Source organism: Canis lupus, chromosome 12 (assembly GCF_048164855.1).
Source record: "Canis lupus baileyi chromosome 12, mCanLup2.hap1, whole genome shotgun sequence".
NCBI lineage: Eukaryota > Metazoa > Chordata > Mammalia > Carnivora > Canidae > Canis > Canis lupus.
Genome location: NC_132849.1, coordinates 21683533 through 21971890, shown reverse-complemented (window position 1 = coordinate 21971890; position 288358 = coordinate 21683533). Strand labels below are relative to the sequence as shown.

At 35.1% G+C, this 288358-nt stretch overlaps 1 long non-coding RNA gene and 1 pseudogene across 3 annotated transcripts; both read left to right on the top strand.

Moving 5' to 3' along the window:
- The first annotated feature begins 9313 nt into the window (after window positions 1–9313).
- Window positions 9314–10120, top strand: LOC140600784 (WASH complex subunit 3 pseudogene; annotated as a pseudogene).
- Window positions 10121–98937: 88817 nt separating this feature from the next.
- LOC140600664 (uncharacterized) lies at window positions 98938–237053 on the top strand. 3 transcript variants are annotated; one of them, XR_012003834.1, is made up of 6 exons: window positions 98938–99126; window positions 103779–103903; window positions 105788–105933; window positions 139125–139225; window positions 197116–197255; window positions 236827–237053. It is a non-coding gene; the product is annotated as an uncharacterized lncRNA (long non-coding RNA). The 3 variants fall into 3 exon arrangements; XR_012003835.1 differs by lacking the exon at window positions 139125–139225; XR_012003836.1 differs by lacking the exons at window positions 139125–139225; window positions 197116–197255; window positions 236827–237053 and adding an exon at window positions 113243–113625.
- Window positions 237054–288358: the final 51305 nt, after the last annotated feature.

Below are 288358 nucleotides of genomic sequence, written 5' to 3'. Positions count from 1 at the left end.
GTAAACTCTTTATTGCAAACAAGGAGACTGGTCTCACACTCAGTTTGAATTACAGTGAAGGTAACAATCTTTCTGGAGCCTGAGACTTACCCATTTCTGATCATTTATCAACATAGTAATGAGATTATTAGCAAATTGCTTTCTTTCTTTGTTTCTTTTTTTTTTTTTAAAACCAACTTGATCCATTTGACTTCTTCCATTTGTTTCAATTGTGGGGAAAATAATTCAATACATGCTAATGAATTCTCAATTTACATAAATCATTTCCCAATGTGATTTATAATCCTGATTTAAATACATCTCAAAACACCCACATACAAAGAAAGTCTATTATATGTGTAGGCATAATTCTAATAATCATGCAATTTATAAACTAAAAAAAGGAAAAGATTAGATGACCTCAAGCCACTCAGAAATGAGCCTTTTTTCTTACTTTTCACCTCTTTATAGTTTGTTAATTAGAGAAATTAAGCATATTCCTGTCTTGCAATACCTTAAGCAATGCATTGCTGTTGAATGAGTAATTAATTCCTTCACAAAATTGGTTTAAAATTTTTACACTAAGAAAAGCATAAATAAGTATAGATTCACCGATTTACTTATTTATACCTTCTACAGTGTATTTTATGACAGCTTAATAAATTCCAAGCATGATTTTAGGGGTTGGAAATAAGACTGAATAAGAACAAAAGAACTCTTACAAAATTTATAATCTATGAAGAAAGAAGAGATAATATAAACAAGGAGATAATTCAGCAAATAAAATAATTTTGGCTGTATTAAGGCAAAAAATCATGGCATGAGAGAACGACTGGGAGTAGATGGAGTTTTTTGTTGTTTTAATGGTATGATTAGGAAAGTTGTCTTTAAAGATTTATTTGTTTTAAGAGAGAGAGCGCTCAAGCAAGCAAGAGTGGGGGAGGGGCAGAGGAAGAGACTCTCAAGCAGAACTCCCCACTGATCATGCAGCCCACTCCAGGTCTGGACATGGAGCTGGATCTGAGGCTTGATCTTATAACTCTGAGATCATGATGTGAGCTGAAACCAAGAGTTGGCTGCTTACCTGAGTCAATCAGAAAAAAAGTTGTCTTTAGACAGTGGAAAGTTGTCTTTAAAGCAATGATATTTATCTTGAGATCTGTAAAACCAGGAAGAGTTAGCCCTTCATAGACGTGAGCAAAGAACGTTCTGGCACAAGGAAGTTAAGTACAAAGGAAATGAGGAAGGCTCAGCTTCTCAGGAATACCAAGGGCAGTGCCTCTGAGTGCATTCAGTAAACAAACTGTAGACAAGGATAAGATCATTTCAGACTTTATAAACCATAGTAAGGAGTTTGGACTTTATTCTAGATCTGATGGAATGCCCAGGCAGATATTAAGCAAATGGAAGATATAGCCTGCTTAGTTTAAGCTCCCTGAGAGCAAAAATCTTTGTCTATTTTCTTTATTGCTATTTCCCAAACCTCTCAAACATTGACTAGCATGGAATATGGGTCCAATTAATGTGTATTAAACCAAAAAAAAAAAAAAAAAACACGTAAAGATCTTTCTTCCATGTTTGGGTAGAAGGAAAGTTAAATATTAATGTTTTCTTAGTGAATGAATAAACGCATCATCTGAATCTTCCTGACAATGATTCTTTAATAATAGTAATGGTAATCATGGTACAAATCTTCTAATTTCATTTGCTTTTGAAGTCTGTAGATTCTTGGGTGGTTTGTTCTATCTGAATTTCAAAAATCTATCAAAACAAACAAACTCTTATGACAGGAAGATAGATGTAATTCACTAGATTTTACTTCTAACTAATCCAAAAAAAAATTTCATTTGATCACTGGAATCATAGTTGGTCAAGTCAGAAAAGAAATACATTAACAGGCAATTCATTTAAAGTCATTAAACTGATGAATTATATCAGTGCCTCCAATTAAGTAAGCTGAAGGTAGGTAATTCTTCATGTGAAGTAGTAATCATTGCATTTCCTATGGTGTTGGGTTCACTGAGGTCAATGATTCTTTGTCCTCATTCTGTCATGGAAAACAAGTGGGCTACAGCTAATAAACATTATTTTTGTTTTTGTCCTTTATTTGCTGATAAACTTTGTATTTTCTTGACAGTTTTTGCAAGCCACTACACTGGCCATTGTGAAGATGGGCGAAATGAATGGATTCATTGAGGTACGTTCACATAACTATAGATTGGCTATAACAGAGTTATTGTTCATTGACCAGAGCATACTCTTTCTTAGTCCCTGTATTACAAGTAATACTTTCTAAATTTTTTAATATTCTGCCTCATGATTTCTTCACTTGCCTACTACAGAAAATGCATTCCTCAGGCAGCCTCTGCTGATCGCATAATTAAGTGGTTAGTTTATTCAATATTGATTAGAAAGTGAACTCTTTATAGATTTACCAATGGGAGAGTAAGAGTGGAATAACAACTTGTCTCAATTTGTTAAATAACCAAAGCAAAGAGACAGTATCAGAGAGTATAGATAAAATATTTTGGGTGCAGCAGTCCTAGAACTCAGTTATAGGTAATTCATTGTGTTACCCTCAAAGATGTCCTTACTCTGTTAAATCTCAGTTTCTCCATCTATAAAGTAAGAGGCCTGACCTTACTTAACATTAAGATGCTTTTATAGTTGGGATCATTTAGTTTCAAAGGTCAGAAACCCAGTCAAACTTGCTTTAATTACTAAAGGGGAATTTGCTTCAAGGATGAGTTTCTCTTGAGGAACTAAATGTAGGAAGTGAATTATACCTCAATAAAGCTGAAAAAAAAAAGTAGAAAGTGGAAATTTACCTATATCTCCTTTTTTTCTCACATATGCACTTTTTCCATATGCATTTCTCCACATATCTTTTGTGCTTCTATAAACTCTCTGATTCTACTTCTATATGATCTTCCAGCTGAAGTGTCTATAGAGAGACCTAAAGTCTTATACAAATTCCCAGGAGAGAAAATATATTTGACTCACATGGAGTTAGATTCCAGCATTAATCCAATCAATTGTGATTTGGTCAGTCATCCAATGTTCTGAGGCTATGTGAGCTTCATAGGAAGTACATGGTAATACCATTTATTCTTCCATTGGTTCTTGTTGGTACTATGAACTTCACACTGGATTGGAGTGTGAGATAAAAAGATCACCACTTAATCTTTTAAGGGGCTTCAAAAAATAAGGTCAATATCCTAATACATGGAAAGGTCTACTTTCTTGGTTCTTTCCAGGGAGAAGCAAGATTATACTGTAGTGTTAGTTATTTTTTGCTTATTATGAGAAAATAAAGAAGGAAACATTCAGATGTGGCAAATATGCTATTTTTTCTACAGGTTTGGCACCTCTGTTTGCATCTGTGGCTCCTCATGCTTGTCTGTTTTAAGAATGTCATTTTGGCTTCTGAAAATGTAACTAATGATAGCTGTACATGCAATTTTCAGCCTCTAAACTGGCTAATGTTCAAACACTTTGTCAAATCTCTTTGTAATATTTGGATTAAAGTCATGAAAATGAAAAAGAAGGCAATGGTGAGAGAAATTTGCAGACTGTAAAATCAGAACTAGCAAATGCTAATCAGCTGTATAAGTTAATTGGATTTTGAAAAGAACCAAAATGAGAATGTTGAAAGTAGATTAAGTTCACAGTTAATCAGGCTAATATTAATTCTGATCAATTTACCTAATAATTTAGCCCCTTTCTTCCTTAAAAAAAAAGGGCATCTATGCTTATATCTGGAAGATCTTCAGAATGGTAACATATGGTGCAGGCATCTGTAAGTTGCAGCAGTAATTGGAGCTGCCATTTTGTTTTGGGCAGGACCACTAATGTTTTCTGAAGCTGTGACATAATGATAAACATAATGCAGAAGCTGAATTTGAACACACAAGAACCCTAAGCATAGGACCAATTTCAAATAAATGAAAACTAAGAATGTTTGCCAACCCCTTATTCTTACAGTAACTTCCAGGAGCCCTTCAGCTTTGTGAGCCCATCTCTCAGCCCACATCCATGCATGTCCAATCCTAGAAATAGTTTCTTGAGACCTACTCCCACCCTAATATCAAATCTTTCTCTCCTACATTCTGTGATCTTGAAATTTTACACTGTGAGCTGAGTAACTGTATAAATGAAAAGCTTCAGTGTTTTTTAGATAATGAGGATCCTTTCTTTTAAAACTTTTAGATTATTTTTATTATTATTTTATTCTGAACATCAAATCAAAGAATATCATGAAAGAGTTGCATGGCTCAAAGAAGGTACCAGATTTACTCACCGTGAACTCTATGACTGAGTAATCATCCATTCATATTGATCAACTACAATCTGCACATAAAGTCATAGCATTTCTCTTGATTTGAAACAAAGTTTACTTAATTATATTCATTTCATTTTATAAACACATATATGATTCCTTCAATAAAAACTATTAAAATGTAAGAATTTTGTCACTTGAGAAAAAACTTCAATGAAATAGATAAAGCACTTGTATGTGAAATTCAGCCCTTAATGATGCTATATATTTAGAGATCACCATTTATCCCTGGGAGAGTATGTGAGTAGGAGGTAGAGACTGAAGTTCTAGAGTGATACTAAAAAAAAAAAAAGAAAAAAAAAAGAGTTTTATTTTCCTATTCTCAGAGTTGGGCACAAGTCTTTCATACTTGAATCTGACAGTAATACATATTTGGGGTTAATACTCAGCATCCTTCCTAATTAATCATTCCAGGGTTTCTTTCTCTTTCTTCCCTTTTTGTTTATTTATTTTTTTAGTGTTGAATTGAAAATTTATTTATTTTTAAAATATTTTATTTAAATTCAATTTGCCGACATATAGTATAACACCCAGTGGGCATCTCATCATATGCTCTTCTTAGTGCCCATCACCCAGTTACCCCCCCACACACACCTCCCCTTCTGCAACTCTTTGTTTCCCAGAGGTAGGAGTCTCTCATGGTTTGACTTCCTCTCTAATTTTTCCCCACTCAATTTCCCTCCTTTCCCTTTTAGTCCCTTTCACTATTTCTTATATTCCACATATGAGTGAAACCATATAGTTGTCTTTCTCTGATTGACTTATTTCACCTAGCATAATACCCTCCAGTTCCATCCACATCAGAGTAAATGGTATGTATTCATCCTTTCTGATGGCTGAGTAATATTCCATTGTATATATACCACATATCTTTATCCATTCATCTGCTGAAGGACATTCCACAGTTTGAATATGGTGGACGTTGCCGCAGGTGGGTGCAGGTGTCCCATCGTTTCAGTTCGTCTGTATCTTTGGGGTAAATACCCAGTAGTACAATTGCTGGGTCATAGCATAGCATAGCATAGCTCTATTTTAACCTCTATTTAACCTCTTGAGAAACCTCCACACCATTTTCCTGAGTGGCTTCACCAGCTTGCTTCCCATCGACAGTGTAAGAGGGTTCCCTCTTCACATCCTTGCCAACATCTGTTGTTTCATGTCTTGTTTATTTTAGCCATTCTCACTGATGTGAGGTGGTATCTCATTGTGGTTTTGATTTGTATTTCCCTGATGACAAGTGATGTGGAGCATTTTTCTATGTGCTTGTTGGCCATGTGTATGCCTTTGGTGAAATTTCTGTTCATGTTTTCTGCCTGTTTCTTGACTGGATTGTTTGTTTCTTGAATATTTGAGTTTATTAAATTCTTTATAGATCTTGGATACTAGCCCTTTATCTGATGCATCATTTGCAAATATCTTCTCCCATTCTGTAGGTTGTCTTTTAGTATTGTTGACTGTTTCCTTTGTCATGCAGAGGCTTTTTATCTTTATGAAGTATCAGTAGTTCATTTTTGCTTTTGTTTTCCTTGCCTTCATAAATGTGTCCTGCAAGAAGTTGCTGTCGCCAAGTTCAAAAGGGTGTTGCCTGTGTTCTCCTCTAGGATTTTGATGGATTCTTGTCTCACATTTAGATCTCCTAACCATTTTGAGTTTATCTTTGTGTAGGTGTAAGAGAATGGTCCAGTTTCATTCTTCTACATGTGGAAGAATGTCCAATTTTCCCCAAAACCATTTATTAAAGAGATTGTATTTTTTCCCAAAACCATTTATTTTCCAAAATCATTTATTAAAGAGACTGTATTTTTTCCAGCGGATATTCTTTCCTGCTTTTTTGAGGATGAGTTGATCATAGAGCTGAAGGTCCATTTCTGGGTTCTCTATTTTGTTCCATTGCTTTATGTGTCTGTTTTTGTGCTGGAACCATACTATCTTGATGATTACCGTTTTGTAATACAGCTTGAAGTCAGGCATTGTGATGCCCCAAGCTTTGGTTTTCTTTTTCAACTTTCCTCTGCCTATTCAGGGTCTTTCTTGTCCCATATGAATCTTAGGAATCATTTGTTCCAACTCTGTGAAGAAAGTCCATGTTTGATAGAGATTACATTGAATGTGTAAATTGCTCTAGGTAGCATAGGCATTTTCACAATATTTATTCTTCCAATTCATGAGCATGGAATATTTTTCTATCTTTTTGTGTCTTCCTCGATTTCTTTCATAAGTGTTTGGTAGTTTTTATAGATGCTTTACTCCTTTGGTTGGATTTATTCCTAAGTATCTTATGGTTTTGGGTGCAATTGTAAAAGCGAGTAATTCCTTAATTTCTCCTTCTTCAGTCTCATTGTTATTGTATAGAAATGCAACTTATTTCTGTGCATTGATTTTGTATCCTGCCACATTGCTGAATTGCTGTATGAGTTCTAGCAATTTTGGAGTGGAGTCCTTTGGGTTTCCTACACACAGTATCATGTCATCTGTGAAGGGGGAGAGTTTGACTTCTTCTTTGCCAATTTGAAAGCTTTTTATTTGTTGTTGTTGTTGTTGTTGTTGTCTGATTGCTGAGGTTAGGACTTCTACTACTGTGGTGAACAAAAGTGGTAAGAATGGGCATCCCTTTCATGTTCCTGATCTTAGGGTAAAGGCTTTCAGTTTTTACCCATTGAGAATGATATTTGCTGTGGGCTTTTCATAGATGACTTTTATGATATTGAGCTATGTTCCCTCTACCCCTATACCTTTAAGAGTTTTAATCAAGAATAAATGCTGTGTTTTGTCAAATGCCTTCTGTGCATCTATTGAGAGGATCATATAGTTCTTGTCTTTTCTTTTATTGATGTAATCTATCAAGTCAATTGTTTTATGAATTTTGAACCACCCTTACATCCCAGTGATTAATCCCACTTGATCATGGTAAATGATTCTCTTAATGTATTGTTGGATTCTATTGGCTAGTATCTTTTTTTTTTAAGATTTTATTTATTTATACACGAGAGACACACAAAGAGGCAGAGACATAGGTGGAGGAAGAAGCAGGCTTCATGCAGGGAGCCCAATGTGGGACTGGATACTGGGACCCCAGGATGACACCCTGGGCCAAAGTCATGTGCCAAACTGCTGAGCCACCAAGGCATCCCTCATAATATGTTTTTAAAATCATTTGTATTTCCTTAGTATTGGTCGTGAGCTTTCCTCTTTCGTTCGTGATTTTATTAATTTGAGTCTTTTCTCTCTTCTTTTTAAGAAGTCTGGCTAGGAGTTTATCTATCTTATTAATTCTTTGGAAGAATCGGCTCCTGGATTTGTTGATCTGTTCTACAGTTCCTCTGGTCTCTATTCCATTGAGTTCTGCTGTAATCTTTATTATCTCTCTTCTTCTGCTTGGTTTAGGCTTTATTTGCTGTTCTTTCTCCAGTACCTTTAGGTGTAAGGTTAGCTTGTATATTTGAGATTTTTCCAATTTTTTGAGGGAGGAACTTTATCAGTTGCTCAGGTCACCTAAAACTTGGGATTATCCTTAAATATTCTGCTTTTTTTCTTTTTTTACATCCTATAACTGATCTGTCAAAAATAAAATCTAGTTGATTGTGCTTTCAGTATAGCTGCATATCTGTTCATTTTCCCTCTATCTTTCCAACAGCTATAAAAAGGATTTAGTTAAACACAAGGTTGCATACATATTCTTTTTAAACTTTACTAATGGTCCCTCTTTTTATTCAATAAAAACAGAAGTACCTTAAGGCCCTATTTGTTCTTGTCCTCCATTACTACTATGATTTCTGTTGTGCATGGTTCAATCCATTCCCTTAATAGGCTTCCATACTGTCCTTCAAACATAGTAATCATGTTCACACCTTAAAGTAAGTTTTCAAGTATTTTCCTTCACCTGGGCTGCTCTTTCTATAGTTATTTACATCTGATATCTTCACCTTCTTCAAGCTAAATTCTCAGTCTTTAAATGAGAAAGCAGGAAGTGGGATTGGAATTGGCCACAATTTAGGTGTGGCCTAAATTATTACCCTTTGACACTTTATTCTGCAAACTGTGTCCACATCACTTATGTAATTCAGCGTAACTGATACAAAACCTGCTATACTTTTACTTTTTCTCCTCATTAGACCTATATTATAGAAATATGCTTATACATATATGTTACATACATATATATAATTTTATTTGTTGTATTTTTCCCCATAGGTATGAGAAGACATTTAGAATAGTTCCTGACACACAATTAGTGTTCAAAATTATTTTATGAGTGAATGAAAGAATAAATTGCAGTTATGATGATATGATGATTATTGCCAAAAATAAAATGCTTTTTTGTTTTCTTTTTTTTTTCAAGATTTATTTATTTTATTATTTGTTTATGATAGACAAAGAGAGAGAGAGAGAGAGAGAGGCAGAGACACAGGAGGAGGGAGAAGCAGGCTCCATGCCGGGAGCCTGAAGTGAGACTCGATCCCGAGTCTCCAGGATTGCGCCCTGGGCCAAAGGCAGGCACCAAACTGCTAAGCCACCCAGGGATCCCCATGTTTTCATTGTTCTTATATACTCAGCTCCCATGTATAGCTAATTCCTACTCCTCTTTCAGACTTCTGCTCAAATACTATTTTCTTTTGTATGCCTTTCCTGCCATGATAGACTTAGCAAGGTTTTCAGCCAACCACGATGTTGTGGAGATATCCAGTTAGTTTTTTGTTACTAAACAACTTGGTGCATATATCCACGTATCTGAACCTGGGTTGCCTGTAGGAGGCAAGTAGAGCTTAGGAACTGATTGGATTGTACCAGTTGGTCTCACTTATGGAATGTTGAATGTTAGAGATTTCACTTCCATAATGTTTTCCTCTTCTTCACTGGGAGATTCATTTGTTGTTCTGTCTTAGGAAATTATGAGACATATATATATATAAAATAAAATTTAAGGGTGCAGGCTTTGGGTGATCCCATCTTTGAAGGGTTTGTGGGCAAGCTGTGGGTCTTTCACCCTGTAAGGAGATGGATGAAGATGGGATTCTTCTCATGAGGTCAGGCATAGACTTGACCACAAAGTGCTAGCTGTTCAACAGAAAAGACCAGTAGCATTTTCTAAACCAGTTTGTGGTGAACACTGTAGAGTTCCTCAACCACTTTTCTATAGTCTGTAAGGAGACACTGGCAGAACTTTCTCTTCATATCCAGCAAATTGCTCTTAGTATTGTAGTATGTTTAGTATCCAAACAGCTCTTCATATTTTAGTTGCAAAATTGTCAACTATCACAGGCTTAAATGATGTGACATTTGAAGTATCTTCTGTAAGTGACACTGGTATCACAAATGAATCAGTCACATTCTGAAACCACTTCAGAGCAATCACAGCAGAACAGTATATAAGACTCTAGATCACAGGAAAGTGAAGTAACATCAGAAAATATCTTAATTCAGGGGCGCCTGGGTGGCTCAGCCGTTGAGCATCTACCTTAGCCTTGAGTCGTGATCCCAGGATCCGGGATTGAGTCCCGCATTGGGCTCCTATGGAGAGCCTGCTTCTCCTTCTGCCTATGTCTCTCCCTCTCTCTTCGTGTGTCTCTCAGGAATAAATAAATAAATCTCAAAAAGAAATCTTTATTATAGTTAAGGGTCCAAGATATGCCAGATATCTCAGAATGGCTCAAGTGGTGTTCCAAGTGATGGCATTAAGATTACAAAAAATAATATTGGAAGGACCCATGTTTTCTTGAGGGGTCAGATGCTCTAGTGCCTAATAGCAAAGATGAAAAGAATGCAAAAGAAAGTTCGGATAATGAATCTTTTTTTAGTAAATAAGCTTAATTTTGACAACAGTTACATATACATGTGTAGGTGTTCATTTACATTTTATAAGAAAGCTGGAATTTGAACTCTTAGAGAAACATCTGATGACTATTATCCACCACCAGGTTTCTCTATGTTATTTTTTAAAATATTTTATTTATTTATTCATGAGAGACACAGAGAGAGAGAGAGAGGCAGAGACACAGGCAAAGGTAGAAGCAGGCTCCATACAGGGAGCCTGACCTGGGACTGGATCCTGGGACTCCAGGGACACACCCCGGACTGAAGGCACCGCTAAACCACTAAGCCATCAGGGCTGCCTGAGTTTTTCCATGTTAAAAAAAAAAAAAAGAAAAAGAAAAAGAAAAGAAAAGAAAAGAAAAGAAAAGAAAAGAAAAGAAAAGAAAGACAAAGCATTTATAACCAAAAAAAAAAAAAAAAAAAAAATCAGGCTTTGGGAAAGCCATATCCTAATACTGAATTTGCCACTCGCAGATGATCTTATTATTTCTTCTTTCTAAACCTCCATTCCTTATTAGTGAAATGAAGATAACTCCCTCATGAGATTGTTGTGATTATTAACTTAGTTGATGTAAATGAATTATGTAACTTCATGGTTGCTATTAGTAAATGCAGATGATACAGGAACTATGATTGTTATTAAGAATTTACATAGCCTGCCCAAGATGAAGTTAAACATCCCAGGTGGCATGAGTGCCATCTTATTTATTTAAACAAAGCATGATGTCTAAACATTGCCATGCCTATAAAAGGCTTAAATTTGTATGGAGTCAAAATAAATATAAATGAAGAATAGGGATCCTGAGCAGAGTTATGCAGGAAGTTGCAACTTATTCTACACTGCTGTCCATTTTCTTCTTACTTCACATTTTTTTTTTACTTCAGGGAGCTTTCCATCAGTAAATAGTAATTTCACTTATGGCCATTTCCTATACATGGCCTATCAAGTATGTTGAATATAGATGTGTCTTTAGAATATTCATGCCAAGTTATTAATAGCTAAAAATGTTCATTTGTAATTTATTAGAGAGATGATTTAAATAAATATATTTTAAGCCAGGTACTTGTCTTTTATTGGTTATTTTGGGGAATGACCTTTTTCTAATATGTTTCAAGTATAAGATGGAGATAGCAATCTCTTTTCTAATCCTAAGGATCTCTTATATTAGCTGCCTCTTCATTTTAACATAAACTCAGATATGAGGTTTGGAAAGGATTACAAAAGGTCCTTGCTTTAAGAAACATAGGATAAATTTTTCTTCATTCTTCACTTTAAATAACTTGAGTCTCAACAATATTAAGCAACCTGCACATAGTCAGACAGGTAATAAGAGACTGGACGGTTATATTGTATCTTTTGTCCTCTGTTTATAGTACCACATAGATTTCCATACCTAATACTGAGGCTGAAAAACTGAAAAATGGGCCCCACTGTAGCATTAGGAAAATGTGTTGGTGGCATCCATAGCCAATCTAATAATGAAAGTTATTAAGCAGAGGGACTTGCCCATCGATGTGGATCTCTTTGAATAAAAAGCCTGACATGGATTTCTTGCAGGCACCAATGCAGTCTCAAAAGCCATTTGGCTTTTTTTTTTTTTTTGTTCTCTTTAATGTCTGATTATAAAACTTTGAAATATAAAGCTTCACCATGAAAACTCTGACATAGCCTTAACAACTGTAAAACTAGGAGGCAAAGCTATAATAATTTCAGCTTTATAATATAATCTAAAATTGAATTACTCTCATTTCATGGCAAAGTCAATATTGCTAATGGATTAAAAACATGGCTGATAAAAGTATTGTTGAATTCATTTTTGGGGAATCACATAAAAAAAGATTTTTCCTGTGGTCTATGGCGATTGAAACTTGGCATTAATCTGAAAAGAAACCTCATGCACTTTCATAAGTAAATGCTTGAAGGTCAAAATAAGTGAGACTAAATGTAGGTCTGATTAAGCGGTTGTGAATGTCCTTTGGCACACTCCATTCTATTACTAAAATACCAGTGGGAGACTGGGGCCCAATTTTAAAAGGCCTAATCTACAAAGGAGATGGTCAATGGCAAAAGGCTAATCCATGAAGTCAAAATTCTGTTGTTTCTGTAAGCATATTCTAGGAATCTATCAGTTGGACAATGGATTGAGAATCCTAGGAAAGAAATTAACCTATACCATTTTCCAGCTTTGTAAATTTGGGCAAATCTTCTCTCTGAGCTTACTCTACGTACCAAATAAGGGGACACTCTGCAAGAATGTGACTGTTTTGTTGTGATTCTACAATATCGAGTAAAGATACCATATTCACCTCATTTAGAATGTTCTGAATTTGCAAATGTTAATAGTTAGCTTGTTGAGGCCTGCCCTAATACTAGATATAGCCTTTTTGCCCCCAAAACATAAATTCTACATTTTTTTCCTGTCAAAAAGCATAAACACCTTAAAGATCAAAATTAAATTTCAAATTAAAGATTCTTTATATCTGCAGTCAACTAGGGACTAGTTTTGAATGTTTTCTTTAGGCAATCAGTTCTGGTTATATCATACCACAATCTATCTTTTGAAAGTATGGTTCAAGCCTTCTATTTGACACATCTAATTTTTAATAATTTCACATTGATTAAAAAAAAAAAAAACTCAAGCTTTCAAAAGCCATCCACAGCATCTATAGTTAGTGGTAAAAGCCTTGCATTAGGATTCAAAAAATCTTCAATTCAGTTTCTAGTTCTGTCTTCAGTGGCACATTTCACATCTCTATATAAATGTTTTCTATATCTCAAAACTTGTATAAAATGTCACCTGTCAGAATGTGATAATTTTACCAAAAATATAACTTGAGTGTAATCATAATGCAGCAATCCTACTCACATACATACATACGTGGTCATGCACACACACAAACTTATACTCCTAAAAAATGGCAGTATGAAAAAATGATCTATTAAAGATGAAAAAAATGCTGAGAACAGTTCCAAATTAGAAGAGACTATAAAAATATGAAAACTAAATGAAATGCCTGGTTCTTGATTGATTCCTGGACAGAAATAAAAGTCCTGTTAAAGACAGAACTGGGATAATTTGTGGAAGTTGAAAATGAAATATATATTAGATAATAGTATTAATGCTAAATTTTCTAAATTTAATGCTTATGGTATGTTTCTGTAGGAATATGTCCTGTTTTTAGTAGATGTTTGCTCAAGTTCTTAGGATGAAGTGGTACAATGAGTGCAACTTTGTCTCCAAAGCTCAGCAAAATAATAAGAATTATAAGAAGAAAAAGGATATGTCAATATAATTGGTGAATCTAGGTAAAATATTTTCAGAAGATTGATGAATGGATAAAGATGTGGTGTATGTGTATATACTATACACATACTGTTTTCAAAAAAATTTGCAGATATGAGATTTTTTTTCAAAATAAAATATTTTAAAAATACACCTGTTTAACCACTTTTTAAATCTCTCTCATTAGAATATGAGTAGTTCTTTTTTTAAGGATTTTATTTATTTATTCATAAGAAACAGAGAGAGAGGCAGAGACACAGGCAGAGGGAGAAGCAGGCTTTATGCAAGAAGCCTGACAAGGGACTCAATTTCAGGTCTCCAGGATCATGCCCTGGGCCAAAGGCAGCGCTAAACTGCCGAGCCACCCAGGCTGCCCTTGAGTAGTTCTTTTTCAAAAACACAGGATCTTTTTGAGGATCTGAGAAAAAGGAACCCTCTTGTACTGTTGGTGGGAATGCAAACTAATGTAGCCAATGTAGAAAACAGTATGGCACTTGATGGGATGAGCACTGGATGTTACACTATATGTTGGCAAATTGAGCTTCAATAAAAACAAAAGAAAAAGAAAAGAAAAGAAAACAGTATGAAGTTTCCTCAAAAAGTTAAAAATAGAACTACCCTACAATACAGTAATGATATACTGCCATGCAATTACCCAAAAACAGAAGAACACTAATTCAAAGGGATACATGCACTCCTATGTTTATAGCACCATTATTTACATTAGCCAAATTATGGAAACCGTCCATTGATTGATGAATGTATATAAAAGATGTGGTGTGTATACACACACATACACACATACACACACACACACTAGAATATTAATCAGCCATAAATTTAGAATGAAATATTGCCATTTGCAACATGGATGGAGCTAGAGAGTATAATGCTAATCGAAATAAATCAGAGAAAGTAAATACCATATGATTTTGCTCATATGTGGAATTTAAGAAACAAAACAAATGAGCAAAGGGTAAAAGGAGGGTGATAGAAGCAAACCAAAAAACAGACTGTTAACTGTAAAGAACAACAACCAAAGGGGAAGTAGGGGGAAGGGTGAAATAGGTGATGGGATTAAGGAGTACACTTGTGATTGTACACTTCAAACTAACATAACTAACCTTCCAGTTAACTAACTGGAATTAAAATAAAAACCTAAGAAAATAAAAGCCATGGACTTTTTAATTTATTTCACCTTCACATTTGGACTTACATAACATTTATTTCTGTTCATGTTACAGGCTCAATAATAGAATGTAAGGGCCTTGAGGATAAAATCAGTACTTTACTCATTTTTATGTCTTTTTCAATACCTGATAGAGTGTTTGCATATAACCTGTATTCAACTCAGGAATAAATTGGTCAAATAATTTATTTAATTTAAATATATTGAGTTATACCATATATTAGATACAGGCCTAATTTGGGGGATACATTAATATGCCATGTATAAACCTTCCAAAGAGTCACATGGTACCCTAAAAGTGCCTCAAATATTTTCTACCCATATATTTTTTTTTATTTCTACCACTTGTGACCCTGTTATACTTCTCTTCCCCTCATTCGTAATACCTTACCTACATGTCTCATACTTCTGTTTATAAACAAATAGATTTTTGCACATACTGTTCTCCTAGATCTTTAAGTAGCTTGAGAAGGATCCAGGACAGGACACCCGGATATACTTGGGAGGCAGAACAAGTGTGGCTATTGAACAGAGAAATCATTCTTGAGAAGCCAGTACCAAAATTTATCCTCCAAAAATAGTGGGAGGTAGTATACACAAAGTCAAATGCATCGTGTTTTCAAGAACTTAAACTAGTCAAATGTGGCAGAGACATATACAGTGATCATGGAAGCATTAGATACACATACATGTATACACATACATGAGATACACATACCTACTCTTGAAGAATACTGTAATATTATGGTAAAGGATTTTATTTTGAATGTTATAAGGATAATTTGATGGTATTTAAGCAGAGGAGTTACTCTGAGAATTGAATTTTAAGACAAACACTCTGAATGGTAGTATGAAAATAGAATAAAAATCAAATAACAAATCAAGCAATAAAAATTAAGACAGGGAGATCATTTAGAAGGCTGAATTCTTAATCCGGTTGAAAATTAAGAGTGCCAGTCATGGGGATGCTGACAAATGGAGGTAGGAAATGGAATTGAAATATATCAAAGAAATGAACTTGACAAAATTCATGTATTTATCGGAGAAACAAAGAGTAGGACAAAGTAATGTACACATGATTCCTGATATTTCTGATTTGAAGAAATAAGTTTAATGCAGTACCATTTATTCAGAGATATAAGAAAATTCTGCTTCTGTGAAAATGGCTAGCAATTTTGAACCAACCCACACGCTGAGAAAACAGCTAGAAAATCTAATATTTGAAGGCATTACAGTCATCAAGGAAGCTTGGATTTGCAGAATCAAGACCTGAAAAAGGAAAAAGAAAAGAGGTTAGTTGTTGATGTTGATTTGTTCTTGATCTATTAGAAAGCCATGGTTGAAATAATGAAGAAGATGAGGGGAGAAAATGTAGAGCTGAGAACCACAGAAAGGAAGCTGAACTCTCAGTAGACGTATAGAACTTGAGGAATGAAAAATGAGTTCAGGATCTACCAGGGAAGTTCCCTGATAAAAACCTCAGGCATTTATTCACCAACCAGCTAAAAGGGCTGCAGCCTAGGAGTAAATACGAACTAAAAATAAACCACACTAGGATTGAATCCCAGTTTTGAATTGTTTCAACTGTAATTATATAAAGGAGATTCATCTCTAATTTGAGAGACAAACAACAAAAATATATTCCCTTCTAGGTCATCTTGAGCCTTAAATAATCTCTATAATTTTTCTATAATATTCATCTGTTATTTAGTAATAACCAAGATTAAGACTGACTAAGGATTGAACAAAAGGAGAATTAAGGGAGACTTGCCAGGTATCTGACTTGAACTTTTAAAACAGTAGAATGAAATATTAAATAAATGAAAGAAATAATGCAAAAATATTGTAAAAACCTGGATACAATAAGAATCAATTGAAAAATTCTAGTACCAAAGAAGTAAAATGAAGTTGACTCAACATATGGGTTTCACAGCAGGTTAAAAATAGTTGAAGAAAATTAGTGGATTGCATGACACTATAGAAGAAAGTATGCTAGCTGAAGAATGCCAAAAAAAAAAAAATAATGGAAAATGTTGAAAAGGATGTAATAAAATAGAAAAAAGGTAAAAAGTATATAAATTTGGAATATATATATATATATATATATTTACTTCCATATATAGACATATATATATTTCCAAAATATAGGTATTTGAAATCCCAGACTAGGAGAATGAGCATGAGGTATGATAATAGAATACATATGGAAGAGAATTTTCCAAAATTGAGAAAATGCATCAACCACAGATCCAAGAAGTACAACATATTCAAGAGAAATCTAAAAAAAACCATAAAATCTTAATAGCAACCAAAGTAAGGATAAATAAATCTTTAAAAGAATAATACAAAGATCCACTGCTAAATTTTCAACACAGATATAGAAACCAAAAGAACTTTTTAATTCTTAAAAGGATAATTTGATGGTATTTAAGCAGAGGAGTTACTCTGAGAATTGAATTTTAAGACAAACACTCTAAATGGTAGTATGAAAATAGAATAAAAATCAAATAATAAATAAATAATAAAATGAAGACTAAATAATAAATTTAGTTTTTATTTATTTTATTTGAAGAATAAATAATAAAATTAAAGTAAATAAATAAAATGAAGACTACAGAAAGAGCTTTTTAGATAAGCAGTAACTATGAAATTTTAGAGTCCTCTCTCTCTTTCTCTTTCTCTCTCTCTCTCTCTCTCTCTCTCTCACACACACACACACACACCCCACCTAAAATGTACTTCAAGCAGAAGGAAGGTGACTCATGATAATAAACATAAAGATGCAGGGTAGATCAAAGGTGGATAAAGGGGCATGTGTGTGGGTCATCTGATAGAAAATTTAGAGGGTAAAAGTTATCATTTATCTTGAGGTCCTAAACATACAGAGAATTAAGATGCATGGTGGGTAAGTGAAAATAGGGCAGAGGAGAATAAACAACTTAAAAATATTCTCAGAACTCATATTTTTTAAAAGTGGGTAAAATACCATTTTATATTAACCTTGAATAAAGTATATATTTTGTCATAGCTAGGGTAAACAGTAAAAGAAAGAAAAATGAGAATGTGTAAATAATAAAATAATTGAGGGAGAAAATGGAACAATACATTAATGATTAATTTACCCAATACAAGTTAAGAAGGAGATTTGTGAGTATAGAACATGAGACATTACAAAAATGGTAGTAAGGTAGTAGATTTAAACCTGAAGTTATCAGCAATTATATTAAAGGCAAATTGACTGATTTATACTATAAATATAGTCTATTTAAAATAGAATCACCTTAAGTAGATAGCTAGATGGCTACATAGATAAATCGTAGAGAAATGTATCAAAACAACTAATGTGATTGTGTGTATTACCTCTTTTTATCCTAATGTAAAGCTCTGTGAAGATTAGATTAAGATGGTTCCATCATTTTATAAACACAACAAATTTAAATCAATAAGTAAGTAGATATTTAGTGGCTGCTAGTGTTGTCATAACCCTGATACAACTTATGCAATACTGAATAAATACTATACCAGATATCTATTCAGAGTTTGTGAAGCCAGGTAACCCAATTGTGTGCCACAGATCTGCCATCCTTTTTATTGCTCAAATTCCAATTATTATGGTTATATGTCTTCTCTGGACTCTCATTCTCAGACTGTTCAGAGCTTCCATCCCCCATGTCCCAATTGTATGCTGCTCTCCTTGATCTCTGGACCTCAATTCCACAACACACAAATTTCGTTATGTCTTTAAATGGTTTATTGATTGTTCTTTATCATTCTGTTTTAGCTGCAATAATTTTAACAATACTTCCTATTCATGCACTACCACTAGATCAGAACACAATCAGCATGTTTCTAATTCATGCTAGAAATGAATATATTCTGACTAGGACTACTCTTCATTTCATCATTACCATCTAGCAATCTTCTGGTCTCTCTCATATATTTGTTAAATGTATTGACGTTAAACTCAGAAACTTACTACAAAAATGGTAGTAAGGTAGTAGATTTAAACCTGAAGGGTTTTTTTTTTTTTTTTTAAGGGAGAAGGCATTTTATTGGGATATTGCTACATAAATAGCTGCAGAAAGCCAGGAAGATGAGGGGAGCAGCTGCTGGCTCCCCCTGCATGGTCACCATGGAACCTATAGGGAGGGGCCCTGAGGAGGGAGCCTGGTAATGAGCAGAGGACAACAGGCCCCCCGGGATACTATCTGCTATGAGAGAGAGAAGAGGGGGGCTAAAAGCCCAGATACAACAAGGGAGTGACAAGCGGAGGTCAAAGAGGTCCTAGCCCTTGGGAATCACTGAGGCAGAGCCTATACCACGTCCTTCACCAGCATGGTGCCAATCACCATCTTCTCACTGTTGAGAGTCAGCTGGGCGGCTCCAGTGGGCCGGGCATCCAGGGTCAGTAGGACCAGGCTCCCACTGGTCAGTGTCCTGCCTGCAAATCTGTACTCATCAGATGTCCCACAGGGTACACGACCCAGGTTGGCAACGGTTGTCACTTTCTGCACCACAATGTGGTCACTCCGAAACTTTTAAAATACCTTGCCCCATCCTGATCCTTTAATAGTTTCAACTATTTGAAGATGTCCTAACCAAGTCTTTCAGTTGTTTAACATGCACAGTTTTTGGGGCCTTATTCTATAAACATACAATACCCTGTATCTTGTTATTACTAGGAATCATTGTGCTTCTCTAATACCTAAGTACTATATCATATTCTGCCTATGGCTTTTTCAGGTCAGAGTCTCTTGTTCTTGGCTTCCCACAATAACACAGTTTCTGACTGTATTCTATTTTCAAGGATTCTTACTCTCGTTACTCTGCCTTATTAATGCTTTCATTTACAGTGCCTAACTTCTTCCCTTTACTTTAGTCTAGTGACCCCTTCTTTCTTGATATCCTTGTTTATTCAGTATATAATTCTTTTCCATAATCTTAAACTCAGATTTACTAGCAACCTCAACCCCTCTGCCCACTTGCAATTCCACTGCCATTTCTGCACCAAATTAGATCAATAAAATATTTGTCTATTCCATTCTTTACTAGGGGAACCATAAAAAGTAAGCCCACCCATACTCTCCTCCCCAACTCCCAACTTTTCACTACAGAGAAAATAATTTGATAAAAACTTTCTAAACTACCTACCTCCAATGTAAACTTAAGTGTAGCTATATCTAACTCTATTTCCATTTCTTCTTTATGTAATGTAACAGTTACTTCATTCTATCTTAATTTATAACCTTACACTCTTCTCTAAATTCTATAACATTGTGCCGTTTTAAGGATAAAGTTGCATTATTCTTCTATTTATCCTGTTTCTCAATTTTTTTCTACTTAGATTTTCTCAGCTTCTATACTTCAAACATAAATACTTTCAAACATCATCAAATAAATGATAAAAACATTGATCTTATATCTAATGGAACGTTATTGTTATTTCATTGTATTTACAGAAAAAATATTCTTCTGAAAACTGCCTATACTTGAAGAATGAGTTTTTTGAAACCCTACTCACTGTTTGGTATGATAAGACCAATGTTTTTGTATCATTACACCACTGACATCGTCTCAAAATCATCATCAAAGATCATGTTGTAGCTAATTTAAAATATATTTTTATATTCCCAATTTCTGAAGCATCAGGCAGTTGTCAGTTTAGGTTCCCTGAAAAGAGGTCTCTGAGATGTAGATTAACAGGAAAAGTTTCTTTGGGAAAACACCTATTGAGAGAAGGAAGCATGATTGGGCAGAAGGAAAAGTTGAAATATGACAGTCTCTTTGGAGGCCTAAGCCCACCCTATGGGCAGTTCTGAAGTTGAGATGACTCTTGGGAGTTTTCCTGCGTTAGACCTTTACAATGGGCAGTTGTATGCAGACGTTGAGGAGATGTGGATTTGGACAGTTCTCTTCAGCTAAGGAAATCCTTTTAGAGGGTTTAAAAGCTCAAGGCTATCTACCCACAGCACTGCCAGCTGTTAGAGAAATACATTCTTCACTTCTGAAGGGGATCTAAGTGGTACATCACAGCATCCACTAGAAACATGTTTACCAATCTGGCTTCTTAATAAATTTATCTTTCCATATGGTTTACAACTACACCTACAAGACTTGTCAATAAGAGTTAAATATTAAAAAACTGATAACTGGGCAGCCCGGTTGGCTCAGCGGTTTAACACTGCCTTCAGCCCAGGGCCTGAACCTTGAGACCCGGGAGGATCGAGTCCGACGTCAGGTTCCCTGCATGATGCCTGCTTCTCCCTCGGCCTGTGTCTCTGTCTCTGTCTCTGTCTCTCTCTCCTCTCTGTGTGTGTCTATCTCATGCAAAAATAATAAATAAAATCTTTTTAAAAAATTGATAACTGAATATTTCTCAACTGGCTGAATTTTGTGCCTATTCATCTTGCTTTCTGGTGATTCTAGGAGAGATGCACAGAGGAGAATGCCAAACAAAAAGGCACTTTTTATTAATTGTGGGTCTGACTGTATTCCAAAGGCTTTGTCTTGTCATATTTCCTAATCATAAATTCTTAAACTTTATCAGTTACAATGGAACTCTATCATGATAATTCTAATATCCATCTCTAGCCTACTATATTTCTGAGTTCCAAGGATATGTTTCTAATTATCTACTGGACACTTTTATGACTGGCATTTCAACTTAAACATATAAAATGAAGTCATTATCTTTCATCTTAAAAAACTATTTCTCTATATCCTTTTTAAAAATAAAATTTGAGGGATGCCTGTGTGGCTCAGTGATTGAGCGTCTGCCTTCGGCTCTGGGCATGATCCTGGAATCCCAGGATCGAGTCCCACATTGGGCTCCCTGAGAGGAGCCTGCTTCTCCCTCTGCTTGTGTCTCTGCCTCTCTCTCTCTCTCTCATGAATAAATAAATAAAATCTTTAAAAAATAAAAATAAAAAATATAATTTGAATATTAAATTGTTAGTTCATAAAGAAAAATATGCAAATAATGCAAATAATAAAAATCAACAAAAAATATAGAATGCTATATAAAATATGACACATGTATTTAATCTAGAAAGATAAAATAATACTATATAAGAGAAATTATAAGAAGTTGAATACATTCATTAAGTGCTACTTACAGTCTGAGGACAACAGAAATCTTTTTCATGTCCACTTTTTTCCAGAAGTAACTGCTATCATGATTTTAGGCTTTTTCTTTTCTTTCCCTGTTTTACCTTCATTTTCTCCAGTTTTACTGAGATATAATTGACATATAACTTGGATAAGGTGTACACTGTATTGATTTGATATACGTATGATTTGTACACATACACATATGTGGTAAATAATTACCATAATAAGGTTAGTTTACATATCCATCACCTCACATAATTACTCCTTGGGGAGTTTTTGTGATAAGAACATTTAACATTTACTCTCTTAGCAACTTTTAAATATTTGATACAGTATTGTTAACTGTAGTCACCATGCTGCACATTAGATGTCCAGCATTTATTTATCTTATAATTAAAAATTTGTATTCTTTGACTAACATTTTTGCAGTTCCCCCAATTTTCCTGGCAACCACCATTCTACTCTCTGTCTTCATGAGTTTGAAATTTTTAGTATTTTCATATAAGTGAGATCATATAGGATTTGTCTTTCTCTGTCTTATTTCAGTTAGTATATTTTCAAACAATCTCCTCTTTATGGCTGAAAAATATTCCATTTTATACACACACACATATACGACATCTTCTTTATCCATTCATCCATTGATGGAAATTTAGGTTCTTCTTTAATTTTATTCATTCTACCAAAAGTTAATTCTCATAAACAAAATGAACGTATAATCTTCTTATATCTGATGATTCTCTCATTGTACTGAAGGCAAATGAATGAACATTAGCTCATGTTTCAGGGCTTATTATTTGAGTGGAAGAATATTAATTCCTGGCTAGGGAGTTTGCTTAACACATAAAACAATGGTGGATATTAATGCCATGCCAAGCCTATAACATTCTTAATGAATCATGTTAAAAATATGCTTCTTCTATCTTTACTTCCTCAATTTACTTCGTCAATCTAAACAGCTATCCCTGGAAATTGGGATCATTAGTCATACCCCATTCCTCTTTTAAAAATTCTTTCTTATTATTCAGATACTAACATAAAAAAGACATCAATTCATTATTTTTTCAGCACTTTCAAGATGCCTACTATATAAAAGGGAATAGATAAGACATCATATTCTGTAAAGCAAACATAACTGTTCATCGAAAGTCCACAGAGTAGTAGGAGTAAAGAAGTAGAATATGTTTTCATAAAAGTGATTTGATGGATTTAATTAAATTGAAGAGTTCAATGGACTTAGATATGTGATGACTGCATCAAGATTACCGGGGAACATTAAAAATTTCAGTAGTGATCACTAATCAGTTCTTAACACACACTTGTTGAGTTGGATAGTGTGTTTTGCATTTTGTGCAATGTTTTTTACTATAAGAGGTTATAGTTAAGAGAAAGATAAATGTACACTTTTGCATCTCAACAATGAAAGCATTTTGAAGTATTACACTGATATACATATGATTGATTAGAATACTTCAAAGTATTTCTTGTTTGTAGAAGTGAAAATAAAATACTAGGAAAACTTCCCTCTTGCAATGGAAAAATTTGTCATTAGAATTAATGTTAAATGATTTTTCATGCCTGTCCTCTCCATTTTAGGCTTTGGTAGAATTTTAATAATGTAGACACTGACATGTATTATGTTGATAAGATTCTATCAGTAGGTTGTATAGATGGTGAATTTATGCCCATTAATTTGAAATGTGAGTTTGGGAAAAGAAAATCTAACTAATTGGATAGATTGTCCAACTTGTAAGATTTATTATTTCATTTTGAATTGATGACTTCTATCAAAAAGCATAGATTTACTTGATATAATTAAACAACCAGGCTATTTGCTGTTATTTGGTAACTAGCATATTGTCAGGGCATGGTGCGATGGATGAATTGATCTACCAAACACAATTACACCTGTTCATTGGGCTTATAAAAGAATGCTAAGAAATTCCAATAAGTAATTTCAATCTGTTCTAATAAATGGAAACTAAATCTGAAAAGCTGTTGGATCAGAGACAGAAAAAGAAAGGAACAAACAGTTTATTTTGTTTTGCAAGTTTGTCCTTTGATAATTCTTACATTTATCCAGTGAAAATAACAAAGCACACATCAGTCTGGCATAAAAGAAAGTAGATGTGGATTTTTCTTCCACATTGCAGAATATTATTATTCAGGTAGTGCATAGTTTTCAGATGTTGAGCAATTGTTCTCCATGGTTTCAGCATAGTGAAAAAATAAAGCAAGACTGTTTTAAAGCAGGAAATAAAGTAAGGAAAAACTTTGTGAATTTCAGAGATGTGTCACCATCATGTAGCCCAGTGTATCCTCTAATGGTAATAAAGACTGGAGTTATTTGCCTGGGTCATTGTTGGGGTGAACACAAGTGCCAAGAGTCAAGGAGCCAGTGAGTAACTAGATTAAACATTTATGTGTTATATCCTGGTATGTAGTAATATGAAGTAGGATGTATATGTTTGTTTGCAATGCTTAGAGTTACAAAATACAAGACAAAGCAAAAACAACTAAGTCACTTAACTAATAGATGTGGTTTTTTGTTTGTTTTGTTTTGTTTTGTTTTGTTTTTCTATTCAGCAAGAAGTCTGCAAGTAGGCACTCCACCTTCAGGGCTGCTACTGAAACTTAATAATGCTTTTGGGAGCAGGGTTGTTTTAATAGTTTTGCTACACTACCTTTAGTGCATAAACCTTCATCCTTATGCTTACCACTTTTATTACTTGGGATAGGTTGGAAGATTCTGCGGTATTTACACACAGCTATATCTCAGGGGCGCAACACAACCAAAGTGTATTCTGCTTATGCAGAGTCCAGTGTGGATCCAATTGAATCTCCGTGGCAGCCCTCCTCCATGCAATAACAAAACATTGCAAGCCACTTTGATCTGCAGGTTCAGCCATCTCAGCATAATGTTTCCACAGCCCCCAACACAAAGGAAAAAAGAGTAACACTGGGGTTTTCACTGCCTCAGCCTGGAAATGACACATGTCATTTCCATCTATAATCAATCTTATGGAGCAATGAGTGTAGTTTTGCATGTACCATTAACAGGGAGATATAGATACTGGGACTAATAGAAATGTATAACTCATTGCTGTATGGTTTTAAGATGGTAAATGCATAAGGTAACAATTACTTCAGGCTGTATGTATGCTTCCTAAACATGAATAGAAAGGGGTGGGGAAAGATGAATTGATAAAAGAAGGGACAAAATGCTTTTATCTAGTTATATTTACTTTTTATTTGGAGCAGCACATTACTAAGAAAGGCTTTTCTTGACAGAAAAGGTGGATTGTATTATTTTGCACAAATAATTTTGTAAGAATATTTTGCCTCAGAGAACATTATAGGGTGTTGTCCAGATGGTAGTGAATGGGTTATTTGAATTGCAAACGCTAAGGTTGAATTTTTGTTTATTATCTTGCTTTGAGAAGAAATGGTCCCTACTGCCTCATCAACACTAAGGTACTATGTATTATGATTGGCAGCCTCAGGATCTCTTTTTTTTTTTTTTTTCTTTTTTTGCATCAGGATCTTATATAATGTGGTTCACAAAGCTCAGAAGTTAGTCTTCTTCCCATGTATAATTACAGGTCAAAGTTTCAGAATCCACATAGATGTCAGTAATGAGACGTTTGAGGTCATGGAATCATATAAGTTGTAGATGATATCACCTTTGAAACTGACCCAGAAAAACTGCCAAGAATGAAGCTTGAAAGGTAAATGCTGCATAATGCTGTAGAGCCAGGGCTAACAGTAACCTGAAGAAGGCCATATGAAGAATTGATTTGAAATGTGAGTAAGAGTTCCTAATAACTTTCAGGCTGGAACACTGGCTTTACTCCTAAAACCCACAGAATTACCAGCCTCTTAGTCGAAAGGTATGTTTCTGGCTAACCCATGAATGTGCCAGCAGACACCTCTATAGTATCAGATGATGTGTTTTTGGGAAAAGATAAAAACTTCTGAGGACTTATTGAGATTGGAACTTACATTCATTCCTCTCCATCAATGTCTAAAATATCAATACTAAGGAAAGGGCAATAGTCACAGTTACTAAATTTTTTTTTTTTTTTTTTTTTTTTACTTTTTGACTTAGTAAATTTTCTAACTCCAAGACCTCAGAATGATAATAATAGAAAATAATATTCAGTTTATATAATGGGGATCAACCATGCTTCTTGCGGGGATATATGAAAAATTATAGATTTTCAGAGAATAGGCCACATCATGCCATGCCATGCCATGCCATGCCATTATCGTATTATCACCCCAGTTCTGCTTTGATTTTTCTCTATTTAACCTTTAGTCAAACTTGAAGCCATTCTTAATTGATTTCTATTGGCTATCAGGATGGTTGAACATAAATACTCTGTAATGACACTTCCTAGGTCTGATTACTGGTTTTGTTAATTTGTGATCTTGAGTAAGTTAATGAAACTCTGATTTTTGAGTCTCTTCCCATGGAAAATGATAAATAGTACCTATGGAGCAATGTTCTTGTGATATTTAAATATAAATGCGTTTAAAGTTTATGATGATGATGAAGAATCTGGTAACTCCAGAAATACTTTTATGAAGGAAATTTTCAGTACTAGGAGCATTTTTATTCTGAAATGATTTCTTATGATACTAGAAGTGTTAAAAATAGACTTAAGAGCACAAGGGGTGGATGTTTCTTCTGTTCTTTACAATGGCAGATCTATTCGTTTTAATGAACCAGGATGTATATATATCTACACACACACATATATATCTACACACACACACATATATATACACACTACCTCAAAAAAGAGGTATTATAAAAAAGAGGTATTATTATCATCCATATATAAATTATTTCTAATGAAACCTAAGAAAACGTAGAAATTCTTTGAATTGAATATACCACTTATCTTTGAATTTTTCTAAAGTGTCTTAGGGTTAAAGGGAATTAAGAAGACCTTTTACAGGCAGCCCGGGTGGCTCAGCTGTTTAGCACTACCTTCAGCCCAGCATGTGATCCTGGTGACCTGGGATCGAGTCCCACATCTGGCTCCCTGCATGGATCCTGCTTCTCCCTCTGCCTGTGTCTCTGCCTCTCCCTAACTGTGTCTTTCATGAATATATAAGTAAAATAAAATAAAGAAGATATTTTACTATTTTTTCCTACTTAAGGAATGGAATTATTAAAATAAAGATCTATTCTTCTTTACTTTCCAATATAATCTCCTATAATCTTCTGTTCAGTTCTTCATATTCAAATATCAATCCATGATGTATTGTAGACTCGTTCCAGAACATCACTGATATATGAGTGGACACCTTCTGGCCACTTGGGCACATTAAAGGTCTCATCATTAGGGATATTATTTATAACCAGGAAAATAATATTTATTTTAAACATTGTATCTACTATGATATTTTACTCATTTTTACCCTGGTACCATGTTTATTCCAGAGACTCTGCTAAGATATCCAATATCTTTGAAATCTATTAATTGAAATAAATATAGCTCCTCCTGATTGAGTTCTGACTGTGTCAGGTAATGCATTAAGCCCTGTACATACTATCTAGTTTCAATCTCATATCTGAGATATGAGAGGTCAGTTGAATGATCTCTAGAAAGTCTGAATGATTTGAGCCACATCTCTTACTCCTGCCTGTTCTCCTAGCAGTTGTACTATTTGAAATAACCTCCTTTTTTTTTTTTAACCCAATGCCTACTAGACATATAATGATGATTTTGTCTCTTGGTTGAATGAACGAATTAGCAGAAGGAACTAACAAATGAAATGATTGGTTTTGCTATTAAGGTTTACCAAATTAAAAAAAAAAAGAGTAAGATTTATAGACTTAATAGTGCTTTAGATCTGGGCAATTATAGAAATGTCCATTTTAAACAAATAGACCATCTACACTACAGATCCAGAAAGAAGAAACATTAAAAATAATTAAAATAGTGGCCACTTTTTCATTTAGTTGTGAATGTTAGTAAATAGTTACATGCCATAAACAGACATTTCTGCCATAAACAGACTAGTATATTTCAACACTTTCTACACTATCCTCACTTTGATAAACAACAACAAAAAAGTCAATGGCCTCCTTTAATGTTACTTAAAATTTCAAATTAGATTACTATCAACAAATGGAACTGGGAAAATTGGATACCTCTATACAAAAAAGAATGTTGATTCTTAATTTGCCCTATGTACCAAAAATTATCTCAAAATGGATCATAGTTGTAAATTTAACACTTAGAAGAAATATGGAGGAAAACTATAAATTTAGAAAACGATTTTTTTGATATAGAACATAAGAACCCTAAAAAATACATTGATAAATGAGGCTAAATAAGGATTTACAACCTTTACTCTCTGAAAGATGCTGCTGAGAGAATGAAAATATAGCCTTTAGACTGGGAGAAATGATTTGAAAGTCATACAGAAGATAACTCATACTCCAAATATATAAAGAAGTTTCAGAATGCAATAATCATAAGTAGCTCAATAAGAAAATGGACAAAAGATTTGAATATAGGGATCCCTGGGTGCCTCAGCGGTTTAGCGCCTGCCTTCTGCCCAGGGCGTGATCCTGGGGTCCCAGAATAGAGTCCTACATCAGGCTCCCTGCATGGAGCCTGCTTCTCCCTCTGCCTGTGTCTCTGCCTCTCCCTCTGTGTGTCTCTCATGAATAAATAAATAAAATCTTTAAAAAATAATGCAAACTTTAAAAAAAAAAGATTTGAATAGACACTTCACCAAATAAGATATTTGGATAGTAAATACACATATGAAAAGGGGATCAACATAATTAGTTATTAGGAAAATAAAATTCAGAAACAAAAATCACAAAGATTTAACAACATACCTATTAGAATGACTAACATTTTAGTTGTTCATCATAACCATATGCTGGTGACGGGAAGAGCTCTTCTTTACATCTAAAGGGGAATGTAAAATGGTACAACTGACAATTTGTCAGTGCCATAAAAAGTTGAATATACACCTACTATATGACCTAGCCTTTGCACTTCTGCATAGTTGCCTAAGAGAAAACATATGTCCCTACAAAAATTTATACACATAGAGCAGCATTATTTGTAAGAGCAAAACTATAGAAAAACTCAAATTCTCCATCAACAGATAAATGGATAAAAAGTTTATAATATGTCCATGGAATGGAATACTACTCAGCAATATAAAAGGAATGAACTATTAATATATAAAACAAAACAGATAAATCTCACAATAATTATGTTGAGAGAAATAAGCCAGATAATGTAAGAAATCATACTGTATGACTTCATCTATAAAAAATCTGAAAACTCCAAACTAATATGTATTGATGGAAAGCATGCTAATGGTCATGGGAGTCAAGGGGAGGGAAAGTGAGGAAGAGATTACAAGGAGACACCAGTAAACTTTAGAAAGTAATGAATATGTTCATTATTTTGTTGTGGTACTGGTTTTATAAGTACCTATATACGTCAAAACATAACAAAACATATAAAATTTTACACCTTAAATATGTGCAATTTTACCTTGATGCTATTTTTAAAGCCTCATCAAACTCTTTAAAAAAGATAATTATGTTCACTGAAATTAGAATCATTCTAAAACAATGCATAATAGCCACTATAAATAATATAAATAGTAGGATAGGATAGGATAGGATAGGATAGGATAGGATAGGATAAGAAAGGATAGAATAGAATAGAATAGAATAGAATAGAATAGAATAGAATAGAATAGAATAGAATAATAGAATAGAATAGAATAGAATAGAATAGAATAGAATAGAATAGAATAGAACAGAATATCCTATTTCTAACTGCACCTTTCTACTTTGCTAGAGATTTTAATCCAGCTCTGGCCCTTGAGAATTTCAGTCTGAAGGACTAAGCCTAATTATAGCCCACTTAGCTTGCAGATTTCAAAGCCCTAACGTACTATTTTTCTTCTCTTTAAAAACAATTCCTTGTTTTGTAAAGATCTATAGAGTCAAAAAACTCTAAGATGCTCATCTATTTATATGTACTACAAGAGGGTCAGCTTTACAAATAATGACACACTTGTACAGGCCACTGTGTTTTCTTTTTCAAAGAACTTCTACATACATGATCTCATTTAATCCCCATATATCTCCTTATTTAGTCTCCCAGCATCCTCCTTACAGACAACCAATTTCCTAGCATTTTCATGTATGCTCCACCTGTCACTGCCACTACCACCTATCAACAGAATACACATCTGATCCACCTGCCTCCAAAGTCTTTCATGCTTGATTACTTGTGTTAAAGCCAGAGGATTCTAGAGCTAGATGTATTCGGGAAATTACCTCAAATCTCTTATTTTACAGAAGACATTGAAACCCATAAACCTTGCTATCCTACATAGGAATTGAAAAGGACCCTGATCACAGGTCCATCAAATTTAAAGTTCTCTATCTGGCATGCAAAACATGCTGTAGTTATACCATATCTCCCTGAAAATATTGTCTCTGTTCCCATAAAATTCTATTATTTTCATGGCATTTATCATATTCATAATTTTGACAATATATTCATTTATCTTAAATTTTATTTGTTATTATTGTTATTATTTTCTCTCACTGGCCCAGAAGATAGTAAGCTCAATGACAGCAATGATTGTATCTGTTTTGTGTTAACACCAGAGTCTAGCACATTGTGTGGGACAAGTTCAACTTGGTAACTATTTGTTTAGTGATCAAAAGGATAATGATTAATACTTGGTATGTTCACTTCCTGTCAAATACACTAGACGTTTCATTCTTATGACATTACATGTTTAGCCCCTCTTTGTCCTTAGCTTATGGAATGCTCATTTGATGATGAAAGTAAGTAGATATTATCTATCATTTGATAGATGAAGGAAATGAGGATTAGAGTACTTACCAAAGCCAGCACTAGACATGGTATTCCTTGATTAAATTATTCCACTTGAATTTCTCCCTCTTGTAGCGGATTACTGTATGAATTTCTTTGCAAACAAAATGTAAAAGTCCATAATCTTCACGTATTATTTTAAATTGGGTTATTGTGATATACTGTGAATCAGGCAAACACATTTTAAATGAATCAGAGAGCCACACACATGAACAGTATAGAATTGTGTATTATACAGATATATCAAATATTTTTTGACTTTGTCAAAACCAAGATCTTATATCTAACATCCTCAGCTATTTCATGTAGAGCCAATAAATAACAACATCTGTTTCTTGATTTTTTTTTTTTATTTTAGACATTCTGACAGGTATGGGGTTATATCTCATTGTAGTTTTCATTTACAATTCCTAATAATGAGTGATGTTGAGCATCTTTTCTTGTGTCTGTTGTGTCTGTATGTCTTCTTCCCATGTTTTAAATTAGATTATTCCTTTTTTGGGTGTGCAGCTTGGTAAGTTCTTTATGTATTTTGGATACTAACCTTTCTCAGATATGTCATTTGCAAATATGTTCTCCCATTTCATAGGTTGCCTTTTAATTTTGTTCATTATTCCCTTTGTTGTGCAGAAACTTTTTATTTTAATATAAACCCAATAGTTTATTTTTCCTTTTGTTTCCCTCCCTCAGGAGACATATCTAGAAAGAAGTTGCTAGGGCCGATGACAAAGAAATTACTGCCTGTGTTATCTTCTAGGATTTTTATGGTTACAGATCTCGTATTTCAGCCTTTAATCCATTTTGAATTTTGCTTTTGTGTATGGTGTAAGAAAGTGGGCCAGTTTCATTCTTTTGCATGTTGCTGTGCAGTTCACCTAACATCATTTTTTGAAAAGACTGTCTTTTTCCTATTAGATATTCTTTCCTACTTTGTCAAGGACTAACTATACAATTGTGAATTATTTCTCGGTTTTTTATTCTGTTCTGTTGATCTATGTAGCTGTCTTTGTACTAGTACCCTACTGTTTGATTAGTACAGCTTTGTAATATAACTTGAAGTCTGGGATTGTGATGCCTCCAGCTTTGGCCCTTTGGGGTCTTTTGTGGTTCCACACAAATTTTAAGATTGTTTGTTCTGGCTCTGTGAGAAATGTTGTTGGTATTTTGATAGTGATTGCATTAAGTATGTAGATTGCTTTGGGTATTATAGACATTTTAATAATATTTATTCTTCCAATCCATGAGCATGGACTGTCTTTCCATTATTTTATATCATCTTCAGTTTCTTTCATCAGATTTTTTATATTTTTCAGAGTACAGATCTTTCACCTCTTTGGTTCAGTTTATTCCTCGGTATTTTATTGTTTTTGTTGCAGTTGTAAATGGGATTGATTGCTTAATTTCTCTTTCTGATGCTTCACCTTTGATGTATAGAAATGCAACAGATTTCTGTACATTGATTTTGTATCCTGTGACTTTACAGAATTTATCAGTTTTAGCAGTTTTTTGGTGTAATGTTTCAGGTTTTCTATATAAAGTATCATGTCATCTGCGAATAGTGAAAATTTTACTTTCCCTTGCTGATTTGGATGTCTTTTATTTCTTTTTTGTTGTCTGATTGCTATGGCTAAGACTTACAGCACTATGTTTAATAAAAGTAGTCTTGTTCCTGACCATGGAGCAAAAGCTATCAGTTTTTCCCCATTGAGGATAATATTAGTTGTGAGTTTTTCATATATGGCCTTTATTATGCTATGATATGTTTCCTCTAAACCTACTTTGTTGAGGGTTTTTATCATGAATGAATGTTGTACTTTGTCAAGTGCTTTTCCTGCATCTATTGAAATAGTCATATGGTTCTTATCCTTCATTTTATTAATGTGATTTATCACATTGAATGATTTGTAAATACTGAACCACCCTTACAACCCAGGAATAAATCCTACTTGATCATGGTAAATTATTTTTTTACTGTATTATTGGATTCAGTTTGCTAGTATTTTCTTATGACTTTTTTCTATGTTCATCAGGGATATTGGCCTGTAGTTCTCATTTTTAGTGTTGTCTATCTGTTTTTGGTATCAAGGTAGTGCTGAAATGAATTTGGAAGTTTTCTTTTCTTTTCTATTTTTTGGAATAGTTTGAGATAAATAGGTATTAATTCTTTAAATGTTTGGTAGACTTCACCTCTGAAGGCATCTGGTCAGACTGATATTTTTTGACAGACAGATATTTTTAACAGGATAGTTATTTTGTAGATTATCTCTTAATTTTGGCTTGTCTAATATTTTCTACTGGATAGACTCAGAATATGCACATTTGGCTGTGAAAACACAGCAATGAAGCTAAATTTTTCTCACTGTTTCATATCAGGAGGCATATGCTGCTAATGGTTACAGCTGGAAATGTTGATGTTGATCACTTGGTTAAAAAGTGATTTTTAACTATTTTTCTCTACTGTAAAGTAAGTATTTTGCTCTTTGTAATTAATATGTAACTTGTGATGAGGTATTTTGAGAGTATATAAATATCTTGTTAGTCCATGAACTTTCATTCATCAATTTCAGCATCTATTGATGACTCTTGCTTTATATTATTATGCTGTTTTTCAAGTGCTAATTTTCTAATTTAATCATTTTGCTACATTAATTCTTTTTTTTAAGATTTTCTTTATTTATTCATAAGAGACAGAGAGAGAGAGAGAGAGAGAGATGCAGAGACATAGGCAGAGGGAGAAGCAGACTCCCTGCAAGGAGCCCGACTTGGGACTCGATCCCCAATCCTGGGATCATGCCTTGGCCAAAGACAAAAACTCAACCCCTGAGCCATGCAAGCATCCCTCTACATTAATTCTTAATCTTTATGGTAAAGAACAGCTTTCTTCTCTATCTCTCTTTCTTTCTTTATATATATATATATATATATATATATATATATATATATATACACACACACACACACACACATATATATTTACAGTTAAATATACACATATACATACACAGAACATACATCTTCTTATATATAGTCTTAGATATGCATTGGCATATAGATATATTGAGACTGATATATATGATTTTTTAAAATTTATTTATTTTTGATATATATGATGATATATATATATATACATTTACTTAAATCATGCATCATACTGCAAATAATATTAATATATATACATGCATATCTGCCCATGGGAGTCCCTTCAAACTGGCTTCTTATATTCTTTGATTACCCATAAATTTTAGAGTGCTCTTTTCCTTTTTAGGTCAGTGCTCCAGCCTTGATACACACCTGGCAGTCCCATGTGCATGTGCATACACATATACACTGATATGTATGTCTGTACATATTCAAGACATTTTCATCCATTTTTATATCTAGCTCTCTATATATATTAAAGTTCATGACTTTACATTGATACCTCTAATTCTATTTCAACAACTCTATGATTAGGACAAGGCAAGATATTTCTATTACTGTCAATATTGTTTTAGTCAATATAATTAGACAATGGCTAGAAATCAAAGGTACACCTTCATATTAGAGGAAAATAAATTTATTTCTCTTGATAGTTTATATGATAATGTGCTTGAAAACACTAGGAATCAATGATAAACCTAACTCAATTCAAGAATCCAATAATGTAGCAAATTATAAAGTTAGCATATGTAAATCAATAACCTTCATATACACAAATAATAGTAAGTTAGAGGATATAATAAAATTTCCCCCGCTCCTTTTAAAATAGCAACAAAGTTTTTTAAAAAACTTTAAAATTCTGTCAAAGTTCAATTTTCTCTCTTAACAAAGATTAATATAAAGCTATTAAATATCTAGTTTGTATTTTTAAATTTTGTTAGTAATGTCTACTTTTATTGCATCGAAATCTCACTGTTCTAGTAATTTTACTTTATAAATCTTTCTGTTTGCAGTATGATGCATGATCAATTGTTGTGGTTCCTCCATACACATTTAAGAAGATGTATATTCTCTATAATCAGTGACTAAAGTTTAATATATAATCATATAACTCTATTTAGTCTGTCCTGTACTGAGAGTGAAATATTAATATCTTCTATTATTAGCAAATTTCTTTATGTCCGATTGCATCCCTGGTAAGTTTTGCTTTATAAAAGTGAAAAAGTGAGTACTGCGTTATTTGGTATATATTCATTATTTCTCCATTGTAAAAAAAAAAAGTCATTAAAAAGTTTCATTTTAATAACATTAATGCTTTATGGTTTGAATTCTACTTTGTTTAATATCACAATGGCTGTCCATAATTTATTATGATTTCAGTTTGAGTGGTATATTTTGCTCATCCCTTTAATTTTAGCTTTTTAAAATAGTTGGTAGAGGCTTTTTCACAACGGGTTTGCCGCCAGAACACAGGTGTCATGAAAACCACCGCTAAACCTAAACCAAAATGGGAAAGGAGAAGACTCACATCAACATCATCATCATTGGACACGTAGATTTGGGCAAGTCTACCACTACTGGCCATCTGATCTACAAATGTGGTGGTATCGACAAAAGAACTATCAAAAAATTTGAGAAGGAGGCTGCTGAGATAGGAAAAGGCTCCTTCAAGTATGCCTGGGTCTTGGAAAAACTGAAAGCTGAACGTGAACGTGGTATCTCCATTGATATCTCCTTGTGGAAATTCGAGACCAGCAAGTATTATGTGACCATCATTGATGCTCCAGGACACAGAGACTTTATCAAAAACATGATTATAGGCACATCTCAGGCTGACTGTGCTGTCCTGATTGTTGCTGCGGGTTGGTGAATTTGAAGCAGGTATCTCCAAGAATGGGCAGACCCGTGAGCATGCCCTTCCGGCTTACACACTGGGTGTAAAACAACTAATTGTTGGTGTTAACAAAATGGGTTCCACTGAACCACCCTACAGCCAGAAGACATACGAGGAAATCGTTAAGGAAGTCAGCACCTACATTAAGAAAATTGGCTACGACCCCAACAAAGTAGCATTTGTGCCGATTTCTGGTTGGAATGGTGACAACATGCTGGAGCCAAGTGCTAACATGCCTTGGTTCAAGGGATGGAAAGTCACCCGTAAAGATGGGAATGCCAGCGGAACCACACTGCTTGAAGCCCTGGATTGCATTCTGCCACCAACTTGTCCAACTGATAAGCCCTTGCGTCTGCCTCTCCAAGACATCTACAAAATTGGTGGTATTGGTTCTGTCCCAGTGGGTCGAGTGGAGACTGGTGTTCTTAAGCCTGGTATGGTGGTCACCTTTGCTCCAGTCAATGTTACAACTGAAGTAAAGTCTGTTGAAATGCACCATGAAGCTTTGAGTGAGGCTCTTCCTGGGGACAATGTGGGCTTCAATGTCAAGAACGTATCTGTCAAAGATGTTCATCGTGGCAACGTGGCTGGTGACAGCAAAAATGACCCACCAATGGAAGCAGCTGGCTTCACAGCTCAGGTGATTATCCTGAACCATCCAGGCCAAATCAGTGCTGGATATGCACCTGTGCTGGATTGTCACACAGCTCACATTGCTTGCAAGTTTGCTGAGCTGAAGGAAAAGATAGATCGTCGTTCTGGAAAGAAGCTGGAAGATGGTACCAAGTTCTTGAAATCTGGGGATGCTGCCATTGTTGATATGGTTCCTGGCAAACCTATGTGTGTTAAGAGCTTCTCTGACTATCCTCCTCTGGGCCGTTTTGCTGTTCGTGACATGAGACAGACGGTTGCTGTGGGTGTCATCAAAGCAGTGGACAAGAAGGAAGCTGGAGCTGTCAAAGTCACCAAGTCTGCCCAGAAAGCTCAGAAGGCTAAATGAATATTATCCCCAATACCTGCCACCTCAGTCTTAATCAGTGGTGGAAGAACGGTCTCAGAACTGTTTGTGTCAATTGGCCATTTAAGTTTAATAGTAAAAGACGGTTAATGATAAGAATGCATCGTAAAATCTTCAGAAGGAAAGGAGAATGTTTTGTGGACCATTTGTTGTTTTTGTTTTTTTTTTTTTTTTTTGCGTGTGTGGCAGTTTTAAGTTATTAGTTTTTAAAATCAGTACTTTTTAATGGAAACAACTTGAACAAAAATCTGTCACAGAATTTTGAGACCCATTAAAACAAAAGTTTAATGAGAAAGAAAAATAGTTGGTAGAGGTATGTTCATATACTCCATATAGTTGTCTTTTTTTGTGTGTGTGATCCACATTGAAAACCTTTTTTCTTCATAGTAGGTAATTCCATTCACATTTGCAGATAAAAGGGCTATTATTTATTTCCATTCTGCCTAATTTTTTAAATTTTATTTATTTATTTAAAAAAATGAGAGAGAAAGAGCATATGTGCACATGTGTGCACAAGCAGAGGGAGGAGCAGAGGCAGAGGGAGAAGCAGACTCCCCACTGAGCAGGTCCCTAAACAGGGACCTTGGGATCATGGCCTGAGCCAAAGGTAGATGCTTAACTGACTGAGCCACCCGGGTACCCCTCTGTCAATTTTAATTTAGAATTGTGTTATTCTATGATATGTTTCTTTGGTCATTTATTTTTTGAAATTTGATAATTAGGAAAGTTTATATTTTTGTTCTTTTACCTTTTAATGTTCTTTTAAACCCATTTTAGCTTTAATAGAACACTTTTTGTTGTTTGCTTAGTTTATTTAATAAAGTCAATCTGTCCAGAAAATTAAGCTAGTATTCTTGCTTTCATTTTCTGATACCCTCAAGGTGTAGAATTGGTCCTCACACCCTGGTGATAAAGAAGAAATATTTCAGAAACAAGACAAGCAACCAATGTGAGCTTTAGATACAAAGTAGAGATCAGAGTAAGGACTTTTTATCAGTAAGTTCCATGTTTCTCTGATAAGGGCTTTTGCCTACATCTCCTTGGGGCTTTATTGTGCATAAACTGGGAATATCCAAATCAGTATGTAATTATTCTTCCTTTCTGGAGCTAAGGGTATCTTCATCCTTTTGTTCAATAGACCCTTAAGTTTCTAAATATGAATATAAAAATAAAAATGTAAGCACAAAAGTTGATCATACTCAGTGGGGGCTTCTCTGTCTTACAGCAGGCTTACAGTAGATGTAGTAACTTCTCATAAATGTAATGGTAAGTGCAGTATTAAGGTGATCTTGTATCAGTATTTGAAGACAGAGTCTAAGATAATCAAAAACCCTTCAATAAATCAGTGAAATAAAATAGGTTTTGAAAAATGAGATAAATTTTATTAATAGAGAGGAAAATAAAAGGAAATTGTGTTGGCTGATAAGCTGACCTCTTCCTGACCTCCCCTCTCATTTCTTTATTATAGGTCTATCTTCTGCAGCATAGAATACTTGTCAATATACCTTTAAGTTCCTGCCTATTTTATGTAATCCAGGTAACCATTGTAACAGGAAGAATCTTCCCCTCCAAAATATATAGTCTTCCCTCCCTCCCTCTCTCTCTCCAACACATATTATTAAAATTTCCAAGGTTCTCTTTCATTTCTCTATATCTAGGTGGTAATCAACCTTTCTAGAGGCAAACCTGCAAGTCTTTTTCCTTATTTTCTGGGGCTCTGGGATATCCATTGCTTCAGATGATAAAAGAAGTTATATTTCTTAAATAGCTGATGAAATAAATGTTATGCAGAACAAATGCTCTCTAGCGGTAGCAGTAGAGTCCATTTTGGTCTCATCACTATGCCACATTATCATACTATCCAAATCTCTATCATATGTTTATCTGTTTATCAATATCTGAAGAATTTTTAAATTTGTCTCAACTGACTTTTTTTCAATTTATCATAAGGATACATAGAAATCAGATGGAAAAAAGGGGTGGTACTTGATACTATGTCTAAAAACATTCCTATAATTGTACAGCAATAATCTTGAAAATCATTGTATATAAACTAAATTCATGATATAAAAGTATTTTTTCTTTATATCGCTTCATATGAAACTCAAGTTTTTGAGAAACTGTTGCTAAAACTCTGCTTGTTTTTGAGCTTCTACCAGCCCATCTCTTGTCCTCAGAACAGAAATGTCATGACACCCGCCTGTAGATTCAGCCCCCTTCCAGGCAATAACACTTACCCACAATTCATAAAAATTAAAATGATGATGATTAATTTTAATCATCACACTAGTATATATCTCACTAATACCCAAGTATCAGTATCTGCATCTCTGAATAGTTTCCATGGTTAGTCCCTTCTCTGTACTAGATAGTGTGCCATCTCACTGAAACCATCATGTATGAGTATTAAAGATTGATCTTTTTCTGAGGAATTAGAGCAACATGATAATTGTCTTCTAGTAAGACATCAGAACCCTGAAGTTATTAAATTGAATGGGATTTCAGTGGAGGAGGTTGTGACAAGCAAAACAAAATCGGTTTTGACAATGTAAAATTTGAGGTATTGCTCTGACAGCCAAGTCTCAGAAACTAACTGGCAGGAGTTCTGTCCACTTATAGCCCACTGGAAAATATTTATCCTGATGTTTTTTAAGTATGAACTGAAGAGAGAAAGAAAGGAAAGAAATTTGGTTAAATTTCTTATCTGCAAGATTACTTAAAATCCCAAGGCCCAGAAAACACATACATAATTAAATACATAATACAACAAAATTTATGAAAATTAAATTTTTAAAAAAATGCTATGATAGAAATATACTTCTGCATTGCTGTCTCCAAACTACATAGTATTTTAGCTATGCTGTCTGTAATTGACCTGCAGATGAGCTTTCCTATTAGTATAGTGTTTTTTTTTTTTTTTTTTTTTTGGTTCAGGATGAAAAAATGTCTTGGGAAAACTGATCTGATGCTCTTTAGACTGTCCTGCAGAATTTGGTTTTTCCTTCCTTGATACTGTGTCCCTGATACTGTGTCCCGGTAATAAAACAGTTTGTCCAGGCAGTTCTTTGTATGTCGAGTTCTTTGTGGTCATGAAATGGACCATTCTTCAAAAACAAAGAAGGGGTTGATACATTAATTACTAATAATTTCCAAATATAATAATCTTCCTTAACTAAATGAATTCTTCACTTGGTTAAATGTTCATTTATTAACTCTTAAATTTACCAAGAACTAAGATTATGTATTCATAGAACACTATATATGATAATAGGAGTCATAACAACACATTGATGGATAATGCATGACACTAGCCTTGGAAGAGTGATAGTTATTAAATTTCAAGATTAAAAGAATGATCATGTAGATCATTTTTTCCTAATAGCTAATATATGTATCCTTATGGCAGGACATGACTCTTTGAATGACAGCCATATTTGCAATTCACTTTTGTGAAAAACAAGATGATTGTGTTTAATAAGTAGAATAAGGACAGGGGTTGACTTGAAAGAAGCTCTGCTGATTGCCCAAAATCTAGGAAGTAGCCTTTTTTCAGGGACAATTCATATTGGACAGTGTCCTCCCAGTCGATCAGAAGCTTTCTCTAGGTGTGTCTAGATTGGGGTGAGAGGGCATGCAGAACCAGGTATATAGTATGTAAGGTTAGCAGAGGCAGAAATCAGCTAGAGCTTGCAGTGGAGGAAATCTAGAGTAGGAACAATATATCCTGAGTATTTCAAGGATACTATGTTCACTGGATACTGAGACATGCACAGTATCCTGAGTCCTATTGCATTTCTACAAGATTTTGGAGGCTAACAAAATCATGTTATGAAAATAACTTGGTAACTCTTGTTATGAAAATAAGTTGCTTAAAATAAGCTCCCATTAACTGTAGTGAAATAATTCTAACAAAACTCTTGCCCCAAAAGAGTATTTAATCATTAAATCATACAATAAGATTTCTAGATGTCCTAAGGTTTTACCAATTATTTTTATAATTGTCTCTACCATATATTAAAAGTGGCAAAAGTATATTTATTAAATATTTGTAAGAAATAAAAGGTAACATTTCAGTGAAACGTATTAATCAACCACAGGGTTTTTAAAAATGTATTTTTACATTTAGTGTATGCTTTTGTAATACTATTTACTCCATTCTCACTCAGAAGCATCTACTGGTCTTTAGTATGTGATTATCATTCTTTTTAAAAAATAAATACATATATACTTATCGTTAATATATTACAGTTTTGACAATTTGAAAAGCTGTATAAATTCAATTATATTCCATTCTTCTATAATTTGAATTTTTTACTAATATTATATTCCTGAGATTCATTAATACTGTTGCATGTAGCTTTATTTAATGAGTTTTCAGTGCTATGTGGAATTCTATTTTATAGATACTATTTATTATGTTAATACCATTACATAATTTTTATTATAAAACTCCATTTACTCCTTTATCCTTTGTTGCATCCTTAAGAGTTGTTCAAAATTGGACATGAACACCAAAAGTGGTTTTGAGATGGCCATATCACTGTGCTAATTTACACTGTATTTACTACTCCTAAAAATCTGTAGTGATTTTTATCTGCTAAGATATATCTGCTCTTGTCTTTATAGTAATTGAATTCAACAGATCAAGCAAATTCTTGTTAAAATATATGTCATTGGAATTATAACAAGTCCCCAGCTTGTTAGGGACTTTTGAATCCTCATTCTGTCATCTAACCTATTTGTTCTTCTGACACATTTATATATGGTTGTCTAAATCATTGATGTGGACAGGACAGGGTAGAGGCTGCATCCCTGAGACAAATGTTCAGAAACATCACTCAGATTGATGGTCCTCTGTTAACTAGTACCATTTGAATAGTTATTGGACTGGATTCTATTCTACATAACCACCTTTCTATCCAGTCCCTGTTACAGACTAGACTACCACAAGGGACTATGACAACTGCCTCACTGGAATTCAGCACTGTCTCTTAAATCTATGTCACAGCAGAAAGTTAAGCTTGTTAGAGAAGAAATGGAGATTGATTAAAAGAGGCTTGTGATGCCTGCTAGATTTAGTATCAATTGTGCCATTTCTATTGGATGGTATTCATCACTGAGATATTATGACATGGATGGGCACATATTTTGGAATTTAAAATTATTCTCTTACTTAAAGTATATTAAGCATACTAATGACTATTCTGCTCATTTGCAAGACTTCAACCAAGTTCATGTGCACTTCAACCTATTCTCTTATGTATTAGTAATTGCCATACAGTGAGTATTGGAGCCAGACAGGACTGGATAGATTAACTCAGTGGTTTTGGCTTTCAAATTCCTCCTAGATCTGTGAGTTTCTGGGGCTATGTGTAAGGGAACTGATATTGATTCCAAATATGTCTATCTACACTTAGATCAATATATCTCAGATTTTTTTGTGTGTTAAAGACTGAGTTTTTATTGAGCTTTTTTTTAACCTTGTGTTACAGAAATATTTCTAAAGTCCACCCATCCAGTCTTCTGCCCTTTTTTTCTTACCTCATTTTTTAATACGAAGTTATCTTTCCATTCATAGTTTCTCAATCAGATTAGTAGCCATTTGGGGACATACTCACTAAAGCCTGAAGTTTTTAGCTTGTCTTTGCCTTTTTTGAGAGGAATATTATGTATGTAATAGAGGTAGTGGTCAGAATAATGGTGTAAAAAAAGCAGAGAGGATGTGTGTGCATGTATATACAAAAAATTCAGATGGACAGAAATTGTACTGTGACATGAATAGATAAAATTAAACAATGGATTAATAATAATTCTATACCATACCAATGAATGCCAAAGAGTGAAAATGTTTTTAAAAGTTTCTGAGGAAGCTAGAATCCCCTAGAAGTTAAATTTCCACCTTCCTTATTTCTAGCTAGTTTCTTGTTACTCTGTTATTTCTTCCCTTAACGTTTCTTCCTTTTCCTTTAAAGTTGCTAACATTGCTTTTTACTCCTAAGTTTCTGGCGGTGAAGCGACTTTTTTGTAAACATAAACTTTCTTTTTCATTTGGAAGGATATGCACTAATGATTACTGCAAAAAAAGAAGACAAGATTCTCAAGATATTGTTGCTGTATAACAATCAACAGCAAATTTAGAAATATAAAACATTTTATTATATTACATTTATTATGTTTTGTTGCATTCCCAAGTCAGATATTACAGAGAGAACAGTATAGATGGCTTGCTTCCATTCACAGTCTGGAACCTCATTTTGGAAACCTCAAAGGCTGGAGATTACTCAGTCTTGATTTTAATCATCTGGAAACACCTTTATTGTCTTGTCTGACAGTCAGTGCTAAACATCAGCTAAAGTCTTAGCTGAGTTGGCCAGAACTCCTTTTATGTGGCCTCTCAGTGTTGCCACACTGGAAATGAATATTTCTCCTGTGGACACTGGGCTTCTTTATAGGATGGTGGCTGATTTTTAAGAGCAAGCATCCCTAAAGCAAGGGCAAAAAAATATGGCATACTTATAATCTAGCTGCAGAATTCATGTAGCCTCATTTCTTCTGTATTATACAAGTTGTGAAGTAAAAAATATTCACCAAAAACAGATTACTATGGATTTTTCCACAATCTACTCTGATTACAGTTCATACAGTGGAATATTTTTCAGCCATTAAAAGGAAAGAAGTACCCTTTTTTGCTACCACATGGATGAACCTTGAAAATATACTACATAACATAAGCTAGACACAAAATGCTACATGTGATATAATTTCATTTATACGAACTGTACAGAATTCATAGAGACAGAAAAGAGATTAGTGGTTGTCAAGGCCTGAGTGGAAGTAGGTTAAGAATACTTATTGCTAATGGGTACGGGGTCTTATAGGGGGAGAAGAATAATCAAAATGTTCAAGAATTAGCTAATAATCATCAATGAACAACATTTTAAATATACTAAAAACCATTGAATTGTACATTTTAAAATGGTCAATTTTATAGTGTGTGAATTACTTCTCAAATTTAAAAATGCTTGTTAAATAAATATAAAACTAACACCACCACCACAAAGGACTGAATGGAATGAAAATACTAGAATCTGACACACTTTTCTGCATTATCAGAACTCCACTGATGGGTAAAAACTAGAGGTACCAGCAGGAATAAAAACAATAAGAAGTGATTCTTCTCCCAAGGTCCATAATACAGCATACCTGTTTAATAACAAGAACAAGGGACTCAGGATTAATGTGGGCATCCCCAGAAGGTTTCAAGAAGAAGTAAGGAGGGAAACTTTTTAAGAAAGTGACTGCCTGGTAACTAAGAAGATAAGAGATTGTAGCCTTTGATTCAGATGTTAAGAAAATTGTTAGAAGGAAGAACTAGAAATATATTGTTTTCAGGTTTTTATATGATATGGGAAGTGGTATAATATTAAGATAGAGATAAATATATATACCAGAAATCCTATAGCACTCACTAAAAATAAGATTTTAGCCAACTAGCCAACATTGAATATAGAAATATAAAAATAATGTATTTAACTCAAAAGTTGTCAGGGAAGAAAGCAATAAAGAATATATGGGACAAATAAAAATCTAGAACCAAGATATAAAATAAAAACCCAAACATATCAACAATTTATTTAAATATAAATAACTTAAATACTTCATTTTAAAAAAACACAGACTTAAGGACTTAAAAAAAACAAGGCCAAAATATATGGTTCCACCAAGGAACACACTTTAAATATATAAATATAGCTTTGTTAATAGTAAAATAGTTGGAAGAATTATACCTTAAATAAGAACAGCAACCTAAGGAACATATGAGCAATTATATTACCATGAGTCAAAGTAGACTTGACAACAGGAAAGGTTACCAGGGATAAGAAGGAATATTTTGTAATGATAAAGGAGCAATTAATTTAAAAGATGTACCAATCTTAAATTTTATGCATTTATCAACATAGCATAAAAACACTAACATAGCAGGGAAAAATGAATAAACAAGCAGTATAGTTTAAAATTTAAACACTACTCTTGTAGTTTACTTACTGATTGAGCAAGTGGATAGGAAATCAGTATGTATCTAAAAGACTTGAACAACACTACTGAACAATTTTGCTTAGTTGCCATTTAAAGATAATAACATAGTGCACATTCTTTTTTAGTTCACAAGGAAAACTCATTAAGAAAGACATAGGCTATCCATAAAAATATCTTAAATTTAAAATTATTTAAATAAAAAGAGCATGTTTCTTTACTAAGTGGTATTAACTAGAAAAAAAAATCATAGAAAAACTCTGTAAAATTCCCAATATTTAGAAATTAACACACATCTGCATAATCTGTGAGTCAAAGACAAATTCATGAGGAAAATAAGAAAATAATTTGAAGTTAAAATAAAATGACAACACAAAATAGGAAAATATGTATAATGCAATTTAAGTGGTGCTAAAGGAAAATTCATATCTACAGTGTTTATGTTAGAAAAAAATAAAAGTCTAAAATCAGTTATCTAAGATTTTAACTTAGGAACCTAGAAAAAGGGATTCATGAGTGGCTCAGTCAGTTAAGTGTCTGGCTCTTCTTTTCGGCTCAATGTCATGATCTCAGGGTTAAGAGATTGAGCCCCTTGTCTGGTTCCACATTGGGTACAGAACCTGCTTGAGATTCTCTCTCTCTCCCTTTTCCATCTGCCATACTCACTCCCCTTCTCATTGTCTCTCTCTCTTAAGAAAAAAAAAAAAAACTAGGAAAAGATGAATAACTATAACCCAAATGAAGAAAGAAAATATTGAAGATTAAAAGTAGGAATTAATTAGAGAACAGGATAATAATGTAGATAATGTAGATTATCTATGAAATCAGTGGCTAGCTGTTTGAAAAGATCATTAAAAGTTGAAAATTTTCTAGGCAGATTGATTTTTTATTTTTTTATTTTTTTTTTTTGATTTTTTTATTTTTTTAAAGAAGCAAATAGTTGATATCAGGAATGAGTTAGAGGACTTAACTACAGAGCTTACTGGAACAAATCAAGAAGTTTCCTCATTACCATTTCTATTCAAGATTGTATGGGAGTTTTAATCAGTACATAAGACATGTACAAAAAGAAAAAAGAAAAAGAAATGAAAATAGTACAGGAAGTAAAACCTTCTTTATTTGCAAAAATAAATAGAAAATCCTAAAGTGTTTATATCAATGCTACCAGAACTAGTAGAGCTTAGTGTACTTATAATATTTTTTTTATTTTTGTAAAAGATTTTATTTATTTATTCATGGGAGCCTAATGTGGGACTCGATCCCTGGACTCCAGGATCACACTCTGAACTGAAGGCAGACATTCAACCACTGAGCCACCCAGGCATTCCTACTTATAAGATTTAAAATCAATATGTAATAATAGTGTTTCTATATACTAGTGAGGAAATTATAAATTTATATTTTCAAAATATCTTTTACATTTATGCCAAAAACATGAAATACATAGATAAAATAAAATACATAGACAAATACATAGACAAAAATATAAAACATACAAAAAGAAGGGTTCTCTTTTCTTTACATCCTCAACCACACTTGTTAAAATGGGTGGATTTTACTGTATGTAAATCATACCTCTTTAAAATTAATTTTTGAAATTATATTGATTTTTTTGGCCTTTTTCATTTAGGATTTTTGGTAAGTGTCAAGTTGAATCTCTCTCTTCTATGTTGGTAACACACCCTTTACTCTTTTCCATTCTCTTTTATTTCATACTTCTTTAATTGCCAAGAGTTAAGAGTCTTGTTTTTGTTTTTGTTTTCCTTTATTTTCAAAACATCAACTTTGGGGCTACTTTCAATTTAAGGAATGGTGGGAAAATAAATTTTTTCCAGCAAGTTTTTGCTATGAACAAATACACATGTCACAAAGTGTAATTATATTAAGATAAGTGCTTACAGGTAACTGTTTCTTAAATGAGAAGGCATGGCCATATCTATTGCTTGACTTGGTATAGTCTTATAATTTGAAAAGTCTTAAAAATATGGTGAGAGAAAAGAGAAAACAACATATTTGGGTAGCAAATATTTTTACATTAACAAATGCACACATTTAGAAAGATATCATGGAAGGGAGTTGACAAGTACATCCCAAGAGAAGCATATAGGACGTCAGAATAAAAAAATAGAAGAAAATAATGGTTAGTTCACCGACAGAGAATAAATACGTGATTTAAAACAGTGTGAAGAAACTTTCAAACCCTAAGAAACCAGCCAAAAACTTTCTCTAGACTGGAGAATAATTGAAAATAGTTAAGAAATCCTCATTAATTATTTACTAAAGGCTCACAGTTTGAACACAGGATACTTTTCAGACCTTCAAACCATTATAGGCCTCCTTGCAAGTCAAGTAAAGCACAAAGTAGGACCATTTATTCCTGTAAAGATGGGTCACATGTACCAAAATGACAGAGTTCATATTTGCAGTCATGAGCATGAATTCAGAAACTGAAAGCAAGTTTAAGGCAGTATGTGGGCATCAAGTCAAATACAAGTTAGAATTGATGAACTTTCTTTTCTCATAGGATTTAACCAAACCAGTCCCCATTTTTCTGGGACAGAAAGAGCTTTGAAAAAATAATGATGGGTAGCAAATTTTGTCTTTGGTGCATATGCATTAATTTTATTGATGCACCTAGAATCCTTCCAGGAATCTGTTTTCTAAATTGCAATTTCATAAGGACTCACTCTTGTTAGCAGATACCTGTTAACTAATGAATAAGTTTTTAACATCAGAACATTATTACTTATTTTAATAAAGATTTGGAAAAACTAAAACTCTCAGACTACGTCTTGCCTATATTCCTTGTTCTCTGCTAATGAGACCAACTTAGACAATTGACACCAGAGTCTAATTTCATTAACTGTAGCCATGTGGTCATGGTGATGGTGGCATGGAAAACACAGTAGTGGGACCTGTCTGATCAGAGGGTACCTAATCCAAGGAAATACCTAAGGTCTGGCTTTTCACTGTTCTTCATCAGCTGACTTGGTTAAAAACTCTGTGGCTAGTGGGCACAGGAGCTCTAAGATTTATCAATGACCAATTTCTTAGACTAGATATTATAGATTTAAAAGCTTATCACTTTGGGGATGCCTAATGGATCAGTTAAGCATCTGCCTTTGGCTCAGGTAACGATCGCAGGGTCCTGGGATCAATCCCATATTGGGCTCCCTGCTCAGCAGGGATTCTGCTTCTCCTTCTCACTCTACCTCTCACCCCTCCTTATGCTCTCTCTCAAATAAATAAAATCTTAAAAAATAAATAAATAAAATAAAATCTCACCACTTTGTTAAGCTTCCTGAGGACATAAATATACCTTAACAGTATCCATCATAAGCCTGAAATATAATATATAGTATGTACATATTTTAATTGTAATAGCTTAGATCTTCTAAATGACCAGCTTACAAGTATATTAAAGATCACGATATGTGTATAATCCTACTAAGTATTTACATTAAAATGAGAAATGATTTACCTGCTTGGGCAATTACAACCATCATTAGATGGTTGATGAGTCAAGTAAATCTGAGAGAGTTAAGGTATTTTGTACAAAATCACACCGCAGGGACGCCTGAGGTGCTCAGTGGTTGAGTGTCTGCCTTCAGCTCAGGGCATGATCCTGGGGCCCTGGGATTGAGTCCCACATTGGGTTCCCCACAGGAAGCCTGCTTCTCCCTTTGCCTAGGTCTCTGCCTTTCTCTCTATGTCTCTCATGAATGAATGAATGAATGAATAAATAAATAAGTAAATAAATAAATAAAACACACTGTTAAGATACAGTGAAATACTATAGTAATTTCTATCAGTATAATATGTTCAGATGACCCTGTAAATGAAGGTTTGAAAAATGAAGTTTTGGAAAATAGTTCTGAGATCTATGAAAAAGATTGCCAAATAAAATACAGCATGTTCAATTAAATTTAAATTTCAGAAAACAAAATACTATTTTACTGTACGTATATCCCAAATATTGCATGAGGCATACTTATGCTAAAAATCATCTTTGTTTGTCTAAATTTCAAACTTAAGTTTTGTATTTTTATTTACAAAATCTGGCAGTCCTACCCATTCATGACCCATTCATATTGCCATACATTTTGCCTGTGCATTATTTGATATCATGAAAAACTGTATCAGAAGAATTTTGTTAACAAATCAGCATGTATTGCAAAGTAAAATCTACTTGCTAAGGATCATGTTGAAACAGAAGATATATAAGACAAAGTCCTCTACTCTAAAAAAGGTTAGTAATCAGGTCATTGGACAAAAATACCACAGAGGAAGTAACAGTGAATAATAAAAGCTAGTAAGTACTAGATTGTGAGTTAAGAAGGGAGGAAAATCAAAACAGGATTGACTAGCCAGAAAATACATAATCAAGGAAGTGGAGGGGATTAGTAGTTGGAAACTAAGGCTGCCTGGGAAAAGTACTATTCTAAATTGTATCTGACTCTTCAATGTCTAAGTGGTAGATTTCAATAAATCTTAATATCTGTTGTTGAATGTGTGCAGTGGAAGCCTAAGCTCTTTCCTGAGCGGAGGGACAAACAGAAATGTAGCCATAAAGAAAAGAAAAATGAACAGAAGTAAGAGGAGATAGTGACAGGAAGGTAAGAAGACAACTTTGATGAAGTAGAGCAGTTGTTCTCAAAATGTGGTTCCCAGATAGCAGTATCATCACTTAGAATTTTCTTAGAAATGCAGATTCTTAGTCTCACTCAAAATACACTGAACTAGAATAATTTATTATTCTAATAAGTCTCAGTGATTCTGATGTATAGTAACATTTAATAACCATTGAAGTAGAGTTGGCAAAAGCATCTTTCTTTTTCTTTTTTTTTTTTAAGAGGTTTTTTGTTTGTTTTTTTTTGAAGAGTTTATTTATTTATTCTTGAGAGACACAGAGAGAGGCAGAGGCATAGGCAGAGGGAGCCTGATGTGGGATTCAATCCTGGGGCTCCAGGATCACACCCTGAGCCGAAGGCAGATGCTTAACCACTGAGCTACCCAGGCATCCCTCATCTTTCTTTTTCTATCAATCAGGACAAGCAGGTTGAGTAGACTGTATCTACACTAAAAAGAGTTAATCTCCAATATCAACTACGAACCCGACGATATAAAGACAACATCCAGACAGTGAATTGTCTAGAGCCTCTGATTTCTTCTTGAAATCATTCAAAGTCCAGCTAGGTAGGAGATTAATCTTTAAGATTAGTGGGTCAAAATTCTTCAACAGACTCTAATATTAAGAAATCTGTTCATAGAGGTATTAAGTCCCACTTTTAAGAATCCAAAGTAGTCATTTTATTCTTACAGCAGGTACTCACTTGACCTACTATTATTAAAATAGCATGGTATTATTTTTTTCTGGTAAATCACATTTCATTTAACTAAAATGTAATGCAGAAGGTCTTTAGAAAGTTTCTGGTACATGTTATGATTTTCAAATAGAGCTTGGGAATAAAACAGCTCAAAGGGATATTTGACAATTAATGTATAGTTTTAACCCAGGTAGTTGTGAATAACAATAATAGCTAGTACTTATTGAATGATTTTTGTAAATCAGATTCTCTTTGGAGGTCCATATATGTATGGTCTTAATTAATCCTCACAGAGACCTTATGGAGTATCATTCCCATTTTTTTTTAATTTAATTTATTTTATTTTTTTATTTATGATAGTCATACAGAGAGAGAGAGAGGCAGAGACATAGGCAGAGGGAGAAGCAGGCTCCATGCACCGGGAGCCCGACGTGGGACTCGATCCCGGGTCTCCAGGATCGCGCCCTGGGCCAAAGGCAGGCGCCAAACCGCTGCGCCACCCAGGGATCCCTCATTCCCATTTTTATATGAAAAACTGAGGCATATAAAAGTTACATAGTTTGCCAAATTTATTAAACTGCTGAGGGAGAGCAATGTTTATAATTTAGACAGTCTGCCTATGAAGTCTAAGCTCTTAACCATGACAATGGCCTACTTGCCATATTTGAGCAAAAGCTCATGATTGAGAAGGAATAATTCTGTGGGATTGTTTGATAAATATTAATTAGCTTATAGAAAGAAATTTGCTTCTTTTTTTTTTTTTTTTTTAAAGATTTTATTTATTTATTCATGATAGTCACAGAGAGAGAGAGAGGCAGAGACACAGGCAGAGGGAGAAGCAGACTCCATGCACCGGGAGCCCGACGTGGGATTCGATCCCGGGTCTCCAGGATCGCGCCCTGGGCCAAAGGCAGGCGCCAAACCGCTGCGCCACCCAGGGATCCCAGAAATTTGCTTCTTAAAGGAAAAACATCATTGTGATATAATGTAAGCAATATAATCAATTGAAATTTGGGAAAAAAATTAAAATTCACTTTCAAAACTAGTATTAAAAGGAGACAATGTTTTAAAATATTTTATTTATTTATTCATGAGAGATACAGAGAGAGTGACAGAGTGATGGACAGAGGGAGAAGCAGACTCCCTGTGGGAGCCTGATGCAGGGCTCGATCCCAGGACCCTGGGAGAGCAACATGAGCCAAAGGCAGATGCTCAACCACTGAGCCACACAGGTGCCCCAAGGAGATAAATTTTTAATGTAAAGAAAGAAATATTTGGGATTATGTAATTATAGTAACTACCCTTTTTAAAAATTTGAAGCATTCTATTCAAATTAATCGTCAAAATCTCAAAATGTTATAAATTGGAATGGTTTATGATGATAATCTTTTTATTCAGGTTGCACATACATACATATGTACATGTAAATATATATATATATTATTTTACATATAAAATATAGTTTTTCTATCCCAGGTGGTATTAATTGTAAATGAGGTTATTTTTATTGTTCAAAGTTAGAATTATAAGTATTTGTTCCAGTGCTGTAAGATATTATAGAAATTGGCAAATAAGCATATTTGTCCAATAACAAGCAATATCTTGCTCATAGTTAGTTCTCTGTACATATTAGAAGCAACATTGGAGAAGTAGATTAGGGTCATATCAAATAGTGCTGTTATGAATATTAAAAGCTTTGAATTTTATTTGACATGTAATGAGATTTAGAATTTTTATTTTTAGGGCAGCCGGGGTGGCTCAGTGGCTTAGCACCGCCTTCAGCCCAGGGCATGATCCTGGAGACCTGGGATTGAATCCCACCTCAGACTCCCTGCATGGAGCCTGTTTCTCCCTCTGCCTGTGTTTGTGCCTCTCTCTCTGTGTCTCTCATGAATAAATAAATAAAATCTTTAAAGAAAAAGAATTTTTATTTTTAATCAGGAGTTATATAATAGGGGATGATTTTCAGGAAGTATGTGTGTAAGATGGATGGAAAAGGAAAAAAGAGACACAGAAATGTATTGTGAGATTATTAAAATTGCCCAGGTGACAGGTAATAGGAGGTTTTTTCGTTTTTTTTTTTTTGGTTTGTTTGTTTGTTTGTTTGGTTTGTTTGTTTTGTGTGTGGTTTTTTGTTTTTGTTTGTTTTTGTTTTGTTTTTTTTTTTTTTTAGATTTCTACTTATTTAAGAGAAAGAGAGAGAGATCCAGTGAGAGAGCATGAGCAGGAGGAAGGGAAAAAAAAGACAGTCTCAACTGCTGAGCGGGGAACCTGATGCAGGGCTTGATCTCAGGACCCTGGGATTAACCTGAGACAAAGGCAGCCGCTTAACCAACTGAGCCACCCAGGCAACCTAAAAATAGAGGTTTAAATTACAGTATTTCAAAACGAATTTAAAGGAGAAGTCAGAAACAATGGGTATTTCAGTTTTAGAATCAATAACAGGTGAGAATGAGAGAGAAGGAGAAGCTGGTATGATTGTGAGCCTTTGAGTGATAGGTGGACACAGTGGTACCATTAATGAGAAACATTGAAATAAACTCTCCACACCACCCCCATCATGGCAGTTACTACTGAAACAACTATTTCCACTTCAGAAAATGACAGGATGAGTTGAGGTTCCTCTGAGGTCCTTTCCAGCTTAAAAGTCTGTATTATTATAAAAATAGATTTGAAATTAAAAGTAACCGAGGCAAGTTAGCAGAAATATAATGAATGCATAGACATAGGCATTGGTAATAGGTTGGAAAATGTCCCTCTGTCAAGTTCTGACACTTTTACATTGCATTTATAAGCATCCACATACAGAAAATAATGCTAAATATGGTATAATTGAATCAGCTCTAGTTCTTATGTGTTTTGTTTTTTTGTTTTTTTTCAGCAAGTTGATGGCCTCTAATTTGCTCACTATAGCTATATCCCTTTCATGTTACTAGCATGGATAACTGTAAGTTTTAACATTTATATTTGAGCTACAACCTCCAGAATCTCAGCTGACAGTTGTCCTTAAGAAGTGAGTACTAAAGTAGCAACCCACAGCTCCTACTACATGGCAATAAAAAACTTGTTTTCAATTTCCTTGAAGAATAGCTTAAATGAACTCTTTCCTTTGCACGTCCGTTGGGCAATGTGGTCTTTAAAATCAGTGACTCAAATAATGAATATATTTCAGAGAAAAGAATCTGGCTGAAAGTCAAGATGTACCAAAGGATTGTTCTTTCCTAATAATTTGGTGTCCTGCTGCTTGACTTTCTAAATTCACTTCAAAATTTGTGTAGTAGAGAAAGTGATAACTTTGGAGAATACACACATTTTCTTTAGCAGTATAAAATGAAATCCCAGGTTATGAGGCCAGGCTTTACAGAGGGTCACCACTTATCACCTTGGTTCTATGACTGTAATTTTCTTTTTTTTTTTCAAACAACTTAATACTCCTCCTAGAGCAAGTTTTCTTTTACTACCTTACTCTGTGGCCCAGGATTTCCAAGATCTGTTTCCATACAGATCATTATCAAACTCCTAGTTAGCCTTCAGTGTCCCCCACTATCTTATTGTACTAATATGATGCAAATTTATCTTCCTTTGATTTTTTTTTTAAAGATTTTATTTATTTATTCATGAGAGACACAGGGAGGCAGAGACATAGGCAGAGGGAGAAGCAGGCTGCCCTTAGGGAGCCCAACACAAGACTATCCCAGGACCCCAGGATCAAGCCCTGAGCCGAAGGCAGGTACTCAACCACTGAGCCACCCAAGCATCCCTATCTTACTTTGATTTTGATCTACTCTCCAGTATAGCACAATAGGTCACTCTCTACTTCTTATATACCTTTCTTTTATGTTCCTTCCATGTCTAGAATGACTCCTCCTCTACTTCTCCCACCTAAATCCTCTAGTTATAAAAGCACTGTTTCACATTTTGCTTCTTTCATTCTAACTAGATTTTTTCTCCACAACAGTAGGAAATATATCATCTTCTTTATTTCATAATTTTAGTTAGTACTTGCCAACTGATGGAGATATATTATAATGCATTTATTGGTTTTCTTAAAAATCCCCACCTATGGTCATGGTAATTGAGTGCAGTAGCCAAAGTATATGCATACATATAGGTATGCAAGTGTTTGTTTATTTGATAGGTCATTTTAAATAATACTCAATAGTCATTTGAGTATTGAGTATACTCATCTTGCATTTGAGTATTTAAATAGTCATTGATCATGTTCAGCAAACACTTAAGTACCTACTATGTTTCAAACATTGTAATTATTGTAAATTGTAAATTTACATTGTAAATATAATGGTACAAAATAAACCACCAGAAGATTTCACTGATATACAACAATAAGCATTTATTTCCCTATCACATGTCTGCATGTCATCTCAGTTCCAGCTGCTCCAGGCTAGGCTTAACTGGCCTTTAACACCGAGCTCTGATTCTATTCTAGGCCTACTTTAAGTATCACACTCATCATCCTTGGATTAGGGGCAATACAAAATCGTTCCTCTGATGGCAAAATGAAATAGAAGAGCACAAGGTAAACCCTACATCACATTTTAAAAGTCTACTCATGTCTTGTTCTTTAACATTATGTTGGTCAAAACAAATGATATGACTGAGTACCAGGTCATGGGGAGATCATGGCAAAGTGTGAGGGTGAGCATGTACATAACTCCTACAGTGGACTGATAAATTGAAATACAATAATTTCATCTGTCACAACAGAGCAGAAGTATAAAACCAGCTTATCGTCAGTCCTGCTGTCCTGCAGTTTATGGTTACTTTAGGGGGACAAAGTTAAAAGATGATTAAATTACAGTAATATAAATGAAACTCGTAAGATCATTCCCACAGTGGTCTAAGGTCGTAGTATATAAAAATCATTATTTGTCAGGAAGGTATAGAATAGGTACGGTGATATCAAGGTTACATAGCAATTGGACTCAGGCTGGGCATTCATGGGAAGTAAGGAGGTGATAAGTAGCCATAATTAGGAAGAAGGATATCTAGAGTGAAAGAAATTATCTCAGATACTATTTTTGTTTTTACCCCTTTTCCATGTATTGATGAAATAGAAAAATGAGAAATTGCCTGAATCTCAGTCGTGTATGCAGCAGGAACCTCCAGTAAAATCAGTCCATTAGATACTAAAGTAAAGTACATCCCTGGGAGTAAACTACTTGATGTTAGAAATTTTTAAATATGTGTTTTCTCTTCCCAGTAAGTCTGTACATAGCTGTCACATGACATTAAATTGCTATATGATGATCATACAAACACACTCAAACATAGGAGACATTCTCAGATGGTCAGTGCCAGAATACAGTTATCAGGAATATAAAATGCCAACACCATAGTGAGTAAGACTTTTAGAATTAAAAAAGATTTATAAATGAAAAAATAACCTTCCATTTCTCTTTAAATGATTTTCTTCATGTGTGTTTTCATTCCTTTGCAAACACTCAGTCATTGAGTCTGAGAGCTTACTGGAGTAGAGGTCAAGGAAAGGCTAAACTCAGTTTGGCAGCATCAGGAAGAAGGGGTCTTGTCAATCATTTTCTTGTCTTAGAGTGAAGAATGAGGGAGGATCAAAGGGACAAGATTAAGAGTGAATAAAAAAATGCCCAATAGGTCACTCTGTTCTCTAATGCCTCTAATTCAATTTACATACAATGAGTTATTTTGACTCATTAATTATTCACTCCATTCACAGGATAGGAATGTGACACTTTGTGATTAATATAATCACAGGCTGCCATAAAGGGACACAGAATTATGTTCTCAGCAATGTACCATGCAAAGGGAATTAACATAGGGAGTGACAGTGATTCTGGTACCTGGAGTTAAAAAATTGTAATTCTACTCTGGAGTTCCATAAGCCAAGATACAGTGTAACCTCCTCTTCTTTAGTCTACCCCAAATCTAACACATATTTCTCTACCCCATCACGGCTACATAACCCAAATTTCTGTTCACCATAAAATGTATATGAAGTACATTTATACAGCAAAGCGTGGCTATTTAAGGCAAGTTCCTATTACGTGCAAGAGAATGGGGTTAGTTGGCAGTGGTTAGAAAATGAGATCACACATACACATAGAGGAGAACATGGCACTGGGAGCTAGAAGACTGAAGGTGTAGGGAAATTGGCAACACAAGAAGCAATTTAAAAATCAAAAGGATTTGGTCACAGATAAGAGATCTACAAAAGGAATGGGTATGTCTAGACATCTAATCAGATCTGAGAATCTTGACCATCAAGATGGAGATAAGCATTTAACATTATGGAAATTTTAAGCAGTTCTTGGGGCAGCAGCCATCAGAAACTTGATACTGAAGAGAAATTTGGATGCTATATAAAGACAGAACCTCAAGCATTTGAGAAAAAAAAAGGCTGTTAAAACAACTAGAGCATGCACTGAACCTTAAGTTCCAGGAACAAGGCAAGGCATGGTAATCAGGACTTGGGTACTCACAAATCAGAGGTAACTGATGTAAAAGATGGAATATTGAATTCCTTAGAATTAGATTGAGGAGGGACTAACCATCTCAGAATTGGCCTAGAAAGGGGGTTTAGGGTGAACTTTTAGATAAACATCAAGAAACATTAGTTATGGGTAAATTAAATAAACAAGAAAATTTGGAAACATCCACTATATTCTAAGACAGTAGGCTTAATTGTTTCATATTTACTGAGTAGTAAACTGCTGTTAATGAAAATTTCCCTGTTCTCAATCCCAGAGGCAATTCCTAATCCTATGCCTGGGTGGCTCAGTGGTCGAGCGTCTTCCTTCGGCTCAGGGCGTGATCCTGGAGTCCTGGGATCAGGTCCCGCATTGGGCTCCCTGCATGGAGCCTGCTTCTCCTTCTTCTGCCTGTAAGCAACATTCTGCCTGTGTCTCTGCCTTTCTCTCTGTGTCTCTTGTGAATAAATAAATAAAATCCTATGCTAGTTCAAATGTGGCATTTTTTTGTTGTTTGGTTTTTGGGTTTTGTTTTGCAAAGCCTATACAATCTCAGCCTCTGGCCCTAAGAGTAGCAAAATAATACAATCCATATGGGATAATATTGTGATCTACAATTAATAAATGAGGATATGCAATAGTTTTTAGGATATACAAAATTAAAAACAATCCTCCAAAAGCAAGATGTTGGATTTACAGGCTTAGATAACCTTTTTTTCTTATAAAAGGATGCTGTATACTTAGAAAATTAAATTACTTCTCTAAGGTGAAAATGCTAGTCTCATTTGCTTTAATCACATGCTTTAACTTTCACACAAATTCAGGTATTAGGTGCCTGCATTATGATGTCTCATAATATTAATAGAGCTGCCTTGTGATTTGTGAGCTTATGAATCCTCCACAGAGGATGTGGTGATGATGATGATGATGACAATGATGAAATAATAATAACAATAATAATAATAATACCAGTTACCATTTGTTGAACACAGAAATTATACTGGGTAAATTCATCTATTATTATATTTCATATTTTTAATTTAGGTATTTAAATAATCTAAATGATTTCCATGACATGTATAGCAAGTAAATAGAAGTTGTTTGGAAAATTTAGGCCTAATCCTGAGATGCTGGGCTTCTAGGGTCAGAGGAGTAAGATCTTTAAGAAAGGCTTAAAAATGAGGACATTGTCTCTTCCTTAAAAGAGTTTGAGATTGTCATGTATACCTCTTCCAAACTTATTTCCCACATATAGAAATTTGACATTTTATTCACATATGTTGATAGCTGCAAAGGACGAACACCTGGACATAATCCTAGAAGAAAATATAGCTTGGGTATAGTATAGTTTGGAATTAGCTGGGAGGCACCTGACTTGTATCTATCACTAATGCAATTTCATAAACCCTCTGTGGAGACCACAAAAGTAAGAACTGCTGGTGTCACTGAAGAAGTAGAAAACCAATTTGTAGTATGAGAAGGTAATAGATGATAGCAGTCAGATAAGAGATTTCAGATATACAGACACCCAGCCTGCCATTTAATTTGCTATCATGACTGGAGAAAACTCAAACATCTCTTAAAACAAACTAATTATTGATAAGACTCTGAGACGAAATTTATAATCCCTACAGCTTCTAATTATTGTTTAAGTGCCCACTTTGATTGTCCCCTGCAGATAGATTGAGGAAGTCAAGCTACTTTGACATTCTGCAAATTTATAGGCGATCATGCATTTTCATTGTCATTTCACAGAGGAGTCAACAGAATTATACTAATAGAGTGATCTGTTGAAATCAAATGATTAGTTAGTGGCAGCACATCTTCTTTTTTAAATTCAGAATCACTATGAAATCAATGGTGACCTTGACACCTTACACACACAGTATATATGTTGAAGTAATCAATAACCACAGTGATAGAATATTTAGAGTTGTGGTCTTTGAGAGTTAATTGGGTTTAGATGAGGTCATGAGGGTGGGACCCTCATAATGGGATTAGTTCCCTTATTAAAAAAAAATACACCTGAGAGCTTGTTCTGACCTCTCTCTTGGCCACCTGAAAACACAAGATGATGGCCTCTGCAAGTTCAAAGAGAGCCCACAGTAAGAACCAAATTGGTCTTTACCTTGATCATGGACTTCACAGCCTCCTGAACTTCTGAGAGAATAAATTTCTGTTATTCAAGCTATCTAATCTATGATATGCTGTTATGGCAGCCTGAGCTGCCAAAGGCAGGACCCTTTCCCTTTATTCACTGCCTGGCTGAATGAAAGCTGAGGAGTCCCAGGCTGTGGAGGATTCTAAAGATAGCATTCCTGATCTGTATTTGCATCCTTTTCCTTCCCTAGGTCGCCTCCTCTTTTCTTTCATCTGAAGAGGACTCTTTCAACAAGCTTTAACTTTTCAGTGCACGTTGCAGGATTCTGAAAACGCTCTCCAAAATCCTTCCCAAAGCAGGTGAGGTTTCAGTTGTGGAGTTGTGCCTGGAACTTCTCAGAAGGGCTACTGCTGTCTTCCTGCAGTATAGTTCCCCTACTCTTCTGATGAATGCTACAGCCAAATACATATAGAAAAGAAAGCTATTTCCAAAATTACCCCGGGTGATGGCTTCCATTCTCAGCTTTACTTTTGCCAAACAGTTATTTTGAAAGTGCATACGTTTTGGGATTAAAGACTATTTACATAAAAACTCATTGTTCTTAACGGATCCTCCTGATGGCTGACTCTAGACTATTCATATTCTTTTTCATCTTCCAATGGATACATGGATAAGCATAAAGAACTAGAAATATTTTTTTTAAAAGGCATGGATCAAAGTAGAAAGAAACATAGTGTAGTTAATATTTTAAGTTCTGAAAATAAGTGTTGGTAAAGGAGATGCCAAAATACAAAACCCAAGAACACAAAATTAAGAATTGGCAAAGTACCAATTTCTTGAGTTTGGAGAAGCTGTTGTGTGGAAAAATCCAGGTTAAAAAAAATCAAAAATATTGATTGAAAAATATTGAAATATCAAAAATATTGAAAAATCAATAGTAGCTTTTTTTTTTTTCCACCTAAAAGACACTACCCTTCAAAGTGACATTACTACTTAGACATCTGACAGGTCACAGGCAATGCCACACAGGCACAGTTCAGTTATCCCTAAACCAATTGTGCTGTGGATGGGCTCAGGAGATATCTGTTTTATGTAACAAGTGCTCTTGCTCTTTCCCTCATTTGAGAAATGTTCTATGTTTGTCTCTTTGTCTGTAATATCTTCTTTTATCTTGGTATACCTTCAAGACAGTCTATGTCTCAGTCTTTCTAGGCTAACTCAGGCCTCAGTGGCCATCTATATGCTGAATACATAAGGTATATAAACTATATATCTATCTATATCTATATCTATGTATCTATATCTCTCTATAACTAGGTATTTATATCTTCCCTATCAACTTTCATAAGGTTACAAGTAATGTAAATTGTGCTTTCATTCCTCTGTAGAATGCATAAACTCAGTTTAAGTTTATTCTTTAATTAAATATATGCTCATTGACTACTTAATATTTAAAGCACAGTGCTAGATCTTGTGGGTGAGAGAGTTGAAGAATTATGGCCCAAGTTACTCAAGACTCACAATCTAAGAGAAAAGATACTCCATTTCATAAATACATCTAAGATAAGATAAACTCACTTATAAAAAAAATCTATTTTATTGTGGTAAGAACACTTACCATGAGACATCCTCTTAACAAACTTTTAAGTACACGATGTGATGCTGTTAACTATAGGCATGGTGTTGTATCACAGATTTTGAGAACTTACTCATTTCACGTGACTGTAATTTTAAAACTTTTGATTCAGAAATTTCCATTTCCCTCTACCTCCAGGTCCTGGTAACTACCATTCCTCTCTCTGATGCTGGGTTGACTATTTTCACTGTCTCTTGCAGAATTCATTCTGTGACTGGTTTATTTCACTTAGCATAATGTCTTGCGAGTTCATCCCATATTGTTACATAATGGCAGAATTTCCTTCTTTTCTAAGGCTAAGTAACACTCCATTTGAATGTTACTTTTTCTTTCTTTTAACACTCATCCATACATCTGAGGTAAAAAGGCAACATTGATTGTATCAAGTCTCCTTTTAATTCTTAGAAAATGGCTTACTTAATTTTGGGTGTCAATAAAAACATAAAGAGCTGTGAACATTTTTACATATAGAAAGTATAGGAAGGTATATTAAAGCATAGTAAATATAGAAAGATATAATAAAATAAATACAGCTTTTAATTAGTAATGAATTTATCACATATATGAAAGGAGATACTTGGATGAATGTCAGAGAAGTAACTTTAAAAAAAGCTGTAGTTGCAGTGTTTTTCATTAATAACGTGAGAACTCTGGGTAGAATTGTCTCTCATTTTCAAATACATGTCCTACAACTTCATATATTTATGAATGTTAAGAGAGATTCTAAAATATGTTTGATTTTTCTTACTCATCTTTATTTTTCCCTCCTTCCATTGGATGCCGTCCAGAAAGGAATTTCTTATCTTCCTCTATGATACCTTATAAAAAGCTATTTATAAAAAAAATAATAATAAAATAAAATAAAAATAAATAAAAAATGAAAAGCTATTTATATATATTTTCAGTTTTAGAATGTTTGAAGCAGAAAACAAATGATGAGCATGTCACAGTGGATGACAAGTGACAGAAAAGTTGGCAGAGCTTTTTTTTGTTTTTGTTTTCTTTTTCTCTAATGTACCCCATAAATGGCTTCATTTCCAATGACATTGAAAAAATCTTCCCACCATTAAAAATATTAAGAGTATACTTATTGGCTCTTGGCACAGGAAAAGAGTCATTTAAAAATTACCCTTATTTACTTTTTATAGAGTCTGTCCAAAAGAATATCAATATTTACTGAATATGGCAAAGGAGGTATATATTTTTCTCCTCCAAGAAAATGGTCAACCTCAGAAATAGTTTCCAAAAATCTATATCTCCAGAAATACACTTAGTCTTGGATTTTCTTCAGGCCTACTTATCTTTTCCAATGCCAACCCTTTCTTTTAAGCCTTAGGGATCTAGAGTAAGGCAGTGCATTATCCAAAGTGTAAAGTGTTCATTAATCTCTGCAGGTGATATTTCAGACCCTGAAAGGGGCAGGATGTCTACCTCACCATCTTATTTTTTCACTCAGTTTTCATACCTAGAATTTAAAATGTTGTGTTCAGTGAGAAAAACACCAGCAGTAGTCTATATTTAATCTATCTTCTCAATATTTGTGTAGTGAATTTAAAAGGTCAGTATGTTTAAAACTACATCATAAAGTATTAGATTCTGTGATTTTGTACAAAAATAGTTGTAATATATCATCCAAATAAAATTTAAGCCTGCTTATTTTATTGACCAAAAGAGATCTTTTAAAGCTGTAGGTAGATTTTAGGTGTTCATACAAATGCATAGACACATGTACACCTGTATTTCAGTTAAAAGATTTTTTTAAATAAATTTATTTTTTATTGGTGTTCAATTTGTCAACATGCATTTCTATACACTAACAATGAGACTGAAGAAAGAGAAATTAAGGAGTCAATCCCATTTACAATTGCACCCAAAAGCATAAGATACCTAGGAATAAACCTAACCAAAGAGGTAAAGGATCTATACCCTAAAAACTATAGAACACTTCTGAAAGAAATTGAGGAAGACACAAAGAGATGGAAAAATATTCCATGCTCATGGATTGGAAGAATTAATATTGTGAAAATGTCCATGTTACTCAGGGCAATTTACACGTTTAATGCAATCCCTATCAAAATACCATGGACTTTCTTCAGAGAGTTAGAACAAATTATTTTAAGATTTGTGTGGAATCAGAAAAGACCCCGAATAGCCAGGGGAATTTTAAAAAAGAAAACCATAGCTGGGGGCATCACAATGCCAGATTTCAGGTTGTACTACAAAGCTGTGGTCATCAAGACAGTGTGGTACTGGCACAAAAACAGACACATAGATCAATGGAACAGAATAGAGAACCCAGAAGTGGACCCTCAACTTTATGGTGAACTAATATTCGACAAAGGAGGAAAGACTATCCATTGGAAAAAAGACAAGTCTCTTCAATAAATGGTGCTGGGAAAAATTGGACATCCACATGCAAAAGAATGAAACTAGACCACTCTCTTGCACCCTACACAAAGACAAACTCAAAATGGATGAAAGATCTAAATTTGAGACAAGATTTCATCAAAATCCTAGAGGACAACACAGGCAACAGTTAAAAGATTTTTTTAACTAAATTTTTAAAAATTTAAACAAATAGTATAGACAGTATAATTAATTTGTGCATAACAAATATAGTCCCTGACAATTATCTTATGGGTTGACTGTAAAATTCAGGAGGTCTAAATTCTTGTTTCATCACCAGTGATCCACTATTTGTGGATACAATACTGATCTCTCTCAGTTACAGTTTTGTCATCTGTAAATGGAAGTGATCCAGTGAGTGGCTAGGTCAGCTGAAGCTTGAATCACCTCTGCTGTGATTCTGTGGTGTCAAGTCAGAGTTGAGATTCTGATCAACTATGTACTCATTACCTCTTTTAGTTCTATCCTAATTCTTTTCTCCATAATTTACCACTTCTCTTTTTTAATGAAAATGAAGAAAATATATTTTTTATCATCATAAAAAGAACCTTCTTCATATCCTTGAAGAAGCTTGACAAAAAGAATCTGCTCCAGACCACAACTAATCACTGAAATGCTTTCTAGTTCCAGCTCTGATATTCTATCTTCACCACCTTCCTCAGCCAATGAAATTGACCTACCTTCATGTATTTCCTGTTGCAGAGATGTTGTCAGATTGAAATAAACATTTATAAAGGGCTTTGATCTTCTAAAAAAGAAAAAGCCTCATAAAAGGTTATTAGATGAAAAGCACTTTCGTGGTTAGGTGTCTGGGCTTTTTCAAATACCATAGACAATATGAGAATTTCAGATTATTATAAAGATAGGAAGTCTGCCACCCTTTGGGATTTTTTTCTTACAGCCTCAGCACTGGAATTTAAGAACTATTCAGAAAGAGATTTTTAAAACATTCCAGTGTCCCCAAACTATCCATATTAAGTCTCTATGGTAAATCTCCCTAGATCTTGGTTTATGTATGAAGGCATCAGATGGTGACTTTGAGAGACTTCATGAGGGTAAATCGCCAAGACATTTTTTTTTTTTTTGCCATTGTCATTCTGCCTTTAATAGCCACTGAGTTCCTCCTTAGTGAGTTAAAGAAATAAATAGAAGCTCTTAAATGGGGCATATTATTTTGGTAGAATAAATTATTAAATAACCACAACAAAATGAAACCATTTGGTTGCTAACATTTATGCATAATTATTCAGATAAAGAGCAAGTATCTGGAAAAAGGAAGCACTGACCTCTCAAACTTGGCCTTGCTTCTGAATTGTTTAGCTAACTTAATCATCTAATTAACACTAAGTTATGAACATAGGAGTTGTCATGTGAAGACAATAATTAACACATCCAGCTGATTTTTATTCCTCAGCATTTATTCACACTTCATTTTACCACTATTATTCTTATCATCCTTCTCCTAATTATTCTTGCACCTCTCTCAGCTTGCCTTTCTTCCCCTCTAACCTCCATTCTGCTGCTAGAGCGAACACATCAATTTCTTTTAAAAAATCCTTCATTTACCCCCAGTGCCTAGAACAGTGATTACCAAAGTGGCTGTATCATTCTCTCTCCCAGGAATGCACCTGGTAAATTACTGATATGTAGTAATAAAGCACCAGACTTTCTGTTTATAATTTATTATGTCCATTAAAAACATATTCAACTTATATGAATGTTATCTGTTGTTTTCAGCACATTGGCACAGTAATACTTGAATATTTTTCATAAGTAAATATATTTATATTAAAATGTAGCCTTAAAATATGTTTAATGATACAGATAAACAAAATAAGGTACCACTATATATCTATTAGAATGGCTAAAATTAAAATGACTGACCTTACCACGTGTTGGTAAGGATGTTGAGAAACTATATTTCTTATATGTTGCTAGAGGGAATGTAAAATGGCACAACAAAATTTGGAAACAGCTTGGCAGTTTTTTAAAAAGGTAAAAATATACAATCTTGTATATGATCCACCCATTTCTGTCTTAGGTATTTAGTCAAGAGAAAAGGAAATGTCCGAAGACCTCTACATGAAAGTTTATAGCAGCTCTATCAGTAAGCCAAAAACTGGGAACAACCCAAGATCCCATCCTCAGGTAAATGGATAAATGAAATATGGTATATAACCACTTAATTAAATACTTCTCAACAATAAAAAAGTAATGAGCTATTGATACCCACAACAGCATACATAGATCAATCTCAAAATAATTGAGTAAAAAGAAGTGAGCATGTACAAATGTCACAACTTATGAAGTTAGACAACTTCAATATGTACGGTTTATTGTATGCTAACTTACATCAATACAGCTATTTTAAAAGATTTCTTTTTAAAGTTTAGATTCCATTTGCCAAAGAAAAAAAATCTTACAATGGCCAAAGGGCCATTATGTGACCTTCACCTTATTCGTTGGAATCTACACAATGCTCTAGTTACCTAATAATAAATAATTGATTCCACACATTAAGTTGTTTCTTATCTTTGTGCCTTTGTTCATCCTCTTCCCTAGCTATGCCAAGAACACACTTCCATAATTCTTTGGCTAATTTTTATGTATCCTTAAAGATTCAATTTAATTATTGATTTCTCTAGAAATCTTCCCTTGGCTGCCTAAGATCAAGATAGGTGCCACTCCTCTGTTTCCCTAACACTTAGGACATACTCCTATTTTTGTATCAATAATTATCAACACATGTGTCTCTTTTCCTCCATGAAAATAGGAGCCTCATTCATTCAGATAGATATTCTTGGGTAATATTTTGAAGTAATTGTTCAGGAATGCCTAGGTGGCTCAGTGGTTGAGCATCTGCCTTTGGCTCAGGGTGTGATCCCAAGGTTCTGGGATCAAGTCCCACGTCAGGTTCCCTGAGGGGAGCCTGCTTCTCCCTCTGCCAATGTCTCTGTGTCTCTCATGATTAAATAAATAAAATATTTTTTAAAATAAATAGTGTTCGATATTTTAAATTGTTTAACAGATTTGTTAAAGGAATCTAAGGAAAAAGCACAGTAGACAATGTACAGGTTCTCATTCTGCAAATCACACTGTTCATGAGAATATTCTGGGTCAAATGTTTTCTGAGGTTAAATTGAAGGCATCATTTAGATATATCAAATATTCATATTGTTATTGCATCTGTAACTAGCATCCATTTTCACAGTCACTGGGAAAATATGCTCTCTTTCTCAGTGTGGATTGATTTACAGCATTCTGTTTCCTGATTACGTCTGCTAATGTTTGGTATTTCTACCTATTATACAAGAATCTTTATGTAAGATTGCAGGCATAAGCAACAGGATATAGGGTGGATTTAACTGAAATAAAATCAACTTAAATCAGTTTTAGACCATAATTTGGATCACTTGTTATCTAGACTCAATCATCATTTCTCCACGATGCACCCATTTTTGATAAAATTTGTTGATAAAACTTTAATGCATGTGCTTCCAGATCCAGACACATTATATTTTATTTAGAAGACTATAAGTTATTTTTTTTACAGATTTAAAGAATGAATTTTCAAAATTTATTTTAATATAATTAGCAAACCAAATTGTATCAGGTTATTTTGGTTATTGGATCAAATACTCTAATGCTAATAGTCTAGTCTCACAATGAATGCTTGCCATTTAACCTAAACAGGGTTATTCTGTATCTTGCTTATCCTTGCTTTTGCTAAGTGTTTCCAGAACCTTGCTTTTGCTAAGTGTTTCCAGAATTTTGGGCTCTTGCATAGCAATAGCAATTTTCTTCCAGGACTCATTCCACCCCCCAGTCTGTATTCTTTCCATATGTTATTCAATCTTTGAGTTGACTAGAGCAATCAATTCTATCTGGACTGAATTTTTTCATCTTCATTGCTATATGTCTCAAAAGTATTTTATTTGATTCCATTTTCTTCTTAATAGACAAGGATTTCTTTCCTCCTTTCCATACTTAACTTTATTTACATTTTCAATTTCTACCATTCCTGTCTCCTTCCCTCCTTAGTAGTACCTGAATTGTGTACCTACCTCCCATCCCACCATACACACACATCCCAAGAGTTCAATTTCAGTTTTTAGAGATGCATATAATTCTTATTTTGTTTATAATGAAATAAACTTGACTCAGTTGCGTCTCATCTTAATGAAACAAGAACATGCCATTTAAATGATACAATTTTAGCTATTTTTTGCAGATTAGTTCAGTTATTACTATCAAGTCAGCATGAGCCAAATATTGATGTGCATGTCCCCAATGTAAGCTTTTGTGCCTGTTTAGTGGTGGATTGGAAATGAAATATATCTTCTTATGTTTTTTTCCATACAGTGTTCCTTCCAGTGTGTCTGTTAGCATATATTATTTCAAGAAGGATGGTAGAGGCAAGAAAAATTCTTAAAACTCAAAAGAAAAGTCTATTATAAGAAAGTTCAACAACGAATACTCATTTGTATTCCTTATACACAAGCAATAGTCCTAGTGTTAAGATTAATAGATTGTTTCAATGGACTGAGATCTTCACTTTCCCCTTAACCATAGCTTTGTCATTGATTTCTCAGTGCCTTTCACTTCCATAGGTCAAGTGTTCTTCACCACTACTTGGCTTTACATTTGGTTATGTGACTACTTTGACCAATGTAACCTTAGCAAATATCATACAAGCAGAAGCTTGAAAAGTGTTTACCCTATGGGCTTACTTCTTCATCTCTGTCAACTCATGAGCAATATAAGCACGTAGCTCATTGGTTTCTAGCATCCAAATCCAGATAACTTTTTACTCAGTGTTTCTAAAATTAATCATTTACCAGGATAGTGTAGTTTATAATTGAACACCATAAAATTCATGAGACTGATATACATCCAAATGTCAATGTATTAATTTCATTGTGATTTTTATTTATCTTTCTTTTAAAAAAAAGATTTTATATATTCATGAGAGATACAGAAGGAGAGGTAGAGATATAGGCAGAGGGAAGAAGAGGCTCCATCTGGGGAGGCTGATACGAAAACTATCCTGTAATCATGCCCTGAACCGAAGGCAGAAGATCAACCACTGAGCCACTCAGGCATCCCTCATTGTGATTTTTATATATAACTGGCATGTTTTCTGTTTTCTTAGCTACATGGGAATTCAGTGATAGTTATAAGTTCCTTTTTGGGTATAGAGTGTGAATACAGATTAATTCAAATAAGATAATTATAAATATTCTGCCCCAGTATTATTACAAATTATTATGTTTTGGTGTCAGGTTCTCCATCTCATGAGCAGATATGGGTAAAAATTTGAGTCTTGTTTTCTATCTACTTTCAAGTCCGTTTTTTCTTTCTTTTTGTAACTTTATTGATATATATAAAGCATATTTATATATCTATAATGTATATATTTAGAAAGTACATATATAAGGTGTGTATATATGTGTGTATATACATACAAATACACACATATTTATAAGTGTGCGTATATGTGCATGTATGTATGTGTGTAGGTAAAGTAATATATGTACATACTTCCAACAGTTATATAGCTTATATAGGGTTATAAAGAAAAGCTATTCTTCTGTTGATTATTTCCACCTATATTTATATTTTTTTATTATTCATTTTAGTTATTTCTATTTGCCTCCTGATACGACAGATAAAAATGGACTATTTTAACTATTGCTGAATGTCTTTCCCTTCCCTAAATAATGAAACTGCTGTTTTGTATTTTTTCAGTTTGTTAGTTTTGTAATGTTATTATGTCATTATTCCTTTAGCTCTAGTTTTGTCAAGCAACCAACCTGTATCTAAATTATTCATCTCATAAGATGAGGAAACTAGCAATCATTTCCTTAACTCTGTTCTTCTATCTCTGAACTCCCTCTATTTATATTTTTATTGCTAAGTCTTATAGTATTTACAGTGTACTCTATAATTATATGTTTTGTGCTTTGTCTATATGTTGATTCTAAAGATTAAATTTCAATACAGTTTTTACTTTGTTAGGACTGCATAATAGATTTACTAAGCAAGTAACTAATATATTGTTATCATCATTCCTTTCTTATACATTCATTGCTTTTTTGAAGTTTAAAACTGCCTTTTTTACTTGTATTATCTGCATTAAATAATGTATTAATTTAAAGGGTTGAATTGAAAAAAAAGACATACAAATCATAGATCTTACCCAACAACAAACTTTGGCAATGATAAAAAGGATTTTGGGTATGTTTGCATAGTAAAACATAAATCTTGAGCAACATAGAAACATTGTCTATAAAAGAATCATTTCCCTTATAATACTCCTCATATTTGTGCCCTATCAAATATTTAGCTATGTTTCATAAAGGTATAATGCCAGGTATACTTATGATAAGTGCTTTACTCAAACATGGCATATCCTGATAGAAAACTTTTATAGGAAATGGACTTCCAGGTATCTTTTCCACTAGTAATGGTATTTACATTTGTAGAAGTATGCCTAGTCAAGCTCATTAGCAGATTTACAAGAAAATGTGGTTTTGCTCATTCAATTTTGTCTGGCCCAGTCAAGAAAGAATGAGCATGAGGACTGTTAACATTTTTCTTACAACATCCTTAAGTTTTTTCAATTTCTAAAGATAGTATCAAATCTTTAAACTAGTCTAATTTCCTCTAATTCCCACTATCTGTCCCCCTGTCCTTTTCAGTACCTGTATTGAAGAGCTTTCTATCAACTTTTTAAGTAACTTCCCAGGAAAGCTTGCAAGAAAGATCAATATTTTGAGTTCTTGTCTTGGAAAATATCTGTATTAAATCACATTTGACTGATTTTTTTTTTTTTAGCCCAGATCCAGATTTCTAAGCTCAAAAATCATCTTTCCTCAGAATTCTAGAGGCTATGTTTAAGATGTTCTTCAGCATGTAGTACAGCGAATAAGAAAAATGTTATATGCCTGTTTCTTATACCTTTATGGGACAACTGTATGTTTGTGATTATGAAGGTGGGATTTTAGGAGGAAGGAAGTAAACATGAACTCATCAATCCATTCCTTATTGCTTCTTTGTGTGCCATCACAAATGACTATCATCAACTATTTGCTAGTTATAGTTCTAGCTAGTTATTTTAGAAACCATTTATTTCCAAAGTCAAATCAGTTAACTATAATTGATTGGATATTTCACTGGCATCTTCACTGTACAGAAGCTAAAACTTTACAGAGGAAATTCACTTTGGGGAAAATTATATCATTTATTAACTACTTTGTATATAAAAATGTGCTAAATGTTTTACTCTGTTATCCTATTTAACTCTCACAGTGATCCTGAAGTTGGCTTATCCTTGCCATACACATTTGATTTCCTATTTCAGAAAAGGAAACTGAGGTTTGGAGATCTTAAAGATGCTGTTAGGCCACACAGGCCATGCAGCTGAGATAGAGGTTAAACCCAGAACTACCTTGCCCAGATCTCACCCATCAGATTAAATTGCCTCATTTTCACACATAGAATAAAATGATCAACTTAAGATCTCCTCCAGGTCACAGTTTTTTGCCAAGAACAACAAATTCTTTGAACACTTGACTGAATTTCTTTCAGACATTTTTCTTCAACCTGGAGAAATCATTTCTTTAAGGATAGTTGCTGAGGATCTATTCCTATTGGGCAGTAGATAATTTGTCAGTTTTTCATTCTAGTCAAGTGAAGATGCTTATTTATTCAAATCCATATAGCAATGTCAATTTCATAATAAAAAAGTCCATTTTTTATTATGAAAAGTCCATTTTTTATTGCACTCTATAGCACTATAAAAAAATGATCCCCCCCCAAAAAAAAATGATCCCCACAAACATCCAGAACTAAAATGGGGATGGTATAAATTAAGCATAACGTAATTCACTGAGGCCCATTTCCATGGTGAATTGGCCTGCATTTCACAATTGGAGAAGAGAAGTTAGGCAGTGTTGGCTACACATGTGGATTTCCAGGAGGAGACAGAAAGGTAGAAATTTAGCTAGACTAAATTAGGGAGGATTTTCTATTTCTATTCTAGCCCTTTATTTGTTGCATATTTTGAGCAAGTACTGGACTTTGTGAATTAATAAGCTGTTGTTACTTAGCCCAGTAGGCATCATCCACAGTAGACCTGTGAATATATAGATGCAATTGCCTGCAATGTAGATCCAGCAATCCAGCATGTTGAACACAGAAGCAAGCACAGTCCAAAATTTGAGGGGAAGTGCTAGATTGTGCATGATGTAATTCATGTGTGCAGGTTTTTCAGACCAAGATAGCTCACTAAAATTCTCATTGTCTGTAACAAACTACAAAATTAAAATTGAGACTGAGGTATATGGATTTTACTATTGATTACATGTTTTAATTTAACTTTGTGGTATAAGTGCCTATACTGCAGATATTTCCAAGAATGATGCAAAGGGGAAGACTGAACTATCCAGAATGAACCATGAAATGAATAGCTTGGTAACATTCAGGTAACAAAGGCATTGATTCAGGAACTGGATAAGTAAGACATTAATCCTGGTGCCTGGCATTGAATAGGTGCCCAATATATTTTGGTTTCCTTTGACTCTAACTTGACTTTAAATTTTTATTTTTTATTCATTTTTCTAACTCAGACAATTGAGGTATATGGGGTAAAATTTTTTAGTCAAAAGTTCCTTTTAAATTACATTATAATCTCAATCTTTCCTAATGGCAGAGAAGAAAGGAATAATTTAAAAATGACATGACTTTACCAACACTAAAAATATGATTATTAATTGTGAGACCCTAAGTTAGTAATCATCTCTGTGTCACAGTTTCCTTACTGCAGATGTATTAATGTTCTATTATTACATTTAAAATTACCTCCAAACTTACTGGCTTAAAACAGCACACATTTATTATCTCACATATAAGTCAGGAATCTGAGCATGGCTTAACTAGGTCCTCAGCTTTTAGATCTCTCACTTGGCTATAATAAATATTCAACTGGAGCAGGATCTGCTTCCAGATTTATTTATATAGTTGCTGCAGAATTCAGTTCCTGGTGGGTACTGATGTCCTCAGTACCTTTCTGGCTATTGCTTGTAGGTTGACCTCAATTCCTTGCCATTTGAGACTCTCCCATATAGCAGCTTACTTTATCAAAGCTAGAAAGAGAGAATCTGCAAGCAAGACTGAAGTCATGAAAAAAATTTAAAATAAAAAAAATTAAAAGACTGAAATCATGGTCTTTTATAACCTAATCATGTAAGTGATACGTCACCACTTTTGCCATTCTTTATATGTCAAGCCAGCAAGTCTAGCTCGCGCTCAAGGGGAGGGTATCATATAAAAGCATAAATACAAGGAGTTGGGGAATTATTGGGCGTCATCTTAGAGACTGACTTCTATAATAAGTAAAGCACTATGAGTGTCTGAAATTATTCAGTGTTCACAAAATGTTAGCTACTGTTATTATTGCTAATAATAATACTTGTATTTACATAGTGCTTCTTTATTGAACAAATAAAAAATTCAAGTATTTTACTTTATTCAATCCTCTTCAAATATATTGGATGTATGGAATAGATGTTATTATGCCTATTTTATAAATGTGGAAAATATTATTATGCATTAATTGGATACCTGGTCCTAGGCTTCAAAGGAAAAATTTCTAAGGAAATGATTGGAAGAAAGGAGGAAAATGTGCTATATAAACAATTGTTGGCCCCCATATTACCTGAGGATGGGCTGGTGGATTGGTATTTAGCACACCTTCTATCCCAGTTATCTATAGCTCTGCAACAAAGCACTCTGTAACTGTGGTATAAAACAAGGATACTTACTTATTTTCCTCGCAGATTTGAGGATTGAATAAGCCCATCAGGAAGTTCTTGGTTGGAGTCTTTCAAGCATTGGCAGTTTCATGTAATCTGAAGCTGGAGTCATCATTATGTTCTAGAGCCTGAGCTGGGCACTCTAAAACAGCTGGAGCTCAAATAAATGGGATATCTTTCTTTAGCTTTGTTGTCTCTTCTTGTAGACTTTCTGCATGGCTTTTTTAAAGATTTTTATTTATTTACTTGAGAGAGAGAGAGAGCATGTTTGCGAAAATATGAGCAGGAGGAGGGGCATAGGGAGAAACAGACTCCCCCTCTGAGCAGGGAGCCCAGATGTGAGGCTTGATCCCAGAGCCCTAAGATCATGACCTGAGCCAAAGGCAGACACTTAACCACCTGAGCACCCAGGCACCTCTCCTCATGGCTTTCTTAAGACAGTCTTCTTAAGTTGTTGGTGAAGGCTCCAGGAGTGAATGTTCTAAAATATGTCAGCAGAAGCTGTGTGGCCCTTTTCTAACCATATTTCAAAGTCTTATAGCATTACTTTTACTGAAATCTATACCTTGGAACAGTCACAGAGACTTCACCAAGTTCAATGACAGGGAACATAGAACTCATTTCTTCGAAAGAAGAATATCATATAATGTTATGGTTTAAAAACACTACATCATTCTTAATTAGGTTATTACTATAAAAATAAGAAAATGTAAGCAAATCCCATCTTTCTCTTTCCCTCTTCTCTTTTCTATGTGTCATCTTGTTTCATTTTCCATATTCCTCTCCTTTACACTAATTTAGTTATACCTTTGTAAGAGTTCTTTATATTTTCTTCAATTTTCTTCAGTTTTGCAAATGTTTCTCAAATTGTTTCTTGGCTCTGGCTTCAGGATTATCTAGTCAAAGTGAAATGCAGAGTTCAAAGCATGACAGACCATTAACTAAGGCCATTGTACCTTTGAGTCTCCATGCTTCTCTTTCATCATTTGCAGGCTTACATTTATCTCATCTTGCTCATCCTCATTACTACTCCTTATCTCACAGATCTAATGCATCAATGAACTGGTGGGAGGTCTTAAGCACACAGCATGTGTCTACAAACAAGGACTTACAAATTCATATTCAGGAGATTTTCAGAGCTTAGAAATGAGGAGAGGAAAAAAAGGAAAGCTATTTCCTCTGTAACTACAAACAGCATTACATTGACTGTAAGCACATTTGACTTCTGTAAATTGCCAGTGTGCCCTAAGCAAAAGCAAAAATATATCATTAAGCAATAAATTTTGGATTCATTACCGAGCCTATTAAAATGGAGCTACAGGATATCTTTGAGATGTTAAAACTGTTGTATAACATAGGTATTAAAGCATAACATGTCCACTTCAGCACAAGGAAACAAAGATTTAGGAAACCATGATATTTTGTATAGGAAGTCTCTGTCATGGTTACAGATTTCTTCACCTCTACCTCAAGATCTGCTCTATTTTTTTTTTCTCCTCTTTACCTCTAGATAGAACACAGAACTCCTATATTAATTGCAAATGATCTCCAAAGTAAACCAGTAACACACATGTAGTTGAATAAATTGGGTATGCTGCTTTTTGCAATGTGGAAAAATGCATACCATGGGGCCTCTCAGTAAGAAGGTGTTAGAAGAGAATTATTTTAAGACTTGGGGTTGTGTTTGTTTTGAGGAGAGTTTAAGCAAGTGAGGAAGGGATCCCTGGGGGGCTCAGTGGTTTAGTGCCAGCCTTTGACCCAGGACATGATCCTGGAATCCTGGGATCGAGTCCCACATCGGGCTCCCTACATGGAAACTGCTTCTCCCTCTGTCTGTGTCTCTGCCTCTCTCTCTCTCTCTCTCTCTATATATATATATCTCATGAATAAAATCTTTTAAAAAACAAAAAAACAAGTGAGGCTTTGCTCTGACTTGGAGGCTCTTATGAAGTATGTTTAATTACATGATTGCTTATCATAATAACCCTTATCTAGAAGGAAGGAAGAATAAGCTAAGGCTAAAATTATAATTGGTAAGAAAGTAGCAATCACTAATTAGTCAGTAGAGTAGTGTATTTGGTCACTTTGTGATTTGGATAATGTTTATGTTCAGACCATACAAAATATTCTGGTTTAATCTTGATCCATCATGATTACCGAGTGGACTTGTCTAGAGTCGATGGTGGTGAAATTGTTTATGTTCTACAGATGAGCACCAAAACACAGCTGATGGTATCAGGACTCCTCTCTCAGGAACTGCTTTCTTTTTACCCACCTTAGACAAGTAGTTGTTCAATTCCCTCATCTTTACTTTTCTTCTTGTAAAATGGGGGTATAAGAGTATTACTTGCTTAACAGAATTATTGATAGAATAATACTTGCTTAATAGAATCTCTCTGCCTCTGTCTCTTGCTCAGTTAGCTAGAAATCAATAAATCTCAGCCTCATCCCATCATTGCTTTCTTTAGAAATTCTTCTAATTTTATATCTCAGTTTCCTAATCTTTACATCGAACTCATAAGTTTTCCCTCATAGTTCTTTTATTCTTGGGTATTTTTCTTTCACTTTTATTTTTTTCCTTTTCGTAATTTTTAAATTTTGAAATGAAAGACATATATGGAAAAGTACACGAAACACAAATGTGAAGATCAACACCAATGTAAAAGTATAATCCTCATTTTAAAATGAAGAAAAGAAAAAGGAGAAGAAGATGCCACTGCTGCCACCATGGCATCTCTTGTGTTCTATCCCCACACCAAAAGTACCCACCACCCAAAATTTTATAATAAATATCTAATTAACATAATTGTTTAATTACTTTTACAGTCTTTGTTATTATACTAGATGCACATCTTTGGTGTGTTTTGAATGTCACAGTTCTTAGAATAGATCTAGTGTTAAGTAAATTACTTTGAATGTGGATGTCAGAGAACAAGTGGGAACAAGTAGAACAATTGAGGAACCACACTGGTAAATGTGATTTTAAAAAGTACCAGTCCAAGATGAGGTAAATGGAATTTACTTTCAGTGTCTCTGGTGTTTTGTCTCTTCTTCCAAGTACCTAGGATTTTAGGTCCTCTATTGTTTCTTTATCTGCTACTGGGAAAAGTTCTTATATCATCATTTTTTGCTTAAGTACAAATGTGTAAACTATAGGGTAAATGTAAACTATTATTCCTTCTCTTTAAATTATTTGCATTTGTAATATTTATTCTTTATAAATTCATGCTAATGGAATTTTAAGAATCGGTCAGTAAAGAAAAATGACATTTTGGACACAGAAAGTTTCCCTTCACAACCTTAATATCATATGACACTGATATATTCTGATATTACTTTTAAAAAATGACACTTTCTCTAATTGGTGATGGAAAAAGGCCTGGACTGAAAATAAGTAAGCTTGAATTCCAGGCCCAGATCTAACTGCATGATCTTGAGGAATTCATTTCAATGGGCTTGTCCCAACAGTTGATTAGAATTGCCTAAGATTCAGCTTAATTTTAGGAGACTGGAAGATAGTTATATAAGGCACTGGCCCTCCTTCAAAGAACTATGAGTTAAGTGAGAGACAAGTCAGCAAGCTACCAATTTAAACATGATATGATCTGTGATATGAAAGAAATGCCAAGGGTACACTACAGGAAATCCATATAAAGCCAATGGACCCTAAGTCAGAGACAGGAGAAGACTTCTTGAGGAGTCAACTTGAAGGACCCAGGGGAGTTAGCCTGGTGAAGAAGGAGAGATAGGAATTCTAGGCAGTAAAAATACAAGCAGTGAAAGAATACCCAACAAACTAGGGGTTTGAAGACTAGTGGTTTTGTCTGTAAATTGGAGTTTACTGAGTAATATGGCTGAAGAGAAGAATGTGTCTGCCACATTAACCTTGGGATCATGAAAGCAATGGGGACTGTTGAAGGCCGTTTTAATAGGGGAGTTACATAATCAAATTTTCAAATTAAAAAAAAGTATTCCATCCGCAGTGAGAAGAAAGAATTGGACAAAGTAGATTTAGAATGGAGAACAACAAAAAAAGTAAACTATAAATTCAGTAATAAACTTGGAAAACAAATTTGGCAGAGATAGGTGATTAACCCAGTTTTAGTCATGTTGATTTTGATGTTTCTGTTAGAGGTTTAATAAATCTTTTCTGTTTGAATGAACAGATGAATGGATGAAGTAGCTGTTTAGCGTTTAGGATTAGGTTTCTATTGCCTTTCAGAGATAGGACTACCAAATTGGATGATGTCAGCATAGGAAAAAGATAAAGATATCTTAGGAAGTGAGGAAAGAGATATCAGACCTCCATCACCAGGTATAAAGACATGGCTGGGGATATTGAAAAACTCGTGGCAGTATACTTGCTCTTCATCAGGGACCTAATAGGACTGTAATACTTCCAATATTGAGTTTAAATGCTAAAACCTGAGGCATATTATCATACAGAATTGCTAAGTCCATGGTGTGGCTTATGTTGAAAACTCTTAAAAGATGTGCCCAAGAGGTATGAATAAGAATGCCAATTGCAACCGTGATTCTAATTTCACAATATCAGAGGGAAAAAATCTGAATGTCTATCCAAAGGACAAAGATAAACAAGTAAGTTTTAATACAATTATCAAAGGATAGTCAGTGAAATGAATATGTTAGGACTACATGCATCAACATGGAAAAATCTCAAAAACGATGATATGCGTGATACATCTTGTAAGATGCCAGTTATTTATAATCTGAAGACTTGGAGAACTGTGCTATGTATTTTATATGGGTATCTACATATGCAAAAATGTCATAAAAACATGATAGAAATATAAACTTAAAAATTATATAGATTTATTTTCTGAAGTATGAGGGAGGAAGCATGAAGGTTTCAACTATACTATAACCTTATAATTCTGTTTTAATATTGATTTAGTATGTCAAAATGTTAACATTCAATATTGATAAACATTACATCATATTTTTGCAGGTTTTCAAGCTTTATATATCATGCTCAATATATTATTCTTCAACTTACTATATTAACTCACTGTCATGTTTTTGAGATTTATCTGTGTAGGAGTTGTCTTATTATTCCCTGTTCTCTCCAGTATGTTTAAAATACATCATAAAAATATTTTTTAAGAAAGCAAGGAGAGGAAATGAATAAAAAATACTCCATAACCAAAAAGAATGTGAACCCAGAAAAATTATCTGACACTTGGTTGAGTTTGTTGCAATTCCTTATATAATTGCTTCACCCTCTAAGGTGTTTATCTTCAGAACAAATCAACAGGCTGATGATACAGAATTCCACCTTATACCATTCCTACACTCATCTTCCCTGAAGCAAAGTGGGTCTAGGTGCTCTGGCACATTTCTGATATGGAAAATGGTTTTTGCAATCATCCTCCAGAAAAGACAGTTGAACCACCAAGGGCCAATCACTTTCTCTAACATAGAATCTTTTTTTTTTCCTATGATATCAAAACCTACTCTAAGGGACAGGTTGAGAATCTTGAGTTTAGTCTGTTACAATGGAAGGCAGTGGAAGATAGTAACAATATCTACAGATGGGAGAAATTAAGGTCAGAAGCCATGGAGCTGATAACCAATATCACAATAAGGGTCCTAAGTGCAGGTCCTCTACAATTAAGTATGGATAAGTAGTAATAACGTGTACAGTAGAAACAGAACACAGGTTTCCTTCAGCTGCTTGTTTCTGTGGTCTGCTAGACATATCCCATGTCCTGCTCATTGGTATGACAAAAGATATCTTTGAGGGATCTCGGAGTTACATATCCTTACTCCAGATACTAGCCTACTTGGAGGTCATGAGTGGTGCTGAGAGTTATAAGAAAATATCAAGATTGGAAGCCATAGTTACTTTGAAATAGGTTGTTACAGAGAAAAGGGAAGTAGTGAGTTGTTCTACGCAAAGTCAACTATGGTGAATTAGATAGAAAAATCCTGTTATTATTTGGCATAAAAGCTTGTATAAATGTATGAAAGTTGAAGGATTCATATCTGAATGACATGTCTTTTTGGCTACTTATTTTTGGGTTTGGAGCACTAAATATGTTGACTGTTTACAAGAATCTTGAACAAATCCATCCAAAACTGTGATACAAACTTAGGGTCACAGATGCCCTTCAGGAAGATAATGCTGTTAGTAGAGAACATTGAAATTCAAAGGGGTCATTTTGCCCCCAATGGGATGTTTGGCAATTTAGCAATGTCTGGAGACATTTTTGGTTTCCAAGGCTTTGGGAAGGGAGGTGTGCTATTAGCATCTTGTGAATAGAAGTCAAGGAAGCTGCTAAAGATTCTGCAATGCACACCCTCCCCACATACACACCTCAAAAGATCATGTGGCCTCACATGTCAATAGTGCTATCATTGAGAAACCATGCTGTAGAACATAGTGATGGCTAAAACAAGGTAGGGGTTGATGCAAAAGGAATGTCCTAATAGTAAGACTACCATCACCACAAGGTTGGTATCTTTATTGTGGGAGGATGATAATCAAAATAGAAACCTAATGTGCATTACTGTCCCTTGGATTCCTAAAGTGGCCTTTTCCTTTTTTTTTTTTTTTTTTTTTTGTATATATGTATGTTTTATTGCAGTTAGATTTGCCAACATATAGCATAACACCCAGTGCTTACCCTGTCAAATGCCCCCCTCAGTGCCCATCACCCAGTCACCCCATCCACCCACCCACCTCCCCTTCTACTATGCCTTGTTCATTTCCCAGAGTTAGTAGTCTCTCATGTTCTGTCACCCTCTCTGATATTTCTCACTCATTTTCTCTCCTTTCCCCTTTATTCCCTTTCACTATTTTTTATATTCCCCAAATGAATGAGACCAAATAATGTTTGTCCTTCTCCAATTGACTTACTTCACTCAGCATAATACCCTCCAGTTCCATCCACGTTGAAGCAAATGGTGGGTATTTGTAATTTCTAATGGCTGAGTAATATTCCATTGAAAACATAAACCCCATCTTCTTTATCCATTCATCTTTCGATGGACACTGAGGCTCCTTCCACAGTTTGGCTATTGTGGACATTGCTGCTAGAAACATCGGGGTGCAGGTGTCCCAGTGTTTCACTGCATCTATACCTTTAGAGTAAATCTCCAGCAGTGCAATTGCTGGGTCGTAGGGCAGGTCTATTTTTAACTCTTTGAGGACCTCCACACAGTTTTCCAGAGTGGCTGCACCATTTCATATTCCCACCAACAGTGCAAGAGGGTTCCCCTTTCTCCACATCCTCTCCAATATTTGTTGTTTTCTGTCTTGTTAATTTTCCCCATTCTCACTGGTGTGAGGTGGTATCTCATTGTGGTTTTGATTTGTATTTCCCTGATGGCAAATGATGTGGAGCATTTTCTCATATGCTTGTTGGCCATGTCTATGTCTTCTTTAGTGAAATTTCTGTTCATGTCTTTTGTCCATTTCATGATTGGATTGTTTGTTTCTTTGCTGTTGAGTTTAATAAGTTCTTTATAGATCTTGAATACTAGCCCTTTAGCTGATATGTCATTTGCAAATATCTTCTCCCATTCTGTAGACTGTCTTTTAGTTTTGTTGACGTTTCTTTTGCTGTGCAGAAGCTTCTTATCTTGATGAAGTCCCAATAGTTCATTTTTGCTTTTGTTTCTCTTGCCTTCATGGATGAATCTTGCAAGAAGTTACTGTGGCCGAGTTCAAAAAGGGTGTTGCCTGTGTTCTCCTCTAGGATTTTGATGGAATCTTGTCTCACATTTAGATCTTTCATCCAGTTTGAGTTTATCTTTGTGTATGGTGTAAGAAAATGGTCCATCTTCATTCTACTGCATGTGGCTGTCCAATTTTCCCAGCACCATTTATTGAAGAGACTGTCTTTTTTCCAATGGATAGTCTTTCCTGCTTTGTTGAATATTAGTTGACCATAGAGCTGAGGGCCCATTTCTGGATTCTCTTTTCTGTTCCACTGATCTATGTGTCTGTTTTTGTGCCAGTACCACACTGTCTTGATGACCACAGCTTTGTAGTACAACCTGAAATCTGGCATTGTGATGCCCCCAACTCTGGTTTTCTTTTCAATATTCCCCTGGCTATTCGGGGTCTTTTCTGATTCCACACAAATCTTAAGATGATTTATTCCAACTCTCTGCAGAAAGTCCATGGTATTTTGATAGGTATTGCATTAAATGTGTAAATTGCCCTGGGTAGCATTGACATTTTCACAATATTTATTCTTCCAATCCATGAGCATGGAAATGTTTTTCCACTTCTTTGTGTCTTCCTCATTTCTTTCAGAAGTGTTCTATAGTTTTTAGGGTATAGATCCTTTACCTCTCTGGTTAGGTTTATTCCTAGGTATCTTACGCTTTTGGGTGCAATTGTAAATGGGATTGACTCCTTAATTTCTCTTTCTTCAGTCTCATTGTTAGTGTATAGAAATGCCTCTGATTTCTGGGCATTGATTTTATATCCTGCCACACTGCCAAATTGCTGTGTGAGTTCTAGCAATCTTGGGGTGGAGTCCTTTGGGTTTTCTATGTGGAGTATCATGTCATTGGTGAAGAGGGAGAGTTTGACTTCTTTGCCAATTTGATGCCTTTTATTTCATTTTGTTGCCTGATTGCTGAGGCTAGGACTTCTAGTACTATGTTGAATAGCAGTGGTGAGAGTGGACATCCCTGTCTTGTTCCTGATCTTAGGGAAAGGCTCCCAGTGCTTCCCCATTGAGAATATTTGCTGTAGGCTTTTAGTAGATGGCTTTTAAGATGTTGAGTAATGTTCCCTCCATCCCTACACTCTGAAGAGTTTTGATCAGGAATGGATGCTGTATTTTGTCAAATCCTTTCTCTGCATTTATTGAGAGGATCATATGGTTCTTGTTTTTTCTCTTATTGATATGATCTATCACATTGATTGCTTCATGAGTGTTGAACCAGCCTTGCATCCAGGGGATAAATCCCACTTTGTCATGGTGAACAATCTTCTTAATGTACTGTTGGATCCTATTGGCCAGTATCTTGTTGACAATCTTTGCATCTGTGTTCATCAGGGACATTGGTCTATAATTATCCTTTTTGGTGGGGTCTTTGTCTGATTTTGGAATTGAGGTGATGCTGGCTTCCTAGAACGAGTTTGGAAGTATTCCATTGCTTTCTATCTTTCAGAACAGCTTTAGTAGAATAGGTATGGTTTCTCCTTTAAACGTTTGATAGATTTCCCCTGGGAAGCCCTCTGGCCCTGGACTTTTGTGTCTTGGGAGGTTTTTGATGACTGCTTCAATTTCCTCCCTGATTATTGGCCTGTTCAAGTTTTCTATTTCTCCTGTTTCCAGTTTTGGTAGTTTGTTGTTTTCCAGAAATGTGTCCATTTCTTCTGGGTAGCCTAATTTATTGGCATATAGCTGCTCACAGTATGTTTTCAAAATCGTTTGTATTTCCTTGGTATTGGTGGTTATCTCTCCTTTTTCATTCATGATTTTATTAATTTGAGTCTTTTCTCTTAGTGTTTAATAAGGCTGGCTAATGGTTTATCTATCTTATTAATTCTTTCAAAGAATCAACTCCTGGTTTTGTTGATCTGTTCTATGGTTCTTCTGGTCTCTATTTCATTGAGTTCTGCTAGAATCTTTATTAACTCTCTTCTTCTGCTGGGTGTAGGTTTTATTTGCTGTTCTTTCTCCAGCTCCCTTAGGTGCAAGGTTAGCTTGTGTATTTGAGTTTTTTTCCATTTTTTGAAGGATGCTTGTATCACAATGTATTTCCCTCTTAGGACTGCTTTTGCTATATCCCAAAGATTTTGAATAGTTGTATCTTCATTCTCATTGGTTTCCATGAGTATTTTTAATTCTTCTCTAATTTCCTGGTTGACCTTTCAACTTTCAGCAGGATGCTTTTTAACTTCCACGTGTTTCAATTTCTTCCAAATTTCTTCTTGTGATTGAGTTCTAGTTTCAAAGAATTATGGTCTGAAAATATGCAGGGGACAATCTCAATCTTTTGGTATCAGTTAAGACCTGATTTGTGACCCAGTATGTGGTCTATTCTGGAGAAAGTTCCATGTACACTTGAGAATAGTGTGTATTCAGTTGTGTTTGGATCTAAAGTTCTGTAAATATCTGTGAAATCCATCTGGTCCAGTGTATTTAAAGCTCTTGTTTCTTTGGAGATGTGCTTAGAAGATCTGTCATTTACATAAAGCACCGTGTTGAAGTCTCTCAGTATTAGTGTATTATCTAAATATAATAATATACTTTGGTTAATAATTGATTGATATACTTGGCAGCTCCCACATTAGGGGCATAAATATTCATGATTGTTTGTCCTCTTACTGGATAGATCCTTTAAGTATGAGATAGTGTCCCTCTTCATCTCTCACTACAGTCTTCGGGGTAAATTTTAGTTTATCTGATATAAGGATGGCTACCCCTGCTTTCTTTTGAGGACCATTTGAATGGTAAATGGTTCTCCAACCTTCCATTTTCAGGCTGTAGGTGTCCTTAGGTCTAAAATGAGTCTCTTGGAGACAACAAATAGATGAGTCAACAAATAGATGGGTCTTTCTTTTTTATCCAGTCTGAAACCCTGCATCTTTTGGTGGGATCATTAAGGCCATTCATGTTCAGAGTTACTATTGAAAGATATGAATTTAGTGTCATCATAATACCTATCCAGTCCCTGTTTTTGTGCATTATTTCTTTGGGTGTCCTTTTTCTTTTATAGAGTCCCCTTAATATTTCTTGCGAAGCTGGCTTGGTGGTACATATTCTTTCAGTTTCTGCCTATTCTGGAAGCTCTTTATCTCTCCTTCTATTCTGAATGAGAGCCTTGCTGGATAAAGTATTCTTGGCAGCATGTTCTCATTTCGTACCCTGTATATATCATACCAGCCCTTTCTGGCCTGCCAGGTCTCTGTGGAGAGGTCTGCTGTTAATCTAATATTTCTCCCCATGTACCTTAGGGATCTCTTGTCTCTTGCTGCTTTATCTTTGGAATTTGCAAGTTTCACTATTCTTTATCTCTGGAATAGATATCTCTTTATCTCTTTATCTTTGGATAAGATATCTTTATCTTTGGAATTTGCAAGCTTCACTATTAAATGTCGACCATGTTGAGCCCTTTTTCAAGTTCACAGTGTTGATTTCTTTTTCCAAAACTCATACGGTTCGTAAGTGGTGACACAGTGATTCAGCTGCAAGAAGGCCAACTCCAGAGCCTGTGCCCTTAATCTCTATGTTGTCTTTGTACAAAAAGAAAGAGGTTTCCCTAAATTTCTACAGTTATATAAGAATCTCTTTCCCAGTGGTTCTTAAATTATTGCTCTGGGGATCCGGAAATCTCTGAAACCTTTCAGGGGATCTATAAGGTCAAAATAATGTATGCAGGAAAAATTAATGAATTTTAATGTAACACCATGAAAGACTCATTGATAGTGTTTCACTTTCTATTTTGTAACTAATCTCTAAGAAACTACCATTCATTAAGTTTTGGTGTAGTGTTAAAGAATACCTACAGTTACCTGAAAGATTATTAAAATATGCAATCATAAGTTGAATACAAAAGCAGATTTAAACATTTAGTTGCTTTTTATTGAGCCACATGTGTCAGACACACCCTAATGTGTATCCATGTTCTTGTACAATTGCCTATCCTATGGACTCTGTAACTTTCTCCTAGCCAATAGAATATGACAATGGTAATAGGAAATCATTGTCGTGATTACATTTCATTATATAAGACTTTTCTTAGGCTGGAGAGAGAGACTCCTTTGCTGGTTTTGAGGTAAGCTGCCGTGTTTTAAGAGAATCACATGGCATGGAATTGCTACTGAGTTCTAAACGCTGAGTGGCCCCTAGCCAACAGCCTATAAGAAAATAGGAATTTCTGCCTTACAATGGCAAGGAAATGAATTCTGCCAACAGCCCAACTGATCTTCCTCCCTTGAGCATCCAGGTGGGAGCATATCTCAGTGCGGTGATGTGGAACTGTAAGCAGAGGGCCCAGTGCAGTATGGGCTGGCCTTCTCACCCCAGTAACTGAGAGATAACAAATGCTTGTTGTTTTAATCCTCAGAGTTATGGTAATTTATTATGCTGCATAGGAAACTAATGCACCACACATTAAAGAGATTTGTAAAAATACATTTTTTCATACTAACATGTAATGAGCCCATTATTCTTGCTCACAAATGAATAAATAAACTCTTAAGGCATTTTTAAATTTTAATTTCTAACACACAAAAAATACCAGTTAATATAGCTTAGACAAGAGCTCTTTAGGAGTTTTCACTGTTTTAACAATTTCCAGGATCCTTAGACTAAAAATGTTGAGAACCATTGCTGTATCATAACTTATAATTTCCCTTTCCAACATTTCCTTACCTTCCTAGCACAAACAAACTCTAGCCTTAGAGGAGTCTCTCTATTTTTCCTAGTATGTTGAGTGTTTTCAGTTTCTATGTCTTTCCCAACACTGAATCAATAATCCTCTTCCTATTTTTGCCTAGTGAAATCCTCCACATTTCATCATTAAGGATCAAGTTCACACTTTGCCTCCATTTCTGAGCCTAGAAAGCTGAATAACATAGTCATCAAATAAATATGCAAGGACCTGAACTGCTAACTACTCCAAGCCACATGACGTTCTCATAATCTCTTGGGGCTTCAGTTTGTATTGTGCCAAGTATGAGTCAACAGGAATTTGTTAAAGTTAGTTGATACAGGCCACAGTAATTGGACTATAATAACAAATAAAGTAAATAAATCTGTAATAATAATAAAAGATAATTGTTTTTGAGAGCTAACTATGTACTAGGAAGAGTTTTACATGACTTATGTTATTGGATCCTCCTAAAAATTCAACTATAATTATGCCCATTTCACAAATGAAGATTTTGAGATTTAGAGAGTTTGAAGTATCTTGACCAGATTTCACAACTAGTGCTCTGACCTCAGCGCCAAGTTCCTGACTATGATGCCCTCTAATGTAGACTGCACTTTATGTAGACTTCTATCATAACACTTCATTATCTTTTGCTTTTTTTTTTTTTTTTTTTTTTTTAGTTTGTTTTGCTTTTCCACTTAAATCAATAAATCATGAACTACTCTGCTTGGGCAGGATGTCTTCTTCAGCCTTTTAACCTCAGTATCTATCACATGTCCTTATTTATTTCCTTCATGGCATTTAGTGTACACTAATTATTGTACTTGTTGCCTTTTTATTTTTGTCGCCAGAGACGGAATCTTTGGCTCTTTTTTTCCACTAGATTTCCTTAGTATCTAGAACACTTCCCAACATAAATTAATAGGCATTTGGTAAATATTTGTGAAGTGAATAACAATGCCTGATGCATAGAAAATAAGAAATTGATAGCTGTTAAGTGTCACTCTGTTAAATTGATATACCACAAATATGAAAATCTAGGCTTTCAACGTCTTTCACATTATGTTTCATAATCCAACATACATTTCTGCAATCTTTCCCTAAATTTAGAATGCCTTTCCTTGTCCTCTCTAATCAACTTATGTACATCTTTTGAGACCCAGATTAATTTAAATTCCACTTGAATCTTTTTCTTAAGCTTTTCAACATATTATGATCTATTCCTTTAATAATAATTCATATTAGGTATTCATTTATTAAAAGTAAGATTTCCTGAACATTTAATTCTAGACACTGTCATAGATCTGAGGATGGAACATGGAAAAAGATAAAAGGCTTTTTAGTTTCTGCACAAGAAAAACAATCAACAAAATGAAAAGTCAATCTATGAAAAAGAGAAAATATTTGTAAACCTAATAGCTGAGAATTTAATATCTAAAATACATAAGAAACTCATACAAATCAACAAAAAGCCAAATTATTCAATTAAAAATGTTCATAGAACCTCAACTCACATTTTTCCAGAGAAAACATGGACATGGCCAACAGGTACATGAACAGGTGTTCAACATCATTATCAAAGAAATACAAACCAAAACCACAATGAGATAATCATGTTACAACTGTTAGAAATGAGTATTATCAAAAAGACATAGATAGGGGATCCCTGGGTGGCTCAGCGGTTTAGCACCTGCCTTTGGCCGAGGGTGTGATCCTGGAGTCCCGGAATCGAGTCCCACATCAGGTTGCCTGCATGGGGCCTGCTTCTCCCTCTGTCTGTGTCTCTGCCTCTCTCTCTCCGTGTCTGTCTCTCATGAATAAATAAATAAAATCTTTTAAAAAATAGATAAAAAGTGCTAAGGAGGATATGGAAAGGAGGGGACCTTTGTATGATATTGTTGGGAATGTAGACTGGTCCAGAAACCATGGAAAACATTATGCAGTTTCCTCAAAAATTAAAAATAGAACTACCATATGATTCATCAGTCCCACTTCTGGGTGTATATCTAAAGGAAACAAAATTACTATCTGAAGAGATATGTGTACCCCCATGTTCATTGTAGCATATTCACAATTTCCAATGTATGGAAACAATGTAAAATGTCACCAATGGATGAATAGATAAAGAAAGTGTGACATACACAATAGAATATTATTCAGCCTAATCAAAGAAGGAAATCTTGCCATTTGTAACAAATAGATGAGGAATAATTCCAAGTAAAATAAGCCAGACAGGGAAATAAAATACTGCATGGTTATTATCTATATGTGGAAACAAACAAACAATAGTCAATCTCATAGGAACAAAGAGTAGAATGGTCGTTGTCATGGACTGGCAGGAGGGCAGAGTGGAGAGAGGTTGGTAAAAGAATACAAACTTTCAGTGATAAAATAAACAAGGTCTGAGGATTTAATGGTGACCATAATTGTATTGTATAACTGAAATTTACTAAGAGAATATATCTGAAGTGTTTTTCCCAAAAAAAAAAAGTAAATGTGTGAGGTAATGGATGTGTTAATTAACTTGGTTGTGGGACTCATTTCACAATATATACATATATCAGATCATCATATTGTATACTTTAAATGCATTACAATTTAGTGTCAATTGCTCCTTAAGAAACTTATCTTCAAAAAACAAAAAAAAAAAAAAAAAGAAACTTATCTTCATATATAATATATATATTTAAATATACATATTTAGCTTTACTGATGTATATATAGAAAAGAAATTAAATCACTATCTCAAAGAGTTATCTGCACTTTCTTGTTTTGCAACCTAAGTGTTCATCAACAGATGAATGGATAGGGAATCCCTGGGTGGATCAGCAGTTTAGTGTCTGCCTTCAGCCCAGGGCGTGATGCTGGAGACCCGGGATCCAGTCCCACGTCAGGCTCCCTGCAGGGAACCTGCTTCTCCCTCTGCCTGTGTCTCTGCCTCTCTCTCTCTCTGTGTCTATCATGAATAAATAAATAAAATCTTAAAAACAAACAAACAAACAAATGAATGGATAAAGGAAATGTAATATCGTGATGTTATCAAAATGGTGAAGTAGTTTTCTACCATTTTCTCTTCAAAGAACACTGATATTGACCATCACCCATGGACAAGAGTGCCTTGTAGAAGTAGTAGAGGTCCAGGAGTCCAGCAGAGAATTTACAGTACACCAGTAGAGGAAAGAAAAAAATCCCAGATTGGAAGCATTGAAGAAGATAAGAGGACCAGTTTTACTTTACCTGTCTCAGCCCTCCCTCAAGATGGCACAGCTCAGTTCTAAGAGTGAACTTCTTAGCCTGTAATTTCTCCCACAGGGGAAACTGACAGCATGTAAATGAGCACCAGCCTTCTCCAGCAATGCAAACCTGCATTGCCACTGCCAGAGACCCCTTCCCTGCCCATCCAAAATACTGAGATGTACTATATGAATTAGAGACAGAAGATGGCTGGGAGACCCATAGTTAGGGCTCAGAAGGCAGCAGAGGGACCCAGATCCTACTAATCACTTGCAGATTACATCAGGATACATCTCTATGGGCTTTTGTAGATGCATCCCTCCAGATCTCTGCCATGTGACTTATGGGCATCCCCAAAACTCCATGCACCTTACTGACACACATGCCCCAACCCCAAGGGGTTATTCTGCACTTGTTTCTGAGGGCAGTGAGAGTAAGAGTTTGTAGACAGCTGGTGAGCAAATACAGAAAGTTGGATGGACTGCAAGATTGGGAGAAACCACACAAAGTTAAGCATTCGGCACCACCCCAGGGAAAGCAAATAGGAATCTGTCAGAACCAAGCCTGGCATACGCAGTGGCTTAAAAAAAAAAACTTAATATATATTTATATATAATTATATAAATTATAATATATAATTATATAATTATATATAATTATAAAAATTATATATAATTTTTAATAATTATTTTATATTTATATTATATAATTTATATAATAAAAATATATATATATAATTTTTTTATAGACATAATGAGTTGTTTCTCCCAGAAGCCTTTAAGTCTCTAAGATTTAATGATATATGGAAATGAGAACTTTTTTCAAAATAGATTTTATTAAAGAATCACATTTGTTTTGATAAGAGCATTCTGTATTTACTCATACTTGGCACTTCTGTTCATTTTTTCCCATTTATTCAACAAGACTTATTATATAGAAAACTGATTGAATATCTGTTGAGTTTACAGAGAAATGAAAGGTCTGGACATGCCCTGAAGTTGGCATCAATCTAGGGGTAAGTAAAGGGATATAAATGAAATGCAAAGAGAGTACTGAAGAAAGAGCAAGCTTTATATTTGTGAAGAAAGAAAAGGGAGTAGGGAAAGGAATTAATTTGAACCCTGTTCTCTCAATGCTAAAAGATCTCCATATCAGAAAGCAAATGATCCAGGCATTTTAGTACTAAGGTAAGTGAAATTACTTACATTTTTCATATAGAAAAGCCCTAAAAGTAAGGTAACAATCCATTTAAAAATTTGTATCATCTTCTGATAGTATCACATGTCTAGCGTTTAGTTACTTAATTGATCTGAAATGGTCATCTTTCTAAACAAGAGGGCAGTTTTATCTCCTACCTCTGTCCCCTGGAAGAAAACTCACTAATACTTCTGGCTAAAAAAGGTATTTATAATTATATCTTTCCTATCTAATATCCAGTTAACTTCCGTTGTTCCTCTTTGTTTTCTAGTTTCTGGGCCCTAGAATCTAAATAAAAGATAGCTTTGGTGACCTCAATACATTTGTGTGGTCCAGGATCAGATCTGATAAATAATATATGCTCAGAATATCCATTATTAATTCTCACTACCAGCAGTAAACAATGGGAGCCTAGCCTCAACTCTCCTTTCTCTTCCACTGAAGGCGGTTAGCTCATTCCATAAGGTGTTTTCCGAACTTCATCTGCTCGTTTATATGTATGTTCTGAGATGCTTTGATTGGGAACCTCATCACAAAATGTTTTAGCATTGGGCCTTAATGGAAGTCCCAGCATGTTATTTATTCCCCACCAAATAGAGTTTGTTAAGATGCATTGTGCTGCAGCTTGCTGGACAACATTCAGGGAAATAGTACATCCTTCCATAAAACCGCAAAGCATGCAGTGCAGAGCACAAACAAATCTCACTGTACTAAAATCCCACTCTTCAATCAACACTATATTCCAGCCTGTCATATCTCTACAACAGCTGCAGAGGGAATAACTCTTGTATAGAGGTTTAGGGTTTTCTTTTAAAGTAAGATGTGTGTACAAGTGACTTGAGAAAAAAAGAGGGCAATAAAACTTTGCAATATTTTCCAATTTTCTCTCTCCATATTTAATGGTGCCTGGCATTTCTATAGATGACATTTAATATTTGAAAGGGCATAATTTCTTTTGGTGCACAAAGGAGTTTCTGTTATGTTTCTGGCAGATAGAGAAAAATTCATATCTCTACATGTGATCTGCATTGAAATCTCTGTGTGTGATGGATGTATGGATGTTTCCTAGTATTTACACCCTTCACATTGTACCTCAACTGGATTGACATAAATTCTCTATTTGGTATTTCTTTATGGATCTGTAATCACTTATATTAACCAAAAAAATTAACCAAGAATTCTAGAGTTGAAAGTAATTAGCGAAAAATCTAGTTTGATGCTTTTCAAATTGTGTTTCTTAGAGACAAGGCATTTTGTAAGTCACCTCAGGGGCAGAGGGAGCTGTATAAGGAAGGCTGTGGGTAGCCTTATTTGTTCAAGCAGACCAGCTCTGCTTGGAAATGTTTCATATGTTTAATCTTTTAGTGAAATTTTGTTTAAAATAAGATTTCATTTATTTAAAACAAGTGACAGTATAAGACTACTGAGTTCAAATTATTTATTTTACAAGTGGGGAATTTTATGTAAAGAGACCTAAGATGGCAGAAACAGCTTTTGAACTGCTAGTGTCAGCCCATGTCTGAAGAATCAAGACAGGAAACAATAAAACCAAGAAATTCTATAGTGACCATAAAACAGAAGACTTTTGCTAGAAAACTTTCATGAAATGAATGATGTATTAGTGAGCTCCATTTCTTTCTTCTTCTTTTTTTTTTTTTTTTTTTTTTTGGTAAATATTTTATTTATCTATTTGAAAGAGAAAGAGTGAGAGAACGGGGAGAAGAGTAGAGGAAGAGTGACAAGCAGACTCTGTGCTGAGCTTAGAGACTGATGTGAGTCTCGATCCCACCACCCATAAGATCATGACCTGAGCTAAAATCACTAGTGAGATGCTTAACTGATTGAGTTGCTCAGGTGCCCTGAGTGAGCTACATTTAAATAGTTAAATTGCTGCAAGTTCTTGCACTCCATATTTTGCTTCTTGTCTAGTATAAAGATAATCTTTTAGTCTTCACTTTATTAATGACTAAGAGGAAAAAGATCTTCAAATTATATCGCTCTGGCAAAGACTTTTTAAAAACTTTATAATAAAGCTTGATACTTTGTGTTAATTTACTGGGAGCATATGATGGACCTATAGGAAGAGCTCTTTGGAAACACCATGATTTACATCTTTTTTTTTTTCATTCATAAACTTATTTAAAGCAGCAGGTTCTATAATTCCTTCTTATGACTACTATCAGCTATAGGGCAGTATGTTGCATATTTGTGCGTGTATGTGTATGTTTGCATATATATGAATGTATAAACACACAAATATGTATTAAAGAGTAAAATGTAGAGTAGATAAATAAACCTACTTCTTGATCTTTTGCTCCTAAAGGAATTTATCAGCTTCAGTTCTTTATAAACATCCTGAGTTATATGCAGGCATATGATATAATTGTGGATTATTGAATTGTCTTGACTGCTTAATTGAGTTAATCAATCTATTTCTGGGCAATCTGTTTCAAGGGCATAAGATGCCCTTTCAAAAATCAGAGAATATATGAAGAAGTCCAGGCATGGTTCTTGCCCTCAAAGAATTTGTAAGCTATAGGAAATTGTTGACAAATGGTTAATGCTGATAGTGCTAAAATACATAGCAATGTTTCCCCAACCTTGCTGCACGTTAGACTCACTCAAGAATCTTTAGAAAATACTGACATCTAGTAATTATCCCCAATTATGTGCGATGCAACTTGAACACCACTGATTCTTCATGTACCATAGGACACTCTTTCCTAAAGAATACCAAATTCTCTGTTATTATTGATTCTCTGTCAAGGCTGGAAATATAAAACTTCTTCACCTTTGGTGCTCTAAACATCATTCAGGCATCTGTAGGTATTAGCAATTCATAGCATTCAGTTGGTAGAGGTTCCCTACGGAATTCCAATATCCATCCAAGAGAGAAAACTATTGAGTTAAAGAAGTTGCTCAAATATGACTGCCTATTAAAATAACCCATACAAAAATAAGATGATAGATGATAGATAGATAGATAGATAGATAGATAGATAGATAGATAGATGATAGATTTTTTTTAACACAGAAATGTTTGAGAACCATTGATTCAGAGGCTCTGTTTAATATGACTCGTGGGCCACTAACCTGGTGATCCCTCTTAAAAGTATAGATTATGGAGTCCTTCCATATACTTATTAAATTAGACTACAGAGTTTGGACACAGAAAGATTCATTTTAACAAGTTCCTAAAAAGTCTAAGATTAACTGATCTAGAGCAGTAGTTCTGAACCCAAGGATGATTTTTTCCCCCTTAGGATTCATTTGATACTTTTTGGAGAAATTTTCAGTTGTCACAATTGGAGTGCATGTTACTGGTATCTAGTAAGTCAAGTCCAGAAGTGCCTCTGTACATCCTAAAATACTAATGTGGGCAAAGGCCTTTACAATAAATATCCAGTCCAGAATGTCCAGAGTGTGGAGATTAGGATACTTGTTCTAGAATAGTGGATCTCAAAGCTTATTTAATGTACAAAAAAATCACCCAGATTAAAAAATACAAGTTGCTGCCCTCTTTCCCCCAGAGTTTTTGACCTAGAAGGTGCATGACAGAGCTAGAATCTGCAATTTCTGACAAGTTCTGGTGATAAAGCTGATGTAGAAGCTGCATTTTCAGAAGCATTGATCTAGAAGTTGCCTCTTATTTGTCATCTAATGCTTCTGGTTCCACTTTACCAGAAGAAAAATTCAACAAGATATGGAAATTTAAATATAGTGTGGAATACTATTGGGGAAACACTCAAAGATCAGTGTACCCTAAACTTCTAAATTTGGGCTTTTTAGAATCTGGTCATGTCCCTATCTTTATTGTCAGTATTAGTTTTCAACTACAGGGTCACAATTTTTATTTCAAATATTTCACTAACCCCAATATAACATTATATAGTTGGTCTAGAGGTGGTTATTGGCATTCTTCTGATAAGGAACCATTTAATAATATAACTACTACACCTCAAATATCTGTGGCACATCAGGGGAGAATACTAACCTACTTCAATACCTTTTTTACAAGCAAATCCTGTTTATAAAATACTTTTTAACAATGCACTTAATAACAAAACAAACATAGGCATCTCAGGCCACCCCTGAGGTGATTCTCACTGTTTCTTTTTTTTTTTTTTTTTAGGACCATTCTTTCCCCAGATCATTGTAATCAGCAGCACCAGACATACAAAAAATGTTAACAACGTCTCTAAATAGAGATGTAAAGTGTTTTCATCAGGCCCTCTGTCTCTGTTCTCTCCATTAGAGCCATCAATAACAAGAGAGACAAAAATTATAAATCTGTAACCAGGCAACAAGGACAAAGCTAATGAACATTAGGCTGGAGATGGTAGCCTTTATAAATAAAATCCAAATAGCACCTTAGCTGAATATATTTTTCCAGTTTATTGCTGTTTTGACACAAATGAAACCAAGATATATTTCCCATACTTTGTTTGCTTTTTCCTTTTTTTCCCTCTAGTTTATGTCCTGCGTTATTACTTTGTAGGAAGAGACAAAGTGGATGTAAAGAAGTCTGTAAACCGGAGCAAAACCGTTTTACTGTAAATACTTCTACTCACATATATTGTCTTATTTTAACATAGTCTACTCAGCAGGTTTTCCAAAATAATCCTTGGGGCCTCCCTTGGGTTAGGCCATGCTGTCTATAATTAAAAATTTTGAATTGTGAGGCTACCAGAAAAAAATCTGAATGAAAATGAATATGTGGAAAAAAAACACTAACTTACAGGCAGAACCACATATACTTTTGTCTTGCTGTCTACTTTCAAAAAAGGCAACAAAGTGTTATGAAAATCTAGTGAATTCATTCTTTTTATATAAATTTTCAATTTTACTTCAGTTATAGACACTATCCTTTTCTCACTTAGAGAAAACTGTACAAAAACCACCTTTTTGTACAGTTGATATTCACCAAGCACTTGAACTGCAAGAGAACTGAATTCTTTAACACAATCTTAGGATATTTTGTCAGTGTTCTCTTAAGGGTTTCCAATCCAATGATGTAAATATTAATTTAGTGCCAAAAAAAGAAATATAATAAAAAGCATTTAGTGTGACTTTTGCTTTGAAATTACAGATATTATCAATTAAACATGCATATTTTATTTTATTTTTTTTTAGTTAGGAGAAAGACCACGAGACTCTTATTATAAGAGCCTCATAGAAGTGCTAATCTATTGTCTCTATGCGGTCCATTAACCTGCGGCACATCACAAAGGCTCTTTAGAGGTTCAGTTTTCAAGTTGAGTGGCAGGTCCTCTTGCATAAAAAGTAAAACTCCAGCTGGGGCCTGTAAAAGCCAGTGGGGGCCACCAGAAAAATACCAGTCCAAATTCTGCAGAGATTGCTTCAGATAGGAAGAAGGAGGAGAATTCATCCACCCTTTATCCCAGAAACAAGTTGATTTGGAGCAGGAAAAAAAAAAAAAAAAAAGAAGATTAGGTGTGTAAATATGTTGTGTCGCTTGTTCTGTCCCAGTCTAGGGAGGGGATGACACAAATTTCCTTGAACTTGAAATTTCTTGAAAAAGAGAACTGTAAGAAAAATTGTAAAAGGTCTTCCCTTAGATAGACCACTAAGGGTTTGTAATACAGTTAAGATGAGAATCCCTCTCCCTGTCAGCATTGGTGACTGTGAGAATGAGGAGGTCCACAAGGCAGAAAGAGGAGGATTGACTAATTCAAAACTCCAGATTACAGCACAGCTAATCTAGATCCAACAAAACGATACAGAGCACAAAGCTTCAGGCATCTGATCACTGAGTAGAGATTAACATCAGGAGATAGAAAGGAAGATTTTTTTTTAAGATTTATTTATTTATTCATGAAAGACAGAGAGAGAGAGAGAGAGAGAGAGAGGCAGAGACATAGGCAGAGGGAGAAGCAGACTCCTCGCAGGGAGTCTGATGTGGGTCTTGATCCCAGATCCCGGGATCAGGTCCTGAGCCAAAGGCAGGACACTCAAACGCTGAGCCATCCAGGTGTCAGAAGGGAAGATTTTTTGCCAAACAAGGTAATCTTGGAAGAGTGAAAACTTGTGGTTAAGTTTTTCTGCCAAGATTCAAAGATTAAATTAATTTCCTTTTTCTCCCCTATACTCGATGGTTGTACTCCCAACACAAACGCAGTTAGTTGAGGCACATTGAAAACAGGTTGCACATTACTCAATAAAAAAAACACATCATGAGATATATTTGTATTTCATAAAATGGAAAAAAAAAGCTCTAGGAAAGAAAGACAGGGAGGAAAATATAAACCAAATGATATTCACAGCAACCTAAAAGGCAAACGTGAATTAAGGAAACAACAACAACAACAAAAAATACAACTTTTATAATATTCAACTAGTTGTCTTCTGGTTAAAAAAAGATTTTACAATGTGAAACAGAAGACATCATTTTCTTTAAATCTAGGAGGGTCAGAATGTTTCATAACATCAGCCTCACACCAGGACTTTTGACAAGAATATTCCCTCAACATTTTATAAATTATTTCAAACACTAATAAAGTGATTATGAGGCAGATTGAAAGTGCAACACTTAAGTTTTATAGCAAAATGGCAGAACCAATAAGTAGGCCTTAAAACCATAGAATACATGCTAATTGAGTGGAAGGAAATACCAATTGAAGTGGAAATGACCAGACTGCCAATTTTCATCTGCTTGTCATATGCCATCGCACACACATTTAAGCAAATGTGCAATTCCAATGATTATAGCAAATGAAGATAGGGATCATCAAAACCAGGTGAAATGCATGGGACAGATTTACTAAACATTCTCTTTCTTCTCTTTTCTACCATGCATAGAAATCTAAGAGTGTGTACCTGGGCATTTGTGTGGCTCCTGGGGGTGAGGGATTATTTTATCTTCTTTCCCCTTACAAATTAATTTTCAAATTCCAGGATCAGCAAAAGCATAGAGGTGCCAGGAGGCAACACATAGAGTGGGAGCTATTTTTGTGACCTAATAATGGCTTAGAGAGATATTGGCACAACTAGGAGATAGAAAGAGAGTAAAAGTCAAAATAATAGTAAGCACTTGCTTTGTCTCATATATTTTGTTGGAATTCAAGAAGATGGAAATTAAATATGCCAAAAACACCCCATACTGCCTATCCTAAAGAAACTTGCAGTCTTAATGTGAAGCATATTTTCTTCTTTTATTGTTTAGCCATTTATTAAGTAAATATGTTTTGTGTGCCTGCCATGTTTTGGCACTGAGCAAGATGCAGAGACACTAAGATGTTTTTCATTTGACCAACTCTAATACAAATAGAATGTTTAATTTTTTACAAACAAAAATCTAGTCATTCACTTTTATGACCTACTCTTGTTCTTTTAATGTATGCCAATTATTTGAGGGTAGCCTCCTCAGGATTATACTATTTAGTACTTGCTTTATTTCCAGCTCATTTTTCAGAGTTCATTCTTTTGTGTTTTAGTCCCACTACCTTCTTCATTACCCTGAATGTACTATACTTCTGCCTGTTTCAGAGCTTTCTCACCATCTATTCTAGATCATTCTCTCTCCCTTTCTTAACTCTGGCTTTCTCATCCTTCAGGACTAGGGTGGGTTTATATGCAATCCTAGGACTCTGAACTTTAGAAGTACTTACCGAATTGGAACATAGGTGATTGTTTGTTTTATTATTATTTTTTTAATTCTAGAACAAACTTTTCATTAGAAACAGGATTTGTCTGGTTTGTTTAAGATGTATCCCAAGGACCCAGCATAGAGTTTAATGCACATTAGATTCAATGAATAGTGTGAATAAATTAACAGAATTTTTTAAAACCCAGAATAATGCAATTCAGTAGTCATTAGAGGAGAAATGTGTTTGTTGATTTTTCATCCTAGTGGTCCAGAGGCAAGTGACTATAATATAGTGGAGTTGAGGCAGTAGGTGAATAAACAAGTTATGTAATGACACTAGATGCATGAGAAGAGGAGAAAGGAAGGACCAATGAACATTGAATGTATGTGTGTGTGTGTGTGTGTGTGTGTGTGTGTGTGTGTGCATGTGTGTCATTAAAATTATATAAAATTAGGAAAGCAATCCAGGCGCTAAATTGGAAAATAAAAGGGTTCTTAGAGAATGCTTCTTTTAGACAGTAACATTTTAGTCTCCACCTGGAAAAAAAGAAGGAACCAGCCATACCAAGAGAAGCAAAGGACATTCAGGCAGAGGGAGCACTGATTACAAAACAAACAAACAAACAGCAACAACAACAACAACAAAACCCAAATGCAGGCAAGTGATTGGTGTGTTAAGAACAAAAAGAAGAGTATCCTCAAAGCCTGGAACATGTTGAGTATGAGGGACAGTGGCATGGAAAGTTGAGAATTAAGCCTAAGAGTGAGATCACCTAGAGTTTTGAAGGGTCTAGTATGATTTTTGATTTTAAACACAATGGGAAGCCACAGAAAAATTTTAAGCAGGGATGGCATGATTCAATTTGTGTTTTATAAAGGTCACTCTGGCTACTCTGTTAGAGAGTGCATTGGAGGGGAAAAATCCTGGGTCTGGGCTGCAAAACGTTGATTGAAAATTGGAAAGATGAGCTGAAGTTTTTGTCTATCTTCCTAAATTAGTTGCCATGGTACCCCAAGGTCAGGGAAATTGTTCAACCTGTGTTTTATTCCTTACAAACTTCTGCCATGTTTATTTTGCTACAAAGGAAAAAAATTACACTGTAAACATCTCTACTTGTAATTTTTTTATCTTACAAATATGCTAGAAGCGGTAGACTTTAACCTGTAACTTCCTGAAATACTGTTGGTTTTGTATAGGAAATGAAAATAAAAAGAAAAGCCTTGGGCTGTCACCACAAAGAGATGAATACACACCTATTCTGTACTTTCTGCTGTGTCTGTTTCTCTAGTTCTATGAAACTTCCAAGGCTAGACATGTCCTGAGGTGTCTTGCTTTCCTTTCTCATGTCACCATAGAAAAATACATGTTCCAAAGAGGCTTTACTATTACAGCCTTCTGGGCTATGGGATGAATTCCTGTACAACTAAGTTTAGGTTTATACTCCTTATTTTCATGTGTTTTTCTAGAAATTATTTTTAGAAACAAGAGACTACTGACATTGATGCAAACATTGTGTGCTAAATAGCCTTACATGCATAGACAGACTGACAAACATCCTGCAACAAACAACCATTCCAATAAACACATGCATTTATATAAAAACTCACATGAACATTTCTTTGCCTAGAGTGTTTTGATAATTACATTGTCCCAAATACAGCTGCTTATCTCCAAATAACAAATGATTTTGTGTTTTCTTCAGAGACTTTGTAGGGAGAATGGGAAGATATAATATAAAGCTGACTATCAAAATTTCATGGGTGATTTTCCATCCAGATTCCAATAATGTCACTTTGTAGTCTCAATACTTTTTCTTGGTTGAAATTCGGCCAGGGATAGAAGAAAGAACAAAATATGAAATACATGAAATCTGTTCCCTTGATAATGTTTTCATTTCCTAAAGATGATTTGCCAGTTGAAATACAGACTGAGAAATATAGATTCATAAAGTAAGGAAATGTCCTGTGTTACTTATGAATACATAGAAAGTCTCACCATACTTTGTTCAAGTTATTTGTGAAACTCTATTTTCTAACAGTGGATGAGAGACAAATATGTTGCATCCAATAAATAGATCAGGGATATCACTGTGAACTATTTAGCTGGGTTTAATTATCATGTGAATGGTAGTGAGTGGATAACTGATGGTCAGGTATTTAGGAGTCAAAATTATAAATGTCTGGATAGTGTAAAATAAAGCTCTAAAATTGAAATATCAAACAGCTAAAAGGCTTAGGGCTGGAGTTAATGACATCACAATGTAGTCATTTCCCAGGGGTTTCCTTCTTCATTCATCAGGGGCCATATTTTTTCATTTGACAGAAAGAGCTGGATATTGAGGTGTAAACTCCCTTTGAGAGAAGCAGAGACAGGCTCACTGTAAGCAATGGGTGACAATCTCTACGCCTTTCTGAACATGGGGTTTGATGAAGGAAGAAGAGGAAACATGAAGACAGTGAGAGCTTGTTATAAAAGACTAAGTGAACCCTAAAGGTGAGGAAAGATACGATGAAGCACCCGGGGACACCAGTCAACGTGATTAGTTTCACTATTTCACTGGTGGCTAGTTTCAAATTAGAGAAAGTATAGATTGAGTTCTTTATGTTATTTTTTCAGAAGTGCTGTTCACCTTAAGGGAGGAATAAAAAAACCAAATATAGCACTTTTACAAGTGTGTGAAAAGAGGATTAACTCAGCAGTTTGGGTTGCTCAAACTCTGTACATTCATAAGAAAGGCTTACTTTCATGACTGGTGCTTAGTGGGCTCCTGAGAACTGAGCTCTTGGAATGTTCTTTCTGATAAGAGTATCTTTTGCATGCCTGAGCCAACTTATCCAGATAGTTTATGCTAACAATGTGATGAATGCTGAACAGCTGCTTCTCCACTGGGGGTCTGGAGCTCGAATAACTGAGGTCAATTACATAGGTTCTATATGCTTTTGTAAGTAATGCCCAATAAAAATCCTGGACATTGGGCAGCCCGGGTGGCTTAACGATTTAGCGCCTGCCTTCGGCTCAGGGCCTGATCCTAGAGACCCAGGATTGAGTTGGACATCTGGCTCCCTGCATGGAGCCTGCTTCTCCCTCTGCCTGTGTCTCTGTCTCTGTCTCTCTCTGTGTCTCTCATGAATAAATAAGTTAAAAAAGATTTAAAAAAAAATCCTGGACAACTAGGCTCAGAAATATGTCCTTCTTGGCAACCCTTCCCATGTGTTGTCACGTGTAAAAGAATTAAGAACATTTCTTTGACCCAGTGGGAAAGGACTGTTGGAAGCTTGCTACTGTTTTCTTCTAGACTTTACCTGATGTAGTTTTTCCCTTCGTTGAGTTTATTCTGTATTCTTTTGTTATAATAAGCCATAGTGATGAGAATAACTTTTGAGTCCTATGAGTGAATCATCGGACCTGAAAGTGGTTATGGAGACCTCCAATGAAAATGTCTTCTAGAAATCCAACTATTGGCTGACAACTGTAGAGTATCCAGTGAGGAGACCTGGCTGTGGCTATATTCTCCTACAACTATAGCTCCTTCCTGACAGACTGATTCCTTAGCATCAGTGCTCTCTGGGCTTTGGTTATGTTTCCTTTGCTTACACCTTCAGGCCTAGAGGTAATGATAACTTCCATTTAGCTCTCTTCACTGCAGCAATTGAGTGTACCTTTTGTTTACCACCAGTCATGAGACTAGTGCAAAGATATATACTGAAAACTCATTGAGTGAATTTATGAACAGATGGATGAATAAATGAATGAATAATCCCTGCTCCCTCACAATTTATAGAAGATACTTTGACAAATGAATCCAAGCCAAATGCTTATTTTGTTGCATTTTTTCAAGTTGCAGTTTAACAGAGACCTTGGAAGTTAATGCAAAGATAACATATCCATGTTGAAGACTTCACATAAGGCTGGAGGAGGAATGTAGGGGGCACACAGAGAGGATTGATGTTTACATAGCCTATGCAGAGGCCAACAGTTCCCTCTGTCTTGGCTTTCCTGGGATTCTTACATAACCATTAGCTCTTAACAAAATTCACACTCAAAAGGGTTGAAAAAAGAATAGCTTAATGAAAGAGATGTTGACAGAGATGTGGGAAACTTCATCACCTATAGGCCTGCTGCCTGGAAAGAATTCAGAGCTAGAGAAGGGTCTCCTGACAGGTATCAGAACCAGCTACTGGCAGAACCATAGTGCCAAGGCCAGAAAATGAGTGAGGAAAATAAGTACTTCAAACCCTCTTTCATCCTGGCTTACAGTCTACTGACAGTGCTTCTAATTGATGCAGCCTAATTCAACTCAGAGAATAAGGTGATACAATCCAAGCCTCCCAGGGTATAGAGCAGGGTGGGTCTGGATTGAAGCAGTGAGACCAGTGGAGGATAGCCAGCATAGTAAATACAGAATATTTTCCAACGGCTGTGCTAAACCTTTGCTTAAGCCCTATCTAGTAAGAACATGAAAAACCAGGACTTTAATAATAAAGTCTGCTGCTTTTGAAAGCAAATTTGAGACTAAGAGTCACCCCATGAGGAAGATTTGACAAGTAGTATATAATACCTTAGGTATCATATACATTAGATATTTATCAGACACGATGGGTAGACACCAGAACATCTAACTATGATTCCCTAATGATACAGAAAGGAATCAGGATTGGCCTCCCAGTCTCTGAAGTCATCTTTTATTATTGCCTGCTGTACTCCAGTACACTCCTTGACCACACTGCCTCTTTTCCACTTTTATTCTGGCATAAGCTTCTGTTTACCTCATTCAAGATATTCTGCCTGAAAAATCACTGTGCTTTAGTTTTACCAGCCAATAGCCATTGGCTTAGAAATGATTAGGGTTCCCCCCAAGAGGAAGTCTTTGATCACTGGAGCCAGATCCAGCTGTGAAAGTATGTGTTTCCCTGCTTGGTTCTAACATTTTCTCTTAATTAGGGCAAGAGAGACTACCTCGCGAAGTTGATTCTTCACCTGCACACATAATATCTGTGCTTACTTTTTGTGTTGTAATGTTCTCTGAGGAAGCACTTGGGGACCCATTGGTAAGACTTGTTTCTGAAGTAATTGCAAGGGAAACATGAAGCACACCTCAATGAAAACTCATTTTGATTCTATTCCCTACTCTCTCTCTCTCTTTTTTTTTTTAAGTCCAACAGCCCCAAATCTCAGGTTGCAAACAATATTATTCAATAAATTTCACTGTTGGAGAATAATCCAATAGAACCGCCCAAGGCAGAGTGAAAACAGCAAGGTCTTCCTGATCTCACATGAACAGTTTCCCCTTCTGGCTGCAGGAGGCTGCTCTCAAAATCACCTGTCCTCGTATCTAATACCCAGATGAGATTGGACCAGTTGTTCTTGCAAACCTGATTGGATATGCAGATGAGATTCAAACAAGTCTACAGAGTTCCAAATAAAATGTCCGCATGATTAGCACAAGGTAGTGGGAGGCCTTACATGAAGATAACTGATAAGATTAGTGTTGGGGAAAAGAGAAAATGAAGTTGTACTTGAAGTTATAATTGAAGTGAAAGAACAGCAAAAATAATGAGATGAGAAGCCACATCCCTGAATGCTGGACTTGACGTCTGAGAGAATTTAATATGGGATAATTTGACTCCAGCAGGGGAATTGTGCTGACATTTCAAAAATTCATATTATGTCGTTAAGGAAAGATACAATGAGTGCGGAAAGAGAGGAATTTCTGATACTTGAAACTGATATCAAAAAAGACAACAACCCACTTGTTTGGCATCTGCATAGAAGTAAAAGTTTGCAATGCAGGCCTGTTGGATCTGGCTTTTCATATGAGTTCTGGTTTGGAGCAATGTCCACCACCATGTCTAAGTGCTTCTCTTTAATAAGCCTAGGTTCAAAGTCCTGGCAGCTCTCTGATCATGACCTTCACCTCCCATTCTATTTTTGGTTTGATCAGGGTCATGAAATGAGCTACCTAATTTCATGATCCAATTAAACTAATCCATGATCACATTCCAATTGGACTGAACTACAGCAGTGACATATTTTACCAGGAGATAAAGTCCTTATATTTTCTAATGATTTGGCATCTTGAATAGTGAGGATGTAAGAAGGGAGGGTAGGGATTATTTTAGAATGAGAAGACCTCTTGATTTCATTTTACCTTATGAGTAAATGCCAAAGTTTATGTAAATAGCTAAAAGTAGGCTGAAATAAAAGCTTAGTAAGCAGATTATACATACCTATGTTTATGGATAACTACTGAAATAGCATCAGTATAATATTTTGATAGAGTAAATGAAGTGTTTTTATTTTTTTTTAAGATTTTATTTATTTATTTATGAGAGAGAGAGAGAGAGAGAGAGACAGAGACAAGGCAGAGGGAGAAGCAGGCTCCATGCAGGGAGCCTGACATGGGACTCGATCCCAGGTCTCCAGGATCACACCCTGTGCTGAAGCGGTGCTAAACCGCTGAGCCACTTGGGCTGCCCTGTTTTTATTTCTTGATGATTTTTTTTCCATATGTTCTGGACCAGTTCTTGCAACCCTGAGTTTTTGAGGGATATGTCTATATTTTTTACACTGTATTACATTATAAGCCCACTGCAGTTAGATACAAACAATTTTAGATAAATCCCAAGACAACTAGTGGAGTTCTTTACAAGTGGGGAGAACAGGTAAAAACTTAGGTGACAGCTATCCAGAGAGTTTGCCTAGAACTTAATAAAAATATCTCAGTCGTTTGAGTCATCTCCCCATAGCCTACTCTGTGCCTTCCAGATAGCCAAGCACTAAGATTGTAGAGGCATTAAGTGTCTTAATAGGATTAGTGTTGGAGAGATTTCCACACTCTCTCCACCACAAATACACACATATGCCACCCCCCCCCCCCAGCTCTATATCTAATCACTTCAAAGAGAATTTTCACTTTAAACAGGGATTCTTCATGAATTGATAACTCAAAAGGACGACTCAATTTTGGAATTTTAAGTTGGGTAAAACATGAAGAATACTTTGGGTTCACATCTCAATTCATAATTTATAGTTGCTACGTTGCCCTCTTCACCTAATTATTCTAATGTTTGACATTGTCTAAAGAAAACAACCTTGTATCCCACTTTTTCTATGTTTTTACACATCATCTATTTTGTTTTTCCCAGAGAGGGACTCAGTAAACATTACCTAAATTCAACGCTGATTGGTTTTCAAGAGATACATTTTTCTTTCAACGTTCTTGTCTTCAAAGGCTAATGGGATCTGCTGCTCTGTTGGAAGCCAGAGTTAGGTAGGTGGAGAAATCACAACAATTATTCCTAATTGCTACTGAATCCTTGCTTCTTTAGCAGAAGGAGGAAACTGGTTAGTTGACAGAAGTGCATATCTGCTAAATAGGAGAAATGCAATTAGTGGTTAGTTGAGAGGTGGGAAAGAGAGATTTTACTTTGTAACAACTGAAAAAAAAAAAAAAGGAACTTGGAAATTATTTAATTTAGGCAAGATATATGAACCAGCACAGAAACTTCACTACTCAGTCTGTCATAGTCACCAACTGCACTTCTCTTCCAAAACATTTGGAAAACAAGTGAGTTTTGTCCTTATAATCTCTTTAAATCTCATTAATGAATAACTATATTAATTAATTAGAAAAAGAAAAGCAGGAGCTTTGTAGTTAGATAATTTCAAGTATGAGCTGAGCTCTGCCATGTATAAGCTGTATGACTTTTGGCATGTTGCTAAACCTTCATTAGCCTGTTTCCTCTAAAAGTGAACAATAATAAAATATCTTTAGACAGTTGTTTTAAACTTTAAATGAGATGATTATTCTTGGTATTATATTATTTAATTATTTTATGCATGTTTAAATATAGGTTCTTATTAGCTGCAGGATCAGTTTAAATAAACTGATCATTTGTAAAATGGATCTATTAATATATAGCTTTTTGAGACAACATGTACAATTAATGTGTAAATACAAGTATATAAATACACATATCTCATATATATCATGAAGTATCTAATATGTGCTTGGCTTACACTAGCTTTAAGAGATAGCTATACCTCTTCCTTTTTCCCCCCACCCTTCCTTCCTTCTTTATTCTTTCCTTCTCTCCCTCACTGTTGAGCTGTACAGTTAAAAGGTTGAGAAAGACGATACCTCAATTGCATTTACTCAAAATTCCTCTTCTAGCAATTGCCTTCCATCTCCCCCTGGATGCCTTGCAACTGATATTACAGAGTCTGGGAGTTAGGATAAATAACACATCAGGTTCAAATATGAAACCTCAGAGGTGAAAAATGGGTGATTTTACATGTAAGGCCACAGTTCATCTTTGTTTCCAATCAGGAATCTAATAAAATAGTAGATCAATGGACTTCCCCCATGTCTTCCCCTTTTAACTTTCAATGTAAAGTGTCACTTTGGCTTATTAAAGACAAAAACAATAGTCAGAAGGTTAACTTGATCAAACGGAAAGGTTGTCATGCCAATAACCTCTGAAGAAAGTAGGTGCCATTAGGCAGGTGGATGAATATAGTCAGGATACTCTGGTCCTGGGGCTAGGAGAGATGACTGTTTTTCCTAATACCTCAGAAGAAACAAAAGTCAGGGACCGAATAATGACCCCTGTGCTTTTCACAGCCAATATTTGTAGTGCTAAAGTGCTTCAGAATTCAGGTGGCTCTTTTGAAATATATCTATCCTTCATGTCCAACTCAATACCAACATCATCTAAGAAACTTTGCCTGCCTACTCGAGTCCCTCCATCTCAAAGTTCTCAAGCATGCCTGAGATATATGACTTCATGAAGACTCATAGTGTGTTCTCAGTGAGAAATCCTTTGGTTATCAAGTTTCACATATTTACTTTTTTATTCTTCCAAGAGAATCTACCACAATGCTAGGCACATTGTTACTATGAACAATTCTAGTTTATTGATAATTAATATTAACTACAGGTCAAGGTCCTATAAAATTATACTTGAGAATTATTTAAATCACACAGAAAAAGTTATGTTTTTGATACAATTTAAAGTTTTGGGAATTGGCAGATTTAAAAGGAAGAAGGGGAGAAAGTAATGTATTAGTGACATTTACTGCAATAAACTGCATAACAATTATCATGAAAATCCCCGTATCTTACAGTAATAAATACTGCTTTTCTTACTCGTAGGTCTTCGGGTCAGCCATGGCTTCACTGAACTTGGCTCAAGATTTCAGACCAGCTTCAGATCTACTCTATTTGGTTCATTATACTCCTTGAACCAGCAACCAACTAAGCCATATTCTTCTAATTACACATCGCAAGACCACAACAAGGTAAGCCCAAACCTGCACATAAAAGACTGTTCCTTGAATCTTGTCAGCAACATCTACTTGGCTACATGGCTAAGATCAACATCTTAAATTTTATGAGAGAAAGAATAAAGAATTGGAAGCAGTTGACTTTCCACAGTAACTAACATTTAAGTTTCTTGTCAGTGCCAATCACAGATTTGAATGATTTACAAATATTCCATTTAGTTCTTACATTACTCTTATGATGTAGGATTTAGTATCTCCATTTTATAGGTAAGGAAACTGAAATTCAGATAGGTTGAGCAATGTGATCAAGGCCAAGAAGAAAAGATGTATTGTGGAGCAAGAGTTGAAGGATAGGTTCCAAACTCAACTTTCTTTCCATTAAGTCATTTTGATGCTGTATAGTGGACATTCAAAAATAACTGTTAGTTTATCATATTATGTAGCATTATTACTACTAGAAGCTGTGGTTAGTACTTTGCATATATTAATCCTGTCACCAACTCTTTGTGTTATATAATATTATTTCCCATTTCATAGATGAGAACACTGAAGCACATAAGGTGTAAACAACTTCTCTAATATCCAAGCCTTTTATTTCTACTGCTCTACTAAGCTGTTGTATGATAAAGCATAGTCATTCTGGCATCAGCCAATAATGATGAAGATAATTAACGAAGTACATGACACACACTGTATATTCACACCATAATTACATTTTACCCTCTTACTCTTTTTAGAATTAGTACCTGGAAAATATTCTGAATCTGTCTGCTTCTCTCCATTTCCACTTCCAACTTTCTGGACTATTCCAGATTATCTCTTAACAAATTCTGCAGGAGCTTCCAAGCTGGTTGCTCTGACTTCTTTCTTATCCTTTTTGCAATGCATTTTCCACATAGCAGCCTAAGTCATCTTTGCTAAAGTGTAAATCTGATCATATCACTTCCTTATTGGAAACCTCAGTGCTTTCTTTTTGAATTTTAAATAACATTCAAACTCTTTATTTTAGCCTATACGGCCTCATTTGATCTGACTCCTGACTACCACTTTGATAACATCAAGAACATCCCTTTCTTCACTCCCCAAGTGCCAGCATATAGTTTTCTTCCTCCTCAAACAACAACCCGGGAAGTTTCCTGCTTTAGGTTCCTTATAATAATAATGGCTCATTGTAGTACTCCTATTCTCTTGTAGCACTCAATTGAACGTCATTCTTATCACTTACGGTATTTTATGTTTATTTGCTTTGTATTTTTATTTTTATTCTCTCAAGTATATTGAAGCTTTAAGGGAGGAGGGATCTTGTCTGCCTTAATCAGTGCTACTTTCTTGTTTCTATTGTCTAGAATACCATTAACACATAGTAGGCACTGTGTCAATACCTGTTGAATGTGTGAATAAATCTGTAAATAAATACACAAAATTCACAGATGAGATATAACCATATTATTTCATTTAATCTCTATGAATAAAAAATCCATTATAATACATATTCAGGGATCCCTGGGTGGCGCAGCGGTTTGGCGCCTGCCTTTGGCCCAGGGCGCGATCCTGGAGACCCGGGATCGAATCCCACGTCGAGCTCCCGGTGCATGGAGCCTGCTTCTCCCTCTGCCTGTGTCTCTGCCTCTCTCTCTCTCTGTGTGACTATCATAAATAAATAAAAATTTAAAAAAAAAATACATATTCAGAGTTTGAGGCTTAATAAGAACACAGAATTAAGTAAACATTGTAGGTAAGCATAGGCATTTCTAAATGGTTTAAAATGGCCAACAGTAATCCTAATCCTATTCTCTCCAGGCATGTGTTAGTTATCTTCAATGCAAAATGGTTAAAAATGCCAAGAAATATGTCTGAGTATCTGTGTAGTATATATATTAAGACAGAATAATTTTGTGTGTAGTGAGATAAAATAATACTATTTTTTCTTTGTATTTTTGAAGTAATTTAAAGACTAAAAAAGGAAATATTGAATATATAAGACTTAAAGCTTTAAAACAACTTTAATATCCAAACTCTTAAATTGTGCCTTCACTTTCACTGTGTGCATAAGTGTACATTATTTCTTAATATATATTTTTGGTCACTCAAGGGAAAAAAGGTTAGTCAAGGATGATAATAGATCAGTCAACATATAATCTTTACACATTTTCAATGTGCTCAGCACTGAGGGATGTACTTTAAGTCACTCAACACACAATTATTCTCAAATGCCCTGTGTATGTCAAACAATGTGAAAAATTCTTAGAAATTAAGAATGCATTTGATGTCCACAGTGAGCTTATTCTATAATACAGAAGAGAAGCATACTGTTTACAAGCAAAGTAGCCAACAGTATAAAACATGATGCAATTAAAATTTTAATGGTGGGTAATAGCAGAAGTACAGGGAGACAAATTCCGGGTTGTAGGAAATGAAGCTATTAAAGCAACATGAAGAGTGGTATGACAGAAAGAAAAAGAAAGGAAGTGAATTCAGCTCAGCCAGGTTAACCAGGTGGCGAACTCCAAACTAGCAAACAGATACACGTGTGTCTGTGTGTGTGAGTGTGTGTGTGTGTATGTGTGTGTGTGTGTGTGTGTGTGTGTGTGGTGTCTGCATGTGTGTGAATGTACTTTGGCACTCTGCATCAGGCAGTTAGGAAACAGGAAATCCATATGACTGTTTATCATGTCTTGATTCTCTATTTAACTGCTTCTTCCATTTTGGTTTATACAATGTAGACCTCACCTCACATGTACAAGTTACCTCCTAAAAATAAGGGCATGTAAACTGAATCCTGTGGAGGTAGATTTTTTAAAAACATGAGAAAAACAACTTATATCTTTCCCCATGTCCACAGTTGCAACTTGGAAGTGCTACTTTTCATAGGTGAAGGATTACTATTAGTTTCTCCACCCCACCCCTCCACCCCTTATATTGATTGCCATCCAATTCACAGAAGGAAGAAATCATTCCTTATACAGGAAATGGAAGCTAGTTCGTTCATTTTATATAATGGCCAATTTAAGTTAAAAATCTTATCCATTTCCTACTTTAGTTACCTGTTTCACAAGCTCAGCATATCCCCAAGATGCCTATTTTATGAAGCCAGCAAGGATATTCAGAAAAATTTTCCATCACATATTTCATATCCTAGGATTGCCAATCTCATCAGAAAGACAATACTGGACTGATTCCAATTATCAGGCAAATGATAGTAGTGTAAAAAAAATCAATGGACATTTGAAGATCACTTATCAACATCTATTTCAAATTACTGAAATATTGATGTAAGAAACTCAAGATATTTAAAATATGTATACATTGTTGGATAAAAGAAACTAGACAGATTAACAAAACAATGAGAACAAAACAAATAGATCTAAATAAATATTTTTAATATATAATCTGTAAGTCTATATACTTGTTACAGTATTTATTCTTTTGCTTAAAAGTTAACTGGAACTACTTTTATAAGACTGTATTTGGAATAGTTTAGAAAAAAAGAAGTGACTCTTTTTTTTTCAATCAAACCTTACTTTTGACCCCTAAAGCTTTGTAACAAGATTAGTTCATAAAAACTACTGGGTATAGAAATTATTTTTGACAATAGAAATCAATTAAATCATAGTTCCAAGGAATCTATTTCCTCTCCTCCCACAAAAAAAAAAAAAAAAAAAAGAAAGAAAGAAAAAAAAAAATAAGAAAAAGAGGTAATACAGAACCAAAAGACAATCCCAGATATCCCAGGAAAGATTTATATAACATCATTATAATAAACAGTAAATTATATGTTAATTTTAATGGAAAAATCATTTTGGATAGTATATATATTCATATATATGTGAATTAATATATATTCATATTTATATGTATCATATATATTTTTATACTCATTGGGATTCCTACAATGTAGACTGTTCTACGGGGGGTATCCATCATTTTTCTGTGGTATTGGGTTTTTTCCCTAAATTTCCTTTTTATTTTTTTAAACATTTTATTTATTTTTTCATGAGAGACACAGAGAGAGAGAGGCAGAGACACACAGGCAGAGGGAGAAGCAGGCTCCATGCAGGGAGCCCAACGTGAGACTCCATCACAGGACTCCAGGATGCCCTGGCCCAAAGGCAGGCGCTCAACTGCTGAGACACCCAGGCATCCCTTTTCCCTAAATTTCGAAGAAGCCATTAAGAAAGCATAATCTTATGTTAACAAGATAAAGATAACTGTGGGAGGAAAACAGATTGTTATATTACTAATCAGGAGCAAATGCCTTTTAAAAATCACTTTGAATTACCAAAATTTGTAGACGTTGGAAAGTAACTATCAACATTCTTTAAAAAGCTTGATAGATGACTTGGAATAAGAAAAATCCTAAATAATCACTCTTTTCAGTGTGTTTGCTATGTTGTCCCTATTACTGACTTGAAAACATGAAACTTCATGTGACAGAAATTGTTGACTTTCTATGAGGAAGAAACTTTGTTTTCTTACACTGGTAAAAGGAACTTGATTTTATTCCAGTATCCCTTAGCATTATGCTCAGGTAAGGTGGACTCCGCCTGATAATAAATCATAACTAGTCCTGGCTAATGAATGATGGGAGTCTGCATGTAGCCATTGGACATAGAAGGTTATTGGGAGCTTATAAGCCTGACTTACTCTATGATCAATGAGATGACATGAAGAGAAACCCTGCCTTTTCTTATTACTTTTGGGCATTGTTATGAGGCTATCAACTTGGAGCTTTGATAGCTATGATGTGGCTACAGAAAAGAACCAAAATAAAAATAAAAGGCACTCCTTATGCACCTTAGCATTTGCTGATCTGTTGAATTAACCAAATCTAAAAACCTTTACTTCCAGAAATCTTATTATGCAAGATTATTAACTCTTATTTTTAAAAAAACACTTTTAGGCAGGTCTTCTGTTATCTGCAGCAAAAACATATCTTGTGAACTCCAAATGAAATCATTAGCTTTAATCAAATATCTGCCAGCTTAATTGTACTATTACATGCAGAGGGAGAAAAAAACAACAGTAGAATGGCCCTAGCCCACAAGAAGTTTCTATTTAAGAACTTTTATTTAAAAATCTTGTATCTTATATACTTGTTAATACACTCGCTGGCATTATCTCTTACTGTAACAATAAAGCTTTAATTAAGTACTGACAATGTATAAATACTTTCCTAGATGCTATGGGAAATACTCTGATCTCATGGAGTCTCATTCCCCTCTTAATTTTCAAAGGGAAAATGTTTATTTGCTCTTCACCCATATTCTAAAAATCTATTGCAATAGAGTATCAAAACAGATTTGAAGTGATCCATTAAAATTGGTAAGGAAACATGACAAGAAGGAGAGCCATGTCAGAGGAGAGTTCTCTATCACAAAGTCTTATTGTAAGTCAAGAAAAATTTGCTGTAATACATGGAATTGGAATAGACAAACAGACCAAAAATAATGTTATGCATTAAATAGTAACAAGAAGGATAAACATGAAAATCTACTGAGAACATAACCCAAAGAAAAGAAGCAGTTGATTCCCAATCTCTTATGAGCTTCTAGTTAGTTGGCCAGACAAGAAATAATAGGTATCGGCAAAGATATGGAGAAAAGGGAAACTTTGTACATTTTTGGTGGGAAAGTAAGTTACTTCAATCAGTATGAAAAACAGTTTGGAAGTTCCTAAAAAATTAGAAAGAAGACTACTTATCCAGCAATCCCACTCTGTGTGTATATCTGAAGGAAATGAAATCATTGTCTCAAAGAGGTATCTGCACCCTCATGTTCACTGAGGCATTGTTTAAAAATACCCAAGACATGGAAACAACCAAAGTGCCCAATGATGGATTAATGGATAAAGTTAATGTGGTATAAATATACAATGGAATACTATTCTGCCAGAAGGAAAAGGGGGAGCCTGCTATTTGTGACATGTATGGAATAAGGGCATGATGCTGAGTGAAATAAGTCAGACAGTAAAAGACAAATACTGTATGATACCACTTATGTGTGGAATCTCAAAACATCTAACTCATAAAAGAGAACAGACTGATGGTTACCAGAATTGGGAATGGGGGATCTGAGGGAAAATGGGTCAGAATGTACAAATTTCTAGTTATAAATAAGTCCTGGTGATATAATGTATAGCATGGTGACTATAGGTAGAAATATTATGTTGTATATTTGAAAGTTGTTACGAGAGTATAGCTTAAAAGTTCTTATCACAAGAAAAATAAGTAACTCTGTTAGGTGATAGATGTTAACTAAACTTATTGTGTTAATAATTTCACAATACATACCTATACCAAATCATTATGTTGTATACATTAAACTAATACAATGTTATATGTCAACTTTATGCCTCAATAAAACTGGGGAGAAACAGTTAAGGAACAAGAGAAAGGAAGAATGTGGAGCTATAAGAATTTTTATATACTGCTGAAGAATGTGTGTATTTCTATAACCAGTATGAAAGACATTTGTCAATATTTAGTAAACTTGAAAAGAGCCATACCCTGTAACTCAGCAGCTTTTATCCTGATTTTATAACCTAGGAAATCTCACACACATTTGCAAAAATAAATACATAAAACAATTTCTAACATTTTTGGAGAAAATAAAAAAGAACTTACAAACCAGTATCATGTGTTGTTTATTGATTTTATATCTATTTATCTATATTTTAAATCGAGGCATGTATATATAAATATATAGAGAGAGATAGATAGATAGTCTTCAATATAGCCATTCTTTGTTGTGAAAAAATTATAGACCATTTCATTTTCTCTTTGTTATTTAATAAAGAACACTGGAATGTAAATTAGTTATACCATAATAATGTTAAAGTAAGTAACCCATATTTTATAGTAGTTATTAGTTGCAACAAAATGCCTGAGACAAAGTAAGTACTTCACAGATTATGATACACTAGTGTGTTCAGGCAGTAAGTCTGACAACTAGTTTCTGGATGACAAAAGCTAGTCAAAATCATCTCAGAAGATTTGAGGAAAAAGAACAAAACATAACATGAATTATTAATTTATGTAATCCAGAATAAGGGAAGTGAGAGACTACTACTAAATTCAAATCACAATTGTTGTGATTGAATTGTTTCTACTTTATAAATTGTTTATATTTATTGAATATATGTATATATATTACCTATATAATCAATTGCATAATTAGTATTGGATGTTGCAAGGTAAGTCTAATTGAACAGTAGCATAGTATTTGTACAAGATATTGAAATCCTTTAAATGAGGAGCAATTAATACAGCTGAGGCCACAGAGATGAATCTTAGTAAGAGAAATTATGATTTTATCTTCAATTACAGGAAGCATGGCATCCCTGTGGAAGAAGATTTTGAAGTTTGTTGTATAATTCTGGAGGAGAAAACAGACTGATTTGATACAAATTTCAGGAAGCTATTTTAGTGTAGTATAAAGAAGACATTCTAACAAATAAAGCTATACAGCAATGGAAATAACTAGACTGTGAGGTAGTGGATACTAATCTCAGGAAAATTCAAAATTTATATGGTAACATGCTGTACTTAAAGAAACCTTGACTATGTAATCTTAAGAATTTTCCACCTATAGAATTACATTTTTATGTAACTCTAATTTGATAGTGTTAAGTAGTGCTTCATCTAGTTCTGGCCTCATGTGACACCTATGGAAAAAAAACGGATTAGCTCTCTTACTTCAGAATGCTCAGGGATAGGAATGGGAAAAGTGAATAAACATACCTATCTTGAGTAATTAAGTAACAGATTATGAAATCACCTGTCACAGTTGTTAGTACAAAAGCAGTAATCAAGAAATACATTATTGATTGTTCAGTGTTGTCAGTGTTCTGGATTTTGACCATTCTACTAGGTATGTATTGGTATGTCACTTTAATTTGCATTTTCCTGATGACATGTTTTGAGCATCTTTTCACGTGACTGCTTACCATCTGTATATCTTCTTGGGTGAAGTATCTTTTAAAGTCTTTGGCCCATTTTTTAATTAAGTTCTTTATTTTCTTATTGTGGAGTTTTAAGTTTGTACATTTTGAACAACAATCTTTTATCAGTTATGTCTTTTGCATGTAAACATTTTGTTCCAACCTGTGGCTTGTCTTATCATTCTCTTGACACCGTCTTCACAGAGCTGAGTTTTAAGAGTAATGAAGTCCAGCTTATCAATCATTTCTGTCATAGGTTGTTCCTTTGCTGTTATGTCTGAGAAGTCATTACCATATCCAACTTATCTAGGATTTTCTCCTATGCTATCTTCTAAGAATGTTGTAGTTCTGTGTTTTACATTTAGGTCTGTGATCTATTTTGAGTTAATGTCTGTGAAGGCTGTAAGGTTTGTGTCTTGTTTTATATATATATATATACATACCCAGTTGTTCCAGCACCATCTGTTGGAAAGATTATGTTTACACTATTGTGTTATCGTTGCTCCCTTGTCAGAGATCAGTTAAATATGCTTATATGGATCCAGTTCTAGACTTTCGATTCTGCTCCATTGTCCTATTTATATATACCACACTATCTTGATTATAGTAGCTTTATAATTTGTCCATTTTCTAATTGGGTTATTTTTTTTTGTTTCTGTGTTATATGACTTCCTTATATATTTGGGTGTTAATTTTTATTAGATATATGGTTTAGAAATACATTCTTCTATTTGTAGATTGACTTTTCAATTTGTTGCTTTTTTTCCGTTGTTGTGCAGAAAGCTTTTTATATGATGTGCAGAAGCTTTTTATTTGATGTAGTTTTGCTTGTTTATTTCTGCTTTTGTTGCCTTGCTTTTGGGGTCATAAAAAAATTTCTAAGATGCATGTCAAGGAGATTTCTCCTCTATGTTTTTTAGGACTTTAATGGATTAAGGTCTTACATTTAAGTCTTTAATCCAGTTTGAGTTGATTTTTGTGTATGATATAAGATAGGGGTCATTTTCTAAGTGGAAACTGTAGGGGAAAAAAATATTCCCCAGTGCATAAGACTAAACCATTATATTTAACCTAATATAAACTACTCTCCCTAATCACTTCTCCATGTTTAATAAAGAACAAGGTAAGGATGCTTATTTTGTTTCTACTTCTTACTTTTCTTCCCTCACTGGGGTAAAGCCAAATTCTCTAAGTTATATATACAGTTTCAATACCACAATAATTTTTATGAGCTTCAAAATACTCTCTATGATTTTGAAATCTTATTTCTGGCATCTGAAGACTTGCCATTCCAGATTTCATGTTTGGCCATATATGTAAAAATTATCATATTTTACTCAGAAAAGTTAGAGAATGAGGCCTAAATGGTCTCTGTCCACCTTTGAAAGGGACACCTAAATGCCACTTTAAATCAAAAGTTAAGATAGGTGTTTTTACTACACTTATTTCACAGATGATGAAACTATGGCTTAGAGAGAATTACTGACTTTTCCAGGAAAAAAAAATGAATTTTTATGAATTAAATTTGAATTTATTCTTCAGAGCTAATGTGATGTATAGTCTGAAAGCAGATTTTGTATACAAATGTATTTACATTTCAAAAGGGTGCATAAACAGGTAAAAGGAAAATCAAGGTAAATATAACCAAAGACTGCAAAATAAAAATAATAATAGCATTAATGGAAAAGCCCCACATGAGCTGAGATAGGAAAATTGCTAAGTTAGACATAAATGCTTCTTTTTTTTATTTTTAGCACAAAAAAATCAAGGAAAAAACAGTTCTTCATCTTGGTGCCAGTGGAGAAGCTGTGATGATTTTCTAATTTTGTTAATATTTGAGATTTTACCAAGGAAGTATTGAAAGTGCTAAATGATGAATCTAGAAAATCAGAAAATGTAATCAGTATTTGGCTTTTGTCTTCTCCATCAAGTAAAATGACCACTGGACTAAAATAGGAGCATAAATACAAATACTGGGAGCCGCTTTCCAGATGATGTTCATGGTGGATCAGGATATTTTATGTGAGCAACCAGCCATTTGAATCATTTCAAGTTCCCCAGCAGACGAATTTGACACTGGAGTGAAGAACTAGTAAGCAAGATCTCTGAAATGGACAGTGGTGATCATTGAGCCATTATTGTAAATAGGAGAATAATATGTGTAAAATTGGCAAATTTCATTTTGACTTTTACAATGGAGACTCAAAATGGAGTTAACAAGCTGTGGACTGGTTCACAAAATGTTGAACCTAGGCAAGATTCTATAATCAAGGACCACTAACATATGGTTCAGGTCACTTGGGATCACACTAAACCCATTCATTTCCCTGGGAAATATAATAGATGAATAGATATTAGAAAAATCAGACAGACATAGGGATCAGTAATGCATTTGATAGTATTTCTTATACTTGAAGTTGCAAAGGAAAGATGGTGGCAACAACAATTTATTGGCTAAGAAATCAAACAATGGTGCCTAAATATAAGTTGGATTTTGGTCAACTGGTTGAGTGATTTCTTGTGGTTACCTCAGGATCTTACATACAGACTATTGTACCTAATCTACTTTTATGACATGTTAATAATAGAGATGTCATGTTTATCAAATTTATGGATAACATGCAGCAAATTTAATATTTAAATTACTATATGATTTGAACAATGTATTTGGAATGGTGATAGACCTCAAAATCATGTAAAATGACCATATAATTCTGAATAATGATATTCCATAATGCACATGCTAAAAATAGAGGGCAGGGTACAAAGTAATAGTTCTTTTTCTAACAAAAATTCATAGATGAGTGGAAAATATCCCCCTGGTAAGAAAATAAAGGAATAAGATGCTTGAGTAAAAATATAAGACATTCATAAAGTAGAAGTCCTTTATGAAAGATATAACTATTTTGCTTCTTATCCATATATTTTAAATTAATCAAGTTAGGACAACACATAGCTGAGCACCTGAAGATTTCAGAAAGGAACAAAATAAAACATGAGATTTCAAGAAGAGAGGATAAATAAGTGTCCAAGTAAGGAAGAATGCATTATCAATGTGTTTGGGAACCAAATATATTCCTCTTGTATTTAGTCATCATAATGAAATCAATGACAGTCAGATGTTTACAAAATATGAATTTGGTGAAGATCATCATATAATTTGCACAAATGCTTTCTGATAATCAAAAGCACTAGTGCCCCCCCTAACATAAACATGGGATCAAGGATGTAGGATTGATCAAAAAGGTTTGGTAAGCTTTGCCTTTTATTTCCCTTAGCTTAGGCATCTAAACCCTTATAGGGATCTGGACCAGCAATTTACCTGAAATTGAATTTTGGAGTAAAAGAGGCTCATACTGTTTCTCTAAAAGAAAGAATTAAGTTCAGTAATTTACACAGTGTTTCCACTTTTGTCATTTTGATCTCCTGTGAGAGAGGTTGTAGTCTTCTATATAAAGGAATCATTAACTATATTATTTCCCAAGGATTCAACTAATTAGAAAAAGAAGTTGAACTAGAACTTAATTTTAAATAACAGCCAATTGCCTTTCCACTTATATAAATGGCAATTACATAAATTCATTTATAATCTATTTTTATGGAGTGTTTATGGATGAAATGTTATTATATATTGAAGAAATAGTAAAGCAAAAATGAAGCACAATTTTTGACACAATAAGGCTTAGAGTGGCTCTCAACATAATTGCTACCTGATATATTTCAGACTGGTTTTCTAGCTTATTTGAAATGTGATGATGTTCTGAGTGGTCTCCTAAATTACTTTTGTGATCTTGACACCCCTATGTGCCTCTAAATACTATGCTTTTATGAGCACACAATGGATTCCAAATATTTACTTCTTTTAAGTACACAGCATGTTATTGAAGCCAAAGTTTACTGGATTACTAGGTTCAATACAGGGCAATTTCTTGAATGTTATGATTTTGCCATCACAAATGCTAAATGAAGAACAAAGAAGAGATACTGGAAAGGTGTCAGTGATGGATGAAGTGAAAGATTGCTTTGGAATCAATAGGATAACTTCCTTAAGATTTCACACTAACTGTTGCATGAATGTCATTGTTAGGGAGAAAAATCTGACAAAATAAGGTATACTAAATGTCAGTGCAGCGCTAGTATCAGTTGAACATAATGAATACTTAATTTAGCTTACTCTAAAAATCAAAAAATCAAAGGTAGGTATATAAGATATGAAACAGTTGTTATTAACAAAATGAAGCACATTTCTGCCAAAGTGGCACTTAACTAATTGACCCAGAAGTTAATATATAGAAATATTTATTTTGAAAGGACTTATAAATAATATATCAAAATGTATATAGAAAGGGATGTGACGTTGAAATAAAAAAATTAGCCAGTATGGTAGTCTAATGATTTATTCTGGAAAATAGAGATATATTTCTCTCTTGGAATATATTTTTAAGCACTTCTTCCCCTCCCTTATCTCTCCCTTCTCATACTCCTCTCTTGACTACAAGAAGGAAAAAATAATCACATTATCCACACAAAAAAGCATAGTAAATAGATCATATTACTCCTGTTTTTCAGGTAAAGAAAGTAAATTAGAAGAATTATATAATTGGCTCCTTGTCATATTTTGAGTAAATATTAAAATCTGACAGTGTACATGTAATGTCCTCTTCTTAGTTTGTAAAGAAAAAAAATTACAGACTTATCACCACTTTCAGGATCATGACAGAAATCAGGTTTCTGTACCTGGAATGCTCTAACACTGAAAATTAGTAGATTCAGAGAAAGAACAAGGTGGCCCTCAGAATTTTGTATGTGATGAATAACATGTAGTGCATGTATTGGAAAGGAAAGAAAAGTTGTCTAAAGTGGAATAAGATCCACTTTTAATACAATGTATGCTCACAAACAGATACCAGGTTTAGACTTTTAAAGTAAGATAGAAAGCATGAAAAAAGTAAAAAACAAAACAAAACAAAAAGGTAGGGTGGAGAGATGAGTACACCCATCTAGCTACACAAGGAAAGAAAAGAAGCAAAATTGAGTTAAGAAGTAGGTTAGAAAAAAAAAAAAAAAAAGAAGTAGGTTAGAGTTTAAAAAGCACCTAACTAAATCTGCATGAAAGTGTAAAACAGTCACAGAGAAAAATGAAAGTAGGTCATTAGACAAAATATTGCCAGGCTTTCTGCTTCAGGAAAAGAAATTACATAATGGAACATTTGAAGTGCCACTGAAGTCATGACTGTTTTTCTAGTCAATACTGTCTATTCATACTCATTGCATATTATTGTCTGGTGAGTGTGATAAGTTAAAGATAATTTGAGATTATTAATAGAATAATATATCCTTTCATGTATAAATGTAAACACAAGATCAAGTTAATGTAAGTTTAGCCTCTGTGGATCCATATTGAAATTTTCTGGGAACAAATCAAGGAGACATTTATAATTGCGCTGTGAAATTGAACTTAATCACCACTTGGGTTCTGGAGAATATAAAAGTAGTTAATTGAATTGGCAAAGTGGACTTCCAAAGGTATGGACAGGACTTGTGAAAAAGGTTACTTCTGTTCCCCAAGGGAGAGAAAAACCCTTGTTTAATAAAACATCTAACAGTTTATCACATTATGTTTAGAGAAACATCAAAAAAGAATGATAAATGCCAAGTTTCAACATCCTGTTCACTTGAATCCAGCCTGTGAATACATCTTGTTTGGCATTATAAGCAATGAAGAAGACAGGAAGACCAGTTAGAAGGCAGCTCCACTCTTCATGGCAAGACATAAGATTTATTCCAGAACATAACTGAAGAAATAAAATTTAGGGGAAATTTAACAAATATAATTATAAAAACAGTTTAGTGATTGATTGGATATGAAGTAAGTTAAATTGAGGGAATCGATTAGGATATGTGATGTCACTCTCTGACAGAAAACACAGGAGTAGCCCCTAGTTAGGATGGAAAAATTATGAAGTTCAATTCGAAGGCACTGAATCTGAGAGGCCTGTGGAACATCCAAGTAGAAATATTCATTTTTAAGGGCTGGATATTGAGATTTGAATATCAGTCATTTAAGTCTTTAAAGTATTTTAATGACTTTCCATTAATTCTTTTCTAAAGTTAATTTACTTTCCACAAAGCATGCTTTATACAACGTAGGAATTTTGAATTTTCTAAATTAGGATAAACATGGAAAACTTAAGTAATTGATCTGGATGATTCCAAGTAATAAAATGTGATTACTCAATTATTATATATCACGTAGTTTACTTATAAATCCAGGAAAGTCAAGAAACTATTGAGCATTAGATTTTCAGAAAGGGCATAGAAGACGGTCTGTATTTCTAAAGGACATATAAGAAGGTCTGTTTTGGAAAAAAGATAAAATACACCATCATGCAAAGTAGAAATCACACACAAACAATAGAATAAGCTTAGTTTGCAACTGTAAGAAAAATAACAGAAATATCTAAGTTTTATCTAAGCAGAAAGAGATTGATCAGAGATAACTCCTGAGTTAAAACATAGAACTTTTATGGGGTACCTCGGTGGCTCAGTCAGTTAAATGTCTGACTCTTGGTTTCAGGTCAGGTCATGATCTCATGTGTCCTGAGACTGAGCTTCTTGTGGGGCTCTGCATTCAGCAGGGAGTCTGCCTGAAGATTCTCCCCCTCTGCCCTTCCCCCATTCACTACCTCCACAGGGCATACATGCACTCTCAGTGCATACATGCACTCTCACAAATAAATAAATAAATCTTAAAAACAATCAGAGAGAGCCTTATATTATCTCTGGCATTATCATAGTGCAATGGAGAATTTAATGAAGTAAGTTCAGTAAATGAAAGATCTGAGGCAATAAATTAAGAAAATATCATAAGCCATGGGACTTATAGTAGAACTCAGAGATATACCAGTGTATTAGATTTCTAACCACACCCCTTTTCCATTAAGTTAATTTGCCTTCTGATGAGAATGTTGCTTAGAGGTGACTATAAATAATCTTTGAAATATTTCTTCTTTGATGGGTGATTCATATTATAAGGAATGATCTAATTTTGGAGACCTTTCCAGGTGTATCTCAATTCTGTGAGAGACCAAACTGAATGATGTAAAGTGTTAATCTATCGAACTTAGTCAGATCTGGGTTGATATTATTCAACATTTTGCTAGGCATTTGATTAAGAGCAAATGTTTTAGCATTTTTGAGATGGGGGTGTGATTTTAAAATGACAATAAAAACAAATACTTTCTAAGTTTGTAGTAAAAATAAAATGACAGAATAACATGAATAGCCAAAGAAAGTAAATCCTCAAATACTAGCAGTAGTCTTATTTATTCATTTTTCACAAGGGTTAACACTTGTAATTGGGGAAGGAAAAAGATTAATTTCAAATCTCAGTAGTGCATCTTCGTCCCCTCAATTTAGGCAGAACACTTCTGCTTTCACTTTTCCTCAGGGTAGAATGTGACAGTCATGCATATGTTAGAAGGATTCATTTCCAGTGTCTTTATGCTCTTTGTCAGGGGACATAGGCAGTATGCACTTGACTATAAACATTAATGCCTTGCTCTGAAGTGAAATTTAATTTTAACTGCTCTATGTTTTTCAATTAGTGAGAGTTGACCAGATTATACTGGATTGGGACACTCAGAGACTCCAGCTAATGGAGAAGCTATTACTCAGTTTTGAAAAAGAATTCAGGTGACTCTTACACAAGGAACTAAGAATTATGTCTCAGACAGGACCTATGTCATTTCCAAGTATAACTTTTAGTTCCACTCATCCCCTAAATGACCAGGAAGTACAATCTTGTCATGGTTCCAGAAGACAGAGCCACAATTAGTTAGCAAACAGAATAAATAACTACCAGAGTTACAACTTAATATATACATATGTGTTGAGAACATGTTGTATGAGAAAAATTCTGGGTATGGAAAGCAACTTTCTTTTTCTGTTATAGAAGTACATTATCTGTCTCAAGTTATGCTGCCGCCTGACCAAAAAAAAAAAAAAAAAAAATTAACCTATTAATTGCCTGAAAATTTAGTCACTTCCAGGGTTTCTTAGTCATTCTTAGTCATTAGAGATTTAAACTGAGCCAAATTAGCATTTTTTACCATCTGCAGAAAAGATAATCAGGGATATGTGGAGTGAGATCATGGAAGCACATATAACTTGGCATTTACTGTTTAGTACCTAAGGTCTGGTTGTTTATTCATCATCTACAAGGTTGTTCTCATAAAATGTACCATAAGATGGTATAGTAGCAGGAAACCAGGCTCTCTCTCTTATACTAAAATCAAAAGGAGAAAATAAAACAGAATTAGGTGTGGCCTCAAAAGTAGAAGTTAACAGAAGAGACAAAACAGTCTGAACAGATAATACAGAGTTCCTAGCAAGTACCAAAAGAATGATTATCAATATAGAATGCTCGAAAATTTGCTGAGCAAGATATCTAGCCCTCCAAGTTAGATTTCAGTTAAAAAAAAAACAAAACACTCAAGTCTTAGTCTACCCACAACCAATAAGTAGTTATAACAATAGTTCTATTTATATTAGATCTAAATTTCAATAAAAGTTAAAATTTATTAAGTGTTTATCAAGGTTGGTTTCTTATGTTAATGCACTTAATGTCCACTGTTGCCTTTTGTTTTGTTTTTGTAAAGATTTTATTTATTTATTCATGAGAGACACAGAGAGAGATCGACAGAGAGAGAAGCAGGCTCCATGCAGGGAGCCTGACGTGAGACTCGATTCCGGGTCTCCAGGATCACGCCCCGGACTAAAGGCAGCGCTAAACCGCTGAGCCACCGGGCTGCCCTCACTGTTGCTTTTAATTCCCATAATTATTTTATGAGGTCAGAATGAAATTTATGCTCATTTTAAGGATGCATAATATTTAGGGAGACTGAGCTGCTGAGTGTCAAAGAAAGGACGCATGTTTAGATCTTTCTTACTCCAACTGCATGCTCCTAACCACCACAATGTTTTTTGTTTGCTATTTTCAACTTATTTGGTGTCATTTTGCAAATATGGCACATTTACATATATTCAGATTTCATCAGTTCGTATATCAGTTAATTTATGAATGGAAGTACTTATGAGACTCCCTTGTGCCCTAAGTTTGTGATTTCATCTTCTAATAGCTATTTTAACATGAACAAATCATTAAGTTTTTGTGTGTCTCTGCTTTCTCAACAAAGCAAATAGAGGTAAAACAGAGATTAAATAATTGCCTTTCCAATCTTACAATGTTATTTTGGTTACCCAACTAGCTACTATGTAGAGGACACTTAAAAATTTTAAAATTATTACCGAAGGGGTTTGACATTCCACAAGGAAAGAGTGAAATATTAAAAAGATAAGGATTAGCCTATAAAAGCAATGTTCAAAAGGTAATTCTGAAACTACTAGGCACATACAAAGCATCCAAAAGAGAAGTATTTGGAAACTTATCTGGTAATGTTGGACTATAATAATACAATGAGGCAAAATATTAGCATCAAAGAGTATTTCAAAGATAAACTCAGCTTCAAATCACCAGAGGAAAAAAACAAATCTTAACCATCTCCAAATTCCATAACCTCATGTTAGGTGCCCAGTGCTTTACTTGTTAACACATTGAAGAAAATGGCTAAGTATTCTATTTTCATGAGTGCAGTGAGTACAACACTAACTCTGCCTCAGTTTCCTGGATTGAAACAATCATGACAACTTTCCAATTGATATATGAATAAAAAGTTGGGTAGCCTAAGGCAATGATGGACAGGAACCTTCAATTTTAAAGCAGTGTCAAGAAGATATTCACTATAGAGGACAAAGAAGATAAGAATAAAACTCCTGAGAATTATACTAGGAAAACATATAAGGCTATATGTTGAGAATAACAGACTTAATCTCTTAATTGTAGACACATTTCCTCTTACATTAACGGATCTGTAAGTAAATGCACAAACACAATTGCAATACCAGAAAGCTGCAGATATATCAATTTAGGTGATTTGTAACACACAGAAACGGGAAAGTACAAAGTACAAGTTTTTTGTCATGTTAATTAGGGTAACTCCCCATTTCACACAGTCAATAAAAATTCAAGCCAATTACCCATATCTGTGCAAGCTGTGAGAGTAATCAATGTTCACAGTCCAGTTGTGAGTTAGGAGATTCCAGCATTAAGGTTTCAGACAAGAAGATAAGAGTCTGACTAAATCTATATGTCTTTCATCATAAACAGGTGCTACCAGAACTAATTATAATAGGTCAGTGAATCAGCTGCTAAATTTAAAATGTCTATTGTCAATAGTATTTACAAGTACTCAAAAAAAAAGTCCAAGTAGCTTTTGAAATCATTTTATTGATGCATGAGTAACTAGGTTTTGAATATCCACCATCTGTCCCAAAATGTGCTGCTGTTAGCTCCTGTCCTCTTTCCTCTTCACTAATTGCTCAGATCTATACATTCACCCTTATCCCCAAGGAACCCACATGTTCCAAATCAATTCTTGTTTGAATGTCAAAGCTAGGGCAGTATGGTTATCAATAGCCTTAGGTGTGCTCATCATTAGAATTAGCCCACTGTTTTGAAACCTGTTTGGCCACAGTGAGTGATCCCAAGGCACCTGTTAGTATCCTAGCTAAAGCTTTCCCATTTAATCTGGTCTCACTTACTCCATTACATAAACACTCCAGACTAACTGATGGTGTTTAGATTTGGATCTCACTGCCTCTAACTCACATTTCCTAGTCAGCCTGAACCCCTAAGCCCATGGGAATTCCCCTGAAACTTTCTTGAGCTTTTGCTAATGCAGTGAGCTGAACTCTACTTCTCAAAATCCACACATTGCTTTCCCAGTCGTTGCTCAAGATCATACCTAGATTATATAAATTTTTCCAACCGAGGAAGAGAAGATCCCACTTTTCTACTCCTCTGACCTGGTAGGAAAAAAGTACCTTAAATTACAAGCAGATGGGAACCCAGAAAGTTATCATTATCCTTCCATGGAAGTTAATAATCTGACACTCACAGTCACTGAGATGTTGACGGAAGTGAAGACTTCCATGATTCATTACTAGGATAGTCACCCTGAAAATCTCATGTTAATTCTTTCCCAGGACAGCCTGACAGCAATGGAGTAATAGGCGATATGGAGTCACATTAAGGAGAGCTCTGAATATTAGGAAGAAGAATTTGCAATTTATCTGATATGTTGTTTCCCAAGTGAGAAGAATCCAAATCAAAGTAGAGTTTTAGTTTGGCGACCATACATTGATTCACTCAGAAAAGATCTGGTTTTTACTTAGGTCTGGTATAACTTTTAATAGTGCTATCTTTTCCTCCCAAGATTTTATTTATTTAATTTGAGAGAGAGAGAGAGAGAGAGAGAGAGAGAGAGAAGCAATAGAGGGAGAGGTAGAGACTCTCAAGCAGACTCCACACTGAGCACATGGAATCCAATCCTGAGATTATGATCTGATCTAAAACCAAGAGTCAGATGCTTTATGACTGAGCCATCCAGGTACCTCAATAATGCTACCTTTTCATTCTTGAGATATTCTTTGGACAAAAAAATATTGTCACAATATATTTTAGATGTTAAAGTACTGAGGTAACTTAGATTAATGGACAAAGTGTTCATTGTCTATAATCCCCTTGAACAGACATTGGCCAAAAAAAAAAAAAAAAAAATGTTTTGCTCGGTATCCTTTACCTACCATCCTCTGGTTTAGCAAATATGCTCTTGGTTCACATTTCTCCTCAATTATCCCACTTCTGCTTAGGAGAGCTCTTGTTGTATGTGGATGAAAATAGAATGATTTCATAGTTCTGATTTGTCTGGGGATTAATATTCTGTAATTGCTTATCATATTGTTCAAAAGAGCATTGGTTTTCCCCATAATAACTTTTACCATTTTATTATTGAAACTTGATATTTAATTATGCTACACTTATTTTGTTTTCCAGATGCCCTTTGCTTTCCTGTTTTAATTATAGCACCACGGGGGAAAAAAGGAAGATAGGTTTTTACCTGTTTCCCCATGAACTTTCAGATATAATTAACCATTTAAACCTTTAAACAGTTACTAGGAAATGTGAGATGTGTACTCAGATATCCAACCCTCACATTAAAATTTAGATTTAAGTCCCAATAATTTAGAAATTTCTGTATCGGCTCTGAAAACTGTGAATGGTGTAGCATATATCTCTTCTAGATATAAAGATGAAGAGACTACACTCTCCCATACCATCACACAACATTCCCCCGTGAGAGATAGAAGTACCTCCTAAAATAAGTAGGATAAGAAAGCTCATGGAGATTTGTAAAGATTCTTAATCGAAATATATATTTGGCTGCTTTACCTCAATAGCATCTAAACCTATCAGAAAAGTATGGGCTTATCCCTGAAGCAGGGGACAATAGCACTGAGTTTATTTATAGGATATCCCTGGCACAGAGGTGGTTTAAGTAGAAAGACAGATACTTGCAGTTTGCCTTGGTGAAGGGGCCTCACCTACAGAGAAAAACATGGTGCAGAGAAACACCTGATTGAGATGGCCTGTACTTCTGACTCTATCATTCTATGTCCAGATTATTATTTTAATAGCAATCACTGACACCATGAGAAAATCAAAATAATTTTGTAGAGATCTATATATAGATCTCTAGGGGATCTCTGGGTGGCTCAGTGATTTAGCACCTGCCTTCAGCCCAGGGCATGATCCTGGAGTCCCGGGATCAAGTCCCACATCAGGCTCTCTGTATAGAGCCTGCTTCTCCCTCTGCCTGTGTCTCTGCCTCTCTCTCTCTCTCTCTCTTTCTCTCTTTCTCTCTCTGTGTCTCTCATGAATAAATAAATAAATAAATATAGATCTCTGTATATATGTAGAGATACCAGTCCTTACTAGGCATATTTTTTAAGGGAGAGTACATCAGAAAAAAAGTGGCTTATGAAAATACTTATTAATAAGAAAGATAAAACATCAATTCAAAATGCTAAGCAAAAGTATAGTTTTAAAATGATTTACCATACAAATAAAAGAATATTTTAGGATCATAATTCCCATTTAATCCAAATAGATTTATGAGGCAAAAGATATTTTAAAAATAAGACAAATAACTAAAAAAACTAAACAAAATATATGAAATAATGGAACCCAGGACATCAAGCAGTAGAGAACTATGATCCCTAAAAGATAGGGAAAATGAATCAAGCGCTTATTGATTGTAGCTTATTGTCTAGAGAAAATCTCCAGAGGTCCAATATGAGAAACACATGCAGAACCCATAGTCTCCTGCAGTTGAGGAGATAGAGCTTAGAATCTGGAGAAGCCAAGGAGACTAGTATACACTGGGCACTGGGCAGAATAGCAGAAAAAAGAGAGCTGCACAAAGAGGGAATTCTATGAATCTACATGGCTCTTATAGTTGTCTTTTCCTGACTCTTTGAATTTCTAATAATTTCTGATTTTATGTCAGTTACGAATTTTACCTTGTTGGATGCTGGATATTTTTATATTCCTATAAATATTATTAAACTTTGTTTTTTGAAACCATTTTATCCTTTCAGGACTTGCTTTTAAGTTTGCTACATGGGAGCAGAACAACATTAATCTGGGTTTAATTTTTTTTCATGCTCATAAGGTAAAACATTTATACTCAACATGATGGTCTCTGTAATATGATGGTTTGAGTTTGGATAGTGATTCCAGATGCTGTTCTTGCCATTGTCTGATTTCTGATATTGTTCCTGCTAATCCTTTTGGGTGGTTCTTTCCTCTACCCTTTGGTATTTCCTCAGATGCAGGTAGTGACCATTACTCATTTGAATTCTCTTTAAGATCATCAGATTGGATTTAAAAACCTAGACCTGGGATCCCTGGGTGGCACAGCGGTTTGGCGCCTGCCTTTGGCCCGGGGCGTGATCCTGGAGACCCGGGATCGAATCCCACATCGGGCTCCCCGTGCATGGAGCCTGCTTCTCCTTAAAAAAAAAAAAAAAAAAAAAAAAAAAAAAAAAAAAAACCTAGACCATATATGCCTAGGCCTATAAAACTCATTTGAGTACAAGCATAAAGGTAGGGCAGCCCTGGTGGCTCAGTGGTTTAGCGCTGCCTTCGGCCCAGGGTGTGATTCTGGAGACCCTGCATGGAGCCTGTTTCCCCTCTGCCTGTGCCTCTGCCTCCCTCTCTCTCTCTCTCTCTCTCTCTCTCTGTGTCTGTCATGAATAAATAAATAAAATCTTTAAAAAAAACCCAATAAAGGTAAAAGTTTGGAAAATATATAATGTTAACATTGATCAAAGAAAGTTGGAATAGTAATATTAGTGTCAGAATAAGGAGACTTCAGACTGAAGTTTCTAAACAGGAATAAAAAGTATCATTTAAGGTAATGTGGTCAATTCATAAAGATAACAATCTTGTGTATGCACTTAACAGGAGAGTTTTAAAGTATCAAAAGCAAAACTGACAGAACTGCAAGGAGAAATCTTATTGTAGACAAATCTTCAAATACAGTTAGAGATTTCAATATTTCTGTCTCATAATTAATAGTATAAGTAGAGACAGAAAATCAAATATAAGCTATAGAAGACTTGAACAACACTATCAACCAATTTTGCCTAATTCATATTTATACAGTAGTCCAAACAAGAACAGCAGCAGAATATACATCTTTTTTTATGTGCACATGGAGCATTTATATAGACCCAATTCTTTGCTTTAAATATTTTCAATAAATAAATTTAAAAAGATTCAAGCCATACAAAGTATATTTTTTCATCAAAATAGAATTAAAATAGAAATCAATAACAAAAAAAATTGAGGATTCTCAAATGCTTGGAAAATAAATAACACAATTCTAAAGAATGAGTCCAAGGTGATACAAATAATGAAATCTAAAAAGTATTTGAAACTAGATGAAAATGAAAGTACAACATATTAAAATTTGCAGGATGCAACTAAAATAGTATTTAGTAAGGAATTTACAGAACAGAATTCTCTATTAGAAAGGAAGACAGACTGAATAAAAAATCAATGTTCAAAGCTCAGATGTTTTGAGGGACTGCACAGGGCCTGGTTTCTGTCTTCCCTGAATCTCATGTTGATAGGAAAGAGTTCTAGGATGGAGACCTACTATAAGTAGGAGAAAAACCACCAACTCCTGGATTCTTCCTGGGAAGAAAGATTGGATGCATGTGTCCAATATTCAGGTTTTTTGAGTGGCCTGACTGAAAGTCTAGTTTCTGTCTCACCTGAGACAGAGCACTGACAGAACCCAGCATATGCCAGCAGCATAGAGGCTGTTGAGAACAAAAGGGTAAGGAACTTTGTGGCAGTCCAGAGAATTTGCAGTACTGTACATGTACATTAGAGGGAGCAACTGATCATGAGAGCCTGGGGGGATAAAAAACAAACCTGCAAGTCTCTCTAATTATGAATTTACTAGCACAAGTCCAGAGGAAATTCATACACTGGAAATGTTCAAAGGGCCCCAGGATCTCTAGCTGGACTTATTGGGGAAGTTCTTTATCTGTCGGAGGACTGTCTGTAAGAGGTGATAGAGGTAGCTGTTTGTTTTCAAATGTGCAGAGCCTAGCACAAAGTTACCGAACATATGAAGAAAGAAAAGCCTGGCACAAAGGAACAATATAATTTTCCAGAAACCAACCCTACAGTAGGAGGAATATGAATTACCAAAAGAGAATTCAAAATAACCATCATAAAGATGATCAAAAGCTCAGTAAGACAGTGAACAAATAAATAATATCAACAAAGAAAACAATTAACAAAATCAGAATATCAACAAAAATTAAAAAAATTAAAGCAATAATGAAACAAAGTTTGAAGCTGGAAAATACAATAACAGAATTGAAAAATTCATGAGAGGGATTCAACAAAAACCTGATCAAATATAAGAAAGAATCTGCAAATTTGAAGATAGATCATTTGAAATTATCCCGTCAAAGCATAAAAAGAAAGGAAAAGAGTTAAGATACCCTAAGAGACTTATAGGACAACTTTAAACAGGCCAACATTATGCACATTACCCAAATCATGAAATAATAGAAAGAGAAAGAGGCAGAAAGCTTATCAAAAAAATAATAATAATTGTCAAAAACTTCCCAAAATTGGGGGAAGAAAATGTACATTTAGATTTGAGAAGCCTAGTGTACTCTAACTATGATGAAATCAAAGAAATTCAAACTGAGACACATTATAATCAAACTGTCAAAAGTCAAAATAGAGATTTTTGAAATAAAAAGAGATAAATGACATATAAGAGAACTCTCATAAGACTATCAGTGGATTTCTCTGAAGAAAACTTGCAGGCCAGAAGGGAATGGGATGATAAAAAGCAAAGTACAAAAAAGAAAAAAAAAAAAAAAACAACTATCAACCAAGAATAATAGAACCAACCAAACTGTCCCTCAAAAAGTTAAAGAGAAGTAGTCTTAAATAAATAAAAGCTAGGAGAATTCATCACCAACAGATCTGCCTTGTAAGAAATAATACAGAGAGCCCTTCAATTTGAAGCAAAAGAACTCTAGATATTAACATGAAAGTATGAAGCTTACTGGAAAAGGAAAATATATAGACAAATACAGAATGCTATAATACTTTAATGGTGGTAATTAATTTTAAAAGACACGTTTTTTAAAAAAATGTAATTATAAAATATATTAATGGTTAAGCAATACAAAAAAGATAATTTGTGCCATCAAAGACAAAATGTGCAGGAAGATAAGTAAAATAATAGAGTTTTTGTGTCCAACTGAAGTTACTATCAGTTTAAAATAGATTGTTATAATTATGTTTTAGGTATGCCCCATGGTAACCCCATGGTAACAACAACAACAAAAAAATACCTATAGAAAATGCAAAAAAGAAAATGAAAAAGGAATCAAAGCAGGTTACTACAAAAAGACAAAACACAAAGATAGCATGAGAGGATGAGAGATCAAAAAAGCTGCAGAATCAGACATAAAATGATTAACAAAGAGTCAATACTAAGTCCTTCTCTACCAGTTATTACTTGAAATGAATTAAACTCCCTAATTAAAAAAAAATAGGGTGGCTAAATGGATTTTTAAAAATCAAACTAAATTGTCTATAAGAGAAACACTCCTTAGTTGAAAGGATTCATAAGTTGAACTAAAAGGATGGAAAAAATATTCCATGAAAATAGTAACCAAAAAAATGGTCATTTATATCAGACGAAATAGACTTTAAGTAAAAAACTGTCATTGATTTAAGGATTAATCTCCATACTATCCAAAGCAATCTATAAACTGAATACAATCCCTATAAAAATCCCAATGATATTTTTGGTAGGAATAGAAAAAAAATCCTACAGTTCATAGAGAACCACGAAAGTTTCTGAATAACCAAAACAATCTTGAGACAAAAGAATAAAGTTATACTCCTAACTTTAAAACACATTGCTAAGCTACAATGATCAAATCAATATGGCACTGCTAAAAAGATTGCCATATAGATCAGTGGAAGATATTAGAGAACCCAAAAATAAACTCACAGATATATATATATATATATATATATATATATATATATATATATAGCCAATTAGTGATTGGCAAGGGAGTCAAGAATAGTCAGTGGGGAAAGGATAGTCTTTTCAACAAATGGTGTTGGGAAACTGGATATCTACATGCATAAGAATGAAATTGGATCCTTACCAAATACAAAAATCAACTCAAAATGTATTAAAGACATAAATGTAAGATCTGAAAATTTAAAACTCCTAGAAGAAAATATATAGGAAAAGCTTTGTGACACTGATCTTGGCAGTGATTTATTGTATATATCATGAAAAGCACAGGCAACAACAGCAAAAGTAGATAAATGAGACTACATCAAAATTAACAGTTTCTGTGCAGCAAAGGAAATAATCAACAGACTGAAAAGGTAACTCACAAAATGAAAGAAAATATTTACAAACCATGTATCTGGTGAGGGGTTTCTATTCCAAAATATATAAAGAAATTCTTCAACTCAATAGCAAAATAATATGTTTAAAAACTCTATTAAAAAATGGACAAAAAACTTCAGTACATATTTTTCCAAAGAAGATCTATAAGTTGCTACTGGGTAAATGAAAAGATGCTCAACATCACTAATCATCATACACTAAGGTCTGAATGGTTGTATACCCCCAAAATTAATATGTTGAGATTACAACTCACAACATGATGGTATCAGGAAGTGAAACATTTCATATGTGATTAGGTCATGAGGTTGAAGGCCTCAAGAATGGGATTGTGCCCATATAAAATAGGCACCAGAGAGCTATCGCCCCCCTTCTACCAGATAAAGATACAGGAGAAGTAAGCAGTCTACAACCCAGAAGAAAGCCTTCACTAAAACCTGACCATACTGGAAACCTAATCTTGGCCTCCCAGCCTCCAGAACTGTAAGAAATAACTTTCTGTTGTTTATAAGTCACTAAGTCTATGACATTTGTTATAGCAGCTTGAATGGACTAAGGTGTAATGGAAATGGAAAATAAATAATGAAAATATATCACCTCACCTTATAAGATGGCCATCGTCAAAAAAGAGAAAATAGGAAGTTTTCACAAGGATGTGGAAAAATGGGAACCCTTGTGCACTGGATGTGGTGGAAATATAAAATGGTGCTACAACTGTGGTAAACAGTATGGAGGTTCCTCAAAAAAATTAAAAAATAGAACTACCAACTAATCAGCAATCCCACTCTGGGTATTTATCCAGAAAAATAAAAAACAAGATATCAAAGAGATTTTTGCACTTTCATGTTCATTGCAGCATTATCCACAATAGCCAAGAGATGAAGACAACCCAGTGCTCAACAACAGATGAATTGGTAAAGAAAATATGGCATACACAAGTAACAATATGTTATGCAGCCTAAAAAAGAAGGAAATACTGTTATGCGCTACATCATGAGTGAATCTTAATGATACTAGCTAAGTGAAATAAACCTATCACAGAAGGAGAAATACTGCATAATTCCATTTATATGAAGTATCTAAAGTACAAACTCAGAAGCAGAAGATAGAATGGTGGTTGCAAAGAATGGGGGAGGGGAAATGGGGAGTTGCTATTCAGCAGATGTATAATTATAGTCATAAAAGATGAAAAGTTCATAGATGTGCTATAAAGTACATATAGTTAACAATATTATACTGTACTCTTAAAAGTTTAAGAAAGTTGATTTCATATTACATATCTGTTTTACCACAACAATAATAATAATAATATAATATAATATAATCCATTCAGAAAAACAAAGGTATAACATTTGAAGAGTGGGTCTTAGAAATTGAGAAGAAAATAAAAGAAATGGAAGCAATACCTACATTTAATGAGAAGAAATCATTTATTGGCTAAAGAAGTGTTTAAATTCAGATAAAGAAACTTAATAGAGTAATAGGATAATGAGAAAAGACACAAAGACACACATTAATGAAATTAATTACTATACTACAAAAATTAAATCTGACAAGGATTCAGAGTTAAAAGAGGGGAAAATAGTTATCTTTTGTAGAGAAACAAAAATCAGGATAGTTTACACTTCTCTTCAGCTTCCCTAAATATCAGAAGATAATGAATTCAATCTTGAGCAAGAGCAGATTGTGTGTCCACAAAATAATAAGCCCAATCCTTAAAATCAATTTTAAGGCTAGAATGACAGCTGTAATAATGCTGACCTAGAGATCATTTAGAACTGATTAAAGCTAAACAATGTGGGTCTTGTGGGTAAGAGTATGAGTATACCATAAAGATTTCCTTCTTATTTATTCTACACAACTTGTCTGAAGTAGTTTTCTACTAAAATTCAAATCTAATCATAATGCTCTCCCTACTCCAAGGTATTTTGAATTGAGTATTTTCTGAATTGAGTATTTTCCACATTTGTCCATTTTAAGACTCACTCCAATGATCACTTTATCTTCCAAATGTTTATTAATAGTGCCAGCCTACTTAAATAATGCTTTTCTGTGCTCATTCTCTATCATCCCATTAAAAAGGTTATTTTTGTTATAGCACCACTCCCACTGTATTGTAATAATTGATTTTTTTTACTGTCTACTATAAGAGATACAAATACCTTGAGGAATGTGTCTTGTTTATCATTATTTTCCTAAGACATATAATGAATACAGAATCTCTGTGTGCATCTGTATATGAGTGTATAGTTTTTAAATGAATGTTGAATGAACCAATGAATAAAACTAAACACTGTGCTTTCTTTCATGTTATTCTAGTGTTTTAATATTTAAAAAAACAATTACCTTATTTAAATATAATTGTATTTTTTCTACATTGAGATTAAAAATATTCGTCATAATTTTCACACAATTCTTCCTTAAAATATCAGTCTAGAAAAAGGCTAAAGCCTCACGAAGATAGGCAGAGAATAACCAAGAGCTAGATGCTGAATATTCCTGTAACTCACATAAAGATGGAAGACATTCAGGTTTCAATTATCATAGTAAAGACCCTATTTGTACAACCAGGGCTTTCAGTGAGGACCTAGAATCATCACATCATGGTAATAAGACTGAAGTTCTCTTCAATCAGTGGTTTTTCACACCACTGGGCAATACTGTTTACCTATCAATTGACATTTAGTAATGTCTGGAGATATTTTTGGTAGTCTCAACTTTGGGGAATAAGGGATAATATTCTCAATTATCTGGTGGGTAGAGGCCTGGGATACTACTAAATGTCCTACAATTTTTAGGACAGGACACTGAAACAAAGAATTATCTGGAACCAAATATTAATAGTGCTTAGAATGAGAAACATTGTCTTATGCTAAAGGTTACTCTAACTTTTCCCACAAAACTTAAAAGTCTTAAAAGGATCAAGATGATTGGCAAGAAACTTTATAGCCTGACGTTCCAAAACTCTCTTAAATGAAGGCAACAAAATCCAGCATTCAAACAACAGAGGATTCACAATATCCAGAATTTGATTAAAAAATTCCAAAGAACAAGAAATGTGATCTATACCCAAGAGAAAAATCAGGTAAAAGAAATAAAACCAGAACGACAGAGATGTTGGAATGACTTTAACAAAGACTTTAAGCAGACTTTAATAAGAACTTTAAATGGCTTTTAAAAATATGCTTAAGAATTTAAAGGAAAAGATTAACATAATTAGGAGAGTCATCAAGGAATTAAAAGAAACAAATGGAACTTTAATTTTTAAAATTTACTATATTTTATTTTAATAGCAGTTAGACACTTCAGAAATGATCAATGATCCTGAGGATATAGCTAAAACAGAAAAAAATAAAAATTTGCAAGGTAAAAAAAAAACTTTAAGATTTATTTATTCATGAAAGACACAGAGAGAGGGAGAGGCAGAGACATAGGCAGAGGGAGAAGCAGGCTCCCCACCGGAGCCCAGTGGAGGACTTGATCCCAGATCCCAGGATCACGACTTAAGCTGAATGCAGCGATCCAACCATTGAGCCACCCATGAGGCCCAGGTAAGGTAAAAATTAAATAAATAGAACCTCAGTGACTGTGGACAAATAGCAAGTACTATAATATACTTTTCATTGGAGTACAAGAGAAAAAGGAAGAGATAGAAACATATATTTGAAGAACTACTAGCCAAGAACAACAGAAAAAACTACCAAATTTGATAAAAACTATAAAATCACAGATCTAAGAACATTTCAGTCAGCGACAGCAGAATAACCATTTCCTTTAGGTACACATAGAACCCTCACTAAGATGATATTCTGAATTGTAAAGCAAATCTCAATAAATTTATATAAATTAAATCATATAAAGTATTTCAGAATTAAACTGAATACCAATTTAAAAATCTATATTTTTAAAATCCTCAAATATTGTGGAAATTTTAAAATATACTTCTAAATAGCCATGAGTCAAAGAAAAAAATTGCAAAGGAAATTAGAAAATATATTGAAATACTTTGAACTAAATGAAAACAAAACAAAACAGATCAAATGCATTGCTTCTGGCTTCTGCTTCATGATTTAGAGATCTGGAAAGAGTAAAACTTCTATAGTGAAAATAACAGAACACCAAACAATCTGGAAAGTCATCAGTGTTTTTTGAACCTGTAAGAGCACTTCGGTCACAGGCAAACAACTAATCCATTGTCTAAGGAGAGACAGGCACTTGCAGGGAGAGATGAGACATGAGCATCGGCTTATATGAAGTAGATCCAAGCAAGCACTAGAAAGAAGAGTAACCTAGAGAATTAAAATAGGAGTCGTTGGCCAACTGATGGCCACTGAGTCTGCACACTATGGTTTGTATTAGTTTCCCATAATTGCTGTAACGAAGTACCACAAACTAGGTGCCGTAAAACAATAGAAATTTATTCTTGCACAGTACTGGAAGTTGAAATTCCAAAACTATAGTATCTGCTGAATCATGCTATCTCTGAAGCCTCTAAGGGATGATCCTTACCTTTTCGGCTTCTTGTACACCCAGCATTTTGTGGCTTGAGGCAATGTAACTCCAACCTCTATCTGTCTTCACACAGTCATCTCCTCACTGTGTCTCTCTCCTTCTTTAAGGGCACCAATGCTATTGGATCAAGTGCCCACTGCACTCCAGTATGACATTAGCTTAACTGATTACATCTGCAATGATCCTGTCTCCAAATAAGGTCACATTCTAAGGTACTGAGGGTAGGACTTCAACATGTCTTTTGAAGGGACACAATAAAACCCATCACAGGGCTCAAAAAAATTTCCCGAAAACCTAGGGAAGTGGAATATCAGCCCCCAGGGAGGTGAAAGAACTCTACCGACATCCTTTTCTCCTCTTTTCTCTATGTTAGAAAGCTTTAATCTGTGGAGAAGGAAGGCAAGTAACACCATTCCACATTGCTGTGAAGTGAGAAAAAATAATATTCCCAGCTACTCTAGAAATGGAGACCGATATGTTCTTTTTGTTAAGATACTCCTAGGGATAACTAAGGATAGTTAACTTTAATATGTATATGTAATGATCTGGAGGAACAAATTTCACTAGCCTCAGTCATTTACTATGTAGTACAAATTTGGTTTCCTTCCATCAGCCAGGATTGAGCAGAAAGAGGAGAAGATTTTTCTTAAGCCAGATCTCCACCAACATCACAGTTTAGCAGAGGGCATAACTCCATTTTTCACACTGAAGTGTTCTGGTCATCAGTCAATTTTTATTTTAAGTAAAAGTGTATTGGCAGCAAAGTTCTGGAGTGTCATCTGTAGGGGAATGTCTAGCTTTGGGATAGGCTTGTTCTCTCATCGAAAAAGCCATTTCTATGATCCATCAAATATTTGCTCACTCTATACATATTTAAAACCCATCCTTCATGAGAAATTGTGGTGTTGCAGAGTCATTCTTAGTGTGACAGAACAAGATATTAATGGCCCCTGCTGGCTTTCTCTGAACCGTCTTCAGAAAATACCATGAATCAAATGAAGAATTAGCATTGGACCAGAAAATTCAAAACAGAGAGGCTAGTAGCAGTATGAGGAATTCTCTTTTCCACTTTCTGAAATTCCATCAATTTCTTAATATGCTAATATTCTAAATCCCAAAATATAAAACCAACAATGCTAGTTACTGACCTAAATATTATTCTTAAGCTAATAGCAATATTATTCAAAATCTGTTAATATTCATAATGACTCAGTAAGGAAGCACCTTCAGTGAGGCAAGTTTCAAATGTGTAAATTAAAAAATATATTTTTGGTAAAGTATATCATCAGTGCAGGTGGAAAGGAGTGATCCAGAGACTCTCTGGTGCCCTCATGATCCCTGGTAATGTCTAAAGCTATGAGAGAGGTACAGTTATTCTTTTGAGCTACTGTGAGACATTTATTATAATCAGGATTCAGATTCTAATGGTTTGAATTTTAAATTTAAAAAATGAATAAATGACATCTGGCTTTTAGAGTTATAACAAAGGTGTGGAGAGAAGACCTAAGTGTCAGCCCTCAACCATTCTGAAAATGAGGAATGTATTATTGACCTCACACCTTCCAGCTGTCCAGGGTTCCTTTCCTTAGCTAAAATGTACTGCGCACTTACTATGTGTCAGGAATTCTGATAAGTACTTTATATAATTAATTTCATTCAATTGTCACAGTTACCTTTTGTGTGGGTACTGTTATTATTTAGATTTTTCTTTTCAAGCAACTCAAGAGTCCAGAGATACTTTGATGAAGTTCCCACAGCTTTCTAAATTCTTTCTTCTTAACTTTAAGAATGAGCCATTAAATGCCATATGCAACAAGTACAACAAAACCTCAGTGTCTTACAAAAACAGTTTTATTTTTAGCTCATTTTTTACCATTGTAGTTCATCTAGGGCTCAGTTCCCTATTGTCTTCATTCCACATGTATGCACTCTAGTTAGAGTACATCTGTCTCATATCAGAGGGAAAAGAGAGGATGACCATCTATGGAAGAACTCTCAAAACTTGGGCTTAAATGTGGCATATATCAAATATTTTGACCAAGTCTGACATTAAAAGGATGAGGATATGTAACCTTTAGGTAGATTAATACCCTGAACAGAGGAGCAGTAAATATTTTGAACAATAGTACAATTTATTGAAATAATTGCATCTTATATTAATGGGGTAGAAACATGAATTAAAATATGTCTAAGAATCCTTTAAAAGAATATTTGCTTTTTAAAATGACAATGATTAAAAGTAATCTCAGAGGAAAAGGAGTTGATTTAATGTTTCTGAAAAATTATTATTAATTCAAAAGATTGGGCAAGAAAAAATTAGAAAAAGCTTAGTAAAAATATATTTTATGAGGTACTATTAGATAAATTGTCCAACAGTTAGGTGTGTGCCTGTAGCTTAGGTCAGCTTTTAAAATAGGGGCTTGTGATTAGTCAGCATATAGCTCATCATTGAAATACAGTAAGTGGATGGCATTGTCCCGGCAGGAAACCTAGAGTAAAAAGTGAAGTGATTGCATATGGCATATAAGAGAACATCACAGTTTCAGTGGAAGTAAGAGGTAAGGAATCTAACAAAGTAGACTCTAAAAGAAAATAATAACTATAGAAAACAGAATAAAAAATCAACTTAAATATCTAAATTTTCTACAAAACTGAGTTTTGATCATACATCTTGAAGTTTCATGATGTATGCTGACTATGCTGGTGAAAAATGCTGTCCAACAAAAACAAACAAGCAAAACTCTTCCTTTGGAAAGGATGAGATTCAACCTCCCCTCCAACTGACTTTCATTTTTCATTCTCTAATATCTATTTCAGACATGATCCGGAGTTTGCAGTCCGTTAGTATGCATTACTAATCAACAGAGACAAGGAAAAGGAGTCATGAAGGGGACTTTACTAAAGTGAGAGCAAAACAGGTAGAGCCCATGTGAGGTGAATATAGGGCAAATAAGTAGGAAAAACTACACCGATGTCAAAGGTCTTTCCTGTTTGTAGAATATTATTCTTATAGCTTAGGTCTCTAGTGCCTATTAAAACACAAAGTTCCCTGGGAGACAGGATGCTTTGAACTATACTCTCTTGGTCATATTCACAAAAACACATCTAGCATTTATGAAATGTTTGGAGGCAGGAAGTTCAAAAAATTTCATGAATGGAAAGGAATTTTAATCTGATACTTTTCTGAACAGATTTTAACAGGATATTGATAACACCATTATCTTTTCATTAGCTCAAGCTAACCATATAGATCTTATCCTTGGTTTTGTCCCTCTCCCTCATGCCCACATACAGTCTATCACCAACTGGGTGAGTTCCACTTCTGAAATATTCCTGAATCCCACTGTTTATTTTCATCTCCTTGTCACTACCCTTCCAAATTTTTATCTGTTGCCTAGATGACCATTGATCTCTTTGCTTCCATTTTTGCCACTTTTACAGCAATGAATGATTTTTTTGAATGTAAATCAGTGTATTTTACTTCTCTAATCAAAAATCCTCAATGACTGCCACTTTCTCTTAAATTTAATTACAACTCTTTTACTCTAACCCAGAATGTTCATCATGATCTCATTCCTTTTACCATATCTGCACTGTCTTTCTATAATCCAGGAGAATTCGCTTCTTTTCTTTAAAACACCAATCCCCTTTCCTGGTTACAGATCATTGAACTTGCTGTTCCTTCTTCCTGGCATACTCTTTTCTCAATTCTTTGCACAGTGGGCTTATTTCATCCCGTAGATCAGTTCAAATGCTACCTCCTTAGAGAAATATCCCCAGTGTTCATATCTAAACTAATTCCCCCTTACTCTTTACTTTCTTATAATCTTGTTAATTTCCTTCATAGAACTTTCAGAATCATTAATCTAGTATATTTTTGAATTATTTGTTACTATATATTTCCCCCAGCTAGACAAGTAGAGACCTTATCTGACTTGCTTAGTCTTTCCTCAGAAACTAGCAGAGTACCTGTTACAAATAGGTATTTTAAATATTTGTCGAATAAAATGGATGAACGACAAGGACAAGAATAGCTTCTGAGAATCAAATGGGGAATAAAACTCGGAGATGGAGAATTAAGAAGACAATGTCTACCAAATTCACAGTTTTGCTGAAGTCTGGCCAAATGTGCGTGTGTGCCTTTGTGTGTTGAGCCAGTGTGTGGGTAAGGGAGAGAGCTCAGATGATGCATCCTTCAGAGAAAAGCTTACCAGATGCCCCTAGGAATAACAGATGGCTGTTAAGCTTCCATTTGTTCCCTCTGAGCCTTTAAAATCTCACCTTATTACTAGCTCTGAGTCAAGGGGAAATATCAGAAGGAACAGAATTTTTTTTTAATTGCTTTAGCATAGCATTGCTCCAGTGACATGTCTCCCAGCACTGTCCACCTGAAACACAAAAGCCCTTGACATATTGCAGGAGCATCAGAGATCTGCTTAAGTATATACATAAAGTCAGAAATGTACGTAAGACTAGACCTCTACATGCCAAGATATTTATCTTGCTATTCCTCTTTCTCCTTGTCTATTACAAATGCATTCTAAACACCTCCCCATAAACATTGACAAATTCAACTACTTCTGGTACCAATAACAATGATTTTTCCTATATGATGCAGTACTATGAGTACTTTCCATATATTAGTTCATTTCATCCTCATTTCATCTGCAGAACAACCCTAGGAGTCTAGCACATGTCTCCACATATATGTGAGTAAAGTGATGTTAATCCTTTAGAGATTATAGGATTTACCTAGGATCACATATGTGGTAAATGATACAATTAGGATCTGAACACTGGTAGTTTGCACTGGCTTCATAGATCATTTCTCACTGCAGCATGATAAAAACTAACAATTCAGCCCATTGCAGAGCAGGATATCCAAAAGCCCATCAAGAATATGTAATTGTTCTTTAACCAAGTTTAACTCCTTTCATTCCTTTCAAAAAGTTTTCCAGAACGCATTTGACGTCAAATGCAAAAGAAATAAATCTGTTTTCTTAGACTCCTTCCATAAGGAGTAAAAATTCAAACCAATCTCCACCTCCCATTTTAGCTTTAGATGTTGCTAAGATGTATGGAGGAAGCTGGTGGGTAGTATTGATGGATAGTTTTGGTGGACTAGAGACATATGCCCTTCCACACTTTAATGAAAAAAAATGGTTAAGATATTAACCCTTGAGGTTATGTGATTTGACTATGTGATCATTACCCTTGTGATTATGTGAGTCTCTGAAGGGATATACAGAGCTAAAAGAGGTCATAATGGTATAATTTGCAGGGCTCAGTGTAAAATTAAGATTAGAGCCCTCTTTAAAAATTATTAAGAATTTCACACCAACAGCAAAACACTAAACCTAGTATAGACCTTTCTAAACACACGGACTTGCACAACTACACAGTTGTACACCCACCCATTCCTACTTGTAGACAGCCATGAGGAAAATTGTCAAGTTGGAAAATGTTTTCTTTTGCTATGTTACCTTTTTGCCTCCCTGAAGTTTCTAGTTTCTACTTTGCTCAACATCCCTTCTGTGGTTTTCTTCAGGAGACTGACCTCAGCCAACAATGCGCTTGCTGAGCTTTATCTTTTGCTGTCTCCATCATCAGAGTTTCCTGTTTTTTTCCTTCTTGCAACATTTATCAATCACATATTATATGATTCATCTTTAATAAATACTGGGAGATTGAGAGACTAAAATGATATAATCTGCATTGAAGGAGAATAGGAGCTAATGGAAGGGAAAACCAGTAAATAATAATTTGCTCTCTAGTGGCATAGTGATATTGTAAAACTAAGGAAGAGAAGCCAATAGAAGGAAGACAGGAAGAAGGAAAGAAAGAAAGAAGGAAGGAAAGAAGGAAGGAAGGAAGGAAGGAAGGAAGGAAGGAAGGAAGGAAGGAAGAAAGAAAGAAAGAAAGAAAGAAAGAAAGAAAGAAAGAAAGAAAGAAAGAAAGAAAGAAAGAGAAAAGGAAGAAAGAGGAAAGGAGGAGAAAGATTCTAAGAGTAGTTGAAAAAGAAATGTATGCACCAATTTGGAAATTAGAATTCTCCATGTGAGCAGTGATATTCTAGGCAAAAAAAGACATCATCTTCCTAGCATCCAGTTGTTTATAGCATGACAAATCTTTGATGAATTCATTTGAAATAATACAGCACTTTTTCAAAGGGTTTGGAAAGAGAGTGGAGCATCATCAGAAATCCACAGAAAACTTTTTAGCTCTTTTGAAGTATTCATGCTCCACTCCAACACCACTGCTCATTAGCCCTTCCTGCTGGAGCAGGACAAAGTTGAGACTGACTACCACAGTTAGCCATGTCTGCTAACAGGAAAGAATGTCAATTTCCTTCAGGTGGATGGTCACAAAAAATTGAGAATTAATGATAACACACATTTTACTCAATTACAATAAGGTTAAATTTTAGACATGTTTCAGTCTCCAGAACTAGTTAAGTTAATGAAGGAGGATGAAAGAGGAAGAGGGACAGATACACATGCATATGTGTTATTTAAAATATAACTCTGTATTTGCAATATCCTCCCTCTCCAAAAGACCTAATGGAAAATTGGAACAAAACAGGACTTCAAGGCCTCTAGGGCATTCCTCTGGAATTCATATTGTGAGTTGTTTGTAAGCTCATGAAAATAAACTTTAAGGTAACCTCATTCCTGATAGTGAGACTTTCAATAACTGTACCTGATTAAAAGAATTGTTTTAATAGCTTGAAGCCCTTTTGATGCTCCTTCTTAATGATGTAGGGTGATATGTTTCCTAATATAGGCCAGGAGTAACTTTGTTCTATATACTTCTCAAATACAGAGAACCCAATATATAAATCTATATATATTCATATACATATTCATATACATATGAATATACATTACACATATATGTGTAATGTGTAATTCAGTAATGTAATGTAATGTAATGTAATGTAATGTAATGTAATGTATAATTCAGTTCTATCTTGAAAGAAATTTGAGCCCAAATTTGTAGTATAATGGGGACCACCTAGAAGATATAAAATAATAATTTTATAGATACCTTTAAAGATTTCTAAAATCCCAGGTGATATATTTTATAATAGAGCACAATTAAGATAATAAATTCTTTTACAAATAGTGTAGTTACTATTCTTGGTATTGTCGTACACAAAAAGTCAATGTGATAACAATTGACAGAATTCTGGGAGTGGCTAGACAGAAAAATATAAAGACAGAAAGTCAGAAACACTAGTTAATAAGGAGATGGAATCATAGAATTAGGCCTCAGTGTCCTATAAAATTCCATATCAAAGCTGGTCCCCAAATCTGGTTCCATTGTTGTGGCTAATCAGAGGCATGGATAGGACCACAGGCATGTATCTGCACCAAATGGGAAATAGAATAGTTACCTTTCCTCAAGACTGTGCAATATCCTGAGTGCCAAGATAAAGCTCCCAGTCTTTAAATTTGAAACTCAAGAAGATATAAAGAGAAAATTGTTATCTAAGAAATATTCTAAAATTCATAGGACTTCATTTCTGGGAAAACATTCCTTTACAGAAGATCCCACACTGTTTATAATGCAAATTCCGTACAGCTTACATTTGTGTTGTGTATGTTACTAGGTTTAAAGATTTTGATGCACAATATATAGAACATACTCCCTAAACATACTCTAGTGCATATAGAGAGCCTAACCCTAACATACTCTAGTGCATATAGAGAGCCAAGGGACTAACTTTTTGAGGAAACTGATTTCTCCCCAGAAAATGAGGAATGTTGTGTGATTTTCCTGAAAGTATACAGACAACAAGAAGAAACAGACTCATCCCTCAACAGTTCTTGAATTCCTTTCATTTTCTGTAGTGTATCAAGAAATGCAATCATATAAGTAAGAAAATGGAACTCTCATGACTTACTGACATTTTTATGGAATCAGAAGTCAGATTTTGGCCCCAAAAGGGAAGATTTCTTTTCAGTGATTAACATATTACCCAGAAATCTCTGGCTTCCTGGAATTCTCAATAAAAATTCCAAATCTCTTGGCAATAACTTTTGAGCACAACAATTTCTGCCAATAAAAGAATGATCATTCAAGTTGCGTTAAGTATGCTCTCACTTTGGTTATTTCAGAGTCCAATTAGGGAAGGCCACATTGCTAGCACTCTGCACGTATTGCTTGACATGAAGAGTGTATTTAAAAGTGGAAATCACACAGGGATGTTTGGTGCAATAAACTAGGTGATTACCTTATTTGGGGAGAATGTAGCATACTACAAAGACCTCATTTGGAATGAGAAAAAACTCAGGTTAAAGAGTATTTATGATTTAGAGCTCAGTATTTCCATCCCCCAAATCTATAATCTATGTACAGTTTTCTTGGAAAAGAAAGTTTCACTTAGAGAATCTGAAGGTGAAGAGATACTGAAGGGAACTAAGACTTGAGAAATTATAAATAGGCCATGGAAATGGGGAAAAGCTGTATGAACCCACTGAAATAGAATCTTTGGGAAATGCAGCATAAAAAGAAAGTGAGCAAAGGATCCAGGGGGAGCCAGATGTTCTTTCTTATATGAAGAGAACTACCTCTAGCAAGATCAGCTTCAGTCTGGTTGGAAATAAGTTTGATGCAAAACAGGAAATATTTGTTGTTGTGTGCTATGTAGACAAGGAAACTACATGACATAATAATCCATTATATTTTTTTTTTGCATTCTGTTGTCATTTTCCAGATATATACAGTGACAATAACTGAACCAATAAAATCATAAAAATGTAATCATAGAGACAATATTTACTGCTTTGGATTCAAATGGAGCTGCATTTGACTCCAGCTGCATGATCTTGATTATACCACCTAACTTCCTTAGTTCTTAGTTTATTCACTATTTTTAAAGGTCAGGAATAATATTTCCTGTCTTTATGGAGTTGTGAGTATTAAATGAGTTATTACAGATAAAGGCTTATGTATGTTAACTTCAAGCGCTGAACGTTTTTGAGTACTCAAAATATTTTCAGTGATAGTACTAGAAATGACAGAATATATGAACTGAGGCCCAGAGAAGTGATGATTTGTAAGGTCAATGGTTGGTGGCAGACTTGAGTTTCAAATTAGATCTCCAATCTCCCTTCCAGGGCTTTTTCTACTACATCACATCCCCCAAAAAACCTCATCTCTGAGCTTTGATGATTTCATGTTTCAATATGATCAGAACCTATCTGGCCTCTTCAACCATGAACTTCCCTTATAGTCTAATAAAAAAAAAATGACACAAATATATAGAGGCAAGCAGTAGCAGCAAGTCAGGATTTCACCATGGAAAAATATCAAAGTCCAGTTAACTAATGCTACTCTTAATTTGCCAGTTAACTTTTAAGTTCTCCAAGTATTTTCTACATGACATACCCATCTTCATTATAAATTATTGCATTTGATTTTGTAATATTACTTTCAAATTCAGTTTGATTCAAATTACAGCAAAAAATAAAACAAAAGCACACTGAAAAATGGGTTGTTTGAGATAATGCAGAAGTAGAATTCAGAAAACATACAGACCTCATAAGCCTTCACATACTAAAGTATTTATTCTCTTAAATTCTTAGGCAAGTTAAAAAAAGAAAGATGTAAAAGGGTTTATAATTTTAATCCTTTCACTGGTCAGTCTCTCTGCTTCAATGGTCCCCAGGTGTCCACTGATATATTTTGGAGTCGTGTAGGTTTTGTCAAGCACTTGGGTTGCTTGGATGGGTATTAACCAGTGAAGGTGTGGCAAGGTGAGATTTTATTCTAGTTTACACACCTAGATGTTGGTGATATTACCTTATAAATATAATAGGCAGAAAAATGACCTCTCAAAGATGCCTACACTCTGATCCATGGTACCTATGACTACATTATTTTATGTGGTAAAGGGATTTTGAAGATATGCTTCAAGTTAAGATCATTGAGATGGCATGATAATCCCGGATTATCGAGGTAAACCCAATCTGAATATATGAGTCATTAGCAGGTGAGAATATTTTCTAGCTGCAAGAAGAGTAGGGATGAGGCAAAAGAAGAGATCAAAGAGATTTCAAGCTTAAGAAGTATTTGTGCCATTGTTGTCTTTTAAATGGAAGAAGGGATGCACTAGCCAAAGAAAACAGATATCCTCTGGAAGCTGAGAAAGCCCTCCTGGGGCAACAGCTAGCGAGGGAATAAGGACCACAGTGCTACAGTCACATAGAACTGAGTATTACCAACAAGTTGTGAGAACACAGAAGCAGGGTTTTCCCTTGAGCCTTTAGTAAGAAATGTAGGCTGGCACCCTGATTTCTAAGCAGGCAAATCAGCTGGACCCAAAGTGCTTCTGATCTGCAGAAGTATGAGGTAGGAATTTGACCCATTTTAAACTACTAGCTTTGTAATTTAGTTACAGCAGCATGCATTATATATTTTTGTTTGTTTGTTTCTTCTTCTTTATTTTTAATGCTGTCTTGACCCAGTTTTGAGGCCCTGACTAGAGGAGGTCATTTAAGAAAATAGCTAAGTCCAGATTCCAGTGACCTCCTTTATCTGGGACTTACACTCTGGGCCCCCATACACCTGTCCGAATTCTCCCAGGTTCAGTTACTAGACAATCAAGGGCAGCCCCAGTGCCCTAGAACCTGGTGAATTTATTCAAATTAGTCAATCTTACACCTGCTTTCTTCACCCATTCCTTCCATGGAAACCACAACAAATGTGCTCATCAGTGCTTTCCTTCTCTTTGCCTCCTGACTGACCCCCAGCACTTCCCCTCAGAGTGTGGGTGCTGTGTTCTCCTTAAGCAACTGTGAGTATGATAAAACTGTAAAACTCTCTCCAGTGTCTCTTGAGCTGTATCTGGACTCCGCATACTTCACTTGAGTTAATATGGATAGAACACAGGAATAGAAAGCTAATACATGAGATTACACCAAGGTTACATGATTACTCTAGCTGTTCCAGTCCTCACCATTTACTTAACTGTCCTGAAAAGGAGGCCATAGGTTATGGGGGTATTTGATGGCACTTTCTCCTCCTCATCCTCATTGCCAATTCTGCCAATTATTGTAATGTGCTTATTTATTGGTGAGACAGAAATTAAGAATATAGGCTTCACAGTGATCTTCAACAAATAGGTTGAACTGGGGGACTCTAATATCTCTAAATATGCATTTCCTCTTGTATGAAATTAATATAATAAAATTGTCTTATTGGGTTGCTGTGAGCATAAAGTGAATAAAATGTGATACTACATGCGTTTGCTTAGTGTGTATATATGTAGTTACTATTTACTGTTGTAGTTAACTAGTTAACTTTGGGATTATTGTCGCCCCACTGAGTCTCTTTTTTTTTTTTTTTTTTTTTTATTGGCTCCCTATTCTCATCTTTCCCTTAAAAGATGGCTTGGCACCAAAGTTTGTATATCAGCATTCTCACCGCCGTCTTCTTTTTTTTTTTCCCCTTCCCCGACCACATTCAGGAGTAAAGGCAAAAGAAGCAATAACTTTGACAAACATGCCAAAAGTACCAAAGTGATTTAAAGAACCATAAAAACATTATTCTAAGCACAAGAAGTCAGGCAAAAGGACCACATCTGTTTTCCAGGATTTTGTTTTCAATTCCCAGACAAGCTCTTGTTTGCCCCAGCTGAAAGCACAACCTTAGGCAACTGAGATGTTGCCAGCAGTTAGCTGTTATTTTGAAATGCCCCAGGGATAGGATGCAACTCCTTTGTGAGTTGAGCTCAAATCAAAGGAAATAGCCACCATCTGTTTGAGAATAGAAATTTACTAGGGAACTGCAAGTTCATACAAATATTGACTATGCCCTAGAGACAGTGCCTTTAACAGATCTCTAAGCGGTCAGGTATCTTTGTGTCCACAATGCTGCCCACTCTCGGTAAAAGCACAGGACTGCGAGATATGGAAGAACCCTAAATTAAACTGTCCCAGGCTACTGACACTAAAATGTTAGTAGTTTCCCTAGGATAGATAATTTTCAGTTTATTCTGTGGCTTCGCTTAATTGCCAGATGTCTGAAATGATTGATTTTACTTGTTTTGCTTTTATTTTTATTGTTTTATATAGAGAGCAAGTTCACCTTCTCTTCTTTCTACCATTCCAGAACTGATTAAACATTGTTTTTAAATGTATAATTAATCTCTTCTGTACGTTGCTGATTTTTCATCTATTTTATCTGCCACCAGTTAGTGATAGAAATGTGGTAAGTCTCACTATGATGATAGACTGTCGCTCTATTTTTTTCTAGTTCTGTGAATTTTTGCTTTTATATATTTTGAGACTATCTTGGGGATTTGATTTGATTTGATGAGAATTTTGATTATGTGTAGTATAGTTATACCAGCTTAAGTAGATAACTTCCATAGCACATTTTTTTCCATTTTTAAGCTTTGTGCATTATTAAGTCATCTTTTTCTTATAACAGGTATCTGAGTTAAAAATTTTTCTATTCTGACAATCTTTCTAAGTGTAACATTTGGTCCATTTACATTTATTGTAATTATATTACCCCATTTAAAAGTCCTCTCTGTCACCTTATTTTGTGTTGTTTGTGCCCTTTTAAAAAATTCTCTTCTTTCCTACCTTAATTTGAGTAATTTTCCTTATTTTACTATCCGTTAGTTTGGAGGTCATATAGTTTATTTCCATTTTATTATTTTAGATATTTTGATGTGCACATTTAACTTACAACCACAACTAAAGTCTTCACATTTTTCTTGCTTTCAAATATTACAAAGATTTTAGAGCACTTCAACTATAACTACTAACGGTACATGGCACTGTTTTTGTTGTTCTTTTAGATCTGCATTGATATTTTTAACATTATACTGAACATTATATTTTTGTGTAGTCAAAATTTGTTCACATTTACCCATATATTCACCACTTTCTTTGTTCATCATTAGATTATGCTTCTCAGATATTCCACCTGGGCTTACTTTCCTTCTGCCAAAACTATAACCTTAGCATTTTCACCAGTGTTGGTTGATAGAAAATTGTGTTTTTGTTTGTCTGAACAAATCTTTATTTTGCTCTTTTTGCCAAAATAATGCTTTGTAAGATACAGAATCCTAGATTGAGCAAGAATATTGATATATTGATATTGTCATTTTTGGTTTCTATTAATTTTGTTGAGAAGACAGCCATCTATTGATCCAATGTTTATCCCTTCTTAGAACATCTGTCTTTTCTCTCTGGTTGCTTTAACGATTTTTCCTTTGCAGTGTTAGACTGATTATGATGTGTCTTGATCGGTATTCATTTTTATTTGTCTTCGTTGGGATTTTTGGCTTCCTGAATCCATGATGTTGATGTTTTTTATAAATTCTTGAAAATGTTTGGGCTGAATTGTGTCTACTCAAATTCATATGTTGAAGTCCTAACCCCCGATGTGATGGTATTTGGAGATGGAGCCTTTGGGAAATAACAGACTGAAATCAGGTCATGAGATTTGGGCCCTTAATGATGGGATTAGTGCGATTATAAGAAAAGACCTCAAAGAAGCTGCCTTCTTTATCTCTCTGTAATGTAAGGACATAGCAGGAAAATAGCTATCTGCAAGCCAGGAAGCAAGTTTTCACCAGAAATCAAATTTGTTGGCACCTTGAAACTTGGACTTCCCAGCTTCAGAACTGTGAAAAATAAATTTTTGTGGTTTACACTATCCAGTCTGTGGTATTTTGTTATTGCAGCCCAAGGTGACCAAGACTATTCTAAATCATTATTTCTTCAAATATTTCTCCTAATTTATCTCTACTCTTTTACACTTTTCTCCTGTTTCATGCTGCTACATTCCAGATACCTTTTTTTTTTAAGAATTACAAGTAATTCTTTAGTCACTAGTCCTGTTCAATGTGTGTTTTTTAAATTTTTATTTTAGTTTTCAGTCCTAGAAGTTATATTTTATCATTTTGTGAGTATATTTCACTTGCTTTTTAAGTTTCAGATCTTAAGCCTGCAATTCCTTCTTCTTTTTTTTAAGTATATGTAACAAATTACATTATTTTCTCCACTTGATAATCATAATGTTTGAAGATTTGAGGATTTGACTTTACTGTTTACATATTCTGCTGATGTTTTTTAGTGGTTCTTTTGTGTGCATGTGATTTTTTTGAGTGGAAAATTATAAATTTTAAAATTAGTCTATAAGGAGGCTTTCCTGCCTGTTTGAAGGTAAGTTCTTCCAGAAAAGATGTTTGCTTTAATCAAAAAAGGAAACACTGAAAAACCACTTTCAACCCCAAATCCCTTTAGAATACTAGGAATATGCAAACTGGGACTTCATATCACAAACTCTAGCTTGTGATCACGAATTATCTCTAAGATAGGTCTTTCACTGTAGAATTATACTCTGACAGTGACAAAGGAATATCAAGTTTACTTCTAATTCATCTGTACATGGAATGTGCTGTATTTCAGGGTCAACTTTGTGCTAAGGGTAGACTTGCTTCTATAAGACTCTTCACTTGGGTAAGTTCTAGACTTCCTTCCTTTGCTCTGCATATTGAGGCTACTAAAATCAAAGCTTTCTTATCTTCAGTTTCAGAAAATGTTCTCAAGGGAAAAATTGCTTTGGTGCCCTACTTTATCTGTCTGAACTCCTTCTTCCTTAAGCCACCTTCGACTTTGAGGTATTCATTACTAGACTATCAGGTCATTGATACATTTCAAGAAATTGTTTCTATCTAGATTTTTTCAAATGTTTAGAGCATGAGTTTCAGACAGTTTCCTACTATTTCATCCTGCCTGAAACAATTAGAAAATATTGACATGATTCTTTTTTTTTTTAAGATTTTATTTATTTATTCATGATAGACATAGAGAGAGAGAGGCAGAGAGAGAAGCAGGCTCCTCACAGGGAGCCAGATGTGGGACTCATCCAGGGACTCCAGGATCATGCCCTGAGCTGAAGGCAGGCACTCAACCACTGAGCCACCCAGGTGTCCCACTGCTGTACATCTCTTATCTGAAGTTACTACTCTATTGTATAATTATATTTTGTGTGTATAGATATATAAAATACATATTATATATTGTATATATTTATACTGAACCCAGTACATTCCTCTCCCATTACTGATACCCACTATATATCCTTTGTTCATCGCTGTTCCCAGCTTAAGTAACTTGGCAATCAAAACCTCAAATGGATTTCACTCTGCCATGTGACTACACACAGCTGATATTAGAGTTAGTATCAATTACAAATTGTTGTTTATTTACTGATTACAGTGCCAGTGGTTTCCTCAAATCTAAAATTTGGGACTTTAATTAAAAGTTAAATCAAACAAAGGAGAGCTGTGCACATGAAACATTTACAAATCTAATTTCCTAATTTCATACCCTGCTCTCTGGAGAGGTCAGTCCTCCAAAGCTGATGAATCTTGTTCCTCAGTAAATGAATTATGTTTCTTTTTGTCTTTGATGATTTAAAGTTTTCTATAGTTTGTATATATGGCAATTCACAATACACAACATTTATCCTGTTTGGTGTTAAATAAACTCTTACAAATTAAATTATTAGGGATCCCTGGGTGGCGCAGCAGTTTGGTGCCTGCCTTTGGCCCAGGGCGTGATCCTGGAAACCCGGGATCGAATCCCATGTCAGGCTCCTGGTGCATGGAGCCTGCTTCTCCCTCTGCCTGTGTCTCTGCCTCCCCACCCCCCCCCCCGCCCCGTGACTATCATAAATAAATAAAAATTAAAAAAATTAAATTATTAATTATTTGTCTTCAATCTCAGGAAATACTCAGGTTCATATACTTCCTTCCCACTGTGTAATTATTAGTGTTCCTGGTGCTCTTACTATACTGATGTTGACACTTTAACTTCTGCCTCCCTCATTTCATCTCTTTATCCTTTCCTGCTAAGTGCTGGGTAAAGTTCTTTACATTGATCCACCGGCTTACTCATTTATTCTCTGAATGTGTTCCTTTTGATGGCCAACCCATCCACTGAATGCTTTATTTTAACCTCCTGCCTCCACCACTTACGGTGAGCTTTCCTTTCCTTAGCCTCCTGCTAAGTGATGAGAGTTCATGGCAGTTTAAGTGCTCTGGTTGCTCTAATGGCATACTACCACCCCCAAATTGCTCAGCCCAATTCTAACAGTATCTTTCAGTGCACTTAACTGAAAATTATTAATGTTAAAATGTCTCCCATATAAGCATGCTGCTGCTGCTGCTGCTTATTTCTTTCAGTTTTGCTTTTGTTTAGTTTAGAATATGGGATTTTCAAGAATAGTACTATTGTAACAATCTCAAATTTTTATCTTTGTGTCTAGAGTCAGCTTTATTTTATAAAATTTAGGATTTTGGCTTCTACTTAAAAATTATGATTCATTCTTCTTATAGAAATATATGAAATACTCGTCTTAATGTCTATTTAGTCAAACCAAAGATAATACTGACAGAGCCCTCAAACGGAAAAAAAAGGCTCTGAAAAATTCTCACTGTATTAGTTTTCTTGGTATTTTTAATGATGTTTGATCATGTTAATACAACTCCACTGTATGTTATTTATGACATGTCAATATGGTTTCACTCTTAATATTTTTTCACTTGTTTGTCCTGAATATGGTCTCTCTTGGTGAATCTCTCACCTTACTTAGGTACCTGAAAAAATAATTTGCTGTTGTTAGGTGGAATTATCTGTAAAATGTCAATTAGATTAAGTTTATTGGCTGTGTTGTATCGATCTTCTATATCCATACTTATTTTCTGTCCTTGAAAGTTATATGATGGTTTAAATTACCTATATCATATCGGCTGAGTTGTACTAGTTTGCATGTTTAAAGAAACTGGCCTCGGGATCCCTGGGTGGCGCAGCGGTTTGGCGCCTGCCTTTGGCCCAGGGCGCGATCCTGGAGACTCGGGATCGAATCCCACATCGGGCTCCCAGTGCATGGATCCTGCTTCTCCCTCTGCCTGTGTCTCTGCCTCTCTCTCTCTCTCTCTCTCTGTGACTATCATGAATAGAAAATTTTTTAAAAATTTTTAAATGTTTAAAAAAAAAAGAAATTGGCCTCGTTCATCTATATTGTTAAATTTATGTTTGTACAATAATTCATAGAATTTCTCTATTATTCTTTTAATGTCTGCAGTCAGTCTATAGTGAGGTCTCCAATACTATTTTTATATTACTTGTGGCTTCTATTTTTTGTCAGTCATGCTAAACATTTGTCGATTTTACTGATATTTTTCAGAGAACCAACTCTTTGTTACATTGACTTTCTCTATTTTATCTATTTTCACTCACTTCTCCTGATTTTTATTACCTTTCTTCTGTTTTATACCCTTTCTCTTTTAAGTTCTTAAGATGGAAGCTTACAGTGTTGACTCAAACATTCCTCTTTTCAAAAGTATGCTTTAGCAGTATGAATTTTCTTCTCAGTGCTGCTTTAGCTGCATAATATAGTTTTTTTTTAATTTTCATTCAGTTCCATGTACTTTAGAATATCTATTTAGACTTCCACTTGGCATAGTGATTATTTAGAAGTGTGTGGGGTTTTTTTGTTTTGTTTTGTTTTGTTTTTTAGTTTACAAATATTTCCATCTTTTTTTCTGTTATCTTTGTTGGTTTCTAGTTTGATTCATAGTTGCTGGGGACATAATCTATATGATTTATTTTTCTTTTTAATTATCCAGGTTTTTTTTAATGACCTAGAATATTGTCTATTTTGGTTTATGTTTTGTCATCACTTGAAAGAATGTGCTATTGAGTAATTATGTTTAATTACTGATATTCTGGGACACAAGCCTAACATTTCTTTTTTCTATCCTCTGTTTTTTGGTTTCAGTGTTTTCTTTTTTATGCCTTTCTTTCAATTACTTAAACATTTTTTTGAATTGTTTCCAATTTAGTGTTTTAGTGTGTATCTCTTAACGTTTAAAATGGTCTATATAGGTTTTATATCATCTATATACATAACAGTCCATTGGTGTGATAATCTTACAGTTTGAATGAAGTACAGAAACCTTACCTCCTTTATGTGTCCATGCTATACTACATTTATAATATAGTTTCTTCATTATTTTCTTTACATACATTTAAGCAACATCAGATGGTGTTACAGTTTTTTTTTTGCTTCAAACATCAAACACAATTTATAACACCCAAGAGAAGATAAGCATACTATTTTTAACATTTATTTTTGCTTACTGTGTTCTTTATTCATTCTAGATATTTTAAAGTTCCTTCTTTTATTATTTATTTTCTTTTTAGAGAATATCCATTAGCCATTTTTTTTGTACAGTAAGTCTGCTGGTGACAAATCCTCATTTTTCTTCATCTGAGAATTTCTTGTTTACTTCTTCATCGTTGGTTATTTTCTCTGGTGTAGGTTTCTGGGTTGACAGGTCTTTTCTTTTAGCACCACAGAAATATGCAATTTCTTTTTGGTTTCCATAGTTTCTAATGAAGAAATATACTATTTTACAAAGGTTTTTCCTTTATAGGCAAGTTGTCATTTCTCTCTTACTGCTTTAAAGAATTTTTGTCTTTAGCTATGAGGTGTCTTTGTATGGATTTCTTTGTGTGTATCCTGTTTGGGGGTTTATTCATTTTTAAAAATCTGCAGATTTATATATCTTGACAAATTTAGAGTTTCAGTCATGACTTCTGTGAGTGCCTTTTCAGCCCAACATCTTTTTCCTCTTTTTCTTTGATTCCAATGATACTACTTGTTAGAGTTTTGTTATAGTCCCACAGGTCCCTGATGCTCTATCAATTTTTTTATGGCTACTTTCCCTCACTTTTTAAATTTGTCAATTTAATCAAGAGTTGAGCTGAGATTAGGGTTTTTGTTACTACGGTTTTACTAAGAGCATCAGTAGTCTTCCAATTTTTTTTAGCATTGCCTTCTGTTGAGAGTGGGGCTAGGGAATTGTTTATAATATCTGCTCAATTCTGCCTTTAAATTTCCCCTTTGTTCCTGTATCACAACAAGGATATCGCTTCCTGCTTTTACTCCTTCCCAGGCAGTATTTTGGACTGCTCTTATTTGTTCTTTCATACCCACTTGCTTTCTGGGGTAGATGGAAGAGAAAAGTCACATGAAGGAGGTCTTTTCTCTTGTTCTGGTTCAGCTTTAGTCTTATGTAGATTGTATGCCCCTGAGTCTCAAGGGTATTCTTTCTCAGTGATCCTGCCCTGTCCCTAGTGGTACAGGATCATTAATGATCTGGCCCTAGGATGTTTTCCTGCCTCTTCCCCAAGGAAGAGGGATTTTTTTTTTCATTTCCTTTTACCAGTTTTGATAGGTATTTATTTGTACTCAGAATGTAACAGAGTTCATTGGTCTTTCCCCAGCTGATTCTGAATTTTCTTCCTTGGAGAGTTAGAGAAGTATCCAGGCAAGGCTTCAAGCTTTCTCTATAGCAGCTGCTATTCCCCTCACCCAGGTCTTCACCATAAGAGATTCTCTTTCTAGTCTCTTATCCTGTCCCTTGTATTTCTCATGATGACTTAGTGATGTCAGTGGAGAAGAGCCTATGGCATGAATTTCTCCTGAGTTTGAAATTTCCAGAATTTCTATACTATTGTGCTAGCTCACAATCAGCACTCAGATATTAATTTACATTTATTAAAATTCATAATGGTTCGTATGATGATTTGTCTTCCTTAGATAAGCAAGCACTCATATTTACTTTCTCGTTGAAAAAATATTTATGTTTTGCATTAGTTGATTTCCTTGTGATTTCAGCTGTGATAAGTTCAAGAAGGTTGTGATTTTATAGATTACTGTTTTTTTATTGTTGTTCTAGGGGTGAAAATGGTGGTCTTTTCAACTTTCCATATCCCAAAACAATGTTTAAAGTTACAGTGACATTTTAGGGACCCCTGGGTGGTGCAGCGGTTTAGCGCCTGCCTTTGGCCCAGGGCGCAATCCTGGAGACCTGGGATCGAGTCCCACATCGGGCTCCCGGTGCATGGATCCTGCTTCTCCCTCTGCCTATGTCTCTGCCTCTCTCTCTCTCTCTGTGTGACTATCATAAATAAATAAAAATTTTAAAAAAAACTTTAAAGTTACAGTGACATTTTAAAGTAAATTGTGCAATGGCATTTGTAACTTTAAAATATAAAGATATACTTTTGCCAAAATTTGGAAATTGGTAACTAAATAATAGGCTGAAGATAATATGGCCCTTAGTTTCTGAAATGTTATGTGAAGTTAATAAATATGAAACAGTATGTTTTAGTTCTTTCCAGAGTGATCACATTAATCTTTCTGTATTAAAGGAATGCTTTATATATCAGTCTCCAAGAAGGAAACTTATACTACACATGGTATCTAAAACTCGCCCATGTCTTTCTGAAGAACAGGGAAAGAGGGATCAAGGAAGTGTTAGCAGCCATTAGAAAAATAAGCTGACTCTAAATGCTAGCTAAATTCCTGAAATTAAATGAAATATGTACAAGTTATATACAGTGATAAATGATGGAACTTACTTCTCAGAATCTTCTCTACTTGAGGAGTTTAATTTACAACTCTCTTTTACAAAATGCTTCCCTAAACCTCAGGTATTATTTTATCTATAGGCATAAGTATAAAACCTTTGGTTTGTTTTCTCAGCGCCAGGTGTTTTAGGACTTCTAACAAAAGTACCATTTCTATTCTAGCAAGAGAGATATAATACAATTATATTCTTGAATATTTCTATAAACAAGTAGATTTTTAAAAGGAAGATAACATGAATTATATTTCCAATAAAACATTGGTCAATCCCAGACTTTAAGGAACAGTCAACATTATAAATATGTTGTTTCAAAATCAGCCTGCACTTATCCTTGAAAAATTCTTGGCCTCAGTATATTCTAGAAATTATTACAAGAAAACAGAAAAAGAAAAGGGTAAAGGAAGCCTTGCTGAAAGCTTGACTTTCGTTTGCTTTAACTTTGAGAGAAGCAGCTATTTTTATCTTGCTGATTTATTTATGAGACATAAGAAAGAAGCCTGTAGTGGAACATTTCCTCTGAACTAGATTTGAGCATCAAGGAAAACCATAAGGGATGCCTTGGTTAAAATAAGAACCGACCCTACTAGTACCCTGATTGTGAAACACAGCTTTTGTGACTGATGTTGTTGTTTGAAAGGGTTTCCTTTCTTGATTAGCTTTCATTCTCACCTGTTCTATACTACCTGGTCCCTGCTGAGCTGACCCTGAGAATAAAGGTGTTTTTGTAAAATTTTCAATTCTGTTCCCTGCCAGTTGGAGTTCAAAGTTTGTCTGAACTCCACGGAGCTTTCTTGATTCACATGCAACTTTTGGGTCTTTGAAATTTACCCAGTAAGAAAAGAACAAGGTTTGTGGCCAGTCTCAGACAAAAATTGTAGGACAATTGTGAGATTTTGTAAAGCACATTGTATATGGCATATATCACAAATGTAACAGGAAGGACCCCATCTGACATTCATGGCTCCTGGAGATTGCTCTGTTCACCAGTCCACCATATAGTGTAGAAAAATACATCTCTTATTTACATATGTACTGATTGGTTCTTTATATGGCTAAATATTCTGAACTTTAATGGATTTTTTAATAGATTAATTTTTTTACTTAGTAAAATACCTCAATGAGTTTCAAAATATGCAAATAAAGGCTTTGCCTAAGAGTTAAAGAACTTTTCTCCTGATAGGTTAACAAGGATATATAGCTTTTTGACTAACACCTAGGGGAAGAGGATAGAGGGAATCTAATGATATGTTGAGAGCCTGGGCCTGGGGAGTAAATACATGAAGATGTCTGAGGTACTGTTATAAAGAGAGAAATCTAGTATTAAATTTAGGGGTTTTCTTTACCATGTACTGTTACACAATTTCCCAACCCTTACTATCCCAGATTTTCCATGATTATCTGCCATACAGTATTATGTGTTGTAATATTTAATGTTAGAGATAGATGGATGAAGGAAAGAGAGACCATACTAATAGAAGAATACAACGTAATGGTGAGTCAGTAGATGCAAGAACTATTTAAACAGTCAGACATAAAGGCTTCTGCTTTTACCTCTGGTTTTCTTTCTTGACTAACAGAAAAAGACCATTGAATGAATTGCTGATGCTTATGCTCAGAATCATGCAGCATATCATTTGTTTTACAGTAGTCAAGCCCATTTAGAATGGAAAGAATCATTAATAGTAGACCCTATGTATTATGGCCATTAAGATGTGTTTTAGGGTGGCTTTTAGCCTGGGTGACTCAGTGAGTTAAGCATCTGACTCAATTTCAGTTCAGGTCATAATCTCAGGGTCCTGAGATTGAGCCCTGCATTGGGTTCCAGGCTCATTGGGAAGTCTACTTGATATTCTCTCTCTCCATTTCTCATCACCCCTTTGCCCCCACTCTTTCTCTCTTTAAATAAATAAATAAATAAATAAATAAATAAATAAATAATAAATAAATTTTTAAAAAGAATAAAAATGTCTTAAAATATTTGATATTTAAATGAAAGTGAGAAAAAGGGAAACAAACATAGGACTAAATGGGTCAAATTAGAAATTTGCTGGGCAAATATGGCAGCATGAAATTTGGACATGTTCACACCTTTACTGATTTACAACTGTGGTAGATATCAGTGCTGTTCACCAATATTTCTTGTTGTCTTTCTTACAAGAACAAAAGGAGATTGCAGTGTCCCATTTTCTTGATATTGATATTATCTAAATGATTTAATCTGGTCAACAAATTTGAGAAGTAAAAAGTGTTATTTACAGGTACAAGCACTCTCTACCTGTTTCTGTGAGCCAGAAAGGAAATATTTACATGAAAATGTAATCCTGATTCTTCATATAAAGGATAGGTAACCTGGAAAAATGCTTAGACTCTCAACATACTTTATGTAAACAAGAAAGCAGTCTCGGTTGTTTTAAACCACTAATATGTTGTATTGTTTGTTTTTAAACAAATACTAGTGCCATTGCTGGCACTCGTGTTGTTTTTAGTGATGTCTTAAAGTAGTCGTATGATACACTTACCCTATCTTAGATTTTAACAGACTGCTTTCTTGAGCATTTGTAAAACTTTTTTTTTAAAAGATTTATTTATCCATGAGAGACAGAGAGAGAGAGAAAGAGAGAGAGAGAGAGAGAGGCAGAGACACAGGCAGAGGGAGAATCAGGCTCTATGCAGGGAGCCTGACGTGGGACTCGATCCAGGGTCTCCAGGATCACGCCGTGGGCCGAAGGAAGCGCTAAACCACTGAACCACCCGGGCTGCCCGAGCATTTGTAAAACTTGTTTGAGAATTTTATTATTTTCAGAGAGCATCACTTACATGAGGTTCATCCTACCTCCCAAAACATCAAGCCATTAGCATTATCTAAGGCATAGATCAATTCTTAAGCCAATGGTGTATTAATGCAAGTGTGTTGCAATTATTTTGAAATATGTCTCAAGTGATCTATTACTAATTATTATTAAATACATAAGTTCATGAGTAGAATAACATTTTGCAAATTAAGGTGGATTCAAATTTATTATATAAGGGAAATTTTACCTCTTGCATTCTAATGTTGAATTAAAGTGAAAGGTATGAAAATAACATTAGTTCAAAAAGCAAGCCTGGCTATACCCAAGACTCCCATCTTGTTTGTATCATGGTGATAACAAGTGGTCCAGTGTTCTGTCACTGGTTGCAGAATACCAGAGGTGAAAGAGACCTTGTATAATTTACTTACTGATTTTATATTGTTTTCTCAATTGTGTTTTGTAGTCATGTCAAAGCCATAGAATAGACAAAATTAAATTCTCATTGGGCAAGTATCAAGCCCCTTTTCCACTTCACACAAAACACTTTCATTTGTGATCATATGTATATAACCTGCTTAAAATTTAATCTGAGCAGATGATTTTATAGTTGGGGAGAATTTAATAACACAGTAAAAACTCATGATAGGTCATCCTTATTTATGAGTTAAGCACAAAAAAAAGTGAAGAATTGCTTAAACAGAGTAAACTTTATAACTTGGACTTAAGCTTAATTTTCTTAAATACTATTTAGTATTCTTCTCTCCAAATAATACTTAGTTCAATAACAAACAGCAAACTGGGTTTGCCTTTTTCCCTTCCTTCTTTTTACCTGACATGGAATATTAAAACCAGGCTATTTACAACCATGATTATTAGGTAAAATAACTTTCTCTTTTAAAAAATGCTCTACTTTATTTCTGTAGCTTCAGGTAAAAGAAAGCTTAATTATTATTATTTTTTTTGACCCGTGACTAAATTTCAGAAAACATTCAGAGGCAATGCAATGAAATAGAAGGAACCAAGGCTTTAGAATACACATAGTTGAGTGGCCATATGAATTGTTAATTAAGATTTTCGAAAAAAAAATTTCAGAATAATTTTCTTCCTTCAAAAAGTGAGGAGAATGATATGTATCACATATATGAATCACACATATCATCCAGCAGAGTTCCTTGAACACAGTAGACAACTCACAAATATCAAATCCCTCCTTTTGGAGTTTACCTTTGATGGTATCAGCCAATAAATATATCAGACCATTTTTTCAAAAGCAAAGTAGCATAGTGGTTATGAAAAGTGGGCATAGGGTCAGTCTACCTGGGATCAAACACGGCATCAATATATGCTTACCATTAGACTGTGGCCAAATTACTTAACTTCCCCGTGCCTTAGTTTCTTTAACTGTAGAACAGGGACAATAAATAAAAGTATCTACTTCATGTAATTGTTATGACAATTAAATCAATGTACACATTTAGAAAACTTTTCAAAAGTACCTGACATAGGTTAATTAGCCAATAAATTATGTGTTACTTTGTTGTTGTTAAACATTCACAATGTGCATAGCCCTATCTTGAGATCTGGAGCAATATGGAAGAGGCAGATTTATTTAACTAATTAGTCATGCCAAAATGATTTTAAAGATAATGTACAAATTTCTTATGAAGATAGGCTGCTTTCAAGCACTTTTGACACCTTGAAAATACCTCATTGATAAGCTGGCACATTTTAAAAAATCTATTGATTGCAATAAATATATCAAAATTCTAATGTTAAGTTATGATGGATACAAATGTAATAAAACCAGCTTTATTTTAAAATATTTTGGCATTCAAACTTTGAAGGAATTCAAAATCTGCATTAGTCTGAATTTACTTAAATTAGCCTTATTTGACACTTCTCTATTATTTGTTAGACTCTTCACTGCAAAAAGACACCCCAATTATTGAAGTTATATTGTGACTTAACACACAAACACACCCAAGAGATGAGGATTTGGCAATGTGTTATCCATTCAGGTTAAATGATTTTGGGTTCCACTCCAGTAAAATTCTGCTTGAAGCATAACTGTGTTGCCAATGTTCTCTCATATGATGAAAAATGAGTATATCAGCCAACTCTGGTCTGAAAACTAAATTAGAAATGAACTTTGAAGAAAAAAATCCCTCACTTCTAGAGAAAAATAAGAACTTAAAAATGAATTAAAGCCTAGAAACCAAACATTGATAAGGGCCTTGTATCTACCAAAGCAGGTACTATTAAAAGTATTCATTCATCTGACTTTAAAATATAATATTAGCACTTTCAACCTAAAAGCCAATTTCTTCCTTGATGTCTTGAAAGCTGTTATTAGAAGCAGTGATAGCATTCAATTATTTGGATGCTTTCCAAGAGAGCACTAACAACTGCCACATGTACCCCTGATTTTGCCAAAATCATGTAATGTTTTTATTATAAAATCATATGTTTGCCATATAATTTTTATTAACAAATAATGGAAAGGATAGCTCAGATTTAGAGTTTGATATGTTTCTGTTGACTCTTGGAATCAGTGAAATCAAGCAGGAAAGAAGAAAAGAAGGAAGTAGAAAGAACAATCATTATAGTAAGTGGTAAACATAGAAAAGAGAATGGGCCAAAATGAATTGTCAAGAAGCAGAAGGTAAGGGTTAATGAAGGACAGGGACATATCAATTTAACTGGCAGTATTTGGGCACATATCTCATAAAAAGTCACAAGTAGGAATGGATCCAAGTTTTGACTTATCGCTGATTCCAGATAAAGATAAGGACTCCCGTAAATGGTATCCCTGTTATCTTACAATAGCTTGCCAGGCCTCTTCAAATGAATTGAGGGGAAAAAAGTAGAAAAATAGATTATTCCTCACAGGATCAGAGAAGGGAAATCTGACAGAATGTTCGTGTATAAACTGTTGGGTATCAACAAGTTGACATCAGGCCAGAGAACAAAGAGCAAATTACTCTCCAGGTATCCCAAATATTGAGCAACAGACCAGGATACTGAGATCATGGAGAAATCATCATTTTTGAGAACTATTAATGGGTAACAAATCTTGAATGCCCACTGTGACCATGCAGTGTCCTTGGCACTTGATTTGTAATGTAGAGAAAAATCTGTACTTTGATGGAAAACTATCCATTGTCTAGAACACACCCTTCAGAGTGTCCTGCTTCTGATTTTATGGGGGGCCATTTTACAATTCTCTAAATGGTAGATATCAGATAACAATGAAAAATAAAAGAAAAAAAAGTGAAAAATAGCTACAGATATGTAAATTTTTTTGTAGCAGAGGTTCAACCTACTGTCTTAAGGTGGAAATAGCCAGCCAGTTTGACCTCCATTTGTATATTCATCTCATGATTCTAAATCTATAAATATTTCTCTTCTTTGTATTCTATAAATTGGTTATAACAACTTGTCTATTCCCTCTTTTAAGCAATGAGTTAAATAATATACTTAACACATGTTCAGTTTTCATGTATATGGGAGTTGTTTTTAACTTTTTGTTTTTTAATTAGCCAGAGATGAAAAAGATGAAAAGATCTTTTTGGATCCCATCATAGTATAGATAAGTAAACTCAGTCCCAAAATGATAAAATGACTTTTGTGAAGTTGCATAGTTACTTATTGGCAGAGCTAAGACCAGAACCAAGTCCTTTCTCCTACCATACTCACAGCCACATGAATTAGCTTTTTTTTTTTTAAGTTAAAACTGTCTTTTAAAGTGGTTTTAGGTTCACAACAAAATTGAGGAAAAGGCACAGAGATTTCCCATATACTCCTTGACCCCACATATGCACCCTCTCCCCTGTTATCATCAACATCCCCCACCAGAGGGTACATTTGTTATAATTGATGAGCCTGTATTGACACATAATTATTCAAAGTCCATTAGGGTTCACCCTTAGTGTTATACATTTAGTAGGTTTGGACAAATATATAATGGCATGTAACTATCATGAGGGTATCATACAGAGTATTTTCACTGCCCTAAAAATTTTCTGTGCTTTGCCTAGTCATCCCCGCTGATACACACATACAACCTCTGTCAATCACTGATCTTTTTACTATGTCTATAATTTTGCCTTTTCCAGAATGTTTTGTAGTTGCAATCACACATGTAGCCTTTTCATATTGGTTCTTGAATTCACTTTAGTTAGCTTTCTAAAGAGAGAGCAGTTTATAGCCCAGAGAATGGGTGGATAATAATAACATTTCAGGCAATACACTGGTGTGTTTGGGAGTAAAGGGTTTTGAGAGAGAAAGGAACCTTTCTCGCCATCTTTTAATGTCTGAAATAAATCTTTCAAGGTAATACCTAATTCACTTATATGTAAACTTAGCTCTGCGTGTAAAGTAGAGAAAATGGCAAGACCTGAGAATTAACTGACAGTCTGGGAATCACTGGGAGCTAATAATTATGCTGGCTTCCCCTCCTGATTCCAAAGTGCAAACATGCTTTAAACAGATTGCCAGTTCCCCCAGGGAAGAGAGAAGGAAATGGCTGGATTAAAGTCAGAAAGCAGGGAGCCAAAAAAATCTAGTATTCATTACCATCCCCATCAATGAATATTTATTGAGCTCCCACAGAGAACCTAGTATCAAGGCTCAGGAATTCAGAGAAGTAAATACAATTTAGAGCAGTAAAAGTTCTCTCTCTCCAAGGCTGCCACATGGCAGTGGGGAAGAACCCTGGATGCCAAAGGAAGGAAGAAAGAGAGCCAGGAAAAAAACAGACTCTATTCCCTCTTCCTCAACTTTCAGAAAGGAATAAACCTGTCCCGTAGGCTTAATTTCTCATTTTTGTTTAATTACTCAAAACTAAAGTTGTAGTCCATTTTTTAGCTTTTATTTCTATTCACTGCAGCTAGCTTGGTGTCTTTTTAAAATTTCCAATTAGCTTCAAACTCTCAGGCTTGGTGATATTTTAACCTGTAATGTGAAGAGTAACAAATTGTTGTGATGGTGAATATTTCTGACAAAGAATTCCTTCATGTACTGTCCTAATTTTCCAAGAAATGACACTTAATAGAAAGACTCTTGTAGATGGTATAACTTTGTAAAAGGATGACATTTTGAATCTTATATGAAAATTCTATCTTTGAATTATAAGAGTATGTGGCTTCTAGTACTATAATTAGAAATCATGAAATTACTTTTGTGCAGGCAGCCATGCTTATGAAAGCCTACCAATTCTTGATGAGAGTTTCCAATTATTTCATTAAACAGCAGGCTCTGTGGCTTCTCCAGAGTTGCCCAGTATAGAAGGTAAATTCAGTTCGTGCTGATGCTGGAAACTGCTGGCACAACTAGTGCCCCCCTTCTGTCCAGACACGGTGGATCTGGTGCTCTCTGGAGGATGCAGCCTTCTCATATGATGCCCACCCTTCCTTTTCCATTATGCCTATCAACTGTCATGGCCCTCAGCTGATTTTTGCTGGAATGAGACAGTTATCATTGATCTCTCCTGGCCTAGTCATTGGACCTAAGAGTGGAAAAGGCTTACTTTGATATTATTCATTCCTGGTAATTCTGTGTTCTCAGTGGAAGGACACAGTCATTTTTAGGAGAAAGAATCTGCTTTTGGTTTCATGTTTGAAATTCTAGGTAACTAGAATTAAGCCATTTTCACGAGACAATTTTCCATGGAGTGAAATACGCATAATTGGTGTATCTCGTTTATATCCTCAGAAATGGATGAGTAACGAACATGGTGTCACTATGTGTCCCAAATCTTTCTATTCTCTCTGTTCCTGTTTATTCTTATTCTGCTTTTATTCTCATTTTCTATGTTCTTTCTCCACATCAGTTTCTCAAACTTGGAACTACTGACATTCAGAACTGGATAATTCTTCACTATAGGAAACTATGCTGTTCATTATAAAGTATTTGGCAGCATACCTGCCTTCTTTCCACTAGGAGCAAGTTGCACCCCACCAAGTTATGACAACCGACCAAAGTATGTCTCCAGATGTTGCCAAATTTCTCCTGGGAACGAAATCTCTCCCATTTGAGAATCACTAATCTAACCCTGGGTATATTTCTTCCACTGGCCATAACCAGCTGTGTAATCAAGGCCATATAACTCCACCACTATAGGCAACAGTTTTAACATTTTAACATTTGTAGAATTTTCTACATTGCAGCCCCCTTCATTCTTTAAGCCCATTCTCCTGCCTAGATCTTAAGCTTACCAGTGGACCTAGTTTGTATTTCCTTTAATATCTCTACAGTATATATACTTTACACACTCTACCTACATTCAGCCAAAGTTAAATCTGCTTTTCCATTAACATAGGTTCTGCTGGCTTTTCTAAAAATTGCAATAATATGTATCACAGAATCACTCACTGAATGTTTTGGGTAATAAATGAGTGAGTGAAATTATGAAATGTTGAATTAATTGTTGAATTAAGGGAAGAATATATCAATAATTTTAATGTCTTAAATTACCTCCACACGACTTAAATTACTGCCCACCCTCTAAAAGTAATTTTCCTCAGTTTGTTCTACTTGGATCTACAGATTAAATGAAAAGATTTTTAAATTATCACCTCAGTTTTTCCTACATTATTTTGTCCAAATATCAAGGCAACCTTATTGCTAACTAAGGCAGATGTTGTCTTATCTTTGATCTCCATTATATATATAGCCTATGCTTCCCCAGGTTATTGCATCTTGATTATATAATAAATATAATATATAAATATAAATAATAACAAAAAACCACACACACATCTTGTTAAAAACTTACTAGTGAAAACACTGGAAGGATTTTTAGAGAAGTGCCACTTCTAATTCACTAAATTATTACCTGTCCAGCTTTTATACATCTTGATTGTTCTCACTTCTCTGCCCCCAGGGTTAAATCTTTCCCTACAAAATACATTTCTGAAGAGTTTGTGGAGAAGCAATTGGTTCCACTGGGGCTTTTTAGCTCTAGAGGCAAGCATAATTTCCAGCTAGCCAAAACTATCTGTCCTGTACAACTTTCAGAGCTTTTTGTAAATATAACTTCAGCTTACATATCAATTAAGCCAAAAGAGTCATCACAAATTTTTAGTGAATCCATAGTTTAATAAATAAAGTTTTCCTTCACAAGCATCAAATATAGGTTTGAACTGGATGGCTTAAGTTGGCTTTCCTCCTTGGGACCCTATGGTTTTATCATTTTAAGCTCTAATAAATTGCAAAGTTGAATGATCAGATCCTACTCTGAATGGTTAGAATTCTGATACCTTAGGTACCCATGAATAAATAACTAGTACTTCTCAATTATGTAAAAAGCCATAGATAACAAAAGAAATGGGCTCTCTTCCTAGGGGCAGGGAGATTAACTCATCTTGCTGAGAATAATGGGAAGGAAAACAAGATCAATGCTTAGATGCATATAAAAAAATAAAAACAATCAGCATAGGCTAGATTTGCTTGGCCAGGTCCTTTGGCCCATGTGTTATTGTGCAGTCAGTGGGGAAAGATTGCCTTTGAGAGGACTGCCTCTGCACTGTTGAAGACCTGTTTTACAGTGAATATCTCAACTGAATGTTCCTACTTAGAAAATATGGTTAGCACCCTTATCAATACTATTGAGTTGTGTTAATGGTTTGAAGCATGAAAACAGTATTATTGAAATGTAACTTGTGGGTAATATAATGCAATCATTTCTATAGTTAAGAAGCGTTTAATGAAGTCAAATGCTCTACCCCTGAGCTATACCCCCTATAGGGTGACAGAACATGAGAGACTCCTAACTCTGGGAAATGAACAAAGGGTAGTGGAAGGGGAGGTGGGCAGAGGGATGGGGTGATTGGGTGACGGGCACTGAGGGGGGCACTTGATGGGATGAGCACTGGGTGTTATACTATATGTTAGCAAATTGAACCCCAATAAAAAATACACAAAAAAGAGGATTTAATGGAAGAAAGTGACACAAACTATCTGTCCAGCAATATATTGTTGTGTTTTCTTTTTCAAAAATGTAATGTAAATTTCACATAAAATTTGGTAAAAAGATTGCTGAAGGTCACAGTGTGGAATTTTGACTGTTTGGTTAATGTCTACTAATCATTCAAAATTTTTTCTAATTTCCCTTATGAGCCAAAGGACAAATAAGATACTATTGAAACATCAGCCATTTCTAATATCCTATATGAATGGATACTATGAATCCAATCCAATCAATCCAATCAAGTGGTCTTCTGCTTTTCCTTGAATAAGAATTCAACCTTTGTACTTCTTCCTTTGCTTAGGATTCTCTCCCTCTAGAATCTACATTGATGGCCCCTTTATTTTCTTTAGGTCTCTGCTCAAAATTCATTTTATCCTGAAGTCTTCTCTGTTCACTGCATATAAAATAACATTTATACCATTTCTGGCATTTCCTATCTCTTTATTCTGTTTTATTTTTCTCAAAAAAAATACACTGTACTTATTTGCTTGTTTTCTTCTGTCTTAATCTAATAGAATATAGGCTCCACGAGAGCAGAGGCTTTGTTTTATTTTCTGTTGTACCAACAGCACCTTGAAAAGGGATTGACACATCAGAAATACTTACTATTTATTTGCTGAAGAAGTTAACTAGGTCATCAATTAAACTAGCGTTGTCCTTTTTAAGGAATCAATCAGAACTGAAGAAGAATATCTAGTTAATTTGGATCTCTTATTTTTTAAGATTCTCCACCAGATCCCCAACTTTAAATTAGAAACCAAATTCTTCTAATACCTTATGATGAATTTACAAAACATATTACTTTAATTTGATCCAACATTTAAGAAAATCAAGAAATTTCACATAAAAATAAGTGTTTCTGGATTATTTTGAATATCTGAATCCCACTTTCTATAGATAGAGCCAAACTGTAGCATGTTCACACACATGAATTGTATGCTTTATTGGTCACCACAACCTTCAGGCTTCCTACTATTTCTTCTATCTAGACATTTATGGTTATCTGCTTGGTTACTGAAAGGATTTAACGTTGCAGTTTTTGCAATATGAACTCCTGAGGGCTTTGCCTAACCAGTTGAGGGTATTAATGATTATTCATGGAAAAGGTGAATCATCACAACTAGTTTTTAATGGTCATCAACACACTTTTAATACAGGACTCACAAAACCAAGAGCACTAAAGCAGAGAACTGGTGGAGCAATTTTTTTTTTTTTTTAAGATTTTATCTATTTATATATGAGAGAGCAGAGAGAGAAAGAGAAAGGCAGAGACACAGGCAGAGGGAGAAGCAGGCTCCATGCAGAGAGCCTGACATGGGACTTGATCCTGGGTTTCCAGGATCACACCCTGGGCTGAAGGCGGTGCTAAACCACTGAGCCACCCGGACTGCCCTGGTGGAGCAGTTTGGGACACGTGGTGGGCCAGACTTGTTTGTCAGTGATCATGTGAGTGGAATCTACCAGACACTATATAAAAATTCTGTAACACATTTGTACCATCACTCTTCTCTCATTTAGCCCCTTTTTAAAGTTTACACACCCAAACTCCCAATCCTGAATAGAGCTAGCATATTTTTGAAATGCTAACTCACAGTCTTTAGCTATGATTATTCCTGTGACTTGTATAGCACAGTGAGAGGAGACATGACACAGGTTAAAATGACATAGAGTAAGTAGGCAGTAAAGGAAATTTCAAACTTTTCACTTTAGTCAATTAAATTCTGCCTTGATGCCACACCTGTGAAATAATAGCTATCACTTGTTGAGAGCTCAATACACATTATTCTAGATGCTTTACACATATTGTTTTATCTTTGCAACAGTCCAATAAGCAGTTAATTAGGTCAAGACCTATAGCCAGGAAATATGAACCACGATTTAAATCCAGATATTCCATGGGGCATCTAGGTGGCTTAATTTAAGTATCTGCTTTGGGCATAGGCCATGATCTCTGGATTCTGGGACCAAGCCCTGCTTTGGGCTCCCCACTCAGCAGAGAGTCCACTTCTCCCTCTGCCCCCTCATTTCTGCTTCTGCTCTCTTTCTCTCTCTCCCTTTCTCATAAATAAATAAGAAATAAATAAACCCAGATATTCTAGTGTTATAGACCATTTTGCCACCATATGCCAGAGCATTGTCTCCATAAAACTCATTAATGTATGTACAGTTCTTTTGTAAATTAAAAAAATATATAAACTTGAATATCCTATATTCTCCTATAAATGGATGTTCAGAGTTTGGTTCTAGCAGTGGAGTGCAGCTACTCTTATATCATGAGAAAAGAATCATCTTCTACTGGGAAGTCCTCTTCCTATTTGAATGCTCAGCTTTGGAATGGTATTTACACAAAATGAACAAACCTTTTAGAACTTCTTTAAAAAGGAAGATAGTTTGGGATGCCTGGGTGCCTCAGCAGTTGCCTTCCACTCAGGGTGTGATTCTGGGGTCCTGGGATCGAGTCCCGCCTCTGGCTCCCTGAGTGCAGCCTGCTTTCTCTCTCTGCCTATGTCTCTGCCTCTCTCTCTCTATCTCTCTGTGTCTCATGAATAAATAAATAAAATCTTTTTTAAAAAATAAAAAAATTAAAAGGAAGATAATTTTATTCAAGCCCAAGTTAGGGCAGCTGCCTGGAATATAGAGTCTTCACAAAGAAGAGTACTCTGTAAGAGTACTCTATAACATTTGGTGTAGGATTATATACATTTTTTATACTGAAAGTTACAAGTTATTAGACAAAGAATATTTCAGAAAGCTGTAGATCTTAACTTTCTAGTATATGCAGGGCTTTATGATTTTAATCTTATGGAAACCAGGGAAATTTCTTACTTTTTCTTATCTTTTGTGTTCGGAATGCTCCTTGTTGGTCATTTTGTTTAATGAAGCAGATGTACAATATGTGTTCAGGGCAGAAATCGAGCCCATGCTTTAAGGTTTTGCTGAGTTGTTTTTACCTTGGAAAATGTTAAAGTATACCATACCCTGGGAGCCTAGGAGCAGGGCCCATAAACATTAAAAGTTGAAAATAGCCTTTATCAATGGTGAGAGAGAAGGGAACATTTGCTCAGCCAGACAGGTCAGCCATATCAATCCTGGCAATCAGTGGGGTGACATATGTCACAGCCAGAGAGCCCTTACATCCCTTATGTAAAGTTCTTAGTATAGCTCCTGACAGGCAAATTGTCACTATAGGCTAGTTATTATTTAACTTAGAACTCTAGAACTTTGAAGTCTTAGTGGGTTTCTTTTTTCTTTTTCTTTTCCCTTTTTCAATATAATCTCCTTTGCTCCATTTAAATATCCCCAAAACAATGCTCTTGTTAAAATTCAGGACTTCTTCATTGGCATTTCCTGAGCCAATTGTTGAACCTGAGTCTCTCTCCATCTGCTTCTAGCTTCTATAACTGGATTTCTATTTCATTTTGGTCCTCTTTCTAAATTTCTCATCCAACAACCTGTCTAATACCCCCAGCAACACCTGCATCCCTGAATTAATCTCGCCAGGCCCTTCCCAATTTCTGGAGTCCTACCCCTGGTACTTTGTGTTCCACTTGGTAAATGGAATTCTGTAACTGATCCAAGCTCTGTTCTATAATAAAATATGCAAGTTCAGGATGCTATTAATGAAGCTAATGCAAAAACCCAGGGGTTCTACCTCCAAGCTGCTGTCTGAGTCAGTGGTTAAAACAATCTAAAATACCAAATCTAATTCCCCTACTCACATGCTTATATATCACAAACAAGTACATTAGAATGCTGTGGGTTTTAGATATTCTCCGTCAACAGAATATTAGACAATAGGAATATACATATCTATTATATAAAAGAAGATTCTTTAAGTTATTTTATCATCTTTCAACAATGTCATTACATATTTTGTACTTGATTTTTCTCATACAAAACTAAATTTACAACAACCAAAAATTTATAGAGAACAAAACTATTTAAGACACCTCTAGAAAAAAAAACAGCAAAAATACTTTCTCCATTAATCACCCAGCTGTGACATCAGCAAGTGATTTCTCAGTTCCATTGGCTTTAAGTGAGCTTGAGGAGTGAGTTGTCACAAAAGACTCCCTATTTGCTTCCGTATCTTGGCAAATATATTACATGTTTTGTGAATATTGCTGCAGTAAACATAGAGGTGCATATATCTTTTCGAATTGATGTTTTCATTTTTTTAGGCATTACTGGATCATATAGTATTTCCATTTTTAATTTTCTGAGGAACTGCCGTACTGTTTTCCACACTGGTTGTGTTTTTACATTTACATCCTCAACAGTGAATAAGGGTTTCCTTTTCTCCACATCCTCATCAAAACTTGTTACTTGTTACTTCTTGTCTTTTTTGATTCTAGCCATTCTAACTGGTGTGAGGTGGTATCTCTCATTGTGGTTTTGATTTATATTTTGCTTATAATCCTTATAATCAGTGATGTTGAGCACATTTTTATGCATCTCTTGGCCATTTGTATGTTGTCTTGGGAAAAATGTTTATATAGGTCCTCTAACTATTTTTTAATTGATCATTTTTTAATGTTGAGTTGTATACATGCTTTATATATTTTGGATATTAACCCCTTATCAGATATATCATTTGCAAAAATCTTCTCTCATTAAGTAGGTTGCCTTTTTGTTTTGTTGATGGTTTTCTTTGCTGTGCAAAAGCTTTTTATTTTGGATAGTCCTAATAGATTATTTTTGCTTTTGTTTCCCTTGCATTAGATATATCCATACGTATGTTGATAAGGGTAATGTCCAAGAGATTACTGTCTATGTTTTCTTTTAGGAGTTTTATGATTTCATGTCCTCCATTTAGGCCTTTAATCCATTTAGAGTTTATTTTTGTGTATAGTTTGGGAAAGTGGTCTAGTTTCATTCTTTCATGAATAAATTGTACTTCAATTAAAAAACGATGCCCAAAAGAAAAAAAAAATCATACATAGTAGGAAGTAAACAAAATGTATTATGGGCTGGTAGTGCTGAGAAATAACAAGTTAGTATTATAAAACTGGGGTAGGGGAAGTCTCCTCAAACCAAAGCCGGATCCCAGTTGATGATCTGAACAATTTGAGGGAACTTCATAGGGTAGGAATATAATCTTTACTGTGGAGACTAAATTGTTAAGTAGTAAAATCCCAGGAGGTTTTCCAAAAGGAACATTTTATGTACTAGCATTGCAAACAGGGCAATAGGGAATATTTTGGAATTGAACACAAAAAAAATTAAGGTAATACATAGAGTTAGCATAATAGTGGATTGTCAAAAGAGAAAAATTGGTGAAAACCAATGGCCAAAGCCAAATGTATTCAAATGTTGTAATGTGAGAACAACTCCTAGATAAGCATTCAAGAAGTAAAAAAAAAATAATTAGAGATTTTACAGAATAGTTTGAGGAAGATCAGTCAATGTTCACTTTTATCCCATGAATTATTCACTGTTCTGATTCTCAGATGCTGAGGGACAATATATAAAGGATATAAAGGCGGCAAAACTAGGGTCACAGCATTTGGATAGATCATTGAGATTAAGGAAGAGGGAGGGTGAGGAATGAGGATGGAGGCTTAAGTGTTATACGTTCACAGTGAATAACTTGTACTCCTTAAGGATACCATACACAAATATTTCTTAATTTTTGTTTTAGAATAGTTTGGAATCTAGAGACAGGTTTTCTTTCAGTTTCTTTTCTTCTTGTTTCTAAGAGAGTATCTGGATAAGGAGAGAGGTAAGGATATTTAGATCAGGTTTTCTTTAGAATTTTAACCAAGAACTAGAGTTGAAATCATTTTGAAGTTTGAAACTTGCTCATGACAGCCATGGCTTGTGGATCATTCGGATCTTCCATCAATAGAGAATCTGCTTTGAGGAGAATTTTGCTGACAGATGGCAGCTGCCACAATTTCAGGATCCAACAGAACATTTTTGATAAAGCTACCCTACCCTTGACTACTCCCAACCAATGACTGCACACAGTAAGGAGGCTAGAGGTGGGCAGTCCCTGCCAGAGCAGATCTTCCCTTAATGAAAAGCTTTGTTTTAGGGGCTCTCAATGAACCTAGCCAAGACTTGTCTCCATCCATGGTCCTCTGTCTTTCTTTCTCTTTTCCAGTGTGAGACTACATTGTCATCCAAAGGCTCTACTTGACTGCTCCTGTTCCTTCTCTTATTACTGTCAGAAATGCTTCCCCTAATAAATCTCCTGAACTTTTATTTATTTTTATTTTTTAAAGACTTTATTTATTTATTCATGATAGACACACACACAAACACAGAGGCAGAGACACAAACAGAGTGAGAAGCAGGCTCCCAGCAAGGAGCCCGATGTGGGACTGGATCCTGACTCCAGGATCATGCCCTGAGCCAAAGGCAGACGCTCAATTGCTGAGCCACCCAGGCGTCCCTCTCCTGAACTTTTATTTTTTAAAAATTTTTATTTATTCATGAGAGACACCCAGAGAGAGAGAGAGAGAGAGAGAGAGAGGCAGAGACACAGGCAGAGGAGAAGCAGGCTCCATGCAGGGAGCCTGACAAGGGACTCGATCCTGGGTCTCCAGGATTATACCCTGGGCTGAAAATGGGGCTAAATCGCTGAGCCACCAGGGCTGCCCCCCTCTCCTGAACTTTTAAATATGTCTTGACATCTTACCTTTTGGGAGACTCAAACTGACACATTAACTTATTTATAAAAATAGTGAAAACAGATGTGAAGAACTGTTTTTAACAAATGGATATGTCTCTGTTCCCCATCTGAAACCTTTGAGGTCATGGCACCACTACAAAGACGCAGACAAAACAATCCACAAAAACCGCATTGATCCAGAGAGTTCTCAAAAACTGCGTTGGTCTTTCCTTAGAAGAAAGAAGACACTGTAGCTCACATCCATATAAGTAGATGCATTTAGTGCCCTATTGTAATAGCCTGGATTATCTACACAATGATTCTGAAATGTGGAACAAAATAATTTGGGTCAATGATGATTGATTTTCTTTTCAGTCTTCTCTTTTTTCTATTTATATCTACTGGTCAAACACAGGTATTCAAATATTATTTTTGCTTTATTTGTCTATAGCAAATTAATGATTGTTTTAGAAATTTTCACAAACATCTTTATATTAATTTCCTTTTTGTAAGACCAATTCTTTTTGTTCTTTTAGTGGTTAAAATTCTTTATGTTCTAAAATTCACTTAAATATAGTTTCAGAAAATCTGGCAAGGAAAGGCACTTTACTTCCTACATGTAATTAAAAGTATGCTACACCCGAAGTCTGAAACTACAGATAATAAATCCTGATAGTAAACATTACAATATTTCTTGATACTTTGGTTAACAATAAGTCAAACACTATCAAAAAGAGCTTACACAGTAAATGAACATTTTAACAGCATGAATTATGATGGTTACTATATATTGTAGAAAATAGAGTGGGACTGGTGCTTATCTAACCATTTGAAGTAGATAAAAAAAAAAAAAGCTTATTTTTAAGGAGAATATATTTGGAATTGCGATGGCATCTTAGAACCAGGGGAAAATACCAGGCAATACACTATGAACACACCCCAGTATTGAACCATATCAGATAACTAATGTCATGTTTCAGTAGATTCTAATTACCTTTAGGCCCATTATTACTGCTACACTTAATGCTTCAACAGGAATACATTTCTTTTCCTTCAAGTTTATTTTCAATTTTGTTACTGTATTCTTGAGTTCACTTTATTGAGCACCAACCAGGTATGAAGACTTGTGGATATTAACAACAACAAAATGAACAAAATATAGTTTCTGGCCTCTAAAACCTAATATGATGATTTTTAAATATATCAAGGAGTAGTATACTTCTCCTGTGAAAAGGCAAATAGTTCTACAACTACAGACAAAGGAGATATGTGATTGCATCTGTAACCTAAGTGACAATATATTATTTAGACTGAGACACTTTTGAGAATGAAAGGAAGACCCATTAATTATTATTCTGGGCATTCACTGGGACTGACTAGATAATCCAGAATATTTAATCATCCATTTGAAACCAAATTTTCTGGAATGCATGTTTTTCTATAAAATATCATATGTACTCTACTCGGTATCCACAAGCTCCTAAGGTTGGCAGATTCACCTTACACAGAGATAGAAGAAGATCAGGAATAGGTATTGGTGCTTAATTAGTATCCTCCTGAAAGCACAGGAGAGGTTAAACTCAATCTGCCTTCTTAATATCACTTTTGGGAAGCATCTAATACATGTGACTGAGGAAAGCACATGAGTGATTATTTTATTCTATTCTATCTTATTTTATTAGTTATATATTCAGTGTTAAGACACCAAAAAATAGCCTACCAACAATTTCAATATGGTTAAAATTTATTTACTTATTATTTTCATTCTCAAAAAGTAGAGAAAATAAATCTTCAGACTGACCTAAACTTGCCACCAGTTGGGAGATCCAGTGTGATCAATTTCCCCTCGGGGAACTCAGTAGCCAGCATGAATAAAAAGCATCTTTTATGACAGTTTCAGCCCTCACTGAAATACCTTGCACCTGAATTCCACCAGACTTTATAATATTCTTTTGTACTTACATGTTTTTAAACTTATCTTCATATGTTTCTTCCTGATTTAAATGCAAGCTCACATAGGTCAGTAATAGCACTCAGGGCTCACGCAAAACTGTGCCTCCATAAATAGTATTTTTGCTCCACATGTGGACATTTAATGCTTTCCTTGACTATACCCAGTCAAAGTTTGTAACTGACTACTCATTTACCATAGCTGCTATAAATTGAAGCTTTGCTCTGAGTTGCATCATTCATATTATTTCTCAGAATTAAGTCCACAATGAAACCAATTTTTATATTCAACTGAGCAAGAAGGGCTTTTTTTTTTTTTCACATTTCGAAAAGTTACTTTACTCCTATGGTTCTATGCCTTAATTACAACTGAATGTGTAAGATGAATATTATCTTAATAGCAAACATGATGGCACACATTCTGAGTCAACTGTGGCAGCCCTGGAAGTGTACAAGTTGGCTCTCTTTTCAAGAAACAATTTATAATTCAACTGAATTGAAATTCAATTCAATTTATAGTTAGCTGACAGCTTGTAGCCATGAGTGCATTTAGGATCCACCTCAGCTTCTGGGTTATGGCCATGTATTTCTGGGGCAGCTCCCAGACGATGAGTTACATAGTGGGGTAGTGTCTCTTGGATTTTTCTGTCTATATTGAGATTCTTCTTCAATCTCTTTCCTGGAGGCCCCCACTTGAGTTGGCTGAGACTTTGTCAGATCCATATTACTCCTGCCCAACCCTGCTTTCTCCCTTCTGTTATCTTTCATAGGCATTAATCTCCAATAATTCTTTCCACTCTAAACTTCTAACTTCATCTCTTTTTTAAAAAAAATTATTTATTCATGAGAGCTATATATATAGAGAGGCAGAGACATAAGAGAGAGAGAAGCAGGCTCCCTGCAGGGACCCCAATGTGGGACTGGATCCCAGGACTCTAGGATCATGCTCTGGGCCAAAGGCAGGTGCTCAACTACTGAGCCATCCAGGCATCATTCAACTTCATCTCAGCACATGTTTTCTAATAGGCCCAACCCAAAAACACAAACTATCAAAAAAAGGTCTCTGTGCCTTAATGCATGGTGCCATTAGTTCTTACTTGATAAATTATTTTAATGTCTACTATGTAATCTTTTTCAATAAGCATGTTCTTGGATTATTTATCCCTGAACTTTTTTGGACCATAATCCTCATGGAGAGTTTTATGAAGGCTATAGGTCATCTGTTTTAGAAAGCCCTCACATAAAAATGAAAATGGATATGATTGTTAGGGGTTCGTGGCATCATATTTTAAAGTTGGGTAGTGGGCCTCATGCAATAAAAATCATTCTCTAAAAGGAAACTTCAAATTTGTATGGTGTGGAATACAGAGGAGTTGGGGCCTTCTCACTTGGTGACCATGCCATGCCTGTAGGGTCTAAACTGCCTAATGTGTTAAGTATTTTTCTAACATCTGGGCAGCCCAGGTAGCTTGGCGGTTTAGCGCCACCTTCAGTCCAGGGAGTGATCCTGGAGCCCTGGGATGGAGTTCCATGTCAGGCTCCCTGCATGGAGCCTGCTTCTCCCTCTGCCTGTGTCTCTGCCTCTTTCTCGGTGTCTCTCATGAATAAAATAAATAAAATCTTTTTTTAAAAAAAGTATCTTTCCAACATCTTATTTGTTAGAAATTTTCAGTGGCTCCATATTGTGCACATATAGGAAAAAAAATTTTTTTTGTCTGTCATAATTTACTTGATATAAAGTCAGCCAGTGTTTCTTGCCTGTCATATCCTTTATGTTACTCTTCTTCAATCATGCCAGACTTCTCACTGTCTCTTTCCATTCTGGAATTCCCCAACTGCTAAATCTTTTCTCATACTAATGCTTATTCATGGAATTCAGTTTAAACCATTTCCTCCCATTTCTATCAATATCTATTAATTTTTTAAAAGAAATTCCTTTCTTTGTTTTAAAGATTTTATTTATTTATTTGAGAGAGAGAAAAAGAGACAGGACAAGTAGGAGAGAGGGGCAGAGGGAGAGGAAGAAGCAGACTCCCTGCTGAGTGGAGAGCCTGTCTTGAGGCTTGATCCCAGGACCCTGAGACCAGGACCTCAGCCAAAGGCAGATGCTTAACCAACTGAATTATGCAGGTGCCCTTCCTATTAATTTTTTTTAAAGATCAACTGCAATCCATCCTTCTTCCTATGGCTTTCCTACAATTTACACATCAATCTGATATTCTCTCCATTTATTCAGTCTTTGTATATTAAAAAAAGAAAAAAAGTACAGGCATCTCACTCAGTGTTCATCTCTTCAAATAGGTTACATTGAATTGTTGCCAGTATTTATTTCTCCAACCCCCAGAAGCACGAGAAGGTCAAGAACACAGAATTGGAGTACATTAGCTGCTTAGTACAGCAAACAAATAACATACCTCTACTTTTTCTATTATTTTGTTCCTGTTAGTGTTTCCCCATAATTTTGGCTATGAAATGGTCTTTTTTAATAACAAGCCAAGAAAAGTAAGAAGAATTGCACACTAGGCACTTCATGGAAAAATAATTTCATCATATAGGGAGACACTGCCATACATAAATGGATGTATGTTGTTACATTTTGCTTCACTGTGTTTCATTTTTTCCTACAAGGAAATAATCTTACTGAAGAAAGGATTCCAGAAAATCCCTTTTTCTAACATAATAAAAGAAGTTTCAGAAAGTAGAGGCATGCCTGTAACCTCTATCTCATAATAAATTCATGTATGATAGTTTAAACCTCAGTCTGTTTCATTGACTATTCCATGTCGAGAAATCATGTGTAATTGATATTCGGGGCTCAATGAGAATGAGTGTATCATATCCTCTCCTAAGTACAGTTATTATTAAGATACTAAAGGAAGAAAAGTAAGGGTTCTGGATAGGAAAGGAATGGGCAAGCAAAGAGAGTAGAGAGAAGAGTAGTGGGAAAAAGGAAAAGAAAGAAAATGAATGGATACAAGGAAATTCTAACTGTGAAAATAGGTGGGAGAAAATGAGAACAGAGTGAGAAGAATGCAGGTATTGATGACTACATTTTTCCTAATTAATCTAGATATTCTTATATTCTAAATCCAAAACAGCTGAAAAACTCATCAAGTTCCACTTCAGGCAATTGAGGACCAAGGAAACTTTCATGTAAAGAATACTAAAAAAATATTAATAAGAAAAAGAAATGTTTAAAGTCACTGGAGAGTTACTAAGGTAGTAGGAAGGTATAGGATAAAGATCTCAAAGAATAGAGAAGTGAAATGAATTGATCTTAGAATTTGGGCTCTTTTGTTCTGAGTAACTGGCAACTATGTAAGCAAAAGTGGTGGTTGAGGAGGGAATGTGCTGAATTCAACTTTCAATAATCCCAGGACTAGAGAAGTTAAATTGTATTTAAGAAGAGACCCTGGTAAACACTTCAAGCTTTTAGTTAGACCCAAATGTGCTATCTTCCAGGACTTAGGGTAAAGTAAAACAAGCAATCTTGGCAGGATGAGCACATCTCTGTATAATTTTAACTCTTGAAAAGTAGAGGAGATCTGCCCCAAAATAAATTGCTTGCCAGGAGTAACATTTAATTCTCAATGGAGAATAAACTCATGTAGCATTTTGCTTACAATTTTTAAAAGAAATGTTCAACATTTAATCAACAACAACCAGCCCTAACAAAAGAAAATAAGTAACCAAATGCAAAAGAAACAATACAATATAATACAAGCATACCAAGAGTGTGGAACATTCTTAAAACATTAAATGTATACCTACCATAGGACTCAACCATTCCACTCCTGTGGATGAATTTGCATTTTGTAAAGTTTTAGGTAGATGGAATCATGCAGTCTGTACTCTTTCATTTTACTGCTTTTACTCAGTATAATTATTTTGAGACTCATTTATGCTAGTAAGTGTAACAGTAATCCAATTCTTTTATTGATGAGTTAAAGTTCCACATTTGTTTATCTATACATTTGTACACATATTAATGTACCACACTTGTTTATACTGTAAACTACTGAGAGGCATTTGATTCTTTCCATGTTTTCGCTATATAAATAAAGGTGCTATGAATATTTATGGACAAATTTTCATAGTGTATAAACTTTCATTCTTGGATAAATAGGAGTGGCTAACTCTGGCTATATTATCAGAATATCTATTCTCACCACTTTCAGTCAACATAGTACTGGAAGTCCTACCTAGTAAAATAAGGCAAGAAAAGGAAATTAAAGCATATGTGTCAGAAGGAAAGAAATCAAACTGTTCTTATTGCAATTAAATGATGGTCTAGATATAAAAATCCCAAGAAATCTACAAAAAGCTGGAAAAAATAAGTTCAGCAAGTTTGTAGTCTACCAAATCATCATACAAAAATCGCTTGTGGGACACTTGGGTGGCTCAGTGTTTGAGCATCTGCCTTTGGCCCAGAGCATGATCCCAGGATGCTGTATGGAGTCCTACATCGGGCTCCTTATGGGAAGCCTGCTTCTCCATCTGCCTATGTCTCTGCATCTCTCTGTGTCTCTCATGAATAAATAAATAAAATCTTAAAAAAAATCACTTGTGTTTCTACACACAGGCAATTAATACTGGAAACCAAAATTAAAAATCAAGTGTGATTTACCAAAAAAATAAAATCCAACAAATCTAACAAGATGTAAGCTGAAAATTTCAAAAGTCTTTATGATGGTGGTTAGGATTTCCAGTATTATGTTGGATAAAAGTGAAATTCTCTTCTGCTTCTAGTTTCTGACAGTTTTTATCATGAATGAATACTAAATTTAGCCAAATGCTTTCTTCTATATCAATTGATAAGAACATGTTTTGTTTTTTTTTTTGTCTTTATTGTGTTAATGGGGTACAACTGGTTGATTTTTGACAAATGATCTAATCTTTTTTTAATGATCTAATCTTTAATCACTGAAATGAACTCCACTTATTCATGGTGTTTAATTTTTTAAATTTTTTGTATATTTCTCTCATATATATATATGAGATATATATATATATCTCATGTATATATAAAATATATATGATTTTATTTATTCATTTGAGACAGAGAGAGAGAGAGAATAGAGGAAGAAGGAGAAGCAGAAGTCCCCACTGAGTGGGCTGCCCTATAAGGGGCTTAGTCCCAGGATCTGGAGGAGATCATGACCTGAGCCAAAGGTAGATGCTTAACCATCTGAGCCACCCAGGTGTCCCTATTTGCTAATATTTTGTTGAAGAATTTATATTCAATATTTACAAGAGATCTTGTCCTATAGTGGCTTTTGTTTGTTGTACTGTCATTGGCTGATTTTATGACTGGTGTAATACTGACTTCATAAAATGATTTCAGAAGTGTGAGAAATATTTCTTCTGCTAGTTTCGGAAAAAGACTATTTATAATTAGTGTTAATTCTTCTCTAAACATTTAGTAGAATTCTTTGAAATCATCTGGGGCTGGAGGTCTTTTTCAGGAGTTTTTAGTTTTGTTTTACTAATGGATTATTTTTTTAAATAGTTACAAGGACACTTAGGTTATGTATTTTGTATTGATTAAGCTAGTTTATGTATTTACAAGAATTGGTTCATTTCATCCACATTGTCTAATTTATCTGTAGAGAGTTGTTCGTAATATTACTTTTTTATCCTTTTTATATCTACAGAGTCTGTGGTGATATCTTACATTACATTTTTGATATTGGTTATTTATGTCTTCTTGCTTTCTCTTTTTTGTCAGTCATGCTAGAGATTTGTCAACTTTATTGATTTTTTTCAAAGAAGCAGCTTTTTGTTTCATTGACTTTTTATATTTTCAATTTCATTACATTCTACATATATTTCATTTTTTCCCTTGATTTGGGTTTTCATTGCTCCTTTTTTTCCTAATTTCTTACAGTTAGAAGGTAGATAATTGGGCAGCTCCAGTGGCTCAGTGGTTTAGTGCCGTCTTCAGTCCAGGGCATGATCCTGGAGACCCGGGATCGAGTCCCATGTCAGGCTCCCTGCATGGAACCTGCTTCTCCCTCTGCCTGTGTCTCTGCCTCTCTCTCTCTCTCTCTCTCTCTCTCTGTCTCTCATGAGTAAATAAATGAAATATTAAAAAAAAATAAGGCAGATAATTTAAGACTTATTTTTTCTAGTGTAGGCATTTGGTACTGCAGTCTTTTTTCTCAGTACTCTTTTAACTGTGTTCCATAAATTTTTATATATTTCCATTTGTATTCAGTTCATTGTAGTTTTTTTTAATTTATTTTTTATTGGTGTCCAATTTACTAACATACAGAATAACCCCCAGTGCCCGTCACCCATTCACTCCCACCCCCCACCCTCCTCCCCTTCTACCACCCCTAGTTCGTTTCCCAGAGTTAGCAGTCTTTACGTTCTGTCTCCCTTTCTGATATTTCCCACACATTTCTTCTCCCTTCCCTTATATTCCCTTTCACTATTATTTATATTCCCCAAATGAATGAGAACATACAATGTTTGTCCTTCTCCGACTGACTTACTTCACTCAGCATAATACCCTCCAGTTCCATCCACGTTGAAGCAAATGGTGGGTATTTGTCATTTCTAATAGCTGAGTAATATTCCATTGTATACATAAACCACATCTTCTTTATCCATTCATCTTTCGTTGGACACCGAGGCTCCTTCCACAGTTTGGCTATCATGGCCATTGCTGCTATAAACATCGGGGTGCAGGTGTCCCAGCGTTTCATTGCATCTGTATCTTTGGGGTAAATCCCCAACAGTGCAATTGCTGGGTCATAGGGCAGGTCTATTTTTAACTCTTTGAGGAACCTCCACACAGTTTTCCAGAGTGGCTGCACCAGTTCATATTCCCACCAACAGTGTAAGAGGGTTCCCTTTCCTCCACATCCTCTCCAACATTTGTGGTTTCCTGCCTTGTTAATTTGCCCCATTCTCACCGGTGTGAGGTGGTATCTCATTGTGGTTTTGATCTGTATTTCCCTGATGGCAAGTGATGCAGAGCATTTTCTCATATGCATGTTGGCCATGTCTATGTCTTCCTCTGTGAGATTTCTCTTCATGTCTTTTGCCCATTTCATGATTGGATTGTTTGTTTCTTTGGTGTTGAGTTTAATAAGTTCTTTATAGATCTTGGAAACTAGCCCTTTATCTGATACGTCATTTGCAAATATCTTCTCCCATTCTGTAGGTTGTCTTTTAGTTTTGTTGACTGTATCCTTTGCTGTGCAAAAGCTTCTTATCTTGATGAAGTCCCAATAGTTCATTTTTGCTTTTGTTTCTTTTGCCTTCGTGGATGTATCTTGCAAGAAGTTACTGTGGCCGAGTTCAAAAAGGGTGTTGCCTGTGTTCTTCTCTAGGATTTTGATGGAATCTTGTCTCACATTTAGATCTTTCATCCATTTTGAGTTTATCTTTGTGTATGGTGAAAGAGAGTGGTCTAGTGTCATTCTTCTGCATGTGGATGTCCAATTTTCCCAGCACCATTTATTGAAGAGACTGTCTTTCTTCCAATGGATAGTCTTTCCTCCTTTATCGAATATTAGTTGACCATAAAGTTCAGGGTCCACTTCTGGGTTCTCTATTCTGTTCCACTGATCTATGTGTCTGTTTTTGTGCCAGTACCACACTGTCTTGATGACCACAGCTTTGTAGTACAACCTGAAATCTGGCATTGTGATGCCCCCAGATATGGTTTTCTTTTTTAAAATTCCCCTGGCTATTCGGGGTCTTTTCTGATTCCACACAAATCTTAAAATAATTTGTTCTAACTCTCTGAAGAAAGTCCATGGTATTTTGATAGGGATTGCATTAAACGTGTACATTGCCTGGGTAACATTGACATTTTCACAATATTAATTCTTCCAATCCATGAGCATGGAATATTTTTCCATCTCTTTGTGTCTTCCTCAATTTCTTTCATAAGTGTTCTATAGTTTTTCCATTGTAGTTTTTTCTTAAAAATAATTGTGGGTTTTGAGAGAGAGAGAGAGAGCACAAGTAGAGGGAGTGGCAGAGGGAGAGAGAGAAGCAGGCTCCCCACTGAGCAGGGGCCAGATGCCAGGCTCAATCTCAAGTCTCTGAGTTTATGATCTGAGCTGGAGGCAGGTACTTAACTGACTGAGTCACCCAGGTGCCCCCAGTGTAGTTTTACATGTTGCAGTAGACTTCCACTTTTATCAATGGATTATTTAAAAGTGTGTTGTTTAGTTTCCAGATGTTGGAGATTTCTGATAGATCTTTCTATTTTTATTTAATCTGACAACCTTTGCCTTTTAATGGGAGTGTTTAGATAATTTATATTTAATATGATTATTGATATGCTCAGGTTTAAGTCTGTCATTATACTGTTTTGTTTTCCATTTATCCTTCCATCTTTCCCTTCCTTTTTCTTGTTTCCTTTCTTTCTTCTGATTGAACAGTTTCTATTATCCTAATACATTTTCTTTATAAGTTTATTAGCTATAAGTCTTAGGTCTATTATTTTAGCATTGCTCTAAAGTTTAGATTATACATATTTAATTTATAGACATAGTATTTTATAACATTATACCATTATTTATTTTCTCCTGGTCTTTGTGCTATTGTTTTCATACATTTTGTTCATATATATTTTATAACTACACAAGAAATTATTATTTTAAAAGAAATTTTAAATATAAGAAAAATATCTCACATTTTTACTCATGTAATTACTATTTCTCATGCTCATCACTTTTTTGTGTAGGTCCATATTTGTTTTATTTATGGCATTATTTGCCTGCTGCTGAAGAATTTCCTTTAACATTTCTTGAGTTCAGGTCTTTTGGTGATGAATTCTTTCAACTTATTGCTGGACGTAAAATTGTAGATTGAACCTTTTTTAATTCAATTCTTCAAAGATGTTGCTCCACTTCATTTTCATCTTCATTGCTTCAGAGGAGATATAAACTCTAAACATCATCATTATGCTCTTGCATGTTATGTCTGTTTCTCTTGATTTTTTTTAAGATTTTTTTTTCTTCACCATGCATTGTGAGCGATTTGATTGTGATATGCCTTATTGAAGTTTTCCTCCTATTTCTTATGCTTAAGTTTTATTGAGATTCTTGGATTTGTGTTGTTGCTTTATATACAATTTGGAATGTTTTTAGTCTTTAATTATTTGGATAACTTTTATAACACTTTTCTCTTTCAGGGCTTTGAATTTTACGTGGGTTAGTTTGCTTAAATTTTTCTACATCTCACTGATATAATTTTCATTTTAAAAAAACTTTTGCATTTTGATTTTATTTGGGTAGTTTTTATGGCAATGTCTTCAAGTTTACTAATCTTTTCTTCTGCAATATCTAATATGCCATTTATTGCACCCAGTGTATTTTTATCTTTGATTTTATAGTTTTCATATCCAGAAATTCAAACTAATTACATTTTTCATATTGTCCATGTCTCTAATTTTTGAACACATATGATGTAATTATAGTAATTGTTCTAATTTCATTTTCTGCTGATTGTAACATCTCTATTAGTTCTGGTATGGTTTCAATTGATTAATTTGTCTACCATCTTGGGTCATATTTTTCTGCTTCTTTGTGTACCTTATAAATTTTTTTTTTTTATTGGATGCTAGGTATGAACTTTATCTTATAGGTATGGATTTTTGTATTACTTTAAATATACTTAAGTTTTGACTTCGGATACATTTAAGACATTTAAGTTATTTGGAATTCATTTGATCTTCTTAGGTTTCTTTTTTTAAGATTTATTAAGTGAGAACATAGCAGCATTTAATCTATCATTAATTATTCCCCATTAGTGAGGCAAGTGTCTTCTGAGCATTCTACCCAATGATCCACTGACTGTGATGTTTTCCAGCATGATTTGTAGGAACAGGAACTATTCCTATCCTTCTGACTTCTGATTAATGTTTCCTTTAATCAGTTAGCCTGGCTCTTTCCTTAGCTTCTCACTGTTTCCTTGTATGTGGGTACTGATACTTAAATGACCTACCCAAGGTCTCAGTTTAAAAGTCCATTGAGGGAAGTTCCATAGTCTGTAAACTCTCTCAAGATAGTAATCTGGCAATCGAAAAGCTCACCCTATTTCTTTTGCATACCTCAGGAATCATTCTCTTTAATGACTTGGTGTCTAGTGTTTTGAAATTTTTTTCATATGAAGATTTTTTTGTTGTTATATGCAATAGAGTAAATCCTGTCCCCGGTATTCCATCTTGAAAAGAAATCAAAATACTTCCAGCAGTATCAATACAGCAGTATAAAGGATTGAGAAAATGCCAGTCTGTTCAATAAATAATATTGTTAACTAATATTACCAATACCTCATTCCATATAAAGAAATCAGATTTTTGTTTGATTTAATTTTTTTCACCATGTATCTTCTATGTTGATTAATATATTTATTTTTTAAAAGATTGAGACAGTATAGGCATAGGAAAAAAGCTATGAAATCCACATGAGTGTAGAATTTCTAATATATAAGAGAAGACATAGAAAATAGCAAAAATGGTATGATCCTTTTTCTGATTTATTTAACAAATGTGAATCAAATACCTTTATAGGAAATGATTTGTGATGACATAAACTGGATAAATAAGGTCATTGTTTTCTAGAAACTTAGTTTATTTTAATAAATAACAAGTATATCAAATACTATTTACATGAGAGGGAAGCAAAATGTTAGCTTTCAAAGAAAAGAAATGCCACTATAGTTGAACTGACCAAGGAAATAGACATATAATAGAAGAGCTTGGTAGATAAAAAGCCATAAGCAAAAAAGTGTCAGAGGAGGAATTAAGGTGATTTGGGGTCAGAGATGGGCTTAATATCATATCAAAGATTTTGAATTAGAGATTATGCAAATAAAATGTGTAAATAAATGGATCAATCGCAGGCACATATACAAAAATTAAAGGGTTTTATCTCAAAAGTAATGGCTGGAGTTTCATAAGCTTAATCTAGTTGAGCCTCATTGGAAGCTTCTATTTCGTATAGGATTAATAAAAAAGAGAAGATTTTGACAGAGAACATCAGAAAGGGCATTCAGGAAATGAGGGTTAGAATTAACTAATGATGATGTGGAATTACAAAACCAAAAATAGTTACAGAGTTTGGAAATAGCAAAAATAAATATATATCTAATTAAAGCAGAGACACAAGCAAAAATATACATGAGACTAATCAATCAAGAACTATTAATTGAATGACAGCTGTATATTTAGCACTTGGCAAGGTGTGCTCTGGGATACAAATGTGTCCTCATCAATTTTATTCAGGAATTATTGATGCTCATGATGTGCAAGATAGAGAGAACTACTTCAAAGAGCTTAAATCAAGACTGGTAAAGAGGGGCATAAATAATGCAGAAACAGAAGCATTTTAAAGCAGTATCAGCTAGGTCCAACTGACAAGTAGGAATAAATGGGGGGATTTAGAGAATTGTGCTGTGGGAATATACTTGATGGGCTGGAATTGTTAGTACAGATCTCATGAATGAGAAGGTATTATTTTATCCAAGCCTCACATGGACTCTGTATAAGAAAATCTTTCAGGTAAAAGAATAAGAAAGGGAAGATACTGAGCAAAAGAAATACAGAAAGAAACTTACCAAAGTGGAAGATGCAAGTTATTAGGATATCAGAAAGAAGAATCACTACAGTCCCCTACCCTCTCCTTTTTTCTTAAGCTCCTATAGCCTAAGCTCAAGGCCACTCCTGTTGGCCCTTCAATTTACTCTACCTGAAATGTTCCCTAATTGCTGAGTTTATGCAGCTCATCTCCCTCACAAAGCTGACAACATCAGTATAGGCACATATAATCCCCAAATTCCAAAAGGATTATGTTTTGATTGTAAATAGTTCCAGCCCTGGAGTTAGAAAATCTCCATAAAAACTTTGAATCAACTTCTTGCTAGATAGGTTATCTTGGGCAATTTGCTTAATATTTCCAAGCCTCAGTAATTTCTGTTTATGTAAATAGGAGTAAAAGTGATTTTATCATTCCCCTAAATGTTGACAGTAATAATATTAATGCTGTCTATACCCTATCTTGCTTCAGGGTTAAATGAAATTACTGGTATAAAGCTTTTGTGAGTACAATGCCTTGAATACATATCACTGCCACAATTTTATTCCTTTGGCACCAAGTGGAATGATATTTTAGGTTGTATCCTCTCCCAAAATAGAAAAATAATCAGAAAGATGTACCTACTCAGCTATAGAAGAATTGTCATACTAATTATGGTATAATCATTCAATGTAGTAATATAATTTTTACATTATAATTATAATTCAATTATATTAGTATCATTCTATAATTATGGAGCCATTAAAAATCACATATCTACAGGCTATATAAAAACATGGGCAAAAGCTCAAAATGTGGAGCCTAGACAAAAAATGGAGTGTAAGGTTCTTTAATCCATATCAATGTTTTTATGACCTAACAGTAAAACTTAGTAAAGTAAAATAAAAAGTAAAATAACAATAACAATGATTCTATCCAGGTGATAACGTTGTGGGTAATGTTTCTACTGTTAAATATTATTTTTATTTTGCAAATTATGTTATTCAATGAATCTGCATTACTTTTAACTATAAAAAGAATACAGTAAGTATCATTATTTTAAAAGAATGTAAGTTGCCCACAACATGCAACTTGAAAAAGGAATCAGAAATCTAATTCTTTGTTGTTTCGTCAGTCTTCATTGCTAAACTTACACATTACTTTCACTCTTCGTTCACAGGTAGTCACTTAGTTCGAGTATATACTTTAAAATGCATCTGCAGTGTAATCAAGCAAATAAGACAAAACATGTTGATTTAGGCAAACAATACAACATACTCAAGAAGTATGCAAAGTATACAAAAATCTACTAATGGCACTGTATCATAATAGGTTTGGCAGCTGTGTAAACTCACTTCTCTGATCTACCTTTTACACTAGTTAATTAGAATTCTTGTTGACATATGTTTATATCGAGGACCACATGTTCACTGCTAATGAATAGCTAGTCACAAAGAGTTTCTCACCTGTCTCTCCAGGTTAGGCAGCAAGAGAAAGTTTCAAAATTCCAGTTTCCAGGTATGTGTGAAGCAAAGCTAAAATTAGGCACTCAAATACAAGATTATTAAGGGAATATAGAAAGTAGCAGTCTATAAAAGAGAGATGAATTAAAGATTCATTGATTAAAGACAAGATATTTGAAATTGTTTTTATTCAGAAATATCCGTATTATATTTGAACACTGTCTATGTGAATGAAAAGATCTGCTTTTGTTCTGTTAGGTAAAAAGAGAAAAATCATTTCAGTTCTTTCTTTTTTACATCTGTCCACTAGTGTTTAATGAGCAAATATCATGTAACAAGAATAATTTAAGTACTATTAATTTTAATAATGTATTTTTTAATGAAGTGTTCATATTTCTCATTAACCTGTTAGTTTCTCTCATGTAATAGTCTTTGAATACCCCAATATTTGTTTATTTTATAACTGTTTCCAAAAGAAACTATAGTATATTATTCATAAATTTTTCCTAAAATTATAGAACTCTATCTAGTTACAGAATTCTTCCCAGAGAGAGGAATTCCTCATATCTCTAGTTCTCTGTAATGCTTATAAGTGACACTGGAAAAAAAAAAAAAAAAAGCACAATTAAATGAGTTTTGTAAATACTGGGCTAAAAATTAGCTAAAGTTTTTTTGGTTTTAGGTTTTTTGTTGTGCATGTCTATCAGAATTTTAATTAGTTAACATTCATCTTGAATATCTCAGAGGAAGTTGTAATAAGCAGGTTTTCTCATACATATTTGACCACTTTGCTACAAATCAAGTGAGCAAACACCTAGAAATGGAATTTCTAGGCCCTATGGTAAGTTTATGTATTTTGGCACTTTAATCCTTGACGTGATGTGATTGCATATGTACATCCTGTGTTCTGTTATATTGTTCTGAAAAGTATTGATGATTGCTTTAGCAGGCTGCTAATTTGATTAGACAATAAACTTAAAAATCTCATACCTTTGGTGTATGACAGCTAAAATCTCAATTCTGTAAATCTTATTTCCAAAGAGTTCTGTCTTGCTGTCTGCAACTATGATTCATGGATGAACTAAAAATTTGGGCTGGTTTTAAGCACAGAATAAAAGTAACCATTCTCTTGCTTTCTCATTTCTGGTGTTTGCTACACACACTACTGTAGCCAGTCTACTTCCTCCAGTTGTTTCAGGCAGAACTGATATTTCTATGAGGTATCTAGCTATCTGATACTAAAGCCTTTGGGATTTTATATCTGTCCTTGAGATAAAGTTACAGAAAAGGGAAACTTATTCCATACTTGTCGCTTGTTTCTAAGCTTTGGCTCCCTCCTTAAAATTGTCCTTTTTTCTTCAGTTTCCATACTCTTAAGGTGCTTCTAGAATTTTAAAATATTTGTGGGAATAATTGGCTTACAAAACATCATACTTTCATACCATATAGAGAGGGTTTTTAAAATGCAACTTTTTAAGGCCTCATATAAGGCTAAATTAACTTTCTTTTTCTTCTTGAAAATTCACTTTTGATAGCTTCTGTTTTTTTAAGGACTTTTTCCATTTTATATAAATCTATTATCAAAATGTTGTTGAAAACACTTCCCTTTTATTCATTTAATATTTATAGGAGTGATTTTCACGGGGGAGTGACTTTGCCCCCCAGGAGACATTTGGTCAAACAAAAATGTTTGGAAACATTTTTGGTGGTCAGGACTTGGGTTGCTACAGGCATCTAGTAAATAGAGGCCAGAGATGCTGCTAAGCATCTTAAAACGCACAGAACAGCATTGCTACAACAAATCATTTTCTAGTACAAAATACCAGTAGATCAAAGTTAAGAATGGGATCTGACGTGATATTCCCTCTTTGATTCCTGATATGATTAGTTTGTTAAGTTTATTTATTTAGGATCAATCTAACTAAAATTCGTCAATTGTATTGCTCATTTGAATGAACAAGTTTTGGCTTCATTGAGTTTTATTGTTATTTGCTTTCTATTTCATTGAATATCATACTTATTATTTTTTTTTCTTCCACTTACTTCAAGTTAAATTTGCCCTTCTTTCTCTACCTTTTGTGGTAGAAGCTTAGATCATTGAATTTAGATCTTTCCTTTTCTAATATTAACCTTTAAAACCACATATTTCTGGGGCAGCCTGGATGGCTCCACTGTTTAGCACCGCTGAAGGAGGATGTTAGACATCCTCTAACATGTCATTAGTGTTATTTTATGCAGTTAACGCTTGTTTATCTCTACCTGCATGTTTATTACTTGCATTGGCTTTCATTCTTCTTGCATTTCACGCCCACTTCAGGCATCTCTATTTGGGGTCTCTCTCTACATGGAAGAAAGGATCTCTTTCCTTCCCTCTGAAATATGCCCCTTAGACTTTACTAAAAGACCCTTTTGATGATTTCACTTTTTAGTAATTTCACCTGTCCTTTCTTTCACTGTTTGTCTGAAAATATTTCTTTTTTTTTTTTTTTTTTAAGATTTTATTCATGAGAGACACAGAGAAAGAGATTGAGAGAGACAGGCAGAGACACAGGTAGAGAGAGAAGCAGGCTCCATGCAGGGAGCCTGACATGGGACTCGATCCCAGGACTACAGGATCAGGCCCTGGGCTGAAGGCGGCACTAAACCTCTGAGCCACCTGGGCTGCCCTGTCTGAAAATATTTCTATTTATTTCTTCATTATTCTTTTTTTTGTTTTTAAGATTTTATTTATTTATTCATGAGAAACAGAGAGAGAGAGAGAGAGAGAGAGAGACACCCAGGCGTCCCATTATTTCTTCATTATTCTTAAACAGTATCTTTTCAGGGCCTAGAGTCCTTTGGGTGCAGCTATTTCCTTTCAGGAATGAAGATATCATTCCATTATCTTCTGACTTTTGGGGACACCTGGGTAGCTCAGTGGTTGAGCATCTGCCTTCGGCTCAGGGTGTGATCCTGCAGTTCTGGGATCAAGTCCCACATTGGGTTCCCTACATGGAGCCTGCTTCTCCCTCTGCTTGTGTCTCTGCCTCTCACTCTCTGTGTCTCGAATGAATGAATGAATGAATGAATGAATGAATAAATAAATAAATAAATAAAACCACATATTTCCCTGTAAGCACTGTTACAGCTGCATCTCACATATTTTTTGATTCAATACAAAGTATTTTCTTATTTCTCTTATGATAACTGTTTGGGCCAACAGATCATGAAGAAGCATGTTATTTAATTTCCAAATATTCAAAGAATTTCTAAAATATCCTTTTGTTAGTTGTGTTCTAGCATAGGCTGTTCAGAAAACATATATGATTTCTGTGTTATCAGAGATACTCTCTATGATTTCAATATTTATAAATTTATTGAAAATAATATGAAAGTAATTGTGTTTCGTATGTGAAGAGTTCTATAAATATCAATTATGTCAAATAACTTGATAGATTTTCTCCAGTTTTGTATATCCTTACTTATCTTCTTTCTTTTGTGACTTACTAAGTGAATAAAGTTGAAACTCCAACTCTCATATAGGTCACATCCTTTTGGAAGGAAGCAAATGTTTTTTCTCTTTATCATGGCTTGTTATTCACAAACACCAATTAATTTTATGATGTCACCTATCATTTCTTTTAATACTTTAGGCCATAATCTATTGTTTCAGAGAGTACCATCTTATATTCTTCAAACTGAATGAATCTGAAAGCTCTCATTTCAATATGTTATCATTAATATATTTCCAGATATCTGCAAGTTTTATATAATAAGATCCACTAAATATCATATTTAAACATAGCAAGATGATCTCCCAAGTTGTGGAAATTCTAATATTCTATAACCATTGTATTTACATGTTATTCTAAAAGTCACATGTTCTACTGGCATTCCATATTTGAAGGTATAACTTAATATCCTCAAAGGAATGTGAGCATGTTTACTTTAGTTTTTCAAACTGAAGAAAGAGTCAGTTTAAAACTATGTAAAATTGAACACTGCATCGTGATAACAAAAGTGCTCATTAGATTAAATAATGACTGCTTCACTTAACAGTTGGGCACATAGGGCAGCCCGGGTGGCTCAGCAGTTTAGTGCCGGCTTCAGCCCGGGGTGTGATCCTGGAGACCCAGGATCGAGCTCCCTGCAGGGAGCCTGCTTCTCCTTCTGCCTGTGTCTCTGCCTCTCTCTCTGCGTCTCTCATGAATAAATAAATAAAGTCTTAAAAAAAACCAAACAAACAATTGGGCACATAGACCTATTGAAAACTCCTGAAATACCATCATTCAGTGTCAAGTACATACACTTTGCTGTATCCTGTTCAGTGGGTTCTCAGCTACATCCTTAAAATTACTGTGCAAAAAGAAATTCAGGAGGGAAACTTCAAATCTGCTACCATCACAGGAGCTTTGATTCTGTTTACATCTAATACAGGAGCCAAATGTAGAAAGGCTGTTAATAATTGGAGCTAATAGCAACAATCTTATTTCTATGCTAACATTAAATAAAATTAAATCAATTATATAAAATGCTTGAAAGATATAGCAAAGGACTAAAATACAGAACATGTAAAGAATTTATAGAAATCTGGAGCACCTAAGTGATGCAGCCAGTTAAGTGGCTGACTTGGTTTTGGCTCAGATGGTGATCTCAGGAAAGTTGCGAGATCAAGCCCTGCATCAGGCTCTGTGCTCAGTGCAAAGTCTGCTTATGATTCTCTCTCCCTCACCCTCTGTCCCTCCTAGTCATGCTCTCTCTCTCAAATAAATAAATAAATCTTATTTAAAAAGGATTTATAGGAATCAAAAAAAGGTAAAAAATAAAACCCATAGAAATTGAACAAAGGATAAAAACAGAGATTTTGCAATAGAAAAACATAAATGATGTAAATTTATGATGGTGGTGATCAAAGAAATACAAATTAAAATAGTAATATCAGTTTTCCCTCAGTAGATCATCAAACCTTTAAAAAGACACTATATTATCAAATATGTGGGAAATGGTTACCTTCATTCAAAGTGCTTTAGAAAATAGTTTGTTATGGCTTTTTTAAGGGCAATTTAGCATTATAAAGGCAAGTGAAAAATTAAATTCTGTGTTCCTTGATGCTTTGTCCAAAGGGAAAATGTCAGGTGCAAATGAGATGACACAAACTATAAGGAAGCTTCTTTTTTTTTCTAAATTTTTTTTTTTTTTTTTTTTTTACTTTTCATGAGAGAGAACAGAGAGAGAGAGAGAGCGGCAGAGACACAGACAGGGAGAAGCAGGCTCCATGCAGGGAGCCTGACGTGGGACTCGATCCCGGGTCTCCAGCATCACGCCCTGGGCCAAAGGTGGCGCTAAACTGTGGCGCCACCCCGGGCTGCCCTATAAGGAAGCTTTTAAATGCAGACTGACCAATATCTTGTTGAGTTGAAAAGGGAAAATAATCAAAAATTAAACTTAGAGTATTTAGGATTTCAGTTATTCAGTGATTTATAGATGTAAATAGTATCCACCAATTGTATTTCTGGTCCAGTTCTGGAAAACTACTAGCTGGGCTTACATCCCCTGACCCCATCTCTTTTCACCAGATTAGCCTTGCTCATACTATTTATCATGTCTGAACTGTACTCTTTTTATCTATAAAATGGAATGCCTTACTCTTATGATTATTGTAAAGATTAAATGAGAGACAAAATGCTTAACATAGAGCTTGACACATAATGAGCCCTAAATACATGTTAATTATCATCATTATTATTAATATCCTACAGTAATGATTCATCCTGTGCATAAAGATATATGTGTAAAGATGCCTCTTGAATCATTGCTTACTATTTGAAAAATGTTAATAAACTATGTGACCACGAATAGGTCAATAGCTAAATAAATGACCATACATCTGTGAAATGTTTCATAAAATATCACACAGTCATTTTTTTAAAGTGAGCTTTTAAGTGAAAATATCAAGTCACAAAACAAAATTTATAGTATAAAGAGGATGTTTACATGAAAAAAATTATTTGTGTTCATACATAGCATATATAGCATCCGGAAGGGTATGCCTCAAACTGTAAACACTAGTTAGTTGTAGACAAAGAAGGAATTAAATGGTGGTTTACTATGCTTTGTACCCCCTTCAACACAATGAAAATCTATTCATATATTATTTGTGTAGTTAAGAAACAAAATGAGCCCAGCATCCTTGAGCACTCCCACTGCTCTCTCCTCTTGGTTTTCTAATGTTCAGATTGCTTTTGCTTGGGTCATAAACCTCAGCTCATGTTTTGTGCCTCACCCTTGTTTGATAGGTATGTTTATAGTGACTTATCCAGTTCTGACTCCTTACTCAATACAAGCTCCATATGTAATTCTGGGCAAGAGCCTCATGAAATAACTTACCTGACATTGACCAACCAGTTCTGGTTTGCCTAGGATTTACTTTGTTTTAGCACAGAAAGATTTTTATCCTATACCAGACCCTACCACTTTTACCTGCATCTCCAATAGCTTCACATCAAAGTTGATAGTAATATATATTTTCAGAAAGACATTTTAAAAATTAAATACATCTTCTTTGGATACCATCTATTTCCTCTTTGCTCACTATTTTATTACTATTTACTATTTATCACTATTTATCGTGACAGTATATATGTCACGATATACTCTGCATCAGTTTGCAGCACAGCAGAATTTGTGTCTAACTTTCCTATAGCATTTCACAAGTATATCAGAGATTTGCAAAATGAGTGCCCTGGAAGATACATTTATAAAATTGTTGTTTACTCTGTGTCCCTATGCATGGATTAGAGTTAGAATGACCCCATGGACCAGTGGTAATAATAGAAAGAAGAAGAAAAATGTCCTGCCAAGTAGAAATAATACATTTTGCAAAAGTGGCTTTTAGTAAATACCCACTTCATCCCAATTTCCTTACCTATAAAGTGCTTTGACATGAATCTGCTCCCCAGAAAGCCAAAAATCTACAATTATGTTCTTTGGCTGCTTCTTTGAAAGGTGAAATGCCAGGTACAAATGAGGTGACAAGAGAAAGCATAAGTTTTTCAATGAAGAATTTTAGACATTTTGTTTAGTTAGAAGGAGAAATACATTGTTCTTTTTTAAGCTTTTGGTTACATTTATTCTTTCAATAAGTCCTCCATCTGTATTTACTGTTTTCCTGGTTGTGATAGATATTAAAGATACGAGAAATATGATTAACATGGTTTCTGACTTTAACATATCTAATGTCTAGAAGAGACAGACTTTTGATAAGCAGTTATAATATGCTGTGGAAAGTGTGCTGATATGCCAAAATATAAGGTATCATGGAGCTCATAGGAGGGGTACCAAATTCAGACTCTACCAGACCTGTCTTTAGAAGCAGAACAGAATACTTGAGATGGAAGGGATTTTATTTTATTATTATTTTAAAAATATTTTATTTATTTATTCATGAGAGATGCACAGAGAGAGAGAGAGAGGCAGAGACACAGACAGAGGGAGAAGCAGACTCCATGCAGGGAGCCCAACGTGGGACTCAATCATGGCTCTCCAGGATCAGGCTCCAGACTGAAGGCGCTGAGCCACTGGGCCTGCCCAATGGAAGGGATGTTAATGACTATATTAATCTCTGAGTTACCCAGAAAAACAGAACCATAGAAAATAAGTGTATGTATGTGTATATATATATTCTCACACATGCGCACATGCAAATATGCACACACATATATATGCACACACATATGTATATATGTACATACATACATATATATATACACACACACACATATATACACACACATCCTTATACAATTATGGAGGCCAAGATCTGCAATTGTCAAGCTGAAGACTCTGGAGAACTGATAATGTAGTTCTAGTCTAAGCCCACAGGCCTGAGAACCAGGAGAGCCAATGGTGTAACTTCTAGTTCGGGTCCAAAGATAGTAGACGACCAATGTCCTAGTTCAAACACAGTCAGGCAGAGAGAGAGTTTCTCTCTTTCAGATCCTCTAACATTAGATTTTTCTCTTCATTATAGTGCTTTGATCATTTTACTGATCTAATGCAAATCACCTTGAGTGTCATTGCTATTTACACCTCAGAGTGAAGCAAGACTCTGACAAGTGGTCCTGAAATGGATGACAAAAGCAAGAGTTGAAGAGATATGAGTACTTGGAGGTAGGTTTGATCTGACTGTGCTAAAGGAGGAACAGGAAGTAAATTTGGGACCTCTAAAAACTCTTTTTCTCTTGCTTTACAAGAATTCCCTTGCTTAAAAAAAAATGCAGTTAGACTTCTCAATGGATGCAACTTAAAAAAAAAAAAAACCCTGAAAGATAGCCTGCAAAAAAATAATAAATGTCAAGAAGATGATGGATGCGTGAGGAGTCCTGAATCCAAATGGTACCACATTCCATTTATCTGAAATGATTCATAGTCAGGATTACCAGACTGTAACAGGTGGCTACTTTTAAATACAGATGCTAAATGTCATACCTGCAGATGGTTCATCAGTAGAACATGTAAAAAACATCTTAATTATATATTATGAAGTCTTTTCATAAAAAATTAAAAGATAGGCATTCATTATGCTTGTTTGAGTTATATCACTGAGTACAGATGCTGTTATGAGTTAGCTGGTGCTTTAATCAAAATAAGTATCAGTGGATCAATTTAATGATATGAAAGTTCTGACTTAGGTTAGAAAGTTTCTGGCAATGCAAATTTTTTGCAGTTTCCTGATTTATGCATCAAAAGAGAGGGCTCTCTTTCACTAGAATCCAACATCGGTATGTGTTAGAGTAAAGAAAGTGATACTCAGCTAGTCATCTTTAAATAGAAGCATTTCAGGTTGGCTTGGAATGCTCTTGGAGGCATATCACACCTGAAGCCTAAAACTAGAAACATTTCATGCCTCACATGGACTTTGGAATGATTATGGCCGATTTATAAAAGAACAGAGGTCATTCATGCACACATATACTTTATAGTCAAATTATTTTTTATTTTACTATGTCTGGCCACTCAGACAATACACATTGCTGGAATGGCTTAGTACTGCCACTCAAAGATGGAGATTTAATTCAACTTAGCATATTAAAAAAAAGTATGCCAGACTCTCAATATGATTCCCCATAGAGATCACTCTCCAAATGTTTTGAGTTTCAGCACATCCTCCTGGATTATATATGATCCCAAGTGATATCAATAGTGTATTTGTTAAATTATTATTCTCGTTACTTAATATATTCATATCCCACTTCATCATAATGATGAATAGATGTTCAAAGCCTGCTTATAATACAGTGTTAAATTCTCCAGGTCCATTGCCTTTCCTGAAAAGTGAGGGGAAAATGAAAACTGTGCTATTGTTCAGAGGTGTGTGTGTGTGTGTGTGTTGTATCTTTAGACATAGTTTCATAAACTGAAAGTGCCATTTAAATACATGCTTTACTATGATTGGTTTTGACATAAAATCAAATCTAAGGGAACTTCCTTAGAGCTCTGAGCAAGCTGATTTGCAAGCAGGAAGCTCAGAGTCAACCCTGCCAGGAATTAAGAGCAAATGCCTGGAAATTTCTCTAAGTAAAGATCTATTATTTATTTTTTGTCCTACTATTTTTGGTTAAAATGAGAAAGCAAACAGAACACTGAATTTTTAATTATGATATAAACAACATAATGGCATTAAAAAGTAAAACAGTACAAAATCTAAAAATGAAAATTAGAAGTATTCCAACCTCATCATTCTTACCTCCTAGCAGTACCACTGTAAAGTGTTTCTTGTATATCCTCCTTATAACTTTCCTTCCAAAAACAAGCATGTATATTTACATATCTATCTACATATATTTATAAATCTTTCCTTTACACATATAGTAGGGTGCCTTACCAGAAGAAATGCATGCCAGAATTTAAATTTGTATTTTTTATTCTTACTTGCTAAGAGAAGTACTAGCTGTTTCCTCATATTAACATAAACAGATAATCACCTTATAATCACAACCAGTGGGTAGATGTACAGTGAACTGTCTGACTGTCTAAGGAACTGGGGTATAGTAAAACTTAGACTTTGAAGCTGCCCCAGTACTAAACCTTAGTAGTTATGGAACCAGATTGGTTTTCTAGGTCTATGAGGTAGCAAATTCTGGATATTGTATCAGTACAGCCCTCAAGTCCAACTGGTACTTGGGGGCCTTGCAGTGAATTTAACAGAAAAGAGAGACTATAACTCAACTTGGAAAAGTCAGGCTTATCACTGTTGAGGAAGAGAGATTGACATGTGTTCATAGTGGTCATAGGCAAGATTTGTCTGTTCAATAATGGTCCAGACTTAAAGTAAGGTAATAGTGCAGTAAATGAACCCATGTTCACTGTCTGACCCCTTCAGACCAAATTAGCCCAAGAATTTTTAGGACTTCTACTTGGGGAGAAATAGAGTAGCACAGGTATTCCTAGACTTCATGCTAATAAGATATGTAGAGGATTGTACAATTAACTAACATAAATAATATTTCAATTTCTTTCTTATGGGCAATTCTATTTATCATGAATGTAAGTAACAACAGGCATCTGTTTATTCTGACCTACTGCTAAATCTCTTAACAAATTACATAAATTTTAGCTGGTTTAAAAGTTAAAAGTTCTTTGTATAGCAATTTGTAATCCTATTCCACTCAGATCATTACAAGTTTCTTTTCTTACTTCAAATATCTCCAGTATCTTCTCACACCAGCATATGCACATCCATAGTTCTTTATTCTCAGTTGCTGCATAATCTTCACATTGCATAAAAGTATCATGAATTACTTTTTTAAATTCCTGATTGTCATTTAGATTGTTTTCAGTTCTTTGTGAATACAAACAATGCTACAATGGCCATGCCCATACATGTATTTATGTTAATGTAATCCTCAGACTAAATTCCCAGCAGATGAATCCTTGAGCAAAGAGATAATGCATTTTCAATTTGATAGCTATTGCCAAATGGCACTCAAATGATTGTATCCATTTATACACCCAGCAATGATATATGAGAGTCAGGATTTCTTTGTAAGTGGTGACACATTGCAGATGTGGTCTTGAAGTTCTGAATAATGTTACTTAAGGTCAAGACTACCAATTCAAAACACCTACACCCCACCCCTCCAAAGTACTGATCCCAGTCAATTCTTTCTGCACTGTGAAGAGATTTAAGTGGATATTTCCTCCTTTGGTCTTTATCTCTGAGGGACAAATTTAGTCCCAAAGTATATTTTTCTTATGAAAGAAGCTGCCGGGTTTTTTAAAGCATCTCTCACTCACAATTTTGCAGGCACAAATGTCAAGGAGGTGTGTGCGGTATACCTGCTGATTCATACCGCTGTTTGAGAAAACCACCTCAAAGCAGTCTAAGGTGCTGGCCCAGAGCTACTCACACCCCACCCCATTTTTCCCCACTCCTCCTTAACACATCTACATACAGATGCTGGTCACACCTTCTCATTTGTGACATCTCAAGTTAATCTTGCCAACTCATTTATTTATCACATAGGCATGAGATAATGACATCACTAAGAAAGAAACATTCATTAGGCACATAATACATTTCCAGAGGCTAAATTAGCAGGAGAAGAGGACAGTTTCAGAATACTTGCACAGACAAAACTTTTATTCTTCAGATCAAATTTAGCTAAAATGACCTCTCTTCTATCAAAATCCTTCCAGATTCAGCTGCTTCAGGCATGATTATTGTTCATGTCACATACTTTCTTTCCACCTGGAGTCGTCCTTTTCACTTGGTTGTGATCAAAAGAATAGCTATCCTACATGTAGGAGAGCATATAAAAGAGATTTGGGAAAACACTACTAGGCTTGCTGTTTAAGAAGGTGAATCTACAATGAAGACCATTTTACCGTCTGTCTTTGACTTGAAGTTTTTGGCATCATTATAGCACAACTGAACTTCTTACCACAATGCTCCACCAGAACCTAGAAGTCTGATGGCTAACATTTGAAGTCCTGCTATATCCTTACTATATCTAAGATATTAGGGAGTTATTTTACCATGGTCAGACAAAAGTTTGAGCACTGAGGATTTTTTTAAAGATTTTATTTATTTACTCGTGATAGACATAAAGAGACAGGCAAAGACATAGGCAGAGAGAGAAGCAGGCTCTCCGCGGGAAGCCCAATGTGGAACTCAATCCCAGGACCCCGGGATCATGACCTGAGCCAAAGACAGACACTCAACTACTGAGTCACCCAGGTGCCCCAAGCCCTGGGGATACTGAATGAGATGGACAAGTTTTCTGTCATGTGAAATGTATATTGGGAATAAAGGCATATCACTAATGAGTAATTAATGCAGTTTTACATAGTGAAAAGAATATAAAAATAAAAGAGGAAAATATACTTTGGTCTAGTCTGGGTAGACAACAACATTAGATCATAAGAGAAGGCATCTTTGAAATGGTATCATTTGAACTGACACTGGAGTGATGAGGCAGTTGAAGAACAGAGGGAAATGAATATCAGGCAAATAAAACACATCTAAGTTGGAAATGAGAGTGGTATATATATTTTTAATTACTTTTAACCACATCCTTGCCCACCAACACTTGCCATTGCCATTTATTGTCTCCTTGATACTGGCCATTCTGACAGGTATAAGATGATAACTTATTGTGGTTTTGATTTGCATTTCTCTGGTGACAAGTGAAGTTGAACATCTCTAAAATGACCAATTCAACTGTAGTATGATGAGCGGTGGTGAAAGGGAGATGGCATGACAGAAAGTCAGCATAGCTGGGTCAGTACATAGAGGACCACAGTAAGGTGGGTGAATATTAGATGTTATGAGTACAGGTTTATAATATTGTCAGCTTCAGCTGCAACAGTCTGGCAAAAACTTGCATATTCTCTTGTCTTACAACATTTGTAGGCCATTTTCCTCATGATTAATATGAAAGATTTCTGTCTTTTCAGGTTATTTATTCAAAACACAGGATCTAATCCAAGTGAGGTTTTGGTTTCTTTATATTCATTGGCTGATATCATAGAGTACAATATGCCAAGAATCTATAAAAAATTAAAATTTTTTTATGATACTTCTGAAAACAGTTTTTCTCTGAAATGGTGCTAAAGAGCAAATTAAAGGATTCATATCTCCACTCTTTATTGCCATTTTCATGAAATGTGTGTTGTTAGGGAGAGAGTAAAGATTGAACTGAGAAGTTTATATCAAATGTTATCCAAAGTGAAAAGTTACACTTACTTCAGTCAAAAGATGTTCCATTGAGCTAGGCTTGAGCCACTGGTCTGTTCCCATGATTTTAGTTATCATCATATGGTCAATAAAGTATGTATGATCTTTTGAAGCAGATGTTTCTTGATCCTTTCTATATTATTTAAGGCCCCTAGATGCACAGAGTAATATAATGGCACTAGGTGGCCTGTTCTTTGCTACCTTCTACTGAATACTTGTCACTCTTTCCTTCTCACTGTTTATATTATGGTCACCACTAATAATATCCTACTGGGTGGATAGCTTATAAAAGGAAGATACAGATCATAACTTTCCATAATGTTTAGGAAACTGCAAAAATAGAGAAAACCAAGCTATTTAATGTTTATCAGATACCCTTTAAAGAAAATGCATATACTCTAACAGAGGTTTATGCCATTCTCCATCACATGTAGCCTTCTAAACTACTGAGTTTACCAACAATTACATAGCATTTTCAAGAGGCTGAAGGCACCTCACTTTATGCCCCTGTTTCTCCTTTCTCTACCTAAGCACTATTTCTGTCACCATAGGATCTATCTCCATTGTAATCAATCACAGTTTAGAAATTTAGAAATGTTCATGTCTTTTGCCCATTTACCCCAAAGATACAGATGAAATGAAATGCCAGGACACCTGCACCCCGATGTTTCTAGCAGCAATGTCCACAATAGCCAAACTGTGGAAGGAGCCTTGGTGTCCATCGAAAGATGAATGGATAAAGAAGATGTGGTTTATGTATACAATGGAATATTACTCAGCCATTAGAAATGACAAATACCCACCATTTGCTTCGACGTGGATGGAACTGGAGGGTATTATGCTGAGTGAAGTAAGTCAGTCGGAGAAGGACAAACCTTATATGGTCTCATTCATTTGGGGAATATAAATAATAGTGAAAGGGAATAGAGGGGAAGGGAGAAGAAATGGGTAGGAAATATCAGAAAGGGAGACAGAACATGGAAGACTCCTAACTCTGGGAAATGAACTAGGGGTGGTGGAAGGGGAGGTGGGCGGGGGGTGGGGGTGACTGGGTGACGGGCACTGAGGGGGGCACTTGACGGGATGAGCACTGGGTGTTATTCTGTATGTTGGCAAATTGAACACCAATAAAAATAAATTTATTATTAAAAAAAGGAACAAAAAAAAGAAATTTAGAAATGTAAGAGAGTTAATGCTGTAGAAATCAATAGTCAACCAATAAGGAATGGAAATCACTGAAATGTCTGGCTGTTGGCTCCATGTTAGCTGCGGCAATGGGAGGTAACTTGGCCATGAGTCATCAGGCTAAAATGCTATTTGCTAAAGAAAAGCTCATATCCAAGCCCCAATTGAAGTGGTGGAGAAATGGATTATACACACTACCTCTTAGTGAAGGGAACTACAAAATCACATGGCAAAGAGAAATGCATACAAGGATATAATCAACTTCTTGCCATTTTTTTAGCATACGCCATACTTTTAGAGCAGTAATAAAATAATAAAATATTTAATAATAAAAATGATAGTGGGAAGCCTGGGTGGCTCAGTGGTTGAGCATCTGCATTCAACTCAGGGCGCTATCCTGGATCCTGCAGGGAGCCTGCGTCTCCCTCTTCCTGTGTCTGCTTCTCTCTCTGTGTCTCTCATGAATAAATAAATAAAATTTTTAAAAAATGAAAACACTTTAAAATAATAAAAGTGATAGCAAACACCACTTTCCTCATTTTTACTTTAATAAGAATAATTTTTAATTTTTACTGTTGTGTATGATATTGGTTGTAGGATAAAAATATTCTCTCTCAAAATATCTTATCTCTCTGATAATTTATAATTCTCTACTATTCTCTTTTTCCTTTTATGACTACTATTTCTTTCTTTTTTTTAAAAAAAAGATTTTGTTTATTTATTCATGATAGACACAGAGAGGCACAGAGAGAGAAAGGCAGAGACATAGGCAGAGGGAGAAGCAGGCTCCATTCAGGGAGCCTGATGTGGGACTTGATCCTGGGACTCCAGGACCACGTCCTGGGCTGAAGGCAGGCACTGAACTGCTAAGCCATCCAGGGATCCCTGACTACTGTTTCTAAATCTAACTACTTAATTTATTTTAGTCTTCCTTCTATTTCACTAAATATGAGTACCTACTTGGTTTACTTCTTGACCTTTTTCCTACATAGGTTTTCTTGAAGAGCCCTCATTTACTGTAAGGCTTCAAATACCTTATCTATACAACAATTTCCAAATATTCGTACTATTCCAGATATACTCTAATACCCGAATTTCTAAACTACTTGATAGACATTTCTGCTTTTATAACATTCTATTGACTAAAATTGATCAGGTCCAGAAACATATATTCATTTACCTTATCCACTCTGTTTCTTTTTCTTCTTTTATTTTTGTTTTGTTTTGTTTTTATTGAAATTTGATTTACCAACATATAGAATAACACCCAGTGGTCCTTCCATCAAGTGCCCTCCTCAGTGCCCATCACCCAGTTACCCCAATTCCCCCGCCTACGTCCCCTTCCACAACCCTTTGTTTCCCAGAGTTAGGAGTCTCTCATGGTTTGTCTCCCTCTCTAATTTTTCCCACTCATTTTCCCTCCTTTCCCTTATAATCCCTTTCACTATTTCTTATATTCCCTATATGAGTGAAACCATATGATTGTCCTTCTCCAATTGACTTACTTCACTAGCATAATACCCTCCAATTCTATCCACAATGAAGCAAATGGTGGGTATTCGTCCTTTCTAGTGTCTGAGAAATATTCCACTGTGTGTGAGTATATATATATATATATATATATATATATATATATATATATATATATATACTGTGGTTTTTAATCTGTGCTAGACTTCAAAACTGTGATCTCCTGTTATTGTATGCAACCTTGAACTCCACCTCTGCAGGGGTTCTTCTGTGATTAAATAGGTTATAATTATAAGCAAATTCAGAGCAACTGAGTACTTATCTAAAAAGATTACCTTTGGCTGGAGGTGAGCCGCGCTAAAACTTTACAACAAAATGTCTCTGGACAAGGAGAGTGAGAGAAGAGAAACAAAAGGACACTAATTCATCTGTAATTTACTGTTGGTAAGCCTAGCAGTAAAGAGACATTGGTCAATTGCTCTGACCCTGATGAATTTATAAACAGAGATCATTGTCGTTTATGCTTGCAGATGTTAACTGGAAAAGTTATATATGCATATACCTTTTCCTCCTGGATTTGGCAGATATGTATAATTATATTAAAATGGTTCTAGCACAAATATATATATATATATACACCACTTTTCTTTATCCATTTATCTGTCGAAGGACATAGAGGCTTCTTCCACAGTTTGGCTATTGTGGACATTGATGCTACAAACATTGGGGTGCAGGTGTGTGTCCTGGCGTTTCACTACATCAGTATCTTTGGGGTAAATACCCAGCAGTGCAATTGCTGGGTCATAGGGTAGCTCTATTTTTAACTCTTTGAGGAACCTCCACACTGTTTTCCAGAGTGGCTGTACCAGTTTGCATTCCCACCAACAGTACAAGTGTTCCCCTTTCTCCACATCCTCTCCAACATTTGTTGTTTCCTATCTTGTTAATTTTTGCCATTCTCACTGGTGTGAGGTGGTAACTCATTGTGGTTTTGATTTGTATTTCCCTGATGGCAAATGATGCAGAGCATTTTCTCATATGCTTGTTGGCCATGTGTATGTCGTCTTTGGTGAAATTTCTGTTCACATCTTCTGCCCATTTCATGATGGGATTGTTTGTTTCTTGGGTGTTGATCCACTCTGTTTTGGGTTATTATTTCCAGATTCTGAAATTTAAACTTTATTTGTATAATTTTCTATTCTACTGTAGAGGCTATTTTTTTTTTTCTGTCCTTCTTTCATGTACAATTTCACCTGTTAAGAAATGATCAAAGGATCTACTTTGGGCATTGTTGGAATAGATAGTCAATGGCACTGATTTACTTTAGAACAATATATGAGCTCCTGAAATTGAACACAGAAATCCCCTTGTCCAATTTCTCACGAATGTTTTCATAGTCAACTTTTCTTTTACTTATTGGTAATACCCCAATATTTTTCAAATATCTGTTCCCACTTTCCCCCTCTAAATTAGTAAGAGCCTGTTTCTATTGCTTTAATCTAAGAATTCTGGCTGACTTTACAACTGGTACTAAACAAATTGTACAGTCAATAGATCCTCAAAGACAACATGAGATATTTTCCATAATTTAAAATTAGATGAAATGCAAAGAAAATCCTATTTATATAGGGGGGCTAGGAAAGTGACAGTCCATGATGAATGACTCTTGTGTGAACCTAAGATAAGTTCACCATTGAAGGTTAAGACTGTGGAGATAAGGTAGGCGCTCTCATTCCACCAATTTAAAGGAAATAAAAAGGTTAAATAAAATAAAATAAAACAAGATAGAATGGTTTCCTAAATGCCATTGAATAACTGGGCAAAAAAAACAAAAAACAAAAAAACAAAAAACAAACCTTAACCTCAAAATCCTTGCCTCAGGTCAGGAACTGAAATGGGAAAGTATGTGACATTACTGAAATAATTTCTTATTCCTTATAACTGCAGGCTGGCCCTCCCAAAAACCAAGGTCACAGAGTTACTCTGTGGGTTAATGAATTACAACTCCAGTTGAATGCACAACATTGTCAAATATCTTACATGAAAGTTGAGATCCTGACTTTTTAAAAAAAGTTATAACCTAATAATTGTAATCAGAATTTCTTGGAGGACCCAAAGGACTTCTGAAATGCTGTCCGAAAGAGCTGCCTTGCTTGAGGAAGTCATGACCCTCTTTTCATTACTGTTCACTTGGAAACAAAAATTTGCATTCAAGATTGTATGCAGAGTGAAAAGCAGAATCAAAGTTATATTCAAGAAGAAATACAGTAATTTACTAATTTGTATTATTAAAATAATGGAGGATTGATTTAGTGGATACTTAATCAAGGAAGTAAGGGCACTATTTATTGAGATATCTGCACTTATAAGACATTTTTATTAAATAGGATGTTGATGTATTTGGCTGTTTTTTTTTTTTTAACAGCTTGTTAGGTTGGCCAATGAAACTTCAATTTATAGCTAACCTACATAAGTGACTTATAAGGTCATAGAAAATGTAAGCAAAGATATTTAAATGTTTGTGAAATAGGAATATTATGCTTTCTGCATTCCTATAATTTCCTTCACTGTTATCTGACAGTGCTTCATAAGACTTTTATTTTCCTTATCATCAGGAATAAATTGATGTGGTAAACATGAAAATGTTTAGAAAACAACTTATAGCAGTTTTCTGTTGACCAGAAATATTGGTAGTAAAGTTTACAGTTAAAATTGGATACCTCTTCTCAGTAGAACTGAGGAGAGTTTAAGATTGTGGATTGGCAGTGGAAGCAATTAACCTCTCTGACCAAAATGGGCCTTATCAGCATTATTGGCCTAGCTGATGATGGAATGTAACCATGGTGTTTAAGTACAGATATAATCACATAAACATATTTTTGGAAATAGGTTGATCCATAGAGATCTCTGACTGAAGCTATCATGTCATAAATAATGGAGGAAGAATATCAACAGCCCATAAAGGTTTTATTTAATGTTTTCATCTAAAACTACTTTGGCAACAACACTCACATAATTCCAAGACCTGAGTAAGTTCACAGACACTAAGCCTTAAATGAAGTTGGTATTTGTTGCTTACAGTCAATGAACCTTATTTGACAGAATCACTCCATGCACTATTCTTGGCCGAAAAGATACTTTCTCACTCTCATCTAATATTTCCAATTGATCATTTGATGAATTAGCTATTTATAGGATCTCCTTCCAAAGGGTCTGAATAGGAAGTGAGGAGCAGTCTATTCCACTATAGAATTATCAGGTAGAAAGGACATCATTAGCCTTAGAAGTCATAGAATCTCAACATATAAAAGGAAAAAGGATCTTGGATTTCAGTAAAAATAAGTAGTTATATGCAAAAGATGAAGATTAAAGTGCACGTACAATCAGGGGAACCTGCCAACAAAATGTTCAACAAAATGAACAAAGAGAAATATTAATACTCTCACTACAAGGAAGTAATATTGCTGACAGTTATTTGTGAGGACTATTTACTATCAGTAGCATATTACCATATGCACTATAACTATTATGTGTAATATGATTATGTTCCAGATTAATTTTGAAAAATGTTATTTGAATATAATTCTAAACACTGCTCCCTGTGTTCAGTGTTTTGTTGTGAGGCTGGCATGATCACCTGATCACACTGTAAAAAACAGAAAAGAACATGGAATGTAACATTTTATAAATGTTTGCTGTAAGAAATATGCCCTTTTTTTACTCCCCTTAGCATAGACATCAGAGGCAGTGTTTACTTTTTAAATCCTAAGTAGAGCTCAAAGCTGAAGGATCTGGAGATGAGAAGGGAGAAGATGTGAGGGAAGTTTCATATCTCATTGGTCCACTGTAGGCCAGGTGTAGGTATATCTGAAATGGGGCCCTGAAGGCCACAGTAGATCAGATGGGAGTTGACTGAGGCCAAGAAATACTAAGGATGGATTCCTATTTTAAAAAAAGAAAAGAAAAGAAAAGAAAAGAAAAGAAAAGAAAAGAAAAGAAAAGAAAAGAAAAGAAAGAAAAGAAAAGAAAAGAAAAGAAAAGAAAAGAAAAGAAAAGAAAAGAAAAGAAAAGAAAAGAAAGAGATCAAAACTAAGAAGTCAAACCTGTTGTCAAATCCAAGGGGAAAACAACTGAGATTAGACAAACAGGTCAAAAATTTAAAGAAAAGTAAGATTCATTTATTAAACATTCTGATGTCTGCAGTCTTCTTGGTGTCTGAGGATACCTACTCTGAAGAGTTTATAGCTCAGTAGGGAAGATATACACACAAATAGGTCATTATAACACAAGCAAGGGAATTAATCTTAGAAAATGGAACATAGTATTGTACAAGAGTCATTTAAAGTAGCTGGAGTGGAGGAAACCAAAAGCTTTCTGGAAAAGATTTAAGCTTAGACTTAAGGAATATATATATATATATATATATATATATATATATATATATATAATATATATTAGATAACTGATATCTGTATATCTGTGTGATAAATCTGGGGACACTTCGGAAAGGAGAATTAGGGTACCAGAAGAATAAAGTTAAGACTCAGCACAAAGAATACTAGAAATTATGGGCAGGTAAATGCTGCTAGACTGAAGTGCAAAAGAATACATAGTGAGAGTTGATGTTGGAGATGGTGGAGGTCAGAGGATGTGGGTAAAACAAGATGATATCTGTATGCTATGTTAAGGAAATTTGATAAAATCCTATAGGTAATAGGTAACCATTGAACTTTTGGAGAGGTTTTGTTAGAAGATAAATAATTCCTTTGATCTAGGACTTTCTTTTTTTTTTTTTTTTTTTTAGGACTTTTTTTAAATAAGTGTCCCTTGCCTCTTTCTTCATCCCTTATTACTTCCCACTGAATGTAGATGAGAGTTACCTAATTAATGATTCTGAGGGCAAACATCTGATTCTGAGGTTATATATGCCTCCCTTCTAAGAAGGTATCTTCTGATTTGTCCTTCTGGTGAATGGTTTAGCTTAGGGGAAGGAGCTTTGACACTATGGAGGAGAACTATTCATCCCATTGTGACTCTGAGGATAATTGTCTGCCTAATTTAGAGGAGAGTGTTAGCCTACCCTTTTACTCTGGATATGAAGCCACATTCTATAGTCAGCTGTTCTATAATAAAGCTAACATTTTGACCTCTAGCTAATTTGTTCCAACACAAGTAGGGAAGAAAAGTAGTTGTGATAATCAAGTGCAAATATCTGGTTGAATTTGGATATATGAGCCCAAGAGCTGATAGGAGATGATTTAGTTAAGAAGTGGTAAGTGAAATCCTGAGAATGAGTGAAGTTACTCAGAAATACTATAGGGCATGAAAATAACAATGAATAGGGACAACAACAAAAATATTTGTATGTGTGGTAAAACATGATCTCACTTAGGATACAATGTTCTACAGAAGAGGGAAAACCAAGAAATTGTGACCTAAGCAAGGAGAGCAATAGTTTTAAGAAAAAAGGGATAACCAAAGATATCAAAAATTATTAGTGAATGTTATGTTTGTTAACAAAAGTATTGAAAAACGAATTGAATGTAATAATTAGTACTTCCCTAGTGGTATTTTAGAATAGTTTTAATCTTTGATTAAAGATGGCATGACTACTCCAAAAGAATGCAAACTATAATGAAAACTCAATTCCATTATGTTAAAATTGAGAACATGTACTTATTCATTCAAGCAAACAAAACAAAATAAACAAAAAAGCCAAGCTCATGGAGAACAACTTGGTGTTTGCAGAGGAGAGGGTGGTATGAGGTAGGTGAAGTGTGTGAAGAGAATCAACAGGTACAAGCTTCCAGTTATAAAATAAATGTCATGGGGATATAACATACAACATGGTATCTATAGTTAATAATACTCTATTGGATATTTGAAAGTTGCTGAGAGTAAATTTTTTAAAAAGGTTGTATTTGTTTATTCATGAGAGACACAAAGAGAGAGAGAGGCAGAGGCACAGGAAGAGAGAGAAGCAGGCTCCATGCAAGGAGCCTGATGCGGGATTGAATCCTGGGAACCCAGGATCAGGCCCTGAGCCAAAGGCAGACGCTCAACCGCTGAACCGCCCAGGTGTCCCAAGGTAGTAAATCTTAAAAGTTTTAATCATAAGAAAAAAATTTCCAACTGTGTAGGGTAATGGATGGTAACTGAATTTATTGTGATAATCATTTCTCCATGTATACAAATATTGAATCATTATGTTGTATATCTGAAAATAATGTTATATGTCAATTACACCTCAATTTTTATAAAGAATTTTTATTCGTTAAAAGATGCCATAAAGAAAGCGAAAAGACAGACTACACTCTAACAAAAGATACCTGTAGCACTTATAGCTAATAAGGAGTTAGTATCCAACATACATAAAACTTATTAATGTCATCATCAACAACAAAAAACATCATGGAAAAAAAATGTGAGCATTTAATTACAGAAGAGAAAACATGAATAGCAGAGAAACATATGAAAAGATGGTGAAACTCACTAGTAACCAGGAAAATGCAAGTTACACTCAAATTAACATATAAAAGCAAAAAATTAAATAACCGATAACATAACATTAAATGTTGACTGGGATACTTAGCAAATTAGTAACTCTCATTTCTTTTTTTAAAATTTTTTATTATAAATTTATTTTTTATTGCTGTTCAATTTGTCAACATATAGAATAACACCCAGTGCTCATCCTGTCAAGTGCCCCCCTCAGTGCCCATCACCCAGTCACCCCCACCTCCCGCCCACCTCCCCTTCCACCACCCCTAGTTCATTTCCCAGAGTTAGGAGTCTTTCATGTTCTGTCTCCCTTTCTGATATTTCCCACTCATTTTTTCTCCTTTCCCCTTTATTCCCTTTCACTATTTTTTATATTCCCCAAATGAATGAGACCATATAATGTTTGTCCTTCTCCAATTGACTTATTTCACTCAGCATAATACCCTCCAGTTCCATCCATGTCAAAGCAAATGGTGGGTATTTGTTGTTTCTAATGGCTGATGATAATAGTGTAGACTGATAAAATCCTTCTAGAAACATTTTGGGCTTTCTAGCAAAGCTGAATATGCAGAAGTCCTGAGATCCAGCATTTCAACTCACAGGTGTCTCAATATCTAGAATAAATCTTGTGCAAGAAAGTATGTTTAGAAATGTTATATCAGCATTTTTTGTAATGGGAAAAATATAAGACCATAATTTCTTTTAATGAACTGACAAAAATGATATATGATATCTCATATAAAAATCATAGCTACACATGTCAACATGAAATTAAACATCTTGATACTGTTAAAATCAAGAACAAAACACAGAGAACACATCAAGATAAAAGCTAAACAAAATTAGATAATATATTAATTAGGGGTACACACAGGTGATACAACTATAAAGGAATAGCAGGAACTATTTACTTAAGAGTTAGATGAGTGAGCACCTGATGGAGGAAGGGGTTCAGATGACGTTGTGATGGTCAAGAGACATAGAGGGACTTCTAGGATGCAAGTAATGCATGTTTATTGATCTAGGTACATAATTGTTCACTTTATTTTTCTTCAAAATGTACTTGTATATTTCATGATTTAAAGAAAAAATATGAATGAAAATAAATAGGATGTTAGAAGGAGGTCATTGCTTTAAAACATCTTGAAATTATTAAAAGAAATTATTTTTAGAAAAGTCACAGTAAATGAGGCTACTATATTTTGCATTCAGACAGATGAGATATTTTGGAATGAAATAGCTCCTGCTATAAAACAGTTGGAAATGTAAATACAACAACATTATTTTACACATACAGCTGAGCTTGCAAAAGAAGTCAAGAAGAATTCATGGGGGCCTAAAACAAAGCTGCAACTGAAATCTAGAGTGGTGAGCATAATAGAGCCAGAACTATTGTACTACTAACAGCTGGAAGGGTTGCCACAAGGGAAGGAGAGAAGTCATTGAATCAATACAGAAAGGGGTGGTGGAACTGAGAACCCTGTATCAAGTTGGAACTCTCAAAAAGCTACATATCTCGGGGCACCCGAGTGCCTCAGTCAGTTAAGCTTCCAAATCTTGATTTTAGTTCAGGTCATTATCTCAGGGTTGTGAGATTGAGCCCTATATTTAGCTCTGTGCTGGATATGGAGCCTGCTTAAGATTCTATCTCTCTCTCTCTCTCTCTCTTTCTCTCTCTTCCTCTGCCCCTCTCCGCCCTCCGCTCACTTGCATGTGTGTGCTCTGTCTCTCTCAAAAAAAAAAAAAAAAAAAAAAAAGTAAAGAGCTATATAACAGGGTGCCTGGGTAGCTCAGCTGGTTAAGCATCTGCCTTTGGTTCAAGTCATTATCCCAGAGTCCTGGATTGAGCCCTACAGTGTTGGACTTCCTGCTCAGTGGATAGTCTACTCCCTCTCCCTCTGCTCCTTCCCACACTCATGCTCACTTGCTCACTCTCTCTCTCTCATAAATCAATAAAATCTTTTTTTAAAAAAGCTACATATCTCAGTGAAAGTCTGAATAAGGGGAAGGAATAATAACAAAAATACTCTGAAATATAATTCTTCTCTGCCTTGAGTCAGGATGGAACAATTATATCAAATAATTTTACTCTAAAGAGACAGAGATATGGCTTAAGCAAAATCAATAAGCAATAAAGAAAATAATGTAATACATTTTCTACCCTTCCCTAGGCCCAGGTGATTTTATGTGTAGGTTCTAGAAAATACTCAAGCAGTACATATAATCTCAATTTTTTTTTAATTCTTTATTTATTTATGATAGTCACACACAGAGAGAGAGAGAGAGGCAGAGACACAGGCAGAGGGAGAAGCAGTTTCCATACACTGGGAGCCCGACGTGGGATTCGATCCCGGGTCTCCAGGATCGCCCCCTGGGCCAAAGGCAGGCACCAAACCGCTGCGCCACCCAGGGATCCCTATAATCTCAATTTTATGCAAGTTGTTTCAGGAAAAAATATATGTTCATCTCAAAAGATGCAGAAAATGTATTACCTGAAGTCCAGCATTTCTTTGTATTTTCAAACTTTCAAAAAACCATGAATTAAATTAAAAAACCTTTAATTTGATAAATGCTGTGTAACAAAACCCAAAACCTATCCAATGAAGAATGATACATTTGCCATATATCAGAAACAAAACTTGGGATGCTATTTTTTTATTACCATATGGTTCATATTTCCTTTATATTGTAATAATTCAAGGGGAAATATGAGGTATGAGCTTTAGGAGGGAAAAAATAAAATTGTCAGTATTTTCAGGCAACATAATCATCCACATAGAAAATCTAACAGAATCTACATCAAGCCAGGAATTTGCAGTGTTCTGGAATCTAAGCCAAGTGTTTCAAAAAGAGAATGATCAACAGAGTCTAATGCTGGTAGGTCAAGTGAATGAAGTATAAACAATGAATGTTTGACTTGGCATTGTGCACATGATTGGTATCTTGGATAAGATTAATTTATGTTGAATGGTAGGAAAAAAAAGATCAAGAAAGGCAGGGACATATAGTGAGTTTTTTCCATTCTTTCAGGGAGTGTTGTGTTAAAGAGAATCAAATTGTGAAAGCAGCTAGAGGGAATAGGAGTTTTGTATGTTTTAAAGATGAGAGTCTTCTGCTGTAGGAAATAATCCTGGGGATGGGGCAGGGAAACTTGAGATACAAAAGAAAGAAGAGCAAACAGCAGTGAAGTCCTTGTGTACTCACAAGAAGATGACATTCATTTTAACAGGAGTTAATGTGGACTTTATAAATACAAATATATAGTTGTTCGAAAAGGCAAGGGGGAATAGGGTTGGGGAGGAGTGTACGGGGGAGCTCAAATACCTGAACTGTTTAATTGCTAGTCATAAAAATTTGGCAATGAATAAAATGGGATAATGGGTACATGTGGAATGTGGGCACATTCCTTGAGTTGAAGACAAAAGGAAAAGAGAAACAGAATGTATTAACAGATGGAAGTACAAAAAAAGTAATTAGATCTTTTCTAATAAATTAATGGCTAAGAAACACATAAAAAGATGCTCAACATCACTCTTCATCAGGGAAATACAAATCAAAACCATTATGAAATATCACCTCACACCCTTCAGAATGGCTAAAATTAACAACAGAGGAAGCAACAGATGTTGGCAGGGATGTGAAGAAAGGGAAACCCTCTTACACTATTGGAAGAAATACAAACTGCTGCAGCCACTATGGAAAACAGTATGGACGTTTCTCAAAAAGATAAAAATAGAACTACCCTATGATCCAGCAATTGCATTACTAGGTATTTACCCCAAAGGATACAAAAATACCCATTCAAAGGGACACATACACTCAATGCTTATAGCACCATTATCAACAATAGCAAAACTATGGTAAGAAGCCAAATGTCCATCATTAAAGAATAAGTGGTATAAAGATACAATGGAATATTAGCCATCAAAAAGAATGAAATATTGCCGTTTGCAACAATATGGATGGAGCTAGAGTGTATTATGCTAAATGAAATAAATAAGTCAAGAGAAAGACAAATACCATATGATTTCACTCACATGTGGAATTTGAGAAACAAAATAGATGAACATAGGGGATGGAGGGGAAAAAAGAGAGGGAGAGAGAGAAAGAGAGAGGGGAACAAACCATAAAAGACTCTTAACTGTAGAGAACAAACTGAGGGTTGATGGAGGGACATGTGCATGGGTTGGGCTAAATGGATGATGGGGATTAAGAGGCCTTGTGATGAGCACTGGGTGTTACATGTAATTGATAAATCATTAAATTCTATACCTGAAACCAATGTTACCATATATGTTAACCAAATAGAATTTAAACAGAAACTTTAAATCAAAATGAATGGATGAATGAATGAATGAATGAATGAATAAATAGATAAATAGATAAATAAATAAATAAGTGAACTCCTCTTCTCTCGCCCATCTAGTAAGACTCATGGTCCTCTGAGAGTGAAATGTGCAAGTCCTGGACAGGAAACTTTTGAATACATTCATCAAAGTTCAAGTCACATGAATTTGACTTTGATCAAATTGTGACATGGATCTCCTTTGTTGATGCTTTTCCCCAGCAGTATCAATGAGGGAGCAGAGAAGTAGCTGAGGTGTTGGAGTAGAGTTGACATTTTGCTTATGAGCTTAATAGTGAATGAAAATGTTGAGATGAGGAATGAGGGGAAGAAATTAGGTCATACACTTCTCTGAGCAATGGAGCAGCACTTGCTAGGTTACCTCATGTGAGAACATTAATTAGTGACATATCAGCTGGGACACAAGAATGCAAAATTATAGGGAATTTTAAGTATAATTTTACCCTTATATTTATAATGTAGGTTTTAATTCTCCTTATATTTAATTATTAAGGTAATATATGTTCAATATTGTAAGCACATAAGGATCACCCCTAATACATCTGAGAATTATGAAGTCTACATTTCTTCTAGTTATCTCTTGCTCCAGTTTCCTTCTTCCAGTGAATTTTCAATCTTAGAATTGTAGTTATTTCTCCTACAAATGGCAGGTTGTAAATACATTGCACCTTTGGAATTATGGAATGTAACAGCCTTAATCTTTTTCTGGGGTGCTTTGTTCCTTGTAGACTTAATCCTGATTTCTTTATTCTATCTAAGTGCTGCTGAAATAAAGCAGGTACATGAATAAGACTTTCAAAGATTTAGCTTAACCAAGGAGGACTACTGTGGAAGAAACCACTTAGAATTGATTAATAAATATAATTACTATTAAAAAAATCTATCTGTCATTTCCTCCAATGGGAAATGATCACTGGCTCTACCCAGAGCCGCTTTTGCACATGGGGCGAGGGGGTATGTGTGAATAAAGAATATCATTCATTAATTGCTTTACCAAACGGAGGATTCCCAGATCAAACCTCTGCCTAAGGAGCTTTAATCATTTGCAGCTGACTTAACGTGACATATTTTATAAAACATAATATGTTAAACATATTTTGATATGTTTTGATATCATGTTTTGATAAAACATAATCAAAGTTTTATGTGGGGATCACTCCTTCTACTTTTTTCTCAAAGAATGGGTAGTATTAAAATTTATTCTCCATTTTCCAGAACAAATGTGCATACATCATGATTTTCATTTATTTCTTTGAATGTATGTGAATTTATGTATGTACACATATGTAAAAAATTTTTAATGTGATCAATATATTCATATCATTTATCAATGTTTAGGGCTTTACTTGGTTTATGTGGTTTAATGATGTGTTATGAATATCTTTCCACGTCAGATTTATATCAACTTATTGTGATGATGATAATAGCATTCTATAATGTGGTATGTAATACTTTCTTTAACAACTTAGTAATTAAAGGCTTTCCTCTCCTTAAATTTTGCTAATTACAAAGATGTCCGGAAAAAGGTCCTTGAAAATATATCTGTGAATGTTTGTGCAATACTATGATGATTGGATAAGGGACCAAGTGGATGGGGATTGGCCTTTGCTCTCCCCCAGCTTCGATCAAAGGAGCTCCATTTTTACGTGTTGTACACATTGAACTTCCATAAAAGCTAGTTGATAAAACGTTGTAGATTTAAAAATATGTAATATTTAATACACAACAATAAATGAAAGTCAAAGAACTTCATTATAACACACCATCTTTTATCTTCATGTTAAATGGATAAGGACAGGGCTGTACTAAAGAGATTCCAGTGCTTTTCTAAGCGGTGTCCCATACACTGTAAAAAGTCTTAGTACCTTTATTATTTCACAGTTGCCAGCTTATTTGTTTTTGTGACTTTGTATAAAGTCTTAATTTGCCATTTTCCCCAATTTGGATGAAGACTTTCCTAATCTCAGATAATACTACATTGTGTTGTCAGATGTTTCCAGAACCTGGAAGCATTAAAATGATCTAATTGTATGACTTTTAGAACCAGCCATCTCAGTGTAGTAGGAAAGGGAATCTACCCTTGAAGCTCACTTAAATGCATTTTGACACACTGGATACCACATGTGAGATCTAGCTCTGTGTTCTGTGTGTGTGTGTGATATAGTTAAACATGCACAAAAGGCCTTTGGTTAACAAAACTAAATGACCTTAGACATAAAGCTGTTCTCTCTTGGTCCTAGCATCACACTTTTTAAAACTGTGGATTTCACCTTAAAGTTTCTCCAACTATGCTTAATTTCATCTAACAGTGATACTGAAAAAAGTGCAGGCAGACTTGGGCTGCAAGCATATTTGCTGTTGAAAACAACAAATAAACTGGTTCTTAGCTTTCCTTGGCTAACTCTGCCTTGACTTTGTTCAACTCATTCTACCTTCAGTTTTAAAATACAGCCTTTGCCATCACATACCATCTTGGTAGTACTTTAGTATATGCGAAATTACTAAAAGCACAGAATAATGTGAAGTCACCTGGCCTATTCTTGGATCTTAGAACATGTTTTATATTTTGTGTGGTTCTTGTTGTGGGAAATAAAGACAGAAGAAATATAATTAAATTTCCTACTATTTCCAGTCTATTGACAGGTCCTTGAAACAGGCAGAGTGACATTCCTTTAGGGACTCAGCTCCCTCCATGTTAATACTTTGCTAAGGGCAAAAGGTAATCTTAACCCAACCCACAGGACCCTGGAAGTCTACATTACATATAAAAATTCCTTTGGAAACTTTCTTTATCTCTGTTCCCCAAGATACATGTTGGCAATCATCCTCCAAGCATATGACCCACTGATATACATCTGAAGTATCTCATGACTTGAGGGTTTACTAAGCAATAATAAATACCTTTCCCAACAATAGCTAGCCTCCTCAGGATCCTGGAAACCTTGTTTCTGAAGTACGTGGGAGGCCTATGCTATCCGTAACCCCCTCCCAACTTGAAAGTATACAATGGGCCACTCTCATGATCCCAATACAGCTCTTTCTGCCCTCAGATCCTATCCCTTTGTTTTAATAAAATCATCTTTAAATTTTTTAAAAACTTTATTTATCCATGAGAGAGGCAGAGACATAGGCAGAAGGAGAAGCAGGCTCCCCACACAGAGCCCAATGCAGGACTCAATCCCAGGACCCAGGGATCCCAGGGATTCCAAGGATCACTCCGTGAGCTGAAGGCAGATGCTCAACCACTGAGCCACTCAGGCATCCCAATAAAATCATCTTTTTGCACCAAAGATGTCTCAAGAATTCTTTCTTGACCATCGGCTTTGAACCCTAACATCTTTCCTAATCAGTTCTTAAATCCAAACTCTCTTCTATATGAATAACAAGTATGTTGCACACACCACAACACCGATCTCTCTATTTGCCTCACTCTGTGCTTATCTCAATATGTGGAACTCAGGCTTAAGGAGCAAGGGACACATTCTTTCAGGGAAGAGAATAGTTTGACTTAATTTACTAATAATAAGCAGTGCATTAGTCATAATTCACTAGGGTAGAATTCTGTCTAAGAGCTGTCTGAGATGTCAAGTGAGAAGACCTATTTTCTAGCTAAGAGTTGGCCTGTTGCCAAATGTAAATTTTTAGTTTTTCTTCTCTGGAATGGGAATGTTCCTATGCTCTTGCCTCAGAGAATCATAGGACATGGGATTCAATGAATGTTGTGTAAGCATGGGAGTGTTCTATAAACAGAGGTGGATTTTCTTTTTCTTTTTCTTTCTTTTTTAGGCATTTTTCCAACCATGTGCCTTGGATCAGTAGTTTGAGATATTTTAGTCATTGGAGATTTACAGTTCTCATCCTTTAAAATGGCCATTTCTGTTAAGGCTCAAATAATCTTATATAGACAAAGACATTCATGCCTCCAAGGAATTGTTTTCTTTTAACCTTGGTTTAGGAAGGGCTGTCATCAAAGCAAGTTCTTATCAGTTAGGCAATGAGAGCCCATCTATAAAAGGACGGGATTTTTGATTAAAATATAAGAAATGGCCATCCATCAAAGTCCAGCCCACAGGCTTAATAATCCCCAAATCTAGTCCAGTGTCAGATATAAAATAGGCATTTGAATAGTCTTAAGCAGTAAGCTAAATAAAAAGATGATCAATCATGGATTCTATCATTGGGAAGCTCTAAGTGCAGTCAGGACAACTAGCACATGGAAACGTACGATGTATAATGGCTATTGTAATATTGGTATAAATCTATATGATGTGATATAGTAAGAGAAATGTGACAAATGTTATGGCAACAGAAAAGAATAACAGATTGGCTTTGCCTGCTGTACTTAGACTAGTGTTCATCAAAGATCATGGTCATTCCTTGTACCAGCAGTGGGTCACCTAATGACCTCAAAACACTGAATGCAGCTTTCCCACCTACCTCATACTCTTGCTCTCCAGACAGGATAAGAAAAGAACAAATACTAGTCAAGAGTCTGCATAGAAACATTTGGAATAGTAAGTTTATAAGGAAATGTTTTTCTTATACGTCGGAAAAAAAATGTAAGTCCCAGATCAGCTACCAAGTCTGTCCTTGAGGATGTACATGTTCTCAGCAAGTTATTCCTATTACTTAAAAAAAAAATCCCATTGGGACAACAACACTCCTTCCAGTTTATCAATTCTGATCAGTGTGCTTAACTGTCCATTGATTTGCTGACAGCCTGTAATAAAAATTTTTAAATCCACCACATGGCTTGAAAGGGAAAAAATGTCTACATTATCTTTTTCAGTCTCAAAGGGAATACATTTTAAAAGTATAAACTTTAGACACCAATAAGCTTTACAAGGTCATAGTCTGGCTGCTTATGCAGTGTGTCATGAGCTTAATTAATGAGAACCCACCCACAAAAATCTTTATGACTAAAATTTTAAAAAACGAAATAATTGCCAATGACAATTCATTTTCAGTTCTTTTTTCTTAAAGTTTTTATTCAAATTTCAGTTACCATACAGTGTAATATTAGTTTCAGGTGAGGTGTACAATAACATTATATTCAACACTTCCATAAAACCCCTGGTGCTCTTCACAGCAAGTGCCCTTCTTAATCCCCATTACCTATTTAACCCATCCCTCCACCCAACCCTTGCCCTTCTGGTAACCAGTTTATTCTCCATAGTTAAGAGTCTGTTTTTGGTTTTTCTCTCTCTCTTTTCCCTTTGGCTTATTTGTTTTGTTTGCTAAATTCCACATGTGAGTGAAATCATATGGTATTTTTCTTTCTCTGACTCTTCACTTAGCATAATACTCTATAGTTCCACCCATGTCATTGCAAATGACATTTAATTCATTCTCCTAGCTTATAGCAGCACAGTTCTCTGACATAATTCTTTGTCTACCTTCTACAATTTGTGAACTCAGGGGTGCTTTTGTTCCAGTTATAATTGTGTCTCATATAATCTATCATGAGTCTCAGCCTCATTTCTAACCTGGGCTCTAGGATCATACCCATTGTTTTGCCAGTTTTTGTTACTGACTAGATTTGTGAATTCTAGGGTTAAATTCTGGTGCTAAACATCGGTTTTTGGGGAATCTAAGCCTTTAATACTTCTATCATATAGTTCATTTACTCCCTACTCCCTCCTGCCAACATGTTACAGTGCATTGCTAGTGTAGCATTTAACATTTTATATTTTAGTCTAATTTAACAAGATGTAGCAAGATGGAAGGTTTCCTCCAGCCAGTTTATACTGTTATACTCATCAGCTCTAAAACCAAATTATAATTTTCTTTCTTTGTTTGGACTGTTCTTTTTTCTTGAATGCTTTTTACTCTGGGTAGCCGAGTATCTCCACCACTTACTCAAGAAATATTTGTTGGTTTACACCTGTGTTCAATGCATTAATTCATTCAATGAAATATATATTTAACATTTATTATGTGTTAGGCACAAGAATACAGCAGTTAACCAAACACAGTCCTTCCTCTTAAAAAAATGTACATCCAGAGAAGAGAGATAATTAAAATCAAGTTTATAATGTGTTGTATGTTAATAAATGCTATAGAGAAAAATCTAACAGGATAACTAGGGGGAAAAAAGGAGAGTGCTATTTTAGATAGAAAGGTGAAACTTCTTGATAAGGGTAAATTGACAGACATGAATGAAACAGAAGATAAGCATATACAAATTCAAGGGAGAAGTTTCCAAGCAAGGAAAAAAAAAAAAAAACTGGATAGGTCCTGAGATAGGATTGGTCACTGTACTTGAGAACAAGAAGGAGGGAAATATTAAGGAGTGAGAAAAGGGGCTGTTCTTTGGGGAACCAGCTATTGGACCCTAAAGTGTTATGTGGTGAAATAGCTCTTTCCCACTCCACACCACGACCTAGGAAGGACTAGTAGATATCTGTTCACTAAAAAAAGAAAAGGAAGGAAGGAAGGAAGGAAGGAAGGAAGGGAGGAAGGAAGGAAGGAAGGAAGGCAAGAAGGAAGGAGGGGAAAGGGAAGAGGAAAAAAAGGAAAAAAAAGGAAGAGAGGAAGGAAAGAAAAAGGAAGGAAGGAGGGAAGAAGGGAAGAAAGGAAGGCAGGCTAACAGGAAGGAAGGAAGGAAGGAGGGGAGGGAGGGAGGGAAGGAGGGAGGGAGGGAGCGAGGGAGGAAGGGAGAAAATATTAGTTGTTCTTATATAGAAATGATAACTCAAATGAACCTGAAATTCTTGAGTCATAATCTTTACCTGCCCCCCCCCCTTTAAACTTCTTCACATTGTGCATGGCTTCTGGCATTTAGTGCTTTTATGATTTAATACTTATCCTTTAGACTATAGAATTTAACCAGAATATATGTAAGTTAATATCTGCTGGCACATAATGAACCTCTTAATACATGGACTATTCATTTATATTATTAATTTGATAACTATATCTTCTTTTCACTTTTCTTCCCTTCTGAAATTTTTATTGTATTGATAAGTGTTATTTTCATTAGATTCATCTACCATATCACTTTTTAATTTTTTATGGAGGTGAAATATACATAACATAAAATTAGCAATTTTGAGGTGAACAATTCAATGGCATTTAGTATATTCACGATATTGTGAAACTGTCACCTCCGTCTAGTTCCAAAATATTTTCATCACTCCAAAGGAAACCTCATATCCATTAAGTAACTATTCCCCACTTCCCCATTTCCCAGTCCCTAGCAACCACCAATCTTTCTTTCTCTATGGATTTACCTATTCTAAATATTTCATATAAATGAAATCATACAATATGTGATCTTTGGTGTCTGGTTTCTTTCGTTTAGCATAATGTTCTTGAAGTTCATCCACGTTGTAACATGTATAGTACTTCATTTCTTTCTTATGGCTGGATAATACTTCATTGTATGTATAGAACATAGTTTCTCTGACCATTTATCACTTGATGAGCTATTGGATTGTTTTCATCTTTTGATTATTGTAAATAGTGTTGCTATGAACATTCAGATACAAGTATTTGTTTGAGCACCTTTTAAAAATTCTTTTGGGTAGAAACCTAAGAGTAGAATTGCTGGGTTACATGATAATTCTATATTTAACTTTTTGAGGAGCTGACAAAATATTTTCCTCAGTGGCTACACCATTTTACACTCCCACCAGCAATGTATAGGTGTTCCAATTTTGCCACATTCTTAGGAATGCTTTAGTTTCCATTTTAAAAGATCATTATTGTTATAGCAATCCAAGTGAGTATGAGATAGTATCTCATGGTGTTTTTGATTTGCTTTTCCTTAGAAGATAATGATGTTGAGTACCTTTTCATGTACTTATTGGCCATTTGTACTTCTTTTTTTAGAGAAATGTCTATTGAATTCTCTTGCCCATTTTTAAATTAGCTTGTTTGTCTTTTTCTTGTTGAATTCTAAATGTTCCTTATATATGCTTATAGCCCATTATCAGATACATAATTTGCAATTATTTTCTCCCATTCTATACATACTTTTTACTTTTGTGATGGTATCTCTGATATATGAAAGTTTCAATTTTGATGAAGTCTTATCTAATTTTTCTTTTGTTACTAATATTTTTGATTGTACATCTGAAAAATTCATTTCCAAATCCAAAGTCATGAAGATTTACTCCTGTTTTCTTTTAGGCATTTCTGGCTTTAGTCCTTAAATTTGTGTCAGTGATCTATTTAGATTTCATATTTTTACATGTTGCGAATTAGGGGAAAACTATTTTTTTTTGTACATGGATATGCAGTTATCCCAGTGCTAATTTGTTAAGGAGACTAATCTTTCCCTATTGAATGGTCTTGACACCTAGTTGAAAATCAAATGATCATAGATGTATGGTTTTATTTATGGACTCTATTTCCATTCCATAGTCCAGTATGTTTATCCTTATACGAGTACCACCCTCTTTTGTCTTTTTTTTAATTTTGCTTTTTAGTAAGTTTTGATATTAGGAAGTAAAGTTTGTTTTCCTTTTTCAATACGATTTTGGCTATTCAGGCACCCCTGCATTTCTATATGAATCTCAAGGATTGGCTTTTCCATTTCTGTAAAAAGGGGCATTGGAATTTTGATATGAGTTGCATTGAGTCTGTAGATTTCTTTGGGGTAGTATTGCCATCTTAACAATGTAAAGTCTTGGGATCCCTGGGTGGCTCAGTGGTTTAGCGCCTGCCTTTGGCCCAGGGCGTGAATCCTGGACTCCCGGGATCGAGTCCTGCGTCGGGCTCCCGGCATAGAGCCTGCTTATTCCTCTGCCTGTGTCTCTGCCTCTCTCTCTCTCTCTCTCTCCTCTATGTCTATCATAAATAAATAAATAAATAAATAAGTCTTAAAAAAATGTAAAGTCTTCTAATTCATGAACATGGGATTAAAGTATACAAATATTTTTACCTTCTCAGTTAAGCTTATTCACAGATTTTTTTTCTCTTTAAATGCTATTTTTTAAAGATTTTATTTATTTATTTGAGGGAGAATAAGAGCAAGAGAGATCACAGAGAGAGAGGGAGAAGCAGACTCTCCATTGAGCAGAGAACCTGATATGGGGCTCAATCCCAGGACCCTGAGATCATAACCTGAGCCAAAGGCAGATGCTGAACTGACTGAGCCACCCAGGCACCGCTTGAATGCTATTTTTTAAAAAAAGATCTATGTATTTATTTGATAGAGCACACACACACACACACACACACACACGCACATGAGTGGGGAGAAGGGCAGAGGGAAAATTTCAAGCAGACTCCTTGCTGAGCACAGAGCCCAAAGCAGGACTGAATCCCATGACCCTGAGATCATGACCTGAACCAAAATCAAGAGTCAGATGCTTATCTGACTGAGACACCCCTAGTGCCCATGAATGCTATTTTATTTTATTTTATTTTATTTTATTTTATTTTATTTTATTTTATTTTATTTTATTTTATTTTATTTTATTTATTATTTTATTTTATTTTTTAATAATAAATTTAATTTTTATTGGTGTTCAATTTGCCAACATTCAGAATAACACCCAGTGGTCATCCCATCAAGTGCCCCCCTCAGTGCCTGTCACCCATTCACACCTACCCCCCGCCCTCCTCCCCTTCCACCACCCCTAGTTCATTTCCCAGAGTTAGGGGTCTTCATGTTCTGTCTCCCTTTCTGATATTTCCTACCCATTTCTTCTCCCTTCCCTTCTATTCCCTTTCACTATTATTTATATTCCCCAAATGAATGAGAACATACACTATTTGTCCTTCTCCGATTGACTTATTTCACTCAGCATAATACCCTCCAGTTCCATCCACGTTGAAGCAAATGGTGGGTATTTGTCGTTTCTAATGGCTGAGTAATATTCCATTGTATATGCAGACCACAGCTTCTTTATCCACTCATCTTTCGATGGACACCGAGGCTCCTTCCACAGTTTGGCTATTGTGGACATTGCTGCTAGAAACATCGGGGTGCAGGTGTCCCGGCGTTTCATTGCATCTATATCTTTGGGTCGTAGGGCAGGTATATTTTTAACTGTTTGAGGAACCTCCACACAGTTTTCCAGAGTGGCTGCACCAGTTCACATTCCCACCAACAGTGCAAGAGGGTTCCCTTTTCTCCGCATCCTCTCCAACATTTGTGGCTTCCTGCCTTGTTAATTTTCCCCATTCTCACTGGTGTGAGGTGGTATCTCATTGTGGTTTTGATTTGTATTTCCCTGATGGCAAGTGATGCAGAGCATTTTCTCATATGCTTGTTGGCCATGTCTATGTCTTCGTCTGTGAGATCTCTCTTCATGTCTTTTGTCCATTTCATGATTGGATTGTTTGTTTCTTTGGTGTTGAGTTTAATAGGTTCTTTATAGATTTTGGAAACTAGCCCTTTATCTGATACGTCATTTGCAAATATCTTCTCCCATTCTGTAGGTTGTCTTTTAGTTTTGTTGACTGTATCCTTTGCTGTGCAAAAGCTTCTTATCTTGATGAAGTCCCAATAGTTCATGAATGCTATTTTAAATGAATTTTTTCCTCTTTCCTTTTAAGATTATTTTATTATTGATGTATAGACACATAACTTAATTGTGTGTGTTAATCTTGTATCCTGTAACTTTGCTGGATTTGTTCATTAGTTCTAGTAGCTTTCTTCTGGATTCTTGAGGATTTTATATATATATCTATATCTATCTATCTATCTATCTATCTATCTATCTATCTATCTATCTATCTATAGACCTGTGTCATCTTTGAATAGAGAAAGTTTTGCTTCTTTCTTTCTTTTTTTTTTTTAATTTTTTATTTATTTATGATAGTCACAGAGAGAGAGAGAGAGGCAGAGACACAGGCAGAGGGAGAAGCAGGCTCCATGCACTGGGAGCCCGATGTGGGATTCGATCCCGGGTCTCCAGGATCGCGCCCTAGGCCGAAGGCAGGCGCCAAACCGCTGCGCCACCTAGGGATCCCATGCTTCTTTCTTTCCATTTTGTATTCTTTTTTGGTTTGCTCTAATATTTCTGATAAAATATTGAATGGCGGTGGTAAGAAAGTGCATCCTGGCCTTGTCCTGACCTTAGGAAGAAAATTTTAGTATTTCACAATTGACTATGATGGTAAATGAGTTTTTAATAAAAGCCCTTTGTAATGTTCAAGTTACAATTTATTTATAATTTCTGAGTGTTTTAACCATGAAAGGATGCTGAATTTTGTCAAATGCTTTTTGAGCCAGTAGAGATGATTATGTGAATTTTTCTTTTGTTCAATGATGTGATATGGTATTACACTGATTGATTTGCTTATGCTGAGCCACCTTGCTTGCATCCTTAGTATAAATCTGTACTTTAAAGGATTTGGGTCTTTAGGGTTTTTTTGTTTTTGTTTTGTTTTCTTGTGGAGGAGTCTGTTTGGCTGGTACCAGGGTACTTCAGGTTTTACAGAATGAGTCAGCTAGTGTTTCCCCTTTGATTTTTTTGGAAAGGATTAATAAGATTAATAAATATTAATATTTAATATTTAATATTAATAAAGGATTAATATTAATTCCTCCTTAAAAGTTTGGTAGAATTCACCAGTGAAGCCATGTGGCCCTGGACTTTTCTCTTTTGGGAGATTTTGATTACTAATTTAATCTTTTTTACTTGGAATAGATCTGTTGAGATTTTCTATTTTGTCTTGGTCATTTGGGGTAATTTGTGTGCCCCTAGGAATTTGTTTATTTCATACAGATTATCAAATTTGTTGGTATGCAATAATTCACAACAAAATTTCTTATAATCCTATTTCTGTAAGGTCAATAGTAATGTCTCCACCTTTATTTCTGATTTTAGTTATTTGTGTCTTTTTTGTTTTTAATCTTTATAGATTCAGGTTTTTCAATTTTGATGATGTTTTCAAAGAATCAAACTGATTTCATCAATTCTCTCTGATGGTTTTCTATTTTGTAATTTTCTGGTCTAATTTTTATTTCCTTCCTTTATGCTAGGTTTGGGTTTAGTTTACTTTTCTCCCAGTTCTTTAAGTGCAAAATTAGTTAATGATTTGAGAACTTTCTTCTTTTTTAACATAGGCATTTAAGCTATAAATTTCCCTCTGAGTACTGCCTTCACTGCATTACATAGTTTTGTTTTTCATTTGTTTCAAAGTATTTCCAATTTCACTTGTGATTTCTTCTTTGACCTTTCGGTAGTTTAAAATGTGTTGTTTAATTTCCACATATTGGTGAATTTTATAGTTTTATTTCTGTTATTGATTTCCAACTTCATTCTTTTGTGTTCAGAGAAGATACTTTCTATGATTTTAATCTTTTTAACCATGGAGCTTATTGTTTGATTGTTTCATATTTTATGATCTATCCTGGAGATTGGTTCATGTGAACTTGAAAATAATATGTATTCTGCTGTTTTGAGTGGAATAATCTATATATCTGTTAGATCTAATCAGTTTATAGTGTTACTCAAGTCCTGTATTTCTTATGGATCTTCTGTTTAGATTTCACATCCATTATCAAAAGTGGGATATTGAAGTCTCTATTATTGTCGAATTATCTATCATTCCCCTTAATGTTGTCAGTGTTTGTTGTCAATTTTGGAACTCTTTAGTTTGCTAGATATATGTTTAAAATTGTTATATATTTTTTAATGAATTGACTTTTATCAATACATAATTCTCTCCTTTGTCTCCTTAATATATTAATGATAGTTGTTTTAAATTCTCATTCTAATTCCAGTATCCCTACCATATTTGAGACTGGTTTTGATGTTTGTTCTGTCTTTTCAAACTGTGCTTCTTACTTTTTATTGTGCTTTACAGTTTTTATTCTTTTTATTCTTGATAGCCAGACATCATGCACTGGGTAAAATGAAATGCAGTAAGCAAACATTTAATAATGTTAGTAATGTGAGGTAGTGTTCCGTAGTCCTATGAGTAGGTCATAGTCATTTAGAGAAACTGTGAATCTATACTATGAACTTCATGCTTCTCAGTTTTTGTTTTGTTTTGTTTCCCACTGTAGGTGGTGGAACAAAATAGCTAGAGTGGCTGGAGTTGAGCATTTCCCTTTCTCCAGAGCAGCTAGGCTCTGATAAAAGCTAAATAGTATAGGCTCTGGTGAAATATTCACTCTTGAGGGCAGTCTTTTTAAGAATAGAATACTTGGGCATATTTCTAAATGATTCCTTCTCCCTCCTGCTGGAAGCACAAGGGGATTTTTCTCTAATAATCCTTGTGAGAACCTGGTTGAGCTCTTAGTGGTAAAGCTCACAAAAGTGTAAGTCTTCTTATGACTTATGTCCCCCTGGAGTTTTTAATTTAGATTTGTCCATTCTGAATCTCTTACAATAAATTACAGTTCAGGTTTTTCTGCCCCAGTACTGGTTCTTCCAGAGGTTTCTTCTCCAATAAGTTTTGAAACTCTGTATTCACCTATGTCTCCAACTTTAGAGGCAATGGTTTGTCCTGTGACTTCACTCCTCTGATGGATCTTAGAAGGACTGTTGATTTTTCAATTTATTCAGCTTTTATTTTTTTAAAGACAGTGGCATCTTCCAAGCACCTTACATGCTAGACCAGAAACCAGGAGTCCTTTTTCATCTTTGGTCACAGTCTTTGACTTAAAGACTATTTTGGTCAAAGTTAGTATAACCACTCTAGTTCATTTTTGGTTACTATTTGCATGGAATATCATTTTCCATCCTTTTACTCTCAACCACATTTCTGTCTTTTGATCTAACATGAGTCTCTTAGACAGTATATGGTTGAATCATAGTTTTTAAACCAATTCTGCCAATTTTTAACTTTTGTTTGAAGAACTTATTCCATTTGCTTCTAAAGTATTTCTTTTGATAAGGAAGGACATACTCCTGCTCTTTTGCTATATATTTTCTGTCTTATAGCTTTTTTTGTTCTTCATTTTTTCCATTACTGTATGCTTCTGTGTTTTACTGATTATTTTATAGTGCACCATTTTGATTTATTTCTCATTATTAATGTATATTTTTAGATATATTCATAGTCATTATCATGATAATTATAAATAACATCTTAAATTTATAAAATCCATCTTGAATTTGTATTAACTAAGCTTTAATAGCATGCAAAACCTCTGCTCTTATACAGCTTTATTATTTCTCTTTTTATGTTATTGTCACAAATTACATCTTTATATGTTGTATGCCCGTTAATATAGATATATAATTGTTTTATGTATTTGTGTTTTATCCCTTAGGAAAAAAGTTACAAATAAAAGATTCAACAACCCGGGCTTTTACTTTTACCTCTATAGTTAATTTCATGAGTGCTTTGTTTTGTATGTCTTCCAATTGCTATCTTGTGGCATTTCATCTCAGCTTGCAAATTCCCTTCAGCGTTTCTCATAAGATAGGCCTGCTGGTGACAAACTCCTTCAACTTTTGTTCATCTGGGAATGTCTTAATTTCTCCTTCACTTATGAAGCAAGGAGAGTTTTGCCGGATATGGACTTCTTGATTGACAATGTTTTTACTTAGCACTTTAAAAATACCAACCCTCTCCCTTCTGGCCTCTATGATGTCTAGAATATTGCTGTTAATTTTATCGAGGATCACTTTTACATATTTATCACTCCTCTTTTGCTGTTTTCAAGTTTGCTCTTTGTCTTTAGCTTTCAGCAATTTAATGATAAATGTGTTTGTGTGTGGATCTCTGAATTTATCCTTCTTAGAATTCACTGAGTTTCTTGAATGTGAAGATTCATGAATTTTTGTCCATATTGGGAAGTTTTATTTCTTAAATATTCTTTTTGCCCCTTTTCTCTCTCCACTCATTCAGGACACGTGTAGTTCATATTTTGGTAGATTTATGGAATCCCAAAGGTCCCATTTTTTCCCATTCTTTTCTCTTTTTACTGCAGATTAGACACCTTCAGTTGAATATAGTTTCTATATTCAAGTTTACTGGTTCTTTCTTCTTCTTCTTTTTTTTTTTCTTCTGATTCTTTCTTTAGTCCACTGAAATCTGCTATTAAAATGTGATGAGTTTTTATTTCAGTTATCCTTTTAAGATCCAACATTTCTGTTTGGGTCCTTTTTATAAATGTTACATTTTATTGGCATTCTTTATTTGCTTCATACACTGGTCTTCTGGTTTCCTTTAGTTCTCTGAGCAGATTTAAGATAGTTGATTTAAAGGATCTAATAAATGCAGTGTCCTGACTTCCTCAGGGGTAATTTCTGTTTATTTCTGTGATTAGGCCCATTTTCATGTTTAAAAAAAATATATGCTTTCTATTTTGTTGTTGTTGAAAATTGGACATTTTGCATATGATAATGTAGTAATTCTGAAAATCATATTTTCCCCCCTCCTCAGGGGTTGTTTTTGTTGTTTGCTGTGATTGTAGCTCTTTGTTGTTTGGTAATTTTTCTAAACTGGTTTTGTCAGGTCTTTGTTCTTTGCCATGAATGGTCCCTGAGATCTCTCTTCCTTTAGCTTACACTCAGCTAGTGTTTAGGGAGGGAGATAAATAACTTCCCAGTTCTTCACACATTGGCACTGAGCTATAGCACTCTTCCACTTGGCCAGGCAGTTTACAAACTTTGTCTTAATCTTCCCTTCTTTTTTGCACTGAGGCTAAGGATCAGGATCATCAGCAGAGAAGGCTTGGGGTCTTCTCAGGATTTTTTTAAGCACACATCCTGCCATGGGCATGCATGTGGCTTTCATGTCTTTTTTTTTTTTTTTCTTTTTTTCTTTTTTTACCAAAGGGAAGGGATTTTAACATGTCAAGTTTTGTACATATTAGTAATATACCTTAAGGAGGTGAAACCAACTATTCAATATAACCCATTAGGCCCTAAAAATAAAATTAAAGTACTTTAATAAAACTTAAAGTATTTTCTAAAAGAAAATAATTCAGGGGACCCCTGGGTGGCTCAGCAGTTTAGCACCTGCCTTCTGCCCAGGGTGTGATCCTGGAGTCCCGGAATCGAGTCCCACGTTGGGCTCCCTGCTTCTCCCTCTGCCTGTGTCTCTGCCTCTCTCTCTCTCTGTGTGTGTCTCTCATGAATAAATATATTAAATCTTTAAAAAATAATAATTCAGTCTGTGACCATGCTTATTTATTCAGAGTACCAGCAATTTCAGTTAAGTGTTTCATTTTTCCTGCTAATATGATGTGGCACAGGGAATATACACATTTTCATGTTATCACAACAGTGTCAATATCTCAGGCTAATAATATTGTGAATACAATTTATAACAAACACAAAATCAAAAATCTTAAAATTTGTATTATTAAAGTGAGCCCATCTTGTGTTTATAAAATGTAAAACTCCTTAACATTTATAAGTACATAGATGAAACACTAAGGGAAGTTGGGTGTTTTTATTTTACTGTTTATAGATGTTAGATTGTTCAGATTTCTATGTTCCCACCATATCTAATGACCCTTTTTTTTCATTAGATTGGTCTTCAACAGCCCTGTTTGTTGTTACAATTGATGATTTTGGCTATTCACTGTATAATTAACATTTACAGTTTAGCTTTACTCCCCATATTTATATTGCATGTGAATCTCTAAATGCCCCAATGTACATGAACCTTTCCAAATGCCCTCATTTCCCAAAGATTCCACCCCAGTTCTTCTAGGCATCAGACACTATTGCTTGCCTCAATTATATTTTTTTTTCCCCAGTATGGATGGCGTGTTTGACTTACAATGTTTTAGAGGACTGTTTTCTGCTTTTCTGCCAGGGATCATGTCTATAACTTGAGAAGAAAAAACAAAACAAAACATGCATTTGCCTCAGCTCTCCAGGCAGCCCCCTTCAAGCAATCTTTGAGGTAGTTAGAACAAACACTTTTTTTTTTTAATAAATAATGTCTATCCTCCTCCCTCTGCTGCCTCAGGAAGAGGGGGACCAGAGATCCACACTGGAAATGTGGGCAATAGCATCAGGACAACCGCTGAACAGGGGTGGGGGTAGGGCACAGGCAAATTAAAATGTTTTCCTACCATTTTAAGTTGCCTTTTCTTCATTCAGCATTTACTTGGTTACATTAAACCTTTGTGTAACAATTTTTCCTGAGTTCTGATAAAGTTGATAGTGATCATTTTTGTTTGATTTTTCCATGTTTCTGTGAAACCACAAGCCCCTAGAGTTACCTAACTTACAATTTTAGCTGGTGTTTGTTTTTAACACATCAGTTTTTGATCTTCATATTAATCTCTCTTTTTTCTTTTTTACTTTTTTCCTGAGTTCTATATTTTCTCAAGCTAAGTAATGACTTTTTAAAAAAAATTTACTTTCAATCTTGTATTTACTCCTTTCAATAGTTTTTCATTCAATGATGATGTAGTTCATCTTCAAACTTTCTCATTCTCAGATTTCCCCCTTTTGCTAGATATAATGACTTTATGGAATCCACACGAGACCACACATTAGTTTTTTCTTAAAGCCTCCTCCTATGTTTGTGCCATGTATAAGACCAGTCCATATTTTTGAACAAGTCAATTTTTCTTACTGCAAATCCATTCTCATTATACTTAGTAATTTTTTTTTCCAAGAGAGCATTGTTACATTTCTCTTTTAGTCTCTATTTTTTTTTCAGTTTTAAGCACTGGTTTCTTCAAAACTTTCTTATTAGAAAAATGGAAGATTTTGCATGAGTCCAACACCAAAAGCCAATTTATAATGAGAGTCTATATATCCTGAGCTATTTTAATGCTACCCATAATGTCTCTTGGTTTTCCTGTTTTAGTTCAGCAGTTTCTAAGATACTAGATATAGTTTATGACAATCATTGGAATATTGGATTATATATAATTAATCTATATATAATTATATTGTATATAATATAATGGATTATATTTCTTTAATCAGTAAGCAATTAAAGACAGAGAGACCAAGAAAAAAGTGTGCATGTGAGTATATTCTTATTTATCACTATTATTCTATATCCATGCCAGAAAAATTTCTGTACTCTGAAGCATAAGGAATTACTGGAGTGTAGATAAAAGAAGCATTTCTAGAAGCACTGCAATTTTTTGAGCGAATGTAGGAAAAGGTAAAAAGGACTTTGGTATACCCAAAAAGGAGAAGGTAGAGTTTATAGAAATATGGATATTTTGGAATCACCTGGATTCAAGAGCTATTTATTCCATTTTACTTTCTCCAAATAGAAAACATGCAAGTCCCTCTTTAAAAATAGTTAAATGAGGGATGCCTGGGTGGCTCAGCGGTTTAGTGCCTGCCTTTGGCCCAGGGCAAGATCCTGGAGTCCTAGGATTGAGTCCCACATCAGGTTCCCTGCATGGAGCCTGCTCCTTCCTCTGCTTGTGTCTCTGCCTCTCTCTCTCTCATGTGTATCTCATGAATGGATAAATAAAATCTTTTAAAAAATAGTTAAATAAATAACAATTTAAAAGGAATTCCACACAAAACGGAGATTTGGCATATCCCTTTATAAGCTGTTTCTTAATGTTTAGAGATAAGAAATTTCTCCCAAAGTCTAAGTATTACTCTCTTATGCTACTCTTATACACTCACATACACAGATTAAAAAATATATTACCCAGCATTTACCCTTTCTGCATGCTCTGAATCAGTGGAAGATTTGAACGTTCCTATCAGTAAGTCAAGGGAATTAATGTAAAATCCTGGGGCTATCATGACAATGTTGTAATTGTCCCTCGTGACTTTTAGATTTGTGTCAGAAGGCACAAGATGAACTAAAATTCCAATTAAAATAAAGTGTAATAAAGTTCTGTACAAAAGGCTGACTTCATTAAATGCCAGCATTAAATATGTATTTCTTTTAAGAACAAGGCTTTTGGACTTTATGAAGAGAACTTTTTTTTTTTTAATTACTGAATAAACAAGGCAATTTTAGGCATGGAATAGATTTAACTCATTCCAAACCCGAATCCTGAGAATTTCTTAACTTGCTCAGCTATTATAACAAGTCCCTTTAGCAAAGTTCTAATTTTATTTCTCAGACACCTGATTTAAATATTGTTTAGAACAGTAGTTCCAAACTTCGTTGTACATTATTATCACCTGGGGAGATTTTATAACTCCTGATGCCCTGACTGCACCTCACACAAGTATCTACAAGTGGGAGCAAGTCATCAGAAATAGTTAAGGATTCCCAGGTGAATATGATGTACAGCAAAGTTTGAGAAACACTGTTTCAGAATTCTCACACATTTGTGTAGATAGGAATCACCTCACATGTTATCATTAGATTTCTCATTCCCTCTTTCAAAATAGTCTGATTTAGTGGATCTGGTGTGGAGCCTTCCAGGTGATTTGGATACAAGTGATCCAAGAACACAACAAAGAAATGCTGGTATAGAACAAAGAGATACTGAAAAAGTAGTCCTTGGAACCATAGCAACAGGATTAACTGTGAGCTTGTTAGAAATGCAAATGAATAGGCCCCATTGCCACCTACCGAATAAGAATCTCTGAACCTGAGGCATATAAATCTGTTTTCTTTCAAGCTTTCCAACTAGTTCTTATGCACACTAGATGTGAGAACCACTGGTCTAGAACTGACAAAACATAGGGGATAAACAAGAGGTTACTGATCAAGACAGCCACTTAAACCCGAGACTAGATTTGTCAGCTATTTGACATTGCTCATCATGGTGTTACATACACTGTAGTAAGCTATGGGGAAAGAATGTTGAAAGACAACCTCTAGGGACACCTGGGCGGCTCAGCGGTTGAGTGTCCACCTGGGTTGAGTGTCTGCCTTTGGCTCAGGGTGTGATCCCAGAATACTGGGATCAAGTCCCACATCAGGCTCCCTGCATGGAGCCTGCTCTTCCCTCTGCCTATGTCTCTGCCTCTCTCTCTCTCTCTCTCTCTCTGTCTCTCATAAATAAAAAAATTAAAAAACAATCTTTACATTTGAATTTATAATAAGTACTCAAAAATTACACTACATAAAACTAGTTGGAGAAAAAAGGAGCTTTTTCTAAAAATATAGAATGATTAGTGTTAAGTGTTATTTAGTCATACCATTTGAGATAGAGAAGATAAGACAGAGGAGCAGGGTCATTATATTCTCTACTGTGAATTGGTCCTTTTTTCTCAGATACTTCTCTAAATTTGGATTACCTGTTTTACCAAAGAATGGTAAATTGGAGAAAATTGCTTATTAAGAGTTGTTATAATATAGAAAAGTTTTGTCTCTGAGGAATGATGACAATCCAGATGAAGCCAATTAGAAAAGCAGTACTTAATATAGGGGACGGAACTAGCATCAAAGGCGTGTCGCAAAATGAATCTCGTTGTCTAAGCCAACACAAGTTCTGGCAATAAAAGTCTTCCAACAATTGTGATAACTGAAATGTGGTATGAGGCGGGGTCAGTGGTATTTTTAGAGCAGGTCCCAGTCATGAATGACATGATAGAGACAGAAGTTAAGCTCTTATTTTGCTATCGAGACTTAGGTAAGGAATCAAAGGTCTAGCCAAATGAATTGAAATTCCCAGCAGTACTTCTCTCCAGAAGAAGAGAGTATTAGAGATAGAAGCCCACATTAGGAAAGCAAGGAGGGGTTATAAGAAGGTCATGCCTTTCTAGGGATGCAGATGTCAAAGATTAATTCCAAATATTCCCAAAACAAATGAACTAGTAAACAAAACTATTTATGACAAGATTAATTCAAAATCCCATTTGGGTCTTTTGAGCTAAATCTCTGGATTTAATTTCAACACCTGTTTCAGAAAAAAGTATTGAAACAAACTCCAAGATTTCCTTCTGCTATGAATAATTCTGTTTATATTCCACCAAATTCTATTTTTAACAAGAGAAGAGACTCCAAGGGAAATAATTCATAGGGAAATAATTGAGATATAAAGGAAATTATAAATAGAAAATGATGGTTTCAAGAATCTATAGTGATTATCGCTCTGTATTTGGGGAGAGAATCAAAAGTGAGGGCTTTATTAAGTTTTGGATGTACAATTTTTCACAAGGTAAATTCAAAGTTTATTAAAGGGTGTAATAAAGGGTCTGGCTTCTCCCCTTTTTTTTCAGATGTATGACTGCTGCTTTTAAGCCTCATCTTCTTCTTCCCTTTTCCATATCCATATCTACGTAGGATAAGGAGAAAGTTTGCTTGTTTGCCCTCTCGGGCCTGTGGGAAGTTCAAACCTGATAAAAATCCCAGCCCATGCACACACGCTAGCCACTATCAAAGCTGGGTCCACTCCCTCTGCCTTGCTCAAGTCAGCTGAAACCTGTTGGTGCCTCCCTGCTCTCTCCAGGAGTTCCTTCTGTAAGTAAAAAAAAAAAAAAAAAAAAAAAAAAAAAAAAAAAATTCAGAACCTTTTGTTCTGAATGTCATTGGTCTTGTCATACAAACCAGATGTCTGAATGTCATTTTGTTCTGAGTGTCATTGGTCTTGTCATACAAACCAGATTTTGTATCTTTTTCTCATGAAATGTACAAAACTTTGGTGCTGTTTGGGTAGGATGTCTAACTGATGACCACCACAAGCAGGGATCTTTCTTTTGCTTTGGTTTGCTAACTGGCTTTACTGCTGGCAGGTGAGCAATAATTTTGAGCTGCTAGCATGCTCTTTGAGCTAGGTTGCTGCCTGCTGGTAAATTTGTGCTTTGAAATGGGCTGTTTTGTGCTGTATTTCCTGAATTCTACAGAGCCTCTGTTATATAGTAATTATGAGATTGAAGCCCTCCTTAAAGTTTCCCTGAGTTGTGTGTCTCAGCTGAATGATTGTGTATTTTGGTTCCAGCATAAGTAGTAACAAATGCTAGCCCAAGAAGAATGACTTTCACCCTATGACCCTCAGTTTTATGTCTCAACCCAGCATTGGCCTCTGTTGGATAGAGGACTTAGGGGAAAGACTCATATCCTGCACCATATCTAGACCCACTTGCATGGAGGAAAAGTTGTTACTGTGGAGCATGTTGAAGTCTATACTCCTAAAATCAGATGACTTACTAGGACCTCACAAAACTTGTTTGCTGGTGCTGCTGTTGCCTGGGCTTCTAAGGAAACATAAATTCTCATCTCCAGAGTCCTGAGGAAAAATATGTACGGTATGCATTGAGCAGAGCCAAGGGGTTAATCATCCACTGTGTTGGGGGAGACCTCTAACTCTGGTGGTACTGATTTGAGGTACTCTGGAGAAATAAACTTATGATCAGGGTAGAAAGGATCCTCCAAAATATATCCAGTAACCACAAGAAAGCCGGAAGGAAGGAAACATGGATACAGGGCAAGAAAAAAAAGTTCACAATTGACCCAATTGGAAATCCAGAATTGACCCCAAAACAATTTATACAGCAAGAAGATGAGAGTGCTGATTGGCTTTTATCCCTCCAGATCACAGATCCTGAATTAACTTTAACATCTCCTAAAATGTATCAACTGGCAAACCTGCATGCTGTAATCGAGGGTGGAGCTCAAATTAGAGTTATACTTGGGTATCCCACTAAATTTAAATAAGGTATCTTAGGGGAATTACTGAATATAAAATAAAGGATGGATGGTTATGTTTCACCTTAACCATCAGAATAATTGCCTTGCCTAAATTTCCCATGATATTTCAGGTACCCAGTACCCTGAAATATTCCAAAGTAATCATGGTTGCTCTGGCCCAGTGAGTAATAAAATATATTTTAATTTAAAATTAAATGTCTTTGGAACTTACATACGACCTTGACAAAAATGATAACTGGTAGACCAGTCCCCCTTCCTCAAGTAAAATAGTTAACACGTCTCAATGTAAATTAAAATAGATTTTCAAGATTGAAACCCATTTATACAAGAACTATTTTAGTGAAGGGATGATTATCCTCACTGTTTTTCCCTTTAACTGCCAATTTGGCCTGTTCTTTTCTTTTTTTTTTTTTTTAAGATTTAACTTATTTATTCATGAGAGACACACACACACACACAGAGAGAGAGAGAGAGAGAGAGAGGCAGAGACTCAGGCAGAGGGAGAAGCAGGCTCCATGCAGGGAGCCCAATGTGGGACTCGATCCTGGGATCCTAGGATCAGGCCCTGGGCTGAAGGTGGTGCTAAACCGCTGAGCCACCCAGGCTGCCCAGTTTGGCCTGTTCTTAAACTTGAAAGGGGTGGATGGTAGATATTGCAACCTTAATGCTGTTGTCCCACCAATATAATAATAATTCACTTAATCCAAACAGCAATGGGTATATATTTTTCCTATTGTAGACTTGGCTAAGATGTTCTGTCCAATGCCTATTTCAACAGCCTCTCAGGCAGTTTGCCTTTCAGTGTGACACAGTATACCTTCTCATGAGGTACCACTCATGGCTATGCCATTACACATGATCTTTCTAGACAAGATCTTAACCACGTCCAACTTTCCCTAGGAGCGCAAGTATGAAATCACACTGATGATAGCCTCCTCTGAGGAAATCCATTTGATGCACTCATTCAGAACATACAAATACTCACTAAGGAGCTTACAAAAAAGGGGATAAGCTATTGCCTCATATGCAGTGCACGGTCCTGCCACATCAGTTTAATTTTGGAAAATAACTTGGTAAAACAGGGGACATTCATTCCTGATAATGGTAAGGAAAAGCTACCAACTCTTTCAGCTTCCACAACATTAAAACAAGCCCAACACTTTTAAAAACTTTTTTTGGATTGTAAGTAAAATTTGAAAATTTAAAAATGGATTTTTGCAGATCTGATTAGGATGTTATTTGCAAATTGTGCCACCCTGAAGGGGCCCCCCTCCAACAGAAGGCTCCAAATTGCAATGGTACATGGACTCCCATCAGTGCCTCCTATAAACTCCTTCACTTTAGAAGGCTTAGAAACAATTTCTGTTCATATGTCCTGGAGTCTCTAGATGACCCATAGTGGCCATACATTGCCCACAGGCTTCTGATACAAGAGTCTCCCCAACCATCCCCATGCTATATGGCATTAGCGTAGTTGTAACTGGCTATGTACTGGCTTTCCTGGAAATAGAGGCTCTCATAGTCCCTGAGCCTGTGACACTCTCTATAATGACTTGAATTTCATGAATACCCTTTCATTTCAGCACTGATTTGCGATACCTCCTATATTGGATACTATATTTCCATATATATCTGGATCCATGTTTTACTTTTTTTTTTTAAGATTTTTATTTATTTATTTGACACAGAGAGCACAAGAAGGGGGAGCAGCAAAAGGAGAGGGAGAAGCAGGCTTTCTGCTGAGCTGGGAGCCCCACTTGGGCCTCCATCCCAACACCCTGGGATCATGACCTGACCTGAAGAACATTCAACTGACTGAGCCACCCAGGCACCCCATGGATCTATGTTTGGACTTTATTTTTTCTATTGAATTTATCTATTGATGGCTAATGCCAGTTAGAGTTAATTACTGAAGCATTGTAGCACACTTATTGCTTAATACTAATTAGGGTTATACCCATTCTATTTCTGACTCCCAGTTAATACTAGGGCTTATCCTAGCTCCAAATCTCTTCCTTTCATAGGTGAAATCATTTCTCTACTGCCATGTGATGATCCCTACATTGAGTCTCTAGGATAATTTTGTGAAGGATTAGACTCCCACCACCAAACATACTTGACAGCGACCACTTATATTATTAAGTGCCTATTTGTTCCATCTTACTGGTATGCCTATTAGACCAAGAACTGTTTCTAAGAATATGTCACCACAGTATCTTTGGCTACTGTACTTAATCTACTTTACTTCATTTCTTTTAACTGCCTGCTGCTGGATGTTTCTATCAACGTAGCCTTCATCTGTCTCTAATCTTCAGTACCCAATGTTCCCAGTCTAGCAAAATTCAAAGAGGACCAAGCCCTTACTATGAACTTATTCCTGCAGGTGTATATTGGGGCACTCACTACTGTGATTTAAGTTGTACAAAGCTCTCATATCCTATCACCTAGAAGGGATATACAAACAAATAATATATATGTGAAAACTAATACTTTTAGAATCTCAAAAGAATTTCAGAACAACTTCTTTGGAGATTTCTTTATTTCTTAAGACTCTTAACAGGAGTTAAAATGTTTATATTTCACAATAAAGTTTCCTAGTTTTATTTTTTAATTGCATTTTATCTCTTATTCAAGTCTTGGCTGAGCTTCAAAGTTTACTAATTTGCAGTTGGTGTCCTAATCATTAGTGCACTTTGCTTAGCCTCTCCAGAAGGAAGTCATTTCTTCACATGTGGTCAGGTTCTCTTTTAAGGTAAATATGTCAGGTGTACATGAGTGAGAAAAACCCCAAATATTATTTTTAATTGGAGCCAAGTAATCTCAGCAGCTGTTTATTTTATTTGTTTATTTTTAATTAGAACAAGGAAATAAAATTCCATTTGTTCAAAGTTAGTCTTAATTGCACTTTCTCTAAATTTATTTTCCTTGATTTTATTTTCCTGCAGTTAAGTAGTTTGTGATAATACACAGTGGTATTGTTGGCTTTTATCTGCTGCCTACAGTTTAGTTTTATACATGACTTTTACATTCAGGGATTTGAATTTTGTTTTATGGGTATTTATTTTGCTGCTGTTTTTCACTGACTGAAAAATCTCCGCACATTTATTGTTTAAGGTAACATATGGAAACACCTAGCTTACTATGATGCAGCTTCTCTTATCATGTATCACTTTTCCTTTCCCTATCTTTTTCTGCCATACAATAGGCTTGAGTGAATAGCAGCCAACATCACTGGGTTCAGGTGGGACGTCTCAGGCAGATGGATCATAGATATCCCATTCTCCTGGGCACCCACAGGGAGAAATGCTCTTGGTTTGGAATATAGTTTAATGTATCCATATAGTGCTACAGTTGCAGAAGAGGTTTCCATGTAACCACTGACCATTTTGCCCTTAATCCCAGTCTAATACTACATGATATTGGTTGATGTACAACTGAGCCTATTACAAAACATTCACCAGTGTACATAGTGTGTTCCTCTCTCCCAACAGACAATTTAAATACAACTCTTCAAGGAATTCTCAAAAAATAATGGTTGCGTCATCTCTGTTTATTAATATACTTAATTTCTTTTTGGTCCTGTGTCATCACATCTTACATTTAATGCAGTTACTTCAATGCAATGAGGACCTAAAGACACCAGGATAATTGGTAAGATCACAAGCTTTATAGTGAGGCAGAAATGGCTCCCATCTGAGTCATAGCACTTAAGATCCATGTGACTTTGAACAAATTACTTAAACCTTCTGAAGTCTAATATTATCATCCATAAAATAGGAATATAGTGCAATCCTACTTGTGTTAAGAAGATTATATATGAGTGATTTTAAAAATTTTCTTCTCAGCAGAATACTTTCTAAAAATGAAATTATGCATAGAACTTATATGCAGAAGACCAATACGAAAAATAGATTTTAAAAATGGAGTATTTTGGCAAAAATTTGATGTTGTTGAATCATTTGTTAAAATCTTTAAGAAAGACAACATAGGATAATTTCTTAGGAAGCTGTGAGAGTTTCTAATAAGCCAGACTTCAGTTTATTCCCTCAAGACACTTCTGCTGAATGTCACAGCTTTTGTTTGTCATTTTAACATGAGCTGGGGGTCAGTGGTGAATTGGACAAAGAAAATTCATCCCCCCCCCCCCAGGGATTTTACAGTCTAGTAGGGCAAATGACAATTGACAGATAAATATATTTATGAAACCTATCTGGGAGTAGTAGGTTTTTTGATGAAAACAAAATGATGTACTAGAGGAGCAAAAAGTTCATTTCTGAAAGGATGGTAAGATAAGACTTTAGGAGATAACATTTAACAGAAGCATCCTTAACGTGAGGGAATTATGTTTATATGTGGCAAAAGAACACTGTCAATATTTGGGGAAAGAATATTCAAAATAAAAGAACAATGACTCATGTGCTGAGGCAGAATCATTGTTGACCCATCTGAGGAAAAGCAAGGACATTGATGTGGCAGGAGAGAAGGAAAGTAGGGAGAAGTGACAGAAAACATAATCAGTTAAAGGCCATACCAGGTAGTGTCTTTATAAATTATGGTAAGGGATTATTAGGATTTAATGCTGGATGAGATGAAACCCCATTGAGGGAAGTGAGAGGTGGTATGATCAGACTCATGGGTTTGAAGGATTAATAGCTTGTCTGAGAAGAGTCTGCTGAACACAGAATAGAAGCAGGAGTATAAGAGACAGGAATTGATTGGGGCCAGTGTGCTTGCACTGCAGAGCTGTGGAGTGACATGATTTGAGACATATTTTGAAGGAAGAACCAACAGATGGATTGGGTATGAGCTCCAGAATTTGGAGTCCATAGGAAAGAGAACTGAGCAATGGTGGGGAAAAGTCACAGTCTTTTTCTCCAGCGTTACTGCAAGGAGAGTTTAGGAAAGAGAACATTTAGAAATTCTTCTACGTGTTGCCATGTGATACCCATAAGGAAGTGAGTCACCGGAGAAAAGTTAAATATTAAGGCATCAATCTCCATGTGACTGTAGTTATGTATGCCTTGAAGGGAAGGCATGGAGACAGGAAAAGAGATAATATGGCCATTTGCCATCATTTATTTCACGTCACTTCAGTACAGTGGTATCTCCAGAGTTTTTGTTTTTTAGAGTCAGTGGTCTTGTTGGATGTGATGATGTAGGGAGTGGATGAAAAACTATGATATGTCAAACAATATAATATTTTCTCACAGTCAAAACCAACAAACTACAGCAGTATGTGGGGACATAGACTTTACTGGTGCAGTGTTAAGGGAGAAAAGTAAGTCTCAAAATAACCCATAAGTATGATACCTTTTTTTCATAAAGTTAAAAACCAATAAGTAAGCTTCTGAATACTGAAGTGGAAATGTAATTTAAAACAAAATCAAATTTAAAAACAAAAGAACAATGAACACAGGTTTTAAGATGTGAACCCTGTGAGTTTGGGGAGGCAGGGGAAGATATGTTGGTAGAAGGGATGTGATTCAGTGCAGGTGACTGTTAAGGTCCTAGCTTTTGTTTGGGATGGTGGGTCCATGAATGATTATTACATATTTTAAATACCTAACCATATATCTTAAAAACTTAGAGAGTAGGGTACCCATGGGCCAAAGGATAGAATATTTCATGGATCAAAGATTATGATTTATCCAAGTCAATTCAAGGGCCTTTATAGAAAACAAATAACATGTTCTCCATAACAGCAGAATCCTAACACTTATTTATACAGGTCTATTTATGAAATACTATTGATATGCCCATTCAAAATTCATACACATGATGCTTTAAAACTTATATTCTTTTACATAGTGACTTATAAATTATAAATAATTTGTATATTAGAATTATCTCATTTGTGTGCTATAGAATTCTCACTTTAACAAGTACTTTACATATTATATATACCTCAAAATAGTTATTTTAAAATAAAAGAAATATATTATTCTTAATATTAAAAATGTGCTAATAATAGATCATAAATTATATAAATACATATGTTATATAGGGAAAACTATATAATTAAAATGGTTTATTATTTTTTGAAAATTTTTATCTGATCTGTTAAATTACTTTCAATTGAATATATGGTTCTAAGCCCAATATATTGTGATACTTCATCTTAATAGCTATATACCTGAAAATCTACCTCGTGATGAAAATGAAGAATCAAATGGGAAAATTTGTCACTGGTTCATGTTATGGACCAAATTTTGCAGTCTTGTCTACCAACTATGCAAGGGCTTATTGCTGTTGAAATTCAATATGCAAACTTCTCTTATTATATGGAGTTGTTCTTGAAAAAAATTAAAAGCTTCCATCTTTTATTTTGACACAAATTGAAAATTCTACTTCCAAGTTCTTTGAGAGGGCAAGTTTGAAAAAAAATTTAATTTTTGTGTGTGTGTATATGTGTGTGCATGCATAGTTTTCAGAGACAAAAATCACATAACAAGGGAGATATTTCCAATTATTTTAATCTTTTCCATGTTGAAAAATTTAGTTTTATTTATAATTTTATAACATCTTTATCTTCGAAGGGTATATTTTGGCTTCTCTTTAAAAATGCAATCAGATAGATATTAAAAATACCTATCATGTAAAGGTACAGCAAAGTTGGTATACTCCTTTTTAAAAACACATAACTTTTTAAGCTCAGCAACTATATAGAAGTTAAGTAGTAAACTCGTGTGTGGAATAAATGATTTTTTAAGTCAAGCACTGTGCTTTGCCTATGAAGGACCTACAGGGCCATCTCCAAGATGTCCCCCATTGAGTTTGTAAGACTTGTTTATCTGGTCCTAGCCTCCTTTCTAAGCCATACTTGGAGCCTTTCCTCTCTTGTATATGTACCATGTATCTAAACTTTCCCCACCTTATTTTTCTGAACATGGTAAACTCTTGGTAGCTCCTTTTCTCTAGAATACTCTCACTGATTTACCAACATTCGGATTACATGACACCAATTCTTTGAAATCTTTCTTTAATTAAGTTCCTATGAAGATTCAATCTTTCCTGGTGGTCTATGTATTCACAGTTACTGCTAATCTCCAAGATAGTACATATCATAATATATTATAGTTATCAGTCCATATGGCTGCTTCCCCTGCCAATACAATCCAGAGAAACTAAAATTTACTAAAACATGAACCAATTTTATTTAACTCTATACTTCTACAGCATCTGGCACATAGAAAGAGTTCAATAAATCCTTATTACATGGTGAGTGAATGAATGAATGGATATACAAGTGTTTAAATAAATAAGTGAATGGTTAAATGGAATGAAATGAAGGAACATTAAATTGCAGGGAAAATTCTGGTACAGTAATATCATTTTAGCAAGTTTGGGCACTGAATCTATTTGGATTGTGAAAATGGTATCAATCAATACCTGCTTTATAGTCATTCCTAGATTATTTCAATAAGCAAACTAAATATTCTGTCTTATTCTAACTTCTTATCAATACATGTTGAATAGAATCATCTTGTGATTAACCCTGAGAATTGAAAAACTAAATGATGATGGGAAAAATTAGTGCTAGGTTTAGTAAGGATATAATATACATAAAACAAGGACACTGATATCTAGGAGATATTATTCTTGGAGGGAAGATCCAGAAAGCACCTGGTTAGCAACAATCAAGTCAAAACATGCCTAACACATGTCCCAAGAAAGCTGAAAAAAGGAAATAGGAATAGGAATACCCAGCTTCCGATTTTTTTTAAGATTGTATTTATTTATTTGATAGTAAGCACGAATGTTCACAAGCAGAATAAGTGGCAGAGGGAGTGGGAGAGGGAGAAGCAGGCTCCCAGCTGAGCAGGAGTCCCAATGTGGAGCTTGATCCTAGGACCCTGAGATCATGACCTGACCTGAAGGAAGCTGCTTATCTGACTGAGCCACCCAGGCTCCCCTGCCTTCTGATTTTTTATGACCGAATTTTTAAAAGGGCTTTATAAATTTAAAAACACCATCAATTGCAAGAAAAACAAACAAACAAAAAAAACAAAAAAAACAAAAAAAAAAGGAAAGAGAGAAAAAAAATGTTCAAAGTGTTATAGGGGAAAAGTTTCAGTAGGCTGGTGGAGATTAAGATCACTTCTCGGGCAGCCCCAGTGGCACAGGTGTTTAGCGCCGCCTGCAGCCTGGGGAGTGATCCTGGAGACATGGGATCGAGTCCCATGTCCAGCTCCCTGCAAGGGGCCTGCTTCTCCCTCGCCTGCTTCTCCCTCTGCCTGTGTCTCTGCCTCTCTCTCTCTCTCTCTCTCTCTCATGAATAAATAAATAAATCTTAAAAAAAAAATCACTTTTCAAAGGTTCTAGAGAGTAAGTGGATAGCAGTTGAGCTGGGTCTGGAAATATGATTCCCTACCCTATAGCCATACCATAAAGCATCAGAGTTGTGAGGCTTCCTCCATGACAAAACATGATGGATGACAAAGGAGATTTCATTTGGGCCATAATGGCCCAAATTTCATTTGGGCCATAATGGCCAACTCATGCCACCGTTTAAGATCCCTTCTAAAGTTAAAAGTCCTGAAGTCCCACACTGTTGCTTTATTGAGAATTATTTAAGGTATTGATTCATCTTCAAAAATGATGGATGATGTTGTGTGCCCAGCCATGACATCTTTTTCTAATTTGATGTATTAAGTAATGGTACATCCAGCCTCATTAAGTGATCACCTTAATTATGACAATGGATAACTATGATCATTAAAGCAATGACATCTGTCACAATCAGCTACGAGTAATTAATAAGTTACAAGATCAAATTTATATCAACTTTGTAATGTTTGGTGATTGAGAGTGAGTAGTGACCCAGCAGGGTTAAGAATATATCTCAGAAGACTTAACGATAAAACATAAGATAGTGTTTGTTCTAGTCTCCATAACATTAATGGAACGAGGTAATTCAGCTCCCAAGGTGGATTTGGTGAGGAAAATATTCATGAACCATCCAAATCAACGGATTCAAACATCCTTTTATTTTCTCCACCAGCAATTTAGATCAAGTGAAAAATCAGAATGTGACATTGGCTGTTTGAATATTGAAGTTTGTTCTACATAACGTGCCACTCCTCGTTGTCTTGTTAGATGTCTCCATTCAACTGCTATCTGTATAATCAAGTGTGATATGTAGCATCCATGTCTTCCTCTCAGGGCCTGGGCTTCCAGACTGCCTTACCATTGTCCAATATCAAAACTAAACTCCCCTGTCCTGTGTCTCCTGATAGGGCCTGTCTTCTTTTTAAGGTTGTCAAGAACTAATTTGTGGTAATAATGTAATATATTTCTCATATTTTGACAAAACTGACTGGGAACAGTGAACTTACTGTCAAAGATCCAATTATCTTTGAATTCTGAGCTGAACTAGCAAAATAGTGTTCAACAGAAATAAATATAAAGTTCTAAGTTCAGATAACAAACATCAAAAGAAATGATAGATGTCCTATTTCTAGAATCCCTTTCTATTTTGACTACTGGGCAGCTTGCAATCACCTCTATGGTCAGTTCCCCTGATACCATTATTAACTCATCCTTCTGGATGTTTTTGTTTTGTGTCATTTTAAGTTTTATATTTTAAGTTCAAATACAATTTAAATTTTTTCTTTATTTTATAATTCAACATGTTTTGTTATAATTGTCCTCAACGTTTCAGAAGCTGGTGGAATGCAATTGAATACTAATAATAAAATACAGAACTGGAATAACGTGGATTGGCAACTATGCCTATGTAAAAATCACAGAGCTGGGTGTTGTTAGTAAGTTAATGTGAATCCAAGCATGTCTAACTCTTAAAAATTAGTATAAATGATAGTCAAATATATAGATCAGAAGTTATGCTTTCACCATACTCTGTACTAATCAAACCATATTTGAAATATTGAGTTGGAATCTGAAAACCGTATAAAAAGATTTTTTTTTTTTAATTTATGATAGTCACAGAGAGAGAGAGAGAGAGGCAGAGACACAGGCAGAGAGAGAAGAAGGCTCCATGCACCGGGAGCCCAACGTGGGATTCAATCCCGGGTCTCCAGGATCGCGCCCTGGACCAAAGGCAGGCACCAAACCGCTGCACCACCCAGGGATCCCTGAAAACCATATAAAAAGAAATCTGTTAACTACGGGTGATAAATTCCTTCTACCAGAGTAGTGTTATGAGGGAAAGGACTACCTTTAATGGCCTTCAAGTCATCTTGGCAACTCTCCCACATATGCCCCTAGAGGGAGTCCTCCATAAAAAGTAAGTGAGGTTCAGAATGCGCTGGGGAAAATCCACTGGCTCATCAGTATACGGTATACATTCAGCCCACATATATCTATCTAATATGCTCCTTCATGTATCAGCTTTCTTGTTGCTTTTGAATGTTCATAAAATATTTCAAAAACTTTAAACACAAACAAAAGCATAATATGCATATACATAAATACCAATGGAAATGATTATCCCTGAACTATGGTATTCTCTATAAGTGGAAAATAATTGATCAGCTTTACTCTGGAGAAAGCCATGGTTAAATCCTCTGGACATTGAATGTATGTAAGTAGCAGGTTTGTTTGGTTTTGGTCTGGATTTTGTTTTTAATTAAGAAGAAGCTCAGAATAGGTGAATAGATGGACTAAATATCTTCCAATTTTTCCCCAAATTTAACTTCAGCGTATGATAGATTACCATGACTTTTCACTAAACAGTAACTCCCTTTTTTTTCTATTATCCTTAAAATATGATTTAAATTCTTCCATCTGGTAATCAAAACCTTTTATGATCCTGGCCTCAATGAAATTACTCCATTGTCCATTCTCACCTAATAAAAAACTGGGATAAGAAGAGGCATGTATCCCTTCAATTGTAGAAAGATTAAACAATATAACATAAAGAAAGGACATAGTTATCGAGAAGCAGCTATTCATCATCATCTTCTTTATTATTTTCATCCTCAGATATTCCATCATTTCACAGTTTTTATTGATCTCTTTCCTTATAGCACACACAATTTTAGGCACTGGAGACAGTATTAATGTATTCGTTCTGAATAAATCATAATGTTAATATTATAGATAATTTTAATATTTTGCTATTCTTCACATATAAGAGAGAATGTGAGTCACAAGAAAACCATTGATATTAATGGTTAACAAAACAAAAACAAAAACAAAAACAAAAAAAAACTCTACTTTGTTTAGTATTCTGAGGTCAATGTCAATATAACTTCTCACAACTTCCCTCTCTCTCTTTCTCTCTGATCCTGAGCAGTCCTTGGTCCTTGAGAGAGAGAATCACCTTTTAGTCCAGAGCCCAATGACCTATGTTTGCATCCTGGTTCTATCATTGACTAGCAGTGTGATTTAGACAAATTACAAGCTTTCTTTGTGCCTCAGTTTCCTATATTGTAAAATGGGAATTATAATAATGTGTCTCCTTTATAGGGTTGTTGTGAGGATTAATGAAGTAAAATCCTTAAAACAGGTCTTGACATCTAGTGTGTTTGAAAGGGGGTGATGCTGGTGATGATGATGATGATGAAGATGATGATGGCAGTGTGAGAATTTACCTTCAAAATGGTTACCTGCAAGATGTCCCATCATAAAAATCTAATTACATTTACTAGGCTGAGATTGCTGAGACAAAATAATAGCCTTAGACATTAATGGAAAAATTAAAATAAGAACCACAAAAACATGTATACCTCAGGTGAGCCTTTAGTTAAAAATAAATTACTAAAAGCTCTTCTGCCTTCTCCCAATCCCAAAAAGTCAACTAATGAAAGTATATTAGATATCTATTGCTGTGTAAGAATTTAACCCTAAATTTAGCATCCTAGAGGAGATAATAAACATATTTTCCTAGAGAAAAATGTTTTTCCATAGTTTTTGTGGGACAGGAATTTGGGTATGGCTCAACTGTGTCCTCCAGCTCAGAATGTCCCACAGGTTGCAATCAAGTTGTTAGCCAGGGACACAGCCATCCCAGGGTTCATCTGAAGCAAGATTTGCTTCAAAGCTCACTTAGTAGTTGTTAGCAGAATTTACTTTTCTCAAGGATGTAGGACTGTGAGCCTTAGCTCTTTTCTGGTTGTTGACTGGAAAGCAGGGACCTCTTGTTTAGACCCCTCATAACACAGAACCAGCTTCCATCAGAGCAACCAGAGAGCAAGTGAAGATGAGCAATAGAAGCCTGAATCTGTCATTGTATAATCTTGGAATTGACATCCTTTCACTTTTGTCAAATTCTATTCATTAGAAGTGAGTCACTAGGGTCACCCCATACTCAAGGGGAGGGGATCACACCTTGGTAAGAATAGTAAAGGGGGATCACTGAGGACCATATTAGAAACTGCCTACCACAACTGTATATAAGAGATAATTGGCTCATATGTTGCCTACTATAGAAGGCTTGATATTCTGTGCATACTAATATAACCTGGTCTAGTTTGTAATAAGATGGCCAGGCAACAATCTTTCAGTTGCTCTAGTTAGGAAGGGTGGTGAATATGAAATGTCTATTGTATATTTTTGTTTTTTTTTTTTTTATATTTTGAGGAGGCTAGAGAAAAGGCATATTTCCGGGTTGGACCACATTCAGAAATGCTCTCTTTTCCCACCAAAAGTCAGAGGATATTATAATATTCTTCCCACTGCTATGTCATAAATCAAACAAAAGAGAGGGAGAGAAGGAAGGAGAGAGAATCAGAACTGATGGCATAGAACAGAGAAAACAGCTTGGGAGAAGACCCTTTCAGGGTAATACACAATTATAGCCAGAAAGCTTCAGAACCTGACAAAAGAGGATCCCAGCATCACTCAGACCTATAAATCAGATAGGGTCTTTAATAGCAATCAGTAAGAACAGTTAGTAAAACATATGGAGCAATTCAATTTGTGACAGACATTGCTCTCACTTTGTTATTTGTAACTCTTTTTCATCTTTATAACAGTCCTGGGTAGGTCCTATTATCATCTTTTTACAGATGAGGAGACTGAGGCATAAATAGGTGAACCAACTTGCACAAGATCCTGTAGCATGTTAGTGGCAAAGCTAGTATTTGAACAGAGACATTAGACTCCAGATCTTACATGCCAAACTACTGTTGATGCTGTGCTTAAAATGTGTTGTATCAGTCACCAGTCCTTCCCCTGTTCCTGCAACAAGAACAGCATAGGGCAGAGGTAAAATTAAAAAACAAAACAAAACAAAACAAAAACATTCAAATAAGCCAAAACAGAGAGGCATTTTCTTAGCTGTGTTTGGACCTAATTTCACCAATTGCCCCTGAAGATGAATACTGCTCAGGTGAGTAGTTTATTGGTATTATACAGGTATAACCAATTTAAATATACAGTTTATCATTCTTATTCTATAGAGTGAGTTTGGTTACTCTCAAGTAATTTCTTCATTGACAAATAAATCTCTTATTAATGAAATTTTATCTGGTATTGTAACAAATGAGTGGACAAATCTTGACCATAAAATACTATGTTGTTGTCTCTAGTGGGCAAAACTCCTAATCTGTAATTCATACATAGTGATATTTTTTAAAAAATTATTCTTGCCTTAGTATGTAAACATTATATTTCTTTCTCCCTCTCTTCCTCTCTCTCTCTGTCTCTCTGTCTCTGTCTCTGTCTCTGTCTCTCTCTCTCTCTCTCACACACACACACACACACACACACACACACACACATCTCGTTATCTTGCTGGGGAGTGACAAAGGAAATAGGGAATTTGCAAAGTCAAATTATCCCCAAAAAGTGCACTGAATTTTGATTATATTCTTCTAAAATTTATTGAGCATTTGGTATATTCCAGCAAGTGTTCTCTTGATATCCTAGCTCAAACACAGACTTACTTTTACCAGTGAAGGCACTATAGCTCTGATGCTGAAGAAGTTGATCAGCTTTGAAAAGAGATGGTGGCCATGAGATATGTTCATGTCTTTACAAGGTATAACACACACCAGGTGATTTTGAGAAAGAAAGTAACTGAAAAGCAGATTGCTAACCATATAAAAGAGGGTGAGGGCAGGGGAGAATAGAAGAACTGAGTCACCTCACCCAGCTGCTTCTCTTCCTGCTTCCTCTGTTTCCCTTCCTTCCTCATACAAAAGATTACTTGTTCCTTAGGGATTTTCAATTAAACAGGAACATGAATACATTAACCTTTTCTGTTTGCAATGCATCCATCAGAACAGCCTTGGCATGCCTTTGAATTACAGGACTAGGCTCTTAGGGAAGCTACCATGATATCCAGCAAATGCTAGGCAGAAATTTGTCTGGATAAGTCTTGAAGAGTCTATACTATGGTGCATGAATGGAATGACTTATTTTAAAAAGGATTTTCATTAAGTTCAGTTTTTAGTTGGAAAAAAAGTACCAGAACCATATGTTTATTTGATGAACTTTTCACTGGAATGAGATTGTACTAAATAGCCTATATCCATATTTCAACTACAGTACACATGGGTGAAGCTTTCCTTATTTACACAGCAGCTTCATATGTATTATCTCATTATCTTCTCACAACAACCTGAGAAATAGAGAGGAAAAAATGAAAGGAGAATAAAGAAAGTAGTGCTAATTGAGATATATATCAGGCATCATGTTAGGGACAAGTTGTTATGTTGTTGTTTTCAGTAGGTTCCATGCCCAGCATGCAGCCCAACATGGGGTTTGAACTCATGACCCTGAGATTAAGACCTGAGCTGAGATCAAGAATTGGACACTTAACCAGGTACCCTAGGGCAAATATTTTTAATATTCCCATTTTTATAGAAGAGAAAGTCAAGATTTAGTAAAGCTGCATTACCAGCTATAGAATCTCTTAAAGTGGGCATATTTTGGGTAGTGAGGGCAGGATAAGCCTTTATTATATAGGTTGTCCTAGACATTGTCGTCTATGTTGGGTTTCTGGCCCTGCATGCAAAGCAGCATTGTTCTCCCCTAATAACCTGACAACTAGAAGTCTCCATGTATTTTCAAACGTCACCCATTACAGGTCTGGGAAGAGAGGCATACCTACCACCTCTGTCTCAGAATTGGGACTGCAGCCTGCATTTTCTGACAGAGCTTTCTTTGTTCATATCTGTTGAGGAGCTTTCTTATCTTTTTTGCATTAGCATAAACATGGCTACTGGCTTTGTCATTCTGGAAGAGTTGGGGCCTAGTCCAGAGTCAGAACTTGCAGTGTGTATGTACGTATGAGCAACACCATTTAAAAGTTGCAGTGTGGGAAATCAATGGAGCAGGAAGAGAAAGAAAGTTCTGTACAGGATCATTGCCCTGAGTAAGGAGTTCGAGTGTGCTTCTGGGCAGCAAGGCAGAGTTTGGTTATGGTGTCTGTTAGGGTCCAAGATACCAAGACAAAAAGAATGCAAGAGATTTATTAGGGAAATGCCTATGAAGGTAGAGCCGAAAACAAAGCAGGCAGAGAAAGTCTTCAGACCTGCTTGCAAGTCTCAACTCCTGTGAAGGGATAGAGGGAATGAAGATCGAGTAAGACAAGGCTTGACTACAGAGCAGTTCTGAGAGAGTGATAGCCAGGCAGGCAGTAGGGCCAGACAAAGCTGCCCATCAGAGGAGTCTCCTATCAGGCAGAAATGACTCTACTCTGCCACTGCGGGAAGCAGCCTAGGTATGAATGCTGAAGCAGATCCAGACGGTCAGCCCAAGGGGCTGTCAGCAAACCACACTGCTCCCAGCAGGTTTTCTCTTGAAGGGGATCAGAGCAGGCACCTCATGGCTGCCTCCATCATGCTTCAGAGGGAAGGTCCTCAGAAGAAAGAAGAAAGTAGAAAGGGAATGCCATAGAGACATTGTGTTTATTTAAATAAATAGAAATTGAGGGCTATAAAAGAAGTGCTTAATGGCCACCCTTGTGCAGACAGAGCTATATGCCAAAACCAACCCTTTCTGTTAAATCTGTGCATGCAGGACCAACATTACTTGAAGGTGGAAGATGAAGCGCAATATCAGGAAGCCCAAGAAAGGTAGGAGGCAGGGTAGGGGAACGCTGTCCCAAACCAGTTCCTCCACTCGTATCTTTATTTTTATCTTAGTTTTCTGCCTTTTATATACTGAGTTATGTGAGGCCAGGAACCCGATTCCATTCAGGAACATCTTTCATTTTAAATTTATTCATTAATATGCTTATAACTAAAAGTATTTTCCCAAAGTATGAGGTAATATATGACTGGCAGTAGTATAATGCACATATTAAGAGCATGGATCACTCTGGTGAAACTCGCTGTAAGCAGCAAATTACTACTCTCCAGGTAAGGAGGATCATGGAGAGTAACGATATCTGCAGCAGAAGAGAGATCTTCGTGGAATAATTATAAGAAAAGGCAGCTAGAAGACATGGACACAAATAAAGCTCATCACATTTTTGTTGAGATCCACTGCTACATATGGAGTATACACAGAAGTTGTGGCTTAAGTTACCTGAAGCATGGTGCTCTGACCAGTAGCATGAGCAAGCATCATCTTGTTAGAAATGCAGTCTTAGGCCCTACTCCAAAAATCCTGAATCAGAGATTCGGGGGGGGGGGGGGGCTGGGGGGAGGGCAGGGGGAACAGCAACCTGTGTTTGAACTAACCCTTCAGGGAATTCTGATATATACCCAAGCTTGAGAAGAACTGGCCTAAATCATATTTTCACAGTAACCTTCTTATTTGACCTCTCTGCCTATGCTACTGTTACTTAGACCTTGAGTTATCTTTTCCTTTCTCCCTTCCAGTTGCACATACCCCACATCTTCATTTACTGCATTTCAGGCTCACATCAATTATCTTCACAATCTAGACCTCAACATCTTCCAAAAAAGCCCATTCCCGAAATGTAAGAAGTTAATATCTGATCTTTCCTCTATAAGTAGACCTAGATCACACTGGTGGCTAGAAATTATCTTCATGTTTTGATAGGTAGAATAAGTATAAGGACTGCTTTGGGTTGGGAGGGTGGGGGTAGAAAGTGTTAAATCCATTTTTCCTGATACCTGAGTTTTTTTTGGTGAGTTTTCTCCTTGGTGAGTCAGAAACCACACCAGATTGCTTTGTTGTATAAAGTAAAATTTATTTGCAGCAAATGAGATCACAGAGTACCTTACAGAACCATGACCACCTGAGCAAAAGTGGATGGGTTCCTTTTATTTGGGTTGGATGAATATTTAGATAATGAAGCCTTGTCACTGTAGGTAGATAAAGTTGCCCATGAGCCTTAAGCAAACATGCCTATACATAAATTATATTTATACAAATGAGGCCTGAGCTCCTCCTTGGCTGATTTTAGTATTATAATGAGGTAAAGGTAGTTGTCGGTCATTCTAGAGGGCACTCCATGGTCCATCTTCACATGCACAAGTGAAGTTAAACTCAAATTGGTCTGAATTGTCTGGGTCAGGGCAGTCACTAGAGCTCGATACCTGAGTTTGTAAGTATGTATGTAAAATGATCCTCAAAAAGGTGCAGCTGGGAGAATGGGATTTAAACAGCAGAGCCAGCCTTTGAGGATACTGTTTTTACAAATAGGAGGTAGAGTGGAGTCCTAGCAATTCCAGGTAAATTCAGTTCTTTACATGGTGAACTGGATAGCATTATACTTCATGCATTTTCCTTTTTATTTCCCTTTTGTTTTCTGTTGATGTTCTTCTTTCAGGCTTTAGTGAAATCTTAGCCTCCTTTGGCTGTTAAGAGAAAACAAGAAATGGGTTTGATGTAAATATTTGGATAGTTTTCAAGAAAAAGAAGAACATATCTGGGGGCCAATGCAGTTGTAGCAAAAATAAACACTGAGAGAGACCCCAAGTAGATGGAAAACCTTATAGAAAATTGTAAATTATTCTTAGTTCACTGGTCTATGGATTCTCCTTCATGCTTCCTAAGTCTAGCAGATTCTAAAAGCAATGGAAATTAGAGTCCAAAATATAATTTTAAGTCATTTACGTGATTTGCATGACACTCATAGCATGTGTTTCAAATTGCTTCTGAAAAGCAACTTTCAGTACTGCAAAAATACAGTCATGAATTGTTGGCTGAAATTAGCTCCCTAACTTAGCTACAGGAGCATAATTACTCACATCAAGGAAAAGTAGACCAGACACACAAAGAACTTGTTGGGGAAAAAAAACGCACCACTGAGCCCTGGTAGACTGAACACTGCTAAATGGTTTTGTCGGATCCAATTTTGATGATTATTTAGCAATCTCCTAACCGCAGCATCAAAGTTCCCAGGGCATATCCTAAATTGAAGGGTATTTGTAATAAAAAGATATAAGCCTCCAACTCTCATTTTTACCAAACATTAATAAAAATCGAATTAGAGCAAGTGCCTTGAAAGGCTACTGGCAAAAGGTTTGAGTATTGTAACAATGTGAATCTGATAAGAAAAGGAAATGCTCTTCTTTTTTCTTCTTCCCTTTTTATTATAGTAATAATATAAAAACTTCTTTCTTAAAAAAGTTCTGAAAAAGGCAAAATTTCTCATATTTTAATATACCTAGAAAGAATGGATTCTATTTTTTTTCACTTTGCAGAGAATACACAGATATGAAAGGCAGCCACCATGATTAAAAACTGCACGACTACCTCAAACCACAATAGAGATTCTGACTCCAAATACCCTTTTCATTATTCTTAATGAAATGCAACTTCATTTTCCCACACTCTTGAAATTGTGTTAGCTGAGAGTTCAAACATGTAAATGAAGCCAAATACTCAAAAGAATACCTCCATTTTCTTTTTCCAAAGGCCGTGTGAGGACACCAGCTTGTGCCTAGTGAATACAGGGGAGGCAGAGAAGGAGGATGATGGGTTATTAACTTTTTACTTCATCTCTTTTGGACTTAGGCTGGTTCTGTAGCTGATATTGTCTCCATATGCTCTCATGAGTATAATTAAAACTGGTTCTAGGTCCTATAAAGCCAGATATTTCAGAAAGACTATCATTTCAGATTGACACCCTTCCAGGACCAATGCCAAGGTCCTCAGAGGTCCCTTTGTGCTGTATTATTTTATCTAAATATACACACCATGTTTTTCCCAGAGATACAGCAGAAAGATCATTGGATTGGGCATTGGAAAACCGGAGTCAATAGTCCAGTCCAAAAGTTTCCTTAATCTATGTATGCTCTTAACTGAAAGAACATTAAAACACACACACACAACAAAACAACAACAACAATAACAACAGCAACAACAACCAGGGTAATGCTCCTATTACCCTTACATGGATAAGCAACACCTAATAACTTGACCATCCTCTTATTCTATCCCTTGCCTCATTTTTCAATATGAAGGGAGTTTGGGGTGATGGGCAGGTAGGGTTAAGGATGCAAGGCAGAGGGTTTGGAATAAAGTTTGGTATCAGACATGATAAGGAGTGACTTGTACCCTTTATAAGTCTAAAAGGCTACATATACATGATTCCTGCTTCTCCTCTCATCCTCTTCCTGCCCTCCCCCAGGCTTACTGTTGATAGAGAAGCCTTGTTTCTGTTCTTTGATACAGGCAATTTAATTCCAAACACAGTGTTTTTGTTCTTACCAGAATACTTTGCATACCTTGCCTGGAATGTTCTTTTCCCAAATTTTCAAGTAGCTGGCTTGTCCCCATTGTTCAGGTCTGCACTTTGATCTCACATTTTAAGAGGATCCTATCTTATCCACTCTTCTAAAATAATACCTCCCTGCATATACACTCTGTAGCCTATTATCCTCTTACATTTCCCATAGTACTTATTCTCCAATTTTATTCTGAGTATTTGTTTCTTTGTCTACTGCCTGGCTCTCCCTAATCACACTGGAAAGGAAGCATCATTTGGACAGAAATGTTGTCTAATTTGCTTACCTCTTTATCCCCAGGGCCTAGAATATTGTAAGAGTGCTGTCTTTCTCACCATTGATTTCTCCATATTGCCTTGTATTCATTTGTTCAAAATATCTAGATCAAAAAATGAGTTATTGGAGGCATTAGACATGATCCATGTCCCTGGTTTGTTTATAATTAAGTTGAGGAGAAAATTTAATGGTAAAAGTCTTAGATAAGATTTCAAAAAAACAAAATCAGAGAACTATCACAATGCCTAATAAAGGAGCAGAGTAATAATTGGGTCTTTTTTTTTTTTTTTTTTTTTAGGACCAAAAAACCACTACGGAATTTTGTTCCCTTGATTTATTTTTATAGAGAAAAGGGAAATATATTCTTAAAGTTATTTTTCTGAGGATAGATTTATTCATATGTCTTTAAACTTTTCCTTATGCTCCTGTGATGGCCCTTAGCTTATTATCTCTATTAAAGTGAAAGCACTAATGAGGGTTGACATTCTCGATGCCATTTTAAAGATATTTGGAATTACAGGATTCAGATTTGTCTTCTGCCTTCCCCTTAGCACATGAAGCTTTATTATTTGAGTCTATTCTTCACTGGCCTGAGAAATCAACATTTGGTACCTTATGTGAAGTAGCCCAGGGCTTACTCAGAAAATTGCCTTTATTTTGTTGTTGAGAAACTAGAAATAATCTTAGGGTTATATCACTTTTTTCTGAGGTTTCAAACCATGCATTGGATACTTTATGCATGTATTGGACATTTATACCCACAGTCCATCTGAGAGGCACTCTCAACATTTCTGCCACTGCAGATGTGCTAAGAGGTTTCTTATTATATAAGGTTATATTATAGGTTTCTTATTATATTTATGTATATATAAATATAACCTTATTAATAAGGTTTCTTATTATTATAGTTTCTTATTATTGTAGGACAGATGTTCTGTCCTACAAGATGGTGGCCCCTTGCCCACAGCTGTTTAGATAGGGCCAATTTAACTGTGGCCCTAGGATTCATAAAGTAGGCTTTTTTTTTAACCAGGCTGCAATGTTCTCATGTTATATTCACCTGTGACTCAAAGAGATTGAAGGAGTCTTATCCCAATATTTCAAAATTTTTGGTGGATCCAAAACAAACAAACAAAAAATGACCGTTTTACAGTAATTTTCTCTAGTTCTGCTAATAAGAGAAAGGATTCACTTGTGGGGAAGCGTTACTTATTTGAGAATCAAGGTTACTTGGTTACAGAGAGATAAGATGCAGACTCTGGGCTAGAATAAAGAGTTTGAAGGAAAAGCCTGATTAATGCTGCATAAAACATAAAATGCTGCCTTTCCTTGGGAGAGAGTAAGCCATCAATTATCTTTCTTGAGTGTAAGAGCCTAGAGAGAGGACTCTGGTTTTTCATTTTTCTCACTTTAGATCCAAAGGTGGAAGAAGATATAAAAGCAAAGACTAAAGAGAATTAGACAGATAGTAGTGGGGATCCCTGGGTGGCTCAGTGGTTTTGTGCCTGCCTTCAGCCCAGGGTATGATCCTAAAGTCCCGGGATCGAGTCCCACATCAGGCTCCCTGCATGGAGCCTGCTTCTCCCTCTGCCTGTGTCTCTGCCTCTCTCTGTGTATCTCTCATGAATAAATAAATAAAATCTAAAACAAAAAAAAAAAAAAAAAAAAAAAAAAACAGATAATAGACTAGAAGGGCCTTAGCAGAAAAACTAGTCCTAAGGAAACACCCATGAGGATAGATTTTTTTGTTGTTGTTGTTGTTTTTTTGTTTAATGAACTCTAGGAGCAATTCTGCCCAATACTGAGTCTTAAGTTAATTTTTTTTCATTCTTTCTCCATTAGTGAATCCATCTGTTGCTGCCAAGACTTCAGTAAAATCTATAACATACTTAAGTTTGTATAGGTAGTGCTGCCTTAGTGGCAAATGGTTATGGAGAGACTTCAGCACATGTGGAAGTCTTGAGTCAGTTGGGGCCTAGAACATGGTAGGGTTTTATGCAGCATAGACAGATACATACTTGCTGAGAATAGGAAGCATATACCAAGAGAGAAAATTAAACATTCTAAATTCACACTATGGAGTTAAGGCAAAGGGTATTCTCAGGAAGTGTGGCAACTTGGAGCAACTCAGTTTTCTTATAGAAAAGTGCTTCAAAGTTTTCATTATGTTTTAAAGATTATCAGTCCTTCAAAGGTAGATTTAAGGGCTCCTAGCAATGTGTCCACATCGTCATACATTTTGGTAAAAAATTGGTATATTTTAACTGTATTTGACTGAGGCTCTTGTCCTTCCACTTTGATTTCACACCCCATTCTACTCTCTTATACAGTAAACTGGGAGTAGAATGGCATCTTTAAGATATTGCTAAGGTAAATTTGAATTGGGAATATTACTATAATATGGAAAAACATTATGAAACATTTTAACAAAACAATGACAAAATTAGAAATATTTTAAAGGGCAGTCCAGTGGCTCAGTGGTTTAGCGCCACCTTCTGCCCAGGGGGTGTCCTGGAGACCTGGGATTGAGTCCCAGGGACGGCTCCCTGCATGGAGCTTGCTTCTCCCTTTGCCTATGTCTCTGCCTCTCTCTCTCTCTCTCTCTGTGTCTCTCAAGAATAAATAAATAAAAATATTTTTTAAAACAGAAATATTTTAAATATATGTAGCAGATGTTGTGGGACCCCACTCACGTAACCCAGGCCTTTATAGTGCCTAAAGCTGATGTTGACCAGCCATTATTTGCATTTTTCCCCCTGGGATCTCTCATTGGTAGCCAGAGAATATCAACATCTATCCCATTATCTAAAACTAACCACAAAATGACTGAGGATGCTAACATATCAATCCCCCAGGTCCCACACATTTCATCACTCAGGTTGGATACATCTGAAGTACCTATTTATACTAGCTCCCCATGTTCTCAAACTGGTTTAAGCTCAGTAGCCCATAAAGTTTACTTACTTGATAGCATTACCTTTCATTCTCTCTCTCTTCCCCATTGCATTTCCCCACTTCTTCCTGAGACTTCCAGGAATCATTGCCAAATTAAACAATTTACACTGAAATCCTTATTTCAGGTCTGCTTTTTGGGAAGAAACAAACTGAGACAGCATCTTAAGTCAATTTTTTTATTGGAAAAAATCGGGTAAAACTAATGGAAAATGTATAAGACAGATGTAAATAGGATCAATAAAATCAATAGAAATTTTTCTGACAAAAAAATGAGTCATAACAAAAATATTCTTCAGAGAATACCAGAGCAGTATTTCTTTAAGTGCTCAATTTTGAATAGAAATAATAGGCTTTGGGTTTTTTGTGTCTAATTAATGAAGAATATTTAATCATATAGGAACACATTAGATAAATATGAATTTTCTGCTGATTTGACACAGAACCCTGACATAACATGAGACTAAAAATAAATTACCACAGTGAGGACATAGGTGACACATGGGTTAACGAGCATCATCAATTAAAATAGTGTTTAAGATGAGCCATTGCACAAGAAAATTTGAAATACTCAGAAATTTTACAGTTCCTTGAGGGGTGAAGCAGTCTGCCAAGAGCCCTGAGCATCCTTGCATGTTCATTCTGGGCACATGAACAAATAAGAATAAAAGGTCCTGACAACTCTTTATCTGGGCCATTTCTCAGGGTTGTGTTTGTTGTGCAAACTTGAGGGATGAGGTAATATCCTCCCTTGGACAAATAGCGGGCTTACTTCCATGTACAATAAAAGTGGTGAATCCCTCAAGCTTTCCTGTAACTCAGCCCAGAGCATGTGCATGCATCCATGATAAGATCTTTGTATGACCCCCATAGAGGGTATAGTGAAACTGCCCAAACCTGTACAAACCCACATTAATTGCTAGCTACTGCTTTTGCTGTGAGTAATAAAATCCTTTGTCCTTTGCCTCTAACCCACCATAAGGTCTCTGTTGCAACTACTGATCTCTGCTACTGAAGTACATAAGTAGCTACATGCAGTACACAAATGAATTGGGTATATCTATATTCTCATAAAACTGGTCATGGACACTGAAATTTTAATTTTATATAATTATGATGTGCCATAAATTTTTTTTTTCTCTAGAATTTCCCCCTCAACCATTTAAAAAAGCAAAAACCATTCTTAGCTTGCAGACACCATTATTAGTAGGTTCCTGATTTAGACCTAAAAAAGAACTTGATAAACTAGATTAAATATAGCCATTGAGTAGGCCAACCTGAAAAATTAAAATGATCCCGGGCAGGAATGTGAATGCTATAAAAAGAACAAAAGGACGGTGTTTTATTTTATAAATGCATGTTTTTAAGACTGCATGCTTGATAAGGTCTATGTTCTGAGCATATCTGTCATTTCTCCTATTCTCAGGAATACTGCAATGAAAATAAGTCATATTGACTCATCTTCTCTACCTTTGGGATTCACTGCTGGACTGAGAGGTGGCAGGATGTACTCTCACAATTTTGTACCCAGTATAAAGTTGCTGGGGTGACATCTTGTCTCAACTGTCCCTAATTCTTCAAAGTGGTTTAGGTTGTCTTGAGTAAGGAGTCAAAAGAGGCTTCTCCACATCCTATCAAAAGTCCTCATGATACATCAAGAAATAATACAAGATAGAAGAAAGCGTAATGCTGGTCCGGATTAATGTTCCAGTTCTAGTAATTATTGTGTGATTTTTGTACAAGGCAGCTACCCTTTCTGACCTCCATTTTCCAATCTGGAAATAACAGTAATATCTACTTTACTAGACTGATGTGGAGATTAATGATATGACCTATATAAACTACTTAGCTAACTTCTATCCCCTAAACAAATTGGTTAATAAGTGTGAAAAATATCTATTACTCCCCCCCACACACACATCAAGTCTTTGTCCCTACTGAAGAACTTCCTCAGTTTGCTTAAGATCTGATCCTCATTCATGTTTTCATTTTTCTATTCAGTCAACTGTATAGCATGCACTATGTCAGATGCTAGAATTACACAGATGAAAAGCACAACCCATACTCTCAGAAATTCATTGTTTGCAGATGATGACAGGAGAGGATGAGGGGGAAAGAGGCAGACAGACATGCATCCACCATAACTTACTATCAGTGAAACAATGATATATCAAATATATCTGGAAACAAAGAGTATTGGGGGAAAAATGAGGCATGAAGAAAAGGGAAAGAGTAAATAAGGACACCAATGTGTCCTAATGGTCTACTCTGTGCCAACTGTTTGAGCAAGAGCTCTGTATATGTTAGCTCACATAAGTAGAGTAGGCTCTGAAAGACCTCATTTTTTCTGAAGAATATTGAGCCTTGAAAGGATGCTGGGAATATGCCTGGTGGAGAACAGGAATGGTCAGACCTTAAGAATACTCCAGAACAGCACAGGGAACTATAATCATCATTGGGGGTAGGGGTAGGGAGAAAGCTTTATAAAAAGTACAATATTTAAAACATGCAAAAAAATAAAAATAAAAATAAAACATGCAAAAATTCTTTCAGAATAATACAAGGAATATCTATTTTCCACCAACCAATTTAAGAAATGAAAATTTGCCAACAAAGTTAAATCCCTCTTGGTTGCATAGAGGTTCTCAAACTACCTCTAAACCCCTTACAGGCAGGCTATCAGGAAGTGTCTGATGGTTGCAATGTTAGGAGGGGGTTCTACAAAACAGGGCTCAAGATCCCTCACCTTAATATCACCTCTGGCTTTAGAGATATGTTTTCAAATTCTTCAGCATTAAAAGCTGAAGTTTTCAATGTATCATTTTAGCCAAATACTGTGCAAAGCTATTTTACAAAGGTGACAAAGTCTCCTTCTCTAGAGGTTATTAAAGATAATACAGAAATCCTCATTTCCTGGATGGTTTATATGTGGAGCTGCCTGCAGACAGGGCTTTGGTCTGAATGATCTTTTTATTCATTTCTCCTTATTTTAATCTTATTACTAAATCCCGAGGAGTTAATGCTCTTCTGTTTGCTATAAGAACAGGCAAACTAAAGTGTCAGATAAAAATTGAAATTCCTAGTCTGATACTTTTTATAAAAAGAGAAGAAAAAAGTCAAATAGGATTTCATTTATTATGGCCAGAAAACTTATATAGTGGAATCATGTCTACATAAGAAAAGAGAAATGGAAAATTGAAGTTGTTAACTAGATCATTCAAGTACCTTTCAAATACTTTTTCTGCTCTCAATTATCTAGTTATTTTAAGTCAACATATTTGGCCATATATAGCTGACTTAAGTCTTTCTTTGTTTTGATGAGAATGGACTTATTATTTACTATTATTATTATAATTATTATTTGTAATTTAACCACAAGACAAATGTACCTTACTTTAGCATTAAACCAGAGGGCATGGACATAATTATTATAGAAATTATGTATTTTTAGCATTTATCTTTGCAATCAGCATTAATGTTGTATTATAAGTGGTGGAATGCTTACTTGCAACACAGTTCACCTGTTAGAGGTACACCTCATTAGCCTCGTTTTTCCCAGGCCAAGAATGCAGGAGTTCACAAGGGAGGAACTGTCAGCAGGAAGCAGCTGTGAAATCTCTCTTAAGTTATTAATTAGAAGTGGTATTTGGCTTTCTAGTGAACCATGTACCAATTTCTACAAAACCAGCTCACTGAAGGAATGCTTGCCTAACATGACTAAACTAGGTACCAAATATGCTAATGGGATCCTCAGGTTCTCACAAGTTAATGTGAATTATTTCAGCCCATTTGTCCAGATTTTTATTCCAGAATATATGTTACCTGTGTACCTGTGTCCATAAGAAGTCAATATTAGGGATGGCTGATGTATTTCCCCACAGATATTTGGGTCTTTGAGACCTGGTTAAGTGTACCAGTTTTAGAGCCAAAATAAACAGGATTCAAGTCCTGACCTCATGCTAAATGGTGACATTGAATGATTTACTTAATTACACTCTTTCATGGTTCCTCATTCACAAAAGGAGCTTACAAACTCTTTTCATGAAACCAGATATGATAATCATATGAGATAAGATATGAACTAGGCCCATCTCTCATTAAAACTTTGAGCAAGTTAGTTAGCATTCTGTGACCAGTTTCTTTGCCTATAAAATGAGAGTATAATATGTACCTAGCTCACAAAGGTATTGTGAAAGTTAAATTAGTATATATTTATAAATATATTTATATATACATATATATTTATATTTGTATATATTGATTCAATATATATATGCATATATATTCTACAAATATGGATAAAATATGTGTATCATATACAGAAATGCTTCAAATGAATCTGTTATATTGTAGAAGTTCAATAAAGGTAGCTATTATTTAGTGACAATAATGTTGACACTCCAAAAAAGTAATTATTTTATTATTAATAGTCTTGATCTGGGGCACCAGTGTATCTCAGTAGGTTAAGCATCTGCCTTAGGCTCAGGTCATGATCAAGCCCTGCATTGGCATTGGGCTCTCTGCTCAGTGGTGATTCTGCCTCTCCCTCTCCATCTTCCTCTCCTTGCACTCATGCTCTCTCTTACTCTCTCAAAGAAATAAATAAAATCTTAAAAAAAAAAAAAAAAACAGCCTTAATCTAAGAAAAAGAAGACGGTACCTCTAGGTCAGCCATCAATTAGTTTTTTGATCTGCGGCAATTCACTCCTATGAATTGTACTCCTATGAATTGTACAAAGTGTTACTTTGTACATAGACAGTTGAGTTGAGTTCCCTATTACCATTTATTTAACATATTATATGATTTTAACTGTGGTGGAAAGTAACAGTGTAAAGAAAAATAATTACCCCCTTCTCTAATGGAGAATATGATTTAGCAAACACACAGACATGCCTATTTCACAGGCTGACATGGGCAGGTGTGTGTGTGTGTGTGTGTGTGTGTGTGTGTGTGTGTGTGTGAAGTGTCCCTGAAGGACATCTGTAGAAGCAATTAATCTGACAGAGGCAAAATACAGTAATGATTATGTCCAAACAATATTTTAAAAATATAAAAACTATATGCAAGGAGATAAACTCACATAAAAATTTAATGCAGAAATTAATCAGTCCATTTCCGATGGAACACCCACTGTCAAAGGTAAAGAAGTACTGCTAACACCACAGTCTTACTACCACAGGCTCCAATGAAACTTTTTAAAATGGGAAGCAATTAACAATTCAGAGGATTTAAATATTTAATTCCTAAAGAGAAAGTAACTCTCTAATCTCCAGGTATAAGACAGAATTGTCTAGCATTTCTCTCTATAGGCTATCCTGTGATCATGAGGAAGTGTTTTGATTGTCATAAAGTATTAATCAGATTTAGTCTCCATAGATCCACGATTTTTGACAGGAAAAAAAAAATGTATTCAAAGGCAAACAATGGCTTCTGTCAATGAACTTTCAAGAACTATGTTCATAAATAAGTTCTTAGGTAAATTTTGAAGCAGGTAAAAGTCTACCATCTCTGCCTTCCAAATATCATTTTGCATCTTAGAACTTACTTTCACTCTTCTACCTTCTATGACAATGCTAGGGCCTTCTAGTTACCTGGGAACCAGCTTCTGTTTATCACTTCCCTCTACAGCTGACTTCCCCAACCTCTCACCCTACCTTTCAGACTTCAATTCAGCACTTTTTTTTCCCAGTCTGCTTTACTTGAGTACAATTTCTCCTTGTCTGTATGACCTACTAATTAACCCGAACAGCTATTCCACCTAGATGTCAAAGTTATATTTGATTTTCACACCACTTACACGGTGTCTGATGAAGTTTTGGAATTATAGGTGAGGTTCAGAGCCAACAACCAAGAAAGATTTCTTGACATATCTTTGGTGCAAAATGGTGGTTTTATTAAAGCACAGTATAGGACCTGTGGGCAGGAAGAGCATCTGCCCCCAGCCTGTGAGGGGTGGCTGATTATATACTTGGGAGTTGGGAGGGATTTGATGATAGCATACTCTCTAAGGAATTTTGGAAGCAAGGTTTCTAGGACCTAGAGGGGGCTGGCTATTATTGGGAAAAGGTCATTTATTACCATCCAATAAAACCTTAGTCATGAGACACTTCGGATGTGTATCAGTGGGGAATGATTGCCAACATGTACCTTGGGCCTTTAGAGATAAAGGAAATTTCTATAGGAATTTTTATGTGTTAAAGTAGACTTACAGGATCCTGGGGGTCAGGACAAGATTGCCTTTTGCCCTTAGCAAAGTATTAACATTGAGGCAGTTGAGTCTGTAGAGGAATGTCCCTTCGCCTGTTTCAAGGACTTGTCAATGTGCTGCCCTGTGCTCACGCTTTGTCCTCAGCTAGCCCTGTGTTCCCCCATCAGTATCTACTGTCCATAAGGATTTGCACTAAGCACTAGCAGAATGGGCTGATATTGAGATAACTTCCCAACCCTGTGGTTGAGGAGCTTAAAATTTAGTTGAGGACATAAGATGCAAATTAAACAATTTAGAGAATTAAACAGAACAGAATTAGAAGAGGGAATTGAACAGAAACATGTTAAACTGTTGTGTCTCCAACATTCTTATGAGACAATTGTTTGATATGTAGGAGGCTTCTCCCATTAAAAAACAACAATACAAAAAACTATGTTATTAATGATAATTTTCAATTCAATCTGAAAACTACTATTCAAATATGAAATACCTATAATCTGAGACCTCTGTATTATTTTAATGACACCTAATTGCCATAAAGAAAGTGTTGCTAAGGAAAATATATTAGTAATGTTAAATTGAAATTCCTAACAATTATAAACTTTATTAAGGGCTTACAGTCTGTTAGCACTTCACTGGAAAATAGGAACAAGGGTTTCTCCTCAGAGTAGGGAGAGTGAGTTATAAACTGCCGGAATCCAGGGACCTATTCACTTCCTATCTGCATAGAATAAGAGTAAACTTTTTTTCATTTGCATAAAGAATGACACCTCTAAGGTCAATCACTCCCCAGGTGCTCAGAACTAGAGAAAAAAGGAAAGAAAGGATTGTCCCTTTGAGGGAGCAGGAATTCAATTCATAAGAACAAGTCATTCATAAGTCAAGTGCTTCCCAAATATGGAACTGCAGGTGAAAGTAATAAATAGCAATGTCCTCTACTGTACAATGAGGGTTTTGAACAAGATAATTTCTAATTTTCCATTTAGCTCTACTATACTCAGTCTCTTTGCAGGGCATTATGAACCTGAAATGGTTGGTCTGGATCCTCCATGCTTTACGAGTTGGAAATAGGGAGCAACCTATTTAAATACAAGCATCCCTGATTTTTTGAAAGTTCATATTATGCCACTTCACTTTTACAGAAGACTTGCATTATTATGTTTTCCACATAGAGGCCATGCACACCCTGAACAGTGTGAGTGGTACCTCCAAGCCCCTTTCCCTGGTGTTATACTCAGCATCTCAGCATCAAACTGCCATAGCTTTGAACTGCATCTGTGAGCATCTGTGCTTTATCTCAATTTATTCTGTGCATCTGTTTGCAAGATGTGTCCTAACTTACCAGAAAAGCCTAAATAGAGGTTATTTTGGGGGTCTGGAAATGTTGAAAAAAATTTTCTATGTAAATTAATGGTAATTGCTTTTTCACTTTGTGCCATTTTGGCTTACAAAAGCTTTCATAGGAATGCTCTACTTTCAGATACTAGCAAAAACTATATTATGTCAAAAGTTTTCATGGGCAAGGAAGAGCAATGAACTGTCTTGAGGGGTCAATAACACTTGTCTATGTGGAGAAGAAGTAGCTAGGAATTCACGAGCGGGCAACCATAGGAACCAAGGCTTTAGGGGTGCATTCAAGGAAAATTAAAACCAGTGCAAAAGATCCCAGGGAAATAACAAGGAAAGAACCTATAGAAGAGTCTGGAAAGAAAGGGAGCTGTGTTTATGGGAGTGTACTATGGAATTTATGCCAACATCATAGATAACTTTACACCAAAGGACAATGTTATGTGAGAATGTCAAATAAAGGTGTAATTCAGATACTTTTTCTCCTTCCAATTATAAAAGATTTTATATAACTTATTAATATTGCAAGATCTTGAAACCAGCTCAACATACAGATTTAAATAAGATCCACAATGTTAAAATGAGTACAAATGGAGGCAAACTGGCCTCTTCTACAATGAGGAAGTCAATTGATAAAATCTGTATATCTGTAGACAGAATTATTTTGTATTATTATCAAGCTGCAAAACACAATCATAAAATAATTCAAAGACAATGAAAGACTAAATTCAGAGAGCCTAGAAAGTTGTGTTTTTAACAATACATAGTTTCTCCCGAGGTATGATCATTTTCTCTATGCAGCTCTGATTATTTTTTAAAGATTTTATTTATTTATTTATTTGAGAGTGAGAGCGAGAGAGAGAGAGAGAGAGAGAGACCACAGAGGCAGAGGGAGGAGAAGCCAACTTGCCGCTGAACAGAGACCTGACTTGGGGCTGGATCCCAGGATCCTGAGACCGTGACCTGAGCCGAAGGAAGATGCTCAACTGACTGAGTCACCCAGGCACTCCAGCTCTGATGTTTTTTAATATAAGTTATATTTATAATGTTGTAAGCTCCTCTAAAAAGACTTAATTTCAATTCTCTCTCCATAGACCTATGTCTCTTGTAGTACTTGTAATGTTAAGACGAGAATGCCTACTAGTTTGCATTTACCCAATAAGCTCTCTATATTTAGGCATAAATAAATGTCTGAGTGGGAAATATCAGAGAAGGTGACAACATGAGAGACTCCTAACTCTGGGAAATGAACAAGGGGTAGTGGAAAGAGAGGTGGGTGGGGGGTTGATTGGGGTGACTGGGTGATGGGCTCTGAGGGGGGCACTTGATGGGATGAGCACTGGGTGCTATACTATATGTTGGCAAATCGAACTCCAATAAAAAAATATACAAAAAATAAAAATAAAGGGAAAATGTGGACAAGATAAAAAAAATAAATGTCAAAATTCTTCAGGGAGTTGTTGTGACAGTGAAAGAATAGAAAGAAGTATGGTGGATGATAGATTCTATCAGAAATGGAGGAATAAGGCAAAGTGAGGAGAGACAGAAGGTGAAGAGAAGGGCAACCATGATAAATTTATGAGAAACTAATTTCTACTCTGGGACTAGAAGGATGAGTATTTAGTTGGGAATTTAGGAAAGTGCATATGCTCTAGGAAGTTGGAAGCCAGGTTTTTAAAACACCAAAGTAACTGAGAGTATGGACTGACTGGGGAACTTGTGTATGTAGCCAAGAAATGGGAAGATAGAACAAGGAAATAATCCCTCTGCCAAAAAAGAAAAAAGAAAAAGAGAAAAAGAAAACCACCCATATACAGAATAGTCATTTCTATTTACAATTTAACTGGTATTTTCTCTAATATACAGGGCTGATATATCTTTTCTTTTCTCTCTCTCACTCCTTTTTTTCTTTAGTTTTTAAGACCTTACTTTTTTTAAAGCAGCTTTGGCTTTACAGCAAAACTAAAAAGGAGATACAGAAACTTCTCATATACTCCTTGCCCCAACACATGCATAGCCTTCCCCATGATCAACATCACTCACCAAAGTAGTATATATATATATTTTTTTTTACCAAGGGTGAATCTACGCTGACACGTCATAATTACTCAAACTCCATATGATTCAGATTGTAGATTTTATGGGTTTGGAAAACTGTACAGTACTGTCTATCATTATAGTATCATACCAAATATTTTCACCTCCTAAAAATCCTCTGTATACTGCCTATTTGTCTCCCCCAACTGACCAACAATCATTGATTTTTTTTTACTGTCTTCATTCTTTTTGCCTTTTCTAGAATGTTATATAATTATAATTATATAGCATCTTTTGCTTAATCTGCATTTAAGATTCCTCTGTCTTTCCATGACTTAATAATTTTATTTTAGTGCTGAATAACATCCCATTATCTGGATATACCACATTTTTTTTTTATCCACTCACCTAATAAGTACATTTTGGTTGCTTCCAAGTTTTGGCAATTGCAAATAAAGTTTCCATAAACATCCATGTGCAGGTTTTTGTGTGGATATAAATTTTCAACTCCATTAGGTAAATGCCCAGAATTGGTGGATCCCATGGTAAGAAAATGTTTAATTTTCCTAAGAAACTTCTAGATAGTCTTACAAAATGGCTATACCAATTTTGCATTTCCACCAGCAATGTATGAGAGTTCCTGTTTCTCCATATCCCTGCCAGCATTTAGTGTTTCAGATTTGGGCCATTCTAATAGTGTGTACTAGTATCTTATTGTTGTTTTAATTTGCATTTTCCTAGTAACATGATGTGGAACATCTTTCCATATGCTATTTACCCTTTATATATCTTCTTTGGTTAGATGTTTAAGGTCTTTGGCTCATTTTTAAATTGTTTTTTTTTTAATTGTTGAATTTTAAGAGTCATACACTCCTGTATGTTTCTTTTGTGAATATTTTCTCCCGGTCCGAGGCTTGTCTTCTGATTCTCTTAACTTTGACTTTCACAAGCAGTTTTTAATTTTAATGAAGCCTAGCTTATCAATTATTTCTTTCATGGATTGTATCTTTGATGTTTTTTTCTACAAATGTATCACCATACCCAAGGTCATTTAGATTAGGGCTAATATTAAATGACATCTTCCTGGGGGAAGAGTTATGGAAGAGATGAATTGAATCACTGTCATTGAGTATCTAAGTGATCCAAAAATAAGCAGTTAATATTGCAACGCAATTGGACGACTGACAAGGAAAAAAAAAATATTTAACAGAACTTGGTTTGTTGTATTTGTTATTAAAATGAAACCCTTAGCTATTTGCCTAGAATTTAAGTAAAGATTTTAAAAATCATGTTTAGATTTATATTGCCCCGACTTAATATTTTCCTATAGTCAAAAAATGCTAGATTTTTTTTAAAGGAAACTAAAGTCCCAAAGAAAGCAATTTGTGCAAAGTCATATACCAGGATGGTGGAATAGTAGTTACTGACTAGACTTGTAGCCTCATGCACCAGTTAGAAGCCATCTTTGCTTTCTGAGAAAACACTGCATGGAAGAAATTTGATGTTTTTGTAGGGGATCTTATAGTCTGTTGTTAACATGGCTGTGCATTTCTAAGTCAAGAAATGCTATGAAGCATTTCCTAAGTGCTTTGGCTATTGAAGGAATAGAGTGCCTAACATTCTTGAACACAAAAAGGGAAAATGTTTTGTGCTATGCTGCATTCCTTATTTCAATCATATCTGTCCTTAATTTCTTAGTTAGTATACATTTAATACAAGTTATTTTCTACAAAGGTCATAAGAAGCACTAATTAATAAATGAGTAGCAGTAACAGTAGATTAGTATTCCAAAGAATATAGATTATAGTAGTAGTGTACAGAAGTTGCACTACTAACCCCATCAGCAGGGCTTTTGTTGTGAGTTATATCCAAACTAAACAAACAGACAGGTCTGAGTCCTGAGCAAAGGCTGATTAAAGAACAGAGATTATGGCAAAGGAACATAAGGTGCTTCCCCTTCATCAATTTCCACATGCCTAGTATCCATTCTGATTGCTTTTTGGCTTTAACAATAGGAATATTGAACATAACTGAAATTATGAAGAATTTATTATGTGCCAGGCCTAATTTAGAGCACTTTCCATTCAAATAAGCATTTATTTCATAGTATAATTTTATGAATTAAGTGCAAACATTGTCATCTGTATTATATAGATGAGGAACCTGAGGCTGAAGTAAATTGCTAGCTGTGGACACAAGATTTAAAGACTGAGCATTGTCCTTTCAGGTAATATTTTTGCTCCCAACTAAGCCATTTTCAAACATGTTTTCCCCTATCAAGCATCCAGAAAAGCAAGCTAAATCATATCCACATTGAAAAGCAAGGGGATCATCAATGACATAAGGTTGTAGGTCAAAATCTTAAAGCCATGACAGAGTGAGAAGGCAAAATCAGTCCTCAGCAACACAAAACAGGGAACGGTTTTATCATTGTGAGGAAGTCTGGCAGTGGACGGAAAATAAAGATGCTGGGTTGGAGAGAAGGGGTCAGAGAGCAATTTTGCCCTTGAAATAAAATTTTAACTAGTGGGGTAAAATAAATGCCCTTTGCCCCTTAAATAAAGGAATAAAAGCTTTACATGAATCCCTGCTCTCTAACACCAGTAAGCAAACCAAAAAACTCAGTTTCACTCTTCTGTTGTAACAAGGAAGCCTAGGCACTACCCCCTTCCCAAAGCCAGCAGGAAAGGAGAGCTCAGCATTTCCACTTTCCCCACCTAATCACGGTGCTGAAGCTGATGGCATAAATGCCAGGTTCTGTCAGTTGTGATCACAGTCACCAGAACTGGAGGAAGGGAGCGGAGAGCCCTGACACTGACCAAACTTGAGACAGCAGCTGCTTCACATCTTTACCACGTGGGCATTGTTGCAAAGCAGTGCTTGTGAGTGAAAGGCAGTCATGCTCCTCTGGTTCATCTCCAATCCTGGGTTGTCCATATTGAACCCCTGTCCTTTCCCATTTATCACACCAGTCTTGACAAAGCTCAGTGTTGTTTTCCTCTTGCTTTAACCTGTTTCAGAAATGCTGACCTTGTTAAAGCAAGTCCTTCTCACATCTTTTTTTGACATTTAATTTTTTTATTCCAGTTGACAGAGCAAAGTGTTAGGTACAGACTTAATAGATACTCAAATTAGTCATTCCCAAAATAATTTCTTGCTAATTGGGCAATTATTTTATTTTGTATTGATGGGGGAGAAAGGATAAATGCACTTCAATTACAAGGTGAAAGAAAAAAAAAGTCAGGTCGATTAATACTTGACTTCACTATTCATTATGAAGTAACCAGGGCTGAGTGTTCCCTTCATCTCTCATTCATACCTACTGGGCAATAGAAAATAGGTGAAAGGGAGGTGTGTATTCAGACTCTGTAAAGGATGGCCAGTTGAGGGCTAGAACTGGGAATGGATGATCTTGGAAAGAATGTATCTATGATGGATTGAACGGGCAAACTCTTACTTGGTTAATGTGTATCTTTCCCCTAGATTTCAAACACACCTTTTCTTTGCCTTTGATTTCTAGTATTTTTACAATAACTTTTATACTATTATTAAATGCACTGGTTTCCTGTAATTACTAAATATGCTGCTATAACATATTACTACAGATAACCCTGTTGTCCTTTGCTTTAGGATTATCAGCAGTTTCTCGACACTTGATAATGTATGAGTGTTATCCCATCCCCAGGATGGTTTCTTAGCTCTGTTGTATTTACAGTAACCTTGAGTTAAATTCCCTCTATCTAAAAGACCTAGAGTGGTTTCTTACTAACCAAACCCTGATTTATAAGCTAACCCATGGAGAGGCTAAATTGGTGAATTTACTCAGTGATTAATCTGCCCAGAGAATGACAGGCCATGGAGCCTCTGCCCTCCAAGCTAGGAAACACCACCCTGTCACACACAGAAGCAGCATGTGGCAAGACTCAGACTCCATTGCACTTATACTTGATACTTCCCTACATATCTTTATAGTGATGTTTATGAACAACCCATGAAATGAAAATGCTATATTTTGATCTTTATGCCACAGTCCGAATTCTGTAAGGTAGCTCTGAATACAAGCTAGTTTGATAGTGTTTAAATGAGAGCACTTAGTCTGTGGCCATAGGGAAGGTGCTGATTTCCTTGGTCATGTTCCTGAGATCTGAATGGGTGCATCTACTTTCCCAGCATTGCTTCAATTGTAAAGGGCACCCCGCTTATTTTGAGAGAGAAAAAAAAAAAAAGCCCATTGGAATCTAAAGGCATCTTTTTCATTAGAGTTAATGCCAGTTCTCCAAGGAAAGCCAAAGTAGCCACTGAGGAACATGTTTAGACAACATTCTCAACATGAAGAGAGGGATATTTCTAAATTAATTGTGACTTTTTGGCCCAATTTCCCTTTCTTCTGGCACACAAACTACTACTTTGACACCCTGTAATGGGATATTTTATAGACTTAGATATTAAGGAGAATGGATTCCTCTAGTAAATGAATCTTCCTGCAGCCAGCTAGTCAAATGTGGCACATGCTAGGAATAGGAGTCCTGAGCTTTCCATGACCCCTTCTGCATTGTCAGCATAATTAAAGGTCAAGGTAGAAATAGCCTCTGTCTTCCAAAGTACCATCTAAAGATGTTATCCTTCCACTAGGAAGTTGTAAAACTGCCTAAAATTTTCATTTGCCAGATGCACTTTGGTAAGTAGCATAAATATCTCTTGCCAAAACTGTAAAGCCCTCATGAGTATATCATATGAATTATAAGCAAGATATTTCAGAAACCAAGACTCACACCACTTGCAGGTTCTTAGAAACAGAGCCATAGTGGAGGAGGAAGATGAGGAGGATTAGGAGGAAGTGCAGGAAGAGAAACAGCAATGAGATACACTTTAACAAATTGGTCACACACTTGGGATTTATAAAATTGCTTTACTTTTCTCCTCTGCCCTACAGCAAACAATAATAATTATGGTGTTTTTTTTCTCTCTCTCTGAAGGATCACACTTTATATTTAACATTAAAAAGACTTTAATGATTTTTTAAAAATTAAAAATGAAAAAAAGAAACAACACAAAAATTAAAAATGAACAAACCAGAAATAACCAGAAATTGACTTTATTTGTAGAACCTTATTAATATTAATATCAGTGGTAGAAATGATCATAAAGATTTCTCTTTGAACATTTCATTCTATAGATGAGGAAACTGGACCCAGCAAGGTACTCTGAATGGCTCAAGGTTACCTAATACACATTGCAGAGCTAAGGCTCATACTGCATTCATCTGAGTCCTCTTGCTATAGCACCTTCACTACAGGAGGCCTCACAGTAAAATCCTGTGTACAAACTTCAACTTTCAAATTTAAAAAAAAGTAGAAAAACTTTGTTATAGCTGTCCCAGTTATAACTGACAACCTAGATGGATTTGAGAGGCACAAAAGAAAACCAAGTTACCTGTGAACTTGTGACAGATTAAACTTCATTTCCTCTAGTCACAATAATGAGTCCTCCAACTTAACTTTACACTTGGGCAATTACCCACAAGCATCACAATATTGAACGGAACAGTGTTAAGGAAACTTGAAATCAATCAGCAAAGGTAATATTCTCTGCTCAAGTGGAGCCATACAACTGGAGCTGAAGGGACTGGATGGCCCCTGTGCTTCCAGAACACTTTAAACCAATCTCAGCCACATATTTTCAAAACCTGACTCATGCATGTAGAAACTAGAGAAATATTGATCTTATATTTGAGAATAAGCAGAATAAAAGAGTTACTGTATGTTTAGAACATAGCAGGCACTTAAAAATATGTTGAGTTAATTTATAAAATAGCTTATAATCTTATAATAATTTATTAGAACTTGTCATTGCTATAGAAATCATTTTATTATATTGGCCTATACATTTTTCACTTCTATCATTTGTACTAATTAAAACACTTTAATTGCAGAAATATTGTAACAATATAACTAAATAAAGGGAAAAAGAAAATTATTCATAAACCTCCTCTCCAGAAATAACCCTTATTAACATTTTTGTTATATCTCTTTTCTAGGTTCTATTCTCAACTATTTTTTTAGTTGTCTATTAAATGTATATTATAATTGAAGATCTCATAGGAAATCAATTAGACAGTCAAGGCCAATTCTTGAACATTGTTTCTCTTCCTAAAAAATTCCTAATTATTCTTTTTTGTTTCATTTTCCAGGTAAGTTTGTAATAATTTTTCCAATTTCCAAAAATAAAAAAATTAGGATGTAATTGAGAATTGTGCTTAATTTATAAATTAATAAATGAAGTTTTATAATATGGATTACTTCTTGAGGGAATGTGTTATGGGAGCAAAAGATGTAGCTTTTTGTTTGTTCATATTTCTAATGTTTCTTAGAAAAAAAGCAAAGATGGTGTGTACTTTATGTCATTCATATATCAATTTATTCATATACTTGATTTATATTAATTCATATATATACACTTATATAAACTTATATATAAATATCCATATGTATTTGAATATATATGTAAAAAGTTTGCCTGTAAGCAAACTTATTTGTGTAATGATCAAGAACCCACCCTAGCTGGTCATACTCTGACAAACAGACCAACAGAAGAATTGTCCATATTGGACTTGCTGCAACCCACAGAACATATGCCATGACAATGTTCCACTTAATACTCAGCTTTTTTTGCCAACATGCTGATTAAGAATCACCAAGTCACTCATTAAAGATACATGCTAGCTTTTCGGTTACCCATTAACTCCTATCACCACAAAAGTGTTGAGAGACTCTGTATCTTCTGGTTTTTCAGTCTATAATGTTTAATGGCACATCCATTGGAAATGTAATGTAAAAATTAGAAAGTCTCGTTTCGTCAGTTGTGAAAGAAGGCAGAAGCAGCATCAAAATTTATTAATAAGATAATGAAAAACTGAACACATGTACTTTGGGACATGGGAATGGAAATTCTGTTAACCTTAAAAATAAAACTTTCAGTTATCTTATCAGCAAAAATGGGTTTATTCAGAAATAACAGAGAATTGCAGTCCAGGACAAGCAAGCTGCACCAAAACTGTAGACAAGTCCACAGAGCAAAGCAGAGGAATGTTTTTTATAGAGGGAAGGGGGAGGCATTGGCAAGGCAATAATTTTTAAAAATTTATTGGAATAAACCAGGAGTTTGAAGCCTAGTGGCTTTTCATTGTCTAAGTTGTGAATGTCTCTCATTGGCTAGGCTGTTGCCAGAGTCAGGAGGAAGCCTTCTTCCTGCTAGTGTATTACAGTATCCAACATACATTTAACGTGGAGTGGTTGGGGGTGAGAGCTCCCCCTACTGGCCTCTCTACTCCATTCTAAATAAGGGTTTTTTTTCTTTTTTTTTTCGTTTTTATTTATTTTATTTTTTTAATAATTTATTTTTTATTGGTGTTCAATTTACCAACATACAGAATAACACCCGGTGCTCATCCCGTCAAGTGCCCCCCTCAGTGCCCGTCACCCATTCACCCCCACCCCCCGCCCTCCTCCCCTTCCACCACCCCTAGTTTGTTTCCCAGAATTAGGAGTTTTTATGTTCTGTCTCCCTTTCTGATATTTCCCACACATTTCTTCTCCCTTCCCTTATATTCCCTTTCACTATTATTTATATTCCCCAAATGAATGAGACCATATAATGTTTGTCCTTCTCTGATTGACTTCACTCAGCATAATACCCTCCAGGTCCATCCACGTTGAAGCAAATGGTGGGTATTTGTCATTTCTAATGGCTGAGTAATATTCCATTGTATACATAAACCACATCTTCTTTATCCACTCATCTTTCGATGGACACCGAGGCTCCTTTCACAGTTTGGCTATCATGGCCATTGCTGCTAGAAACATCGGGGTACAGGTGTCCCAGCGTTTCATTACATCTGTATCTTTGGGGTAAATCCCCAGCAGTGCAATTGCTGGGTCGTAGGGCAGATCTATTTTTAACTCTTTGAGGAACCTCCACACAGTTTTTCCAAGTGGCTGCACCAGTTCACATTCCCACCAACAGTGTAAGAGGGTTCCCTTTTCTCCACATCTTCTCCAACATTTGTGGTTTCCTGCCTTGTTAATGTTCCCCATTCTCACTGGTGGGAGGTGGTATATCTCATTGTGGTTTTGATTTGTATTTCCCTGATGGCCAGTGATGCAGAGCATTTTCTCATGTGCGTGTTGGCCACGTCTATGTCTTCCTCTGTGAGATTTCTGTTCCTGTCTTTTGCCCATTTCATGATTGGATTGTTTGTTTCTTTGGTGTTGAGTTTCATAAGTTCTTTATAGATCTTGGAAACTAGCCCTTTATCTGATACGTTATTTGCAAATATCTTCTCCCATTCTGTAGGTTGTCTTTTAGTTTTGTTGACTGTTTCTTTTGCTGTGCAAAAGCTTCTTATCTTGATGAAGTCCCAATAGTTCATTTTTGCTTTTGTTTCTTTTGCCTTCGTGGATGTATCTTGCAAGAAGTTACTGTGGCTGAGAGAAATTAAGGAGTCAATCCCATTTACAATTGCACCCAAAAGCATAAGATACCTAGGAATAAACCTAACCAAAGAGGTAAAGGATCTATACCCCCAAAACTATAGAACACTTCTGAAAGAAATTGAGGAAGACACAAAGAGATGGAAAAATATTCCATGCTCATGGATTGGCAGAATTAATATTGTGAAAATGTCAATGTTACCCAGGGCAATTTACACGTTTAATGCAATCTCTATCAAAATACCATGGACTTTCTTCAGAGAGTTAGAACAAATTATTTTAAGATTTGTGTGGAATCAGAAAAGATCCCGAATAGCCAGGGGAATTTTAAAAAAGAAAACCATATCTGGGGGCATCACAATGCCAGATTTCAGGTTGTGCTACAAAGCTGTGGTCATCAAGACAGTGTGGTACTGGCACAAAAACAGACACATAGATCAATGGAACAGAATAGAGAACCCAGAAGTAGACCCTGAACTTTATGGTCAACTAATATTCGATAAAGGAGGAAAGACTATCCACTGGAAGAAAGACAGTCTCTTCAATAAATGGTGCTGGGAAAATTGGACATCCACATGCAGAAGAATGAAACTAGATCACTCTCTTGCACCATACACAAAGATAAACTCAAAATGGATGAAAGATCTAAATGTGAGACAAGATTCCATCAAAATCCTAGAGGAGAACACAGGCAACACCCTTTTTGAACTCAGCCACAGTAACTTCTTGCAAGGTTTTCTTTTATTAATTGTCATGATCTGACACCCATACTATCATCACAATAGCATGTTCACTGTACATCCGTCCTTGCTTGGATCAGAGCCTGACTACTGGGGAAATACAGTCCAAATTAAGTATTTCATCAATTCTTTTGTCCCAAATTATATTTTTATTCTTCCTATTATACGTTTTTGAAAGGAAAAATAATCCACAGCCTGTATACATAACTAAATAAGAAGATTGTATTATTTGAAACCAAAAAAGTTCATTATTCCCAAAATGTGACAGATTTTGACTGTCTACCCTTATAGCACACTCTTCCTGCCACTTGCCCCATAGTTGTAGATAAATCGTGCTTCTGTACTCAAGAGTGTGTTATTTCTTAGCTCATGCTATGGTAAGGACAAAATACTTGAATCTATGGTCCCTGACTCTGATAACTCTAACAGTTTCTTTGTTCAGGTCAGCAATACATGGAACTAAAAGAATGTCACTTGAAAAAAATAAAATCTGCCTAGTTTTTTTTGTTTGTTGTTGTTTTTAATAAGTAATGGGATTACGGGATCCCTGGGTGGCGCAGCGGTTTGGCGCCTGCCTTTGGCCCAGGGCGCGATCCTGGAGACCCGGGATCGAATCCCACGTCGGGCTCCCGGTGCATGGAGTCTGCTTCTCCCTCTGCCTGTGTCTCTGCCTCTCTCTCTCTCTGTGACTATCATAAATAAATAAAAATTAAAAAAAAAAAAAAAAAAAAAAGTAATGGGATTACTCCTCTAATTACTTGGAAACAAGGAAGATGAGATCAAGTCTATTGGTTGAATTTCAGGCTTCCAGAAAATTCTAGAGTTGTCTGTTGGCTTTTTAACAATGATGGGCCTCTAAGCATGTCAGTCTATGGGTTAAAATCATCAAGTAATGCAGAAATTTTAGGAAAAAAATCTAGTTTCTTCTTGCTAAGCCATTTGCCCTACACATCCTTAGACTGGGACTAACCAAGGCATTTTTCTAATTACAAAAGCAGGGTGGAAGTAAGAAGAAAGCCTATTTTTCCTTCCAGTTTCCATAAGGGTCCTCCCAAATATATCTCTGTTCACTTACTTCCGTTGCCACTGAGGAGGTGGAGGATATTTCTGAGTGGTAAATTTGGTGAATATAACTGGGCATTCTTGAGTCAGTTCAGCCTTTTCTACTGGAAAAGTTTACCCTCAGAAAGGGAATATTTTAGCTATTTTTCCAGGGGCAGGCTTTTTGTGGGCTTTGGGTGCCTATGTCTCCTTATATAAATCTGCCTACTCTGGGCTTCAGGTTCAAGTAAATGGCCCATTTGGCTTCTATACCAAGAGGTTTCTTTCTCAGCATTTTTACAAGAGTAAAACTGATATTTAATCTCTTAGCTATTTTACTCTTTGCTCTTCTCAACATGTTCAGAACCCAGAAAGGAAAGAGGAAAAAGGAACCCAGGTTATTTTTGAACTCCAGTAATGGATATGCTATACCAGTCATTTAAAAGCTAATATCAAGGATTACTATGAGGAGAGCATTAACTTTTGTGCCCCTGAGCAAGTGAGTATGCATATGCTGAGCATATGAAATAATGATTGTCAAGAACTAAATCCACAAACCCCGTAATTTCCTCTGGTACTTGTGTAGTCTCATTTCTCAACATCTCAGCAGTTAGAAAATTTCTTTGTCATCCTCCATACAGTATGACTCCAAGGGAGAATAAAGAGTTTAGACAACTTATTTTCTGACCAGCTTATCTATTAGCTAATGACAAGATCAATGCTTAAGAATGTCAGAAAACTATTTAGAACGAATGCCAAATATTAGAGTTTCACTCAATTTGAGATAAGCAGATTACAGAAATCATTATTTTATTTAGAGGTGTTTCTATTTTCTGTGCCATTCATGATCAAATAGCACTAATCCAACAGAAATACTCAAGCATGTTTTGTTTTTAGGGATTCACAGTTTTACAAGTCCAGTGTAAATTATAATCAACCATCTCTTGATTGTTTTCTTTTTAATGACCTTAATTTGACCTTTATTCATGAATTTTTCAGAATTGGCCTTAGTATAGAATTGGTCTTTCTTTTTTTTTTTTTTTTTTTGTTTAATTTATTTATGATAGTCACACAGAGAGAGAGAGAGAGGCAGAGACAGGCAGAGGGAGAAGCAGGCTCCATGCACTGGTAGCCCGACGTGGGATTCGATCCCTGGTCTCCAGGATCGCACCCTGGGCCAAAGGCAGGCGCCAAACCGCTGCGCCACCCAGGGATCCCAGAATTGGTCTTTCTATATGAGTTTCTACCCATAGAAGACAATCTGTTGGTTAAGTGGTTGGCCAATAAAGTTAAAAAAGAAATCATGAGAGATGCCCAGGTGGCTCAGCTGATTAAGCCTCCAACTCTTGATCTCAGCTAAGGTTTTGATCTCAGAGTCACAAATTTAAAGCCCATGTTGGGCTACACACTGGGCATGGAGCCTACAAAACAAAACAAAACAAACCATGAAAACAAGACCTGGGGGCAAGTGGGTGGCTCAGTCTGATAAGCATCTAACTTTTGATTTCAGGTTAGGTCATAATCTCAAGCTTATGAGATAGAACCCGGGGTCAGGCTCTACCCAAAGCATAGTGTCTGCTTGGTATTTTCCCCCTTTCCCCCCCTCCTCCTGCTCAAGCTCTATTAATTAAATAATTAATTAAAATTAAATCTTAGGGCAGCCCGGGTGGTGTTGCGGTTTACCGCTGCCTTTGGTCCAGGGTGTGATCCTGAAGACCCGGGATCCAGTCCCAAGTCGGGCTCCCAGCATGGAGCCTGCTTCTTCCTCTGCCTGTGTCTCTGCCTCTCTCTGTGTCTCTATGAATAAATAAATAAATAAATCTTAAAAAAAATAAATTGTATTAAATAAAATCTTAAAGAAAAGGAAAACAATACCTGGGTTATAAACAAGCTCTAAGTAATCTAAAAAATTATGATAGAAACAATAACTCCTACTGTGATCATTGTTAGTACAAATATTTACACAGTCCTTTTTATAGGTCAGGCTTATAAACATTTATGCAAAATCCAAATGATGTGTGTGTATATATATATATATATATATATATATATGTTTTTTAATATTATATTTATGTATTTATTCATGAGAGACACAGAGAAAAAGAGAGGCTGAGACACAGGCAGAGGGAGAAGCAGGTTCCAAGCAGGGAGCCTGATGTGGGACTCAATCCTGGGACTCCAGGATCACACCCTGGGCCATAGGCAGGCACTAAACCGCTGAGCCACCCAGGGATTCTCTGATGCTTATATTTTTAATAATTTGCTATTTAGGAGCTCATATAAATTTCATTACTTGACATACTAGGTTCTTGTATAAAAAGACTCAATATCCCAAATATATCAGTCATCACTAAATTCTAGAAATTTATGTAATCCAAACGAAAACACTAATATATATTTTGTAACTGGAAAGTAATCTTGAAGTTCATATGAAAATATAACTTAAAAATTATTATGAAAATAGAATTCAGATCCAAAATAATTAAAACAATGTAATTCTGGTGCAAAAATAGACCTATTACTCAATGCAATTAGCAGATCTAAAAGCAATGTTTCCAAAAAATAAAATTAAAAAATAAATAAATAAATAAATAAATAAATAAAAGCCATGTTTCCAAATACGTTGGATTTTAGTAAAGAAGATTTGGATAATTTATTATTTCTTGTTGAGAAAATTTAGTGGCCATGTGGAAAAAGGAATTATTACTCATCAAAAATCAAAATAAATTCTAGGTAAATTTTTGAGTTTAATGAATAAAAACACCAATAGCAAAACAACCTCAAACATAATAATAAAGGAAACAAAGGATATATATATATATAGTTTATAGCAAATAAGGTATAAATGAAAGATGTTCAATCTCTTAAAGTAATAAGAAAACAATCATGAGATTTTTGTATACATATTACATTGACAAAATTCAAAATGATTATTCATAGTGAAGATGTCAAAAAACACTCATAAAATGAAGACATAGATGTGGTAATATAACTTGGTCCCTGTTAATTTATCATGCTAATGAAGAACAATTCAGCAATATATTGATATTTAAAGTGCGTGTCTTCTTTGATCTATAACTATTTTATGCTACATCCTACAAATAGAGAATATAACAAACAACATTTGAATCAGATAATTTATTATTATCTGGTTTATAATATCAAAAGACATCATATGCTCAAGGTTGGGCTCTGTGGTATTTTTATGGTGTGAATTCTGTAAACCTGGTTTGACAGAGAATAAATACATTATGTTTTTGAGAATTAATTTTTTAAATTTTTATTTATTTATGATAGTCACAGAGAGAGAGAGAGGCAGAGACACAGGCAGAGGGAGAAGCAGGCTCCATGCACTGGGAGCCCGATGTGGGATTCGATCCCAAGTCTTCAGGATCGTGCCCTGGGCCAAAGACAGGCACTAAACCGCTGCGCCACCCAGGGATCCCTGTTTTTGAGAACTAGTAAAGGAATAATGTGCTTTAATATTTTCAACTTTTACTTTGGTGCAGAAACACACTATTCCATAATATCATGTGATAGTTAAGATGCTCAGAACTTCTGGATGCCTCTTAAACTAGTTTTTACCTCACAGACTGCTCTTTTGCATAAAAAGTCACCCATACCTATTCTCACCATCTAAAGAAAGTTAGGGCCCATTTAATTATGTGTTCTTGAAAGTTGAATACACGGAGTTGTCTACATGCTGGTAACCTAATGTTTCCAAAATATATTCTACAGAATTTTAGTACTATAGGATACTATGAGAAGGGATGGTTTCAAAGTAAAATAAAATGTGAGGTCTATTGCACAAACCTCTTCTCGAAGTTTAATTGAACACATTTACACATTAAAGTCTCCGAGTAGTTCTGTAATAATGAAACGAATGCAATTGTGTTTTATTTAGTCCTAGCTAAAGTTATATGGTAAAAGAACCATGTATTCTTGGTTAAAACAGTCTTAACAATAATTAACAATCTCTTTGGAAAACCTGATTAATCTATCAGATGTGTTTTCAGAGTCCTGAGGGAATAATAAATGAGATGAACCTGTAAATTCAGAAGCATTGTTGTTTAGGCCATTTGAAAACAGGAGAGGTGAAGCACCTGAGGTAAAATCAAGGTGTTAGTGACCTTGGAGTAGAGATGGAGTGGGAAAAGGAGCACCCAGAGCATGAAAAGGATATCCTAGAATCATGGGATGTTCAGAGAAGAGAGAGGAAGTGCAAAGAAAAACAAAAACTAATTTCTGTCTTCACATTTCAACTACTTAGCTAGTTCAATACTAAAACTGATGGGGTCAAGAGCCACACAGAAACAATAAGTAAAATTCTTTAAGGTAGTCAGAGGGTTTCCAAACAGTTCTTTAGGAAGATCCTTCAACTCTCCCATACCACTGTGGAGGTGCTAACCAGATGCTGAGATTGTGCTGGAAGAGTGCTTACCTGGCCTTGACCGGAGTTGTGGTTGGAGCACTGCATTCCTTCTATATACTTTTTAATGATCACATAATCACAGACTGTCAGGGCTGGAAGGAGCAGTTAAGTTCATCAAATTCAGTGCCTCGGGGGTACCTAAGTGGCTAAATGGTTGAGCGTCTTCCTTTGGCTCAGGTGGTAATCCCGAGGTCCTAGGATTGAGTCCCTCATCAGGCTCCGCATGGGGAGCCTACTTCTCCCTCTGCCTATGTCTCTGCCTCTCTCTCTATGTCTCTCATGAATAAATAAATAAATCCTTAAAAAAAAAAAATCGGTGCCTCATTTTTATAAAAGCAGGGAAATCAAAAAGGGAAAAAAAGGAGAAATTTGTCCAAGGGCACCTAGTTAATGTTGGAGCCACAACTGGTTAAGAATGCAAATTTTGAAATCAGAAGACTATAGATTCAAGTATAAGCTTTGCTTTTGATAAGCCATGTAAGCTTAGGCAAGTTATTATTCACTAAAAATTTTTTTTCCTCAAAGATTTTTTAAAAACAATGAATGAGATAAAGTGGGTAAAATGGATAGTACATTGTTGGCAGATAGTGAACAATAAATGGCAGCTAGTAGCAGTGGTAATTATTATAACAGTGGTATCAAAGAAGAAAGGAAGCATACAAATTGCAAGTTCAAGTTGAAAAGCCAGGAGATCCTCTATCTCTATTTTGTCTCCTTGCTTCATTTATTTGAGTTACTATCTGTATTAGAGTTCTGCAGAGAAGCAGAACCAATACATTTGTGTAATATAATGTCTGTACATGGAAATACACATGTGCATTGAGAGAGAGACAGAGGCAGAGAGACAGAAAGAGAGAGAGAGACGGATTATAAGGAATTATCTCACAAGATTACGGGGGCTAATAAATTCCAAGGTCCGAAGAGTGAATTGGCAAGATAGAGACCCAGGAGACTTGATGGTGTAGTTCTAGGCTAAGTCTGAAGGCCTGAGAAACAGCCAACCAATGGAGTAGTTACCATCAAAAGGTCAGCAGCCTCGACACGCAGGAGAGCCAATATCTCAGTTCAAGTCCAAAAGAAGGAAAAAGCCAATGGCCCAGTTCATAAGCAGTCAGGCAGAAGGAATTCTCTCTTACTAGGGAAGCAATAGCATTCTGTTCTATTCAGGTCTTCAACTGATTGCATGAGGCCCACCCACATTAGGGAAGGCAGTTTGTTTTACACAGTATAATGATTTAAATGTTAATCTCATGCAAAAACAGCTTCACAGAAATGATCAGATTACTGTTTAATTAAATATCTAGGCATCCTATCTATGACCCACTCAAGCTGATATATAAGATTAACCATCACATAATCTCTCAATTTATAAGTGAAAAATAGTAACAGTTCTCATATGCTTCACAAAGAATCATGAAAAGTACTTTATACTTATTCATTCTTTCATCCCTCTCATCCTTCCATCTACCCAACCATCCATTTATGCATACAATCACACAGTTAACAAAATTTACTGACCATCTACCAATTTTAGGCATTGTTCTGTCCCTTTAATTCAGAAACAATATCAAAATAGTGGAATGGATTTTTCAAGGATTGTGTTAACTAGGAGGAGGGATTACTTGGGAGCATTTCTAGTATGCCATAAGGTATAGAAAACAATTACTGGGTTTGATGAAAGCCTAAGAAGTCACTTCATCTCTATTCTTCTCTTTAAGGTGGCTTATATCACAAATCCAAAAGAAATTCAATATAACACTGTGTGTGAAAACAAATCTGTGCAGAATGTCTTTGAAATCAACACTGACTTCCATATCACAGTAATTTTCAGGATGTTAATCCAACATATTCTCTCCCAGGTATTTTCCCCTGAACACTTATACTATGGCACAAATTTAATAAATGCAATATTAGTGTCGCAAGACTTACTATAAGCTATGCAAATTCTAATCTTTTGTGCATATGGATGGATATTTCTTGAGTTCACCTTGAATCTCAATCAGGATCTCTGAATAATTTTTATTTTGAAAAAAAATGAGAGTATAGAAACCTGGTGTTAACGATCTAAAAACCTATGCCTTAATTAGGATCCTATCATTTTTATATCCTGCTATGTATTTCATCAGGTCTTGGTCAGCTGAACTGTGAGAAAGGAGGCAGCTCTGGCATCATAATTGATAAGAGATGGCCTTTGTTATCTGTGACCACATCTCTGCTTTGACAGCTGGTCTCTATTGGGCTTTCCTAAGAATGGACTTAGAAAGAGCCTCAAGGCTGAAAAAGTAGAAAGAATTTGCTCCTTCCTGCTTCTCTTTCTTTGCTTTCTGTTTCTGTCACTTCAACCCAGCAATGCTTCTTCACCCTGACAGCAGCAGTTCCTTCCCATTACAACAAATGACTTCACTTCCAGGAGTTTTTAAAACTCTTTTTTTCATTTATTTATCTTTCTTAATAAAAACAGTATATACTTAAGTTGTACATAATGATGATTTGATATACATATACACAGGAAAATGATTACTACAGTCAAGCTACTTAATATATCATCAATTTCTATAGATACTGCTTTTCATGTGATAAGTACACCTGAAATTTACTCTCTTATATATTTCCAGTGTTCAATACAGTATTATTAAGTAGAGTCATCAAGTTGATAAATTATATCTCTAGACTTATTCATTCTATATAACCTCAGCTTTGTTCCCTTTGACCAAGATCTCCCCATACCCACCCCCAGACTTTGGTGACCACCATTCTATTCTGTCTTTCTGTGAGTTGATTGACTGATAGAGTTAGTTAGATTTTGCATAAAATGATACCAGGTGGCATTTATCTTTCTCTGTTTGGCATATTTCACTTAGCATATTGTTCTCGAGCTTCATCCATGTTGTCACCGAAGGCAAAATTTCCTTCTTTCTCATGGCTGAATAATATTTCATTGTATATGTGCATAAATGTATATATGTGTGTGTGTGTGTGTGTGTGTATAACATACATATATAACACATCTTTATCCAATCATTC